The sequence below is a fragment of the Podarcis cretensis genome, assembly GCF_951804945.1.
Source record: "Podarcis cretensis genome assembly, chromosome: 15".
NCBI classification, from domain to species: Eukaryota; Metazoa; Chordata; class Lepidosauria; order Squamata; family Lacertidae; genus Podarcis; species Podarcis cretensis.
Window position 1 is genome coordinate 3,320,880 of NC_137185.1, and position 285,035 is coordinate 3,605,914.

A 285,035-nucleotide genomic window follows, 5' to 3' on the forward strand; every position below is an offset into this window, starting at 1 on the left:
TGCATCTCTTGTCGTTGCTGAATGCTCTGAATTGCTGCTGCTGTGGAAAATACAAGGTGGCAATGCCTTCGGAGACATGATCCGCAAAGAAGCCCCATTCACCCCTTGGTTTGGTCCCAAAAGCAGTATTTTATTTGCTAAGGCTTCGCCACTTGCGAATGGCTGACACAGTCATTGCTGCTTTGTGCGACTCTGAATGGCCTTTGGATATTTGGGAGGAAACAGGAAACAAACAGGCTAAAGGGCTGGTGTTTCCTGCCTCCCCATCCCCTCTGCTGGCAAATCCCACGTTTTTCTGACCCTCTGGTCTTTCATGGGGACTTCCACAAGAGAAATTGGTTAGATGCAAAGATTCCCTTCCCTCTTGACTGAAGAAGCCTGTCTGGAAAGCAACCTCTACATCCAAGCTGATGTTTCTGCAGCAAGAAGACTGTACTAGTCAACTGATTATGTTCATCTTTTTACAAGTGTAATGAAAGGGTTTTTTTAAAAAAAAGAATCTTATCCCCCCACTTGAATTTTTTCCCCCACTTGAAATGCCACATTTCTCAGGATTATCTTTCCAGCTGAAAAATGGCTATTTCCTGTGTTTCAAGTTGCATTAACAAACTGTACTTTTAAGGAGCATTTAAATAGATACAAAAAATGGAAGCATTGTTCAATTCTTTTCTGATATACATTTCAAGGGAGGAGGGCAGAACAACAACGTTTGACATCATTAACTATGCTGGGGCTCTAGAAACCAGCTTTTAAATATGAAATTGTGTTTTGGCTACAGAGAAATTTGTACAGATCCTTTAAAAAAACCAACAAAACAAAAAGACAAAACCCACACCAAAAGAGTCGGCAGAGGGCACAAAAAACCCCTACTTGGGGCTTAATTTAAGGTCCAGTTTCTGCAAAAAGGACACACACACACCTTGTGCATCCCGGCAAGTCGCTTTCCTAGTGAAACGCTTCAGCAAACAGTTGTAAACATTACACAAAACTGATGTTTTTGAGAAACAAGCAAACCACACAGAGAAATACAATTTTCACGACATTGTACAACATTTTCACCGGCTGATGAACATTTTGATTCGATGGTCAATACTGATCCCATTCTGTACACTCGTCCTATTGTTAAAAGGCACAGGTTGGTTAGGAAAGGAAAGGAAAGATGGGAACTTTCCACTTTTCACCCTCCCTCTGTCTCTCACGATAGAGGTTAAGAATTTCATTTCTACCTCTTAGTTGCTTCTTCTATACTCCTTACCTCATTAAACATTTACGAGAAAATGTCAAAACTGCTATGTTTAGAGAATCAGGCAGAACTACCAAAAAAAAAAAAATTAAAAAAATTGGATGCCTGTGTGAAATCTAGAAACTCTGGGCTATCTCTTAAGTGGTCCTCCTGGTGCTGTTGGCTCAAGGCAGGAGGTGTCTCATGATGAAGGGGGGCAGTTTTTGCCAATTTGCCCCTCCACGTGCAGACCCCAGCCTCCTTCCCCCCCCCCGAAAGGCAGTCCTTTTTTATGGAAGTACTCAAAGGTACGCAGTACCGACACCTCTTTTTTTTTTTCCTAGAAGGAAAGCACAAATGAAATGTGTGGCACTTACTGTAATAATTTCATGGTGAGTACCAGCACCGCTTTTTTTTCCTAGTAGAAAAGCACTACAGATGGGGATAAGAAAATCAGCCAATTTTGGTTTCTGATTTTTCCAATATTCAGTTCTCTTCTCCAACTTTCCACATCAGTCGGGGGGGGGGGATCGGGATGGGGACTCTCTCCAGCATTCTAATGCAAATTTTCCCCAATATACACCTTTTTATATGACATATATTTGTATTTTTTCACAGTGTTCTTTCACAACATAATGCTGTTTTGCATGTCTTTCGATCCATACACGCATTTTGATGCACACTCTGCCCTGGTATACACGTTTTGTACACGATATTGGCTGGAAATGGCAAAATTCAGAGAAGTGTCAGTCCCAAAGGATTTGTTATGTTTCAGCTTGTGTATCAGTTTGGTAATTTCAAATTAGGTTGCTTTGTTCTTTAAATGAGATCTGATGCCAATGTCTGCCCCATCCTTCCTCCAACCCCCTGGAAGTGAGTTTCAAAAAAAAAATTAACTTTTCTCCTCCAGCTGAACCAACACCTCCTGCTGAACCAATCGCTCTAGGAAGACCCTCTGCTTTGGGCATAAGAACCTTGCATAAAAGACATGCAAGTAGAACTTCCCTAATTCCCGCCACAATGAAAAAAACCCATTGCGGAAGCCAACTCACTCCATTTCAGACACCTCCGCCATCTTCTCCCCTGGATGAAGCTCAGAGGAAACCTCTGTTTCCCATTTGCAGAAGAAGCTTTAATTTGCAGTGCCAAAATGTTGGCCTGTCATCAAAATCACCTCTGCCCTGCTTAGTACACAGGGCTGATTGGCCAGCCCTTGTGGCAATCACAAAGCCGCTTCAACTCTTATTGGAGCAAGACTGAGTGCAGTAGAGGGGTGGGCCCTCACCTCTTCTCAGAGAATATATATATTTGGAAATTACTCCTCAAAGCGGAAGCCCCTTTGCATGCCCAAGGCTCTCTGTGAGCATAGGTACATAGGAATCGGCTTTATTCGTCTTATTTTTACCTTTATACCCCACCTTTCCTTCAAGGAGCTCAACAAGGTGGCAAACGTCATTCTCCTCCTCCCTGTTTAATCCCCACAACCCTGTGAGGTAGATTGGGCCGAGAGTAAGTGACTGGACCGAGGTCACCCAGGGGGCATAGCTGTCAACTTACAGATTTGAAAATAAAGGGCCAGCAGCCTCGAATATAAGGGATCAGCAGCCAAAATAAGGAATTTTCCCAGCACAGGTATGTTCAGCTTCTGAGCCCCTCCGAGCCAAAGGCAGAAAGCCCAGCCAGCAGCCAAACAAAGCCTCAAGCGGTGGTTCCCACAGCGCAGCAACCTGGCAAAGGGGATGCAGCAAGGAAAACCACTGTCACCTCTCTGCTGGGAAGCGCTGAGCAAAGGCGAATCCCTAGGCAACGCGGCCGATTTGATCGGCACAAGGCATGCAAGGTCCACCCCCCAGTCGTTCTTAGACTCCTTATTGGGTGAGCAACGCAGCCAAGCAACACAGCTGGAGCCTCCCTCCTCCCTGGCCTGCAGGGAGGGAGGGAGAGGAGCTGCTTCCTTTGAAACCCTGGAAATTTAAGGGACAGCATCAATAAGGGACAGCAGCGGGACACGGCGCTGGGATAAGGGAGTTACCTACCAAATAAGGGACGGTTGACAGCTATGCCAGGGGGATACATGGCTGAGTGGGGATTTGAACCCTGGCTACCCAGATCCTAGCCCAACCCTCTAACCACCACACCACAGTGGCTGTCAGCGAAACTGATGGGTCCTCCTAGCACAATACACAGCAGGTGGGGAATTTAATCTCTGCCTGAGGGACACTGGAGAGCTCATGCCAGCTGTGGCTGTGGACACAGACAAGAAGTGGGTGGGACAACAGATGCAGCACTCATCTTTGCATTGTAGGCTACCATCCCAGTTACATAAAGGTAAACGGACCCCTGACCATTAGGTCCAGTTGTGTCCGACTCTGGGGTTGCGGCGCTCATCTCGCTTTACTGGCCGAGGGAGCCGGCATGCAGCTTCCGGGTCATGTGGCCAGCAGGACTAAGCCGCTTCTGGAGAACCAGAGCAGCGCACGGAAACGCCGTTTACCTTCCTGCCAGAGTGGTACCTATTTATCTACTTGCATTTTGACGTGCTTTCAAACTGCTAGGTTGGCAGGAGCAGGGACCGAGCAACGGGAGCTCACCCCATCGTGGGGATTTGAACCACCGACCTTCTGATCGGCAAGTCCTAGGCTCTGTGGTCTAACCCACAGCACCACTTGCGTCCCCCCAGTTGCATAACCTTCAGCTATTTCGACACCCACTCACACAAAAAAGCCAGCAAGCAGGTTTTCTGCTACTAGTCTACTTTGACTGACCTTGGCTCCCCAAGGAGCCTTTCCCTAGCCCTGCCTAGAGATTCCAAGGAGGACTGAACCTGGGACGTTCTGCATTTTCCTCCCTCTGTCACCTGGCCACAGAATCAGGGCAATTTGCAAACCTCAAAAAGGACGACTGATCATTGTTCAGCTGAGCCGCAGGTCCCTGATCACATCTCATAATCTTGGAAGCAAACTAAACAGCACTGCAAAGCACATGAGCTCTGGACCTGGACCCGAGAAGGATACGGACAACCATGTATATGATAATGTACATCAATAAGCAAACGACGACAACAAAGAGAGGGTCACGGTTGTTTAGTTAAATGCTCCAGCTTCCAGGGCCATCAAGGAAAGTGGAAGTCCATATGTTAACACCAGTCTTACAGCAGTCTCTGCTTTGGTCTAAACCAGGGGTTGTCAACCTTGTCCCTAACACCCACTAATGGGCGTTTCAGGATTCTAAGTGGGCGGTAAGAGGTTCTACAGCACAAGCTGAATTCTCCTTCCATTGAGCACTGCTGGGCGGTAAGGAAATTTCACCACCAGGAAAGATGAATTAGTGGGCGGTAGGTATAAAAAGGTTGACTAAAGGTAAAGGTAAAGGTACCCCTGCCCGTACGGGCCAGTCTTGACAGACTCTGGGGTTGTGCGCCCATCTCACTTAAGAGGCCGGGGGCCAGCGCTGTCCGGAGACACTTCCGGGTCACGTGGCCAGCGTGACATCGCTGCTCTGGCCAGAGCCAGAGCCAGAGCCGCACACGGAAACGCCGTTTACCTTCCCGCTGGTAAGCAGTCCCTATTTATCTACTTGCACCTGGAGGTGCTTTCGAACTGCTAGGTTGGCAGGCGCTGAGACCGAGCAGCGGGAGCGCACCCCGCCGCAGGGATTCGAACCGCTGACCTTTCGATCGGCAAGTCCTAGGCGCTGAGGCTTTAACCCACAGCGCCACCTGCCCCTGGTCTAAACAGACAACTGCCAAACCCTAACCAGTTCCATTGCTGAGAAACCTTCGGATCTGAATGATAAAAGCCAGAATTGGTTTGATTTTAATGAAATGAAGCTGAGATCTGATTCGGGACCCAAATCATTTCGTAAGGTTTAAGGCAAATGGTGCGTTTTGTTACAGCAGCTGGCCGTGGCAAAACGAAACCAGAGCAGATGCCACGCCTGCAGCGAGAATCTTCCCCACATCAGATCCAGTTCTGTTCAGATGGGAGAGAGCCAGCTCTGCTAATGCCGAATCGTATCTTATAAGCCACAGAAATGGCCCCGCTCAGCATCCTTACCTGAACAGGAAGCTCTAGCCAGACGTCAGCAGTCACGGACTCAGGGTCAACAACTCAGAGCGACACAGTTCTCAAGATGGAAACAGAACTCATTCCTCTCTCTCTCCCCCCCCCCCTCTCTGACTACCATCCTTGCAATCTGTAGATAGGACTTCTGGCTTCAGTATGTGTATTTTCAGATAAGTGGCTTAACTCCTTTAATCCTTACATGCGTACACATAGTAAGATACAGGCCAGACAGACTCAACTGACTGCAAACCTATGAATTACTCTCCCTGCATCCTGGTATGCACGAGGGTCAGGTCTGAGGCCAAGTTCTTATTAAAATAAATAAAAATAAAGGTTAACAGATATTGCTTAAGAAAATCGAAAAAAGTCAGCCTGCATTATTTGACTTTTTTGTGTGTGGCTCAAATTACGGCATGCAACTCTGTGTTAAAACCACAGCTTGGTTAAATCGATCAGCGAGTTTAAAGCAGTGGTACCCAATTTAAGTGGTCACTCTAAGTTCCATAAACTCATCCTCAGTGCCCTTTACGTTATAAAAAGGGTATAGGATTTGCACGACCCACTGAGGAGGAGAATAACACAATAAAACTCAAAATAATAACAACTAATTGCACATTTATTCCAAATCCAATTAAAACAATGACTATCAGATTTGAAAGGCTGGAATCACTGGATCACCGGTTTTGTTGAACTAAATTAAACTAGATTCAACAAAACTGTTACACATCCAGCAAAAAATTATATATCCAGCACCCCCCCATGCCTCTTAGCAACCCCCTAAGTAATTCCATTGACCCCCCCCCATGGGGCAGTATCACCCAATTTGGGAACCACTGGTTTAAAGGGACAGCCTCTGCCTTTCATGTGTATGTTGTTCCAGTGGAAGTTCAGCAGGAAGAGAAAGAATGAGCGAACACACACAGCTAATTCTCAGAAACACTAATATTTATGGCCAACTCCCTGGCAAAGACACAGAGACCAATTAAGCAATTATACGGGGCTATGCATCAGGTACAGATACTATAGGCACAATGTCATTTGCTTTAAAAAAAGAGGATTTTTGAATTGCGTTCTTAATATTTACTATAGTTAGCAATGTAATAGGAGCTCTGCTGCATCAGATCAACTATCTTGACTTGATACCACTGATAGATCTACCATTCTCTGTGGAACTGACTAACCACCTTTTAAACCAATCCAAGTTAGCAGTTATCACAGTTAATGATGAGATATTCAGGAGCCGCCACAGCAAAGGCTCTTAAAAATAATTTCATCGTGAAGATACGCAAGGGGGAGCCCTGTAAGCCAGGCTGAGAATCTTGCCCTGCTCTTCCTGAAATATAAGCCACATGTTTCTAGGCACAGAAAACACCTCTTTAACCTAGAGAAAAAAAAAGTTTTAACAGCCGATTCAGAGAGTTACACTTTTGATCTTAGAAAAAGGTGTTTCTGTACATTTTCAGGACTGGCATGCACTGATTCGGCCACAGAGGGCGAGGGAGAGACACGTTTTTTCTCAACGGCACACAAATTTTGCCACAACTCAACTCATTTCCAAGGAATGCCCCCCCCTCAAAAAATTGCCATTTATTATATTACGTTACAAAATAGCACAGATCAGGCTGGAAGAAACCAAAAAGCAGGTTCAAAAAAGTCCAGGTATTTAAGAAACAAGATATAAAAAGTGGATTGAGGCTTTAAAAAAGGTTTTTGAGACACACACACACAAAGAAACTGGGAGGTAGACAGAGATTTTTGAGGATAAAAAACAGGGTTTTTTGAGGCATTTAGCCATTATAAATGTCCAAGGCAACCCAACCACTGCTGAGCACCCATTATGCAGATCCAGAACGTCCATTTCTCATGTGTATGGAAGACTCATCTGTGCACTTTGGGTCTTTTGTAGGCATTGAAGTGCTTCTTGCTGTCATTTCTACTGCTCCCCCCCCCCCCCCCGCCCATTCATTTCTTAGCAATGAGGCTCAACGGAAGCGCCCTACTATTTCTTCTGTCCGCCAGTTTCAGGTGGGAACAGCCGGGTGTTCGATACTGGGAAAGTACTATAAAATTGTGGGTATTGGAGTGGGGGAGGCGTGCTCTTTCGGGGCGTATTTTGCAAAGAAGGGCAGAAAGACAGAGAGCATGACACCCACGATTGCCAGCATGTAGCCCCATCCGATCTGGCAGTCGCCAGCGTAGTAGATGCTTGAATTTTCGCAGTACCTCTGCACGGCAGTGGAACCGAGGCCGAAGGGGTAGACAAGGAGCCCAAATCCCATGATGAACACTAGCAGGAGAGAAGGCAGAAAAGGAGAAGATGGTATTAGTATATATATAGTAATACACACACACACTCTTCTAGTGTTGTGCCAAAATTTTCACTTGTGTTTCTGCACCCAATTTTTAGCAATTCTGCGCAATCTACCCTTGACAACAGTGTTCTGCTATCTACAGAAATGCCTTTACGTTTTTTTGTTTGGCAGAGTGGGAATATTAGAATTAGATCTGTCCAAACATCAAATAAGCTAATAAGCGGCTGTCAGCTTTAATGCCCACCTCGAGCAAGTAGGAAAATAAACCCATTAAGCTCCCATTGCACGAACTGCGGCTTTCTCCTGTCACCGAGCCCCAGAACACTCAATAAACTGTTGTTGGAGGCAAAAGCCACGTTTTCAGACACGGTTACTAATGACCACTTAATAGTGCTGTCCGTCAGCAGAGTCACACGCCAGGGGAGTCCACAAAATTAACAGGGATCCCTTAACGGGGATCTTGTTAAGAGCAGCTGCATGGACCACTCATTGCTCAACTTAAGTTTCAGAACGACGCTGAAAGGAGAAAAAGCTTCCGAATGTAACTATCAGCTGCTATGACTGGCCCTCTGATTGTGACTGCTAACATACAAAAGCAAATTTTGCATCCTTTGCTTTGCCCACTGCCAGCACAAGGCCCTCAGAAGTTCCCCCAGCCCTGTTGCAGGCTCAATTTGTAGAGTCAAAGGGAAGGACATTTTTCACCTCTCTCTCATAATAGTAAACGTACAGGGACCCCTGACCTTTAGGTCCAGTCATGGCCAACTCTGGGGTTGCAGCGCTCATCTCGCTTTACTGGCCGAGGGAGCCGGTGTACAGCTTCCGGGTCATGTGGACAGCATGACTAAGCCGTTTCTGGTGAACCAGAAGAGCGCACGGAAATGCCGTTGACCTTCCTGCCAGACTGGTACCTATTGATCTACTTGCACTTTGACGTGCTTTTGAACTGCTAGGTGGGCAGGAGCAGGGACCGAGCAACGGGAGCTCACCCCGTCGCGGGGATTTGAACCATCAACCTTCTGATTGGTAAGCCCCAGGCTCAGTGGTTTAACCCACAGAACCACCCGCGTCCCCTCTCTCTCATAATACTAGATGCTAAATTGAGGGGTGGAGCAAAACTGCTATGTGGAGAAGTTGCAGCATTAAGAGGCAACGTGATGGAAGTTTATAAAATGATTCCTGGCATGAAGGAAGTGGACAGAGGAAAACTTTTCTCCCTCTGTCGTAACACTGGGAGTCATGGGCATCCAGCGAAGCTGGACATTCAGGAGAGATAGAAGGAAGAACTTCTTCCCGCAGCACAGACTTAAACTATGGAACTCTCTCCCACCAGACGCACTGACAGCCACCAAGCTGTACGGCTTTGAAAGAGGATTAGTTAAACTCATTGATCAGGCTACCAGTCATGATGGCTATGCTCTCCTTTCGTTGTCAGGGGCAGTATATGCTTGTGGGCTTCCCTTTGGGTTCCTGGTTGTCCCCTGTAAGAACAGGATGCTGAGCCAAATCCCCAGGCCTGATCTAGCAGCCAGGCTCTTCTTTTACATTCTGAGTAGCCAGGAGCGGCAGAAGTGGTCGAATGAAGGTCACAGGCAAGGATGCGGCAGGTGAGGGGCAATCCGATAAATGGGGGTGTGCTCCTTTGCCAGACACCTTTCACCCTCCGCCAAGACATCCCTCTGACCCCGCAAAAGTTAACGGCTCACCTCGGTTAGGGCAGTTTTGCGACCTCCCGCAGTCGCCCAGCTCAGGCCATTCATTATTTTGCTGCACTGCACTCCATACTCCTTCCTGCCCTGACACCAGTAACCCATTAAGAATCCCTCACTCAGAGTCCTTCGCCAGAAAAGTCATTGTCAGCTAGCGAGATGGTTTATGGCCGAGACCACAAGCATCAATTTAACAGAAGGTCACCTTTTATTTCTGCTTTCTAATCTGCCTGGCTTCCAGGGAGCGGGGGGTTTCGCTTCCCCGGGGCTGTGGTTTACTGGCTTGTGTTACCTGCGCTCTACAGTAGCGGATGCTCTCCGCTATATAAAACCTTCTTCTGGAGGATTTACAACCTGCCCGTAAAACACCCATTTCCCTCCCACAGCTGAAATCCAGAAAGGAAGACCTGCAGGGATGCTCTGCCTTCTCCTCAACCAGGAGAAGGGTCACTTCTTGCACTACTTCACCCAGATCTTCCCACCACCCTCGTACCCTGGCCTGGAGACAGAAAAAGCCCACATGGACACACTTTGCAAGATATCAGCAAACGCTGCACCCAGTAGAATTAATCTGAGCCTGGAAAAGAACAGAGAGCTGGAAGAGGAAGTGGGGAAGAGTGGCACTCTTTCAACTTCCTCTCTCAACTCTTATGTACTATTCAAGGGTGGAAAAGGCTTAAATAATGACAAATAGGACAATGTGTGCGCGTGTGTGGCATTTAGGGTCAGACCAGGATGTGGGTGGCACTGTGGGATAAACCACAGAACCTAGGACTTGCCAATCAGAAGGTTGGTGTTTCGAATCCCCGCGACGGGGTGAGCTCCCGTTGCTCGGTCCCTGCTCCTGCCAACCTAGCAGTTTGAAAGCACATCAAAGTGCAAGTAGATATATAGGTACCGCTCCACCGGGAAGGTAAACGGCGTTTCCGTGCGCTGCTCTGGTTCGCCAGAAGCGGCTTAGTCCTGCTGGCCACATGACCCAGAAGCTGTACGCCGGCTCCCTCAGCCAATAAAGCAAGAGGAGCGCTGCAACCCCAGAGTCGGCACCGACTGGACCTAATGGTCAGGGGTCCCTTTACCTTTACCTTTTAGGACATGGGAGACCAGGGTTCAAATCTCCCACCTGGCCACAAAGCTCACTGGGCAAACTTGGGAGCTACTCTCTCAGCCTAGCCTACCTCGTAGGGTTGTTGGGAGGATGAAATGGAGGGGAAGGCTGCAGATGCCACCTTGAGTTCCTTGGAGGAAAGTGGGATATAAATACAGGATGTCTCCAGCTACATTCTGCTCAGACCCATTGAAAGAAACGAACCCACGATCATTAACACCCCAAAGGGCCTATTAAGTCCAGCACTCAGATGGATGCCTCCGGGAAGTCACAGTCCTCTTCCCTTCATGACCCCCAGCGACTGGTATGCAGAGGCATCCTTATCTGACACAGAAAGTGTCAGGAGTTCAGTCTACACTTGAGTAGGACTCTGGCAGAGACACATGCCCGACTGGCATGTTCCCTCCCTCCTGGTCGATTGTTCGGGAGCTTCAAAAGCTTTCTTCTGCCCAAACATCACAGCGACCGATGCCAACCGACACCGGCACACTTAGGGATCCGCAGAGTTTGCACAGTTGTGTGACAGACCTCAGCAACTCAGCATTTTGGCTAATCTACTTGATTTACATATAAACACACACGGAGCACTGCAACGTGGCTCCCCCTCTCTCTAGCATCAGACAGCAAAAAGAGAAAAAAACAAAGGACAATAGTCCCACTTCACGGAACACAGTAACACAAACATCCTGTCTCCGTCACTCCCCCCTTTGTGGAGTCAAAACATACACCATCAGGTGAGAGACGACAATCCCATGACTGCAATCATAGATCAGGAATTCTAACAGAAAGTAGCCCACAGCCATCATGGGTGGCTAGAAGCCTTTGGGAGCCTTATCTGCCTAGTCCCATTTTAAACCCATCTAATTCCATTATTTCAACTATGGGCTGTGTAAAGTCAGAAGAGCTGTTTAAGAACTGGGAGAATGAGATCCACAGGGGCAAACCCATTAAACCAGCAGCTGCAGTTTTTTGTACAGGAAGTCTCCAGAGGCAGCCCCAAGTATGACACACACAGCAGCAGTGTAACCCAGAAGCTAGCAGGCTGTGTGATTAAAAAGAAACAGCTGCAATTCACCCTAAAGTTTCTAGATGGCAGCACCACCCAGGTCTCAGCAGTCTCAATGTTCAGGAACCGGCATCAGTACCTCATTCTGTTCCTTAAGTATCTCCACCAACAAAGCATGAACTATTTATTTTTATTGACATTGAGAGAGGTTAGGGGGGTCCAGGGCTTGGTCGTATGACAAAAACGTGTTTACATCTCCCTACGTGTAAACGTTTACATCTCCCTACATGTAAACAAACTGTGAAAAAGACTCTATGAATTGAAAATGGAGACGCTGTGTGCTTTCCCCCGTTTACTGGTAACACAAGAAAATCTTTTAATAAAAAACGTAATAAAAAAAGTGTGAACTATAAAAGAGACAGCCTTCTCCCCTTCTAAGTGGCTGGTGGGGGGAACTAGAGTGTCAACATTTGTCCTGCACTTCTAACAAGATTTGGGGCAGACCACTATGGCGTCCCCATGAGCAAGGAGGCAAAGTTTTAGCTTAGGAATATCAAAAGCAACATGATGGCCAGAAACAATTACAGAATAAAAAACTTTATGGAATAATGCAAAACATCAAAACTATCAAACTGAAGTCTCTGAAAGTCCTTGAATAAGTCACGGTGCCAGACTTTGCCTGGCGGAGATCTAGCTTGCAAAGCTTTGTATAATCGGCAAATGTCCAATTCTGATGTCCAATTCTGAACTCTGCTGAACTGTGTTTCCGGATAGCAACTACTGTTTCGTTCAGTTCTTCATCAGCCAGTTAGCTCAACAAACACTTGTAAGTAGAAAGATGTGCAATTTCTTCATTAACCAATCTTCTTTCGAATTGATATAATATATATGAGAATAAAAAATACTCTGGAACAGTGCTCATGTGATTATGTAGTCACCAGAGAAGGTGACTACAGAGAAGGCTGGAGGGGCAAGTCTGGTACCAGGGCCTGAAGAACTGCCCCCCCCCCCCGAAGATGGCAAAGTTGCTACTTCTTCCTTGGAGGCTTTTAAGCAGAGGTTGGATGGCCCTCGGTCACGGATGCTTTAGCTGAGATCCCTGCATTGCAGGGGATTGGAGTAGATGACCCCGGGGTTCCCTTCCAACTCTACAATTCAATGATTCTATGATGTTCGCCAAGCGCAGCAGAGGCGACGCCACGCTCCCTGTTGCCTAGAGTGCACCCAAGGCGATTGGATGCAGCAGGAGGGGACTCTCTGTTTCCGCGTTCTCCCTCTTCCAGGTTAAAGGGGCCAACCAAGGCTGGCATGCCACAAAGCTAAAGAGCCAGAACTGATTATTAGATGGCCCTGTGGGGAAGCAAAGCTGTTGAGGAGCCGGGACTGGTAGCCATGGTTGAAATGAGGTCAAAGCAGGTGGGATAGACTCCAGCAGTACCTACAATCCCAAACTCCAAAGGCTTGGCAGGCACCAGACAACCTCCCCAGTCTCGCTGTTGCCTGCAGCTGCCCACAAGGCCAGGTGTTGGGGGTAGAGCTGTTTTCCTCTTTCTCGCCCTCTCTCCAGCAAGGAGCAGTTATTTTTGGCTCAATTTAGGTTGCAACAGCTGGCAAAATCCCAGCGTTCTTCGAAAACCATCTTGATGCATTTGCATCAGGACGGAAGAGTCTGTCCTTTAGCTCCTCTCTCTCCTCTCCTGGGGGGTTCTCTGCTTTAAAAAAGCAGCGGTTAGCAGAACCAATAGGACAGGCGTGGCCAAAGAGGCAGGCAGTGCTTTCCTTGGTCACCTTGGAGCCTCTACGATGGCTCCATTCTCTCCAGAAAAAAAAACTATTCCTTGTCCACCACACAAAATATTTGTTGCAGGGGATTCCCCACCCCAATCTTAAATTCAATTTGCCACATTCCCAGATCAGTTTGCAATGGGGGAGAGGGAACCCCCTCATGAAAATCCAGCAGCATTTTAGTGCAAATTTTCCCTAACAGACACATTCCTGAGAGGCATTTTGCCGAATATAAACTTTCCCCCCTAATATGATTTGTCTGCAGCCTCCACTAATAGTTGCTTTTATATACACACTCCCACCCCCTAATATATTTACAATTGCACCCATTACTTGGTCGGAGAACTGCAGGTTTTTGAAAGATGGCTCTACGCTTCAGTTCATGTATTGTTAGGGACAGGGTGGATTAGGGAGGTTCAACTTTAAATGCAAACTGGATCAGAATTCCTCCTCCAATGCTAGTCTGAAAGTGGGCACAGAACAGCACTTTGTTTGGATAGCTATCATATAACTTCTTTGAAAGGAAGGGAGTGATATAAATTTGGAATAATAATAATATTTTACAATTATTATTATTATTATTATTATTATTATTATTATTATTAGGATGTGGGTGGCACTGCAGTCTAAACCGCAGAGCCTAGGGCTTGCTGATCAGAAGGTTGGTGGTTCAAATCCCCGCGACGGGGTGAGCTCCTGTTGCTCGGTCCCTGCTCCTGCCCACCTAGCAGTTCAAAAGCACGTCAAAGTGCAAGTAGATCAATAGGTACTGCTCTGGCAGGAAGGTAAACGGCATTTCCGTGCGCAGCTCTGGTTTCCAGAAGCGGCTTAGTCCTGCTGGCCACATGACCCGGAAGCTGTCTGCGGACAAACGCCAGCTCCCTCGGCCTATAGAGCGAGATGAGCGTGCAACCCCAGAGTCGTCTGCGACTGCACCTAATGGTCAGGGATACCATTATTTTTATTATTATTCTTATTATTATTATTAACTAGCAGGGAATGCCCAGAACTGCCTGGGAATTTTTAGAAACCATAAATATATTTTGATTTATAAAGGGATTGTGTAATTTGGACCTGTCAAGCACAAAAAACTGGGTGAAGTCACAGCAAAGTCAAGTTGTGGTCTATCATCTTGCTTCAAAATGGCACCCGGCGTCCAAATATCAACAAAGATGGCAGTGCCATCTCAAGAGGCATCCAAACGCACAGAGAGCAAATGGAGAAACCATTTCCCAAAACATATAGTAGATTGCATTGCTACCCTATGATCCTATAATAACTATAAACATGTCCTTAAAACAATAGTACTTAATGTGTCCACGCAGCTAAGCTCCTAACTAAAATTCAGAGAGTTTTGCTTATTATTTATATCTGGGACACAGGGGTGTGCGTGTGTTTCTAATAGTAAGAGACCCAAACATCAGCTTTCCCCTCCTCCATTTCAGGCTGCTAATAAAGACTCTTATGTGGAGGTCAAAAACAGAGCTTCCCATTCATCAGGCCCGCTCCCAAGTCCTGTCACCATTCAGAAGACCATGGTTCCACCCCCCACCCCATTCCACACTTCTTCTTCCAACACGCTGTAAATCAGCACAGGAAATAATTATCCTCTCTGAAGTGTCTCCCCCATCTTCCAGTTTTCTCTCAGCCCCCCCCCCCGCCCACAGCCATTTGTAGCCCCATTTCAGCCATACGGCAGACCACAAAACCAAAGATTTAAGAGTGTGCAACCCTTATTTGCAAATGTTATTTGCATTGGGGAAGGGGGGGGCGAGTCGGAAAAGCTTCTGGGCAGGCAGCTTTTGGTTAGGGGAGGGTGAGCTGTCTCCAATTCCGTTTATTATTTTAAAGACTTACCTTTTATTTATCACGTAAAACTCAAGGTGGTTCACAATATACACAGAACCATCAAAATCAATAAGCAACAATGGCTAAAACACCCATATATAGCCTTGCCTCTGCTGTGGCCTTTAGCAAACAACAGATCTCTCTGCCCAGCCGAATCTGCGCTTGGCCAAACCTGGGTAGCTTTAAAAGAGGATTAGACAAATTTCATGGAGGTATCTCAATGGCTACTAGCCCCGAGGGCTCATTTCTTCCCCCATGGCTGGAGACGGTGTGCCTCTAAATAGCGGTTGCTGGGAATCACAAGTTGTGAAAGTTTCCGCTGTGCTTTCTACGATACGATAATCTTTATTGTCATTGTCCCATACAGAACAACGAAATTGAAAAATCCACATAAGACATCCAAAACCCAACAAGCATGCTATCCCAGCTATCCCAACCTGGTTAGCCCCCTAAAAACTCTGATACCCCATTTTTAAATACAATATACTCCCATACAAACTCCTTACAAGGCGTTTAAAACCAAAATCGCATTTGGGTAGAAACTATTTCTCAGGCAGCTAGTCCTATTCTTTATAACCCTGTACCTTCTTCCAGAAGGCAGAAGCTGAAAGAGATCGTTTCCGGGGTGCGCACTATCCTGCGCTATCTCTGCAGCTTTCTTATGGCACCTGGAAGCATAGATTTGATCCAAGGTGGGAAGAGTGCACCCAATTATTCTCTCCGCAGTCTTTACAACCCTGGACAGCATTATTTTTTCCCTGACCGTGCAACTCCCAAACCACACACAGAGACCGTAAGTTAATACACTCTCAACAGTACAATGGTAAAATGCCATCAACAGGTCTTTTGAGAGATTGTTTTTCCGGAGGATTCTCAGCCTGCGGGCTGCCCAGTGGGGGATCTGGCTGGTCCCTGGGAGAACAGGATACTGAGCTAGACTGGTTGTTGGCCTGAACCAAATTGGAGGCTTGTGGGGGAGAAGGAGCGAAAGACTAGCACTCTGTTGCACCCCCACCAGGAATAAGTTGGAGTTCTTGTTATTAAATATACCTAGAAAAAAGCACACCAAGAACTCTGGCCAATATAAGTTTCAGTAGTGGGAGGGGTCCCTACTCGCAAATCAATAGTCAACTGTAACAAAAACTAATCCATTCAAAAGTATGTATTCTGACAAGGATTACAAACTCAAACAGAGATTACAGACTCAAACTCATAAGGATATGTATGACACAATCATTCGATACAGAATTAGAGATAAGAGTTTATGAGATACACACTGATCTACCCACACTTAGTTGTTATCCCTGAGAAACGTAGAAAATAACAGGATCTATTTATACAAATTCTTCAACCTTCCCCTTAAAAATTAGCTGATGATGGTGAATACCTTGAAACAGGGCCCTGTCCTGGTTTTCTGACCCATAATTGACTTCTGACTTCTGCTCAATGATTGAAACAAAGACCTTCACGTCGAATCTGACTATGGACTAACATGAACTTATCTCTACTCATAAACTCTTATCTCTAATTCTGTAACGGATTCCAACTCAGCGGAGATCAAGTGACAATAAAAGGCCCTGTAGGGTTCCGCCTGGTTCTATAAAAGCTGCCTAGCTCCTGAGTCTGAATAGTTGCTGGGAATCTCAGGTAGCGAGTGCTGCTGCGCTCAGAGTCTGCTTATGGGTTTCCCAATGGGGCTTCTGGTTGGTCACTGCAGTGGCGTAGCGTGGGGGGTGCAGGGGGGGCCAGCCGCACCGGGCGCAACATTTGGGGGGGGGCGCACTCGCAGCTCTCTGCCCCTACCTGGCTCACTCACTCTCTCTCACTGCAGTGCTGGCTGTGTGAATCCGATCCGAGCTGCCAGGTCGCCGCCCACTGTGGAGGGGGAGGGTGCCAGGCGTGTTGCGGTGCGGAGCGGAGAGAGAGCGAGGGAGGGACTATCTGGGGGAGGGACAGTGCAGCGGCCGCCCAGCGCAGCGCTGAGCGCGGGAGAGAACCACACCCGACCAGCCCGGGGAGCAGCAAGAAGAAGCTGGCAGCGGCGGCAGGTTAGGGGTTAGGGGCGCAAATTACTTGCCTTGCCCCGGGTTAGGGGGCGCAAATTACTTGCCTTGCCCCAGATTAGGGGGCGCAAATTACTTGCCTTGCCCCGGGTGCTGACAACCCACGCTACGCCGCTGGGTCACTGTGTGAACACGGCACTGGTCTAAACAGGCCTTCGGCCTGATCCATTCCCACCAGGACCTGGCAACCCCTGCTCTAAATGCATGTAGTATTCCTGGCTATGAAGCCAAGGTCCTGGGTTCAAAACTCGCTTGTTCCAAGGCTGTGTAAAACCTTCACAGAACTACAATCTTGCTGGCTCTGTTGCTCAGGCCCACCCCCCTTGTGATATATGACGTTGGCCTTTTACCAAGTGAAGTCTCGCCCATCACCAAGCCTCTTGTTTTGAATTCTTCTGAGAGGGGGTCAACCGCCTCTCACCCAAGGGGGAGGATTTGATGAGTTCAGCAAGATGGGTTCATACATCTTCTCAACAGCGGGCCGGGGGTTGGGGGCAGGTGGGGAGAATCAGTCACTTTTATTAAGATGCTTTTCTTCCACCAAGCCAATTTGCCCTTTTAACATCGTTAAAAACGAGGAGGATCTTGGCAAACATGGCTATATAGGACTATAACAAATAAGGACGAAGCAAGAACCCTGCTGAATCAGACCCAAGCTCTATCTAGTCCAGGAACATGGATCATGTGGCCCTCCTGATATGCTTGGACTACACTTCCCATGAGCCAGCGTTGCCGAATGTCAGGGATGATGGGAGTGGCCCTTGGTGGTTCCACAGGCCTGCCCTAAAGGGCCATCAGGTTATCTCTTAGTATCTTCACCTTCAAACAGCCAGGAACTGATTCTTTTTCCTTCACCGAAGGAGAAATATTTACGGCAGGATGCCACAGAAGGCTGGGAGCCTCAACCATTTATTTATTTACACATACACACACACAGCAATCTCTGACGGGAACAAAATTTCAATTAATCACCACCTTATCTCTGAAAGAAGAAGTTGATCTCAAGGACAGAGTTATTATTCGCTTTGTTTTATAGAATGCGCCAGTCATGGATCTCCAGGCAGGAAACATTTATCCTTTTTCTTTTTCTTTTTGCCAAAGACTCGTTCAAAGGTGAGCCGGGAGATCTTTAATGAAAAAGTATTAAATGGGTTCTCAAGCACACGTTAGTTAGATCAGCAGCAGAAGACTATTGTTCTTTCAAGCTCACATTTCCAAGAAAGATTTTTCTAACACTCCTTAGCAAGATATCGCCTTCGCATCTGCTTGGCTTATTCTTCTGCTGATTTGGGCTTTTGAATGCCTCTAAGCAGATGATAAAAATCATCTGTTGTTCTTTAAAGAAATCCTTGCCGCTCCCGTATGAATGACAAGAAGTCTGTGGTATTTCTAAGAAATAATGGAATCTGGTTAAGAAAATGTTTCCTAATTCAACCGCACCATCATCTAAATTTCTGTGCTTGTTGGCAGCTACGTTCTACTCAAGAGAAGACTCAATGACATTAAGGTGCCTATGACTGTAATGTATGCTAATTTCAAGAGGCCTACTCTAAGTATAGATCCGAACCTTGTGCTGGCTTGCTATGACTGCCAAGGCTCAATTCAATGGGGTCGTGATTAGTGATGTTAAATTCTTGAGAATATTCTCACCTCACATCACTAGTCATGACAACTTAAAGGTAAAGGGACCCCTGACCATTAGGTCCAGTCGTGACTGACTCTGGGGTTGCGGCGTTCATCTCGCTTTATTGGCCGAGGGAGCCGACGTACAGCTTCCGGGTCATGTGGCCAGCACGAAAACGCCGTTTACCTTCCCGTTGGAGTAGTACCTATTTATCTACTTGCACTTTGATGTGCTTTCGAATTGCTAGGTTGGCAGGAGCAGGGACCGAGCAATGGGAGCTCACCCCGTCGCAGGGATTCGAACCGCCGACCTTCTGATTGGCAAGTCCTAGGCTCTGTGGTCTAACCCACAGCACCACCCACGTCTTACAACCCCATAAAACTGTAATGGGATGCCTCTGAATGCCAGAAGCTAGCGAACTGGGGAGAGTTGCTGTCATTCAGGTTCTACTTTGGGGCTTCCCATTGGGACGTCTACTTGGCCACTGTGAGGACAGGTTGCTGCACTAGATGTGCCCCCTATGGCCTGATCCAGAAGCAACCTGCAATTCCATTTTCATCTGGGCTTTGACAGTTTCTAACACTGCCCCAAATTTACAAGCTGGGACACATGCAGAGGAGGGGAACCAAGATGATAAAGGGTCTGGAAACTAAGCCTTGAGGGAGCTGGGTACATTGAGCCTGCAAAAGAAGAGAGTGAGCAGAGAGGTATGTTAAGTTATCTTCCAATATCTAAAGCGCTGTCACATGGAAGATGGAGCAAGCTTGTTTTCTCCTGCTCCAGAAGGCAGGACCTAAACCAAAGGCTTCAAGTTAAAGGAAGGAGATTCTGACTAAATGTTAGGAAGAACTTTCTGACAGTAAGAGCTGTTCGACAGTGGAACAGACTCCCTCGGGAGCTGGCGGACTCTACCTCCTTAGATGGATGGTGGCTAACACATTGAGGTTGAATCCTGACAAGACAGAAGTGCTGTTTTTGGGGGACAGGAGGCGGGCAGGTGTGGAGGATTCCCTGGTCCTGAATAGGGTAACTGTGCCCCTGAAGGACCAGGTGCGCAGCCTGGGAGTCATTCTGGACTCACAGCTGTCCATGGAGGCGCAGGTCAAATCTGTATCCAGGGCAGCTGTTTACCAGCCCCATCTGGTACGTAGGCTGAGACCCTCCCTGCCCGCAGACTGTCTCACCAGAGTAGTGCATGCTCTGGTTATCTCCCGCTTGGACTACTGCAATGCACTCTACGTGGGGCTACCTTTGAAGGTGACTCGGAAACTACAACTACAACTACAACTGGGGGCGGCCGCCGAGACCATATAACACCGGTCTTGAAAGACCTACATTGGCTCCCAGTATGTTTCCGAGTACAATTCAAAGTGTTGGTGCTGACCTTTAAAGGCCTAAATGGCCTTGGCCCAGTATACCTGAAGAAGCGTCTCCACCCCCATCATTCTGCCCGGACACTGAGGTCCAGCGCCGAGGGCCTTCTGGCGGTTCCCTCATTGCGAGAAGCAAAGCTACAGGGAACCAGGCAGAGGGCCTTCTCGGTAGTGGCGCCTGCCCTGTGGAACGCCCTTCCAGCAGATGTCAAAGCGATAAACAACTACCTGACATTCAGAAGACATCTTAAGGCAGCCCTGTTCAGGGAAGTTTTTAACGTGTGATATTTTACTGTATTTTTGGTTTCTATGGAAGCCGCCCAGAGTGGCTGGGGAGGCCCAGCCAGATGGGTGGGGTATAAATAATAAATTATTATTATTATTATTATTATTATTGTTGTTGTTGTTGTTGTTGTTGTTGTTGTGGTGGTGGTTTTTAAGCAGAGGTTGGGTGGCCATCAGTCATAGATGCTTTAGTTGAGATTCCTGCATTGCAGGAGATAAAGCTACATTATTCTAGAGGTCCCTTCAAAATCTCTGATTCTAAGATTCCAAGTCAAGGGAGCTGCGTGAAAAGCCTTCATTCAACACCACGGACAGCTCCTGGATTGCCTAGAATAGACAGAAGGAGATTATGGTGCTTAAGCAAACATTTGAAGGCGATTTCCAACTCTCCAAACAAGGGAAGTGAGGGGGAGTTTGTGGGACGCTTGAAAAATGAGGGTTAGCCACTAAAAATAGCATTCCTCAAGCGAGTTCCTGACCCTATTAATTGCCAACCGATTTTCCCTCTCCTTTGGGGAAAACAGATAAACATAAGTTTGTTTTTCTGGGTGGGTTATGCCTTTCATCTCTATGCTTATAGAATCTGTTTCTCCACACCCACCCACCCCTTGAAAGGTTCACCAACTGAACAAGAGAGCTGTGCGACAGGGGTAGGGAAAATTCTGTGAGCCCATGGGCCCCACTATACCAGCGGCAACCTTCTGGAGGCTGAATGACCATTGTTGTTTGTTTGTTTTTAACTTTTATTTTGCTTTAAACAGGTACATATAAATATAGACAACCAAAATTACAAAGGAAAATTCCTTAATAGTAATGGGGGAAAAAACTTTAAAAACTACAAAAAAATATCAAAGTACATGACACAGAACATAAGCAACTATGGAAAAGAAAAAAGAAAAATAGAAAGAAGAAAAAAAAGAAAAAGAAAAAGGAAGATGAGCCAAAACACTTCCATCAAGCTCACAACAGATCATTATTCTTATCAATTATCTCTATCTGCATTCCAAAGGAATCCCTCATTTTGGTATCAGGGAACATTTCTCTATGCGGCATCATTCTAAACATAGCCAGATCTTTCAGAGCCCTTGTCCCCTAAATAATTATTTGAACATTCCCATTCTTCTTTCACCAATTTTTTTAGGTTTATCTCTTATTGCATCTGTCAGCTTTGTGAGCTCCAAGTACTCTGAATGACCATTGTGGGCAGGGCCCAATTTCTACCTTTGCATGCAAAAGATGGCAGTTCTCTCTCTCTCTCTCTCTCTCTCTCTCTCTCTCACACACACACACACACACACACACAGCTTCCATCCAGCCAAGCATGAGGCATGTGCCGCCGTTCAATGACACATTTCCATCCAGGAAAAAGCACTCCATTGAGGGTGCAGAATGTGGCCTGAGGAGAACCCAGAGGGCCAGGCAGAGAGATCTGGAGGGCAGCATCTGGAACCTGCGTCTGAGCAGGGCCACCTCTCTTCTGAGCTTGTGAGGGAGCTGTTGGAACAGGCTAAGGGACTTATAACCTCACTGTCAGCCTGGTCTAATCCTGACTCAAGCTTTGAAGTTCCCTGGGTGACGATGAGCCAGACACAGCCTGAACTACCTTGCAGGGCTGTTGTGAGGACGAAATGGCAAAGGAGAGAACCATGTAAGACACTTTGAGCTCCTAGGAGGAGAGGTAAATGGAATGAGAACAATGGATAATAATGCCATCCCCCCCATTTTTTATTGTTTTCACTTATTTATACCAGAAACAACCATCTATCAAAAGGGTGCATGTGTGTTGAAAACTGATTACAGTGGTGCCCCGCAAGATGAACGCCTCGCAAGACGGAAAACCTGCTAGACGAAAGGGTTTTCCGTTTTGGAGGCGCTTCGCAAAACGAATTTCCCTATGGGCTTGCTTCGCAAGACGAAAATGTCTTGCGAGTTCCTGCGGGGTTTTTTCCCTCCCCCCCCCCTTTTCCTAAGCCCTAAGCCGCTTATCAGCTGATCCGCTAAAAGCCGCTAAACCGCTAACAGCACTAATCCGCTAAGCTGTCAATGGGCTTGCTTCGCAAGACGAAAAAACCGCTATACGAAGAGCCTCACGGAACGGATTAATTTCGTCTTGCGAGGCACCACTGTACTATTTGAGAGCCAAAAACAGACCAGATCTTTGGAGCTGTGAACCCTTAAACAGCAACATGCAGGTCCTATTTGCCACCAAATCCTTTTTCAAAACACCCTTCCCAATATAATTTTCTGGCATCATTTCCACTGGAGGTGGTGGGGAGACAGAAGTTTGAAACATTAAAAAGGAGGAAAGTGGTGGTTTTTTAAAGACAAAAGCTGGAAGAGGTCTTATTTTGGACAGGAGAGGCGCGTCCCCCTCTGTGGCTTTTCTTCTTCTGTGGTTGCTATGGCACTACGGCACATTTTTTCACATGGCAAGAGAAAGCCCAGCGGCAACCAAACAATAAGCGCTTGGCTCTGCAGGACGGGGTGTCCGTCTCGGCTCTTGACCCGCCTGACACTCTCATTCACCGGCCCCAACGTTCGCTGCATCCCCAAACAGCCCGGCAGCAGAGGGAAGGAGAGGTGGGAGAGGGAAGGGTTGGTGCGTCGCATATCACAACGCGAAGGCTGAATTGTAATTGCGCCGGGAAGGGATGCGTAGCCAGGGTGACAGGGAGGTTTATTTAGGGGTCCTGGTGCTGTCAGGGAATGAATGCTTCATTCTTTGGTGGCTGTTCGCTTCGAAGAGGGAAGGAACAAAATAACGGGGTTTTGTGGGGGGTTTTTAAGGGAAAGACAATCAAAGGGACAACGTGGGAGAGTCTCCCACGCCAAGACGTTGATTTCTGAAGCATAACTGGTTGCTTGTGGGTTCAGTAAAGGTGGCCAAGAATAGAAGCCCAAGAAGCATGTTACCAAGTCAGACCACTGGATCCACCTCGCTCAATACTGTATACTCTGGCCGGCAACAGTTCTCTGGATTTCCCCCAGCTGTGCCTAGAGACACAGGGATTCCACCACGGACCTTCTGCATGCCAAGCAGGTGTTCTGCTGCTGAGCCCCTAAAAATAAAACTTGTTTCCTCCTGTTCTGGTGGGGTAGGAACCAATGCAGATTCCGAATGAACATCAGGAATAACCTTCTGATAGTAAGAGCCCTTCAACTGTGGAACAGACTCCTCCTTCAGGAGATGATGGACACTCCTTCTACAAAGGTTTTTAAGCAGAGGTTCTACAATTCTATGATTCCCCATGACTCTATGATTTCAGTCCTCGTCGTTTTGAATAAAGGGCTGGTTTAAATAGGAACTTAGGAAACTGGCTAAGTTAGATCATCAATGTCCATTCAGCTCAGTACTGCCTACACTGGCTGGCAGCAGCTGTCCAGGGTTTCAGACAAGGGGTTTATCCCAGCCGTGCCTGGAGATGCCACTGGGCATTGACACCATCTTTGTGGGCTGCGCCTTATAGCAGCAACAGATGCGGGAGGGCCCGGGTTGCTATTAAACAACAGGACCTTCGCTTGTTGCTAGGGCAGTGTGACATCACCATTGACAGGGGTTGGTTCCCAGTTGCTAAGAGCTGGGACTTGCATGATGCAACAATGCAAGGGGAGTGGGTGTGTCCTTGGTCACAAGGGGCGGGGCCATGGCTGCTAGGACACAGAAGCTTTGTTGGTTGGTGGTTAGGGGGCGTGGCCTTGATTCTCCTTTTCTCCCTCTGTTGGAAAGGTGGGTAGGGCTGTTCCTTTAACGGGTGGCCTTTGGGCCAATCCTTCCTCTTGGCTGTGCTAGTGGAGGGGTGGAGCTCCTGAAAGGGGGTGTTCCTGGGGTTCCGGGTCCCCTCCTCCCCCCAAGTTGCCCGTTCCCCCTTCCTTCCTTTAACCCCCACCCCACCAGAGCAGTGCCGCACGATACCGAGAGTGGGAGCTTGAGAGACGGGTGAGAAGAGGAGTGTCCTGCATCCATCATGGGGAAGCCAAAGGGGAAGAGTCATGAGAAACATACGCTGGACGACCTGAAAAAGGAAGTGGAACTTGAGGACCACAAGTTGACCCTGGAGGAAATCAGCAGAAAGTATGGGGTGGACCTCAGCAAGGGTCTGACCAGCGCCCATGCCGCGGAGATCCTTGCTCGGGAGGGGCCAAACAGCTTGACGCCTCCCCCCACCACCCCGGAGTGGGTGAAGTTCTGCCGGCAGCTGTTTGGCGGCTTCTCCATGCTGCTGTGGCTGGGGTCCATTCTCTGCTTCTTGGCCTACGGCATCCAGATCATGATGGAGCCCTATGTCCTCAAGGACAACCTCTACCTGGGAATTGTGCTGACGGCCGTGGTCGTTGTGACGGGCTGCTTCTCCTACTACCAGGAGGCCAAGAGCTCCAAGATCATGGACTCCTTCAAGCACATGGTGCCCCAGCAGGCCCTCGTGATCCGCGATGGGGAAAAGATACAGATCTCCGTCGAGGATGTGGTGAGGGGGGACCTGGTGGAGATCAAAGGCGGAGACCGGATCCCCGCCGATTTGCGAATCATCTCCGCCAGCGGCTGCAAGGTGGACAACTCCTCCCTGACGGGCGAGTCGGAGCCCCAGAGCCGCTCCCCGGACTTCACCAATGACAACCCGCTGGAGACTCGCAACATCTGCTTCTTCTCCACCAACTGCGTGGAAGGCACGGCCCGTGGCATTGTCATCATGACGGGGGACCACACGGTGATGGGCCGCATCGCTTCCCTGGCTTCCGGCCTGGAGGAAGGCCCCACCCCCATCGCCAGGGAAATAGCCCATTTCATCCACATCATCACAGCTGTGGCCGTCTTCCTAGGTATCTCCTTCTTTGCTCTCTCCATTGTCCTCGGCTACACCTGGCTGCATGCCGTCATCTTCCTGATCGGCATCATTGTGGCCAACGTGCCCGAAGGGCTGCTGGCCACAGTCACGGTGTGCCTCACCCTGACCGCCAAGCGCATGGCCCGCAAGAACTGCCTCGTGAAGAATCTGGAGGCCGTGGAGACGCTGGGCTCCACCTCCACCATCTGCTCGGACAAGACGGGCACCCTGACTCAGAACCGCATGACCGTCTCCCACATGTGGATGGACAACCAGATCCATGAAGCGGACACCACCGAGGAGCAGGCCGGGGCCATGTTAAATAAGCGCTCCCCAACATGGGCAGCCCTGGCTCGCATTGCAGGCCTGTGCAACAGAGCAGACTTCAAAGTAGGTCAGGAGGCAGTCCCCATCACCAAGAGGGAGACGACTGGGGATGCTTCCGAGTCCGCGCTCCTGAAATGCATAGAGTTGTCCGCTGGGCCCGTGGCAAAGATGCGGGAGAAGAATCCCAAAGTGGTGGAGATCCCCTTCAACTCCACAAACAAATACCAGCTGTCCATCCACGAAGCTGAAGACAAGCCCAAGGGCCACATCCTGGTGATGAAGGGAGCTCCCGAAAGGATCCTGGACTGCTGCTCCACCATTATGATCCAAGGGAAGGAGGTGAACATGGACAAGAAGATGCAAGCGGAGTTCCAGAAAGCCTACGATGAACTGGGCGGGCTGGGTGAGAGAGTGCTGGGCTTCTGTCACTCCTACCTCCCCGAGCGCCAGTTTCCCAGGAATTTCAAGTTTGACGCGGAGAAGGTAAACTTTCCCATCAAGCAGCTCTGCTTTGTGGGGCTCATCTCCATGATTGACCCACCCCGTGCCGCTGTGCCAGATGCCGTGGGCAAGTGCCGGAGTGCTGGCATCAAGGTGATCATGGTGACCGGAGACCACCCGATCACGGCCAAGGCCATCGCCAGGGGCGTGGGCATCATCTCCGAGACAAGCGAGACCGTGGAGGACATAGCCGCACGGCTCAACATCCCCGTCAGTGAAGTCAACCCGAGGGATGCAAAAGCCTGCGTCATCCATGGCACCAACCTCAAGGACATGACCTCTGCGGACCTGGACAACATCCTCAGGAACCACGCCGAGATCGTCTTCGCCCGGACCTCCCCGCAGCAGAAGCTGATCATTGTGGAAGGGTGCCAGAGGCAGGGGGCCATCGTGGCCGTGACGGGCGACGGGGTGAACGACTCGCCGGCCCTGAAGAAGGCCGACATTGGCATCGCCATGGGCATCGCCGGCTCCGACGTCTCCAAGCAGGCTGCGGACATGATCCTCCTTGACGACAACTTCGCCTCCATCGTGACGGGTGTGGAGGAAGGCCGCCTGATCTTTGACAACCTGAAGAAGTCGATCGCCTACACCCTGACCAGCAACATCCCCGAGATCTCCCCCTTCCTGGTGTTCATCATCTTCAACATCCCTCTCCCTCTGGGGACCATCACCATCCTGTGCATCGACCTCGGCACGGACATGGTCCCGGCCATCTCCCTGGCCTACGAGGGCCCCGAGAGCGACATCATGAAGAGGAAGCCGCGGAACCCGAAGAAGGACAAGCTGGTGAACCAGCGGCTCATCAGCATGGCGTACGGGCAGATTGGGATGATGCAGGCCCTGGCCGGCTTCTACTCCTACTTTGTGATCATGGCGGAGAACGGCTTCCTCCCTCTCACCTTGCTGGGCCTCCGCCTGGATTGGGACGACAAGACCAAGAACGACCTGGAAGACAGCTACGGACAGGAGTGGACCTACACGCAGCGTAAGGTGGTGGAGTACACCTGCCACACCGCCTTCTTCATCAGCATTGTGGTGGTGCAGTGGGCCGACCTCATCATCTGCAAGACACGCAAGCTCTCCCTCTTCCAGCAGGGTATGCGCAACAGGGTCCTCATCTTCGGCCTCGTGGAAGAGACCACCTTGGCCGTCTTCCTGTCCTACTGCCCCGGGCTGGATGCGGCCCTGAGGATGTTCCCGCTGCGGGTCACCTGGTGGCTCTGCGCCTTGCCCTTCAGCGTGCTGATCTTCGTCTATGACGAGATCCGGAAGTACCTCATTCGTCGGTACCCAGGGGGTTGGGTAGAGAAGGAGACGTACTACTGAGCAGGCTGCCCCGTGGGGTCTCCATGGGGCACGTCTCCCCAAGCACCCTTCACACAACTGCCATTGAGTGACGCGACCTGGACGACACTGGGTTGGCCAAGCCTTCTTTGCTGCTTCTGCAAAGACCTTGCAGGTCTTGTGTTGCTTCTAGGGGGGCAGGGAAGCCAAATTATTTATTTAAAAAGTGAAGGGTGCATCTTGACCTTTGATCAATAAATGCTTTTGGAAAAATAAACAAGCCAAACGTCTCTCCCCCCCCCCCTGTCTCTCACCCCCTCTCTGCTGTCTTTCCAGTTCTTTCTTTCTTTCTGATTGAGTTCATCAAAATGTTTATGCACAGAATGAGTGCAAGAACAGTAACCCCCCCCACCAAATTTATTACAACCTGACAGGAGGAAAGGTCTACCATGTACAACGTTCCATTTCCTCGCTTGAGAACTGACATAGGAAGAGCCCCACTGGATCATCCCCAGCCACAGGAAATCCAGGATCTAGTCACCAGCAGTGGTAGACTGCCCTAGAACATGGAGGTTCAGCTTTTTAAAACTCACCCATCAACAGACCATGAATTTGACTAGCACCCTCGCTTCAAAAAGGAAAGAGAGCAATCTAAGCCAGAGGCCATCAACGGCAGTGAACTGGCGAAAAGGAAACCTTTCTCTGGGGCAACTCTAAAAACTACTGCTGAAGAATTTCACTGGGCATCGCACATCCCACCCCAAAATTCTAGTATAAGGGTTGCCAACTTTTTGGAACCAGCGGGCACGTTTCAAATGTTGAGAGCGTGCTGCCTCTAACAGCTGAGGAGAGAGCATAGCCACTGTGGCTAGTAAACACTAGTAGCCTCCTTCTCTAAGAATTTGCCCAATCCTCTTTTAAAGCCATCCAAGTTGGTGGCCATCACTGCCTCTTGTGGCAGAGAGTTCCACAGTCTGTGCTGCGTGAAAGAAGTCCTTTCTTTCCTCTGTCCCAGGTCTTCCAACATTCAGCTTCATGCTAGAATTCCCCACTGAAGGATGGTTCTCATCCTCCAGCACATTTCACAAAAAACTCCGGCTGGAATTTTGGAAGTCTGGTGGAATTTGCAGAAGCAAACCAACAAAACAAATCTAGTTGTCTCCATGTCCGCAGCACAGGCAAAACTTAAGGTTCCAAAAGAGTTGTTTTGATGCTAAAACCCTCCACTCTCCCTCCTCCAGACTGGCAAGCTGCCTGGAGGAGGGAGAGTGGGGGTGAACAGGCTGCGTCTGGGAGACCAGAAGCCCCTGAAATTCATTTCCATCCATAGCAAACAGACACACTCCCTTGGTTTACATTAGATTGGGGTGTAGGCATGTGTAGGCAATGTGGTTTCTCCCCATTACTTCCTGAGCTCTGGCCACGCTGATGGGGAGTAGAGTCCAGCAACATCTGCAGTGCACTCTGTTGGTGATCCCTGGCCTAGATTTATTTATCTATGGTGGTAAAAGGAGTTAAACCACAGCTGTAAGCAAAGCAAATGTCTAAGAATAAAAAGGGGAGGTGTCTCAGGAGAGGAAATCCCCCAATAATTTCCCCTGGAATCCTCTGCTTTCTAATTGGTTTGATTGCATTAAAAGACCCAACGGATCGGTCTGTCTCCAGGCACCACGGCCATCCTGTTATCTAAGCTCACAGCTCCATGGCTGCCAGAAAGCCGTTTCCCCAGCTTACGGGAAACTGAGGGAGAGGAGTGTGATTTTCTGGTTTGTTAGGTGGGGCGGGAGGGCAATCGCTTTCTATTTCGGCAAAGTGGAAATTAAATTCTCCCGTGCTGAGTACAGGCCTGCCTCTCTCTCTCTCTCTCTCTCTCCCCCTCCCTGCCCGCTGCCCCTTTTACTAGTGACACAGAAAGCCAATTCACTCAGAGAGAGGCTGAGGTCGTGGAGGGTTCAAAAATCGACCCAAATACAGACCTCTGTGTTTTGTGCTGATGTTGGGTAAACGCATGCTGTCGTGGCCTTGCAAAATAAAAGCTACTAGTCCACACGCAGACACAACTTGCCTGCCTGTCCATATGTTAGACATCTCTGTCAAATCAAATAAAGAGGGAGGAGGAAAGCAAAGGCTGTTTTACCCATTAGTACAAAAGCTAGCTACCTATGTCTGATCATCATGGCAAAAGGGGAATCATTCTGCACTAGAACTTCACCCCTTCCCTTCCAGCTGTCTTCGCATGGGGAGACCTGCCTTGCAATTTGAGAACTATTGGTTCAGCATTATGCTCCCCCCCCAAAAAAAACCCATCCTGTGAATGGCCCAAGGAAGGGAAGTTCAAAGGTTTCTAGTAAGCACAATGGGAAGGACCTTGGTAGGAGAGCCAGGTTTAAGTTCAGGACCATGGACAGCACTCCTGCCGCTGAGACCAAGCATCCATGTTGTCTTAGCAAGAGCCTGGGGCCACTAGCTGAGGTTTAGCAGGCGTTGGATAGTCACTGCCTTTCCCTGCAGCTGCTAACTCCTTCAAGAAAACGGGGTGTCTAGCTGCAGAGACCTCTCCTCAGGGATCTTTTGCGACCCCAAGGGGCCCATTGACCTGCCATCAGAGTCTGAAGGCAGTGTTGTCTCAGGGTGGAGGGGAAATGGACTCTGGCGCCCAAAGACCAACACAGGGTGGACCAGGATGTGGATTTATCCCCTCAGTGGTACAACTGCTGGTGGACTCTAACTCAGAGGAGTCCTGGTCTGGGACCATAACAGATGCCACACTAATATCGTGCATGACTCATTTATTACATATTCACATTCCCCACCATTTTTTTAAAGACTGGCAGGGGGAGACAAAGAAAAAAAGTGGCCTACATCGAGTGTGCACCTTACTCCGGCGTGAACAGCTCACTGCCTTTTCAAATTTAATTTAATTTGAATGATAATTAAAACCTCGACAGATGCAAATGGGACCATCTGCATAGCAGCTGAGGTGGAGGGGGAAAGAGGTGGTGGGTCTTGGGGAGGGGGCTGTCGTTAGCGCACAAGGCAGTCAGGATGGAGCGGGGGGGTTGGACTGGATGGTGACAAGCTCTAAATGCAATTGCATGGAAATGAAGCCTCGCCATGGGAAGGTAGCGGTCACTGATAAACAGTGGTTTCTAGCGAGCCTTCCATAAAAGGAAGAGATCAAAAGCTTCCACTTTCAAAACAACCACCGCTCCCTGTTTCGTCTGGACTCAGGGAACTGTGGTTTTCTCTAGCTGTAATGAGTTAAAACAAACCCAGATCAGATTCTTTTCTTTTCTTATCAGGTAATTCCGGGACTGCCTCTCCTGGTATGTCCCACAGAGGACCTTACGATCTTCAAACAAAAACATCTTGGAGGTCCCGGGCCACAGGGAGGTTAGGCTGGCCTCAACCAGAGCCAGGGCTTTTTCGGCTGTGGCCCCTATCTGGTGGAAGGCTCTGTCACAAGAGACTAGGGCACTGCGGGACTTGAAATCTTTCCGTAAGGCCTGCAAAACAGAGCTGTTCCATCAGGCCTTTGGCCAAGGCTCAGTCTGACCCCCCCCCCCTTTGGTAATCTTCACAGAACTCTAGCCCAGTGGTTGCCATTAATTTGATTTTGAATTGATTTTAAAATGAATTGATTTTAGAATGCTGTGTTACTTTTATTGTTGTTAGCTGCTCTGAGCCCGGCTTTGGCTAGGGAGGGCGAGATATAAATAAATAAATTATTATTATTACTATTATTATTATTATTAGGGTTGTGCAACTTGTTCTCTGTTGCCGCAGAGGGGTGCTAGAGAGAGAGAGGAATGGGGACAGAAAGAGAAAGCCAAAAGAGGAAGAGAGGGAGGACTAATGTGTGGCCCCACCCACTCCTTACTGGAGCCCCCCCCCCCCCCGCTGCTACGCCAAAGAAAATGCACCCACTCCTGATTGCAGAGCTTGCAGTGAACTTGCAAACAACGATCAGAACTGCAGCAAAACAGCTACGTAATTCTTTGAAATTTTTTGTAGTTAAACCAGAATCCAGGAGGAATTTGAGACAGAGAAGACAAACAGAGCCCTTAAAAAAGAATGTAATTGGGAGGGAGGGAATACTGCTTCCTTACTTCAGCCTTATTCTGGGCCCCATTCTGCTATGACTCACATTTCCGGGACCCCGACCCCACAGGTGCTCAGAATCACCCAGCAATTGCAACTTGGGGAAAGTTGGTCACCATGGGTACAAAAATATAAGGTAACCAACAGGGATGAGGAACTCAGAGCCAGGGGCCAAATGCCGTTCTCTCTAGCTGGGACACTCCACAAGCCACACCCTTTCTCCCCAGGCCACACCCCTCGCTGGTCCTGCTTTGCATCTTCCTTGAGTGTTTTTGCCTGGCTGGAAATAATAATAATAATAATAATAATAATAATAATAATAATAATAATAATTTTTAATATCCCACCCTCCCCAGCCGAAGCCGGGCTCAGGGCGGCTAACAACAATAAAACAGTACAAAAGTACAGCATAAACAACACTCTAAAATCATTCATTATAAAAATAATTAATTCAAGCCACTGGCAACCATTGGGCCAGAGCTCCGTGAAGATTGCCGAGGGAGGGAGTCAGGCTGTGCCCTGGCCAAAGGCCTAGTGGAACAGCTCTGTCTTGCAGGCCCTGCGGAAAGATGTCAAGTCCTGCAGGGCCTTAGTCTCTTGTGACAGAGTGTTCCACCAGATTGGAGCCACAGCCGAAAAAGCCCTGGCTCTAGTTGAGGCCAGCCTAACTTCTCTGTGGCCTGGGACCTTCAAGATGTTTTTATTTGAAGACCGTAAGTTTCTCTGAGGGGCATACCAGGAGAGGCGGTCCTGTAGATACGAGGGTCCTAGGCCGTATAGGGCTTTAAAGGTTAAAACCAGCACCTTAAACCTGATCTTGTACTCCACCGGGAGCCAGTGCAGCTGGTATAGCACTGGGTGAATGTGATCTCGCAGCAAAGACCCCGTAAGGAGTCTCACTGCAGCATTCTGCACCCGCTGGAGTTTCTGGGTCAGTCTCAAGGGCAGCCCCACGTAGAGCGAGTTACAATAATCCAGTCTGGAGGTCACCGTCGCATGGATCACAGTGGCTAGGTCAGGGCGAGAGAGGTAAGGAGCCAACTGCTTAGCTTGGCGGAGATGGCAAAATGCTGCCTTTGTTATAGCTGCAATCTGCGCCTCCATGGAAAGGGAGGTGTCAAAGATTACACCCAAACTCTTAACGGACGGTGCTGGCACTAATTGCACCCCCGCAAGAAATGGGAGTTGCCCCCCCCCAATCCCATATCATCCCGTCCCAGCCACAGGACCTCTGTCTTTGAAGGATTTAGCTTCAACCGGCTCCCACGTAACCATCCAGTCACAGCTTCCAAACATCTGGTCAGTGTGTCTGGGGCCGAGTCAGGATGGCCATCCATCAACAGATAGAGTTGGGTGTCATCGGCATACTGATGGCAACCCAGCCCAAAACTCCGAACAAGCTGGGCGAGGGGGCATATAAAGATGTTGAAAAGCATCGGGGAGAGAATCGCACCCTGAGGTACTCCACACACCAAGGAGTGGCGCGATGACAATTCCCCCCCAAGTGCCACCCTCTGTCCCCGACCAGAGAGAAACGAGCGCAGCCATTGAAGGACTGTGCCCTGGATCCCCACGTCGGCAAGGCGGTGGTCCAGGAGTTCGTGATCGACCATGTCGAAAGCTGCTGACAGATCTAGAAGAATCAGCAGCCCCGACCCGCCTCGATCCAGCTGTCTACGAAGATCATCTGTTAGGGCAACCAGAGCCGTCTTGGTCCCATGACCAGCGCGGAAGCCGGACTGGAATGGATCCAGAGCCGATGTTTCATCCAGAAACCCACCAAGCTGTTCGGCAACCGCTCTCTCAATCACCTTACCCAGGAACGGAAGATTCGAAACCGGGCGGTAATTGGATAGATCTAAAGGATCTAATGATGTTTTCTTTAAGAGCGGGCGCACCACTGCCTCCTTCAGTTCCCCTGGGAATGTCCCCATGCCAAGGGACAAATTGATGATATCCCCCCGGAGGGCCCGCACCTCTTCTGGACACGCTCTAATCAGCCAAGACGAGCATGGGTTGAGAGGGCAGGTGGTGGGCTTTCCAGCTCGGAGGAGTCTGTCCACATCGGCTGGGGATATCCGGTCGAAGTGGTCCAATACTGAACCCGAGGACAGTCGAGGGGCCTCCAGTTCCTTTATTGTATCCAAATTGGCAGGGAGGTCATGGCGGAGCAACAAGACCTTCTCCGCAAAAAAGCTCGCAAATGCCTCACAGCTGTGTGTCAAATTGTTATTTAAATTTGGCTGTCCCTCAAGGGACGTTAAAGACCTGATTATACTAAATAATTGCGCTGGGCGAGAGCTAGCGGATGCAATGGAGGCCGAGAAGTAAGACTTCTTAGCAGCCTTCACCGCCATCTCGTAGGTTTTCATAAAAGCCCTATAAGATGTTCTTGAGGCTCCGTCACGGGCACCCCGCCATACTCGCTCTGGCCGTCTGAGGTCCCGCTTCATTTTCCGGAGCTCCTCGGTAAACCAGGGAGCCCGGTTTCTGCGGGGTCGCAGAGGGCGCTTAGGTGCGATCTCATCGATGGCTGCCAGGAGTTGGATATTCCAGCCCTCAACAAGCTCAGTCAATGAGTCGCCAGGGGGAGCAAGGTCCCGCAAGGCTTGGCGGAATCTATCAGGGTCCATCAGCCTCTGCGGGCGAGCCCAAATCGGCTCGCCACCTAAGCAGGGTGGGGGTCAAAAGTCAATCCTGGCTTTCAGAGCGTAGTGATCAGACCATGGCACCTTCATCAAAGGAGACATGATCACATCTATACCTACGCCAAAGATCAAATCCAGCGTGTGGCCTGCTTGATGTGTCCTTGAACTCAGAGAATGCCTTTTGCTTGTCTCAATGGAGGACGGAGGAGGTGTGTGTATGTGTGTGTGTAGGCTAGGGGAAATTGCATTTGTTGCCCTGCCCACTTTTGCCCACCCACAACAAGTGGACCCCAGAAAGTTGCCCAGAAGGGAAGGTGGCCCTCAGGCTGAAAAAGCCCCCCACTCCTGCTGTACGGAAACACTTTGCACGTGCTCAGAAGCTAACTACGTCTCTCTCACACAAACGCGCACTCCGCTGTTTGTTGCTCACCAACCCTCGGTCGGGAAGCCGGACTTTGGTGGGGAAAGTGCTATGATTAATATAGATCGAGTTTGAGCCATTAAGCATTATCCTTTTGCCTCGAGCCCTGGAGTCAAATTGATTACCGAGTTACTTTTTAAAAGTAATATGATAGAGTGGTCTGCAGCGAGTTTTGAAACAAGGCCAGAAGACCCATTTCTCCCATAACACATCCTTGCTGAGGGATTGCTTGGCTCTGGGAGGGGGAAGGGAAGATAAAAGTGGGGAGGGGGCATTTCTGACTAGGATTGCTTAGGAGAGGCTACGACGCACCCTCAGATTTCACCCTTTGCACACAGGTCGAAGAAGCAAAAGGCAAAAACGAAGACGTCCCAGGTGTCTATATTTAGTTTTCTTCATCTGGAACCTGGGGGGTGGGGTAACAGATTGGTGCCTGCAAGCATCCTCGCTCCCGATCGCTTCATCTGTGTGCCTCTTGTTTTGAGGGACGTAGGTGGGCGAGGAGGGGCTGGGAGGGGGGAATTGCCCCCGTTCTCTCTAAGCGGCATCTTAACATGCGTGCGATTAGAAACAAGTGGCAAGAAGACAAGAGCGCCGCAGGCTGCGGCGTCTTCTGTAGCGACTCTCCCAAAGTGGCTGCTTTTCATCGCCCAATTTGGGCACTGACAGGTGGCTGGGTTTGCTTTCTTCTCTTGTTAAGAAGGCTCAGAGCGGGGAGGGGAAACCTGCCAAATGGCCATGATCCAAGGAGGGGCTTTGGGGAAGAACATGAGGAGAGCCTAGCTGCTGGATCAGGCCAAGGGGGGCCCATCTGGTTCAACATCCTGTCCTTGCATTGGCCAACCAGAGGCCCCCAATGGGAAGCCCACAAGCAACTTTCCCCAACTGCAGTTTCTTCCCAGCATCTCGGATGCAGATGCATTAACGCCTCCCGGCAGGCAAGGTAGAATATTGCCATCAGATTTTATATCACATGTCTAGTTATACACCTTTAGGCGCCAGGCAAAAACATTCCTCTTCAAGCAGACCTCTGGCTGATTAACATCAGCTACCCTTTTAAATGAGGGACACGGGTGGCGCTGTGGGTTAAACCACAGAGCCTAGGACTTGCCGATCAGAAGGTCGGCGATTCGAATCCCTGCGACGGGGTGAGCTCCAGTTGCTCAGTCCCAGCTCCTGCCAACCTAGCAGTTTGACAGCACGTCAAAGTGCAAGTAGGTACCGCTCCGGCGGGAAGGTAAACGGCGTTTCTGTGCGCTGCTCTGGTTTGCCAGATGCGGCTTCATTATGCTGGCCACACGACCCAGAAGCTGTACGCCAGCTCCCTTGGCCAACAAAGCAAGATGAGTGCCACAACCCCAGAGTCGGTCACAACTGGACCTAATGGTCAGGTCCTTTACCCTTTTAAATGTGTTGTGAGATGAAGGATAATTGGTTTGTTTTGTTCTTATTTTTATTATGTATTTTGTGTTTTCTTTATTGTATTTTTATGTTGTGAACAGCCCTGAGAGGCATTATATAAATTCAAATTAACAACAACAACAACAACAGCAGACAGGCTCCAAGAACAGCAAACATATGTACCTGGTGTATGAACACACACAGGCATACACAATCAATCCTGCACAATGAGATATAATACAATATACAAAAAAGAAGAAAAGTGAGTTTGTGCAGGGGTTAAGCACCAATTTTAGAGGAGCTAAATAAACTGGAAATCACAGCAGAGTAATGACTATTTCATCCAAAAGAACCACAGAATTCTTATTTTAAAAAAAGAAAAAGAAAGAAACAGAAAGCACACGAAAACAGTTAATATAAAAAGGTGGCCACGCTAGTGAAAGCCTTCAGAATAAAAAACAACAACAAGACAATTCATGTTCTTTCTATACAAATTGGGCAACGGACTATTTTTATAAAGCAAAACTTTGCCATGACCTGCCTGGGCAGACGTATTAATAAAGCGATTCTGTTGCACAGGTTAGTTAACCGGGAGCTTTGCAAAATCACTGACGTGCCACGTTAATTAAACTCGGTTGCTCGCCAAAAACAGACGCTTTAAACAATACCCCAAAGCTTGTGTACACATATTTTCCTGGGATGGGCCCTCTGGATGTTCCCATCATCCCTGACCATTGACAGTGCTTGGTTGCATGGTTGATGGGAGCTGGAGCCCAAAAATGTTCAGAGAGCCACAGGTTCCCCCATCTCTGATCTACAAAGAGACATCTGGTTGGCTACTGTGAGAACAGGATGTTGGACTAGATGGGCCATTGGCCTGATCCAGCAGAGATCTGCTTAAGTTTTTATGTCCTGGGGGTGGGACGTGTCGCTTGTTGGGTCAACATCCCAGCTTGCCCTCAGCCAACCAAGTCACCTGCTTGTCCTTTCACCCTTCCCTCTGATCAGATTTAATTAAGCATGAAAAAATACAGTGGTACCTCTGGCGGCAAACGGGATTAGTTCCAGAGGCCTGTTCGCAACATTTTTGTTGTTGTTTGTTGTTTAGTCATTTAGTCGTGTCCGACTCTTTGTGACCCCCTGAACCAGAGCACGCCAGGCACTCCTGTCTTCCACTGCCTCCTGCAGTTTGGTCAAACTCATGTTGGCCACTTTGAGAACACTGTCCCACCATCTCATCCTCTGTCGTCCCCTTCTCCTTGTGCCCCCCATCTTTCTCAACATCAGGGTCTTTTCCAGGGAGTCTTCTCTTCTCACGAGGTGGCCAAAGTCTTGGAGCCTCAGCTTCAGGATCTGTCCTTCCAGTGAGCACTCAGGGCTGATTTCCTTAAGAATGGAGAGGTTTGATCTTTTTGCAGTCCATGGGACTCTCAAGAGTCTCTTCCAGCACCATAATTCAAAAGCATCCATTCTTCGGCGATCAGCCTTCTTTATGGTCCAGCTCTCAATTCCATACATCACTACAGGGAAAACCATGGCTTTAACTATACGGACCTTCTTTATGGCCTAGGTTTGTCATTGTTCGCAACATTAAAAGAGCGCAACCCACAGTGGCGCGTCTGCGCACGAGCAAGTTGCGATTCGCAGCTTCTGTGCATACGCATGACATCATTTTGCGCTTCTGCGCATGCGGCGAAACCCAGAAGTAATCCTTTCTGGTACTTCCGGGTTGCCACGGGACGTAACCTGAAAGAATGTAACATGAAGTGGACGTAACATGAGGTATGACTGTATGGCAGAAACGGTAACCCGAGTTCAAGTTCTGCTTCTGCCAAGGAGAGCCAAGATAGCCAGAACTCTGGCTGCCTTCTTTTTCCCTTTCCTCAAAGCCCTCGGATGTTGCCTTCAAGGTCAAGACAGAGTCCGCCTCAGCCCATGAGTTCCTCTGTGCTGCTCCCCATTCCCTCCTGAGCTGCTCTGAACCATGGATGCTTAGCAGCAATTAACTACAATCTGTTCTTTCTGCTTGCTGTCTTGGAAATTTTTTTAAAAATATAGAAATTTAATCCATCCAAGGATATCTCTGCTTTCCTCTCCCACCCTGAGAAACACCCTCTCCTGTCAAAAGTGAAGGAGGCCATTTTGCCTGTATCCACTTAGGAAAACCGTGCACATCTTCAACCTCATCGAAATTTTCCTCCGGCCCAGATGAAACCTGTCAATACATCAAAGACTCATCTTCACCTATAAGCTTGTAATTATCAAAGCAACATGCCGGGAGGATCAAATGAGCCCGCGTGGGTTTTCGGCGCTGCTTTCCCAAGCCCTCTTGCACCAATTAAAGAACACGCCCAAGGTCTGATCTTCTAAGGGCACCATTGCCAATTTGCAAACCTAAAATAAAAAAGGGAGCCCAGGGTGAGCGCGGAGACCTACCAAGCAGGGTGAACAAGGTCATATGCCAGGACGCAGGTGGGGCAAAGTTTCTCCCTGCCCCAGAGCAGTTAATGAATGCTGGAATTTGTGACTCCATGGTCCTGGTCCTACAGCACTTGGAAGGTCAATGTTTTGGAGTACGATAGCCAAAGTGGTTGCTGTACAGAATCCAAGGCAGCATTGGGCTCACCTACTTTGGGCTGCAGGTGGGAGAGCCATTGGGGGGGGTATTCTCCCTGGAAACAGAAATTAGTGTGCTGTGGAGTCAGCTAGGTAAGCTCATTTCCTCTCCTGATGCACTAAGCCATGGGTAGGCAAACTAAGTCCCGTGGGCCGGATCTGGCCCAATCGCCTTCTAAATCTGGCCTGTGGACGGTCTGGGAATCAGCGTGTTTTTACATGAGTAGAACGTGTCCTTTTATTTAAAATGCATCTCTGGGTTATTTGTGGGGCATAGGAATTCGTTCCTATTTTTTTTCCAAAATATAGTCCAGCCACCCACAAGGTCTGAGGGACAGTGGACCGGCCCCCTGCTGAAAAAGTTCGCTGACCCCTGCACTAAGCTTTCTGCTTGCAGACGTGACTTGTCATTCAAAAGGAACCCCAGCCCCCCAAACCACTGGCAACCCGCAGGGGTGTGTTCCCCCTTATCATCTTGTTTTGTGTGTACATTTGGGCCAAGCTGGACCCACATATACAGGAATGAGAGAAATACAGAAAGTGACAGAGAGTAACAAGGCATGGAGCTGGACAATCTTAAAAATTACCCAAATTATACCTCAGCTTGAGACAGAAAAGTAGCTGCATTAATTGACTAAACCACAGAGCCTAGGACTTGCCGATCAGAAGGTCGACGGTTCAAATCCCCATGATGGGGTGAGCTCCCGTTGCTTGGTCTCTGCTCCTGCCAACCTAGCTGTTTGAAAGCACCTCAAAGTGCAAGTCGATAAATAGGTACCACTCTGGCGGGAAGGTAAACGGCGTTTCCGTGCGCTGCTCTGGTTCGCCAGAAGCGGCTTAGTCATGCTGGCCACATGACCCAGAAGCTGTCTGCGGACAAACGTCGGCTCCCTCAGCCTATAGAGCGAGATGAGCGTGCAACCCCAGAGTTGTCCGCAACTGGACAATGGTCAGGGCATAGCTGTCAACTTTCAGATTTGAAAATAAGGGATCAGCAGCCTCGAAAATAAGGGATCAGCAGCCTCACCTATCCTGGGGACAGTCTACGGGATGTCTAACAATCTGGAACAGCAGTGGGAATCAGCGGGAAACGGTGCTGGAATAAGGGAATATCCCACAAAAAAAGGGAAGGATGACAGCTATGGGTCAGGGGTCCCTTTACCTTTACCTAGATTATTATTATTGCTTATATGCTGCCCATCTGAATGGGTTGCCCCAGCCACTCTGGGCTGCTTCCAACAAAATGTTAAAACACACCAAAAGCCCCTCAGACATTAAAAAAAAACCTCCCTGAACAGCGACAGTGGCTATCCAGGATTTCAGGCAGGGAGTCTTTTCCCCAGCCCTTTCACCCAGATCGGACCTGGGACTTTCTGCATGCAAAGCAGATGTTCTGCCACTGGGCTGCATCCCTTCCCAAATGCCGAAAGGGCATCAGGTTGCACTGGCAGTGAAGTAGAATGGCATTGGGGGTCTCTGAATTCGGTCAACTGCCATCTGCCTCTTTGATCAGTCCAAGTCTTTCACTCAATCACCAAAGGGGACAGATAATTAAAGGCAGGGAGGTGTTAAAACACCTCCCCACAGGAGACAAAGAAACAGAGATCACAGAGGCGAAGCAAAACTCCCCGTTCAAAAGACTGACAGGCGGCTCAGATCTTGCAGAGACAAATTTGACAAAAGGCTCTCCCCGCCTGCAAGCGCCAAAATCCAAGAACCTTTTCTTCCCTACTCCCGAAGGAGAGTCAAAACGGCCCCAGAGCGTGCGCACAAATCTGTGTGCGTGGAGGCAGATGTCTCTTGTGCACGTGCTCAGCCAAAAAATGAGAGGACCGCACACTACAGCAACTTGCAGGGGATTTCTTTCAATGGCCCCTGCCCAAGAAGAGGTCCCCAGTGGACCACAAACCCAATGGGGAAAGAAAGAGGGGAACGAGGTGGCGCTTTTCGCATGCAGAGATTCCCCTCGGAGGCAGAGAACTGGGTCAAAATTTTCATCCCAATTATCACAGCCTCCCAAGTGACAAAATCTTTTCTCGCTCTGTTCCCATATTTTCTAGTGGTGGGGGTGAGGTTCACCTGGTTCCAGCTTGATGGGGATTTTAAAAGTTCGTAACTTAACTCAGGTCGTCCTTCGGTGTTAGAACAATAAAGAGACCCCTGACCGTTGGGTCCAGTCATGGACGACTCTGGGGTTGCGCACTCATCTCGCTCTATAGGCCGAGGGAGCCGGCATTTGTCCACAGCTTCCAGGTCATGTGGCCAGCATGACTAAGCCGCTTCTGGCGAACCAGAGCAGTGCATGGAAACACCGTTTACCTTCCTGCTGGAGTGGTACCTATTTATCTACTTGCACTTTGACGTGCTTTCGAACTGCTAGGTGGGCAGGAGCAGAGACCAAGCAACAGGAACTCACCCCGTCACGGGGATTCGAACCGCCGACTTTCTGATCAGCAAGTCCTAGGCTCTGTGGTTTAGACCACAGCACCACCTGCATCCCTGTTAGAACAATAGCAGACCCACAATTCTGCAGGTGCCTGGAGAAAATGTGTTTTATTATCAGCTGTAGTTTGTTCCAAGCATTGCAACTGGGATAGATACTGGCAGAATATATATTAATGTGGACCATGCCAGACCAGGTTGTTGGGTCGATCAGAGACAGCCAATCTCTAGAAACCAGGCACCATCCCTGGATTGTCAGACATGCTGGCTGGGGCTGACGGGAGCTGAGAGCGCAGCAATATCTGCAGGGCACCACGCAGGCCTCCCGTGCTAACCCATCTTAGCCCATGGCACTCCATGCTCTGGTAACATCCAGGCTGGACTACTGAAATGAGCTCTATAAGGGGCTGCCCTTGAACACACCTCAGAAACTTAGGAACCTAGGAACCCCTACTGGGCAAAAGTGGCATTTACATTTGCTGCCCATGTTGACCTCCAGAGGGTCACCCAGAAGGGAGCACAGCCCTAGGAGTTAATCCGGATGCAGAGCCTGAAATCCACAAACACGGGGCCTAATCCGCCAGGGACTGCCTTGGCGAATGCTTTGCAGAAACAAAGAGTGCGATGAGGTCTGGAGAAAAGAAGCCTCGTCAGCATCGCCATCCAATATAATCTGTCGAATTAATGTGCATTTGCTCTCTCTCTCGCTCTCCCTCCGCTGCCATTGCTCCCCAATGCCCTGTGCTAACATCAACCCCCCCCCCAGCTCTCCAAGCAGCTGGGAGCCTTTATTAAGCTAATGGGATACTGCAAATGGTCTCCTATTAAGATGATGAATTCAAGATGGCCAACATGCCCCATTAGAATAATGGCCTAAATAATAGCCATCTCAGAGAACGTTATCATCTGCAGAGAGGGAGAGAAAGAGAGCAAAAGAGGGTTTGTGTCCTCCTGTTATTGCAAAACAAGGATTTCCCAGCTTCTTTCCTCCCTAGCAGGTGAAATTTAAGATTAGGATCAAAGGGTGAAGGGTCTGGCTTTCCTCCCCACAGCACTCCATAATCACCTGGGAGATGCCAGGGACCACTTCTGTTTATTCTAAAAAATATTTTTTTTAATATACACAGAGGGAATATCAAAACTCTGTACTTGGAAATCAAGTCCACAGCCAGTAATCGTTCTGAGCGCCGTGCAAAATCTGCAGTTTGAATAATTTAGGTGGGCCCTGGCTAGTCGGAGGGCTGGAGGTAGAAAGGCCAGTGCAATAGAGCCCTCTGAGCCATATCCCCAAGTGGTGCCCCACCTGTCAATCAACTGAGGCTGGGTGGCCCCGCCTACCTAGCAAAGCTGGTCTGGGGAGACAGAGAAGCCCCACCTTTGGACCAAAAGCAACGAGAGCTGGGTTCGAATCCACATTTAACTGCAAAGCTCAGTGGGTGACCTTCTTGGGTTACTAGCTAAGCATCAGCCTAACCCAACTAGCAGGGCTGTTGTGAGGATTAAAAAGGGGGGGAGACCGTAGATCTCTGGAAGAAGGGAAAGGTTTGTATACATTTAAAAATGGCAAATTGTACCTGCCACAAAATATTGCAATGAGGAGTGCTCCAGTTCTGGGTGCCAGCCAGGCTTGCTCTTTCTAGCACGTGCTATTGCACCTCCCTCCCTCCCTGGCTGCCTTCCCCTTTACTCGAAAGTGAGTCCTACTGAATTCAATGGGGCTTGCTCCCCAGTAGGTGGGGTTGGGGTCGCGGGCTAAGGAGCTATGCTTGGCGTGTGTGTGTGTGTGTGTGTGTGTGTGTGGTTTTTAAAGTAGGTGGGCAGAGAGACCCACATCCACTGAAAGAGAGAGAGGGAGGGAGAGAAATAGGGAGGGAGGGAGAGAGAAATAGGGAGGGAGGGAGGGAGAGAGAGAGAGAGAGGGATATCTGCCTAGCCATAAAAGGTACTTTCACAAGGCCATACACTGTACTTAGGCGAAATAGACGACCCTCCATGGAATTGGGATTCCGAAAACATCTCAGATATCAGATTCATTTAACCGGATTAGTCTTCTGGGATGGGATTATTAGGTCCATTGCGCTTTCCCCTTCCTCAGCCCCCCCCCCATTACAATCCCATGGGGAATGGGGGGGGGGGGCGTTTTAGCAGAGGCATTCCCGCCTCAGTAAGATCTTAATGAATGGTGCCTTGTGGGCGGATGCCGGCAGGACGGTAATTAATGTAGTCATTCTCCATCGCTTGGAGAAACTCTTTATCTGAAGCAGGAATGGACAGACCCATCAATTCCACTTTCCCTCTTTCAAATTCCGTTCTCCCTATTTCCAAACCGCTTGGCAGATCTCCCAGTGAAAAGATCGCGCAAAAACTCGCAAGCGCCCTTCCTTAACAGATCCATTTGGGGGGATGCAGTCGTGCCTTTAAAAAGATGCATCCTTCTGCATGAAATTTCCCCGATGGCACAGTGACGTTGAGTATACTTTTCAGTGAAAATGTTTTGCATCAGAGGTAGGAGAGGCCAGAGTGAGCTGCTAACATAAGGCTAGTTGTGGCACAGAATTAAAGAAATTCCCAGTCTCTCTTGCACGTACATATACACACCCATAAACTCGCCACCCTACCACTTTCGTCCTTTCTTTTTTACGCAGATGTTGACCAGGCGGAGTGGAATTGTCAAGCCTCCCCCAGAAAGATATATTCATTACAGAGAGGAAAGTCGCTTTTCTGAGCCACGTGGTTGCAGCTGACTTCCTCGATCCCAGGCCTGCACTCCAGGGAATAGTCTCTCGCTCTCTCCGCCTGTCAGCGCTGTGATTAAAAAAAGAAATTCCACAAAGCGGCTCTTCCAGCACAAGCCGACAAAAACAGGAAAGCGCAGCTACGAGGCGAAGTTGCGTCGTCACTGTGAGGAAGAGCGCACGTGGGCTGCAGGGTCACGAGTTCAAATCCTGTGCTCCTCCTGTGGGACCCTGCCACACGCAGTGCTAAAGAGCCGCTGTCTGGCAGAGGACAGAGCGCTGGACCTGAGCCAGGGTTCAAATGCCCACTCAGCAGTGAAGCTCAGCCCAGCCGCTATCAGTCCTAGCTACCTTGAAGGGTTGTAGAGAAGGGATTGAACCTGGGACCTTCTGGATGCAATGCAGGGGCTCTACCAGCTGAGCTACACTCTTTCCTAAGTGTACATAAGGACCATATCCAAACTCTAATAAATAATAATAATAATTTATTTATATCCCGCCCATCTGGCTGGGCTTCCCCAGCCACTCTGGGCGGCTTCCAACAAAATATTAAAATACAGTAATGCATCAATCATTAAAAGCTTCCCTAAACAGGGCTGCCTTCAGATGTCTTCTAAAAGTCTGGTAGTTGTTGTTCTCTTTGACATCTGGTGGGAGGGCATTCCACAGGGTGGGCGCCACCACCGAGAAGGCCCTTTGCCTGGTTCCCTGTAACTTGGCTTCTCACAGTGAGGGGACCGCCAGAAGGCCCTTGGCACTGGACCTCAGTGTCCGGGCAGAATGATGGGGGTGGAGACGCTCCTTCAGGTATACTGGACCGAGGCCGTTTAGGGCTTTAAAGGTCAGCACCAACACTTTGAATTGTGCTCAGAAACGTACTGGGAGCCACTGTACCGTAGGTCTTTCAAGACTGGTGTTATGTGGTCTCGGCAGCCAGTCCCAGTCACCAGTCTAGCTGCCGCATTCTGGATTAGTTGTCGTTTCTGGGTTACCTTCAAAGTTGGCCCCACGTAGAGTGCATTGCAATAGTCCAAGTGGGAGATAACCAGAGCATGCACCACTCTGGCGAGACAGTCTGTGGGCAGGGAGGGTCTCAGCCTGTGTACCAGATGGAGCTGGTAGACAGCTGCCCTGGACACAGAATTGACCTGCGCCTCCATGGACAGCTGCAAGTCCAAAATGACTCCCACCTGGTCCTTCAGGGGCACAGCTACCCCATTCAGGACCAGGGAGTCCTCCACACCTGCCCGCCTCCTGTCCCCCCAAAACAGTACTTCTGTCTTGTCAGGATTCAGCCTCAATCTGTTAGCTGCCATCCATCCTCCAACTGCCTCCAGACACTCACACAGGACATTCACGGCCTTCATTGGTTCTGATTTGAAAGAGAGGTAGATAACACATATACCAGTTATCCAGATCAGTCAAAATATTCTGATCATAGTCAGGTAACTTTAAAACACACACACACACACACACACACACACACACACACACCTTAAAATTTTCATACATTAAACTCAAAACAGAAAATCAGCTAATATCCTTTTTTCCCTGCTGCTCCGGAGGGTAGGACCTATGGCTTCAAATTACAAGAAAGGCGATTCCAACTAAATAAGAAGAGCTTTCTGATGGGAACAGGCGTTCGGCAGTGGAACCGTCTCCCTCGGGAGGTTCATTGGAGGTTTTTAAGCAGAGGCTGAGCGGCCCTCTGTCATGGATGCTTTAGCCAAGATCCCTGCATAGCAGGGGGTTCGTCTGGATGACCTTTGGGGTCCCTTCCAACTCCACAATTCTATGGTTCTTCATATAAAAAGGTTTGGCAGCAGCTTCTAAGCACCTTGCACAACTAGTCAGGGAGTGAGTTATGCTGGGGGTTGGCCGTGGCTGTTGTGCATGCTGAATTTTCAGTTTTTTCTTGCCCTTTTCATTTATTTTTATTTTTTTAATTGTTACACTTCTCCAACCCTCGGGGCTACTCTGAACCTGCCAATTCCTCCCTCCTCTTCCTCAAGAGTCCTACAGGGGTACCTCGGGTTCCAGACGCTTCAGGTTACAGACGCTTCAGGTTACAGACTCTGCTAACCCAGAAAGAATACCTCAGGTTAAGAACTTTGCTTCAGGATAAGAACAGAAATCGTGCTCCAGCAGCGCAGCAGCAGCAGCAGCAGCAGCAGGAGGCCCCATTAGCTAAAGTGGTGCTTCAGGTTAAGAACAGTTTCAGGTTAAGAACAGACCTCCGGAACGAATTAAGTTCTTAACCCGAGGTACCACTGTATTTCGGCTCCGTTCCCACTGGCACTTGCCACCTGAACACACAACGGAGTGCTCCCCATTCTGAATATCTCACTCATGTGGGGTTCTTTGCCCCCATAACTCTCCCCTCCTTCCCGTTCCTTGCAAAACAGGAGTTGCAAAACAGCCACGCATGATCGCGGGGCCCTCGTGAAAGCACTGCTGTAAAGAGAGCGATCCAGTCCGACGCCCCGGTAGGATTCCCTCCGTGAACCTTTCTCTCCGTAAAACACGGCGACGGCAGCACCCTCTCTTCGCTGTTGTAAACATGCGGCAGGGCAACCCAGAAGAACAGAACTCGCTGGGGGTGGGCTGTGTGTGTGTGTGGTGGAAATGGCATTCTAATCCACCTTGGTTGGAAGGGAGACTCTCTCCGAAGGGCAGTAATTCAACCTATTAAACGCCTGGACGGAGTCGGCCATCTGCTAACGGTCTTTGAGGAATACCACTGCATAATTCAATAAAAGAAAACCAGAGCGGTGGGGGCAGCGAGAGAGAGAGGGGGGGGGAAGGCTCTGCTTTCATTGAATCATAAGTCACCGCTGAAGTAATTATATTTTTTATATCCCTATCAGAAGGCAACAGGGTTTATCGGTTTTACTGGCTTCCCAAAGCAATCCGACTGCTCCACCAAGGTCACGGGGGGGGGGGGGGATCCAGGCTTAACCCTTCCTCGTCTGCCAAGAAAAAAAGCCGGGAGAATGATGGGTCCAGCTTTCAAAAGCCATATTGGACAAAAGAGACCTTTGATAATTCAGGCAGCCTACCCAGAATCCTTTGCAAAGAACTCGAAAGCCATGTGCCTGGCCATTGGCGGGTATTTAAAGGTAAAGGTACCCCTGCCCGTACGGGCCAGTCTTGACAGACTCTGGGGTTGTGCGCCCATCTCACTTAAGAGGCCAGGGGCCAGCGCTGTCCGGAGACACTTCCGGGTCACGTGGCCAGCGTGACATCGCTGCTCTGGCCAGAGCCAGAGCCAGAGCCGCACACGGAAACGCCGTTTACCTTCCCGCTGGTAAGCGGTCCCTATTTATCTACTTGCACCCAGAGGTGCTTTCGAACTGCTAGGTTGGCAGGCGCTGGGACCGAGCAGCGGGAGCGCACCCCGCCGCAGGGATTCGAACCGCCGACCTTTCGATCGGCAAGCCCTAGGCGCTGAGGCTTTAACCCACAGCGCCACCTGCGTCCCTTAGGCGGGTATTTAGGGCAAAGCAAAAAATAACCCCTTCGTATTCATAAGGTGTGGAAGTGCGTACTTGGGGGGGGGGGGTATTTAGGAGCAGGTGGTGGCAAATTTTGAGGGCAGCAGAACAAATTAATCACATTGCAGAAACAGAGCATTTGACTCTTTTATACGTATTATGTATGTGATTTAGCATATTATGGCTTATTGTCAATGCTAGCCCTACTCAGAGCAGACCCACTGAAAATAATGGACATAACTAACCTGGGCCCATTTTCAGTAGGTCCTCTCTGAGTAAAACTTAGCTGGCTACAACCCCATTATAATCAGACTCACTAACAACACGAGTGGCTTGGACGTAAGTGAGCGCTTGGCACAAAAAGCAATTTAAAACTCAGTTGGGTCCAAACTGCCTAAATCTGCATATAAATCTGGGTAAAACCGACTCCTCCTTTGCCCCTAAGTGTGAGAGTCCATGGTGCGATGTTAGAAGGATGTTGGAATGAAGCTATGTGGTTTTAGCAGAAATGTTATAAAGGATTAAGTAAAAATGGATTGGTAATTAGTGAAAGAGGTGAATGTAAAATTATAGTATATCAAGATAAATTTTTAGGATAAAAACAAAGATGGAAAGGATTTGCTGAAATATCTAATTGAACTAGAATACAAAAAAGGGAGGTGTGAGGAGGTCAAGGAAATAAGCAAAGGAAAGAAAGTTATGTAAAGGTTGGATTTGTGTTTTTTGTGTGTTTTTTTGTTTTTGTGCTTTGTTTGTTTAACTTTTTCTACTTTTCTTTCTGTAACCTTCAAAACTTTAATAAAATTTATTATAAAAAAAAAAGAGAGTCCATGTTGCGGTGGGTGGGTGTGTCTGTTGTCATTGCAAGTTCATTGGTTCCTTCCGTGAGTGGCGGCTTGCGAGCGACGTCAATGGCACAATCCCCAATTGGTGGGCACTGGTGGTGTTTCAAAGGACTGTTTGTGTGTTGCTACATTTGCGGTTCTCTATGTTGTTGTCCTTGCACCCCCAACACCTGAGCAAGCATGGGATACAGCAGGTATCCCATAAGGGACGCGGGTGGCACCGTGCGTTAAACCACAGAGCCTAGGACTTGCCAATCAGAAGGTCGGCGGTTTGAATCCCCGTGACGGGGTGAGCTCCCGTTGCTCAGTCCCTGCTCCTGCCAACCTAGCAGTTCAAAAGCATGTCAAAGTGCAAGTAGATAAATAGGTACCACTCCTGCGGGAAGGTAAACGGCGTTTCCGTGCGCTGCTCTGGTTCACCAGAAGCGGCTTAGTCATGCTGGCCACGTGACCCAGAAGCTGTACGCCGGCTCCCTCGGCCAATAAAGCGAGATGAGAGCCGCAACCCCAGAGTCGGTCACAACTGGACCTAATGGTCAGGGGTCCCTTTACCTTTACTTATGTTGTTGTCCCCGCACCCCCAACACCTGAGCAAGCATGGGATACAGCAGCCATTATGGCACATTAGCTTCCCCCCACCCCCAAGGGTAAGGCAAATATGGGATTGCTCTGGTAGAGGTATTTCTGGAAGATATTGGAGGCAATAAATTACCTCCGCAGGTATCCTATGAGAATATACGCATCAATGGCGGAATTAATGAAGCCTCAAGCTGCAAAACAAAATACAGAGGTACAGAAAGAAGACGGTCCAATATCTCTGATAAGAACTGGATACCATCCTCCAACGACTGACGCACTCATTGGATCTGTTGCATTCTAATGGTTCATAAGAACACAGGAGAGCCTGGCTGCTGGATCAGGTCATGGGAGGCCCATTTAGCCAAGCATCCTGGTTTCACAGTGGCCCACCTGCATGTGAATAGACACTCCGTCCTCATTTGTGGCATTCTAGTTATAGGGCCAATAACTAGAATGCCACAAATGAGGACGGAGTGTCTATTCACATGCAGGTTATAGGGCGTCGGACGCGGGTGGCGCTGTGGGTTAGGCCACAGAGCTTAGGACTTGCCGATCAGAAGGTCAGTTTTTCGAATCCCCGCGATGGGGTGAGCTCCCATTGCTCGGTCCTTGTTCCTGCCAACCTAGCAGTTTGAAAGCACATCAAAGTGCAAGTAGATAAATAGGTATCGTTCTCGGCAGGAAGGTAAATGGCATTTCTGTGTGCTGCTCTGGTTTGCCAGAAGCGGCTTAGTCCTGCTGGCCAGATGACCCGGAAGCTGTACGCCAGCTCCCTTGGCCAATAAAGCGAGATGAGCGCCGCAACCCCAGAGTCGGTCACAACTGGACCTAATGGTCAGGGGTCCCTTTACCTTTTTAGTTATAGGGCCTAGCAGCAAAAGGCCTGCTTCTGAGGTTGCCAGAGCCATCTGCCTGAGCCATTTTGGAAACAGCTGGCTGGCTTGTTGGACCTTGCCTGTTCTTGTAAAGCCAGGGCAGGGAGCCTGCAGCTGCCCAGATGTTGCAAGGCAGCCAACTCCAGGAACAGGAAACCTGTCCCACGTTGCTTATTCAATTCTTTCCAAGAGCCAAAAAGAAATAAAAGCTGTGCCCATCTTATTTTGATGTGCAAAAAATTTAATAAAAAATTTAAATGGCAGGGCGGGGGGGGGGGAGGGAGAGAAAGGCAGCTGCATGTAGATTTTAAGATGTGGCAAAACCCCACCATCATCACCACCCTGTTTCACATGCAAGCATACCATCTTCCTTCAAAAACTAATTTTAGAAGCCCTTTGCATTTCTGGAAGGCAGCCCAGAACGGAGGCAGTCTGGCATAAGAACTGGGCACACACACACACACCATGCCCAAGAAGAAGACGGGAGGGGGTAGATATTTCTCTGCCACCCACTTTGAGGAAGGCGAAGCCACAGCATTTGTGAGAGCTGTAGGGATACTGCAGAGACGTCTGGAGGTGTGTTTGGCCATGAAACGTTCCCTCGGGCAGAAGGCAGTTTGGGAAGACACCCCCCCTTCCCTACTCCTCTCCTCTGTTCAACCTCTTCGCAGCAACCCCCACCTCCCCAAACCTATGGCCCTGCGGGTGTTGCTAGGCACCAACTCCTGTCAGCCTCATGGCCTTGACCAGGCGTGATGGGAGCAATTTATTGACATATTTGTTTCTTCTTGCTCTGGAGGGTAGGACTTGAACCCAAGGCTTCAAGTGAGAAGGAGAAGAAGAAGAAGAAGAAGAAGAAGAAGAAGAAGAAGAAGAAGGGGAGGAGGAGGAGGAGGAGGAGTTTGGATTTGATATCCCGCTTTATCACTACCCGAAGGAGTCTCAAAGCGGCTAACATTCTCCTTTCCCTTCCTCCCCCACAACAAACACTCTGTGAGGTGAGTGAGGCTGAGAGACTTCAGAGAAGTGTGACTAGCCCAGGGTCACCCAGCAGCTGCATGTGGAGGAGCGGGGACACGAACCCGGTTCCCCAGATTACGAGTCCACCGCTCTTAACCACTACACCACGCTGGCTCTCAGAAGAAAGGAGATTCCGACTAAACGTCAGGAAGAACTTTCTGGCCATAAGAACTGTTTGGCAGTGGAACGGTCTCCCTCGGGAGGTTGTGGCTTCTCCTTCCTTGGAGGTTTTTAAGCAGAGGTTGTCTGGCCCTCTGTCATGGATGCTTTAGCTGAGATCCCTGCATGACTTAGGTCTAACTAGGGTCTGTTCGAAGTAAAACTTAGGCCCCTTCTGCTCTATATATTTTAAGCCGTATCACAGCTTTGAGCAGCTGTGCCTTCCCTCTAAGACTCCTGAGAATTCCAGTTTTTTTAAGAATATATAAAAAAATAAAAATGTCCAGTAGCACCTTAGAGACCAACTAAGTTTGTTCTTGGTGTGAGCTTTCGTGTGCATGCACACTTCTGAGTTGTTAGGAGACACACACACCCCTCGCAAACTGTGAAACCACTTTTAAAAATGGCATCGTAGTCCTTTAAATATATACTGCAGGCAGGGCCTTAAATACAACCCGCGTGAATTAATGCAGGGAGAGAGGTATGGGTCTCAGAGCTTGTGTGAAGTCCATTCTACTGAATCCCAGACTTCCCACCACTGGGATCCAAGAGAGAGTAAGGAATGGCTATTTGGAGGAGAAAAGAGGAGGCAGCTGAACGTGAGTTTTGTGATGTCCTTTTGTAACGACCAGAAGGAACAGCGTCACTTCCCAGCAGCCGCATAAAAACAGACCTGCCACAGGAGTTGCTGCATAAACAGGAAGCTGGGAGAGGACTATTTTTACTGACAATGGGGAGGAAATGCTGTCGAGGCCACGGCCTCCACCCCAGTAGCCCCCTGGAAGGGTTGGCACAGCTTTGCTCACTCCAGGGAGAGCATCGCTCTGAAACCACCAACATCTACAAAAAACAAGGAGTCCCAACAGCAGGAATTTGCTTGGCCAGGAAGGGATATCTGCTCCCTGTAGGTTTGGGGAGGTGGGGGTTGCTGCGAAGAGGTTGAACAGAGGAGAGGAGTAGGGAAGGGGGGGTGTCTTCCCAAACTGCCTTCTGCCCGAGGGAACGTTTCATGGCCAAACACACCTCCAGACGTCTCTGCAGTATCCCTACAGCTCTCACAAATGCTGTGGCTTCGCCTTCCTCAAAGTGGGTGGCAGAGAAATATCTACCCCCTCCCGTCTTCTTGTGGGTTGGCTGTGGGTTAAACCACAGAGCCTAGGACTTGCCGATCAGAAGGTTGGCGGTTCGAATCCCCGCGACGGGGTGAGCTCCCGTTGCTCGGTCCCTGCTCCTGCCAACCTAGCCGTTCGAAAGCACTTCAAAGTGCAAGTAGATAAATAGGTACCGCTCCGGTGGGAGGGTAAACGGTGTTTCCGTGCGCTGCTCTGGTTCGCCAGAAGCGGCTTAGTCATGCTGGCCACATGACCTGGAAGCTGTACGCCCGCTCCCTCGGCCAATAAAGCAAGATGAGCGTCACAACCCCAGAGTCGGCCACGACTGGACCTAATGGTCAAGGGTCCCTTTACCTCTGTCCCTAATGGTCAAGGGTCCCTTTACCTCCATCGAGCTCTGTATTCTCGACACTGACCGGCAGCAAATCTCCAGGGTTTGTCTACACTCAGAGCTGTAGACTGGAATGAGCTCGATGGAGTATTGGTCTGACTCAGGAAAAAGCAGCCCCCTCCTTTAACCCACCCTTTATTCAGAATCATGAGGACTGGAGTCTTGGTTTTTGTTGTTGACGAGCATCTGCTTGGCAGGCAGAAGGTCGCAGGTTCAATCTAGAAGTGTCTTCAGGTACAGCTGGGGAAGATTCGTAGACTCATAGAACTGTAGAGTTGGAAAGTGCCCCCCAATGGTCATCTAGCCCAACACCCCGCAATGGAGGAATCACAGCTAAAAAAACCCTTACAGGTGGCCATCCAAGCTCTGTTGGAAATCTCCAATGAAGGAGAGACCACCACCTTCCAAGGTCATAGAATCATAGCTCTCCCGAAACCCTGGATAGCTGCTGCCAGTCAGTGTAGGCAATGCTGAACTAGGTGAGGCAACTGAACTCCGCATATAAGGCAGTAAATAAGGCAGATATGAAAGTCACCTGTTCATTCAGAGCTATGAGGACTAGACTCTTGCTTTATTTTGAAGGAAAGGATGAGAACCCAGTGGGACAGCATCTGCGTTGCACACAGAACATCCCACCTTTAATCCCCAACATCTGCTGGTAGGGCTGAGAATGTCTCCCCATCTGAAACCCTAGAGAGCTGCTGCCAGTCAGTGCGGATAACCACCAGCTAGATTCCCCAAGGGCCTGACTCCGTATAAAGGCAGCTTCTCATTTTCCTAAATCCTTACTCAGCCGCATGTTTGTTCAAATTGTACACAGCAGAAATGTCAAGGGCCGAAGCACAACTGAACAGCACCTAACACATTAGCCAAAAAAATATATATTGGGGGGGGTGATGTATGCTCCCACTCCCTGAAGGCTATGGGGTGGGGTGGGGAGACAGGAGGCGGCGGCTGCTGCCCCACAGCAATTCCCTCCCCACCCCCTGAGCCACACTTCGCACCGGCTCACTGTTGGTTCCCGAAAGCCACCCGTCATGGGCCATTCTGGTTCAATTACCTCTCTGATTAATATATTTATCAAGGCAAAAAATGAATCACGGGTTCAGTCCTTGCGCTGTCATGGGTGACAGATGGGCCACTCTCCACCCACCCATTAAATTCCTCTCTCCGTTCCCTCTGCCTGCTCCAAACCTCTCCCTGTGTTTCCTGTCGCCACGGAGCCCTGATCAACACCTGCCACTTTCACCCAGGCTCCCCTGGCACGCAGGCTCTCTGTCGCAGTGCCACAGTGGCACCGTTGCGGATGCAAATCCGTCGAGCCGCGGCTTACGTTTATCAACATGCACTTAGTTTTATGGGACAGGTTAAGTGCAAAAATAGAGCCCTGCCCCGATGAGCTTACAATGAGTTGGATTGACTTACAAGCCTTTGTTGGTACTAGGTAGCATATTTTTGGAAAAAAACAGGGTTGGAAACCTCCGGTTCGTGTGTCTAATTATCTGCCTGGTTTAATTCCACTCACTTTGCAAATTTGGCCCATGGCAGGTATGAGACACCCCAGGCTAAAAATGTTCCCCACTCTGATATAAACAAACTGCCATCTAAATATTGAGAAGACATCTGAAGGCAGCCCTGTATAGGGAAGCTTTTAATGTTTGATGTTTTAATGTGTTTTTATATTTTGCTGGAGTGGTTGGGGCAACGCAGTCAGATGAGAGGCATATAAAGAACAATATTATTATTATTATTATTATTATTATTATTATTATTATTATTCCACTCCTCTGAGTGGAGGAGGGTCCCGTTTCTGCCCTGGCCAGTCCAAACCCTAAAAGGGATGAATCAACACACCCTCAACCACCAACTAGATTTCCTTCATGGAGCAACGGCAATCATTTTCACCACACCTTGATTCAAATTTGGCAAAGTGTTTGATGGGAGATAGGGGGCAGAGACAAATCACAAGAGCAGATTTCAACTGGTCCACAAAATGCTAGACACCCGTGAGAATTTTTTCTGCTGGATCAGGCCTGATATGCCCCTCTAGTCCAGCATCCCATTCTCGCAGGAGCCAACCAGATGGGGAGCCCACAAGCAGGTCCTGAGAGCAAGAGCAACCCTCCCCACCCCTGATTCCCAGAATGCAGAGTTTAGCGCGGCTCACAGGAGCCAACTGAGTGGGCGGCGGGGGTCCATGGGCCGGTTAAACGACCCCCATGGGCCGCTTGTGGCCCATGGGCCTTAAGTTGCTGACTCCTGGTCTAAACCTCTTCTAAAGCCAGCCAATGCTTTTGAATTCTGGTGCCGGAGGAGACTCTTGAGAGTCCCATGGACTGCAAGAAGATCAAACCTCTCCATTCTAAAGGAAATCAGCCCTGAGTGCCCGCTGGAAGGACAGATCCTGAAGCTGAGGCTCCAAGACTTTGGCCACCTCATGGGAAGAGAAGACTCCCTGGAAAAGACCCTGAAGTTGGGAAAGATGGAGGGCACAAGGAGAAGGGGACAACAGAGGGCGAGATGGTGGGACAGTGTTCTTGAAGCTACCAGCATGAGTTTGACCAAACTGGGGGAGGCAATGGAAGACAGGAGGGCCTGGCATGCTCTGGTCCAGGGGGTCACGAAGAGTTGGACACGACTAAATGACTAAACAACAACAAAAGCCAGCCAAGTTGTTGGCCATCTCTGCAGCCTGTGGCAGTGAGTTCCACGGTTTAGCAATGTGCTGCATGGAGAAGCCCTTTCTTTTGCCTGTCCTGAATCTTCCAATGTTCAGCTTCATTGGATGTTCGTGAGTTCTAGCATCGTGCAGGAGAAAAGCTTTTCTTTGCTCACTTTGCCCACAACAGGCATCCTTCTGCACACCACCTCTATCAGATTTCTGCTTATTCCCCTTTTCTCTAGAAAAGAAAGCTGCAAACACTGCAACTTTCCATCACAGGGGAGTCATTCCAGGCCTTGGATCGTCTGGGTTGAAGCTTTTCCCTTTCCGAGTTGAGGCGACCATAAATGTACACAGTATTCGACGTGTGAACCGGAATTTGTGTAAAGGCATTGCAATAATTGGCAGCTTTAATTCTGATCTCTGATAGGGAATTGTTTATAGCTGCTGCGCACTTAAGCCTAAGAGGATTCTCCCTCCTATAACTCAGAATTGACACCAGGCAGCACAGCACCCTCCCCTCTAGTCCCATTTGGATGGGGCCGTCGGCCTCTTTAACAACAGTATAGTCAATTACTGGCTCAGCACCATCCATCATACAGGGCAGGGGGTGCAGCCGTAGCTCCCTCTCCTCTCTCAGGTGCACTATTTCTGATGTATTGGTGTGTGTGTGTGTGCGCCAATGCTTATGTCACCAAAGCAACGTCCTCCGTGTGCAAGAGGAAGGTATCAAGAGGATCTGCTGAGTCCCGAGGTTTGCAGAAGTACCAACCCGCCCAGAAAACCTGAAGTGTAGGGGAGAGAACCCCAAAATAGCCCAACTGAGTACAGTGGTGCCCCGCAAGATGAACGCCTCGCAAGACGGAAAACCTGCTAGACGAAAGGGTTTTCCGTTTTGGAGGCGCTTCGCAAAACGAATTTCCCTATGGGCTTGCTTTGCAAGACAAAAATGTCTTGCGAGTTCCTGCGGGGTTTTTTCCCTCCCCCCCCCTTTTCCTAAGCCCTAAGCCGCTTATCAGCTGATCCGCTAAAAGCCGCTAAACCGCTAATAGCGCTAATCCGCTATGCTGTCAATGGGCTTGCTTCGCAAGACGAAAAAACCGCTATACGAAGAGCCTCACGGAACGGATTAATTTCGTCTTGCGAGGCACCACTGTACACAGCATGCCCAGAGGTCACTTAATGTCGAGAGGTTGGGAGGGATGGAAAGCCAGGTGAGAGGAGCAACGGAATGGAGTATACTGGAGCAGGGCAAAGCAAACAAACTGGGACCCTTATCAGGAGCAACGCTTTGCTGTAGGCCCCACCGGATGTTCAATGATTTGCAAGGTGGTTTATTTTATGGCAAAAACTCTAATTTACACACTCCCTAACACCCATCATTTGCACAGATCAATGCCAGACTAAGAGACTGGTGCACAGGGCAGGGTGCTCTTTGCCCCATCTAGCTTACTATTCTCTACACTGACTGGCAGCCACTCTCCAGGATTTCAGAGAAGAGAATGGAAGGGAGAGAGTCTGTATGCAGAAGGTCCTGGGTTCAGTCCCCAGCTCCTCCAGGCAGAGCTGAGAAAAGAGACTCCTGTCCGAAACCCTGAAGAGCTGCTGCCAGTCAGAGCAGGTAGCACACAGAGGTAGAAGAGAGGTATAGTCTGACTTGGTGCGTATGTATAGCAGCTGCACAGCCACAGAAAGGCCCTCTCAAGCCAATCCCTCCATATTGGGGGTGGAGGAGGTTAAATAGATTAGCTGGGCCAGTCTGCTTTCCCACCCAGTTCCACGGGGCACAGACCCCTGGCGTCAGCAATCAGCCTGTCTGCCTTGAGGCTCCACCTTAATCAGGTTAAGCCTGCTAACTGCTGGCCAGGGTATCCACCAGTTCCTGAAGAACTTCGCAGGGGGAACAACAAAAGCCACCCAGACTTAGGGAATTTAATTAGGTTACTTTAAAAAAAAAGGTTAGTGTTGTGTAATCTTTTTTTAATTAAACTTTGCGGGGAGTCCCAATTGGATATCCCAACCAGCTTGCAAAACAGCTGGGAATACTTTCCCTGAAAGAGATTTCCTTGCAGAAGGGGTGCCCTTGTCAATCCTGTCTCTCCTCCTCCCCCCCCCAAAAATTCAATTAAGTCAGAACTAGGGAGACGGTGGTGAAAGCCACATGCCCTCCTATTGAACAGTCTTCACCTCGGTAATCCTGTTGACTGGTTGGCAGCTACTTAAGAGAGCTGGCTGCAGTCTGCTTACATTAAACACCTCCCCAGCCAGATATTCTTCTAGACATGAGCAGGGAGGATTAAGCAAATACACAACATCCCTGCGGAGGCTTGCAACATGACGGCCCCTGGGCAGAGACTGCTTCTCTGCAGTTGAGAGACAGGTGTTATGTTGGAGGACAGCAAAACAAGCATTTTGGAAAGAGGTTTGTTGTTCACCGCACAACTGGGACACCTCTTCACATGCAACTTTTGCAGGACGGCTCCTAAGCTGAGTTTTCGTCTTATGTTTGGATGCAACAGGACCACATTTTGAATCGAGATGGAAGGTTGCTTCAGGGTTCGAGGAACTCTTTCCTGCCACTTTGGACCAGAGGCTCAAAGAGACATGGCATGGCTTTGCCTTAAAAATAAAAGCTACGCAGGAAAGGTTCCTGAATCCAAAGAGCTACCAGCTTTCAGGAAGGTCCTTTTTACAGGCAAGGGCTTTTTTAAAAGAGAGAGAGAGGAGGGAATCTGAATTGGCTCTCCAATGGGTCCATAAAGATGCAGGGATTGACACGCAACCTGCCAAGTGTCCTCCCCTGGAGGGCGTAAATGCTTACATGGCAGAGCTTCAGAGCAGCTGTTGGCAGGATGCCAGCTCCTTTCAGGGAGGTGAGGCAAGGGGGGGGAGGGAGGGAGACGGAGTCCTGCCCACAAACAGATCAAATAATGATAATCGCAGGCTTTCACCAGACCAGTCTTATATAGACCAGTTCACGGAGGGTAAGACTATGGATGGCTGCCAGAGACAACAACTCTTATGTTCTGCCACCCGTGTCAGAGGCAGCATGCCTCTGAATGCCTGTTGCTGGCCACCTCGAGGGGAAAAGGGCTGTTGCTTTCATTCCTCGCTTGTGGGCTTCCCACTGGGGCATGTGTTTGGCCACTGGGAGTCCAGGACACTGGTCCCCTTTGGCCTGATCAGCAGCTGGGCTCTTCTGGTTGTCATAGCTGGGTCAAGCGGCTCACATGGAACTCTCCATGGTGCTGATAAACCCTTGCTACCTGGGTGCCTCTTCTGGATGGATCAGGCTTCAGCCACAACAGTGGTGGGAGACTCACGGCCTTACAGAGTTTGCAGGGACCCACAGTCCCAGCATGACCAATGGGGAGGGACGATGAGAGCTGTGATCCACCGACACTGGGCGTGGGGTTACCGATCCTCCTTAGCTTCTCAAGGGAGGGGAGAGGAAACAGTGAACCCACTTTTGCACATTGCCCTGTCAACTGCAAGACAAAACCTACTTCTTTACTGCATCAGTCACAGTTCACTATGGCAGGGGGGCCGTAGGATATCTGCCTTGCATGCAGAAGGTCCCAAGATCAATCTTTGGTGGAATCTCCAGGTAGGGCTGGGGAAAGTCTCCCTGGCTGAAACCCTGCTGCCAGTCAGTGTTGGCAACATGGAGGTAAATGGATCAATGCTCTGGTTCCGTCTAAATTAGCTTCCTATGCTAATTTTCAAACAGCCTTTAACACTGGGGTGTCTTTTTAAGCATAAACCACAACACTTCTCTCCTTGGAGACACCATTTAGAAAGTGTTAGAAACTACTACTACTACTACTGTTGTTGTTGTTGTTGCCATTCATAAGCAACAGCTGATGGCAGTCCTCCCATGCGACAGCCTTATCAACTTGCCGGTGATCCATAGCAGCCCCGAAAATCTCTCTCACATGAGCCCCGAAGCTTCTTAGGAGGCGCTAGAAAGGCAGTGACAGATGCTAGAATCACCCCCTTCCCTCAGCACCCCCTCCCTGCAAAATGCTGCTTTTCTTTTAAGAAAATGAAAACTACAAATGCATCTGGAACCCTCGAGATTTTGGGATGGAGAGAGTGGGAAGGATTATTGGACCTGGAATTGGATTAAGCTGTTGGCGACAACAGCCAGTTAGCACAGGGGGGCGGAATCCATATGCGAATGCCATGTGGCGTCTCCGTGGGTGGCCGAGGAAGATGCAAGGAGCGCCCGGAGGCAGAACGGAAGCACATAGTTAAACTATGGAACTCGCTCCCACAGGAAACAGTGATGGCTACCAACTTGGACGGCTTCAAAGGAGCATTAGGCAATTGTTTTGAGGAGGAGAGGGCTATGAGTGGCGACTAGCCAAGAATGGCTGTGCTCTGCTACCGCAGTCAGAGACCGCGATGCTTCTGAATACAAGTTGGAGTACAGGATCAGGTTCAAGGTGCTGGTTTTGACCTTTAAAGCCCTACGCGGCCTAGGACCCACGTACCTACGGGACCGCCTCTCCTGGTATGCCCCGCGGAGGACCTTAAGGTCCACAAATGACAACATTTTGGAGGTCCCAGGTCGCAAGGTGGTTAGATTGGTCTCAACTAGGGCCAGGGCCTTTTCAGTACTGGCCCCGACTTGGTGGAATGCTCTGTCACAAGAGACCAGGGCCCTGCAGGACTTGACATCTTTCCGCAGGGCCTGCAAGACAGAGCTGTTCCGCCTGGCCTTTGGTTGGGACTCAGTCTGACCCTTATGTCTGACCCTTATGTTTCCCTGCCCTTATGGTCCTGATATATTGGCTACTTTTAAAATGAGGCTGCATTTTAAATTGCATTTTAACCTGTATTTTTTTTTTTATTAAAAAAAATCTTTTCTTTTCCCCCTATTATGTTTTTACTGTGATTTTATTGGTGTTAGCTGCCCTGAGCCCAGCTCTGGCCAGGGAGGGCGGGGTATAAATAATATTTTATTATTTTATTATTATTATGTTGCAGGAGGGAGAGTGCTGTTGTGCTTGTTTCCTGCTTGCTAGTTTCCCATTAGGGCATCTGGTTGGCCACTGTGAGAATAGGATACTAGGCTAGATGGGCCATTGGCCTGATCCAGCAGGTTCATCATATTCCTGGAGGCGTGTTAGGAGGGAACTGCAATTCTTCAGCTGTTTTAGTAGCATCGTCAGTCTGTCTGACGCTTAGATGCAATACAACAAGGCAGGTCTCTGCCCTGAAACGCCTCCAATCAAAAATTCAACACAGCAGTGAGTGGGGAATTAATAGGAGGAGCAGAGGGAAGCAAGATGTGGACTAATAATAATAATAATAATAATAATAATTTATTTATATCCCGCCCTCCCCAGCCAAAGCCGGGCTCAGAGGGGCTAACAACAGTAAAATGATAAAACATTCTAAAATCATTTCATTATAAAATTAATTCAAGTCAGATTAATGGCAACCATTGGGCTAGAGTTCTGTGAGGATTGCCAAAGGAGGGAGTCTGGCTGTGCCCTGGCCTGTACTCCACCGGTAGCCAGTGCAGCTGGTATAGCACTGGGTGAATGTGATCTTGCAGTGAGGAATCTCGCCGGGGCTTTCTGCACCCGCTGGAGTTTCTGGGTCAGTCTCAAGGGCAGCCCCACATAGAGCAAGTTACAATAATCCAGTCTGGAGGTGACCGTCGCGTGGATCACAGTGGCTAGGTCAGGGCGAGAGAGGTAAGGAGCCAACTGCTTAGCCTGGCGGAGATGAAAAAATGCCGCCAATGATAATTTCTGAAAAAATTATCAGAACATTTTGGACAGTATAAACGCACCAGGAGAATATAGGGAGCTGTCTTATTACAGACCATTGGGTCAATCCAGCACAGAATAGTTTGCACTGAATGGCAATGGCTCTCCAGAATTTCAGGTGGGGAACATTCCCGGTCCTACCTGGAGATGCCAGCAATGGAATCTGCAAAAAAAGCAAGTGTTCTCCTACTGATCTAAAGCTCCTCGCCTAAAAATAAACCACGATTCCAGGCCTCATGGTTCTGAATCAAAGGTTCAGGAACAGACGAAGTTGCCTTTGCCAGATCTTTCTCTCCTGTTGCTTAGTACTGTCCACACCAACAGGCAGCAGCCCTCCGGGATTTCAGGCTGGTGCCCTGCATTGAATCAGACCATTGGGTCTATCTAGCTCGGTGCTGTCTGCACTGACTGGCAGCTGCTCTGCAGGTGATATTCTCAGCCCTACCTGGATATGCTGGGAATTGCAAAGCAGGGCTCTGTCGCAGAGCTATGTCCCTTCCCCACTCAAAAAACAGAACAAAACACCCCATGTGATGTTACTGGCAGACCACCTTATTTAAAATTCAGCTTACTTTTGGGCTCTTTCTTTTAAACAGGAGAGAAATGGTTCCTGAACCCAGCTTCAGCTGGGGAGGGCAGGATATAAATAATAATAATAATAATAATAATAATAATAATAATAATAATAATTATTATTATTATTATTCCTGCCAGGGTAGAAAACTGGCCAAGTGGAGGTCTTTGCTACTTTCAGCCCTTGGGCTGCCCTCAACACTCCAAAGCACATTTTTGTACATCTTTACTCCAAATCATCTTTGCTCAAATGGGGATAGGTAGGAGGAAAAGTAATCCTTTTTCTTTAAAAAAAAATTAAACAAAAAGATTGGGGAACTGTTGCAAGGATTTAAAAAGCCCCCTGGAGAGGAACTGGCTTGGTTGTTATTGTTGTTTTTAATGCTTATTCTCAAGACTCAAGCTCTGAAATGCTCAAGTTTCATTTTCCTGGCATTGGTGCAAAGGTACCAACCTGAAGTATGCTTAAGGATGGGAGAGAAATTTAATTTTGTTTGCAGATTGGTTCAGAAACCGGCAGATTAGGCAGTTTCCCATTACAACGCAAGAAAGGTAACCCAACAATCCTTTGAAATCTTCCATTTGTCAAGTTTTGCAACCCCAACCAAGCCAAAGGCATGTATTAGGAGGAATTATGCATCAAAATGTATACTTTAGTGAAACTCTCTCTCTCACACACACATGCGTATTAGGGGAAACTGCTTGCAAAAAAAATACAGTGGTACCTCAGGTTAAGTACTTAATTCGTTCCGGAGGTCCGTTCTTAACCTGAAACTGTTCTTAACCTGAAGCACCACTTTAGCTAATGGGGCCTCCTGCTGCTGCCGCATGATTTCTGTTCTCATCCTGAAGCAAAGTTCTTAACCCGAGGTACTATTTCTGGGCTAGCAGAGTCTGTAACCTGAAGCGTATGTAAGCTGAAGCGTCTGTAACCCGAGGTACCACTGTATGTATATTAGTCAAAACTGCATAGAAAAACGTGAATTGTGAGAAATTCACCCTAAAATGCTAAATAATTTTCATGAGAGTCTTCCTGTCTCCCACATCCTAGTCCAACACTCTTACCACTACAGCCACACTGGCTTTCCGATGTGGAAATGCGAAAAACTGAATTGGAGATGGGGGGGGGGGAATGGGAAGTGGTGGAGGTAACTGTGACACATTTGCTCATCCTTAATCTGGAGCTAAGCTGTGTCACCCCTAACAGACACCATTGCCATCGTACCCCCATGTTTAAAAGGGAAGAAAGAGACTCCAGCAACTAAATAAAACAAAGGATCCCTGGGCGGTGGAATTGAGAGATTCCGCGCTGGAGGTAAACAGACTACAGAACTGGAAGCTGGATTGACAAAGGAGAATTTACTGTTCCATGTATAATCAAGCTAATGAGGTCATTTAAGACGTTTGTCCCTGCCTTTTCTTCCTGGCCTCAGCGCACAAACCATGGCCCAGGAAGCACCATGCCTCTTAATTTCAGTTTGCTGTGGATTAATGGTGCTTTGAAAAGCAGTGCCTTTTCCAGTCAACAGTAATAATCTGAAATCAATTGGGATTCAGGTCGTAAGGCTACTCTTGGGTACCTCACGCCGCTCGCCCATCCCTCCTCCCCTTCACCTGCTAGCTTTGGTCTTCTTCATCAAGAAACCCAGGCGCTGTCTCTGCTTGAACAGCAAAAGCAGCAAAAATAAATAAACAATGTCACTGTGGTTTATCTATCTATCTACTGGCACAGGGGGCAAATGGGAAGAAGCACAGGCAAAGAATCGCAGGAGCAAATGTACTCCCTTCCACAGGGAGCGCTCTGTGGAGAGCGTTCTCCGTAAAACAAGGCGAGGCAAATTTAAGTTTCTAGTCCACTATGCGTTCCATGGAGAAGGTTCACATATTCTCAGCAGAGGCGCATCCAAGTTTCTAGTTCACTGGAGCAAAACATGTTTTTTAAAAGTCTAGAAAAACACCAGTAGCAAAGAAGGAATAAGCTCAAGGAAAAATTCAGTGAATATAAATTGATTAAAGCAACAAGGAAATAGGAAACATTTTTTAAAAATATACATAAGATATAAGATATATATTGTTCTATAGATATGTACCTATCTACACCCACACAGCTGAAATTCTTCTTTAGAAAATTAAATGGCTAAATCAGGGATGGGGAACCTCTGGCCCTCCAAGCCTCTCTATCCGGCCCTCTGGATTCTTCCTAGGCCACACCTCTCCTTAAGTGTTTTTGCCTGGCTGGAAATGTGCCTTTTACCTCTTATCATGCCTCTTTCCTTGCCTGGATGGACAGAGGGGTTTGTGAATGTGGGTGTAGAAACTAGCCTACTGCAGCAAGGCAAGATTCACATTTCTGGCTCCACCTACTCTGCTGCCGCATGTAGGCTGCCCCCAGAAGGCTGCTCAGAAGGGAATATGGCCTTCGGGACTCTAAAGGTCCCCCTTCTCAGAAGAATTACCAACGAAAGAAGAATGGCGGATGAAACTGATGGACTATGCAGAATTAGATAAATTAACAGGAAGGGTTAGAAACCTGCGGGACCAGAAATTCTTAGAAGACTGGAGTAAAGATACAAACTGTTTGAAAAGTAATTGTAATGGACAGATTTCGCTAGTAGGACTGCAAGAAGTTCTGTAAGGGGGACTATTTGAAATATTGCAAGAAAGACTATGAGGAGAGTTATTAGTTAATGATGATTAAGAGTAATAGAGAAATTAAGAAATGCAGAATAAGTGATAAAGAACAAAAATCATCAGAGGTGTTGACGGAAGTCTAAAACATTGTATAAGATAAGAAGTTATGCTATATGATTGTTGGAAATGATATCTTTAAAAAACCAATAAAAATGTGTGTGTGTGTGTGTGTGTGTGTGTGTGTGTGTATTTACACATATATAAAAGGTCCCCCTTCTCTGCTGTAAACAGTTGATCCAGTTAAACTCACAGATACAAGTTTCAAAAAAAGGACGGTTTATAGACTTACCCGCTGCTGTCTGAATATAGCCAGCCAGGGTGCAGACCCTCCTCTCGCACGGGCCGCTGGGAAGGAAGATCACAATGACAGCCAGGAGGGAGCTGAAGGCTAGGAGAGCACAGCCCCCCGAACAGAGCACAGCACTCGTCTGAAAATATGAATTAAAAAAACCACTTTCATTGTTACAGTTATACTTCCCTTTCCTCCAAGTTCTCCTCTTCCCGCTTTTTATCCTCACAACCACCCTGTGAGGCAGGTTAGGCTGAGAGCCTGAGCCCAAAGTCATCCAGCGAGTTTCTGGCTGAGTGCGGGATTTGAACCCTGGTCTCTGGGGGTCCCAGTCCAGCACTCTAACCTCTACACCACACAGGCTCTCTGATGCACCACTGTTCAGTTAGCATACATTGACCCTCTGGTTATCTGCTTCAAGCCAAGAAATTAAAAGGTGTGCCGTCATAAGTACGGTGGGTAAAAAGTCGACAGGTCTGGGGGGTTCAAACAAGCTGGAGCCACATGCACTTCCAATGGGAACGGGGGCTCTGTAGAGCACCAGATTTTGCTGGACGCCCAACTCCAACCATCTCTGACCACTGGTCATACTGGCTGCCAGGAGCTGGAGCCCAGCATCAACTGGGGGTCAGAGGGTCAAGGGGGTGAGTGGGCAAGAAGAAGATAACAGTCTTCCATTCGTACACACCCACCCCGTTAAGACTACCAAGCAAACAGATCCTTATCGCTACCACAAGCACTTCTAATACCAAACTTGGATGGTCGGGTGCCAATCATTTTGGTGACCTCAAAACAAAGAAGGCATTTTTGCACATTCACAGTGGGCAGGAATTCTACCTCTATATCTGCTTGTTAAAAAAAAGTTAAACTCATACATCAACAGACGAAACGATTTATGATTTCTGACATGACTGAGAATCGCAGAGCCAGAGACAAAGAAATTTAGAGTGTTAAAATCGAGATGTGGAAATATGGAAATAACGACAAGAGGCAGGATTGAGATTTGGAGTTATGCTTCAAGGTCCAGACGATGGGAAGTCCAAAAATTACCGGTAATAATTACAATTTGGAATATAATTTGATCTTTTTTATTTTAGTTTTTTTATTTTTATTGGATTATGACTTGATATGTTAATTGGATTTTTTTTTATTGGAAAATTAATAAAAATGATTTAACAACAACAAAAGTTAAACCCTCACCAACCCCCCAAATGGCTTGACAAGGTCCTTTACTCAGTGAGTTCCCAACTGGGTGTGTCTGGCGGGGAGAGGGAATTGGCTTGCTTGAGCCCTTAACGGAATACCTTGGGAAGAAAATGTTGGGTTGGGGGTGAGGCAGGACATGTGAGCCAGGAGATTCAACCCTCTTTAGGGGCTGGGCCTGGATTGCCCGGCATGCAGAGCAGCTACTCTGCCGCTGAGCTGGTCTTTCTGCAAACAAAAAAACCATTGGCCTTATTTCTGAATACTTTTTCATCAAATGCACAAGTACAGCAAAAGCAGGTAAGTCACACTGCCTTTTAATCCAGGGGTAGGGACCTTCACCAGCCCAAGGGCCGCTGTCCCTTCTGGGCCACCTTTCAGGGGCCACATGCCAGACATGGGAGGAGCCGTAAAGGTAAAGGGACCCCTGACCATTAGGTCCAGTCGTGACCGACTCTGGGGTTGCGGCGCTCATCTCGCTTTATTGGCCGAGGCAGCCGGCGTACAGCTTCCGCGTCATGTGACCAGCATGACTAAGCTGCTTCTGGCGAAGCAGAGCAGCGCACGAAAACGCCGTTTACCTTCCCACCGGAGCGGTACCTATTTATCTACTTGCACTTTGATGTGCTTTCGAACTGCTAGCTTGGCAGGAGCTGGGACTGAACAATGGGAGCTCACCCCGTCACGGGGATTCGAACCACTGACCTTCTGATCGGCAAGTCCTAGGCTCTGTGGTTTAACCCACAGTGCCACCCGCATCCCACGGGAGGAGTCATAGAAAGATGCATTTCCAGCCCAGCAGAAGTACCCAGGGATGGTGCAAAGCAAGGGCCATAGAGGGGAATCACCTGCAGGTGGAAGTATGTGGCCTGGAGAGAGTTCTGTCGGCCAGGCAGAGGAGCCTGAAGGGCCAACGCCTTTTGTTCTTACACAGAATAATTAAAGAACATTATTTGTCTCACAGGAAGCAGAACACAGGATGGATCAGGACCCGAGTTTGCTCCCCAACTCCCTGTAACACACGCACACCTCTCGCGGTCCCTTTCGTGCTGTTAAATCTATCGCCCACGGTTCACCCGCCGCTCGGTCCCCAGGGCGATCAGGATGCCGGCAGTTGAGCATTAATAGGAAATGTATTACATGCTTGGTGGGATTAGAGATTGAACACACAAGTGCCATTAGAGGCTGCCGACGCGTCTCGCTGCCTCCGCTGACAGATTAAACGGATCCAGTTACCAGCCCTGTCGGCCGCTCCTGAACGTCCCTTAATTAAAATGCACCCTTCGCAGAAGGCGCCCAGCGAGCCAGGGAGAATAGAAGCACCTCTGTGTACATTGCATGTATTTTTATCGTCGCAAAGCCGCTTTCGAGGGCTAGATGGTGAAAAGCAGGATATACATTTTTAATATAGACAAATGAATATGTTTCAAATCAGGAAGGCTATTGTGCAGAAGATGGAGCAGGACTTAAGGATCAAGGAGTGGAAACTGCAATAATTTCAACACTCGGTAATTGCCAGTGGAATCTAGCATGCGTCTTTTTAGAAGTTCCAATGAGTTCGCTTCCAAAAATGTGCACTCGCCACACATAGAAGAAGAGGAGTTTGGATTTGATATCCCGCTTTATCACTACCCAAAGGAGTTTCAAAGCGGCTAACAATCTCCTTTCCCTTCCTCCCCCACAACAAACACTCTGTGAGGTGAGTGGGGCTGAGAGACTTCAGAGAAGTGTGACTAGCCCAAGGTCACCCAGCAGCTGCATGTGGAGGAGCAGGGAAGCGAACCCAGTTCACCAGATTACGAGTCCACCACTCTTAACCACTACACCACTACTACACTCTACTACATAGAGAGGTTCTCATCTCTCGGCTCTTTAGTATGCTGTCCACGGATACTTTGCCCAAGAATTACACCCGAGAAGAACCCTGATGAGCCCTCTCCTTCCCGCCCCCAAATAGCAGGAAAAGAACATTTCACGTGCACACAGTAATTTAGAGATTCCATTCAGTATTCATAGCTGTAATTCATTTCCTCAACCAACACCTTCTCTCCCCCACTCACCCGCCATACTACATGGGCTCGTAAAAGAAATTCATTTTGCTCCTTTCTTCACCCGCATCATCCGGGGGCTAGATAAGCTCCCATTAATGAACGCATGACCTGGCGCCACGCAGCCGGGGAACGCTTTAGATGCTGCCTACTGGCTCCAGGGCCAGAAGCCACATGCTTCTAGCACGAGGGGGAGAGGGGAATGCTCTTGCACCCCCTCTGTGGGTTTCTCATTACCTGGTGTGAGAACAGGATGCTGGACTAGGCCCCTCTGGCATGATCCAGTAGCCAGGCTCTTCTGTTAGTCTTAGCTGGGACAAGCCATTCACTTGGAACTCTCTGCCTCATGGGTACCTTCTCTGGATGGACCAGGCTTCAGCCACAGCTGTGGTGGGGCAACCATTGGCCCCCCAGCCAGTATGAGCAATGGGCAGGGACCATGAGAGCTCCCGGTCTGCCCCACGGAGGACCTTAAGGTCCATAAACAGCAACACCCTAGTGGTGCTGGGCCCTAAGGAAGTCAGATTAGCCTCAACCAGAGCCAGGGCCTTTTCAACACTGGCTCCAACCTGGTGGAACGCTCTGTCTCATGTGACCCGGGCCCTGCAGGATCTGATTTCCTTCCGCAGGGCCTGTAAGACAGAGTTGTTCCGCCTGGCCTTTGGCTTGGAACCAATTTGATTCCCTCCCCCTCTTACTTTTTTCCTTTCTTCTTCTGTGTTGGAACTCCTATTTGGGCACTTCCCTGGCTTTTTCTGGCCCATGTAGGACCAGTCTGGATAATTAGCCTTGGTGAAGACTTGACGTTTTTATCCCCAAAAAAGTTTTTGATTGAGTTTCCACTAAAATGAGGCTGCATTTTAATGTTTTAATGTTGTATTTTAATTTTGTTTTTTTAAGCTGTATTCTAATGCATTGTTTTTATATTTGGTGTTAGCCGCCCTGAGCCCCGTCTTGGCTGGGGAGGGCGGAGTATAAACAATAATAATAATCATAATCATAATAATAATGAAATCCGCTAACATTTTTTGGGTGGGGGGTAGCTCCTCCATAGCTTCTTCTGTTCTTAAGGGAGGAAGGTGGAGAATGACACCTCTTTTGCATATAGATCTGTACACTGAAAGTTCCAGCAGAGCATTTCTGATTGTCTCATTTGGGGGAAGCGGAACTCTCCATGGTGCTGAAACCACTGGCCTCCTTGCCTGGTGGGGCAAGCGGCTCACTTGGAACTCACCATGGTGCTGAAACAGCTTAAGAGTTGTGGGCTGCGGGATTCCAACTCCCAGCATGACCAATGGGGGCCGGGCCGGTGGGAGGGGGTGGCCCTCCAGATGTGTGCCTTCCCATTTGGAAGCAGCTTTCTCTTTGTCCTCCAAGCTGATTAAAGCAAATCCCTCTGCCCCATATCAAGGAGGGGTTTTTATAACTCTCCCCCAATAATCCATGCATTGCTGGGAACCGCACAATAATAATATAAGAAGATACCTCACCTTCTCTCGTCTACATAATTAATCAAGAGGGAAGAAGTAGGCCCCCTGCACACACACACTCAAAAACACAACGTAGTGGTCTGCATGTGATTATTAGCCAGTGCTTCTGCATTTCCAATGATAATTTCATTTCTGATCTGCCATCTTGATGTATTATTTACTGGAACCGAGCAAGAGATTACTCCACTCCCTGCCTCCCATGCCTCTCCCCACCCCCTTCGCCATCACCATCACTCGGCTTGCTTCAGAGTTTCCCTGCGGGGGAATGGAGCTTCCATTTAAGGGGGGGGTAGAGAGGAAAGTCTGTGCCAAAAGCTGCATTCACACAAGGAAACAGATTGCCTCTCAGCTCCCGGGGATGACAGGCTGTGTGTTTACAAAAGAGCAGGGAATGGCCTCGGCTGAGCAGGGGAGCACCTGTTCTGCATGCAGAAGGGTCCAGGTTGAACCCCCGTCATGTCCAGGTGAGATAGGTGGACAAAAGGTCTGGCTCAGTTTAAGGCAATTTCTTGTTTAATTCAGTTGCTTCATCCAGAGGCATGAGGAATAGCATCTCACTTTATATTTAGGGAAAGAACGGCAGCTCAGAGGTAGAGAACTTGCCTTGCAAGCAGAATGGCCTGTGCTCAGTCTCCAAGTAGGGCTGGGAACATCCCGCTATCTGAAATTCTGGAAACTGGACACCAACAGAATGGACAATACCAAGCCAGGCAAACTAATGATTAGACTCAGTGTAAGGGACACGGGTGGCGCTGTGGGTTAAACCACAGAGCCTAGGGCTTGCCAGTCAGAAGGTTGGCGGTTCGAATCCCCGCAACGAGGTGAGCTCCTGTTGCTCGGTCCCTGCTCCTGCCAACCTAGCAGTTCGAAAGCACAAAAGTGCAAGTAGATAAATAGGTACCGCTCCGGCGGGAAGGTAAATGGCGTTTCCGTGCACTGCTCTGGTTCGCCAGAAGCAGATTAGTCATGCTGGCCACATGACTTGGAAGATGTCTGTGGACAAACGCCAGCTCCCTCGGCCTATAGAGAGAGATGAGCGTGCAACCCCAGAGTTGTCCGCGACTGGACTTAACGGTCAGGGGTACCTTTACCTTTACGGCAATTTTTCATGTTCCTATGATTCAGCTTGAAGTGCAATGTATCTGCTAACTGTGGATGCAAAAAAAACACAAACCTGGAAAAATAAGGAGCCTCTTCCGACTTGTCTGCCTGCCAAGCAGACTCACATGGTGAAGGCGGCCAATTCGTCTGTGTCCTGCACAATGGCAGGTCCCGCAGGAATGCAGAGCGCTTTTTTAAAAACGGCACCACTTCTCTAAAACAGGAAAACTAAATTACTGTGATCAGCTGCTAGAACAATAAAAAAACAGCCACACACCCCCGTCTTTGACCTTTCGGGAAGTCAGAGCCTCCCTTGTCCTTTACTACAGAGCAGGAAGGAAATCTGGGGTGAGAGAGAGAGAGAGAGAGAGAGAAACAGGAAAGAGTTGGAAGGGAACGTACCAAAAATAGTTCAGTGGCAAAAGGATAGGCTGACTGGGGAAAGACACAAAAACACAATGTGTCCTGCCCGTGCTTAACAATTTCAGCATCTGTTGATACGTTTATTTATCTGGGGGAAAGGGAGCTTTTTACCATGCAATGTCAGCCACTAGATGGAAGAGAGGACATTCCCATTCACATCTCCCTGGGCTCAGAGATCTTCAGAGGAGGCCTTTCTCTCAGTCCTGCCTCCCTCACAGGCAGGCTTGGTGGGGATGCAGGAGAGGGCCTTCTTGGTGGCTGCACCAAGACAGCTTTGGAACTCCCTGCCTAGAGAAGCTAGAGTGACTCCCTGCTTGCTATCCTTCCGCTGGCAGGCTCTGTGGAACTGACTGCTATTTTCAAGGAAAGGGCTTATAATAATTCTGTGCTGTTTTTACTGTCTGTATTTTAACAGATTTGTTTTAAATATTGTTTGAATTAGATTGATTACTTCTTAACTAATATTTTTCATATGTTTTTTAGCTTTCGGTATCTTATACGGGTTGTTTTAATTCATGTAAGCCACCTTGAGTCCCAGTCTGGGTTAAAGTCAGGATATAATGAAATATTATAATAATAAAAGAAGAATACATTTTACATAATAATAATAATAACTTATTAATTATAACCCGCCCAACTGGCTGGGTTTCCCCAGCCACACTGGGTGGCTTCCAACAAAATATTAAAATACAGTGGTCTGTTAAACATTAATAGCTTCCCTAAACAGGGCTGCCTTTAGATGTCATCTAAAACTATGGTAGCTGTTTTTCTCTTTGACATCTGGTGGGAGGGTGTTCCACAGGGCGGGTGCCACCACCAAGAAGGCCCTTTGCCTGGTTCCCTGTAACTTGGCTTCTCGCAGTGAGGGAACAGCCAGAAGGCTCTTGGTGCTGGACCTCAGTGTCGGGGCAGAACGATGGGGGTGGAGACGCTCCTTCGGGTATACTGGACTGAGGCATATCAAGCTAGTTTCTGCATATAGTCACTCACACACTTTTCTCTCTACCCTCCATCCAGGCAAGCAAGGGACATTGTCCAAGTCCAAGGACACATTCCCAGCCAGGCAAAACCATTCAAGGAGGGTGTGAAGCCGGGCTGGTGAGGGGCGTGGCCTGGGGAGAGGTGGTGTGGCCTGGGGAGAGTTCCAGGGGGCCAGAGGGAGAGACCTGGGGGGGAGGGGCTGCATTTGGCTCCTGATCAGAGGTTCCTCAGCCTTGCTCTATAAGCAGCCTCTGAGCTCATACATGTACCAACCCACCAGTGGGTTTTTCCCTTTGCCAGGACTATGAATTGGAGAAGGCTGCTCGGTCATCCAGCCACCAAGTGGCAATCTAGTAAGAGAGACTGATGATGCGTACATTCATAGAGTTGGAAGGGACCCTCCAAACATCATCTAGTCCAACCCCCTTCAATGCAGGAATCACAGTTTAAGCATCCCAGACAGGCAGCCTTCCAACATCTGTTGAAAAGCATCCCAGAAAAGAGCCCAGCAGGTTCTGAGTGAGTCAGTTATGCTGGCAAACTGCAAAGAAAGCAACTGAATTTAATGCTCTTAATTTTGTTCTACCGTATCTCTGACCAAAGACACTCTGGGTCTTAAAGTTTCATGTGTGTTTTTTAAACCGAGAGGATGGCTGAAGCTCACACCTCGTACCACCCACCGAAAAGGTAATACAGAGATTTATACGGGTCTGTCATTAATCAGGATTTATTAGGCCACATAAAGGCATATTGATGGGCCCGCCAAGAGGCTCTTAATTTGTTTGGGGGATAAACAATTAATCACCCTCAGGAGTAGGATTGGGGGTGGGAAGAGAAGCAGGAGACAGGGAGATTTTATGGCCTTTTGTTGGCAGGGAAATAATTCAAAAAAATAGATTCTGCTTGTGGGATCGAAAGAGATCAATAGTGACCAAGAGAGGAGAATGAAACCATAGAAAGCACCTCCCTGGTTAAGGAGTAGTAGAAGCCGAGTCCTCAAACTATGGGGTAGGGGAACCCTCTTGTGTCTGGAGGGGGGAAGGGTGTCACAATTAAAACGGACATATTTAGGAAGCTGACAACCTGACTAAACAGAAGCACTGGGGCCAACTTGTGCATTTGGCAAGCTCACAAGTTAATGTTTATTACGGACAATGATGACATATTCATTCTCTACAAATAGCGCTTTTAAAACAAGTACCAAACCTCTTTATTCTATCCTTTTATTAGAAAGTTAAGTAAAGCTGTTAGTAAAAAGAGGGAAGAAGAGAATTTCAAATACTTGGATTCTGCATATTTTATTGGTGAACTCTCAAAATTCAAACGAAGTCAGGCTAAAAAAAATAACAACCTGGCTGTTATCTACAAGCTCCAGCCCTCCCCAATCATAGGTGGAAGTGCTCTGATGTCACAGAATGCTATGAGAAGCCCAAATGGCTCAACACCGGCTCATCAGGGAAGTAAGCAGGATTGGAGTCAGGGGATAGAGCAATTGGGGTGTGGGGAGAAGATACCGTATTTTTCGCCCCATAGGACGCACTTTTTCCCCTCCAAAAATGAAGGGAAAAGTGTGTGCGTCCTATGGGGCGAATGCAGGCTTTCGCTGAAGCCTGGAGAGCGAGAGGCATCGGTGCGCACCGACCCCACTCGCTCTCCAGGCTTCAGGAAGCTATCCGCAAGCCTTGCAAGCCCGGCGGGAGTTCCTGCGGGCTTACAAGGCTTGCTGGCAGCAGCCTGCAGCCCCGGTGAGTGTCTGCAAGCCTTGCGCGCCCGGCGGGAGGTCCTGCCGGGCGCGCAAGGCTTGGGGCGGCAGCCTGCAGCCCGAAGCACAGGGAGCCCTCCGGAGGGTGCCCCATGCTTCGGGCAGGCGTGTGCAAGGCTTGGGGCGGCAGCCGCAGCTGGGGGGGGGAATAATTTTTTTTATTCATTCCCCACCCCAAAAAACGAGGTGCATCCTATGGACCGGTGTGCCCTATAGGACGAAAAATACGGTACTTATTTTGCTCAAGTTCTCTTTGATTCATTGCTCTTCACACCACATGTGGCCACATCTACACAGAAAAATCCTGAGAGCTGTAGTTTGCTAAGGACAATGATTAGGGTTAGGGTCGGACTAGATGGAATCTGCAGCTCTAGGGGTAAACTACAATTCCCAGGATCATTTGGGGGTTGGACTAGATGACCCTTGCAGCCCCTTCCAACTGTACAGTTCTATGATTCTATCACCTCTGCTCACCCGCCAAGTCGACTGGGGGTGGAGAATATCTGTGGTACTCCAGATGTTGTTGGACTGGACTCCCAACTCCCACCAGCCTCAACCAGCATAGCTCCATGGTCAGAGTCAATAATGGGAGCTGCAGCCAAGCACCATCTAGGAGGATTGCACATACCTAGCCCTGAAACACAGCAGTTGACATGTGGTTTGCAAGCACAGTAAAAGAAAACGTTCAGGAGAAGTGCCAGAGTTCAAAGACTTGAGGAAACACAAAGTTAGGATCAAAAGTAAGTTGTGAGGGGCACCTGGGAGGTCAACCAAACCAACCCCCTTTCCAAAGGGACAGCGGTCTGTCCCTGAAAAGTGCCTGCCTACCCTTCTCTTAAAAGCCCTCACTCTTTGAGCAGAGTTATCAGAGGTCCGGGTAAAATGAAGTTGCACTGAACTCTGCACATGGTCAGCGATACTATGTTTTTCCCCAATTCATTGAACGCAGTGGAGAAGTGCAATCGTACTGGACTCTGCAGATGCTCAGCAATACTCGTTTCCCTAGAAACGCCCTCACGCTGCAGGGGATGAGGAATCAAAACCAGAAAGGAAGCCTTTCTTAATGTGATGTTTTCATCTCCCTTGATCTATGAATAGATTCCAGGCTGCGCCTTTTTGCAGTCAGCCCCACAACCTCCAAGCACCCTTCCATTCACATACGCGATCATCTCCAAGCTGCAGCCATGAGAGTTGACCAGAGCTGACAGCGTCGGTTCGTGCGCAAAGGCTGCAGACGACAATTGCCTTTATTTTCCATAGCGAATGAAAACCAAAGCAATCCTGCAATCGGAGGTGATGGAAGAGGCTGAGTAAGGGTAAAGTCATAGCACCAACAGGCAGTATTGCATAGTGGTTAGAGTGGTTACAGGTACCCCACAGTGTAGCAGGCAACGGGGCATGAGGTGGGGAACCCTGCCAGTCAGAGTTGCCAACAGTGGGTAGATGTGCAAATAACTCTGCCTTGGTTTAAGGAAGTTCCTGTAATAAACCCGGCCTATTGCTGATGTTTGTGGGGAGAAGGGAGAGGGGATGATTGTGCACAGTCCCCTCACAATGCTGCTTTTTTTTTTATCTGGGAGGGGGAGGAGATGACAGACAGGGAGGGAAAGAGAAAGGAAAGAGGCAAGCGAAGGCATCAGTTGTGCAGCCAGAGACCCCCACCAAGGCAGGCAAAGAAGCTTAATGAAATTTTAATTAGGCGGCCACCTCGGGTGCCGTCGTCGTTTGCCAGATCAGACCTCCACTTTCTCTTGTTCCTAACCTGCCTTCATTACTGCTCCAGAGGAGCAAAGGGGTCCTTCCCTGCCACCCAATCAACATCAAGAATGGATTCCTCATTAGAGGAGCCCCCCAGGTTCTTGCACCCCCCCCCCCGTCCTTCCTGCCGGATCAGTATCTTAGCAGACGCTGCACGCTCCCAGGGGGAAAACCCAAAGAGACACATGGTTAGCTTCATCCAAGTCTCCCCAATTCACAATGTGTGATTCATTCATATTAATTAATCCGTAGCACATTAATTTTGGGGGGTGGGTGGAGGGGCTGCAGCTCAGCAACAGAGAATCTGTTTGACACACAGAAGGTTGAGGGTTCAATCCCAGGCATCTCCACGTAGGATTTGGAATACCCACCCATTTGCAGAATTTGGAGGAGATTTCGAAGGGTGGGTGTGCTTTGCATATTGTTTCAGAAAGTGCAAATTAGTTAGATTCAAACTGAATTGAATTACTCCCCCGTGCCAAATAGGGAGAGCATTTCCCAGCAAGGAGAGGCACTACCCAAAGCCCCCCTCCCCCAGTTTCTCTCTCAGGGCCACCCTCTGGGCTGGAAAAGGTTCCTTCCCTTGAATAAACAGATAGCCAGGAAAAAGATCTGTTGCCTAAGCTAACCTGAGCCTGAACCAACAGGCATGACCTACAACAAAATGTTGCAGTGGGCTGCGTTCCTTGCCAGGGTGCCAGCCAGGCCCTCTGCCAAGACCACTCCATTCAATTTCCTAACACACACACACACACACACACACACACACACACTCCAAAAAAGTTAAACAAAATTCTTAAGCCTGCTCACTGGATGCTTTTCAGTTTTAGGTTTTCCCCATGGAAAAAAAGCTTTTTTTTCTACTTCTGCAAGAAGTTCCCACAAGCCTGCCATACTCTTGTGCATGGACGGCAAGTGGTTTGGTTGCAAAAGGAACAGCACACACAGCTGAATGATGTTAATGGGAGGGATGATTGCTTCTGCTGGTCTCACTGTGATAACCGGTTGCTAGGGCTGGGGTTAGTTATAGGCCCTGAGGCTTCAAGACACCTAAGGACCCAAGATCTGAAGTACATAAGCCAGAGCATTAGGCAATATAGGCTCCCCGCCCTGCAGATGCATCATTTAGGGTACAGATGAGGAAGTTGTAGTTTAGCCCCATTAAGGAGAATACAGGGCGGGGGGGGGAGGGATCCTTGCACCTAGAAAAGCAGCATGTGAGGACCAAGAGGGACAAGGAGGTGCAAACTGTGACCCTCAGTGTGCCCTCAAACCTGCAAGGGCTGATGGGAGATGGAGGCAACCTATGGAGGACCACAGACTTCCCCATTCCGGGCCTGGGATATTGGAAGTGGGGATGTGTGTGTGTGTGTGTATATATATATATATATATATATCTCTCTCTCTCTATATATATATATATATAATGAAGCTAGACACATCGCTCTCAAGCTGCAAAACACGAAGTCCAGGGAGACTGCTCCTTCGATCTAAAACAGTGTTTGCATTTTTAAACAGACACAGTGCCCCTCTTTCAGAGGGGAAAGGCCCCTTAATTAACCTCCAGGCACAACTCAAAGCATCATTTGTAAGGCGATTAGCATAATTCCCCTTCCGACAAAACACACAGCGTGCATTAATGATCCTTTGGTGAGAGCGGCTCCCTCAGACAAAAGGCACAAGCTGTGTACACACACACACACACCCACCCTCCCAGCCACTGCTTGGGTAAGAGGATTTGCGGGGTGCTACTTCAGCACCCCTACACCCAGCAATGGGGGGGGGGAGGCAGGTTTTCCAACAACGTCTGAAGCCAACCTCGGAAAATCTTCGAGATTTGTAAAGGTCACCACCCTCTATTGCAGCTGAGACCAGCTTTTTTCAAGGGCAGGGGCAGGGAAATTAGGATCTGCTGGAAATTCAACAGAATGCCAACTGCGCTGATAAAATGCCAGCAGAACGCCTGCGACATGCTAGAAGAATGAATAGCCACAGCAAGGCAGGGCTGTGATTGGCCCAAGGGTGACAACCGCTGTATCCCAGGGATGGAGAAACATTGCTATCTCTGATCGTAGCTGGGAGCCATCAACAGCCTTGCCCAATCCTTTTTCAAAGCCATCTAAGTTGGGGGCCATTGCTGCCTCCTGTGGGAGAGAGTTCCATAAATTAACTATGCGCTGCATGAAAAAAGTCTGCCCTAAAGATAATATGGCACATAGTTCAACCTGGGTGGCTTGGCAAGGGCGATACACAATGCATGGAGGAGAAGGTTATCAATGAGGCAGTATGCATCTGGGAAGCATTTGCTGGGAATCACACATGGGGAGAGCATGGCTCCTGCTCTCAGCTCCTGCTCGCGGGCTTCTCACTGGGTCATCTGCTTAAGCATCGTGAGACGAGGACGCTGGAGCATCCTTTGGTCTGATCCAGTGGGGCTCTGCTTAGGCTCCCTGCCAGCATACTCCAAACATCTACGGCCGCACTCTGCACACGGCTAACCAGAAAGCTTATTCAGAACACCCTGAAAGCCACATCATAAATACACAGTGTGTATTTATACATGCTCAGCGTCCCTTCTAAATCTGTTCAAACACAGTAATTTAGAAGGCCAAAAACGTTCCTGTTTCTTCGCCACCAAGCTAGGAATAGTAGCCTAACTACTATTAGCACCTAACTAAACTTCTGTGCAGGGACGCGGGTGGCGCTGTAGGTTAAACCACAGAGCCTAGGACTTGCCGATCAGAAGGTCGGCGGTTTGAATCCCCACGACTTGGTGAGCTCCCGTTGCTCGGTCCCTGCTCCTGCCAACCTAGCAGTTCAGAAGCACATCAAAGTGCAAGTAGATAAATAGGTACCACTCCGGCGGGAAGGTAAATGGCATTTCCGTGCGCTGCTCTGGTTTGCCAGAAGCGGCTTAGTCATGCTGGCCACATGACCCGGAAGCTGTACACCGGCTCCCTCGGCCAGTAAAGCAAAATGAGCGCCGCAACCCTAGAGTCGTCCGCAACTGGACCTAATGGTCAGGGGTCCCTTTACCTAAACTTTGTGCAGGTTTGAGGCTCCAAATGCCTTTAACGTTCAAGCCTGTTTAGCACTGTGTGATTCTTTTTCAAACCCTTAACTTGTTTACAGGGGGTTGGGAGAAGTTGTTGCTGCTATTGATGTTATTGTTGTATCTTTGGTTTGGGATCTTATTATTTATGTGGAAATTGTTTCCATTTGGTTGTGTACTTTTTGATGTGTTTTATTTATTGTTCATGACTTTTGTTACGTTTGTAATTGTGTAAACCTCGTCACGTTGTAAGCCGCCTTGAGCATGGTTTCAACTATGGAAAGGCGGCATACAAACAAAATGATGATGACAATGATGATGATGAGTAGGGAAACCTCTGGCTCAGGGTGCCAAATGTGGCCCCTCCAGGCTTCCCTATCTGGCCCTGGGGGATTTTCACATGCCCCTTCCAGGTCCACAACCCAGATCACCTGGATAAGCTCCCCTTGAGTGCTTTGACCTGCCTGCGACTGTGCTTCTGCGCTTACACGGAAGAAGGTGTAAAATTGTGTCGGTGGGGTGCTCACGTATCAAACCCCTGACGTTTTCTACGAAGCACATTTGTTGCTCTGCCCACTTCTGCCTTTGGCCCTGCCATGCGGCCCCCAAGAGGTTGCTCACGACAGAATGTGGCCCTCGATCTGAAAAGGGTTCCCCTACTCCTGATTTAAATAGAGGGGAGTGTAGCTCAGCGGCAGGGCATCTGGCCTTGCATGCAGATAGTCCCAGGATCAATCCCCAGTGGCAATTCCAGGTAGGGCTGGATACGTCCCACTGCCTGAAATGCTGGAGATCAACTGCCGGTGAGTGCAGACAATATTGAGCTAGATGGGCCGGTGACCTGACTCAATATAAGGCAGCTTCCTATATTCCTACAATGGTACCTCGCAAGACGAAATTAATTCGTTCTGCGAGTTTTTTCGTCTTGGGATTTTTTTCGTCTTGCGAAGCACGGATTTTGGAAAAGCTTCAAAAATCACCAAAGTCTTCAAAAACCTCAAAAAAGGCTACCACACCGCGTGCTATGAGTTGCTCCTCGAAGTCAAGTCGCAACTGCACCCCCTGAATGCACGGTTTCAAGAAAAAGGAAACAAACTTGCAAGACGTTTCCATCTTGCGAAGCAAGCCCATAGGGAAATCCATCTTGCGAAGCAACTCAAAAAACGAAAAACTCTTTCGTCTTGCGAGTTTTTTGTCTTACGAGGTATTCGTCTTGCGAGGTACCACTGTATTTAAATCAGAACCATGAAGACTGGAATGTTGCTTTATTTTTAGGGGGAGAACAGGGCATCTGCTTGCATGCAGAAGCCCCCAGGTTCTGATCCTATTTGCAGGGGGGGAGCAACAAGGCTCAAGTTCACAGCTAGGGCCAAGGAGGACGGTTGTTGTTTTCAACTTGATTTCCCCATGCTAGGAGCACAGTAAAAAGAAAAAAAGCTATTTGTGCTGTTGGAAGAGAGGTAGCAAAGCAACTTGCCAAGAGGGGCAGGGTCAGACCAGGAAAGGTGGCAACCCCCCTTTAGCACAAAACTCAGGAATGAAATTGGCAGAAGTTCAAGCCAGAAATGCAGACTCTCCAGAATGAAGCCAACTCAGATAAATAGATAGATAGATGATAAATATAGATAGATGATAGATAGATGATAGATAGATGATAGATAGATAGATAGATAGATAGATGATAGATAGATAGATAGATAGATAGATAGATAGATAGATAGATAGATGTACTGTAGATAGATAGATAGGTATCAAACTCTCAACAAGTATTCAAACCAACTCTTAGACGCGTCAATGAAAGGTGGGTTGTAAATACTGCAAAACAAGCCAAGTGGAAGAGCCCGGTTCCATAGCGGTGATAATTAGCTGCTGATTGGCATTTCCACTCCACAACAACCATGGCAGTTTCCACAGGGGTAAGAGTGTCAGGCTGCTGTGGCTAACAGACCCCATAATAACACATTTCTTAGCCTATTAATGCGCTACACAAGAATTTGTGCTGATTCCACACCATCACTGATTTCCCGGGGGGAGAGGGGAGGACCAAGCCCTGATGCATGATTAATAAAAGTTTAAATGTTGTTTTAATCCCTTATAAATCATTTAAATGTATACAGTGGCAAGTGGAACCAGCAACAAAATATAGCAATGTTATCTATGCCCCTGTTCCTGTTCAGGGGACCTGCCTGCCAGCCAGCCAGCCAACCAACCAACCAACCAGCCGTGTACTCCATTCCATTGCATAAATGCATGCCCCACAATAAACTACTGCAATGTAATCTTCATCCCTGTCAAGAGGAGCATTCCAGTTCAGGGTACCTGCCAGCCAGTCAGCCATGCCCTTCAGCAGGATACTCCACTGAATTCTTACATAAAAAACACAGTTTATGTTTCAAACTCATATTCAACATTCAGTGCCATCACCTACCAAGCATAGCAACTCCTCATTGCCCTTATTCTGGGGAGGAATTCTTCCCCAGCCTTACTTTTCTTTGTTAATTGCGACTGACTTTTCTTCTCTAAAGAGCCACCCTAACAACAATGCTTTAAGTGGGAAATTGTTCTAAACACCAGCTCTAAGCCTCCTGCACAAGCTACGATACTTGTAAATCTGCTGTTCTCCTGAGTATTGTCTGGGCTGGCCAGTCCCAAACTGGTGCCCCCCTCTCTCTATGTTTTGGACTACATCTCCCCCATCAGCCCCATCCAGTGGCCAGACTCCCTGGAAGCAAGTTTCAGGCAAAGACAGGTCTTTTCCCAACCCTGTTACCCAATATTTTTATAATAGTAGACGCTGGAGATCAAACCTGGAAGCTTCTAAGAACACTGGAAGCCCAGCTGCTGGAACAGGCCCATGGGGGTGGGTCCAACGTAAGAAACTCAGATATGTAAGCTATTCGCCAAATGGCACCTTGAACCTAGGTTACAGTCACCCCCATCGCCAGGGGGTTGGACTAGATGACCCTTGGGGTCCCTTCCAAGAATACGATTCTCTGATCTCAACTGCACTGCTTGGCTGTAGCTTGCTCTTACAATTCACTTGCCCCAGAATGCAAGAAGGATGTGGAAAAAGACACCGTGGAAATGGTAATAACTATGAACTGAGGGGCGCTGTGGATTAAACCAGAGAGCCTAGGACTTGCCGATCAGAAGGTCGGCGGTTCAAATCCCCGTGACGGGGTGAGCTCCCGTTACTCGGTCCCTGCTCCTGCCAACCTAGCAGTTCGAAAGCACGTCAAAGTGCAAGTAGATAAATAGGTACCGCTCTGGCGGGAAGGTAAATGGTGTTTCCGTGCGCTGCTCTGGTTTACAAGTAATGGCTTAGTCATGCTGGCTACATGACCCGGAAGCTGTACGCCGGCTCCCTTGGCCAGTAAAGCGAGATGAACGCCGCAACCCCAGAGTCGGCCACAACTGGACCTAATGGTCAGGGGTCCCTTTACCTTTACATGAACTGAGGCAGTGGTTTTTAAACTGTGGTTACCCAACTGCCATCCAGAAATCCCCTCGTGGTTGCAACTGGACCCACGCCAGTAGCAAAACGCGCCTGGCTCCTGGCTAATTTCTAACACTGGGTGCACCTAGTCCAGGACACCGCATCTCACAGCGGCCAACCAGATGCCCGAAAGATAAGCCCGCATGAAGAACCTGAGTGCCAACAGCAACATTCTCTCCTCTTGTGATCCCCACCATCCTGCCTTCAACAGTGGAAGGGAGAGCACAACCACCATGACAGCCTCTGTGAGCCCACTCTTAAAATTCATTCACCTGGGTGGCCATTGCTCCCTCTTGTGGGAACAAATGCCCTAGTACAAACTATGCACTATGTCAAGAAGCGCTTTCTTTTTTCCTCCCCTGAAGCTCCCAACAGATTTCTAACTGCAAAGCACGTGCTGTCTGCCTGCTGACACCCGGACAGCCCAGCAAACATCTCCGGCTTGCTTTCTGCTAGGCTTTCGTTTTTGGCATCATCGAAACAAGGCACGCGCACACACACCCAGGACACAAATTACAATTAAAAACCTCAGAGGCAAGCCGATCCAGCTGGCATCCTTGACACGAAACCACCTTCCTTGGAAGTCGCCGCTGCAGATTTAGGTGCGATTTTACGATGCAATTCCACAGGGGCTAGGAGAAAGGCCACCGCGCAATTTCAGAGCATCTGCTTTGCATGCAGAAGGTCCCAGGTTCAATCCCCAATGGCACCTCCAGGGAGGGCGGAGGGGAAACTATCCGCCTGAAGCCGTGGAGGGCCGCTGCCCGTCAGTGTAGGCGGTACTGACGGACCAACGGTCAGACTCAGCAAACGGCAGCTTCCGGCTCCAGCTCCTTCTTCAGAACCATGAGGACTAGAATTTTATGCTTATTTTCAGCGGAAGGATCACACACCTCTATGGCAGAACACCTGCTTTGCATGCAGAAGGTTTAGTCCCTAGCATTTCTAGGTGTGGCTGGGAATGTCTCCCCGTGGGAAACCCTGGGCAGCCACTGCTGCCAGTCAGGGTAGATAACACTGAGCTAGAAGGACCAATGGTCTGACTCGGTATAGAATCATAAAACTGTAGCCTTGGAAGGGACCCCAAGGGCCATCCAGCCCAACCCCCTGCAATGAAGAAATCTCAGCTAAAGCATTCTTGACAGAGGGCCATCCAGCGTGCATAAGGCAGCTCCTCATATGTTCCTTTTACTCCTAGATTCAATGCCCACCATTCTCTAGTGGCCTGGGAATGCCTCCCGTTGCCAAAACCTTGGAGAGCTGCCACCAGCAATACTGAGCTAGAAAGACTAATAGTCTGGAACAATTGATATAAGGCAGCTCCAAGCAGAGGCTCCTTGGCAGAGCATCCACTTTGCATGCAGAATGGTCCCAGGTTCAATCCCCAATGGCACCTCCAGGGAGGGCTGGGAATATCCCCTTATTAAAAAGAGAGAGAGCTGTTGCCAGGCAGCTTCCTATGTTCCCATTCAACCAGCCTGTTATTCAGAAGCATGAGGACTAGAACCTTTCTTGATTTTTAAAGAAGGGCTGTAGCCCAGTGGTATAGAGCGCCAGCTTTGCCTGCAAGAGGTCCCAGGTTCAATCCCTGGCATCTCCTGGTGGGCTGGGTAGGTCCCGTTATCCGAACCGCCTCCCCCCCCCCGCCGCCGTCGCTGCCGGCCAGTGTGAACAACACAAAGCTAGATAGGCTCAACCCGCCTCTTCGACTCCCCCCTCGCTCACCTGCCAGGAGCCGGAGGGGATCTCGCTGAACCTCCCCAGGCCGCCGAAGGTGTAGCAGTCGTACATGTGGCGCAGGGACTCGGAGCAGTGCCACAGCAGCCCGAAGCTGACCTCTCCGCCGCCGGCGCCGCCTTCGCTGCCTTCCAGGGCGGCGGCCGTGGCCACCACCAAACGCCGCCCGCCGCCGCCGCCACCGCGCTCCTTCACGATCCAAGCCGGCGAGAGGAAGCTGAAGCTGCAGACGGCCACGAGGCAGGAGGACAAGAGGACCCAGAAGCAGCCCACGCAGCTGAACATCCTCGGCAGGGCGGCGGCGGCGGCGGGAGGCGGCTGGCCCAGGGAGCCCGTGGTTGCTCCGGCTGCCGTGCGCTCCCGCAGCAGCAGCGCCGCCGCATCCACGCGGCGGGCGCCGGCGCCTTTCTTCTTCTTCTTCTTCTTCTTCGCCTCCTGCTTCTGGCGCGCCGGCATGGAGGGCCCTCTCTGGCTGGCTCACCTCGGGCCGGGAAGGGCCATGGGACGAGGGGCAGCGGCGCACGTGGCGAGCGAGAGGCGACCTCTCCGCCTTCTTCCCTGCGCGCTTTGGAGAGGTCAGGCGCGCCCTTGGAGAGGTTTGGCGAGCGGTGCGCCTCCGTGCGCAGCCAGCAGGTGCGCTCACTGCCTCTCTCGCCGCCCGCCGCCGAGTGTTTTCTTTCGCTCGGCTCCCGGTGGGCGGCTCCCTGGATCCAGCCTCGCCGTCACGTGGAAGCGTTGCCGGCAAGCGGTGGGGAGGAGCGCGGGGGGTGGCTGGCTCGCGCCCCACCCGGCGGAGGCTTCCCCTTTGCTCGAAGCGGCACCCCGAATCCGAAGCGGCGGTGATGACGACGTGAATCAAGATCAGGAGAGGTCAGGCCAAAGGGGACCCATCTAGTGCAGTGAGCAACCGGGATCCCCAATGGGGAGCGCGCGAGCAGGACCTGAGCGCAGCGCCCTCGCTCCCCACTTGAGATTCCAATGTTCAGAAACATTTATAGCCACTGAGAGCCATCTCCTGAGTCCCACATGAGTTCCAGCGAGGCTGAGAAGGGGGTCTTGTCCTCTGGGCAGCCCAGTACCTCCATACACACTGCCCAGGCGTTGCACACCGTGGAAAGTCACTTCCGTGCTGCGCTACAACTTCACCCCTGGAGGAGCACTCCATTGTCCCAACAACTTTTAAAGCCATCCAAGTTGGTGGCCGTTTGCATCACAACTTCTTGGAGGGAGTTTCATAGTTTTAACCATGCGTGGTGTCCTTCCTCTTGTTTGGAATCTCCCAACATATAAGTTCTCCACTCCACCAATAGATTCTTATGCACCTCTGCCATGCCCCCTTTTTCTAAACTAAAAAGCCCCAAATGCTGTCCCCTTTCTCTCCCTCCCCTATTGAAAAACCAAGACACGCTTCATTTTTCACCCACTCACCCAAAGTTTACTTCATTATTACATTTCTATCCCACTTTTCCCTCCAAGGAGACTCAAGTGGGCAGACATGGTTTTTCCCTCCCCCATTTTATCCTCACGACAACCCTGTTAGGCTAGGTTAGGCTGAGACAGACAGTGACTGGCCTAAGATCAGTCATGAAGTTCAGTGGGGATTCGAAACCTGGTGTCCCAGGTCCTAGGTCCAGCACTTTTAACCACTGTTACACCAGACTGACTCTCTAGTGGGTCCTTTGAGGCACACATTTCCATGTGAGGAAGTGCCATAGCATCCCCTTGGTATTTTTTTATTTGAAATGGGGGTGCCAATGGAACTTTAAAAATAAAAATGGGGCAGTCGTGAGCCGCGACTGGTTGTTTGTTGTTGTTTAGTCATTTAGTCGTGTCCGACTCTTCGTGACCCCATGGACCAGAGCACACCAGGCACTCCTGTCTTCCACTGCCTCCCGCAGTTTGGCCAAACTCATGCTGGTAGCTTCGAGAACACTGTCCAACCATCTCGTCCTCTGCCGTCCCCTTCTCCTTGTGCCCTCCATCTTTCCCAACATCAGGGTCTTTTCCAGGGAGTCTTCTCTTCTCATGAGGTGGCCAAAGTACTGGAGCCTCAGCTTCAGGATCTGTCCTTCCAGTGAGCACCCAGGGCTGATTTCCTTAAGAATGGAGAGGTTGGATCTTCTTGCAGTCCATGGGACTCTCAAGAGTCTCCTCCAGCACCATAATTCAAAAGCATCAATTCTTCGGCGATCAGCCTTCTTTATGGTCCAGCTCTCACTTCCATACATCACTACTGGGAAAACCATAGCTTTGACTACAGGTATATGGACCTTTGTTGGCAAGGTGATGTCTCTGCTTTTTAAGATGCTGTCTAGGTTTGCCATCACTTTTATCCCAAGAAGCAGGCGTCTTTTAATTTCGTGACTGCTGAAACCATCTGCAGTGATCATGGAGCCCAAGAAAGTAAAACCTCTCACTGCCTCCATTTCTTCCCCTTCTATTTGCCAGGAGGTGATGGGCCCAGTGGCCATGATCTTCGTTTTTTTGATGTTGAGCTTCAGACCATATTTTGCGCTCTCCTCTTTCACCCTCATTAAAAGGTTCTTTAATTCCTCCTCACTTTCTGCCATCAAGGTTGCGTCATCTGCATATCTGAGGTTGTTGATATTTCTTTCCGCAATCTTAATTCCGGCTTGGGATTCATCCAGCCCAGCCTGATTGCTACTGGGACTGATTAGGCAAAAGACAGGGAGGCGAACAGTAGGGGGAGCCAGGGGCAATGGCAGGCAGAGCCAACTAACTCTAGGTTTGTCCCCATCCTCCTCCCAGCTGAGTTGTACTGAGACTGAGGAGGAGGAAGCTGAAAGGCAGAGCCCTGGCTCTGGGCTGGCTATAAGAAGGCAGGCAGGCAGACGAGGGGCTGGCTGAGGGCGAACCAAGGTTGGTGGGGCAGTGTCCCGTTTGGCCCAAATGAACCAGTCTAGGTTGAGGGGGCATTTCAGAGAGTCACTGTCAGTGTGGATAAAAGTGAGCTAGATGGATGGCTGACTCAGCTATTGGTTTAGACTGCTGTTAAAAGTGCATCAGGAACAGATCTGGAAACGGTGGGTAGAGGCAGAGGAAAATAACGTTGCACTCAGACCTGGCATTACGGTATTTATAAGGAGGATTCCTTTCTTTGGTAAAGATACCACTGAGCTGAGCGGCTGAACTCTCCTTTTGGGTTGCAAGAGAAAAGTTTTATAGGCAATTAAGTTTGCAAAAAGGTGGACAAGCGCCCCCTGGTGTTTTCCAATAAAATAGCATGGGATGTTGGAATATGTGAGACTGCTCAGGTTGAATATAGGTCGTGGGTCTGAAAAGATTGAAGCTACTTAGCTCTCCAGGGTTTATTATTTATTTTTTTAAAATATTTATTAACATTTTAAAGACTACAAAAGAAAAAAAAGAGTTAAACAAAACAATACAAGCTCTCCAGAGTTTCAGACAAGGGGCCCATCCCTACAAGGAGATTCCATTGGGGACTGAACTTGAGACCTTATGCATGCAAAGCAGAAGCTCTTACCATTAAGCCACAGCTAGTCCCTTAAAATAAAACAAGGTCCTCGTGGTTCTAAATGAAAGGCTGATTTAAAGAAGAACACAGGAAGCTGCCTTATGCCAAGTCAGATCTTTGGTCTATCTTGCTCAGTACCGACTACACTGACTGTCAGCAGCTCTCCAGGATTTCAGATGGGGGAATATTCCCAGCCCTACTCAGAGATGCTGGGGATTGAACCTGGGACCTTCTGCATGCAAAGCAAGATGCTTTACCACTGAGCTACAGCCCTGACCAAGGTCAGCGCTGGATTTAGGGCAGGGTGGATGGTTCCCCTGGATATGGCACTGAGCCAAGAGTGCACAAAATCAGCAGCTGCAGCAGAATCTTTATTTGCATCAGCCACTAGCCATAGCAATAACATAAAATAAAATGAACTGACGACAGAGGTAAAACCTTAACGATACAAAATACATTCTGGGGGTTTACATCAATAATCAAATAAAAGATATTATTCTAATTTCCCCTGCTAATTTTTTTCTCCAGTTTTTGCTGTCACCTGATTATCTTGATCTGCTAGAAGAACGGACACAGTAGCAATGGTTGAGCGACCGGGTATGGATAGTGTTATGTACTGAAGTTCTCACCCTGGGCCAGCAGGGGGATACTGTAGATAGTTATGCAAATGAAGGATCAAAAGTGACGTTCAGTGATTGGATGGATACTGTAGATAGTTATGCAAATGAAGAATCGAAAGTGACGTTCAGTGATTGGATAGTTTTAGAAAGTTGTTACAGTAACAAGGTACTGGAGCTCTATATAAGCAGGCTGACGGAGCCCTTCAGTTCAGTTCTGTTCTGGCCTCTGAATAAAGAAGAGCTGTTTGAAGAATCACTGTGTCGTCTGATATGTTCACCCACAACTTAACAGATAGTAGTAGAGGTATAATAACCTCACTCCTCAAATCTTTATAAAGAGTGCAAGCTAGAAGCAGAGGAGCTACTGACTCAATACTGCTATCTCCACATGGACCTAACCGTTTTTCCAGTGGGATTTTTTGAAATCAACCCTCAAGTACATCTGAAGGCAGTGTATTTAATCTTGCATAAGTGAAAGTGCATCTGTATTTTGGAATTGTTGAATTTTGCAAATAGGGTGCCAGTGTGTCAAAATGGCTAGGTGGAAAAGAATCATACCATGGACAAAATTTTATTATCCTGGCCAAATGATTCTGTTGCTCGATATCATATAGGTGCGTCTAATTAAATTATTTGCTTTACTGAAGCCCAATGTTAATAACTGTTGCGGTGATAAACCAGAAAAGTAAAGCTTTTGGTTAACAATTTTAGTCCAAGCACTCTCGTGACAATCTTGCAATACTAAGGGTAGTAGACCAGTGGGGTTTAAATTTAGGCGAAGCCAATAATTAAATGTCCTACACCAAGTCTGTAATTCAACAAAGGGGATATTATCCTCCAAGCGTAATGAAGCATTTGGAACATGGAGGGGGGATTGCCTTAGGAACTTAGATTGATCCAAGGTGAGTGCCTGTCCAGATCTGAGCCCCATATAATAACTGTGCTAGGGATTTAGCTTTAAACACTTCAAGTGCTGATGGTATGTGATTGTCACCTTTCATATGGAAAAAGTGTTTTGGAATTTTGGCACTTTGAGACGCTTTGCGTATTTCTTATGTGCTCCCCATGACCCTGTTGACTGAAAAATAAGGCTGAGGTATTTTAAGATCCATATAATCAGTTGATCAAACTATAGTGTAGTGGTTAGAGTGTTTGACTAGGACCTGGGAGACCAGGGTGCAAATCCTCACTCATCTCTGAAGCTCACGGGGTGACCCTGGACCAGTGATTGCCTCTCAGCCTAACCTACATCACAGGGTTGTTGTGGGGATTCAATGAATGTGAGAACCACAGAGCTATGCCTCCATCTTAATCATGTGAAAACTTGGAACAATATCCTCAGGTAGCCCATTCACAAAACAGCTTATGTGGTGGCGATGCACTGATGATATCTTTGTGGTCTGGACAAATGGCAAAGATAACCTATCTATTACATCCACTCTATCAATTTACACCCACTTCATTCATCCAACTATCAAGTTTACTAACAATGTCCACTCACAAACCACTTAAATGACGGCGATACATTGATGGTCTGGGCAAATGGCAAAAAAGATCAATTACGGTACGTCCATTCTGTTCATCCAGCTATCAAGCTTTCATTTACAGTACCAGCACCACTGATAGGTCACTCATTCCTTTCCTCAATGTCCTCCTCAGCAAGCCCACTGATGCCCACACCTAGCTGTACAGGAAATCCTGCCATCCAAAATGGATACATGTTGTCTACAGCTTGGCTCTCAGGATCAAATGCATTTGCAACAATAAATATACATACCAAAGAAGGATCATCAGTGAACTTCCTTCAAAGAGGATATCCTCTACATTTCATAGATTGAAACAACCACCAAGCTTTCATCCTGTTTAGAGAAAACCTCTTTCATCGAAGTGGGGTGTTAACAAATAGCAACTTATTTTTACCGAATTCATAGTTTAATTATAAATGGTAAAAGCACAAGCTCTGAGATCCTTAACACCATTTGAAAATGAATTAAACACAATGGATTGGTTTGCCTTAATGTGACTTACAGATTTAGGGAAGCCTTTAGAAAGGTATTGGAACTAGAAACTGGCACACAAATTCTTCTCAAGGACTGGAATAAAATTTGGGAATCGTGACCCTTAAAATCTGTTTCCAGTTTTCTTGGGGCAAACTCCTTGAAATTACTACACAGATGGCATCGCACTCCTTTACAAATGTCTTTTCTAAAATTTTATTTATGGAAATTTGAAAACTAAACGATAATTCAACAACATTTCAAATTTAATCAGTCAACCTAGTCCTAGGACTTCCCCTCCATGGTTTTCCCAAAATTCCAATTCTTGCTGCATATTATTATTATTATTATTCTATACCTTAACTTCCTCACACAAAAAACTCTACCATACTTTCCACTGTTGTTCTTACTCAAATCTTACTTGCATTTAAACATGTTTACTTTGAGTTTTTAAATAATCTACAAACATTTTCCGGTCCTCCTTAAAGTCAGTCTCTTTTTGATCTCTAATTTTGCAAATCAGACTTTCCAATTCTACATATTTTACAATTTCAGGTGCCATTTTTCTTTAATGGGTAACTTTTTTGTGCATATAATATTCATGCTGCCAATGTTGCATAAAGCAACAGATTTACCTGTTTTGGGGGGACATCTCTTCCAGCTATCCCTAATAAAAAGACTTCTGGTCTTTTGAGGAAAGTTACCTTAAATATCTTTTTTGTCTCATTATAAATCATCTCCCAAAAGTCCTTAGCCACTTTACATGTCCACCACATGTGGTAAAATGAACCTTCTACTTCTTTACATTTCCAACAGATATTTGAAGCTGATTTAAACATCTTTGCCAATTTACTTGGTGTTAGGTACAGTTTTATATATCATTTTAATGAAGTTTCCCCTCAAAGTATAACACGTTGTGAAATTCAACCCAAATTTCCACAGTTTCCCCCATGATTCTAAGTCTATATTGTGCCCCACATCCCGAGATCATAGCAGATTTAATCTTTTCATCCTTGGTGTCCCATTCTAACAATATTCATCCTTAAAATCAATTTTCCTCTGTTTTCTATTAGTTCCCTTTCAAATTGGGAACTTTGTTCATCAAAGCCGCACTTTTTAATCATGTTTAAATGTTTCATTCAATTGGTAATATTGTAACCAGCTACTCCTCTATATCAACCTAATTGTTGAAAGGGTTACAATAAACTTAGTACATATCGTTTGTGGTGAGAAAAAGTACATTGGTACAAATTTGTTGTTTATATTGTAGTCAGAAATGATAAATATTACTAAAGAAACCTGTTTGATGTCCAAATTTTTTGATGATACCAATCTATATATATTGTCAAAAGAATTTGACATATATTATTTTGGCATCTCAAACGGTCTTAATGTTGGACACATTTGTGGACTGAGTAGTGAGAAAGAATGGACTGTGGAGTATGTTGTTGTCCAAAAACACCAAGCAAGATGAGCATGATGGGAAGGAGCTAATGAGATATTTTGAGAATTATTTATGGTTATAGCCCCAACCCAGCTACACTGAGAGACAACAGCAGTTGGAGGAATTTCAGGAACTGGACAGCAGATAAAGGCCAAGGACTTTATGGAAAGTTAGAGAAGGTATTAACACAAATGGTAATTGCTAAAAACTGAAATGTAATTTGATGTCAATAAAAAATCTGAACCCCAGCAATATAAGAACGGGACAAAAAACATTGATCAAGGAACACAGGAAACCACTTTGATTAAACTGTATAAATTTGGAATTAATTTGAATTATTTTGATATTAATTGGAATCTGCATAATTGGCAAAACTGTGGTAAAATAGGGTAAATATTGGGTAATTAATTTTTAAACATCATTTTAAAAAATGCCTGACATATTAACACGCATGTCCTCAACTAGAGGATAGCACCAGCGTTGCTTCAGCGAATTAAGGCCTCCTGAGCATAAATTTTATTTAAAAATTCATTAGTTTATTTTTTTTATATTTTATTATTGAAAGCCACTCTGAGACCTAAATGGAGAATAGCAAGGTAAAAAATTAGGAATAAATAAATAATATACATGACATACTATAATTATACATCATAAAGAGATAATCATGCCCAGTATTGATTGATTCTCTCATCCAATCCCTTTCCGTTAGCAGAGGAGGTATTGTGGTTGGTCTGGTGCTGCCCTTAACCAATATGCCTGAACCAGAATCACTTCCAGCCAGGAACGGCCCATCCTAGCCAACGACCGTTCCCTTACACAACATGGCTGCCTTCGGGCTCTAACGGCCGGACGGCGGAGTGGCGAGGGACAAAAGAGACAGCTTGCCCTCTCCCAAGATGGCCTCTCTCTTCGGCACGGCCTGCCCGCTTCCAACATGGCCCCCGCGCTACCGATCTCCCCCAGCGGGGCCTGCCCTCGTCCAAGATGGCCCCCTCGAGCACACCCTCCAATCAAAACCCGCTTTCCGCCGCTTCGATTCGCCGCTTTCCCTTCCCCGACGCCCATGCGGCCATGCCGCTTGAGGGCAAGAGCCCGGCCGGTTACCGTTGACTTTTTTAAAAAATAAATAATAATAATAACAGCCACTGAACATTTCCCGAGATGCCCCGCGAGGCCTTGACTCACCGTTCGACCCCCGGAAGAAAGAACCTGCGCGGCGGCGGCAGCGGCGGTTGTTGACAACATGGCGGCTGCCTCCTTTTCCGCCGTGTGGGGAGCGGGAGGCGGCGGCGGTTGCGGGAGGAGCAGGAGGAAGGCGCTGCCTCAGGAGCCCTGAGAGGGAGACGGGACCGCCCGGGCCTCCCTCTCGCGGCCCCCGCGCCGCCGCCGCCGCCGCCGCCGCCGCCACCATGTCCTTCTTCAAGAGGAAAGGTAAAAAATAATAATATAGAAGCCCGTTTGTGGAGGGGGGGGGCGGGTTGGATGTGGTGTGAGGTGAAATGTGGGGGAGGGGTTGCCGGGAGGTCAAAGGGGCGGGGCGTCTTTTGGGGGGAGGGGGAGGGCCTGTGTGTCTTTCTGAGGGGGGGCTTAGTGTAGGGGGGGCTTAATTAAAAGAAAGCTTGTTTCAAGGGCGGTGGGGGGTGCCTGTTCTTGAGGGAGAAGGGGAGTCCGGGTTTCTGAATGGGGGGAGCTAAGCAAAAGGACGAAAAGGGGGGGGCTACCTTGTGTTATTGTGTGAGGAGGTGGGGGAGGGGGATTTCGGGGGGGGGCTCTTGAGGGTGAAAGGGTAGGTGGGTGTTCCTGCTTTCTCTCTGTGTTGGGGGGGGGAGAGGTAGCCAATACGGTGCCCCCCCAAATGATGCTGGGCCATCATCCCAGCAGCCAGCATGCCCAGTGGTTAGGGGTGATAGAGACGGTGGGGGGGGGCTTTTGAGGGTGAAGGGGTAGGTGGGTGTTCCTGCTTTCTCTCTGTGTTAGGGGGGGGGAGAGGTAGCCAACACGGTGCCCCCCCCCAAATGATGTTGGGCCAGCATCCCAGCAGCCAGCATGCCCAATGGTTAGGGGTGATAGCGAGGGTGGGGAGGGGTTTGCAGAAGAAGCTCGGGAGCTTTTTGGGGGTGTCTCTGAATATAGGCTGGACCAGAAGCAGCGAAAGTTTGAGGCCTGGTGGTGGTGGCAGAAGGGGGCAGCCGAAGGGGGCTGTTGGTGGGTGGGTGGTGAGGGTCTTAAGGGAATCGGGAGCGTGGAGAATAAAAGGCCTCGGGGAAGGGATGAAAAGGTTTAGGAACAAGCACGGTGGTGAGTTCGTTGGAGGGTGGCTATTTTGGGGGACAGAATTAATGTAGCGATTGGGAATGGGTTCCAGGATGCTAATGGGACAGTGGTCTGGGTGTATTGGGAGTGAATGCTCATAGTGGTTGGGTAGGGGATCTCTGCTGGACCCGCATTACGGGGAATACACAAACTAGGCAAGTAGGAGACTAGGTAGAGACAAGGTGGGTGTTTCAGGGTGATGGGTTGTCATACTTGTTAGTGTGTAGAAACAGAGGAAATAGCAGCCATGACAGGCAAAAGAGAGAGAACTAAGCTTCTGGGAAAAGGCATCTGAAAGAGTTTGAAATTCCCTCTGAATGAGCAGGACCCTTCAACTTCTGCCTTTATCACTAAGTCATTTGCAAACACGCCCAGCGCCATGTGCAAGGAAGGCTCACGTGAATGTCCTTGAGCACCTTGGTTTTCCTCTTGGCAGCGCCTGCCGCCTGCTTTTGCTGCAGTGCCCCTGGACCACCGAGGGGCTGGTGGGCTTGAACTATCTGCTGACTACTAGCCTTCTACTGCTAGAATAATGAACAGCAGCCAAGCCTGAAAGAATTATATTCAATGAATCACGATAGCAAACAGCCATAAAACAAGGAGCAGCTTTATGATTGCTTCTCCCTTAGGTAGAACCCATTCCTACAGATTTCATAGTCTGTAAGCTCAAAATCCAAGGCAGCAGATTTGACATAGCTGTATTTGTGTTGGGGAATGCAGCTTCTCTCTTGTTTTGAGGCATTCCTTGGTCTAATAATTTGGGTTTGCATGACTTGAATGGGTGATTGCCTGATCTTCAAAGGCTTGGCTGTGAGCGCCCTACGACTAGCACAGCTGTCTCCTCACTTAGTGATATTTGCAATTGCATAAGTTTGCACTTCCAAGGCAAGAGATTTTTCAAAGTGATATGCACACAATATTTTCAAGTTCAATAGTGAGCCGTTAAACAAAAACAAAAAAATTGCAACGTTTGGAGAAACGTTTCCATATTACGTAAAGTATATAGTGTAACTTGAGATGTACATATTCTGTTTGCCTGTCTTGTTAAAATAGACCCAAGCACCCTTGAAGCAAAAAGGCCGGAGTCCTTTCTAAGGGAAATTTAGGGGACAGAGCTTCTACGGTATGAGGCAGGGGATGTTGCTGACATATTGATGGTGAGGGCTTTCCGGGTGCTTGCTCTCTGCTGTTTGGTCCTTCTTTTGCGAAGAGAATTTATGAACTGTTGCAGTGTATACATTGTGGTGGCTTTTAAGGCCTTTAACCTGCTTTGGTCAGCTTGTGTGGGGTCACACACTCTCTAACAGGAAACATTTATGAGTCCATCTTCCTGAGTCAGGTTTTTACTAAATGCTTTTCATTCTTCAGCATCCTGTAGTGCATTTCAGTCTTTAAAATCTTGCTTTGCTTCACCAGCCATAGTGGTGGTGTCTGTTTGTGAATGGCCCTGGACATCATGGAGGAATGGTACAATGGAAATGTGATGAATACATTTTCATTTTTTAAAAATGAAGTTGCTGCTCATTAAGCATCTTTCATAGTTTGGAGAAAGAGAGAGGCAGGATAAAAAACAAATCTGATTCTAGGAATGTGGGACTAGCTCTCATATCCCCCCCCCAAAAAAAAAAAGAATAGGAGAAGCAATTATAGAACAAGGAAATAATAAAAATGTGCCTATTGCCATTTTCTGAAACGTGTTGATTAAATTGCAGGTCACATAATGGACAGTTCCTCTATGTGCGTGTGTGTTTTAGAGTTAGACTTTTGTTGGGGGTTGTTTCCCTGTTATAAAGCAGCAGTCCAACTGCTTTTGAAGTGTAAGGCTTTTTGTAAAAGTCAGCCTCTTGATACGCCCACTAACTTTCGGTACAATGGATTCATTTAAAGTTGCCTTTTCCTTAACCACACAAACCCTGTACTGAAAACAGCTATTTTGTGACCCAGCCCAGCCTTGGGAGCTGCTCCCCAGTTCTGGAATTCCCACCCCTGGGGCCGGTAGCTATAGGCTGTAACACAGCCTGTCCTTTCACCAGAGCTAACAAGGGAACAGGCTGGGCATTTCCTCCTGCCAAACCTCCTCCTCCCTTGGGTGTGAATTCACCATTTTTGCCGTTTTACTGTATTGAAGGGTGACAGTGGCATGGACATTAAGCAGGGTTCTTTAACTAGCTCAAACTGTGCTTAAATATGGTGCTGGGAAATGAGGGGAAGGAATTCATGGTTGCTCATCTTCCTGCAGCAGACTCTGGAACTTTGCTAACTTCAAGTATTTTCCTGAAACACCACTGAGACCTTTTGTATCAGGTTTTGAGGAGTGAAGCAGTCCCGGGGTTCAGGTTAGCAGTGTGACATCTGTTCTACTTTTGGTCCCTGATGGTTAGGAATCCCAAAACAGACAGTATAAGGCTTGCACACCATATCTAGCCCACCAACAGGACTTTGCCCTTGACCGCTGGTCACTCGAAGACGCTCAAAGATGTTTCCTCCCCCTCCCCAAAGGGAGCAGTTTGGTGTCAGGGCACTCCTTGCTTAGGTGCCTACTCTGACTCTACAAGATCTACAATATCTGCATAGCAATGTTTCCTTCCTTTAAACAGGGTTATCTCGCTGAACTTGAAAGCATTGCTGGGATCCTCAATAACAAAGGGGGCAACAGACTTGAGATGGACACAATCATGGGACCCACATGGTGGCAGCCACAGTTTCCCACCAGCAGGCCTCTCAAAAGCCTGAATACCTGGCGCTGCAGAAAACCAAACACAAGGCATCCCAGGGACTAAACAAGTTTGCCTCGTGGGCAGCTGGCAATGGTGGCATCCCCAACTACCCTCCTCCACTCTTAGACACACTTCTTGACGCTGGCCAGGAGTTTCAATGCAGATCCACCTGCATTTTGGAGCCAAGATACCCTCTGAAAAGTATTATACCGGCCTGCCTGCCTTGGGATTGTCTTGCCTCACAATGCAGGGGTATGGAGGGGGGGGCGCTTGACCGCGTCTCCATGTCAGAAGTTCCCTCCAGGTAGAAAACCACAATTTTGCGGGAGTGCTCAACTAGAGCCCTTCTTCTTATACTAGCTTGAATCAGGCATGGGCATTCTGTTTATGTAGGGAAGCATACAACCATGTGACACCCCTTCTCACCCCTTTCCGAACACCCTCCAGTCAGCTGCTGCCCCCACCCCTGGTCTCTGAGCAGCCCCCCCCTCGCCCCAAAGAGAGATATCTCCTCACACTGCCCCACAGGGGCCTGGGAAGAGGATGCCCTCCGCCTTAGTGCCCCATGGAGACTGGCCCAAGGGGAACATGAGACCAGGGCCGTACTCACCTTAGGGGGCAGCAGTGGGTGCTGCCGGGCCTCCATGGTGGAAAGGCTCCCCTTCAGCGCTGGGCACTCAGCTCCCAAGCAGGCCTTGCACACAGTAAGCACAAGAAAGGCCAGCATGGCGCCTGTCTGTCCACCTGCCTGCCCAGCCTCCCACTTGTCTGTCCATTCCTAATAGCAAGGGCTGGTGGTCTAGCTGGCTGGGCTCCCTCGCCTGCCTGCCTGCTTGCTTACTCTGAGGCTGCCTCAGCTTCTGGCAACCAGCACCCACTGGCCAGCCCCAGAGGCACCATTCGCCTGGGGAGCTTATAGCTAGGGCTGCTGCAACAACAAGCTATGCAAGCCTTTGGGAGGCAGAGACACGAGAGGGCATCAGAGAAGGGAGGGAAAGAAAGAGGATCAGAGGCCAATGTTGCTTGCAGCACCCCGGCAATCATTCAAGGCACCCCAGGGTGCCAAAGTACACTGGTTGAAAACCCCTTCTATAAAGAAGGTGAATAAGTTGTGATACTTCCTTTTTTCTTTTTTTTAAAAAAGTAATCTTTCAGGTCACCCAGCCTTCCTCCTCTACAGGCTGAGAAACTTAGAGGACAATACAGGGTGGGGCAAAAAATCAGTACTGCTCTGGCAGGTTGATAGTGACCATGTTATGCCACTTCCTTTCCTGGGCAGAGAAGCAGGAAGTTTTAAAGTTAAGATATAGAGAGAAGTTCCATGTAAGGTTCATGTTACCCAAAATTGTCCTGAGCACACAGTTGTTTTACCTTTAGGAATGCATCAGCAGAGGAAAAACGCTGGACAGTAACTACCAGGTACTATTTGGGGCTTTTCTGGAAACTTTGGAAGACAAAGAACAGGGTTGGCAAAATTCAAAACTGCGAGGCATTGTAGGGAGATGCCTTAGATCGAGGAGCTTTTAAAAAAAGTTTGCTTTTCTTTTAATTTATATATGTATCTATATTCTGCCCAGTAACAATGTTCTCTGAGCAGCTTACAGTAGCAATAAAAATTAAAATAGAAAGATCAACAGTAATACAATCGTAGATTTAAAATAAGTTTTTTTAAAAAGAGTTAAGTGATCTTTAAAAGGCCTTTTCCTGGTGCTGAAATGATTCCAAAACTGGCATCGGTTGAGCCTCTCCAGATAATTGGGTTTTGAAAAATGTAAACCAGCAGCCAGAAAGAAGTGACTGTGTGAAGTTTTGAACACCTGTATTCTGGAATAACTAAGGAAGCATGCGAACTGCCTGATGATTATGGAAGTGACACTCAGTGAGCATTAAGAAGCCCAGTCCAGTTGTTTTCCTATGTGCAAAAATGAGATTTTAAGTTGGGAAGTGATACAATTTTTGAGTTTCACTACTACCCTATCTATAGCAGAAAATTGCTGAAAAACCCTGGAAAGTTGAATGGTTCTTCACTGATATTGTGTGGGCAGTAAAAGAAAAGACCACCTATTCTTTGTCTATCTAAGTATATCTATAAGCAGCCTTTGGTTTTCAGTATGATGTAATACTGCTGTACTAAATCTAGTAGAAATTCTGCTGACTGCATTTTGGACGTCTGCAAGGAAGTGAGCCTTCAGATTACTTTCTGAATCGGTGGGAACTCTTATTAGCTCCACAACCCTAGTGGCTTTAGGGACGCACCCAGGAAAGTTAAGCTTCCTATCTCCTTTGGGACCAACGTGCCAACCCAGCTTTGCTAATAAATCCATGAAACTTGGTGGCCTGCAGAGAGGTTTAGATCCTTCCTGCTCCCACATGCCTATTGGATATGAATGGCATAAAAGGAGAGGGAGAAGAGAACACACGTTGCCAGCCTGGTCACCTGGAAGTAATTCCTACCCATCACAGGTAACCAGGCTTGCAGACATTTTCTGCCTACAGCAGGCATTCATGCTACATGGAGATTTTGTAGAACGAGTGTCTGTGGCTACCTAGTGGTGGTTCGCAGCAGTTCCCTGCCAGCGCCTTATTTGATGATTCTAAAAGATAGTGAGGTCATAGAGTGAACCCTTTCAAATTAATGGTCTTAACTTAGTTGGATGCCTCCTAGGTTTCCTTGCAGTGCCATCTTTATTGTGTTGAAATGTAACTGACCTCTGTGTTCCTGCTTAGTAATTCCCTCATGTGTGAGGCTGGTGCTGATAACAGAAATATTCAGGTGTAACCAGAAACGCAGGCAAGCTAAGTTGGTGACGTAAGTGAAGTTTGTGTTCCCGGCACCAAGTTAGCAGTTAGAAGGAAGTTACGTGGAAGCAAGGAAGAAAGCCACAGTGTGGAATAGTTATCGGGATGTGGGAGTTTGAATCCTTATGCATCCATGGCACTTACTAGGTGATGTTGCGTAATCACTGTCTTAACAACCTTTGCAGGGTTGTTTTGAAGACAGAAAAGCGGGAGGGGAACCATGTGAGGTTTATTGTTGGTTTGGCTGTTTGGTTATAACCAATCTTGCCTTGGGCAAGATAAAGCGACTAACAAATTTAATGAACGAATGAATAAATAATCAATAATGTAAGCTAGCATTGGAGCAGATGGAATAAATGCACACTTGACTGAGTTGTTTCAAGCAGTTATTGGAAGAAACAGTCCACGGAAATCAAGGAAATAGGGGAGCTGAGTGCATGTTCTGGATGAAAGTTCAGGGCCTTGGCACGTCCATTTAGAAAAAGGGCTGCAATATTTAGGTCATGGTCACGAACCTACCAGAACCCTCTGAGCATCTTCTGAGGACCTTCTCCAGGTGCTCTTGCTGAGGAGGTTCAGAGGGTGGTGACAAAAAGCAGGACTTATTCCCATCTGTGGAACGCTCTCCCCTGTGAGGTCTGCCTCGTATTTCCATTGAGAGATTTTTGGCACCAGGCAAGTAAATGCTTGCCTATTTTCCAAGGCTTTTGATGGGCAGAGATGATGTTGTGCGCTGTTCTTTATTTGTCTGTGCATTATATGTGTAAATATAATATGAACTGTAGGTGTTTAGTATGAATTCTTTCAATGGGATAGTGTGTTTATGTTCCTAAATGTGTTGTAAGTCACTCGGAGATGGTTGGGTAACAAGTGACTAACAAGTCTAATAAGTGATAATTAATGCATTTGCTTTGCATGAAGAAGATTCTGAATACCATTTCCAGTATCTCCAGTTTAAGCCGGGAAAGACTCCTCTGCCTGGGACCCTGGAGAGCCACTGCCATTCAGTGCAGACAGTGCTGAGCTAAGTAGGCCAGTGATCCTACTCAGTATAAAGCAGCCCCCTCCCTCCTCTTTCATCCTCACAACGGCCCTGTGAGGTTGGTCAGGCTGAGAGAGAAAATGACCTGCCCAAGGTCACCCAGTGAGCTTCATGGCTTAGTGAGGATTTGAACCCAGGTCTTAAAGACTACACCACACTGGTTCTCCTGGTGTTTGTTTCAGACCACCCTTTGAAGGCAATCTGAAACAACCACAGCAATTAAAGGAAGTTGATGGAAATGCAGTCCTTGCACTGAATGGCACCTAGTTCAAACTTGGCCTGAGTGGCGGTAAATGTTTTGAATTTCATGCATACTTGCAAAATCTATTCCCTAGATCTGCCTCCTCCTTTAAGCCGGCTGTACAAGTCTGCACTTACCAATGAATTATGCAAAGCCCTGTGAAAGCGCTGCATTTCATACAGCAAGGATGCACCTGTCAGCCTTGCTTGTCCTCTTTCGGCGGGAGGTTGCAGCTCACCAAACTGGGCCACTGAGAATCAAGAGAGTGAGTAAGCTGTCTGCTAGATGAACAAGCATTCCAGTTATTTTAACAAGTGGAATTCACAAGATAGTGTGGAGGTGTAAATGCACCAAGGCCAGAGAGGCGTTTTACGTATTTCCTGTGATGCCACTGATTGCCAGGGGCCAAACATGTGATATTTCCAGCGCATGAAGTCTGGAAGATATTTCCAGATACCCACAATGTGTGTTTCTGAGGCCAGCTGATCAAACCGAATGTTTAGGGCAACAACTCCCTTCAGCCCCAGCCAGACCGATGGGAGTTATAGTTCAAAATATCTGGAGGGCACCAGGTTAGAGGAGGCTAGCCTACAAAGGAGTCTGCAGGATTCACAAGTATGCTTACTCCTTCACTTAAAGAATTCAGCCTGGCAAGAGATTACCATGCTGCTGAAATACCACACTCAAAATGTTTCTGCCAGTGAAAACTGCAGGCCCGTATCAAGTTATTTCCCTTCCCCTCGCAACACGAGGCTCACCAACAGTCCCTTTCTGCAGTGTTCGAAACTCCCATTGTTCTAGGCACATTTTGTGACAGGGAGTTTCATTAGCACAAACGGTTTCTGAGCTCTGGGTACAGTACTGCGCCTAAGATTTCAGATTAAAACTGCAGAGTGGAAGGAAAGGAAGACCTTTTACTGCCTCCCCACTTCCAGCTGCTCTCTGAAGACTGGAGAAGAGACCCTCTTAAGAATATTAGGGGGGTGGGCTAGGCCTAAATCATGTGAAAAATGAACATAATATTTTATCTGCAGTTCATTCATTTTCAGCTTTGTATTCTTATTATAAAAAAGCACGCCTGCACATTCCGTTGTTGCGCCCTTAACCTCGGTTTAAGGTGCCATTTAGCTCCTAGCTTCCATATCTCTTTCTAACACGGTTTGTCTGGTAGCCTGTGGTGATTATCAGACCCCTCCAGGTAACTAGGCAGAGTTGTGTCTCTAGAGCTACAAATGTGTAACAATTTGTGCCTGCAGTCAGGCAGCTAGTAAGAATCAGCAAAGGCCGATGACTTTTGTGGACTTATGTAATAAACATACCGTATTTTTCGCTCTATAAGACGCACCCGACCATAAGATGCACCTAGTTCTAGAGAAGGAGAACAAGGAAAAAAATGTTCTATCTCTCTCTGCTCAGCGCCCCTCCAGCAAAGCGGGAGAAGAAACAGAAGGGGCTCCGTTTCTCCTCCCGCTTCGCTGAAGGGACGCTTCGCAGCTTTCCCTCTATGCGCTGCGCCTCTTCAGCACTGAAGAGGCACTGCACAGCTCTCTCTCTCTCTGCACAGAGCCCCTTCAGCAAAGCGGCAGGAGAAGTGGAGCCCCTTCCATTTTTCCTCCCACTTTGCTGAAGGGGCGCTGCGCAGAGAGGGAAAGATGCGCAGCGCCTCTCCAGCGAAGCGAAGCCAGGAGAGCAAGAGGAATCGATCCGTCTTGCTCTCCTGGCTTCAGCAAAAGCAACGCGAAGCCTGCATTCGCTCCATAAGACGCACACACATTTCCCCTTACTTTTTAGGAGGGGGAAGTGCGTCTTATAGAGCGAAAAACTATGGTACATGCCATATTTTGCTGTTTTTTCCTGTGTAGCTTCCTTTCTCCTGCTTCTGTGGGAAACACATGGCTACGACATTGCTGAAGCATGCGTGAATTGGGGCTCTGTGTCAGAGCAACTGCTTTGCATGCGGAAGGTCCCAGGTTCAGTTCCCAGCATCTCCAGGTACAGCTGGGATAGATTCCCTGCCTGAAATCATGGGCAGCTGCTGCCAGTCAGTATAGATGATAATGAGCTAGATGGACCAATGGTCTGACTCAGGATAAGTCAGCTTCCTATGTTATGGGGAGGGAAGGGAGTACCTGTTAGCCTTGCGTCAAGCACAACAGCCTTCCTCCATTTGAGTCCAAATGGCAAGAAAGTGTCTGTACCAGTTTATAAAATGAACACAGCGAGTGCTTCAGGTGGTCTTGTAAAAATTAGTGAATTTCCTGTGGTGAACTTTAACTAGAGAGCCAGTCTTGTTAAATCATTGCCTGAGAAATCCTTGCGCTTCTCAGATTGTGTGTGGATGAGCTTACTTCTCCTATCTCAAAGCCTCCTCTTTCGGACCAAGGCTCAGGTTGGATGTATTAAAGATTAAGTTATTAAACTTCTAAAGGATACCTCCTTTCTGCCGCCAAATAAGGCAGTAGCAAATATTTTCGTTTGGCTAATTATTGTAACTCTTCCTTTTGAGGCAATTATCTCTCTTTCCTGTTTTCACATTGTTTGGCTCGTGCCTATTTTCCGTGGAGGCAATTATCACCAGCCGCTTTGCAAAACATCGCTTCAGTATCGCTAGCAGTGCTCCATTCATCTGAGAAGCACATGCACTGAAATGTTCAAAGAACAAAGTGGTGTGTGTTGAATGAGAGAGTAGACAGATGCTCTTCATGTATGCAAGAACTGGAGTTGCTGAGTGGCAAGGAGAAGGAGCTGCAATTTGGCACATCTGTGTTGTGACGAAAGGGAGATCTGAAGTTGACAGGTGGCAGCACACAAGCCCTTATTCTTCTAGATCCCACTCTCTCCCTGCAATTTGTGGCTGTCATTTGCCTGCCTTGCAGGGCTGTTGTAAGGATAATGGAGAAAATGTGCTTGAAGCATTTCAGACGTTTGAATTCTGCTTATACACTGGTATAATCTCAGGACGGTAACTGTTTTATTTTTTCCTCCTTCCCTGCTCCCTCAGTTATTTAATGGTGGGGGGAAAGGATTATGATCTTCTCGTTGTAAGACAGTTGAAAAATATAAACAAATAATCAATTACATATAAAACAATTAAAAACCAACAACTTTTACACCTGTAAAATCAGTTTCAAATCCAATAAAGATATGTAATGTGATACAAATCTCCACTTACAAGGCTTTTTGAAAGAGGAAAGCTGTGGTAAAACAGGGCACATTTCGAAATAAGGGTAGGCCAGACTGCTGATGGGAGTTGTAGTCCAAAACATGGGTGGGGGCACCACAAAAGACCAGAATTGGGCTCTTTACTATCTGCTTTGATTTAGTATAGTCAAACTTCGGCTCCCAAACACCCCCGCTTTGGAACGTTTCGGTTCCTGAATGCCGAAAATCTGCAGGTAACTGCTCCAGTTTTCAAATGATTTTCAGAAGACGAATGGCTTCCAGGGAGTTTTTATTTTTTCTCCATTGACTTTGCCGGCTGCCCTTTGATCCTTGGTTGTTGAATGTTTCGGAAGTCGAACGGTCTTCCGGAACAGATTACGTTCGACAACCAAGGTTTGACTGTATTGAATCTAGGAAGGGGCCAAAAGGCCATTGATTCCAGCCGTTTGCCAGGAGGACTGCCCACCTCCCAGGTTAATATGCACAATCCGGACCAGGCTTTCCTGAGCAGGTACTCTTTGGATGCTGCTGAACTTCCCATTCCCATCAGGCCCAGCCAGCCTGGTCATAGACAAGGATGATGGGAGTTGGAAATCCAGCAACACCTGAAGGTCCCCAACCTAGGACCTTGTGCCACTCAGACAATGCTTGACTAAATGAGCCAGCGCCTTGACATATTCTGGGACAGCTTGGAAGACTCAGCATCTTCCCCCGAAGGGCAGGCTTGACTTTTCTGCGAAAGCCACTGGGCCTCACTGCATGTTCTTTTGTCTTGCAGTGAAGGGCAAAGAGCACGAGAAGGTGACCGAAGTGAAAGCAATTAAAGGTAAGTGCTCCTTTCTCGAATCTCTGAAGAGAAGGAAGGGTGATGTCAACTAGGCCCGGTCAACTAGATCCCAGTGTCTAGAGGGGTATCCAGGTTAGTTTATTGCAGGGGGGAGGGAAGACAGGGAGTTTTATATGGAAATAGCCTTTATCTTTCTTTATGTAACCAAATTTATATACTACTTAACGGGGGGGGGGAATCTCTTTCAGTAGTTTACATGAAGTAGTATAAAATATTTGTAAGAAAATACTAATAAAACCAACAGACTTTAAAAGCAATAAGGCATAATAAGATGCTCAAAATAGAGAGAGAATCTACAGAGTTTAAGACCAAGTAGGCACAATCAGTTCCATGTTTTGGAAATAGTGAAGGCACCCACCTGATCTTAGCAAGAGGGTTATATAGCAGGGGTGGCCTGCCTCTCTCCCTTGAGGTCACCCAATCCCCCAAGCTAGCCTTCCCCTCTGTGCAGTTTGAACTGTAGTTCCCATTAGCCCCAGCCAACGTGGTAGTCTGATGCTGATGGGAGCAGTGGTCCAAAAGATCTGGCAGGCAGCAGGCTGAGTTGCCTGAGTGCCAGATGAGTGTGCTGCCATGCAAACAAACTTGAATGGGCAGACTCTACAGTGAATTTTGCACTAAGACTTCCCTGGCTCTGGATCCAGGCCTGGTGCCAGCACCCACAAGCGTTTGCGAGCGCCCTCCAGGACTGACACCTTTCCTACCTGCAGAGAACACAAGACATAAATATCGACATCTATATTTTGCATCCCTTTTCATCTCTTTCGATCCTGTAATAAAAAAATATGGAGCATTCTTATTCCCCGGAATTTGCAAGTGTGTAGCAATGGGCAATCTTCTTACCACAAAAGCTGAAGTGGCCTTTGTAAATTGCTTCAGGACTGGACTGAGGTCCCCAGTAGACAACCCTGAACAAACGCCTCAGAAATTCCTATTCCCCTCCCCCTTGGCACAGCGTTTGCAGAATTGGGACCCCTTGCAGTGCCAAACAGTGTTCAGCAAGAAGGCTCCTTTGCCCGGCTTCTCAAATCACATTGGAACTTAAATCTCTTCCCGCTCTCCAGTACCGAAAATTCCCGTCGTTTTGTGTTTAGTCAGCATTGAGTTCCTTCAAAATGTTGGTAATCCTCAAAGATTAGGAGGATTAGCCTTAATTGGGTACCCTAAGCCCCGTTATCCGGGGTCTCTCTCTCTATTTTTCAGTGATTCTGTGTCATCAGCACAGCCTTTTTACTGCTTTCCGCAAGCAATCTGTGTGTTGGTGTGTGTGTTTGTTGCTTTTGCTGTCGGGGACGGGAGGGTAGAGCTGAGCCGAACAGTATTTTCTCTGCTTCTGTTGCTTATCTTTGACAAATTGGCACAACTTTAATGTGCTCCCCTTCTGCCTGTTAAAACATTCCAGTTGCCTTACTGGTTTTACTCTCTGCCTTATGTTTAACTACATCAGAGGTTGGGAGCATTTTGCAGCCCGAGGGCCGCATTTTCTTCTGCTCTCGCTTCCAGGGGCCGCATGCTGGTCAGGTGGTGCCAGAGGCAAAAGTGGGCAGAGCAACAAAATAAATTATGAGCTTTTTACAGTAGGCTAGTTTCTGCACACACTCAGAACACCCTTTTCTCTCTGTCCTCCATCCAAGCAAGCAGAGAAGCATTTTCAGAGTGGAAGGACACTCTGTCCCAGTCAGGCAAAAGCACCCAAGAAGGGTGCAAAGGAGGGCGAGACTCAAGGGCTGCATTTGGTCCCTGGGCCTCATTTCCCCTGCTCCTGAAGTCCTTGTGACTTGCATCAGGGCATGTTTACACTGGGTTCTTTGGCACCTGACTCTCCAAGCTGCAACAGTTTGCTCCCCACCTGACCCCTGAGGTGGCTGGCTTGCTTATATGCTCGTTATCTAAAGCATTTTATCGTACTTTCCATCAAAGTCAGCCATTCCTGCATTAAACAGTTACATGCATTGCAGTCTGACTCAAGAAGCACTTCTTCTGTGCATCGAAGAAACTGGTTTCCATACTGTGTGTTAACTAGCATTTGCTCAAACCAGGCTGCCCAGAAATGTTTGGATCCAGCTTTCATCAGTCCTGTCCAGCATGACCAAAGTTATGGGATAATGTCTATAGGTAACCTTTGCTTTGTACTTGTGTTAACCAATCAGCAACGAGCACATATGTGGCAATGCTGTAATATTCAATAAAAGAGACTCCCTGAGACATGCTTGGGAGATGCCTCCCATATGACACCCACCACTCGTCTGTTGTTTATTTCAACCCAACAGGAGCTGGACTCAATATCTGGAGGGCTACAGGTTCCCCATCTCTGATTTAAACTACGTGGACGTAGTTTGGGGTGGGCTCTTGGCACAGTGCTGAACAAGGTGTCCTTTCTGGTGGGGTAAAGGTAAAGGGACCCCTGACCATTAGGCCCAGTCATGGCCAACTCTGGGGTTGCGGCGCTCATCTCGCTTTATTGGCTGAGGGAGCCGGCGTACAGCTTCCGGGTCATGTGGCCAGCATGACTAAGCCGCTTCTGGTGAACCAGAGCAGCACACGGAAACACCGTTTACCTTCCCACCGGAGCGGTACCTATTTATCTACTTGCACTTTGATGTGCTTTCGAACTGCTAGGTTGGCAGGAGCAGGGACCGAGGAAAGGGAGCTCACCCCGTTGCGGGGATTCGAACCGCCGACCTTCTGATCGGCAAGTCCTAGGCTCTGTGGTTTAACCCACAGCGCCACCCGGGTCCCTCTGGTGGGGTACATGGCCAAAAAACTCCAGCAACCCAGTGCCTTCCTTTTCCTCCCCTTTTCCTCCCTCTTCCAGCTGCAGTGCCAGTACATTCCCCGCAGAGAAGCACCCGGAACCATGCCTTGCTGGAGGCCGCCGGACCAAGCCATGTGGCCATCAACGCCATCTCTGCCAACATGGAGTCCTCGAGCAGCCGCACAGCGGCTCTTAAAAAGCAGCCCAGCCACATGGAGGCTGCACACTTTGGAGACCTTGGTAAGCCACAGCTTCTTCCTTGGTGGACATCTGGAGAGCACCCTCTCTATTTAAATCTCCCTTTGTGTAGAGATTCTCAAAAGGGATACCTAACAAATCTGAAGAGTCATGAACTGTGCAGACTGTTTATGCTAGCCAGATTTAATATGTTTCCCTCGATGATAGTAAGAGGAAGATATTTGGCTCTCCCAGAAACAGAGTGTGTCTGCAAATGTGGTAGGCAGGAACCTGATACGTTGGAGCATATTTTCTTTTCTTGTGATTTTGGCATTTATGCCAGAAGACAATTGTTAGAGGCCTTACAATCTAACAGGCTCGGTTCCATGCTGCCAGCGGTTCAGGACCTGCTCTCGGACAGGAATGATCAAATCACTTTAATAGTGGCTAAATTTTTGAGTGCTGTCCATGTGGAAAGACTGGGCCATTATAGAGAGATTTAGTGGTTCTTGAATGGTCGGTGATGTGGTAGTGTTATACTGTTTTGTTTATACAAATTGTTATGCTGAGTTCATATTTTCCACAATCTGTGGAAAATTTATAATGTGTAGTTTGCTATGCCTAATAAAGGATTGATTGATTGATTGATTGATCTGGAGAGCAGGGGCACCTTTCCTTGGAGTGAATGGGGAACCTGTGGCTTTTCTCAGGCTGCCATCTCTCGTCAGCCGCAGCCCCAATGCTCAGAGATGGCAGAGTTGTACAGTTCCAGCCATTCCAGCTGTAGCTGGTTGATTTGGCTGCAATTGGCAAGGGCTAAGGATGCCCTGGTCTAGGTTCTTTTTGAAAGCTACGCCATAAGGGATGAGCAAGGAAATCTTAAGTGGCCTTTTCCTCCTTAAGATGAGTATAAGGCCCATTCACTTGTAGATTTATCTCGCCTTCCGCTGCTGTGTCGCAAAAGGAACCTATAGGGAGGTTTTTGTAGTATTACTTAGTTAAGGAAGATTTAAATTTAAATGCCTTAATGGTGTGACATTGGCATCAATAGATTAGTCAGTTGATATTTTTTTAAGAAAGGTGCCCTGATTGATTAATTAATTGGACAGATTCTTTAAAAACAAATTATACTGTGTTAGCACAAATACCTCCAAAATCTGCAAATGGCAGCCTCTTATTTCAGAAGGGACCTTTCCCTATCTCTCACATGCACAGAGAGAGAAAGAGGGGGACGTATTTTTTGCTTACTGTTTTTACTCAGATGCCAATTTGGTCAACTGATTAAAAGACATTTAAGCCGATTAATTGTACACATTTTGGTTATTTAGCAGTGATAGCCCTAAGTCCTCATTTTACATCAGGCGGTGTGTCAACTAAAAAAACAAACCACATGGCAGACTGAAGTGGTTTTATTTGTAAGCAAGCAGCAGGGGCAGGCGGCTCTATTGCAGGCTGCAAGGAGGGGGTCCTCTTGGCCATCCTCTCACCCTCTGAAGCTTGGGGGGAGCTGCCAGATGGCCTCCTTCTATGACACTTGAGGTGTTTATTCTTAGCACCCACCTTCTTTTTATGATTGTAGGTTGTTTTAAACTGTTTTAATATTGTCTTTTAATGTTGTCACCCACCCTGGGACATTAGGATGAAGGGTAGATAATAAATTACAATAAATAATAATAAATTTTTATTTATACCCCACCCTTCTCGGTTCAGAAAACCAGGCTCAGGGCAGCTAACAACAAATTTAAAACACTTAACTGATGCAACAAAAAACAGCATAAAATACAGTATAAATCGTGAATAACAATAAATTCAAAAATCAATTTAGGGGGGAAATCCATCCAGTAGACATTAGATGATCACCAGGGCTAGCTGGCTAAGTGCTATTTGGACCAGCGAGGAGACCAGGGGAAAATTAGCTGTGGGATCCCAGAGTGGGTAATCTTCATAAAAAGGGGAGGGGGAGGGAAGGAAGGGGAATAAAAGATCAGGCTGAATTCAAATTAAAGGCCAGGCGGAATTACAGGCCCTGCGGAAGGAAGTTAAATCCTGCAGGGCCCTGGTCTCATGGGACAGAGCATTCCACCAGGTCGGAGCCACCACTGAGAAGGCCCTGGCCCCAGTGGAGGATAATCTGACTTCCTTAGGGCCCGGGACCTAGAAACTATGATTATTCATGGACCTTAAGTCTTCCCCCCACACCCAGCCTCTGACCTAGAAACATCTTTCTTTTCTATTCCCCCCCCCCCCCGCCTGCCTCTCCTTTAGGCCGATCCTGTCTGGATTATCAGACTCAAGAGACCAAATCCAGCCTTTCCAAGACGCTTGAGCAAGTCCTCCGGGACGCCGTCGGCCTCCCCTACTTCATCCAGTTCATGGAGCTGCGCCGCATGGAGCACCTGGTCCGCTTCTGGCTGGAGGCGGAGAGCTTCCACTCCACCACGTGGTCCCGCATCAGAGCACACAGCCTGAACACCGTCAAGCACAGCTCCTTGGCTGAGCCGGTCTCCCCTTCCTCCAAGCAGCTGGAGAACGCAGTGTCGTCATCATCTTCCTCCGAGTTGCTCAGCAGGCGCCTGGAGGACTGTGATCCGGCCCAGCCCTCGCCTAGCAGGCTGCCGGCCGCTGAACTGAACGGCCAGGCGCTGAGCCTTCAGAACCGTTTGCTGCTTTGCCAAGGTGCTGCTGCTGCTGCTGGCAAGGCCCGTCTGGGGCTTGGGGGGTCCGGAGCAGAGGACTGTCCTGCTCCAGAGGAACCTCAAGACCCTTCCAAAGTCTCCGTATCCAATAGAAACAGTCCCTCCTTTGCACTAAAGGACTTGTCAGGAAAACTCATGAAAAGTAAGTGCTTCCTGGCTGTGAATGCCAGTATATCTTCTGAATCTGTACACACCTTGCTCAGAGTGCAGAAATGTCTAGCCACTGTCCTGCTGGGAAATGATAAGTGATGCTGTATGGAAGGAAAGCTGCTAAGCTGAGGAGTTCTTGCTTTGATTTTCCCCCTCTTCCTTCCCCACCCCCTTTTCCTTTTGTGCCAGGTCTTTTTAAGATTGTACGCCGGGGATTGCATTGTTTTTCATTGGCCTGTGAGCTGCTCTGAGAGCCTTTCTAACTAAAGAGTGGGGGGCATAAATGCTTTGAATCAATAATAATAATAATAATAATAATAATAATAATAATAATAATAATTTATTATTTATACCCTGCCCATCTGGCTGGGTTTCCCCAGCCACTCTGGGTGGCTTCCAACAAAATATTAAAATACAATAGTCCTTCAGATATTAAAAGCTTTCCTAAACAGGGCTCCTAAAAGCCTGGTTGTTGTTTTTCCTTTGACATCTGGTGGGAGGGTATTCCACAGGGCAGGCGCCACTACCGAGAAGGTCCTGATCTGTAATAAACCACCGATCAACCTAATGTAAATAAGTAATACCTAGAGAGCCATAGGTTCCTGCCTTTAAAGAATAAGATGTAAGACCAATAGGCCCATGCCCCAAGGAGCTACCAAATAGAGAGAGAAAACAGTGTGGTAATCCAGGAGGTTTGCTGACTGTCATTTTTAGAAAGGGGTGGTATCCCAAACCACTTCTGAAAGGCTCCTTAATTTGGAAAGTCAGCTTGCCATGCAACCTGGGGGTATTTGCTGTTTCCAAACTGCCAATCCAAAATTCCAGCCAGGTGCATAAAACCCAGGTGTGCAGCTCTTAACTTCCTTCTTTTAAACCCTGGAGAGCTGTTGCCAGTCAGTGCAGATGGTAATGAGTCGGAGAGGCCAATGATTTTATTCAGAACCATGAGGACTAGATCCTTACTTTGCTTTTAGGGGAAGAGTACAAAATTTGCATGCAGAAAGTTCCTGGTTTGATCTCCAGCTTCTCCAGGTAAGGGCTGGGGAAGAGCCCATGCCTGAAAACCTAGAGAGGAGCTGCTGCTGCTGCTGCTGCTGCTGCTGCCAGTCAGTGTAAACCATACTGAGGAAGATGAACTCAGCGATCTGACTCAGTGCAAGGCAGCTTCCTATGTTGAGTAACCATTTCTATGGGGGGAAAGGAGCTTGCTGGTCCAACTGCTACCCAGTCACGCCTTGTGTTTATCATGCCACTGCCTTCACTCTTGTTTTCCCCCTTTCTTTTTAGGTATAGAACAGGATGCAGTTACAATTTTTACCAAATATATCTCTCCCGATGCTGCTAAACCCATACCAATCACAGAGCTGATGAGAAACGATATAGTGGGTAAGGAGCAGGCATGTGTGTCTTCCTCAGAAACGGTGGTCTCATTGATCCCGAGAGACAAACCCCGGAGATTTCTTTGATAGAGTCAGCAATCCATAGTCCAACCCTTACCATGATTTGGGCCCGGACTATCTGAAGGACCAGATTCTCCCATACGAAGCCACCCAGGCTCTGAGGGCTTTGGGGGAGTCCCTTTTCTCAGTCCCTCCACCCTCACAGACCTGCTTGGTGAGGACGTGGGAGAGAGCCTTCTCAGTGGCTGCTCCCAGGCTTTGGAACTCCCAAAGCTCCTTCTTTGTTGTCCTGCTGGCAAGTGAAGACTGTTTTATTCCCATAGGCTTTGCAGAACTGAGTGTTTTTAAGGAAAGGGCTTTCAATGGGGCTCCTCTGTTTTTACTATCTATATTTTAACAGATTGGCTTTTACATCATTCTCATTCCGTTACAGTTTAATTCTTAACAGTTCAGTAGTTAATTACAGTCATACCTCGGGTTGAATGTGCTTCGAGATGAGCGCGTTCGAGTTGCACTCCGCGGCAACCCGGAAGTAACGGAGCGTGTTACTTCCGGGTTTCGCCGCTTGCGCATGTGCAGACGCTCAAAATGATGTCATGCGCAGAAGTGCCGAAACGTGACCTGCACAGACGTGCGGACACGGGTTACGTTTGCTTCTAGATGCGAACGGGGCTCCGGAACGGATCCCATTCGCATCTAGAGGTACTACTATATAGTTTATTACCCTTCCTGTGGTTTTAGCTATCTGTATTGTATCTAGTTTTTAATTTTTGTGAGCTGCCTCGAGTCCTTGGTTCTGGGGAAACAGTGGGATGATATAAATGAATAATAATGATAATGATAGATAAAGTATTCCAACCACTTCTATATTTCTGCCATAGATATGCACAACTAATACATTTCTGCACTGTCTGTCCGTACTGCAGAATGCATACAGTGCCACTAACTTTGATATGTGATCTGCTGACCTTACAGCAAAGATTTGTGGGGAAGACGGACAGGTGGACCCAAACTGCTTCGTCTTGGCACAGTCGATAGTGTTTAATGCCATGGAACAAGAGTAAGTTGACCCTATTTTTAAAATAATAATAATAAGTGTAGGGTGCTTTATATTCTGAGCACCTGACTTCTCTTCCCAGGTGGGGGCAGCCAAGGAGAAGCCCCTGGGCAAAGCTGGCGAGGGGGGTGGTCCTGGGGTTGAAGGAGCCCCCAGCAGCCCTCCATTGGTCAGACCAGAGAGCAAAACTTCCCTGGGGGTTCGAGATGGGGCTCAGTCAGCAGCATCTGGCCTGCTTTTAAGGCTTCCTCACTGCACTGACTGAGCTCTCTTGTCAGCCTCCCCTTTGGATCCAATTGTGGGATTTAGAATTCAGCGAGGGGCTGTATCCCAGACCCTCAGGGCTCCAGTCCCAACCCTTCAGCCTTGATCCTGCCCAGGCAGCTTCCTGTGCACCTTGGCGCCTTACACACTGCTGAGCTGGAGTCTCCTCCTCCTCCTCCCCGCTCCTAATGAGATCCCCCCCTCTGTGTCCCCCTCCCCCTCGGACAGGCACTTTAGCGAATTCTTGCGGAGCCACCACTTCTGCAAATACCAGATTGAGGTGCTGACCAGTGGGACTGTCTACCTGGCCGACATCCTCTTCTGCGAATCCGCCCTCTTCTATTTCTCCGAGGTGAGGTGGCTTCTCCCTTTTCTTCTCGGCCAGAGCTCTGCCCTCTGTTTCTGCCAAGTATAAGAGGAGCCGCTCTTGACTGCTGTGGCCTGGAGCAATTTGGCTGGAGTTGCTTCCCCAACCGCCGTGTGGGAGTGGGCTGCCGTGGCATCTGCCCTCAGGCCTTGTTTGGGCACTCATCGGGCCTTTGCCACCTGTAAAAGCCATGGTGGGGCTGGGAACGTTGAATCCTTCCTTTCCGCTATCACCCTCCACGCCGAATCCCCACCCTGGGGCCCTCTGGGTGCTATAGGACCTCCAGCTCCCAGGAGGTGCAACAGGAGGTGCAGCAAGGTTGCATCAAATAGTGTGAGTCTTCTGGTTTTTTTCCTTTATGCATTCTCCTCCAATATAGAGTCCTTGTCAACTCGGCATAAGAAAAGTGCAAAAACACCCCTAGATGCTAAATACCTGCTGAACAGCTGTGGTTATTTTTAGGCAAGAAGTCGAGAAGTAGTGTTGCAAAAAGCCCTGGAGAGATGTCAAGTATATTTATAGTAGAGGCCTCTTCTCTCTGCAGCCCAAGCTGCTACTGAGCACCCTTTTGTGCGGCTCCCCCACCCCTCCTGTGCCCTCGCCTGGATCTGCCAAGCAGGTTTCCTCGGTTGTCGGCTTGGGGTTCAAGTCCCGGGGTTTCCATTGTTTCGGTTTTGGCTCCGAAGGTGGCGCAGTGGAACGTCCCCCTTGTTTGTTTCTTTAAAACAACATCTCTCCTACCCTTCAAGGTGAAGGATTGTGCTGGTTCTGCCAAGCGGAAAGATGTTCTGTTGCGCAAACCTGTTTCAGGAGACTGAACGAGTCCTCAGTCGGGGATAAACAACCTCAGGACCAGGGGGGCCAAAAGGCCTTTCTCTCTGGCCCTTGGAACTTTTCCCAGTCCACACCCCTTCAATGGCCCTTCCTTTCACCCTCCTGGAGAAGTTTTGCCTGGCTAGAAATGGGCCCCTGAACACTAACATGACTCTTGCTCCCCTATGTAGAGGACAGAGAGGGTGTGGGTGGCTGTAAAGGTAAAGGGACCCCTGACCAGTCACAGACGACTCTGGGGTTGCGGCGCTCATCTTGCTTTATTGACCGAGGGAGCCGGCGTACAGCTTCTGGGTCATGTGGCCAGCATGACTAAGCCGCTTCTGGCGAACCAGAGCAGCGCACGGAAACGCTGTTTACCTTCCCAACAGAGCGGTATCTATTTATCTACTTGCACTTTGATGTGCTTTTGAACTGCTAGGTTGGCAGGAGCAGGGACCGAGGAAAGGGAGCTCACCCCATCATGGGGATTTGAACCACCGACCTTCTGATCGGCAAGTCCTAGGCTCTGTGGTTTAACCCACAGTGCCACCCGCGTCCCTGTGAGTGGCTGTAGAAACTAGCTAATTGCACAAAGGTAAAATCTATGTCTGTTGCTCCGCTCCCTTGTGTTTCTGGCCCCACCCACCCCCAGCAAGTGGCCCTCGAAAGGCTGCCCTGAGCTGAAATTGGCCCTTGGGTTGACAAAAGTTTCCCCTCCCTGCCTTAAGTCTTGTTTCTACATTTTTAAAACGATTACGGCAGCAAGCTACCTCCTAGAAGAAACTGGGAGAATATCCCTGCTCACTACTTTACTTTTGTTTCCCAGTTCATGGAGAAAGAAGATGCCGTTAACATCTTGCAGTTCTGGCTGGCGGCGGATAACTTCCAGTCTCAGCTGGCCGCCAAAGAGGGCCAGTACGACGGTCAGGAGGCCCAGAACGACGCCATGATCTTATATGACAAGTGAGTCCCATGCCTGGAAATTTGCCATCCTTGGCTTTCTTCTCTTGACCAAGACAATTTCTAACCCAGCAAGCCTCAGACCCTCAGTCCTTCACCTTAACTGACTGCAGAGATTAAATATTTTGGGCACAGCAAGGCAGGACCCAGAGAATCTCAAAGCTTAAAATGTTTCCAAGTTTCTAGTCTTCATGGTGACTGCTGGGGCGGGAAGGGGAAACTTGACAGCATTCCATCAGGATGGGGTTGGCGAGATTGGGGAGAGAGCACTTAGTTAACTCCCTTGGCTTCCGCTTCAGGGAACAGAAGCAAGAGCTGGCCTTTTCTGAGAAAGAGAGGGGCAGTTGCTGAGCTGCAATTGAGCAGCTAGCAAATTGGGCTTTTTGCTTCTGCCTGGGTGTGAAAGAGGGACTTTACAATTGGGTCAGAGGTGTGGGACCCATGGAGTCGGACCTTTTTGAAACATCACCTCCTCAGCATTAGGGCTGCGCGACGATATATCAATATATCATCCAAAACCCTTTTGAAGTTCACATTGTGATAATCGTTTCATAATATTTGAGCTGGCAATATATCACAAATCACAATGCGTGTAAGGGCTAGGCGACACCAGCTAAACATTGCGACGTTATCCGCAGCAAAACCTCACAATATCACCAGTTAAACATCGAAATCTACCACAATGTCTGAAGTAAGGATGAAACTGTACAGTTCCTTCCTTATTTCAAATATTGTGATTATTGATATATCATGCTGGTGATATCCAGCCCTACTTAGCATTGTTGTCGTCGTCCCCCCCCTTTTGTTCTTTTCTGCCTCGTCCTCCTCTGTGGCTGCAGGTACTTCTCCCTCCAAGCCACTCATCCTCTAGGTTTCGATGACCCTGTGAGACTGGAAATAGAATCCAACATTTGCAGGGAAGGAGGACCGCTCCCCAACTGTTTCACCACTCCGTTGCGGCAAGCCTGGACCACCATGGAGAAGGTGAGGAAGTGGCTATTGCCCTCCCTCCCCCTCTTTTTTAATCTTTTGGAGGAAAATCTCTGAAATTGGGCGTTGGTTTTAAAACAATCATGTTCGTCTGGCAAGTCAGGCCTGAAACTGCAGCAAAGCGGGTGCTCTATCACCGAGCTAAGGCCTTTCCTCTAAAAATACAGCAAGATTACAGCCCTCGTTGTTCTGAATAAAGGGCTGGTTTTAAATAGGAGCATCAGAAGCCCAGGTTCTTTTGCTCTGCCTGGCAGCAGATCTTCTGGTTCTCAGGCAGACAGGCGCCTTTCCCATCTGCTGTTCCCTGATCCATTTCTTCCCTGGATGATGCTGGGGGTTGATCCTGACACTTGCTGCCTGCAGAAGAGGCCCCTGAGCTGCATCCTCCTGGTTCTAAATGTGCCCTGGGGTGTCTTCCCTCTCCTCCAGGTTTTTCTTCCCAGCTTCCTCTCCAGCAACCTTTACTACAAATACTTGAACGACCTCATCCATTCGGTCCGCGGAGATGAGTTTGCCAGCGGCTGCATCGCCCCAACTGTTCACGGCCACGGCGGCCCTCCTGACCACGACTCCCACATGGGCTCCCTGGACGGCACGGCTTCTTCCTCCCAGGTGTGTGGCCTGCTTCTCGCTCTCTCTCTCTCCAAACAAACAAACAACCACCACCCGCCTCCTTGGGGTCTGATCAGCTCTCACTCGGAAGCCTGCTTCCCTGACCCCCGTCCTTAGCAAAGGCCAAGAGAGAGAATGGACTGCTTGAGCGAGGGGATGGTGAAAGTACAGCTGCCGTTACAGTGGTACCTTGGTTCTCAAACTTTATCCATTCTGGAAGTCCGTTCCAAAACCAAGGTGCGCTATTGCAAAATGGATTAATCCATTCCAGACTGTTAAAAACAACCCCTAAAATAGCAATTTAACATGAATTTTACTATCTAACGAGACCATTGAGCCATAAAATGAAAGCAATAAGCAATGTACTGCAGTCACACAATCAATCAATCAGTAGCTGAACTGGGTTCCACACAGTCACAAAAAAAAAATGAAAAAGAACCGCTAAAACGAAAACACAAAATAAATAGCAGAAACAGACAGACCTCAGCATAACACTCAAAGTGGAGCACGTTCGGCTTCCGAAAAAGTTCGCAAACCGGAACACTTACTTCCAGGTTTGCAGTGTTTGGGTTCCAAGTTGTTTGAGTACCAAGGCATTTGAGTACCAAGGCGTTTGAGAACCAAGGTACCACTGTACTTGTTAATTTGCGAAGCACTTTTGTAATTCTTGGAAGCCCTTCGTGGGCATCATTTGGCAACAAGGTGCAGGGAGGGAGTTCCACACTTTAGCGGCTGCCTTCACAAAAAAGGATGTTGCTGCCATGTGTACATCCCTCTGCATCCTTGGGTTTTCTTCTGGGAATGGGCAGCCATCATGGACTGTGGGGTCCGTAGCCCATCTGGGTTTTCCTCCTCCCTGCCCCTGTTCTTAAAGCATCAGCTCTTGTCTTGCTTCCCACCCCCAATGTCTTCTCCTCTTCCTCCCTGGGTCAATTAATAATGCCTGGGAACTCTGTTGCAGCCCAGCCTCAAAAAGGCGAATATAAAAATCCTGAAAAACTTTGACGAAGCAATAATTGTCGATGCTGCCAGCCTGGACCCGGAGTCTCTGTATCAACGGACGTACGCTGGGTAAGATCCCTTTGGAGCTCTTGCTGCGAGGAAGCAGAGGGTGGGGAAATGGGAGTATGCTGCGATTCCCAGCCATTTTTGGACTTTGGCCTTCAATGATGAAAGCAGCTTCCCCCCCAGCTTCCTTAAAAACTCCAGATTCTTTCCCTAGAGCTGACTTTGTAGCTGTAATCTAACCTAGAGGTTACCAGAGAATATAGACAGCAGGCTTAGGCTATCCCTGCCCAGCTGGGCCGCTCGCTGGTGGAAGGCATTTCTTGCCACTGAGGTCACCTGACCCTCAAGCTCCAGCAGTTGATCCAGGAATACCAAGCTGCATACTAGCTCCTCCAGAGGGAGTGTAACCCCATCAGGAAAAAAGGAGGGAACCTCTGATCCAACCCACTAGCAGTCCCCTCAGTCTTCTGGACTGAGCTTCAGTTTATTGGCTCTCCTCCAATCCATTACCGAGGCAAGACAAAGCCCTGAACCCGCTCCCTTCTTCTTTGTGACAACATTTGAGACCTGCCTGAGCCCATCACTCATGAGAAGGAGGAGGAGGGGGAATTTGGGCAATGCAAGCAGTCTTTATGAAGCAGTCTAAATGAAGACTTCATTTATCTTGAGAGCCAGCGTGGTGTAGTGGATAAGAGCGGTGGACTCGTAATCTGGTGAACTGGGTTCGCTTCCCTGCACCTCCACATGCAGCTGCTGGGTGACCTTGGGCAAGTCACACTTCTCTGAAGTCTCTCAGCCCCACTCACCTCACAGAGTGTTTGTTTTGGGGGAGGAAGGGAAAAGAGAACACAAAATGAGAGTCAGCGTGGTGTAGTGGTTAAGAGCGGTGGACTCGTAATCTGGTGAACCAGGTTCGCTTCCCTGCTCCTCTGCATGCAGCTGCTGGGTGACCTTGGGCTAGTCACACTTCTCTGAAGTCTCTCAGCCCCACTCACCTCACAGGGTGTTTGTTGTGGGGGAGGAGGGGAAAGGAGATTGTTAGCCGCTTTGAGACTCCTTAGGGTAGTGATAAAGCGGGATATCAAATCCAAACTCCTCCTCCTCCTCCTCTTCTTCTTCTTCTTCTTCTTCTTCTTCTTCCACTCCTGGACGCAAAAGTGTTGGATGTTACCACCAGTTTTTGAGGCTTTCCTCTGTGTGTGTGTGTGTGTGTGTGTATTGCTGGGAGAGCAAAAGCCTTGCGTACTTTTCCTATAGAACTCCACACTTATGAGTGAGTGCAAGGACAAGAAATCTAAAGAAGACGCGCAACCAGAAAAGGGGGCGAATGAAGAGGTCTAGGGTGGTGCAGAGAAATAGGGTGCAGAAATGCCTGTGGAGCGGGTAGGAGATGTGAGGTGCGGACCTCGTGGTGCCAGTGGGCAGCAGAGTGTTCAGAAACACCAGCTATATGGGAGTGAGAGAGAGTGAGAAGGGAATTCTCCAAAACAAGAGTTGGCATCTTAAAAAGGAAGCTTTTCACATGGACTTCTTAAGACACATGACATCTCAAGGATCTAGGCATGAATATACTAACCTGTACGACGTGGATATTTCAACAGTGGCTTTCTGCATTAGAAAGTTGGGGGAGGGCTGTTTTATTTTCTTTTAGAGTTTATTCTTGTTTGAAAAATATAAATAGCGATGTTGCTCATTTTGCAAAATCAAAGAAAGAAAGAAAACGCTTTCCCATAGCCAGAATTGTAAATCACTGCTGAGTTAATAACATCGTGGGAAGTGCCCCTGAGATTTCACTGATCCCACTCCTGTTCAGGTGTTTCATATCCTGAGCTGAAATGATGGGCAATGCGGCGGGAGGGTGGTCTCTTGTACTGTGACTGGCTCTTCCCACAGCTCATGACTCCGGTCCTTCTCTCTCTCTCTCTCTTTTTCCATCCGTCAACTCCTGCTGCAGAAAAATGACATTTGGGCGAGTGAGCGACCTGGGCCAGTTCATCAGGGAGTCCGAGCCGGAACCCGACGTCAAGAAGTCGAAAGGTACACTGTCTTCTCCTGAAATCTTTTGAAGAGATGGTGCCAAAACAACCTCAACACTTTACGAAGCAGCTCTTTGGAGCAGCCCCACCGGGGAAGATTTTTTAAAAATCAAATAAAGTATAACCTGCCTTTCATCAGTATATATCATTGGAACAATTTATTTACCACTAACTTCATTGGTCTGTATAAGCTGTTTACAAAAGTGCAATACAAAAAAATAAAAATAAGTTAAAACTATAAAATCAAACTTCAGTTATGATGCCTGTTTGCCTTCATAACAAATTTGAATGCTGGACTTAGACAGACATATGTGTTTTAACTGTTAATGCTTCTAATCACTTCGGGGTGTTTCATGGGAAGAGAGTCCTAAACTGAATACACAAATAGGCAGGGCTGTTGGTCTGATTCAGCAGAGTTGCTCTTACACCCTTATTATTTGTGGCTGTTCCTAGGTAGAGAAAATTGCCAGAGTGTCATTTTATTATTAGAATAACACCTGTTTCCTCCTGCATGCTGCTGCATCGCCTTTCTGTCTCTCATTCCTCCAATCCAGGGTCCATGTTTTCACAAGCAATGAAGAAATGGGTGCAAGGAAACACAGATGAGGTAAGGCCCCCCTCAGATCTCCTAGCCTCTTGCTAAGACGCTGCAGAAGAAATCCCAAGTGTGTGGAAGTCTTGTCTATCTGTCTGTCTCTCTGTTTTTAGCTGGCTTCAAGGAATATATCAGAGGGAAGCGGGTGCTCTGTGCCGGGGGCAGGAATTCAGAACACCAACAAAAAGTATCAGTAATTGGGGCAGCTCCCACAGACTGCAGGGTTGCTTCTATGAATGTTACAATCTCCTCTTACAAAATTTGGAATACTTGGGATTCTCTTGGCTGTTTGGTGGGAGGAAAAAAGATTGCAGCTGTCCTAGGTAGTAGAAGAAGAAGAAGAAGAGGAGGAGTTTGGATTTGATATCCCGCTTTATCACTACCCGAAGGAGTCTCAAAGCTGCTAACATAGTTGGTTGCCAATAACTGCAGCGTGGGTGTGTTGGGTTTCTTCTCCACCCTGCCATTTTTGGGTTGCGTATTTCCTAAGCCCAAGCGTTGCCTGCTTTTCTGCTTTTCAGGCTCAAGAGGAGATGGCCTGGAGGATCGCAAAGATGATTGTCAATGATGTCATGCACCAGGCACAACCTGACCCAGCTGTAGAAAAAATTACAAAGGTAACAAGGGGGTGTTCCCCTGGTTGCATGCTCTTTAATGGCTGTGCCTTCGTGAAGGCAGCGTCCTCCAGATTTGAACTCCCAGCCCCAGCCAGCATGCCTGTGAAAGGCTGCAGGTTCCCCATCTAGCCGCCATAATCTAGCTGCTATTTTAATTCCCTGCAATTCCCCTTAAGTACACAAGAGTTGCCTTCTGCTGGGCCAGGGATGGGGGAAGTCTGTGGACCCTCTGGAATGTTGCTGGACTCCAACTCCCATAATCCTTGAGCACTGGGCATAATACCAGTCCTGAAAGACTTACATTGGCTCCCAGTACGTTTCTGAGCACAATTCAAAGTGTTGGTGCTGACCTTGAAAGCCCTAAATGGCCTCGGTCCAGTATATCAGAAGGAGCGTCTCCACCCCCATCGCTCATCCCAGACACTGAGATCCAGCTCCGAGGGCCTTTTGGCAGTCCCCTCAATGTTAGAAGTGAGGTTACAGGGAACCAGGCAGAGGGCCTTCTCAGTAGTGGCACCCGCCCTGTGGAACGCCCTCCCATTAGATGTCAAGGAAATAAATAACTATCTGACTTTTAAAAGACATCTGAAGGCAGCCCTGTTTAGGGAAGTTTTTTATGTCTTGTGTTTTTAATATTCTGTTGGGAGCCTCCCAGAGTGGTGGTATTATTATTATTATTATTATTATTATTATTATTATTATTATCATCATCATCATTATCATCATCATCATCATCATTATTATTACTGAAGTCCCAACAACATCTGGGGCCCTCACCCCTGCTCCAAGCAACCATTGTTTGGGGCAAACCCTGAGACTTCTGTCTACTTGCCCCAGTGTCTTTTCCACCCACCACTGTACTACCAAACCAACATTTTCTCTCTCTTTCTCTCCTCACACCCGCAGCTATGATCTTCAGCATTTCCAAACAAGGGGACATTGGGTTTTTCTGCCTCTGAAGATACAAGTGGATTCTGTTCCTTCTCTCTCCACCCCAGGGGAAATGAAAACTCTGTTGGCTGATTTCTTCTTTGAAACAGAGTCAGCAGGAAACCAAGCACTGTAGACTGATGTGTGTCCTCCTTTCAGAACAAACTTTTTCAGGAGATTTTGGGGGGGAAGGAGGGCCTAAGACTTCCTTGCATTGAGCGCAAATCAGTTTGCTTCTCTCCTGCACATACGCCCTAAATTCCCCGTCAGAGACACGTTTCTGACAAAAGGTTTGCCAGCTCCCTCTGCGAAGGATTCCTCCTCCAAATGGCTTGGAACTGGAGCACAGTTCACATCGAAAGGACTGGAGGATAGATTTCCCCATCTTTTCCTCCTCTGAAGGTTCCTAGCTGTGCTTTCTTTTTTTAGAGAAAAATCTGCAATCAGAAAGGCACGGGGCACCTTAACCCGTCAGAGAGGGCTGAGAATCCTGGAGCCATTTTGAGTTTTTCTTTCTTTCTTTTTACTTGAAGCGTTCTGAATACGGTAGCAGCTGAACCTCTTCTCTCACATTTGTCTCGGTCCTGGAAAAAATATTGACAGCGGGCGTTGATTGCAAGCGACTTCCAATTCTCCATTGTCACTTTGGCCCTTAAGTCAGCCAAGCCCATTCCTTGCTCCTGAGAAGGCAGAGCTCCACACCCATCCTGTAATGGGCATGTTCTGCCAAGGACTGAAATGCAAGCGGAAAAGAATGATCTCTGTGTTCTGGGTACCCTCTTTTTTGTTTTAAAGCTTTGCAAATGCTCCTGTTGAACTAAAAATGTTTTCTGTTTCCTAGTCTTTTTTTTTTTTTTTAATTGCCAGTTCTGAGTCAGCAGGCCTTTGTCCTTATATTTTCTTGCAATCCTTTAGGGGGATAGGAAGCGATCTTCATGCAACCTGGAGGGACGCTTCCATTATTCCTGCAGCAGGCGACTAGTTTCCCCAGAGTATTCAGAGTACTCAGGAATGGGTCCACTCCGTGTGTCTGTGTGTTCGTGTGTATTTTCCTTTAGGTCTTCACTCCGGTTGAAATGTTTTCTGTTTGGAGAGTTTGTTTGCTTTTCAATTCCATTTTGCTTTTGTTTTCTGAAGACTCTGTGCAAAAGAAACATTTTTTTAAAAAAACACACACACACACAACCCAAATCCTTTGTAGGAGACCCCCCCCTCGATTTGTCTCCAGCGTTTTGAAAGTCTTGATGGATGAAGCAGGCGTCGTCCTCCTGTTGCAATATCTGATCTAGCAAGGCTCTCCTGTCAGTCTGCCAGAAGCAAAAAGCTGTGTATATGTTTTTTGGTACTGTGTACCACCACCTTACTGTCTCATGCCCAAGTATTCATGTACTTAAGAAGCATATTTAAATTGTGTTTTGATTGAAAATATATAAATATATATATATATATAAATATTATGAATTTGTGTCCATCTTCCGTGTGTGCGTTTCCTTCGGTGGCTTGTCTGTTCCCAGCTAGAAAAGCTGAATCGACACTTCCAAACCAGGTGGGGGCGAACCTTTGGCTCTCTAGATGTTGCTGAACTATTAACTTCCATCAGCCACAGCAAACATGCACAGGACTGATGCACTGGGGCAAAAAAAAAATGAGAGGCACAAATACAAGATGGGTGACACCTGGCTTGAGAGCCGTACATGTGAAAAGGATCTAGGAGTCTTGGTTGACCACAAACTTGACATGAGCCAACAGTGTGACACGGCAGCTAAAAAAGCCAATGCAATTCTGGGCTGCATCAATAGGAATATAGCATCTAGAGCAAGGGAAGTAATAGTGCCACTGTATTCTGCTCTGGTCAGACCTCACCTGGAGTACTGTGTCCAGTTCTGGGCACCACAGTTCAAGAAGGACACTGACAAACTGGAACGTGTCCAGAGGAGGGCAACCAAAATGGTCAAAGGCCTGGAAACGATGCCTTATGAGGAACCGCTAAGGGAGCTGGGCATGTTTAGCCTGGAGAAGAGAAGGTTAAGGGGTGATATGATAGCCATGTTCAAATATATAAAAGGATGTCACATAGAGGAGGGAGAAAGGTTGTTTTCTGCTGCTCCAGAGAAGCGGACACAGAGCAATGGTTCCAAACTACAAGAAAAAAGATTCCACCTAAACATTAGGAAGAACTTCCTGACAGTAAGAGCTGTTCGACAGTGGAATTTGCTGCCAAGGTGTGTGGTGGAGTCTCCTTCTTTGGAGGTCTTTATGCAGAGGCTTGACAACCATATGTCAGGAGTTCTCTGATGGTGTTTCCTGCTTGGCAGGGGGTTGGACTCGATGGCCCTTGTGGTCTCTTCCAACTCTATGGTTCTATGGTTCTATGGGAGTTGTGGTTCAGCAACATTGGGGGGGGGGGGGCAAAGGTTTCCCACATTTGCCTTCCTCAAATCCAAGGATGGACAGAAAGTACATTGGGATTATGGAACAATCGCTGGGTCATTTGCAGTAGATTGGCTTTCAAAGTCCCTGACATCTAGCCGTCTACGACAACAACGAGCGACTGGTTTCATTTGCATAGGTGCCATGGGTCAAGATCAGCTCTCCCAGTGGGGCAGAGACACAGTACAGCTTACTAAGTTGGGGGGGGGGGGGTGAGGCAGCAGGGTGCTTGGAAAGTCCATTTGAAAAATGAAATGAGTTCAAGTCCAGCAATTAAATCCAGTTTCGCCTTTATCCCTTTGCAAAACAAGCTTACTTCAGTTCACAGTTCAAGTGCGTCCAAATTATCATAGGCAAAAAGATAACTCAGAATGTTACAAGCTGATGTGCTGAAGTATAAAATATACTTTAAGAAGACTAAAAAACATCAACACACACACAAACATGAATGTGTGGTTTTAATTTCTTTTCCCCAACAGTTGTTATAGTTCAGCTTCAAAGTCTAAAGAGGGTGGTTTTTTTAATGTAACTACAAACAGTTCAACATTCTACCCCATAATGAGCTTAAGTTGTGTTCAGTTTGCTCAGCAATTGTGGAAACTACTTTTAAGTGTCGTTCAGAGGTATTTTGAACTCATTCCATGAACTTCGGTTAAACCGAGCTAGTTCATTCTGACCAGTGAGAGGTGGGGGCTGTGCAGGATCACCAGCAGTACAAATCCTTGAAGGGCAGGAATGAAATAGACCATATTTCTCATGCTGGAGGGGTGTACTTTGTGGAGTTCCTCAAAAGTGCTCAGAAATGGGGGGAAGCCACCCTATAAGGCGCATAAATGAGGCAGATTGTGGGGGGCAACAATGAAAGACAGGCAGGTGTCACTAAACACATTACAGATCCTGCGGTCCTGAGGCTTGCTTGCTTTATTTGTTTGCATTTATAGACCATGTTTTCCTCCAGGCTCCAGGTTCTCTCCAAACATGGGTTCTCCCCACCCTTGATTAATCGCCACAACAACCCTGTTAGACTGCGAAAGGCAGTGACAGTTTCATGGTGTGATGCTCTAATCACTATACCACACTGGATTTCTGAAACACTAACCACTACACCACGCTATTCTCTACCCCATAGGCAGCAAAATGATACCATGTAAGGAAGTTGCTTTCACAGTAGCCTATTTTGTTTGGGATGTCCATCCCGTGCACTCAAGGTTATTGGGTGTGTGTGATTGATTGATTGATTGATTGATAGGATATATCTATCTAACAGCACTGATAACCTGTTACTTTTCCCATTTTCTGTTACACCGCCATCTTTTTCTTTTTAAATCTGTGGCGAGATTTCATTGCCACCCTCCTGATTTTATGGTATTTAGTACACAATTGCAGCTCCAGCCTTTCTGATACTGGCTGGGTAGAGCCATTGCCTCTTAATCTGCTCATGTCCCGATGTGCATGTTTACTGATTTCCAGCTCACACTTCCATTTTTATTTTATTATTATTATTTGCTACTTTTCACATATTTTTAAAACAGTCATTGCTCTGGAAGCCAGAAATTAATACCGCTCTCCTTCAGGAAACAGGAACTGGCAAATCAATGCTGGGGGTGGGGGGGCAGGCAGAGGAAAATAGTATTTAGCATGTAAGTCGTAATGAAATAAATGATAGTGTGGAACCCCCATTTTTAACCCCACTTCCAGCTGGTTGCAGAAAAGCAGGGTCTTCAAACAGTGCTGCACCAAGATTCAGATTGGGGGGGGGGGGGAGAGACACTTCAGAAGAAAGAATTCACTGGAACTGAAAATAAAAACAGTGCCGTTTGGGAGGTGGAACACGAGGATAGAGGGCTTCCTTTCAGAGAAGGGCCATGATGTAATTTACCACAGCACCAGGGTGATTTATGATCCTTCCTTCCTCTGGATCAAGGTGATAACGAGGCTTTCAAGTTTTGCTGTTGTTTCCTGCAGCATAAGGCTAGCTTCTCCCTCCGCTATCAGAGTCTGCCTCTGAGGAATCACAAGACGTGGGGAGAGTTGCTCAGAACCTGCTTGTGGGGTCCCCACTGGGGGAATCAGGTTGGCCACTGTGCGAACAGGAAGCTGGACTAGATGGGTGCTTGTGAAACATGGACCACCTATAAACGCCATCTGCAACTCCTCGAAAGATTCCATCGACGGTGTCTCTGAAGAATATTACACATCACTTGGGAAGACAGGCAAACTAATACCAGTGTACTGGAAGAAGCAAAGATCACCAGTATCGAAGTGATGATTCTTCAACTTCGTTGGACTGGTCATGTCGTGCGGATGCCTGATGATCGTCTTCCAAAGCAACTACAGTGGTACCTCGGGTTAAGTACTTAATTTGTTCCGCAGGTCCGTTCATAACCTGAAACTGTTCTTAACCTGAAGCACCACTTTAGCTAATGGGACCTCCCGCTGCTGCTGCGCCGCCAGAGCATGATTTCTGTTCTCATCCTGAAGCAAAGTTCTTAACCCAAGGTACTATTTCTGGGTTAGCGGAGTCTGTAACCTGAAGCGTATGTAACCCGAGGTACCACTGTACTCTGTTCCAAACTTAAAAATGGGAAAGCGTAGTGCTGGTGGTCAACAAAAGAGGTTTAAAGACTGCCTCAAGGCAAATTTTTAAAAATGTAGTATAAGCACCAACAATTGGGAAACACTTACCTGCAAGCACTCCAGTTGGAGAACAGCCTTTACCAAAGGTGTCATGGGCTTTGAAGACACTCAAACAAGGGAGAAACATGCTAAGAGGAAGGCACACTTGGCAAATCCACACTGTGATCAACTCCCGCCTGGAAACGAATATCCCCACTGTGGAAGGACGTGTGGGTCCAGAATTGGCCTCCACAGTCACCTACGGACTCATTGTTAAAACCGTGTTTATGGAAGACAATCTTACTCGGCTACGAGGCATCGCCAAAAAAGAAGTAGTAGTAAAAACAACAACAACAACAACAACAACAACAACAACAACAATTTATTTATACCCCGCCCATCTGGAAGATCCAGCAGCCTCTATTATTCTTCTATATGTGGGTTCAGGGGCTAAGGCGTGCCAGGTGAATGGAAAAACTCCGGTAGCAGTGGGGGAAACAGGGCACCTGCTCGGCGTGCAGAAGATCCTAAGTTCCAGCGGCAGGTCTGAATACATAACACTAACCTAGAGGCAAGCAGATGATGGGGGAAAGCCCCCGCCCTCCACTCTCTGCCAGAGACCTTTGTTACGGTAAAATCTGGGTGCAAGGCTGCTCTGCCACCCAGCTCGTCGGACTAAGTCCGCGGGTCCCTGCGGAGGAAAATGAGCTCAGCCGGAGACAGGAGGAAGCAGCAGAAGATCCAAGTTTATTGCGCAACAGGTTCAAGGCGAGATTGAACAGCGGGAAAGGGGTGACATGAACTTTTGAAACTTCCCTCCATGTCCCAGAATACAGTGCAAAATACATCCCAGTTACATCATGAATACATTAAGAAGAGGTTGGGTTACACAGATTAACATATGGAGGAGGGAGGGGGAATATGCAGAGTTGGAGATATGCGCAGATAAGCACTTCCTGAGTACCGGTGATGAGAAGACAATGGTCCAAATATGTATACTGCCACCTGGCATTGCCCGGAGGAAAGGCTTGGCAGAGTGATTTGACAGGATTAGGGTCTTGACACCTTGCTTGAGGGATTATGGAGGACAGGGGAGGTGTCATGGAGTCCTAGAGAAATTGAGCAAATTGGCACGTTGATTTTCTATGAATTTTATAGATTTTAGTCCCTTTTGACATTGACAATTGGAAATAAATTGATATATTGTAGTGAAGAAGAAGGTAAAGAAGACATGCCCCCCCTTCCGTATCACCTTGAAAGGCCGCTGCCGCCAGTCAGAGTAGAGAATACTGGCCTTTATGGACCAAAGCTCTGACCCCAATCAAGATCAAACAACATCATATACTGTATATTCAGGCCACGGCTCTCCTGCTGTTCCCCCCTTTCCCCAGCAGGTGGCGGTGGAGTCCCTCCCCCGAGTGCGACTTCTAGGCGCAGGGAGATGACGTTGTCAATTTCCCCTCCACGTGGGTGCAGCTGGCTTGCTTGCTAGCAAGAAGGGAAAAGTCTGCTCGGGGACTCCAGGTTCCTTAGAGTGGATTGGCAGGTAAAGACCCGCTTTTCTGTCTGCAGGGGCTGCAAAGGATTTTGACCCATGGGGTGGGTGGAAGGGAGGAAGAAAGAGGGGGCTTGGGGTGGGATGAAGCAGAGTTTTGAACCAGGAGTTTAAAGGGAGAAACGTGGGAAGGTTAGGAGTATGTGCGTGAGAGAGAAGGAGGTTTTGCTCCTGGTTTAAGAAGCCACCAGAAACTGATCTAGGAAAAAATGGGAGACCTAGATCCATAATTATTATTATCTTTATTATTTAATTTGTTATTTATATCCCACACATCTGGTGGGTTTCCCCAGTCACCCTGGGTGGCTCACAGCATATATCAGAACATACTAAAACCTAAAACATTAAAAACTTCCCAATATAGGGCTGCCTTCAGATGCCTTCTAAAAGGCAGATAGTTGTTTATTTCCTTGACATCTGAAGGGAGGATGTTCCATGCAATTGGAGAGGGCACTTTGGAGCCAATAAAAAGGTAAAGGTACCCCTGACTGTTAAGTCCAGTCGTGGCCGACTCTGGGGTTGCAGCACTCATCTCGCTCTATAGGCCGAGGGAGCTGGCGTTTGTCCGCAGACAGCTTCCGGGTCATGTGGCCAACATGACTAAGCTGCTTCTAGCGAACCAGAGCAATGCACATGTTTACCTTCCCGCCGGAGCGGTACCTATTTATCTACTTGCACTTTGTGCTTTCAAACTGCTAGGTGGGCAGGAGCAGGGACTGAGCAACGGGAGCTCACCTGTCACAGGGATTCAAACCGCCGACCTTCTGATCAGCAAGCCCTAGGCTCTGGTTTAGACCACAGCGCCATCCGCGTCCCTCGAAGCCAATAGCCCTGGTTAATTCCACACTCCAGCCGGCCACCAGGAAATCAGCAGAAAGGCCATTGACATGGGATAAAACATCCCCTACCACTCTCTGGAAACCATTTGGATCAATTAAGTGGTGGACCATCCGAATCGGTCCCACCTCCCTGCAGAGGGGAAGGGTCGTGTTCACCCATATGATTGTCTGTGTTTTTATTCACAGGTCTAGGTCTATTTTTTTAACCAAAAAAATAAAATGACGGCAGACGTGGAGCGACTCCTTATCCAGTTCAAAGATGAGGCTGGTGAAGCCTTGGGCTCTCCCTTTGATGTGCCCATCAACATCACACCAGAGAAGCTTCAGCTCGTCTGCAATGCCCTCCTGGAGAAGGTACTGGTGTTGGGGTTGTGTCCCGGGGCAGAGTTAAGGTTAAGGGGGACTGGCTTCCCCCGCCAGAAGCCAGAGTCACTTGCTTTTTGAATGCCACCCAGTCTCTTTACTCCACAGACAAATGCAGCTCTTCTGGGTTTGTGAAATGGCTACTCACCCGATCTGAAATACTCCCTTTGCAGGCAAGGCTAAATTCATTAAAACAGATCTCCAGAACAGATAAAAATCCAGACCTGTCCTCTGGTCTCCACTCTGTAAAATATTGATAAGATGAGTTCAAACCAATTAGCACAACGTTAAATTTAAAACTAATTTAAAATTTTGAGAGCTCGGAACCACAGACACTGCCGCTTTTTGTAATCTTTTTTATTCGATTTTCAATAATATAAACAAAACAGTACAAAATCCAAATATTGAGATTACTCTGAATCTCCTGACTTCCCCTCCCCATCCTTTCCATGGGTCCTTTTAATTCTATTTTCAACTGCATATCAGTACTTCTCCAATTTTTCATCTTCCTAAATTATACATTCTGTTATATGACAAGTGTGTTTAAAATCCTGCTAACGTTTTGGCCTGTTTACAATGATTTTGTATATATGTTATAAACATTTCCCTTTCTTTTTAAAATTTCTTGTTTTCTTGATTCCTGAGCTGTCCAATTCATTTTGCCATTTTGGCATAGTACATTGACTTGATTTGCCATTCTTCTCTGGTCGGGGTTGTCTCTTCCTTCCAAACGCTGCTGCTTTTTGAATGTGGAATGTCCTGGGTTTAATCTCCAGGTAGGGCTGAGAATGCTCCCCTGTGGAACCCAGGAGAGCTGCTGCCAGTCAGAGTAAGCAGTACTGTGATTGATGGGCCAGTGTTTCTGACTTGGAGTAAAGCAGCCTCCTACTGTCCTAATCAGATCGGCCCTTCATTCAGAACCATGAGGACTAGAACCTTGCTTTAATTTTATGGGGAGGGCTGTGGCTCAGTTCTAGAGAGTGCTTTGCATGCAGCGCCCAGTGTTCCCCTCTGGCTTGCGAGCTACATTTCCAGTTCCCGAGGATCTTTTGCCTTCGAGCAGGTAGCCAGCTGTGCTGGGCCCGGGGGTAACCTGAGCAACGCGGTCCAGGTCCGGTCCCAAATCCAAGGGTTCCGCGAGGAGTCGCTCCGGCAGGACATGAGGCAGGAAACCAGGCTAGGTCAGACACAGGATCACAGGCAGGTTCTGGCAAAGAGCAATGTTGCTCCCGCAACCTGGGGCAGAGTCCAGCAGCCTTTTATCTCTGTCGGGGTAACGGCTGGTCCTGATCCCCCGGTGACTCACCTCCCTGTCTCGCCCAAAGGCGAGCACTCCTCCTGCGAGTAATAATAATAATTTATTATTTATACCCCGCCCACTTGGCTGAGTTTCCCCAGCCACTCTGGGTGGCTCCCAATCAAGTATTAAAAACAGTACAGCGTTAAATATTAAAAACTTCCCTGAACAGGGCTGACTTAAGATGTCTTCTGAATGTCAGGTAGTTGATTATCTCTTTGACAATTGATGGGAGGGCGTTCCACAGGGCGGGCGCCACCACCAAGAAGGCCCTCTGTCTGGTTCCCTGTAGCCTCACTTCTCGCAATGAGGGAACCACCAGAAGGCCCTCGGCGCTGGATCTCAGTGTCTGGGCTGAATGATGAGGGTGGAGACGCTCCTTCAGGTATACAGGACCGAGGCCGTTTAGGGCTTTAAAGGTCAGCACCAACACTTTGAATCGTTCTCAGAAACGTACTGGGAGCGAAGTACTCAGGTCTCTCCTCTCAGACCTCAGTCTCTGCAGCTCGGGAGATGTTGGTGGGTTACTAGACCCAGAGGCCGTCTCAGCCTCTCCTAACCCAACTGATAGTGGAGCATCTGTAAGTGATAGCCCAGCTGGAAGCAACAAGGTAATCCCTGCATCTGGAGCCAGGGCAGGCTCAGGCCCCTGACTCGGCCCAGCTGGTGCTTGTTGCAGGGGAACCTGTGCAGACTGGGGCTCTTCAGAATCAGGCCCCAGACTCGGTTCTGATGCCGCCTGAGGCAAAGGATCCGGTGCAGACCGAGACTCCTCTGGCTCCAAGTCCGAGCCCAAGTCCCAGGCCATCACACCAACGGGACAACCCGTGTGAAAAGTCCTGTCGAGCAAGGAACGTTAAATTCCCTTTTTTTAAAATGGTGATTCGCTGTTGCCAAAGCAGTGCACCTAACAGTGTCTGAAGCTGAAACCCCGACTCTCTCCCATCATAGGAGGAGCCGCTGCCGCTGGCTTTTTACGTGCGAGACTCCGAGATCGTGGCCTCCCTGCAGCAGACGTTGGCAGGGCAGGCCCTGGAGACGGAGAAGGTGGTGGAGATTGTCTACCAGCCGCAGGCTGTGTTCAAAGTCCGTGCCGTCACCCGCTGCACCAGTTCTTTGGAGGGGCACAGCGAGGCCGTCATCTCAGTCGCCTTCAGTCCCACTGGGAAGTAAGTCGAGGGTCCAGCCGGGGTTCGAGTGGGGGAGAAGTACAGAAAAGGAACAGGAAGAGCGTTCCAGGCAGGGTGGATAAAAATCAATTATTATTATTATTATTATTATTATTAAAATCAGGTTTTTTTAATTTAAATCAAATTTTTAAAACAAAATGCTTTCGGAGGGAAAATCTTTCCAAAGATAGTTTTCTATTTAAGTTACATTACAGTCCAAAGGCTATTCCTCAGGAAATAAGGATTTGTTTTAAGTTTTTCCTGTGTGCTAAAACTCAGTCTAAGTTGTTTTAAAAAAACCACACATTTAACCGCATCAGTTAACCAACATGGATACATACGCTATGTTATTGCTTTAGTTAAATAAATTATTTAAATTGTTCTTAAGGAAATGATTCTTTTTCTCCTTCTAATAAAGGACAGCAGAAAAGTTGTCCAAATATAAACAGTTAACTTATTAAACCTCACACTAATTTCATAATTATCTGTCTATGTATTTCTAATAGTATAACCAAATCAGTAATTTCTGATATAACTGTAAAAAACTGCTCTGAAAATTTATTATTCTAAAGATGAAACCGTCCTCTGGTTGTAAATATTAAGAATGAATGAGCAAGAATACCAGCAAGAATGAGTCTTTCTGTAAAAGGAACGATTTAAATCAAGTCTTACTGACTAGTGATTTAAATCGATTTGATTTAAATCAAATCCACCCTGGTTCCAGGGATGACTAAATGGCTGGCTGGAGCCTCTTTGACCTGCCTTTGCTAGGTTGCGTCCCAGCAATGCACAGAATCTCCTTGCCCTTGAGCGAGGTGATAACGAGGCTTTCAAGTTTGACTGTCACTTTGTTTCCCGATGAGCAGGGTTCCCCAAACTTGCGCCTCCAGTGTTTTTAGGACTACAACTCCCATCATCCCTAGCTAGCAGGACCAGTGGTCAGGGATGGTGGGGATTTGGGTCCAAAAACAGCTGGAGACCCAAGTGTGGGAAAATCCTGACTTAGAGGATGGGATTGTGCCTGCTACACAATCCCAGAATCTGCCCTGGAGTGTCCCAAAGTGAGAATCTGCATGCACCCAGCTGTTTCCCCCCCCCCCTCCTTTTCAAGGTACCTCGCCAGTGGCTCCGGGGACACAACCGTGCGCTTCTGGGACCTCAACACGGAGACCCCACACTTCACGGCCAAGGGTGAGTCTCAATAAGGCTGGGCAAAAATGTCTTCCAGGAATCTGTTTTGAGTTGGTGGCTGCCCCGGGGGCATGCGGACGGACTGTGTCTATCTGGCTTTGGTTTTTAGGGGACAAAAGCCATGGCTCAGTGGTAGAGCATTTGCTTTGTAGACAGAAGGCCTCAGGTTTGATCCCCGAGATGTCCAGGTTGGGCAGGGAATTTTCTCCCCATCTGAAAATCTACATTTTCTGCCTGTTCAAGCACAGAACATGTCCAAGTGGGTTCTAGTCTCTTTCCGCTTGCTGTTGATTTTAATTCTCTCTTGAATCTTAACAAAATACTTTTTTAAAAAATAATACTCTTACTGGCTCTTTCTTCCTTTTTTAAAATTATTTACCTGCATTCGCTCCATAAGACGCACACACATTTCCCCTTACTTTTTAGAAGGGAAAAAGTGAGTCTTATAGAGCAAAAAAACGGTATTTGGTTTTTTTCCAAATTACAGTTTTAAAATCACATATACAACATAAAGACAAGATTCTATAGAACAGGCATCCCCAACTTGCTGCCCTCCAGATGTTTTGGCCTACAACTCCTATGATCTCTAGCTCAGTGTTTCCCAACCTTGGGCCTCCAACTGTTTTTGGACTACAACTCCCATCATCCCTAGCTAGCAAGACCAGTGGTCAGGGATGATGGGAATTGTAGTTCAAAAACAGCTGGAGGCCCAAGGTTGGGAAACACTGCTCTAGCTAACAGGACCAGTGGTCAGGGATGATGGGACTTGTAGTCCAAAACATCTGGAGGGCCGAAGGTTGGGGATGCCTGCTATAGAATCTCCTGGACTTTCTTCCTCCCCTTTGTGGGTTCTGTTGTTCATCATTTCCTCCTGCATCTTTTATAATAATCCGAATCTTTTACATCTCCATTATATCCAAAATTCACCATTAAACTACAAGTGTTATTCCAATCCCCCCCACAATTTTAACTGTTTGCAATGGTTTTTAAGATAAATTTAAAAATTTCCCCATTCTTTATTAAAATTTTGGTTTTCCTGATTTCCGATTCTTCCAGTCATTTTGTCAATTTTTTCACCAGGTCACCGTCACTGGGTGCTCAGCATTGCCTGGTCTCCTGATGGCAGGAAACTGGCGTCCGGGTGCAAAAACTGCCAGGTATAGGGTGTCCCTCACCTTTGGGTCTTGATACTCCCTCTGAATTCATCCTGGGCTGGGTCTTTCTTTCTCTGAACCGAGGACAAACCGGGACCCTCAGCAAAAAAATGTTACAGCATGGCGTGCTTTGGTTCAGAGTGCCGGCCGTTCCCTTTCACAGGTTCCTCCATTCCGTCCTTCCTCCTATTCTTCTGTCCCTTTCAACAGACAAGAGTTGTCCTCACCAATAAGTGCAAGGAAATATTGTGCTGTTGAGTACTTCTGTTCAGGATGCTCATTTTGGGGATACTCCATTCCGCATTGCCCTTTCCAGTATTCTCTCCCCGTCCACAGACAAGGACCAGCCTCTCAGATAAGGACCAGCACAACAACAAAGTGTTTCTGTGTCAGGCGCTCCTGTTCAGGATGCCTGCCATACCCCTTTTTGGGTTACTCCATTCCACATCGCCCCTTCCAGTATTCTCTTCCCCATCACAGACAAGGACCAGCCTCATACCCGTTTTGCGGATACTCCATTCCATTCCCCCCATATTTTGTTTCTCTGCTTTTTCCTGCCAATGGACAAGCTGTGTTCGTGGCCAGTGAGCATGTTCAGTCCTCACTGAGCTATTTTAGGTTTTCCTCCCCCTTAACTCTTTCCGCCCCTATAAAGCTTTTGGGGGGATGGCGTTGTAGTTCTGCAAACCTTGATTCCTTGGACGTGACTCTTGCCACTTTGGCAATCACTGGCTGCTAGCCATGACGGTGATGTTCTCCACTGTCGGAGACAGTATACGTTTGAATGCCAGCCGCTGGGAATCACAGGTGAGCAGAATTACTGCTCAAGTGAGCTCCGTGTGGCAATCTCTCAGTCCGTCTGGGCCGCAGCCGTGTTTCTGATTTTATCCTTTCGTGCAGATATTTCTCTGGAATCCCGAGACAGGGAACCAGATTGGACGGGTCCTCGTGGGGCACTCCAAATGGATCACTTCTCTCTGCTGGGAGCCTCTACATCTGTAAGTCTCCCCATTCCGGACCCCCCCCCCAAAAAAAACCCTTCTAATCCTTTGGGTTACTTTGGATTGCTTTGGATTTCAACCCATTCATCCATCAGCAGTGTGTAATGGTTAGTATGTCAGGCAAGGGCTGGGAAGACCTGAGTTCGAATCTCCCATTCAGCCGTGAAGTGACCTTAAGCTAGTCGCCATCTCACAATCTGACCTCTCCCCCTAGAGCTGAGCATGCCTTGAATCAGCACAAATACAGGTGAAAAGCCTGGATTGCTGTAAAATCTCTGTTTTTCCTTTTTTAAACAAAAAATGCAAGGTTCTAACCCGTAAAACAGTTTAAAACTCTTGTCAACTTTATAAACATCTGGGTAAGGTAAAGGTAAAGGGACCCCTGACTATTAGGTCCAGGTTGTGGCGCTCATCTCGCTTTATTGGCCGAGGGAGCCGGCGTACAGCTTCCAGGTCATGTGGCCAGCATGACTAAGCCGCTTCTGGAGAACCAGAGCAGTGCATGGAAACGCCATTTACCTTCCCGCTGGAGCGGTAACTATTTATCTACTTGCACTTTGATGTGCTTTCGAACTGCTAGGTTGGCAGGAGCAGGGACCGAGCAACGGGAGCTCACCCCGTCACGGGGATTCGAGCCACGACCTTCTGACATCCTGCCTCTGTGGTTTAACCCACAGCGCCACCTAAACCAGGCGTTGGCAAACTCGGCCCTCCAGATGTTTTCAGCCTACAACTCCCATCATCCCTAGCTAACAGGACCAGTGGTCAGGGGTGATGGGAACTGTAGTCCCCAAACAGTTGGAGGGCCAAGTTTGCCTATGACTGCTCTAAAGAATGATGTCTTTAGCAGGCACGGAAACGAGTTTATCATGAGCACGCCTGCCTGATATCAATAGGCAGGGAGCTCCAAAGCCTTAGCTTAAGGTTTCCTGGTTTTTCCCTCTGCAGGAACCCAGAGTGCCGCTACCTGGCCAGCTCCTCCAAAGATGGCAGCGTCCGCATCTGGGACACAGTGGCAGGCCGGTGTGACAAGATCCTGACGGGCCACACGCAGTCGGTGACCTGCGTCAAGTGGGGTGGGGACAACTTGCTGTACTCCTCGTCTCAGGATCGGACCATCAAGGTCTGGAGGCCCCTGGATGTAAGTCTGGGAAAGTCTGAGAAATTAAGAAATGCAGAATAAGCGATAAAGAACGGGAAATCATCAGAGGTGGTTGACGGACGTCTAAAATATTGTATAAGATAAGAAGTTATGTTAAATATTTGTTTAAAATGATATGTAAAAAACCCAAGAAAAATGTATTAAAAAAAAGTTGCGAGTCAGGGACTGATTTGCCTTTTTTCTGTTTCACTTTTCAGGGAGTCCTCTGCCGCACACTTCAGGGTCACGCGCACTGGGTGAACACTATGGCCCTCAGCACAGACTATGTTCTCCGCACTGGGGCTTTTGAGCCGGCCGAGGCCTCCATCAACCCCCAGGACGTCAGCGGATCCCGTAAGTGGCATCAGGCTACTGCCTCTCCTTTTGCTTTTGTTCAAGGCAGGGAATCATCGAATCCTACAGTCGGAAGGGAACCCCGGGGTCATCTAGTCCAGCCCCCCGCAATGCAGGGATCTCAGCTAAAGCATCCATGACAGAGGGCCAGACAACCTCTGCTTATAAACACCCCAAGGAAAGAGAGTCCACAACCTCCTGGGGGAATTTTTACTCTTTCTCTCTCCCTGGGAGAAAGGAAGCTGTTGCTACAACTTTAGCAACATGAAATCAGCATGAAATGCAGAATTTTGAGCATCCTTGGGGGCTCAGCGTTCTGACCAAGCAGGTTCCTCTGGCTGCAGGTAGTTCCTAATCTTGGTTTCCTTCCTCCTACAGTGGCAGAGATAAAGCAGAAAGCACAGCAGAGGTACAGTCAAGTCAGGGTAAGTCTGCCCTCTTGCCTGCCCTGGCCACAAAATAGCCGCTCGGCTGCAGCTCCCATTGCTCTCAGCAAAGGAGTTGGTTGCTCAACCACTCTGGGAACTGTAGCTCTGCAGAGGAGAATAGGGCTCTCCCAACAGCACCCTCAACAAACTATAATTCCCCAGTTTCTTTTTCTTTTCTCCCCAATAATTTATATTTTTTTTTTCCAAATATCTTAAACACAATATAGCTTAACAATATTATTCTCCTTTCAATCTATATCTTACCTGAGTTAACTTCCCTCCACCCCTCTTCTGGCTTCTCTACATTGCTCTTACTTAAGCGTGATTACTATATATACATTCTATAAATATCTGTAATTCCTTAATAAATTTTTGTATTATACTTTAGACATACATTCCTTATTATATTACAGCATTACATCTTGTGGTCTAACCAAATGTTTACAATAAACGTTATGAGTTTTATTTCAGTCCTGTGAGTGTCTTTATCTATGTACAGTTTTCTCTAAGTATACCATAAATTTGGACCATTCTTTTTGGAATTTCTCATCGTCCTCCTGTCGGATTCTTCCAGCTAGCCTTGCTATTTCTGCATACTCCAATACTTTCTGTTGCCATTCCTCAATTGTCAGAATATCCTGTTGTTTCCATCTCTGTGCGAGGAGTAGTCTTCCTGCTCTTGTGGCATACAGGAATAATTTCTGATCTTCCTTTTTAATGTCCTCTCCAACCATTCCTAACAAAAATGCCTCCGGTTTTTTATAAAAGGTGTACCTAAATATCTTTTTTAACTCATTATATACACTATTCCTTGTCACACAACCACCACATGTGGTGAAAAATTCCCTCTTTTACAGTCCATTTCCAACAGTTCTTATTTTTCATTTTGTACATCTTTGCTAGTTTGGTGGGTGTTAAGTACCACCTATACATCATTTTTAACAAATTCTCTTTTAAGGTCATGGATGCGGTAAATTTTATTCCTAAATTCCATAGCCTTGTCCATTTCTCATACTGGATATTATATCCTAAGTCCATTGCCCACTTAGTCATGACCTCCTTAATTTCTTCATCTTTTGTATGCCATTCCAACAAAAAATCATATACTTTAGTTCCCCAGTTTCTATGGGTGAAGCTATGGCGGTTTAAAGTTGTGCTTTAAATATAGAGCGATGAGGCCTCTGTCTTGGGCAGCTGGTTGTATCTTGTGCCAATGAGTTCCCAAGTTTAAGCTTGTTGAGTTGTGTTGGAAATAATCAAACATGACTAACTTGGGCCTATTCATTTTATTGGCTCCCCTTGGGTATAGTCGATTAGCAAGGAATCTGGTGCATCTTAGGGGGTGGTCGGCCCCAGAATGAGGTGCTGTCCCAGAATCCCATTCTTCTCACTGACAGAGGGCACTTCCTTCTCTGCCCACAGGGCACGGGACTCGAGAGGCTCGTCTCCGGGTCGGATGACTTCACGCTGTTCCTCTGGGCGCCTGCAGAGGACAAAAAGCCTTTGGCGAGAATGACCGGCCACCAGGCGTTGATCAACCAAGTCCTTTTCTCTCCCGACACGCGAATCATTGCCAGTGCGTCCTTCGACAAGTCCGTCAAACTGTGGGATGGCAAAACGGGCAAGTAAGTGTGTGATCATTATACCGTTTCCCTTTATCTCAAGCCGGTTCACAATTTTCCAAGGAAGAGCTACAAAAATCATGCTGGACGTATCAAAGTACTCCCCGTTAAAGGCAAATGATTAAAAAGGGCTATATTTAATTAAAAACACACAGGCGTTTGGTCTTAAGCCTCAGCTGCGCCTTGGGAATTACGATTGCTTTCAGTTTTCCAGTTCATCTTTGTAAAACAAGTTCAAAGTCCTCATGAGGGCGTTCCAGCAGGGATGCTGAAAATCAGAGGCTCTTCATAGGCTGGTTCTGCAGGGAATGGGGATGAACCACATTCACGTCACAGTCTTAACACAGTTGGAGTTCTTGTTATTAAATATACCAAGAAAAAAGCACACCAAGAACTCTGGCCGATATAAGTTTCAGTAGTGGGAGTGGTCCCTACTTGCAAATCAATGGTCAATTGTAACAAAAACTAATCCATTCAAAAGTATGTACAGTGATACCTCGGGTTACATACGCTTCAGGTTACATACGCTTCAGGTTACAGACTCCGCTAACCCAAAAATAGTGCTTCAGGTTAAGAACTTTGCTTCAGGATGAGAACAGAAATCGTGCTCTGGCGGTGCAGCGGCAGCAGGAGGCCCCATTAGCTAAAATGGTGCTTCAGGTTAAGAACAGTTTCAGGTTAAGTACGGACCTCCGGAACGAATTAAGTACTTAACCCGAGGTACCACTGTATTCTGACAAGGATTACAAACTCAAATAGAGATTACAAACTCAAACTCATAACAATATGTATAACACAATAATTCGTTACAGAATTAGAGACTGGTGTGCTTTTTTTTTTGGTAGAGTCTTAACACACACACATTTCCCACACTAGGTACCTCACCTCCCTGCGGGGGCACGTATCGGCAGTGTACCAGATCGCGTGGTCGGCCGACAGCCGCCTGCTGGTCAGTGGGAGCAGCGACAGCACACTCAAGGTCTGGGACGTCAAGACACAGAAACTGGCTGTCGACCTTCCTGGCCATGCGGACGAGGTAAGACCCTCGTCAGCGGTGAGGTTTTTCCTCGGGGCTGCTTGGTAGGAGAGGATGGGGCGGCAGGTTGAGGACCCTGACCCCAAAATTGGCCCGTTGGTGGTTTGTGGATCAGAGGTGGGGAACTGGAGCCATACCCCCCTTGCAGGCTGATTAATGACAGGTGGGCAAAACCCCTTTCAGCCAGATCCATTGTCACTTGACCTGCACCTGGACATGCTATATGACATCAGGCGGTTCCTGATTTTAAGCTCTTCTAAAGGGACACGGGTGGCGCTGTGGGTTAAACCACAGAGCCTAGGACTTGCCGATCAGAAGGTTGGCGGTTCAAATCCCCGCGACAGGGTGAGCTCCTGTTGCTCAGTCCCTGCTCCTGCCAACCTAGCAGTTCAAAAGCACACCAGTGCAAGTAGATAAATAGGTATCGCTCCGGCGGGAAGGTAAACGGTGTTTCCGTGCGCTGCTCTGGTTTGCCAGAAGCGGCTTAGTCATGCTGGCCACATGACCCAGAAGCTGTCTGCGGACAAACGCCGGCTCCCTCAGCCAATAAAGCGAGATGAGCACCGCAACCCCAGAATCGGTCACGACTGGACCTAATGGTCAGGGGTCCCTTTACCTTTTTAAAGGGGCCGGAAGAAGAGTTCACTTTGTTTAAAGGTAATGGTAAAGGACCCCTGACAGTTAACTCCAGTCTCAAACGACTCTGGAGTTATGGCGCTCATTTCGCTTTACTGGCTGAGGGAGCCGGTGTACAGCTTCTGGGTCATGTGGCCAGCATGACTAAGCCGCTTCTGGCGAAACCAGAGCAGCGCACGGAAATGCCGTTTACCTTCCCGCTGGAGCGGTACCTATTTATCTACTTGCACTTTGATGTGCTTTCGAACTGCTAGGTTGGCAGGAGCAGGGACCGAGCAACGGGAGCTCACCCCGTCACGGGGATTCGAACCGCCGACCTTCCGATTGGCAAGCCCTAGGCTCTGTGGTTTAGACCACAGTGCCACCCGCGTCCCTTTGTAAACTTTGTTTACAAGCTTGAAAAAAAAGTTTCTTTAAAACACACACACAGCCCAAAGAGGGCCCGTTTCGATCCTTGCTCACTTATCTGTTAAATACTTCTATATCCTGACTGTTTGTACCACCCAAAGCCTGGCTGCCGTGGTCCTGGTGGAAGGCAGGTCCAATGAGCCCCACCATCAAGCGCGCATGGTGCATGATTATGCACACACCATATAACTGATTTTATAATGAATTGATTTTAGAATGCTGTATTATTTTACTGTTGTTAGCCGCTCTGAGCCCAGCTTCAGCTGGGGAGGGCGGGATATAAATAAATTATTATTATTATTATTATTATTATTATTATTATTATTATTATTACAACCTGTTGTTGTTTCCTGAACTCAGCCCGCTGAGAACCTGAGCGTGCACTACCTTTTTCGCACACAAAAATGGAAAATGAAGTTGCTAGTCCCTAAGATGGCTGGCAGCTTGCGCGAGCCGCGGCGGTGAAATCTTGCTCGCTCTTTTCTTCTCGCTTTGCTGTTTCTTTGGCAAAGCCCACCAAGGCACATTCGAGAAAAGCATCTCCAAGCCCCTCAGAGAGGCTGTGGACTGACCCTCGTCTTGTTCCCTTCCCAGGTGTTTGCGGTGGACTGGAGTCCCGACGGACAACGGGTAGCCAGCGGTGGGAAGGACAAATGTCTGAGGATGTAAGTCGTCCCCCCACTGTTTGCTAGTTCCTTGAGATATCAAGGCAGGTGTTTTTGCCTGGAAGGTGGGTCACTCCGTTAAAAGCCTCTCTCCCCTTTTCATTGCACTAGTGGTGTCACTGCCTGGGTGAGAGAGAGAAAAGTGAGGGAATCATTAGTGTATCTTGCTATTTAGAATAAGGGGGGAGTTGGACTACAACTCCCATCATTCCCAGGGAGTGGTTGCCCAATGGGTGTTGGGAGTCTTTGAAATAGACATTGGTTATCCCTGATTTAAAGAGTAACTTAAAATTAAGGGGAGAACAATATAAAGGGCAGGTCTCTGCCCTCAAGGGGCCTACAGTTACACATTTTCAGTTCTATTGGCTGTGTGGCCTAGTGAATGAAAGTCAGGGCTGATCAGCCACGGATCTCACTGGGTGTGCTTGGGCGAGTTGTTGACCAGCCTGACCTACCTCACAAGATTGTTGGGAGGAGAAAGTGGGTATCATCACAGAACCCACAGGTCTTGCCGCACTACAACTCCCACCATCCATGACCCATTGGCCGTACTTCCTGGGGGCTGGTGGAAATTGTAGTTCAGCAACAGCCAGAGGCTCCCCTTCAGCACACGCCTTTGCGGAAAGGACAAATACAGATTATTTTCGATGTTTTTCTTCTTCTTTAAACAGATGGAGACGATAGCTGTGAGGAAAGGACTGTCACAAATGGAGCCCACCCGCTTGGTGGTTTTCCCCCCGGCGCAGGCTGCGGCCTGCCAGCCTTCCATTTTCAGGAGGGCTACTTGAATCAAGACTGTTCTCTCTCTTTGGATCCAGAGAAAGGAGTCCTCTCCTCTCTTGTCAGCTGGCTTCTGGGCTAGTTGATGCCTCTTGCTAAGTTGTTGCTGCTCACAGTTGTCTAAAACCTACACACACACACACACACACACACACCCTGCTAGTCTTCCCTGATGAGAGCTGGCGCAGTCTAGAAGTCGAAGCGGAAGCAATCCAGAAGGTCCTGAGTTCGAATCTCCCCATTTTAGCCATGGATTCACAATGTGTCGTTAGGCCAGCATCAGCCCACCACCACCACCCCACCATGGCCTGAGAAAGGGATGATAATCTTATTTCTTTCTCCTAATCGCAAACCTGGGTGCTGAGTGCCGAAAAGACGCTTCCATTGAGGAGCAAGACAGAAAGTTTGAGCACTGATAGAACCCCTGAGGTTCAAAGAAATGATAAATAAATCGACAAATCTCTCTTTTAAGCAGTTTGCAGCTTACCTTAAAACGCCAAACAGTCTGTATTTTCAAAGCACCAGTGTAAAACATCAGAAACGAAAATTGGGAAGCACAACAAAGTTCCCAGTTTAAAGTAGCATAATTAGCAGGAAAACAACATATTCTCTTACATGTGCGAAAAAGAAACCTATTACAAATAAGAATCAAATGCAAAAAAGATTCCGGGAGTAAAGCATCATTAGCAGCTAAAGAAAAACAATGGTTTGTATTAAGTTTAACTCGGGGCAGACGCATTGGAATTGGACTCACGGTACCCAGGTCCATTATTTTATGTGGATCTTGGAGTTGGACCAGCTCAAATGTTTACCAGTGCGTGAGTCACAGTGGTCAATGGGAGGACGTTAACATTCCATAAGGCACCTTGGATTTATTTGTTTACCAAAGAGACTAGTCCCTTTGAGGTCAGGGCCACGGCCTTCCTCGCCCTTTTTCTTCTAATATCATTTGTCTTCATTCAGCTGCTTCGGAGGCCTGTGCCCAGGGAGAAAGGTAGCCTACAAATATTTTAAATAAATGGCTTTTGACAGCCGGTGTAACGGTTAGAGTGCCAAGACCAGAGTTCAAATCCACCACTCAGCCATTTTAGCTCAATGGGTCACCTTGGGCTGCTCCCCGTCTCTCTCAGCCTAACCTACCTCACAGGGTTGTTGTGAGGATAAAATAGGGAGAGCAGTAAGCCATGTTACCTTAAGCACGGGAGGAAAATGTGTTTTGTAAACATAATGAATAAATCAATTTTTAAATTGCCTTATTGATTCCCCCATCCCATTTTTTTTGTTAAGCCATCCATGCAAAATGGCCATCGCTGTTTAAATCCATAATCTGATAATTTAGGAGATAAGTCTTATTCTGGTGGATTAGAAGAAAAGGCCATCTGGTCCGACCGACATCCTTGTTCCCAGAGCGGCCAATCGAGATACCTCTTTGGAAACCGGCAAACGGCGGAAGAGCAGCTTTGTTTTCTCTCCGGCTTGTGGTCCAGGGGCGCAAGGGATCATTTCTAGGGAACAAAACTGCCGGCATCTTAATGCTGTCATGCAAATCTATGGTGCGGCTACATTTGGAATATGATTTGCAATTCTGGTTGCCTCGCCTCAAACTTCCGTATATCGTGAGGGGGGTTTGATCACATTCACATTTTGTTATCTTTCTGGTTAAGTTGGGAATACAAGAAGAGCCACTAACACTTCAGCAAATGGCCAAGCAGCCGGACTTTGCAGAGAGCATCGTAATACAAAAAGGAATGGAAAATTATTATCTGTTCCTGCTCTCCTTGTTTACTTGCACTCCGGAAGTATATTTTTCTGTTTGGGCTTCCAGTTTACTTCCTTGCTGAAATAATTCCCTGTCTCTCTGCGATATCTTGCTCTGCTCATCCCTTTGTGGGGGACGGAGGTTTAATTCTTTTTCCGTTCCCTCTCACCGAAAAAGGCCTTCACCTCCAAAAATTAGCAGGGAGTTCCCTGTTGAGAGAAAGCCACCCTCAATTAATCAACATCAGCTTCAGTTGATTTATCTACATAAATGCCAGGTGTGGTTTTGGCAAGCTGCACAGCGGCATCCTCAGGAATCCCCGGGGAATTGCTTTCTCCATGGTTCTTAAATTGCCTGCCAACTTGTCTTGTTAAATGCTCGGGTTTTTTTTAAGAAAAATGTGTCGCCTTCCAGCACAGAGCTGCAGGTTGCAATGGACCCCTGAGGAGATCTTCCATCGCTCAGAACAGCACTGGCTGTTCAGCGAGTTAAACCTTCCCCTCATGGTTTCCCCTCCTTTCCCAAAGCTGATGCCGCCTCAAGACTATTTTGGGGGTGCTGGTTTGGTTTAATACAATTATTCTGAGGCTCTTAAGCAGCACTTGAAGCCGGAGGACCGCATTCAAATCTGCACCATCTTCTGGGGGCCACATTGGGATGGTGGGCAGAGGCAGAAAGGGGCATGTGGCCAATAAATTACCTATTTTCAAATATTTTGAGGGGGGAATTGATTCGTAAAATACACGGTTTTCAGTCTAGACCTAGGGAAGCCTCTTGTCAACAGGTGACGTCACATGATTGGTTGGGGGCCGGAATTTTCTAGAAATGGCCTTGTGGCCGACTTGGTGGGGGCACCAGTTTGGGCCACGGCATTTAATGAACGACAAACTGGAAATCTGAATCTAAAGACCTGACTGGTTGAATATTTTTTTTTAAAGCACTGAAAGGCCTCAAGTGAATGTTGTTTTCTTAAAAGCGCTGAGTTCTCTGTTAATAATAATATACCATATTTTTTGCTCCATAAGACGCACCTAGTTTTTAGAGGAGGAAAACAAGAAAAAAAATATTCTGAATGAAACAGTGGATGTATGATTTTTGTGGTTTGTGCTGTGGCCACAGACATGATATGTGATCTGATGGTGTATTTGGGGTGACCCAGTGCAAAAATCCTGAGGATCCATGTGGATCCGTGCTTTGTAACCATGTTTTTGCACCATTGTGGCCCCACGAAACACTGGATGCGTGATTTTATTGGTGCAGGCTGTAGCTATGGACATGCTATGTGATCTGATGGAGAATTTGGGGTGACCCAATGCAAAAATCCTGAGGATCCATGTGCTTTTACCTCCCCCCTCCCCGGCAGCCTCCTTTATCACTAGAGTCCCTTATCTCCCTCCCGATCGCTTGCTGATCAATTGATCAGTGGCTTTGTTTCAACACCCTCTTCCCTTTCTAAAAAAAAAAGCACAACCTGCTTTTTGCCCATGGGCAATTCGGCTCCAGGGACCACACATTCGCTCCATAAGACGCACAGACATTTCCCCTTACTTTTTAGTCCTGCCCTCGTCCTGGAACAACCATGGAGGACAGCTGTGTTTCATGACGAAGCCAGCAGTGAGGTCAAGGCACTTAATCCCCAAATTGCACAGGAAAAGTGTGGCAGAGGAGCATTACATGGGTGGTTCCCTTCTTCTGGCATAAGAATCCAGCATTTGATCCTCTCTGGATCAGGATTGCCTAAGATGCCCTTTGCCACCGCAAGAAGTTTTGCAGGATGGTTCCCATCACCCCCGGCTAGCATGGCTTCAAAGTCAATGACGCAAAGAAACACCCAGAATTATAACATGCAATAAAGTGATCCCATTAGAATATAAACCAACCCAGATCATCCTCCGAGGCCTTTTCTCATGTGCCTCCTTCACGAGAGGTTCAGAAAGAGCAGGCCTTTCTTCCAGTGGCTCCCCGTTTGCGCAATGCTCTCCCCAGGGATTCTCATTTTGCATTTTTTAATTCCATCAGTTTTACCGAAGTCTGAAATAAAATAGGCAAAGCTTAATCGCAGATATCCTGTATCTTTTTTTATCAAAGATCAAAACTAAATAGAAACACAAACCAAAAATAGGAAAAAAAAAAACAGAAAAAAAGGGGAAAGGAAGGGGGGGTGGAATATAGCTTCTGGTTCTTCGTCTGTCAGCTATATACAGAAAATTATTTAAAACGTCGGCTCTAGAATACACAAGAAGGTTGGGTCAGGTGTCCTCTGAACTCTCCTTCAGCTTTTAGGGAGCTGGTGCGAGTGTGATGGATGATGAATCGCATGTGTATGTGTGGAGTGGAATTAATTCGTCACCTGATGGGCAGGTAAGCTTCAAATAGGTCCTGGGGTAATGACCCCAGTGAATTGATTCCACCAGGTGTGTCTCGTGATGTTTATATAACCCGCTTGAACATTGTAAAAGGGAAAAGGGAAAAAAATACGTGTCGACAAACCTTCCTCTAGTTTTCCAAGGTGCATGCAACAGAGCAGTTGCTAACTTTCCTTGCAATCGAGTTTAAAGCACAGGGGCGGGTTAGGTATTCCCCCCCCCCCCCCGCCCCGGTCAGTTGGCAAAGGTGATCATGATTATTAAATGAAACAATATATATCACTTTCTGAAGAACACATGCATAGTTCCCTGGTTTCTCTCTCCCCTCCTCATCCTCTTTTCCTTTTATTAGACAGTCACACCATTATATGGTGCCGGATACAAGGAGAGAGAGAGAGAGAATTTGTTTTGCATTTAGAAAACTTAAAGCACATTATAAGTCATAGGAATAATACAGCTTTTCAGGTTACCATTTGCATCTGGACCAGTCACTAGGAAAACAAAGTCACAATTCTGTGAACAGGGCCAGGGTGTAGGTTTGATGAAGCCCTAAGCTACTGAAGGGAATGGGGCCCTTTATATGTCCAGCTGTCCTTTGTCAACAACAAATTGCTGCTGTTTTTTGTGTTGAATATATGCTATATATATGGTAATTTATGGACCTAATAGGTATCTAAAGCCATTTGCACATAACAAAATATGTATTTTAACAAGGTGATATTTTAGGGAACAGTCAAGCAGGCGGGGCCCTTTACTTACGCCATAGGAGCCTGCACAACACAAAAACGTTGTTGTATGTAGGTTTTATTTTATTTGTTTGTTTCTTTTTAATCTTATATTTTGGAAATGTGCATCCAGTTGTTTTTTTTCCTTTAAATTTTTTTTGGGGGGCCCCAAGAGAGGGGGAGCCCTAAGCTATAGCTCGTTTAGCTTATACGTAAGTCCGGCACTGCCTGTGAATTTAAAAGATGTACTTGTGGAGGAGCGAATGGAACAAATTCTGAAAAGAAGCAGGAGACATATGTGTGTGTGAAATAATTTATACAAGCGCTTAGACGGGAGGGGGGGAGGTGAAGGGCTTCATGTGACCCATTTGCGTTGCCTTGATGGACGGAAGCACTTGATTGACGCTCAGCAACTCCCAAGGCCTGTTTACGAGGACTTGAGCGCATGTGATACCGTTAGAAGGTCATGCGCTTTTCAGGACAGGCCTGTGAAAAATGGATTTGTGGTTTGTGCGTTTGAATCTTCTACTTCCCTCCCCACCAAAACCTTGCTTTGAATACATCCTCCTTTTGGAGAAGAACGGGAAATCTACCCGACTCTTTAACGCTCCCCTTCCCAACCATATTGTCTCACTAGCAAATTTTCTTTTGCATGTCAGCTCGTGGGTCTCATCCGGCCGCATGCCTCAAATGTGCTAACAAGTGGGGTGTGTGCTGGTACCAAAGCTGTTGGGATGTTGCGTCCAGCTGTAGGGGGGTGCTGTAAGTGCCATGCCTTATTGGGGAGGTGTAGGTGTTTGCACATTTCGTAGAATCTGTTAAGAGTTACGAACGGGAAATTCACACAGGATTATTATATTTGTGCTTATTGGCTTAAGGAGACTATCAGAAGAGATCGTAAAGAAAAAAGAGAAATTATATGAACAAGATATGATGTGGAAACAGCAAGATAAGACTGGATAGAATTATGAATTCTGTTTGGACTGATCGGGACTGATTTGGACATTAACGCAGTAGCAAGAAGATGATTAGAATCCCCCTTTGAATCTTGAAGTATGGGTCCCCCCAACAAAATTTAAAATTTGGCTTTGTAATTCGGAATTTATGTGATGTGATTTAATTTGATGTGATTGGCCAGTTAATAAAAATTATTTTTTTAAAAAAAAGAGTTAGAAGGGAACCCCAAGGCTCATCTAGTCTAACCCCCTGAAATGAAGGAATCACAGTCGAATAAATCTTGACAGATGGTCACCCAACCTCTGTTTAAAAACCTCCAATGAAATGAGGATTTACCACCTCGGGAAGTTGGTGGATTCTCCTTCATTGGAGGTTTGGAATAGCATTGTTTATTTTATTTTATTTATTTATTTATTTATTTATTTATTTATTTATTTATTTGCACACATATATTCCACCTCCTCCAAAAGCTCAGGGCAGTGAATGTCTCCCCCCACCCTCAACCGCCCAGGTAATCCTCACAACAACCATGTTAGGTAGGCCAGGCTGAGAATGACTGGCCCAAGGTTGCCCAGTGAGCTTCTTGTCTGAGTGGGAATTTCAACCCTGGTCTCCCTACTAGGCAGTGCTGCATTGCCTTTTGCCAATAATGTTGAGGTAAGATGGCAACCCTTAGTCAAGGATTGCCAACTGATCAGAAAATATATATATATATATACCAGGCCTGCTCCTCTGACTTGCAAGCAAAAAGAGTACAAAGTGAAGGATCATTGCCTGCTATAATGGTTGCAGAGCAAAGCTGCTGTTTGGGTGGTGAAAAGTGTGGCAGTCCTACAATGAGGTGAATTGCTTGGTTAGTAATAAGAAACAAAACAGGCCTCACCTGTAATTTACACAGACGGGCACAGAAAAAAGCTAGAACATCACACCCACCATACCTTTTATCTGACAAGATTTATATATAATAATAATAACAATTTATTATTTATACCCCGCCCATCTGGCTGGGCCTCCCCAGCCACTCTGGGCAGCTTCCATAGAAACCAAAAATACAGTAAAATATCACACGTTAAAAACTTCCCTGAACAGGGCTGCCTTAAGATGTCTTCTGAATGTCAGGTAGTTGTTTATTGCTTTGACATCTGCTGGAAGTGCGTTCCACAGGGCGGGCGCCACCACCGAAAAGGCCCTCTGCCTGGTTCCCTGTAGCTTTGCTTCTCGCAATGAGGGAACCGCCAGAAGGCCCTCGGCGCTGGACCTCAGCGTCCGGGCAGAATGATGGGGGTGGAGACGCAGCAACAAAACCCTCTATTTGCAGTTTAACCTGCTGTTGGGCAGAGGAACGTGGGCTGGTGTGAAAAGTTGGCAACCAACCCTCAGTGTGGCCTCCTAGCTTGAAAGGCTACTCAATGCCTGGCCAGACAGAACTTGTGGCTTAATGTGTATGGTGAGCATGTGTATGTGAATTAATTTTATTTAGTTTGTGCCATATATATATATATATATATAGATATATATATATATAGGCTTATCTTGACCAAAAACAAAATGGCGCCCAAGGCCAATATTTCCCGCCCTCTCGCAACTTTCCCTCACAGACGTCGCCGTCAATCCCCGCCCCCCGCCCGTCTGTTCCTTCCCTCGCGCGCGGGGACTCTGTTTCCTCTTCCTCTGATTTCCCCTCCGCCCCCTTCTCAATCCCGGCGGAGGGAGACAGGAAGCCTTGCGCCTGCGCGATACGTCCTATAAGAAGGGCTGCACCGCGCGGAGGCTTCGGCAGTCGTAGCCGGACGCCGGCGGGGCAGGGAGGACTACCGGCGGCGGAAGACGCGAGTGGGGCGGCGGGCAGCGGCCTGAGGAGAAGACAGGATTTCTCTCTTCCCCTCCCTTCATCCCTTTCACCCCCACCCGGAAATATCTGTGGCCCAGGACTAGAAAGAGCCCGACCCCTTTATTTCGACCCGTTTTAGGGTCTATTGCCTTGACTTTTATTTTTGTGGGGGTGGGAAAGAGGTTTAGGAAGCCCTTCAGGCCGGTACCGAGGTGTGGGGGGCACAATGTAAGAAGACCGTGATGAGAGACCCCTGAGGGGGGGCCTGAGCCCCCTGCCCCAATTCCCAATTTACAGGCCTTCTGTATTTATCTCTATCCGCCCCCCCCCCCATTAAAAAGGATTGGTATGCTTTCCACCATCCCCCCTTAAAAGGTTTTTTTTTTAATATAAAAAATACAGCAGAATCCACCTTTCTCCCTATCACCACTCAGGGATATGCCTCTTCCCCTTGCCCTTTTTTAATTAAAGAAATAGGTATCTTAATTGCTCACCTCCCCATTTTTTAAGGGGTCTCTTTGTGTATTCTGTATAATTTATCCCAGGATACAATTCTTCCCACCCTCATTTAGATTGTCACTGCCCTTTTAAAATTCCTTTATTATGTAGAACCCCATTTGGGCACGTTATTAAATTGTGGTCCCCTTTCTTTTCAAGGGTCTTTGATTCTGTTTCTCCCACCACCTTTTTAGGCTTTATTGCTCCCCCCCCCCCTTGTAAAAGCTTAGATAAGCCCTCTACTCCTCATATTTAAACAAACCATTAAAGGTGCTAACACCCCCTTTTATTTCTGAAGCCTTAAAACTCACCTGTGCCACCTTTACCCAGCGACCTGTGCTTGCACGTCTCTGGCCTTTATTATTACATTAGTAGTAATAATAATTTATATCGGGCCCAAAGGAACCTTAATGCTCACTCTTCCTTTCCGTGTTCCCTCTTGCCTCTTCTTCCCTTCAGAGGAGGATTAATCTCCCCGTCCTCCTTCCTTTCCCCCATGCTAGAAAACGCTCATCGCCTTTGGGACGCCGGAGCAGCCAGCCAGTATCCCCCGACCCCCTTCGCCTGGGGACCCCCGGCCTGTGCCTGCCCAAGCAACATGCCCACAGCTGCCTCCCGTCCTTGGGGGCGGGCAGGAGGAAGGGAGACGGACAGACCCACCCTAGTCAACCTGCTTGGTGCCTCATCTTCCTCCCCTCCACAGCCTGGGTTGCTGATGTGAGCTTAATATTTTTTAAAAGCCTTTGCTGTGGCGGTCCCTTCTCCCCAGCTGCTCTCCCTTTATCCTCCCTGCCCGTTGGGCTTCATGCCCCCTTGAAGGAGGATGGAGGTGGTGGGAGACTTTGAATATAGCAAGAAGGACCTCATAGGACATGGAGCGTTCGCTGTGGTCTTTAAAGGTCGCCACCGCAAGGTAAATCCAGCAGGGTAGGGTGGCGGACTCCTCTCCCCCTCCCTTCCCTTTCCCTCTTAGCCCATCTCTTGGCTGGTTATACAACCATCTCCTTTCCTTCCTCTGTGTGTGTGTTTGTGTGCATGACTGGTCGAGGAGGAGCTGATATTTGGAATAAGTCAAAGGGTCAGTCCGCAAGCAGCTCTGCTTCAGCATCTCCCCTTTTCTCTGCCTTTTGATCTGTTTTGTTTCTCCTATGGCCATCCTTGTTGTTGACATCAGCTAGCCTGTTCTGGAGAGTCAGCTGAGGTCAGGTGTTTTCTAAAGCAGCGCTTTTTCTCGGGGGTGGGGGGCGTGGAATGTGGATGTGGCTCCTCCGCCTTTTTATTCTAAAGTTCACGCCTGTTTGTTTTTATTTCAAAGCAGAGCAGAGATGGTGGTGGTGATGTCAACCTGTTATTATGGGCTCCTGCTGCCCCTTTTCTCGATTCTTTAGTTGCAGTTGCTTAGAAAGGTTTCAGCAAGGTAACCTTTCTAAGGTTTAACAATTCAGGGTGGAAGGCCTCTTTCCTTTCTCTACCCACCCCCCTCTTACTTGTAAATCTCTCAAAGTGCAGGGGCAGCAGAGACCAGTCTTATTCCCTCCCCCATCCAGTAACTGCAGAGCTAATGGGAAACTGTCTCTCTTCAGATTGGTAAAGATTTCTTAAATGTCACCAGTCCCAGCCTCACTGCCCTTTATAATGGGAAGCTTTGCTGGCCATCAGCCCTTCCCCCCCTTTACTTTATTCTGAGATAAACCTGCCCCATTTCTGCTGCCGCCACTGTGTCATATCCAGTTGTGACCTCAGGACCTCAATAACCCCTTTTACATAAGCCCAGTAACTTGACCTAAAGCTTATAATTTCCCCCCCTTTGCTACAAGCTTATCTATCTTTGGACCTTTGGCAAGTTGATGTTTCCCTTGCTTCTGTTATGTAAAAAGAGCACATTTATTACCTACCTTGTCCTACCATTAAGAGGGGCATTTTCAGCAGGGGCATCTCAGCTATGGAATACTGTAGTCTCTGTCCAGAGGGGTTCACCTGCTGCCTTCTCTGTGATTTTTCAGAGCATGTGGAGGCATTTTAATTCACGCAAGCTTTTCAGTTGGGTTCTAAATCAGGACTTTTTTGGGGTGTCTCTTCTGGAAAAAATTGTTTCTTCTATAACTTTTGTTTTTGTTGATTTTAATTCAGATACAGTGTATGTTCAGTATTGTTGTCTTAAGTAGGAATATTTATTAATAGGTGGCTGCATAATTCAAGAAATAACACTAACAAATGAGAGCAAGATGGTTCCTTGTTGCCCGTCCTTTCCCACCTTTTGTCACCTTTCTCCCATTGAAAAGGAGATGGTGGTAAGCTCCTTAAGTCAGGAGCTCACTTACGTTTTGCAAAGTACTCTATGTAGATAAAAAACAAAGCAACAATTTTGCAGGGCAAAAATGCCTTCTAGGCAGTTGTCAGTAATTTGAAGGTACTTTCAAATTAACTTTACTCAAACTTAACACCTCCCCACAGAGCATTCAACTCTGTGTGATCTTTCTTGCCTTCTTAAGTGGTCTGTTTTTCCTATTTGGCACCTCCCAGAACAGTTTGTGACTCAAAAGATGACAGCATTGACTGACTGAAACACAACAAAAAGCTGTTGCATAACTCAAATGCAAAGTTTATAAGGGGGTGGGGAGATCTGAAAATTGAGTCAGGCACTTGTGTTGTGAGATGATAATTTTACATTTGGGGTTACCCTCAATCTTTTCAATATCTTTAGTCTATTGGAAACCGATTTCCACTCTTCTGTAATAAAGTATATGAAGAGCCTTGCAATTTGTAGTCATTTGTGATTCAGAATATTCAATTTGCTTGTGTAGTGGCTGCTTTTGCACATGACACTAAGCTGTGTCTAGCCTAGAGGTGGTTTGTTCAGACTGGTGAAACCACCCTAGCAGACTAACCATGTTTTGTTTTCATGTGAAGCTATGCCTTGTTGGTTCACAAACCCTGGCATTTTTCAACTATGGCTTGGCATTATGTCCACATTCAACAGTCTTGCTTAACCAGGGTTTCTTAGGCCACTCCAGACGCTTGTCAAGCTTAGAGGCACAATGCAAGAGCAGCTGAAAAAAAACAAACCCAAACTTTGGAGAAACAAACCACTGCTTGTTTGCTTGTCTGTGAGAGGGCTTGTGGTTTGTTGGAAATCAGCAGCAACCAAGATATGGCACAGCAGTTAAATGTAAATGCAACCATTGGAGGTGGAAGCTGACAAAAGGGAATGGGAATCATTGAAGTAGTGTAATAATAGGCAGCCACAGGCCCTGTTTTAATCAGGAGTAGGAACTAAAGGGGCAGTTCTCATTGCCCACTACTTCCACTCTTGGAGGCAGAATGCTTGAGAATAGCAGTTGCTGGGAAACAAAGGAGGGGTGAGTGCTGTTGTGAATTCTTGCTTGTGGACTTCCCATATGCGTCTGTTTAGTCACTGTGAGAACAAGAAGCTGGACTAGATGGGCCACTGGCCTGGTCCAGCAGGCTTTTATGTTCCTATGACTGGAAAATATTGATGCCCCAAATCTCAGGGGGGAAGTGGGCAGGACCAGGACCCCAGGCGGCGTCCTCATCCCAAGCAGTTTCCAGCCACCTTTGCCATGTCTCTGAGATGGCAACTGAGGGTTCCAGTTGGTGTTCCAGCGGGGACTGGATTTGGCCCTGGAGCCTCCAGTTGCTGACCTGCTACTTGCAGTAAATAAGGGCTCATTAGCAAAGGCCGAGGTGCCGGCCTCCTTTTACCCCACCATTCTCTTTAAACTGCTTATGTTGACCACTCTTAAAGACAGGAAACCCCAACATAGCCATTGACAGGCTATGGCTGATGGGAGTTTGTAATCCAAAACCTCTGGAGGGCATCAGGTTGAGGATGACTGGTCTAGAGAACTTTTTAAAAAGAAGCACATCTTGGGCCATTGGGCTGCTTAACACAGAAAATCAGGATACTTGTTTGCATTTAAAACACTTTTTTGTTATTCTTTTCAGAAAACTGACTGGGAAGTGGCCATCAAAAGCATCAACAAGAAGAACTTGTCGAAATCTCAGCTCCTCCTTGGGAAAGAAATAAAAATTTTAAAGGTATGGTTTGTGATATTCTTCCAAACTTCATCCTTCCTGCAAGGTGTCCTCAGAGGGCTGGTGGGAAACTTAATCCTCATACCTAGATAGTCATACCAGTTCCAGCATTATATGTCGTCCTGCAAAGGCCGAGATTTGGAGGGTTTTCAAATAATGCATTGGGATTCTCCATCTCTAGAAATTGACAAATCCATTAGATGATTGGTGTGGAGGGCTTGAATATTGCCAGACCTCAGCTCTTTGATTTTTCTTTCTGTGTAAGCACAGTAAAAGCACAGATTTCAGCATCTGTGTTTATGACTTATTAAAAAGAATGAAAATTTGTAGAGATAGGTGTTGCATTTTTAGTACACAGGCAATGAAATCAGCTTCCTGAGAATTGTTTGTTTTATTAATGTCTGCTAGTTTCTAACCTTTCATAGTTTGCAAGGATACTCAGAAGTTCGTCTGGGTGAATGGTACTTGATGCTGAAATCTCAGAAGCCCAAATGTTAGCTGAGGATGCAGGCTCTAATGCTTTATTATTCTGCTATATCCCACCACAAACAGAAGTGTAATTATGCCAAATAAGCAAATATATACAAACTCATTATTATGTAAGAGAATTAAGGGTTTCTTGATGCAGAGTTCAAGTTTACTTGGGGCAGAAGACTTTCAGATAGAGTTTCTCTATCAAGGGACATTGTTTTAATTGTACTGATTTTTCTAAAGCTCCTCCCACACTGGACTTGGAATGCTGTAGGTGGCAGCTTCTGGAGGGGTGTAGAATTTTCACACTTGCTTCTGTCATTTGGCTGATCTGGCCCATTTTAGGGTAACTGATTCAAAAGGAACAATGCATGATTTGTCTTAAGGGGATTGCGAAGTAGAGATGTTAGAGAGAGAGAGAGGTTATTCAGCAGCACAGAGGCCCAACTTCTTACTTACTGGGGTACTTTATTTGATCCCCAAGTCAAAACTTGGAACATGGAAGGTTGCTTAATAACGGGTCAGACCATTCTTCCATTTAGCTCTGTTGTCTGCTGTCCAGGGCCTTGCCCATCACCTCCTTCACCTGAACTCTTTTCACTTGGGATTTCTACCAGTTAGCAGTAGCCCCTCAGTAGAAGTTATGCCCACTCCACCATTAGGGTCTTGTGCTGCTGCTTCCCCTCTTAACTTGATACCCCCTCCCCAAAGTCACACAATTTCCAGTGCAGTGAAATTTGGGACTGTTGGTGCCAGACATCACCTGCAGGATTCTTTTTCTTGTACCTCACACTCTCCTGTTTTTAAACACACATGTTTCTATCACCCACACAGGTTTTTCTGTTCACGTTCAGCAATACTGCGACCTCTTGGAAATATTTTGAGTGACCTAACTCATCCTTCCTCCAGCACGATGCCCTTCCAGATGTTTTAGACTATACTTCCTGTCAGCCCCAATTGGAGTTGTAGTTCCAAACATCTGGAGGATTTGGTGTTGAGGGAAGACAGCTAGCCAATTAGATCATTTCACATATGTCACCTCGTGTGCTCTCTTGACACCCCTCTTAGACACTGCCAGGAATTCAAACATTTCAGCTATTCTGAGCATGTTGTCAAGCAACTCATAACTTGATTACCCCACCAAAGGAACACAAGTGAACAACACAAGCACGCTGACACCAAACTACATACATTAAGCATAATAGAAACACCGCTACCCCACCCCACCCCCATCCATCTCCCCTCCTTCCACCCTCCTTTCTTCTTTTTTTTTTTCTTTTCTTTTTTCTTCTCCCCCTAATGCCTCAACAAATGAAATGGATTTGTAAAAATGTTACACGGGGGGGGAAAAAAATACGAGGCATTACACTTACACTGTAAAACAAGAAAACCCTTAATAAAATATATTAAAAAAAAAATAACTTGATTACCCCTTCTTTGATAAACAAGAGCAGTTCCTGGGCTATGGAGGACAGCACCTTTTTCATGAAGTGCAGCAGAGTTCTCTTACCACAAATATTTTAAATAAATGTGTTCCTTGTTTTACAGTAAATTTGAGACGTGTTTTCCTCTAAAATGTCCCCACGTGATTAGGAATCATTCTCCCTCGACCCCTTTATACATACTGGGCATCCCTGGACTACAACTGCCACCATCCCTATTTAGCAGGACCCAGTGGTCAGGGATGATGGGAATTGTAGTCCAAAAACAGCTGGAGACCCAAGTTTGGGAAGCACTGGTCTACACCAACTAGCAGCAACTCCCAAGGTTTCAGGCAGGGAATATTCCCAGCCTGCCTGGAGATGTTGGCAATTGAACCTGAGATTCTTTGCATGTGAACTATGTGATTACTGCGCTTCCCCAAAAAAGAAAACGCAGGATTCCAGTTCTTGTGGTTTTAAATTAAGAGCTGGTTTTAGAAGAAACATAGGAATTAGACTTTTGCTGACTCTTCGCCCACATAGCTCAGGATTGTTGATTGTGATAGGAAGCAGCTCTCCGGGATCTCAGACAGGAAGTCTTTCCCAGTCTTACCTGGAGATGCTGAGTTATGGACTAGGCCCCCAATTGCACTCCAAAATAGGTGGGACTATCGTTTACAAGCCAGCCCATGTGCTCTGCCCCATCATGCAGTGCAGGTGCTCCAGAGCTGAGCTGCAGCCCTTCCCCACTGCAGAGGTAGCAGTGGCAGGCAGAACCTTCCCTGCCCAGTTGCTGAGGTTAGTGTTAACCACAACAGGTAGACACACATCAGTCATTAGAATAAAAAGAAAACGTTTAAAATGACCCCACCTCTTTCACCTTGAACCATAACTGCAGCTGCCTAATCTTAGAACCAACTAAACAGCACTTTTAAAAAGGGGGAGGAAATCGCTGAGAGACAGCAGCAGCTGAAAAAACAGTAGATAAAAAGTGGCTGGTAAAAAAAGGTGGCGATTATGAAAGCCAACCTTGACTCCAGAATGGAGAGATGCTATCCGCTCACTAGGCAGGAGGAGCAAAAGTGCACATGGGACAGTAAACCATTAACTGGGACTTCCCAGGAGGAGCACACACAGCCAGTCTGTTTGTCTTTCCCCTGTTACAGATTCAATACACAACAAATGTAAATGTACAACATAAGATAACAGGGAGGCAGGTTACATTCTCCCCCCCCCTCCCCCGTCACAGCTTGGCAGGAGAGGTCACATTTTTATAGTTTTTTTTGGGGGGGGGGTTGCTTGTACATTTCTTCCACATGTACATTTGATGCTATTTGACTGGCCTTCACATCACTTGTGATGTTGCCCTAACTGAATAGGGATAATCTCTTCAAGTGCTTCTCTTCTTTTTTCTAGGAACTTCAGCATGAGAACATTGTAGCTCTCTATGATGTCCAGGTGAGTTTGTTCTCCAGCCTGTTGGACCTGGCTGTATTTTTTTATGATAATAATTGTGCATGTAACAACTTCCCAAGGAGTTGCTGTGTTTGGCTTCCTGAAGGAAACACAACACAACAGGGGGTCTTTTTGGTACCTTCTAAAGACTGATAGCTTTATTGTGGCGAAGGTGAGGAGTTTCAGTCCCCTTTCTCTGATTTTCGAGATTGTCCAGACCCCACTCCTCAGTGGCCCTGTCCTCGACTCCCCTTGATTGCCTTTGCCTGAAATGTGTCCTTGAGTTGTGAAAATGCCTCTGAGTGTGGGTGGGTGTGTTTAGAAGCCTCTGGATTTTATGGGGCTGAAAGTAACAGTCACACCTGTCCACTTCTGCCTCTGGCCCCACCTACAACTTGCTTGCGGCCCCATGAAGGTTCCCTTGTGTGCGAATGCGGCCCTCAGGATGAAAAAGGTTCCCTTCCCCTGCATTACAGCATCGACTTCATTTGGACAAGAAACCTGACTGATGTGGAAGAAAATGTCCTGCCAGTTACAGGGAAAATGCCAGCATTATTTGGTTCTGCGCGGGAAGACTATCTTAGAGATGAGCACCTTCCAAAGTGCGTCTGATCCCACAGGCTGCAGCATTCTGGGAACAGGAATGGGCTGTTTCCGATGGGGGTCACTAGGGAGCAGGAAGAGCTTCGCTTTGTTCTCGCTGGTGTCTGGACTAGGTGTTGAGCTCATTGTGCCAGCAGCTCTCCTCTTTGTTTACAGAAGGCTTCTGATGAATTGATAGGATAGATGATTTATTTTTGGTTGGATCCTTTTTTCAGTGCACTCTTCAAGGCATGGATTTCAGGCCTGTCACTAGGGTTCCCTGCCCTTCCTAAGGGGCAGTTGGAGTGAATGAACATGGCTATTAAATGGTTTCCCTCCTTTCTTCCCTCTCCTGTATGGCTTGCATGCCCAGAGTCTCTGTGTCTGCTTGTCAGAGTGAAAAGTACCCTGGACTCTGCATGTGTGTCTGCCTCACGTTCCCTTCAGAGGAAATGTGTGCTGCCTCCTGAGGCTTGTGATGGTCAGATGCAACTATTGTTAAGACGACGTGTGTGTACTTAGAGGTTCTAGTTCCTTGTGTGCTTCCCGGGCAATCTCTTGTTGGTACAGAAATGCAGAAATGATGTTCCTGTTCAAGAGGCAGGTGGAGGGAGCTTGTCCTGGAAACAGCAACATGTTCTAGGGCTCCCCTTCCTGCAGCCTGCCAGCTGTGGCCTTTGTGTAAAACTGAGGTGTACCCGGTTTGCTAAGCCTTTTCAGCTTCACAAAAGGAAGCGGAATGAAGCTTCTAGCTGGGCTGGTCACCCAGCTCTGCCTCAGCATCTTTACTTCACATAGGACTTTTCCATTTGCTGGTGTGCTTTTCCCATCAGCCCCAGCTGGCATGGCCATGCTGGGGCTGATGGGAGCATGAGCACGCTGGCTGGGGCTGACAGCAGTTGTAGTCCAAAACATCTGAATAGCCCTAGGTGAACGAAGACTGCCTTAGTTATTATTTTTCCATGAGTATAGGCAGGAGAAGATAACTCTGGGCTGCTTATATTGCCAGTTGTGTATGGGGTTAGCACCTGCTCCTGAAACCAAATGTAAAGGGATTGGCTGAAGCTGCATGGCATCAGAAAAAGACACTGGAGCCTCCTCAAACTGGACTATCCCATTTTCTCTCCCCTCCTCCAAAAAAACCACTACTAGAGGATCCGCTAGGGTCACATCTACCTCATACATTTAAAGCACAGGGAATCCAGAGAATCCTGGGTACTGTAGTTTACCCTTCACAGAGCTATAATTTCCAGCACCCTTAACAAACACTTCCCAGGATTCTTTGAGAGAAGCCATGTGCTTTAAATGGGTAGATGTGATCTTACACCAATTGCCCTGTGGGGAGGATCCAGTCAGTAGTTCTATTTTGATATTCTCCTGTTGCGATTTTTTTCATTATTATTACTGCATATTTTGACATTGGTTGTAAGCTGCCTGAAAATCTATACTTAAAGGTTGGGTATAAATAATGATTTAAAAGGTTCTTTTTAATTGGTTAATAAAGCTCAACTCCTGGCTTGCTTTATCCCACAAGCTGCTTAATAAGTGCCTACTCTTGCTGCAAAGAATGCTGGCCTCAGCATCTGCAAGCCTGCCCCACACCCCAGCCTTTACAGGTTCTATTCCATGCCTGGCAAGTTCCTAAAGGGTCAGAAACCCAAGTGGCAACCTAACTTAGCTTGATCATGTTTTCAGATCTCATGGTTTAGATTTTGATTATTTATTTTTGAAATCTCATCATATGTTCCGGATGAACAGGTGTGTTGTTCTGGAACATTGCAAGGTTGACTGTATCAACACCTTTCCTGGTCATGAGCTGTTGGCTGGAAGAAACCCCTGGCGCTGTGGAGACACGTCATACTTCCCAGCATGCCAGGAATTGTTTCCTGAAAATGAAATGTCACACAAGGCGGGCGACTGAACGACTCATAGCAGTTCTGCTTGGGGGTGGGGTGAGGAGCATTGCCAACGGAAACAGACTTACCCTTTCACAAGGTGGCCAGACAACCATGGAAAAGCCAGTCCACATGTAATAGGTGGCAGTAGCAAACTTGCAGATTTTTTTCTAGCTTGGCTTCACGAGCCTCCCCATCTTTTGGCCGCCTCTCACACGCATGTATCCTATTTCGTTTAAGGTTGCTTTAGCAGCTGCATCAGCTTAAAACCAAAACAGAAAACAAGAGTGTAATATGTAGCACATAAGTGAAATGCTTCAGTGTGATGCAAAAATCCAGGAAAACAAGAACTGTTGTCTTGGTTAGGCTGCATTGAATTATGGCAGCTGGCAGCAAGTCCCTTTTCATTTGACATTCATCTCTTTGCCTGTTCCAATTTACATTTTGTCAGGAAATAGGTTCTGCTGCCCTAGGAGCCTAGGATCAGACTAGCCAGGTATTGTCTTCTCTGACTGGCCGCAGCTCTCCAAGGTGTTGGATAGAGAAGGGTCTTTCCTAGCAGCCTCCTGCTTGGAGGCCCTTCATAGTGGACATTCAGGGGATTGAATCTGGTATCTTCTGTGTGCCAAGCAGGTGCTCTGCTGCTGTTCTGCGGTTCCTCCCAAAATGCAGCACAGTGATTCTGTACACATACACATACATCTCCCTGCATGTAGAAAATTAGATAGGAAACTTTTCTTCTCAGCATCTAGTCTTCAGCTAGCATGAGTCCAAGCAAGGAATCCTTCCGCTTATGAATGAGCATCTAGTCTCAACTAATATATGGCTCAGACACAGGGCGTTCCTCCACATCTCTTGCTTGTGACAATTACGCCTTAGGACAGCAGCCTATGAGAGCCGGTGCCTTCCAGGTGCTTTTAACAGCAGTTGCCAGTGAGAGCCCTGGGGCTGGTGAGCGACAAACTTTTTGCAGAAGGCTGTTTCAGAAGGGAGCCTCGCATTTCTGGGAGCAGCTTCTCACATGGTGGAATTTAGCAAGTGTCATTTCTTTGAGATTTCCTTGCTATTCTCTGCTCCAGCAGTCAGTTCGACATAGGAGTGTGATAGCTGCTGAGATTCCAATCAAGCATTTGCTTTGCTGTTTAGCACAAGTAGTCCCTTCTGATCTCGCTTGTCCTCCTTGCATGGCCAGTTCTGCCCTTTCTGACTAATTCTTTGCACTCTTCAGTTTGAGAAATATAGCAAAGATCTGTTTCCATCTCCCGCTTGTAACAGCTCTGCTTTTTCTTACATAAAGGTTGTTTGGGAGGCAGCATCTTTTTTCCTGGGCTGAGCTGAACAGCTGCCAGCTTAGCAAAACTTGCTCATGGTACCCATGAGTCTTAATGGCAGGGCTGGACAAGGGAGGTGAGAGGGAAAGTAGCGTTTTCCTTCCAGCCTTGGACTTGATTTTGAAAAACTCCAGTTTGCTGGAGGAAAGGATATGTGAATGTCATACCTTTTTGAATATATTTCATGCACAGTTTTGTAAGGAAACGTAATACTTGGCAGGACACTGCAGCTTGGCAGAGGGAATTGGTCTCTGTGAAATTGATGTGCGAAAAGAGCATTGCAGTCAACAAAAACAAGGCTTTGTGGTGCCAGACTTAAATGAAACGGCGCTTGTCATCAGCAGTAAGAAGTTTTTACAGCCTGCAAAGAATGATTATGACTCCATAGCTGGGCTTTGGTTAGCTTTGTCATTGTTCCCTCCCCAGACCATGCGCTTCCTGCATCCCCTTTGCACAGCCTTTCAGGGGGAAAGCCAGGGCTAAGAGGAGAACCTCTGCTGTAGCTCCACCCATGTTTCTCATGGTGAACCTGGGTGTGGAGGATGGAGATTCCCTTGGTGCTCCTCCCCTCTTATTACCATAGGGCTCTGCCCACACTGCATTGATTTAGGTCACTTCACCCCACAGGCTTGGTAGAGTAAACCATACCACGTGGCTGCTTGTAGATGCTGGAAACAGGCAATTACCAGGTCCTTCTTCGCTAAGTCCCCAACGATAGCCTGGAAATAACTCCTTTTCAACAAAATGCCTGTTCTTCCTAGAGTGGTCAACTTCCGCTGTCCCACACAGAATTACAGACAATGAAACAGTGATGTGTTCTGCACCGAAGAGGCAAATAGCCCCCTGCCTGGTTGCCTTGTTTTAGAAGTTTTTGTATACAGGAAGAGCCCCCATATAACCCTCAGGTAACAGATTGATTTATTCTAAAATATAATAGGAGTGGCTGATACTAGTTGACCTAAGTACATCTGGTCAGGCTAGCTAATAACATTGGACTTAACTTTGCCTACATGGTCTAGAATCAAAGAGTGCAATGTAGAAAATAAGTATTGTCATCAGAACTGGTGTAGCCAGTTGTTCAGAATAACGTAGCTTTCAGGATGCCACAGAGCAATCCTCTTCCTTTTTGAGGACATGTCATTCATTCATATTAACTTCAGGCAATCTAACACAAAAACATGCTTCTGTTCTAAGTGTGCTCTTCTGACAGATTGGTTAACTTTGTGTTTGAAAGCCTGTCCCTCTTGCAAAAGCTTCAGGTGGAAAAATTGATAACCAGATAAAACTGGAGGAGGGGAGTTGAATGTTGGCCAGCCCCCCCCCCCAACTTAATTCTCTCCCCTCCCCGCTAAATTCTCTCTTTCCCTCCAGTGCTGATGCTGTTTTTCAATCGACTTGACATAGGATAGATCCTACCCACGCCATTCTATTCAAACAGCCAGCATTCATGTTTTGGGCAACTTCTAATATAAAGTGCTTTGTAGAATGAATCATTCAGCCGATCTGCCTGTGGGAAAGCATTCAGTTGAGGGTCTTTTTCATTTTTTTTATGAATGGTCCGTACCACTTACCAAGTCCTTACTGGAAAAACTCCCCGGTGCATGCAGGATAAAACCAGAATCCCTGGTTCCCATTATTTCTGAACTTCAGCCTGTGGCTTTTTGCTCCTTAGCAAACCACAATCACTAGCCAGCCTGAAGCCATTGTTTGTTGTTGGCTTGCTGATTGTGGGTTGCTAGGGAGCAACCATTAACGGTCTTTGGCTGGATGCAATGGGAAGCTGAGGCTTCTTGGCTTGTGCCAGGAAGGAGAACAAAGCAGAACAATAAGACCATGCCTAGCTTAGTGTTATGTGTGAACACTGTAACTGTCAAGCAACTGGTGACCTCCAGGCCAGAACAAGCCTGCAGCATGCCCCTTAGTCTATTGACTCTCTCTTCCCCAGTCCCAGCTCTCCTTTTACCTCTTTCTAGAAAGATGGGGAGAGAACAAGTGCACAGCCTTGTTGCCTCGAAAATATTTGCTTAATTAGGTGACTCATGAATTAAATACAAATAAATACATAAACCTTCCCTATAATACCTGTTTAGTAAAATAATAATAATTTAGAGAGCGTCACTTGCTTGATGAGCATATTTCCCCCAGTTCTTACCTTCTGGATTCCACTTGTGGTGACAGATCCTGCTTGCCGGCTTCCCATTGGGGCACCTGGTTGGCTACTTTGGCAACGGAATGCTGGGCTTGGGTGTACTTTTGGTCTGATCCAGCTGCCAAGCTCTTCTGATGAGAACATCAGAAGAAATGGGAAGGTCAAGTGTAGAGATGAACCCCGAGAACATAAGAGTCTGCTGTCTGCATCTAGTCTAGCGTCCTGTTCTTGTAGTGGCAAACCAGATATCACCACTGGGAAACAGGCACGTGGGACCTGAGTGAAGTAGCACTCCCCTCTCCTGTAAGTGGTATTCAGAAGCATACAGCCTCTGATCTTGGAGGCAAGAGCATAGCCATCCAATGGGTTGGAGGATGCGCTGAGAGATTTTACCTGCTCAGTTTGGTGCCCTAGCATATTAAGCTGCTGACTGGTGTCACTGATAGATAGTAATAAATCTAGTCCCCTCCCTAAACCCCCAGAAGTTTGAAATGCTTGGAACAAAAAGGAAAGCCTGCTCCAGGTTGAGCACATTCTCATTAAGTGAGCTTGTATACTTCCCCTGCAATTTTTTGTTTCACGGGCCTTGATTTGTATTAGCTGAGCTGTCTGAGCCCACAGACACCTGGAAACCCGGTATTTCGCTTTCAACCAAACTCAGAGGGCTTGATGCATCACTTAGCCTGGCTCAAGCAAGCACTGGTGGGGTGGGGGGAAATGCAAACAATGTTCATTCATCTGGAAATGCACCCCGGTGAATTGGTGAGCCATTAATGTCTGTGCATCGCTTGACAGTCAGAGAGCATTGCACAAAAGCAGGGCTGATAATTGCTGTTGATTTTCATGCGGTCATTCTCTGCATCTTGAGCAGCTGGGGGCTGCAGTTAATTGCATTTTGCAAGGAGAGCCTGTCCCTGTCTCAGGAGTGCAAGCAACTGAAGAAAAACCAAAGGCAGGCTGGGGGATGGAAAGGTGGTGGAATTATTATTAAGGCTATAGATCAGTTGAATAAAGCATAATTGTTATAGCCATAGGTCACCACAATATAAATATAGCATATAAAAAGGGGGGGGGAGAAACAAAAAAGCAATACTCCCCCCCCCATTTAAATCACACCTCTTCACGCATTGTAAGCTATGCAGCTGTGGGCAGGATTGGTTGGTCTAGATGACTCTTGGGGTCCCTTCCAGCTCTACATTTCTATGATTATATACCCACCGTACGAAGTTTTTTGGAGCATTACTTGTATTTTCGTACCTTCCAGAGCAAATTTTGTTGCTTGGATGGTAGTGAATACATCTCTGCCTACAAGCAGTGTACATCTTTGGTCCAGGAAGGGGACAGGGAAATCTGTTTGGCAGAGAGTGAAGGAGACGAGTAAGGAATGTTGTTCCCGAGTTGCTAATATAAGGGGCAACTTGGCAAAATAATAGGAGACTTTCTTAGCCTCACCAGACTCACAGATAAGCTCTTCATGAAACAAACGCTTCTCGGCATATGATCACCCAACAAGTATCATGCATTACTGAACCCTGTGGGATAGGGAGTTCCATAAACCGGGTGCCTAGTTGCGATCAGTCTTCTTCTGATTTCTTGGCTAAATCGTTAGTGTACTCAGGTTTCCCTAACCTAGTAAAACAGCCTTTGTTTACAGCGGATTATGAGGCATGTCCTAAAACTTGTACTCATTTACTTTAGGACAACCAACCAACCAACCAGTCCAACTTAACCTTCTCACCCAGCACAATGAACAATGTGTGTCCTAAGTTGACCTCACATCCCCTTCTAGGGAAGCGTTCTATATACCATAAATGGTTCCCTCAGGATATAATATTGGAAGGCCCCAAGATTTAGACATGGATCGGAAACCTGCAGTCCCTTATCTTTGCCACTTGATGAACAGTTCCAGCTGTCCTTAAGTACATAGGTAGTCTTAGGCAGTAACCTTTGCCACTTGGAGATGTCTGCAGGCTCGGCCGATATCCCATGGAAGTATCCATTATTTGACTGGCCCATTGTCTATGCTTTGCAGGGGATTGGACTAGATGACCCATGGGATCCCATCCATCACTACAATTCTATCTCCTCACATTGGGAATTGCCATATGCTAGGTTAGACTATTCATCCGTCCCCAGTACTGTCTACTCTGACTGGCAGCAGCTCTGTGTATATGTGTGTGTTTCTAGCAGAGAGGGATTTTCCCCCATTGCTTGTTCCCTCACACTCTTTCTATCTGGAGGCTGACTGGCAGCTTCTACATGCAATGCCAAGTGTTCTACCCGCTGAGCTGCGGTCGCATTCATTCCCAGTTGAATGCGCAGCCTCTGCTGTCCCCCTGTGAAGCCCGTGTTCCGCGCAGGGATGTGCCATGGCAACACATGTTTTGAGGGAGCCTTCCCATAACTGGCAGAAATTTATGCCTTGGTCCTGCATGTCACTCATCTTGGCACGTCAGCTGGAGCAGTCACAGCCGCAGTCGTTTTTTTGGCGGGCAGTTAGGAGTCTTGAAACTGTCTGTGGCTGGCAGCCAGCTTGGTAGGAAAAACTGACGATGTGCATCGCCTTTTATCCCTGGTGAAGCAGACCAGAAGTCCCTGAGATGTTTCTCCTTTTGAGGACGGTGTGGTTTCTGCCTTTTTTGTCAAGGTGGAGCATTCTGTTGGATGTGGAGTTTTTTTGTGTGTGTGAACAGTGCTGTATAAATAATGGTAAACAAAGAAGGCGCTGCACCCTCAGGAGTTCATAGAAATGCCACCCGTGAGGAACAGAAAGTGGAAAGGAACTAATACTGTCAGCTGCGCTTGAGCTTGTGTATTCTGGGATGGTCCTTTTGTTTAGATCATCCTTGTACTGTAGTTAAATTTAACAACTGTGCATCATTTTTCCTCATTGTAACAGCACCCTTTTTGTTTTGCAAGACATAAGCTAGGTTTGCCACTTAAAGGGTCTGGGGCAAGCCGCCTTCTACCTGGCGCCCTTCAGATGTTTGGGGCTATAACCTTTTATCAAATTATGCATAGCATGGAGAAAGTGGCTAGAGAAATGTTTTTTCTCCCTCTCTCATAACACTAGAACAATTGGGCATCCAGTGAAGTTCAGTGTTGGTCTATTCAGGACAGATAAAAGAAAGTACCGTATTTTTTGCCCTATAGGACGCACTTTTTCCCCTCCAAAAATGAAGGGGAAATGTGTGTGCGTCCTATGGGGCGAATGCAGGCTTTCGCTGAAGCCTGGAGAGCGAGAGGGGTTGGTGCGCACTGACCCCTCTCGCTCTCCAGGCTTCAGGAGAGCCGCAGCGCCAGCCCCACAAGGTCGGGGGACAGCGGGGAGGCGGAATGCCACCATCCCGCTGTCTCCCGATGTGGTTTGGAGGCTGATGGCGGGGAGACGCGTGCTTCTCCCCGCTGCCAGCCCCGCAAGCTCCGGGGACAGCTGGGAGGCGCAGCGCGTTTTCCCGCTGTCCCCGGACCTGGTCTGCAGGTGGGCAGCGGGGAGAGGAACGCTTCTCCCCGTTGCCAGCCCCGCAAGCTCTGGGGACAGCTGGGAGGCGCAGTGCGTCTTCCCGCTGTCCCCGGACCTGGTCTGCAGGCGGGCGGCGGGGAGAAGAGCGCTTCTCTCGGCTGCTGGCCCCACAAGCGCCTGGGGGGGAAATAATTTTTTTTTTCCTTTATTTCCCCCCCAAAAAACTTGGTGCGTCCTATGGGCCGGTGCGTCCTATGGGGCGAAAATTACGGTACTTCTTCATGCAGAGCATAGTTAAGACATGTGGAACTTGCTTCCACAGGAGGGCCACCACTTTGGATGACTTTAAGAGGATTGAACAAATCCATAGAGGATAAGGCTGCCGATGACTAGAGCTGGGCAATATCTGGTTTTCAACATTGTGATATATCACCAGCCAAACATATCACAATGTCTGAAATAAGGATGGAGCTATGTAGAGGCATTGGCTGGCTTCATGGTTTTTTCCTGCATCGTGATTTTTGCATCACACACACACACGATTCGCAGTATATTGCTGGGTCAAATATTATGAAACCAATATCATGATATGAACTTCAAACTGGGTTTTGGACAATATATATATATATAATATCCATCCCTGTTGATTACTAGCCATAGCAACTGTGCTGTGCCTCCACAGTTGGAGAAAACAGTACTTCTTAATACCAGTTGCTGGAAACTGCAAGAGGGGAGAAGAGGATGTTGGCCTAGATGGGCCACTGGTCTGATCCATCAGGTGGTTCTTAAGTTCTTAACACCCATCAGTGCTTGGCAGCTGGGGCTGTTGGGAGTTCTAGTCCTAAATATCTGGAGGACACCAGGTGGATGAAGGCTGGTGTAGGGTAATGGAGCTATGTAGGGCACTGAACCTTCAGCCACCAGAGATCTTGTTCACGTACACACAAACACTCTCATTTTTGAGATTGCAGCAGGCATGACTCGCATTTATTTTTAAGCATGTCTGTGGAGTCATAAGGCTTAGAAACTTGGTATTTTTAGTAACCTAGGCAGGAAGAAAGCTGGATTCCACTCCCATTACTACATTCTGTGCCACTTCTCTTTTGCTGAAGGAAGAGTGTGGCCACGGACTCCGTTTCATTCACGATCAATGGAGAACATGCAAAACCAAAGTGTGCACTTCGCCTCAGTTCTACTGCACCAGGGCATGTTAGATGCAGAGATTATTTAAGGCTGGGAATCTCAGAAACTCAAGCCATGCATGGAGGTAGTAGCTGCAGCTCTGGGAAATGTGGTGAAGCCCAGCTTATTACTCTTTGCTTCCTGGATGTCTGGGTGGTCATGGCAAGGAAGAAGGCTGAGCCTTACCTACGTCTGTTTTTATTAAGAGTTTCTTATTGAACTTTTCAAAAAGGAACAAAAGCAAAGGCAAACAATACAAACTTAACCATAATAAATCAAGACAATGTGTTCTGTACATATAAATAAGGGGGATTGTGTGAGACGTCTGATGGTCCAGATGAACCCGGTGCTCAGACATCCAAGCAAATAGATCTATATATAGAGTCTATATAACAGACAACTTCCTGCCTTTTTTGTGTTTGGAGGAGCACCTTTATCTCATATACTGCCAGCTGAGTCATGTCTTCTGTGTCATTGGGGGCAGTAGCCTCTTTCCAGTATTGAAGCATTAGGCGTTAAGCCACCATAAGTGCCCCTAGAAGTCACTTATATTGTCCCTTTGTCAGGTTCCAAAGGACCGGCACACAGTTCAATAGAACATTCACGTCAGTAAATCTGAAGGAGGTGTCCAAAACCAGATTTATGCAGCTGACGACCTCTGCCCAAAGGACTTGAGTTAATCTTGTTAAGTTGCATCCTGCCTCTTGGAGCAAAGTCCTCACCAGGTGATTTTCAATAGAACAAAAAAGTTAAAAGGTGTCATTGTTGCTCCTGGTTTGTACAGCTGCGAGGGAAGGGCACTTTGCATGTGGCCTTGTTTATACATTTGAAGGCTGAAGCATACCATTTGAGATCTAGTTATGGGCCCTGCTTGTGTTCAGTTCTGGTGGGAACCCGGGCACGTGGCTTTTACAGGAAGAAAATACTGCAACTTCTCTGTTGCAGGGAAGAGCCATTGTTCAGCCGAGGAGCACATGCTGTGCTTTCAGAAGATCCCAGGTTCAATATCCTGCTTGTCCAGATAGGGCTGGAGAATCCATGCAGTCATGACACAGAAGGGAGCATCTTCCTGTACTGGCAAAGCACACCTGCAGCCTTGCCCGTTGTGTTTTGGTGAAGCTGTGTGCAATTCAACATTCTGCTCTGGGTAATCCTGAACAACTCTCCTGAAAACTTGTTTCCAAGGCAGCTGTGAATGAGTTTAGTCGGACAGAAGAAAAGAGGCGATGAGAGGGTGCTGTTAAGAAGAAAAGTGAACCCCTTGTCCTAAACATTAGTTACTGGAATGAGTGAATGGATCTGCCTCTCAGATTTAATGGATTGGTCTCCTGATAAAAGTCCCACAAGTTTACTGCTGGCAAGATGTTTGGACAGGATGAATCTGCTCCATGCAAGTAAGCAAACAAACAGAGTGACCAGGAGGAATCCTTTCATTCAATCATCCACTGATTTCTTTCTCTATCCTCATTTGTATGAGCCAGCCTTCCAATCCCCAAGGATATCTGCTTTCCTAGAAGTTTTGCTTTCTTCGCAGGAAGTCTTGCGAAGTAAACAACACTGCTCCATCGCTTCAGAGAGGCTGGTTGAAGGACTTGCCCAACTCCTCTTCTCTCCAGCCAGTTCTTTGTTGGCTCCTCTTTTCTTTCCAGGAAAACAGAGTAATGTAAAGACTACCCGAGGATGGGCGTGCAGCGACAGGGAAAGATTTATCTGTTGCTCCTTGGAGGCCATGCGAGGACAGAGGAAAATTTGGCTCCCTCTCTGGTGCCTTTGGGCCTCTACCATTGGTGCTGTTCAGTGAAAGCTTTGACTGGTTCAGCTGTGATAGCCAGCAGACAGGCTCCTTTCCCCTGATCTGTTACTTCCCTTGGCTGACTTCCCATGGAGAGGAGCGGTGGCTTCCCGTCGTTCACACAGTCACAGCACCCTGGAGTAACAGCAAAAGTGTGTGCATTTGAGGGGGGAGATGCCCCGTGGTAACCGCTGGTGGCAATCAGACTGGCTGTATTCAGGAGGCACAGAGCTGCGATCCCAAAATTTGCCAGGAAAATAACCAACAGATACTGGCAGTTGACCCAAATGAACTGCGGGGCAGGAAAGAGAATGGCATCTGCAAGGCATCCTGGGATGTAGTTTGAGTAAGACCATTCTATAAATGTGGCTATTCTTAGTCCCAAGTGCCACTTGCCCTGCTTGGTTGAATCATGGCACAGTCTCAGGGATATCTTTTCCCAGCCCTGTCTCCTTGCAGTCTGTGCCAGGGGTCACAGCTGGGACCACTTTCTGTGACGTCTGTGTTTTCCATTTGAGCTGGGAATTCTTCCTAGCCATCGGAAGGAAGGGGAGAGTGTGGTCAGGCCTGGTCTAGGCCCTTGGGAGACCATAGCAACCCCGTTGCATCGCTTTACCTCTTCTCAACCCTCTTGCTGTTCCAGCAGTATCCCCCCTCCCTTTTGGTTGGGCCCCTCTAAGCTTTTTTAGCACTGTCTGAAGTCTGTCCTTTTTTTACGACGCTTGTTGCTATAATAATAGTAATGTCCAGGTTCGTAGATTGCAATATTTGATGGGTTTCGGGTTTTGATGTTCTAGTCATAAGCATAGAATTGTAGGGTTGAAAAGGGAACCCAATGGTTATCTAGTCCACCCCCTTCAATGCACAGTTCCTTGAAATAGAACATCTTGCCAGTGAAAAGTTGCTTGTAAACAAAGAATGTTGTTGGGTCAGCCAGGCTGCCAGAAAAGTAGGCTTTTAAGAATACAAGAAGAGCCCAGCTGCTGTGTCAGGCCAAGGGCCCATCTAGTCAAACATCCTGTTTTTGCAACGGCTTATCGGAAGCCCTTGTGAATGCCACAAGAAAGACAAGAACACAGTAGCCCCCTTCTTTGCCACAGCTGCTGCATTTCCACATCCCACAGGTGAGCACTCGAGTGAGTCCGCAACCATAGTCTTCCTTAGCCAAATGGTTCACTCCCAAAAGTGCTTGCTGTTGCCTGCCCCACCCCAAACACTGCAATACAGAAAATGTTACACGCAGCGTTCTAAGCTCACTCTGTGTGGAAGAACCAGTACCACTGCTGGTGGCGACGGCAACTTTGTCTCTGTCCGCATGGCCCTCCTAACCGCTGGGCTGTGGCGTTATCACATTGTTTGGATTGAAGGGTTATTCCTCCTCTTCCTAGTTTATTTCCCTAAGTTGATTGGCTGTGTCTGGGCTGCCCGGGGTGGGAGATGGGGCTGGTGTTCATAGCCTGGCTTGCTGACTTCCTAACTGCTGGACTGTAGCTTTAGCTGGGTTGGGGTGGAGGGGAAGATGTGGACTTGGTACATGCATGTTCACTGTGTGCGAGGAGGGTTGTGTATGTCTGTCTGAGGAGACAATGGAGTGTGCCTCGGGAGGTGAAGTCAAGTCTCTGCCTTAGCAGCGCCAAAGTGCCCTCCCCAAGGTACAAGCCTAGGCAGTGTGTGTCAAAGTCCTGGACTGCCCAGACAACAAGACCCACCTCTTGGCCTTGCTGATGTAGTCCAAAGGAAAGTAGAGCAATACGTTGGACACCTGCTTGGCTGCCAGAGTTTCCAGAAGGAGGCATACATGGCGTCTTAGGGACTCCACCCCACATTTGTGTAGGGTTCTCCTCCTTAGCCTTTTCTTCTCCCAAAGATAACCCACAAGGCAGAGGAGGTTTAGGATCAAGAGTTTTCCTTCTCATAGATGGGCTACCTTCCCTGGTTGACAAGCCTGGGGTAGAGAGTATGGAATGGATTAAGTGATGTCATTGCAGTCATTGCTGCATATTGGTTGGTGTGTTCCATGCACTTGGTGGACAACAGTGTCAATTCCAGGTGCCCCTTGATGAGTGGATGTTGCTTCCCCACACCCACCTGATGTTGCTGTTAGTGGGGCATAGGATGCCCACCATGTTAGACTGACAGGTGACATTGTAGCAGTGGCCACCTTCACTGCACCACTGGATGTGTGCTGCCCATTTTGAGGCATCTGCAGAAAGGCATCTGCCTTTAATAAAAGAGCCAGGGAGCGCATTAGAAATAGACTCCAGGGTTTTGCATTCACTTACAGGCTCGGCTATAACTAGAATTATCCAGAGCACTTATGTAAGCTGTTTCTCCTCTTTATTTTAAAGCCTTGTCATTTAGATTATGCACAGTTATCGGGGCCTTTGTGCTTTTAATTCTATTTTTGAGAATAAATGGTTTATTTTCAGCTAATAATATGTCTGTCTACTGCGCCTCCAAATGTGTGTATATTGCATATGTACTTATTTATACTGTGTATGGGCCATTCTTATCCTCCCTTCCCACTAAAAGATCCATAGCAGCAAAATAAGCGAGATTCCTGCCCTGATGGAGGCAGAGGGTTGAATGAAAAATGACAATCCCAGCTACTGTGGGGTGGTCCCAGGGGTAATTGTTGGGAGAGCTTGCGCTTTCCCTTCAGAAGGTCCTGAGTTCAGTCCTTGGCATCTTGAAGAAAGAATCAGGTAGTGGTGGTGCCAGAGTGGGCTGGGGTCACCAATCTTTTTTATTTAGGTCCATGGGCGCATTTGGATTTTTGAGTGAGTGCCCCCTTTGGGCCCTCCGCTTCCCCAGATAAGCTCCTTCCTCTTCCCCACTCCACCCTCCCCCCCCAAAAAAAAAGAGAGAAAGAAAATGTGTGTGTGTGTGTGTGTGTGTACATAACACTTTGCTTTTCCAAGGAATTTTGGTAAAAGTTAGATGCAATAGAATGAGTGAGTCTCTAAAAGCACATAGAGGTGAAAGAGGAATTGGGAAAGAGTGTCTACATAATTTTCAAGGGACAAAAAAGCAGCCAACCTCACTAGTTCATGAGCAAGGGAGCAGTGGGTGAGGGGACTCAAGAGATGTCAGGGGCACCAGGGGCGAGACCTCAAAGGTGTCACTGTGCCTACGGATTGGCAACGCCTGACCTAGGCTGAGATCTAGCCTAGCAACTTCCCTGGGGCTGCTGAGGTTGTAGCTGCTGCTTACTACTTACTAATGAGAAGTTTGAGTTTGACAGAAGTAGTGCCAGATTGAGTTTGACAGAAGCAGTGCCAGTGCTGCGAAGGTTGCCCTACCAGTTCATGGCTGTGACAGGATCTGAGCCCTGGATTTGAATCCATTGCTGTACATGCTGTGTGTCCACAGAGGCTCTTGTTTGCAGCCCTATGTGGGTCCCAACTGCCAAATGCGGTTTTTGCTGTTTGTTTGGGACAGAGGAAAAGGTTGCTGCTGGTCCCCAGGAGGTTGTGAGCCAAATTTACAGTTGGATTTTTGTCCTTGGAGCAGTCCACTCCCCACAGTCTGGATTCCAGATGAGTCAGGAGAGGTCAAGCCAGCAGGGAGGTATCTCAGCTCTGTTGCTGTATCAGATTTCTCCTGGGCCACAAGGGTGTTCTGTGCCCAGAGCTTGCTTCGGTGGCCAGCTTCCCAGAGCATGTGGGGAGCTTGAATTGAATGTTTGGGCTCTGCGACTTGAACGCCTAAGTTTATTCCAGGTCTTGGCAGCCTCAACAGAAGGTGCCTTTGCTAACCTTGAGCTTTCTAAGAGGTGGGATCTGTTGTGGCTTCCTTTGCTGGGGGAAGCAAGCAGCCTTCTTCAAAAAGAGCTGAACGGTGACTGTCTCTTCTGGTTCTGAAGCTCCAGGCCTAACATCTGAAAACAGAATTGTGTTTTTTTTTGTATGGCTCACTCCAGTCTCTCAGCTTCACTTTGCTCATCTCAGTCAGGCTCTCTGGAAGTATTTCAAATAATTATCCTTTATGCTAGCGGTAAGAGAAAAAGCATTCCTAGAAAAAACACAAAGGAAACTGATTGATTCCTAGAGAGAGGGGCTAATGTTTCCTTCATTAACAACAAGATAAAGCTGTCATGCATAAGTGGTTGGCAAATTTTATGGTATATTTTCTGTTCATGTGTAAAGTACCAGGCTGTTAGTCTGTAAAAAATAAAAATAATGCTGCTTTGGGTTTGCAGATTAGTGGGACTTTAGCAGCTCTCACCTTGTGCCACTTAGTACAGTGGTGCCTCGCAAGACGAAAAGAATCCGTTCCGCGAGTCTCTTCGTCTTGCGGTTTTTTCGTCTTGCGAAGCAACCCTATTAGCGGATTAGCGCTATTAGCGGCTAAGCGGCTATTAGCGGCTTAGCGGCTTAGAAAAAGGGAGAAAAAAGCGAAAAAAATCGCAAGACTCGCAAGACATTTTCGTCTTGCGAAGCAAGCCCATAGGGAAATTCGTCTTGCGAAGCGCCTCGAAAAACGGAAAACCCTTTGGTCTAGCAAGTTTTTCGTCTTGCGAGGCATTCGTCTTGCGGGGCACCACTGTATATGAATTAAGCACCAGGAACACATGGGCAGGGTCCTACTGCCTCCATGTTGTGTCTCCTGCCCACATATGGCAGCTTCTTCACGAAGGAATCTCTCTTTTTCTGGATATCTCTCCATCTCTGACTCTGTTTCCACACACACATTCATACTCTTGCATACACCACCTTTAAAAGAGACGGCTCATATCATAGCCATAAAAATGTGAGAGCAACAGCTATGAAAACTAGGAAGGATTTCCCCAGCAGTTAAGGAAGAAGATCTTAATAGGCCCTCCCCTTAGCCTCTGGACCTTCTGTACTACAACTCCCAGCAACCCCAACCAAAATGGACAGTGGTCATGAATGATGGGAGTCGTAGTCCAAAAATCTGGTTTGGCAGTTCATATGTTGAGGCAAAGTCTTGAGTTGAGCACTTGTGTGTGTATGTCCTTGCTAGTGCTTATTGAGACATCAGGTTAGAATTCGTTTTTGGAATAATATCATCATCTGCTTCCTTTGCGGAAGGGCCACAGCTAAGTGGCAGAGCTGTTGCTTTGCATGTGGAAACCCAAAAGCCTCAGGTAGGGCTGGGATAAGACTCGCAGCCTGAGAGCCCACTGCCAGTTAGTATAGACCAGGGACATCCAACTCCCAACTACAGAGGTACCTCGCAAGACGAATGCCTCGTAAGACGAAAAACTCGCAAAACGAAAGAGTTTTTCATTTTTTGAGTTGCTTCGCAAGACCGATTTCCCTATGGGCTTGCTTCGCAAGACGAAAACGTCTTGCAAGTTTGTTTCCTTTGTCTTGCAAGTTTGTTTCCTTTTTCTTAAAACCGTGCATTTACTTCGAGGAGCAACTCATAGCACGCGGTGTGGTAGCCTTTTTTGAGGTTTTTGAAGACTTTGGTGATTTTTGAAGCTTTTCCAAAGTCCGTGCTTCGCAAGACAAAAAAATTGCAAGATGAAAAAACTTGCGGAACGAATTAATTTCGTCTTGCGAGGCACCACTGTAACTGCAATCTACTCCTGGGAGGGGGGGGCTGGCAGTGATCTACCCATTGGGGGGGCAGGACACTCCTGGTATAGACAATATTGAAGTAAATGGGCCAATGGTCTGACTCTTTAGTTTTGTTCCTATTATTAAATAAGAATTTTCTCTGCTTCTCTTTCAGGAGATGCCCAATTCTGTCTTTCTGGTAATGGAGGTATGTATTGAATTTTCTAATTTCTCCTTTGATGGATTTTAGTATTTTTCTTTTTATATTGAAATGCCATACAAACAAACTGCAGCCTGCCTTGTTTAGCTGTAAAATCAAACAAGAGAATGTGCACTACTTCCCATCCCAGCCACCCAAAGTGTGCAGTTAGAATGACCTATGTTTATATTGCACATAGTCAAGTACTTTATTACGATCATAGACTAGCATAAGCAAAACATATACATAAATAGCATAACAGTATGAATCCAAGTGAATAATTATTAAATAAATAGGAGCTAGAACCAAACGTAGATTTAAACATATACATAGAATACTTAATTAAGCATAGATAATGGGTGAGTAAAAATTTATAAGAAAAATTAAAAGATCAGTTAACACAGCTATATGGGGTGGGCTTCAGAAGTGCGGATCTAACAATATGGGCCTTCAGTTTAGGATTGAATCATTCTTTGTCAAATATCTATCATGGCAGCGCAAAATCTGGCGACTGAATATGTGACTTCTGGGCTCTCTTCCTGTAGTAATAGGGAGATTTTTGTGTTGTTCTGAACGCCCAGGAAACATATAAGATGGGCTGGATAAACCTAGTTCAAATGTCTATATAATACTGGCAAAGAAGAAAGGCATGCTCCGTTGTTTCCTGCTGCCCACGTATTAATCTAGTTCGCATGTCACATGAAAATATGGTTAAAATAAACTGTGGTCTTCACAAGAACAAGCATTATTCGACTTGCATGCTGCAGTGAGTTGCTCTTCTCCTGGCACACCAATGAGGCGAAAGAAGACAAGCTATCATTCTGCTTGTCGTTATGTGTGTCTCCTGTCTCGTGGTTTGCTTATCTCCAGACAAACCACGAGCAGAACCCTTGGGTTGTTTAGGAGAAACAGACTACATGCACTGTTTTGAATGCAACAGAAAGCCAGACTGTGGTTTGTTTCCTCCTGGTGCAGCATTCAAGGGGGAGGAGTTAAGCTCCTCCAGTTTCAGCTGCATGCACCACCTCACTGCCTGTTCACGTTAAACCGTATGTTATCTTTTAACTATGGATTACAATGATGTGCAGACCACGTCTGAGTTAAGAGGTTCCGTCTGTGCTCATGGTGCTATAGTTGTTAAAATACAGTTACTAAAGATGGTGTGTTCTTGAATGTCTTCTTCCTACAGCCCACGTCAGCTGTGTCAAAGTTGAAAGAAAGAAAATGGAGAGTTTAGGGAGGGGGGAAGTGATGGAGGTTGAGCAAAGATGTAAGAGGCTTTGCTGTACAGGAAAGAACACCAGATACTCAGTATTATGGTTTCTTTTTTGAAGCCAACGTATATGAGAATTTCAAAGCTCAGTTTTTGGAGAGGCTGTTAGTAGGAGTTCTGTCTCCAGAATGCGGCAGCTAGACTGGTGACTGGGGGCGGCCGCCGAGACCATATAACACTGGTCTTGAAAGACCTACATTGGCTCCCAGTACGTTTCCCAGCACAATTCAAAGTGTTGGTGCTGACCTTTAAAGCCCTAAACGGCCTCAGTCCAGTATACCTGAAGGAGCGTCTCCACCCCCATCATTCTGCCCGGACGCTGAGGTCCAGCTCCGAGGGCCTTCTGGCAGTTCCCTCATTGCGAGAAGCAAAGCTACAGGGAACCAGGCAGAGGGCCTTCTCGGTAGTGGCGCCCGCCCTGTGGAACGCCCTTCCAGCAGATGTCAAAGCGATAAACAACTACCTGACATTCAGAAGACATCTTAAGGCAGCCCTGTTCAGGGAAGTTTTTAACGTGTGATATTTTACTGTATTTTTGGTTTCTATGGAAGCCGCCCAGAGTGGCTGGGGAGGCCCAGCCAGATGGGTGGGGTATAAATAATAATTTTTATTATTTTTATTATTTTTATTATTTTTATTATTATTATTATTATTATTATTATTATTATTATTATTATTATTTATTATTTGTCACTGATGATGTCCTGTTGAGCTGTGGGCATGGGGTGGTTAATGACAGAACTTCAAGCAAACCTGCAATATTCCTAAAAAGAATACGTTCACCAGTGACTGCTGTAAGCTTCCAAATTCCCAAAGCATAAAGACACCACAGGATTTTTCCAGACCTGGAAGTTTGCAGCTGAGAACAGGGTGTTGTGCCAAGCATTTTAGTCTCTTCTAAACCCTATGGCTTCCCTAAACTTTTGGCAGAAAACAGCTTACATATTTCCAGTGCTTTCTCCTTTGCATCGAGTAACAGCAGGCTCTCTTTCTCTTAAAAAATAAATAAAAAGTTCTGTCTCTCATTTGTATTTGTTCATCTGTGGCTTGAGAGCATTCTTTCCTTTACCCAGAGAAACAACTAATATAGCTTCACATTGCCTTGCTGAATGAATTGGAGAACTGCTATTAACCACTTGGGTGTGTGTGGGTGTGTACGTGTACACACTCAAACACAAAATATCAAATGATACATTTTATGAAATAAATAAGTAAGTAATGCAACCTGGGTTGTTAATTTCAGGTGCACTTAAAATAAACTTATGATTTAGTGAGTTCCATAAATTACATAGCAGCTTCGTTCACGGTACCTGTGATTCTTAACCAAAATGTCTGTTAACTCTCCAAAATTAGTTAAATATGAATAATAGGAAATGTATTTGAATATACACACACCGATTTTTAAGATAATTAAACACTCAGGCTTCCTACAAATGGAGCAGTTTCTGATCTCCTAACCATCAATGAAAAGACTCGTATGCCCCCTCTGCTGTCTGGTTTGGAAATGTCCCCCTCCCCTTACTTTTCAGAATGGAGCCAAGATGCTGAGTTGTATCTACATTAGCATTTTTCACAAATTATGGTCAATTCCAAATACAGGTTATATTGTTGTTGTTGTTGTTGTTGTTGTTACTCCTACTACTACTAGGGCTGGAAACTGGTGGTGTGGCCTAGCCACGGTTTAGTGAAAATTGCCAGTCCAAATGTAGCTGCTCCATGGTTAGCTCAGAAAATTAAATTGTGGCAGGGATATCTATGTGCAGGAAGGGAAAGGATAACCCAAGCCTGGGGGAAGATCCTGATAAAGTTGATTGTGCCGTGGTATGTTAGGTCTATTGTGGGCCTTGTGCACAAGCAGGCTGAGAAGTGCAGACACCCGCAAATCTGATACTAACCCATTTCCTTTCTCTCTTGGGCAGTATTGCAATGGCGGAGACCTGGCAGATTACTTACAAGGTAATGGATTGCTTGTGGTTCTTAATTCATGGCTCAGAAGTCTCGGAGTGCTGTGACGCTGCCCCGTGGCTGTCTCTTTTCCTGCAAAGTTTATGACTGGCTGGAGGGAGTTTGTTTTCTGGCTGTGTATTTTAATACCCTTTTGTTTTCAAAGCTGCCAGTAAACTAGTTCAAGCTAAAATTGGCACCCGCTTCCTGTCAGTCATGCTTTCTCCATATACATTTTAAAAAAGGAATTGCACCGGGGAGGGTCAGCATGCTGCAAGACATTGTGCTCTGTTGTAGAATTGAGTCTGCAAGATAGCAGGCCTTTGTTTAGATTTCCTGGGATCTTGTGCCAACCGTTTCCTGAAATCTTTGGAGGAAGACGATAAGGCTTTGTGAGAAGAGGTGCTGGAAGCCAGGGGAAGAGATTCCTCTTCCATTGACTATAAGTTGGAGGAGAGATGCTTCGTTTACATGTGACGAGCATAATAAGCTGACAGACTGCATGGTGATTCAGAAATGCTTAATTTTGGGAATTGATCCCTGCCTCACAGCTGTTGCAGGGGAAACAGGGTGTTTTTCATCCTTCAAAGACCAATGTGTTTTTCTTCCCTGTGTTCGTTCTCTCTTGGGCCTGTCTTAGCAAATTTTTCTGTTGGTCACACTCAAGTGTGATAGAAAGTTGGGAACTGCCTTTTGTATACAGGTGTTACATAGGAGCCAAAGCACGAGTGTCCTTTAAATTCTGTTGATTCCACTGGGAAAGGTTTAAGCACGCTCTTAAAAGTATCACATTGAAAGAAAGTAACAGGACCCTTAAGTGCCCAACACTGACTTCATCCATCTGCCAGTGAATTTTGTATCTGCTGGAGCAAAGCATTTTTAAAGCCGTCTTTGGATTCAGTGGGGCAGCTTCAGCGCATGCTTAGTGCTTCCCAAAGAGCTCTGTTCACGCTAGGAAGTTTCCAGGACTCTGAAAGGGATATAAAGTACTTTCCTTCCCTCAGCAAAAGGAACGCTCAGCGAAGACACCATCCGCATATTCCTGCAGCAGATTGCTGCTGCCATGCGTATCCTCCACAGCAAAGGGATAATTCACAGGGACCTCAAGCCACAAAACATCCTGCTGTCGTACGCCAACCGCAGGAAATCCAACATCAGCGGCATACGCATCAAGATAGGTAAGTTGGCCCTGGTGCGCTGCCTCAGCAGGGTGGGAAACGACTGTGAGACATTACTGCTCATTTGCGTGCCTTTCTCTCTTCTACATCTGCACAGAACGGTAGATGAGCATGGTGAGTGCTCAACTGGACCTTTGTGTCCCGCCACCCAAGTCTTGATTGTTCTGGGTGGCCCCCCAGCAACATAAAATACCAACCTATGCATTTGTTACTGAGATGCTCATTGGAGAGCTGTGATTGGCTGTAGCACCCTCTCGAGTGCTTGTTTCTTGACCAGTCTGGCTTTACCCCTCAGTCTAATGCATCCCTGCTAGCTAGGGATGATGGGAGTTGTATTCCAAAAACACCTGGAGACTCAGGTTTGAGGAACCCTGGCTCTAATGTATGTACCATCCCCACATTCCACAGGTGTGTTTCTTTTTACAGTGGTGACTTGGAACAAAGCAGACTGGGTGTGCTTTCATTCATTGCTCTTGAATCAATCATTTATGCATTCAGCTGCTGACAGAGAACTGTTTCTGCTGACCCCAAAGCCGCTTGCGTTGCGACTGGGGGAGACGGCAAAAGGGGCTCTTGCTTTGGAAGCCTTCATATTTGTGGTATTTTGTAACATAAAAGGGCAGCAAGTTGGTCCATGATAGATAGATAGATAGATAGATAGATAGATAGATAGATTAAAAAAAAACCCCACCAAAAGGTAGTTAAAGAGATGTATGCTTTCCTTTAAACAGCTGACTTTGGGTTTGCTCGTTATCTCCAGAGCAACATGATGGCTGCCACCCTCTGTGGTTCCCCTATGTACATGGTGAGTAACAGCTCATTAAGTTTTCGTTGCTGTCATCAGACTTTGGACCCATCCACACTATATATTTAAAGCAGTATCATGCCATTTTAAATAGTCATCTCCCCCCCCCAAAAAAAAATCTGGGAACCGTAGTTTTTTTTAAAAGGGTGATGAGAGTTGTTAGGAAACCCCTGTTCTACTCCCAGAGCTACAATTCCCATGGTTCCCTGGGAAAGGGCATTGACTTTTAAACCTTTCTGGGAGTTGCAGCTTTGGGAAAGGAAAAGGGGGCTCCTAACACCTCCGAGTGCTCTTAACTAACTACTGTTCCCAAGATTCTTAAAATATTTGGTAAAGGTGGGGCCTTAAACTGAGAATTTTCAGTAATACTACTCAGATTTGTGTATTTTTGTCTTTATTTAATTTGTTCTTCCACTGTTTCTTGTCTGCAAGCGGTTTACCTTTTGAAAAAGTCAGTAAATCAAATCATTACAAATCACAGTGCACCATTAAAATCAGAGTAGAATATCAATAATCTAACTTTCTGACCAGCCTCCAAAGCATTATGTATTATCAGTAAAAGCATTATCGGTAAATTTTCCCAACACTTATAAGTCAGTGCTGTTATCCCCATACTGCAGACAAGGAACTGAGACTGTGGCTTGTCTGATGTCCCCTAAGTGCTGCATCCTTCAACCCTTCATGGTTGGCTAAGCTGGCTGAGAATGAGAAGAGCTGGAGTCACAACATCTGGTGACCTTCAGGTGGAAGGAAAGGAAAAGAATACACCTCCCTACTCATCTTGGGGGACACCCCCCCATATATTTTGGGACTGGCATCCCTCTGACACTACATAGCATGGCAGGAGAAAGACTTTGGGCAAAGGAGATTAATTTGCTTCCCTCCTCCAAGTAAAAATTGGAGTTGAAAATTGGTGTGTTTGGAGCAGGAAATAACACTTACCAGTAGATTGCAAAGGCAGCAGTAGATGAGCCATGATAGTGAAAAAATCTGTTCCAGGCAGGATGCTGGTGCTCTCCCAGTCCACAGATTCGATGTTTGGCACAGTGTCTGTTATCCCAGGGGAAACCTGGTCTTGAAAGAGGAATGTGCTCCCCCACCCTGGTTTAGCTGGTCCAGAAGAATAACTCTTATCAGAGGCCCCACTCAGGTTCTAATGCAAACGAAGCCAACTGTGGTCCTGCAAAAAGAAGCTGGTGTGAAGGCAGCCCTTAGACACTTCTCTCATGGTGCCTCGCCCTTTGTGAAACTCCGCCCCACTGCCCTGCAGAGGGGAAGGGTCGCGGAGAAGTCCAGTTGCAGCAGGAAGTGATCTGACCATGGCACTTCCTTCGTTTCGCTTTTACTTAGTGTTAGATCACCCACGTCCATAGAAATGAACACCAGGTCTAAGGCATGTCCGCAACTATGAGTTGGGCCAAACTTATTCAGGGACAGCATGGATGTTAAAATCCCCTAGGACAACCAAACTAGGTGTCTCCAAGAGAACATCCACCATGACCTGAAGCAGCTTGGGCAGGGAATCCTTGGTGCAGCAGGGAGGTCGGTACACCAAAAGGAATCCTGTACTAAGAAGGATGCTAGATCATAAATAATTGACCACCATTAAATTAGATGGAATTAGGACGACAAGTAGATTGAGGGAAATATAAATCATTTGGAGAATGAGTAGACCAGGTTTAAAAGAATGGGACCTAGTAATATAAATAAGATGATAATTTGCTGGTTAAAATTTAAGAAGATGTAAATGGGAGCGGGAGATGTGAGGGAGTCCAAAGAGGTTTTGAAAATTTGTTATGATATCTATATTGTTGATTACATTTGCATTTGTATTCAAAAACTTTTAATAAATATTTATAAAAAAACAAAACAAAAGGAATCCTGTACTGCCCCTATTGCCCAACTTCCAGAACATGAACTCAGAAAACTAGGTCTTCCCTCTAGGACACCTGGTGCAGGTTAATGACTTCCTAAAGATCACTGCAGTCCCCACCCAAATGACCTGGGCTGCTGTGCATAAGAGAAACCTGGTGGACAAGCAGTGGCAAGAACAGGCCCACCTGCCTCGTTCAACCAAGCCTCTGTCACACATGACAGGTCAATTCCTCCATCCACGATCAAGTCATGGCTGGCAATGGTCTTATGGGTCATTGCCCTGGCATTGCACAGCAGCACCTTCAGGTCATGTGGCTCACCCTTGATTCCAGCATCTTTCTGGTCAGGACCAGACCTGGAGGTAGAGATAGTCTTCAAACAATGACTAAACCTACTTCCTTGGTAATGGCATGGTCTGGTGCTAGCCTAACTCCTCCTACCCATGATCACTCTTTGCGTCTTTCAGGCTCCTGAAGTGATCATGTCGCAGCACTATGATGCGAAGGCCGACCTCTGGAGTATCGGAACAGTGATCTATCAGTGTCTGGTTGGAAAGCCTCCTTTTCAGGTATGGGCAGCTTAAACTCTGCCTGCCACAGTGGGCAGAGAATGGAACAGTTTGAGGGATGCTATCCTCCCCTCCATATCATGTCCTAAGGTTGAGAGTGGGGCTCCCTGCTTGTGAAACACTCTCCAGGAAGGCTCACCTGACCCCTTAGTTACATATCTTTAGTCGCTAGGTGAAAACATGTCTCTTTTCCCAAGCCTTTGGCTGATTAAACAATCTGTGGCCTTTTTAACTGTGTGGCAGGGTATTATTTTTGTTTGTTACTAGGTTATGTATTTTTTTATTTCTATATTGTAAACAGCCATGTGATCCTCAGATGAAGGGTAGCATAGAAATTGGATAAATAAATGATGTCTGGCAAGTGTCAGCTGGGCCTGGCCAGTAAAAAACAGCTGGGCCAGCCAAATTAGCCAGCCTAGCGGACCTCATTGAACCCATAGGTTGAGGTTCCTCACCCATGCTCTCCCAGTAGGTATCTGCTCTTCATTTTTAAATAAACACATTTCCCCGTAGATGTTCTGTGCTTGTGAGGGCATCAGTTTGGCCACTGTGAGAACAGAATCCTGGGCTTTGTAGGCCTTTGGCCTGATCCAGCAGCAGCCAGGCTCCCTTGGTGCCCTTTGTTCTCACACAGCTGTATGTTAAGGACATTAGGGGTTTGGGGTAAATACAATTTGGCAAATCACACTTATTCTCCCTTTCACAGGCTAACAGTCCTCAAGACCTCAGAATGTTTTATGAAAAGAACAGGAATCTGATCCCTAGGTATGTATGTCTACTTTTGTGGAGGGTTTTTGATATCTGCTAGAATCTTAAGAATTTGAATAACTTTACCTCTGTTGAAGGGTGACAGATCGTCAATGTGTTTTGTTCAGTAGGACTCGTATGATTTATATATAGTAAAAATACAAATCTCCCACTTAGTTCTCTTCTGTATTCAGTGTTCCCAGGGAAACATCAGCTTCCTTGGCTGACCTGCTGTTGGGTTTGCTTCAGAGAAACCAGAAAGATAGAATGGACTTTGGTGAGTAAACATTTTATGACTCCTTGCCTCCCCTGCCCAAGTAATTATTTTGCTTTCTTGTGTGAATCAGTGTGCTTGAAGGTTATCAGTTTGGTGGTTTTAATACGCTTGAGCTGCAGTCTTGGTTTGGTGTGTTTGTCTATCGTGGAAAGTTAAGCGGTGCCTTTTATAGAACTTGTTCAACGCACTGGATATGCTAGCTTTTGAATTACACAGAACACTTCAGATGTTCAAAGTCTTAGTTAAGTTCATTTATTTTATTTCATAAAATTTATACACTGCATGATTGTAAAAAAACAACAACACCTCAAAGCTGTTTAAAGCAATACCATTATCAATATGAAGAATTAACAATAAACCTTTCAATAAATTTAATTCGACAATAAACTAAAAATAGATTAAAACTCTTACTAACTTTCTAAATATAGGCTTGTCTAAAGAAAAATATTTTTGGAAGGCACCGAAAAGAGCACAGTGAAGGAGCCTACTGCCCAATAGCAGTAGACAGGGTTCCAAAGTGTAGCTGTTGCCTCAAAAAAATATTGAATGCTTACAAATATGGAACAAGTACAAAGTGGCACCTGTAACAGTCATTTGTTAAATGAGAAGCGATAGTACGATTGGGAGATTGGGGTGAGTCACCTCTATTAAGAAAATGAAAGAGAAGACAGGAGAAGGAATGGGGAAGAGCAAAACATTGGTGCTACTTTGTGAGATCAGATGGTCAGGGCAACCCAAACCCTCCTTAATTGTGGGATTGCAAAGGGGTGGCTTGGATAGTGTGAGCAGACCATTTTTAGGTTCAGGGTACTGGACTAGCATCTTGGCCATTGGAATGAGGCATGCATGGCCCTTTAACCTTATTTTTGCACCGGCTTGTGAGTTTGAAGCCAGGCAACTTGGCTCTGTGTTGCAATAAAACAAAGAGTTAACAGAATGAATGGGCTGAAGAAACTCCACGAAATGCCACCCATTCAGCCCTCAGGTGAGATTTCCTCTTGCCCAAAGCAGAACCCACCTATCGTGCAATGATGGTGTGGGTTGGGGCATACCTATGCTGAAGGAAGCAATGCCTTTCAAGGAACCAGGAACCAGCATGCAAACGCTGTTTCTCTGAAGCAGGCTTGTCATCTCAACTCCAAACCCAAAAGGGGAGTTCTAACAGATGGGTGTGATGGGAAACCACTCCTGAAAGGAAACTGATTGGTGCAGAGTAAGCCCTACCCACCCCCACTTCTAGAAAAGTGGAGAGAGCCCTTCCCCTTACAGCTTCTCTTACATGAGAGAATACCCTTAGGAAGGGGCAAACCTTGGCCACAGAGACACACTTTCTCTCAGCTGGACTCTTCACATGCCATCCTCTTCGCAAGGATCATCAGGTCAGAAAGCTTCAAGGGAAGGAATTGTGTTGCCCAGCAGTTAGCCTAACTCAGAGCAGCTGCAGGACAGAGTCCTACGGTTCTGGAAATCACACACAAATTCTAAGGCACAGAGTTCCTGACCCAGCCTCCTTTTTGCAGCCGTAAAAGCTCCTCTGAGCACTGGATAGGTGAAAGTTTCACCCCCCTTTTGTCTTCTGGAATCCTGTGCCAGAATTGGTATGCTCTATGGTCTTACCTCTTTTCCTCCACCCTTTCTAGCATAGCTCTCCCTCTTCCCCTCTCTCTGGTTGTGAATTCAGGGATTTGTGTCCTCAACTGTATATACAGTACCACATTGTTCAGTGTGTCATTGAATTTCCCTTTGCCACTCCACTTCAATAGATCTGGTGCTTCAGCATTCAATTCAGCTTTGTGAATTCCCAGATCCTGAACATAATCCCAGGGCGGGGTGTATTAGACCCATGTAAAAGATGCCTCTCCTTTCACAAGCTTGTTCTAGGGTCATGTGTGCATTGCACTTACATGCAGGTTCCCAGAGGCATGTGTTGACAGTTGAGCAGAGACTGGCGGCTGAGTTGGCCTCTAGCTGACCACCAAATTTGGTCAATGGACGCCCCAAAAACCAGATAGCAGGAAGCCCTGAAAACAAGGTGTTCTGCAGGAGGAGAGAGGTTGAGCCAGCCCAGGATCCCTGGCTGGCTTCACTGCCATCATTGAGCCGACACAGGCTTCAAGCCCAATCATTCTCCCACCTTCTGTGTAACCGACCCTACAGGGTGGTTGCACAAGGATAAGGGCGTGGCGATTAAGAGTGTAGAGGGAGCCAGTGTGCTCTATTGGTTAGAGTCTTTGACTAAGACCTAGGAGATTGGAGTTCTAGTCTCCACTTTGCCATGGAGCTCACTCAGCTTAACCTACCTCGCTGGGTCGTTGTAAAGAGAAAATGTGGAAAGGATTAATCATGTATTCCAGCTTGAGCTCCTTGGTGGAAAACAATGTGGGATATGAATACAACTATAAACAAGTAAATCACCTATTAAGATGGATACTTAATTTCTGGGATTGTTGGGTTCTTAAATCCATTTATTTAAATGCAGGTCGACTCTAGATTGGCCTTTCATTTTTACTTCATCTGTTTTGCATATGCAGCAATGTGGTGAGAAGGGGCAGGTGACAGGAAGCAAGATACTGCACAGTGGGCAGTTCTCTCCCCCCCCCCTGCTTTCTGCTCAGCTGTTCCCGTGGCACTTCCGGTTAGGGATGTTAGGTTGTAAATAGCAATGATCTGCTTACATAATCCTGGGTTTCTTGGAGGTATGAGGATTACGCCGAAAGCACAAAAATTAAATGCCAAGCTTTAAAAGCATGAACAAGTTTTCATACAACCTGCAAACAGCAGTCAGTGTGTTAAAAGAAAAGAATGAACAGCCATAGAGGAACGACACTGAAAATAGCTTGCTGGACTATTTATAGTGTTCTGCGTCGACTTGGCCTTCGTGATTGTTGTCTGGAAGGTTTCTGACGAAATCCTCTTTCTGCCAGCTCAGGCTTTGAACAGTTGCTGACCAGCTGATGCTTGGCAGCTGTTTGTGGTGTGGGGGGTGGGGAGAGGAAAATGCAATGTTTTGTGTTTGCTTTTCTACCTGTCGGGGATATAACTTTGCTTTCCTCTTGCTTTTGGGACTTAGCATTTAAAAACATGGCACCAGGTCAGAGAAGGCTGAACTGCAGCGTGCCAAACAATTAACCTTTAAAAAAAAAAAAAAATACCACCAGTGAAGGAGACCCCACCCCATTCAAGGAGCTCACTGCTGCTGCTACTGTAACCCTTTTTATCTTCACAACAGACTTGCCAGGTAGGCTAGGTCAGGGGGTTGCCAGCGGAGAGGACGTCCCTGGCGCTTGCAGGGCCATCTCCCTCTGTTGAAATGAGGCTTGAAAGAAGCACGCCATTGTAGCCAATAATCCTGCTTTTAAATGTATTCATTAATATGAGCAGGTCCAGCATAGGTGTCCAAATGAAATTGAGATTAGTGAGATTTCCCACCCACTGGTTGATAGATGGTGTGTGTTTTTCTTTCCAACCTTGCAGCCTGAGTCTCTTGGCCACCACAAGGGCTCTCACAACCCACTTCCATTGCTCGTCTGTTAGTCCCCACACCACAAGGAAGTCCAGTTTAGGAAATCAGTAACTTGGGAGGCAGCTGGAGCCCCCCTCAAGCAGCTGCCCCGCAGCCTTTCGCAGGACAGCATGTGCTAACTCCAGGACAGCAAAGCTGCTTATCAAGGGTGTCTGGACTCTCCCTCCTGAGCCGCAGAACACCCTGTTCTGACTCAGGATGTCAAAGCCTGTTGGACCTGCAGTGCTAGACCTGTTCCCCCTCCGCTTAAAATGACTCGGGGGAGGGAGATGACTCGGGGGAGGGAGGTGGCTGAGTTTGATAACGCGTTCTCCTGGGTTCACTGCTGTTTGCTCTGAGCCTTGAACAGGGACACTTGGGTCCAAGCTCTGTTAATCATCCCTACTGCTGCTCTGAGCGATGTTTAGCTGAGTACAAAAACAAAGCTGTTGTTAGCTCACTGGTTTTGGCCTGAGGGTGCAGTTACTTTTGCTTTGCAACAAGGTGTTGTACACAAGATGAGCAATCTGTGTAGTGTAGCTGTTAGAGTTGTGATAGGAATTTTATGGTCTTAGATATATGGTAATGTTCATAAGTGTACCAACCAAGCACGTACATAGATCAGCACAGGAAGGCCAACCTGGAACCATTTTGATTCCTAAACTGACCAAATGTTTTCTCTGCAAGGTCAAAGGGGGAAACCTCCCCATTGTCTCTTTCCTCACAAATCCTGTCTTAAGGGCACATTTAAGATATGAATAGGGTGTGAGCCTGTGACCTGGCCCAGGAACTAAGTATTTATCACTACAAAAGAATGGCGGGCTCCCCAGACAATCCAATCAAGTAACCTGCCAGACAGGAGATAAAAAACAACAGGAGAAAAACAATATTCAAATTTCTGTTTTAGACCGCCTTTTCTGTGATGTAGGTGTGATGTATCTGAGGGGTGGTCTTAGGTTACACCCCTTCAGTGATGTATGTATGATGTTTCTGGGGGTGGTCTTGATCTACAGGGTGGCAATTTCAAAAGTCTTTATAAGGCCTTGCACGCCATTTTTCTGGGTCCTCTTCCTCTCCTGCGGGTGAGGGGAGCACCCTGTTGCAACAGATCAATAAAGATCAAGCTTCCTAGCTGCTTTGCTTCTCAATAATCTCTGGTTGGCCTCTGTTATTCTCTCCTACCAATAGGGAACCTATGTAAGGACTCTATATGGGCTCTTGGATACCCCATAAGGGAAAAGGGCAATTTTTGTTTACAACAGAGTGTTGGACCCCACTCAGGGTTCAAATCCCCACTCAGCTATGAAGCTCACTGGGTGGCCTTAGGGGTCAGTGCCTGTCTCTCCGCCTAACCTACCTCCCATTGTCCCATTGTTGTTGTGGGGATTAAATAAGGAGGGAGGGGAAACCATGTTACTCCACCTTGAGTTCCTTGGAAGGAAATATATAAATGCAATAAATAAATGACTGGGGAGGGGACAACTATGCACCCCCATCAGGGCACACTGGGCTCTACCAATTACAGTACATGTTATTATTTTAAAAATGAAAATTTTACATTCCCCCCCTTTTTTTGCTGCCACTGCCAAATATTGCAACCCAACCCCACCCCTTCTCCATGATCTGTAAAGTGTGTCTTTCAATTAATACAAGCAGCACTTCAAAAACTGAAAGCCAAGCCTGTGTCCGTAAGGAAATGGGCTTTTAAGTACCTGCCTTCGATCCCTCTGGCCAGCTGCATCTTTACAGTGATGGACTGTATTTCTTTTCCAAGTATAATAGCAACACATACGCTGGGAAAGCGTTAATCTTTCATGAGCTCTTTTTGAGCCCTGGATGGAGGGTGTGTGTGTGTGTGGAGAGAGAGGGAGTTGTGATCCCTCACCCTGCAGCTCTGCAGCCCCCTTCTGGATTAGAGGCTAATGTGTCATTCAGCCAACTTTTTTCCTCTCTTGCAGAAGCCTTCTTCAACCACCCTTTCCTCGACCAGGTTTCAACGGTCAGAAAGTGTAAGTCAGAATTCCCTTCTGCCTTATCTTTGCTCAACCCCCACCCCCCATACTTATAGAATCATAGAATTGTAGAGCTGGAAGGGTCACTGAGGGTCATCTAGTCCAACCCCCTGCAAGGCAGGAATCTCAACTACCCTTTTAAATGTGTTTGTGGGGATGGGGGTATTCCTTTTGAATAGTTTATACCCCTCATCCCAACAGGTTTCAGTAATGCCTGTTAGGTCATATTTGCCATCCTGTATTAAGAGGTCAAATTTGTCTTGCTTGTTTCCCATGCTCTGCATTAGTATAGAGACAACTGAAATCATGAGTCATTCCCCCCAGCTGCTTCCTTTTTTTAGTTTCCTACCCTTTAACACATTTATGGAACGCCACCACAGGTTCTTGTGTATCAATGATGCTATTATCCCCAGTACTTTTTGTTGTGATTATTTATTTATTTATTCATTTATTCATTCATTCATGAATAAATCCCATCTGGCTGGGTTTCCCCGGCCACTCTGGGCGGCTTCCAACAAAATATTAAAATACAGTAGTCCATCAGATAGAATAAGGTTTCCCAAACAGGGCTCCCTTCAGATGTCTCCTAAAAGTCTGATAGTTTTTTCCTTTGACATCTGGTGGGAGGGTGTTCCACAGGGCAGGCGCCACTACCGAGAAGGCCCTATGCCTGGTTCCCTGTAACTTTGCTTCTCGCAGAGAGGGAACCTCCAGAAGGCCCTCGGCGCTGGAGCTCAGTGTCCGGGCAGAACGATGGAGGTGGAGACGCTCCTTCAGATATACTGGACCGAGGCCGTTTAGGGCTTTAAAGGTCAGCACCAACACTTTGAATTGTGCTGGGAAACGTACTGGGAGCCAATGTAGGTCTTTCAAGACCAGTGTTACGTTCCCTTGGCAGCCGCTCCCAGTCACCAGTCTAGCTGCCGCATTCTGGATTAATTGTAGTTTCTGGGTCACCTTCAAAGATAGCCCTGCGTAGAGCGCATTGCAATAGTCCAAGTGGGAGATAACCAGAGCATGCACCATTCTGGCGAGACAGTCTGTGGGCAGGGAGGGCCTCATCCTGTGTACCAGATGGAGCTGATAAACAGCTGCCCTGGACACAGAATTGACCTGCACCTCCATGGACAGCTGCGAGTCCAAAATGACTCCCAGGCTGCACACTTGGTCCTTCATGTACCTACCTCATGCATCATACTCTGTTCCTTTGCAAGGTTACCGCTCCTTTAGACATTCTACCCCCTCCGAGTCTGAGAGACTTGGCGTTTTTTATTGCAATGTAGTGGAGGGGGATCCTCTTTCCATGTATTAGTGGCTTTAAATGTTGCCGAAAGCTTTTGTCTGCAGCATGGCAATTTTCATGCCGGGAGGGGGCTACTAAGGGCGATCTGGGTAGTTTCTCTTCATATGCCCCCCCCCTCAAAAAAGAAACACTGAAACTCCTCAGAACCTGCACTTTCCTTACATTGTTCTCCTTTCCACAGCTTGCCCTGTGCCAGTGCCGACGTACACGGGCTCCGTCTCTGGCAGCTCCTGTGGCAGTTCCCCCTCCTGCCGGTTTGCTTCTCCCCCAGTAAGTTCTGTTCTGATTTGGGAGGCAACAGTCTTTGTCCCTGGGGAGCAGAAATCCATCCTGGGTGCACCTTCAGTCTCAACTTCTCAGCTTCCGCTTTTAAAAAGCCAGGAAGGAAGGAAGCGGAAAGAAAGAAGAGTTTATAGCCCTTGTGAGATGCTGTACTGCCTGCAGCCATCAGGAGCAGCATCACGGGGCAGGAGAAAAGCAAAGCCAAGGGTCTAGGCAGCCTCAGTTTCCCCAGAGTCGCCCTCAGGTTGCCTGTTGAAGAGTAAGGATGTGCACAAAACTGGCTAGGGAGAAGACAGAGAGACCTTTTGTCATTGTTGAGAAACTATCTCCAAGCGTTAAAAGATGTCCCACTAATGTTTCTAGCCCTGAGTTGAAACTTGAAAGTATACAAGGAAGTAGTTAGCAAAACTTCAAAGATCATAACTGAGGAGCTGAGCAATTACTCTTGGTCAGTCAGTGGTGGACGTGGCCTAGGGCTGGCAGAATCAACAAGGCCAGTAAACTTGATCAAGCTGTTTCCAGGCAGAGACTGGTGCATTATGGGTTCTTCTTGTTACATTTCCCCTTCCGCCATCAAGTGCAGCAGCTCCCCAAATGTTGTTTGACTTCTTAAACATACAGAGAGTTAATTTTTAATTATCAGTCTGGGCTGCAGTTCCACTTGAAGGGCCTTCCTCAATGACTCCTCTCTTCCGCTCTAGTGACCCTTATTATTTCTGCTTTCCCCTGGTCCCCTCTCTTGGGTGACCCAGGTGCCTCCTTGCAGAACGGTTAGCAGACAGTCGCGAGCACATTTTCTGCAGGCTCTTTCCTTCCACAACCGTGTATTTTCTGCTGTTTTGGTGGGTTTTGTCGTGTTTGACTGGGGGGCTTCGGTGCAAAATAGAGAACAGTGGCATCTTCTGTACTGGGCCAACTTTTGGGTGGTGCCGAGAGAAATTTATTTTAGAGCAGAGGTTGGGAAGCTTTTATCAGTCTGAGGGCCACATTCCCCTCTGGGCAACCTTCTGAGGACCATATGCCAGTAGTGGGTGGGGCTAGAGTAGAGATGGGAAGGTCTGGGAAAAGGGGTGGGGGCGTTTTCTGTTTTTCCTCAAAGCTGGTTTTTTTCCTAATTTTTCCAGGGGTTTTCCTGGCCTTCCCATCTCTGGGCCAGAGTCAAAAGTGGGCGGAGCAATGAATGTAAATTTGACCTTTGTACAGTAGGCTAGTTTATATACCCACATTTATACCACTTTGAGATTTTTCTTTAAAATATAAAGTGGTATAGAAATGAAATAAATAACAGTAATATACAGCCCTCCCTCTATTCTCCATCCAAACAAGCAAGAGGCATTCAAGGACACATCCCAGCTAGGCAAAAGCATTCAAGGAAGGTGTGAAAAAGGGCTGGGGACCAGGTGTGGAATGGGGAGAGTCCTGAGGGCCACATTCGATTCCCCCACCCTTGTTTTATTACCTGTTAATCATTTATTTTAACAACTTGCACAGCACTTAATCGCATCAGTCTCCAGGCCGTGTATGGGAGACCCAATACAATAAGACTAAAAATGAATTAAAAACAGAATTCAGGTAAAAAGCCTGCTGGAATAATAAGTCTTCAGAAAGCGCCAGAGGTTTGGAGATAACAGCCTATCTGACTGGAAGGGGTTTCCACAAAACTAGCCCCACCATATTCCTGGTGGGTGCAAGCTGTGTATCTGAGACATGGAGGCAGAGGGACTACTCACAGTGCCTCGCTCACTTGCCTCAAGGATCAGCAGTTTTAGAAGTTTCTATGCCTCCCTTTGATTGAGCAGTTCTGAAGGTAGCTCATAGCAGGTGATAGTCATGCCCTCGCATGTGTACCCATACACTCCCAACAGCCCTTTGTCCTCTCTCCAATCAATGCAAGTTTTTGCATTTTATACAAATAAATCAAGTTAGGCCTACATGGGGCAGCAGAAGGATAACAGCTCATGCACAGTCCATTTCCTTGTGCCAGCCTCTTCCCCAATGGAGGCCCTGCAAGGGATCCTGACATCTCCTCTTTCCTCCCTTCAGTCCCTCCCAGACATGCAGCATATCCAGGAAGACAACCTCTCTTCTCCTCCTTTGGGGCCTCCGAATTACCTTCAGGTGTCTAAAGACTCCACCAGCACCAGTAGCAAGAACTCCTCTTGCGACACGGACGACTTCGTTCTGGTCCCACACAACATCTCCGACCAGTCATGTAAGGCTCTGGATTTGTTGGCCCTTGGCCATTTGTCGCTGCCGTTTTTAATATTTAAAGAGAAATATGCACTGCTAATTTTTTACTCGTGTCACTGCTGAGTATGTTTCATGTTTCATTTTCTCCCCATCCCCATTCAGAGAGCTCTCCTTAATTCCTGCAGGCCTTCCTTCCAATGTCTTGCAAATGAGCAAGGGTTTCATGAGACTGGGGTATTCCCAGGGCAAATTTGGGGCAGGAGCAAAAAATGGTTTGGAAAAATGGTTTGAAAATCTATACATTGTGTTCCCCACCACCACCTTGATCCCTTTCAATCTCATGATTGTATAGGTTAATGAAATCACAACTCCAGAGGAATAAAAGCATGGAATAAATCCATGTTGAATTCCTTTCCTTGCTAGCAGGGTCCCTTTCCAGGGGTGCCAATGTAGGATCTCCTTGCCGTCTTATAACTTCACCGCTCTACCCACCAGAATGGTGGCTCACGGGGGTCGACCTTTGCCCAGGGCAGGGGTGACCTTTTCAACAGCAGCCCCTTACACTTCCCTTTCCCTGCTGGAAATGAAAAATCCATCCCACCTTACTCAGGGAGTATTGCCATTGTGTATAAGCAACTGCACATTTATGCACATTCTGTTTGAACACAACACGCAAATGGGTGCCTGGTACCCAGAAATGGGAAGCACCTGGTCAGCTGAAGCCCATCGTCCCTCCGGCTCCCGCAAGCCAGAGAGAGAGTGGGGCTTGGTTGAGTAGAGTGTTCCCCATTTTACGCGATTTCACGTATGTGTGCAGGGGCCTGGAACAGAGCCCCCATGCCAACAGCCTTGATGGCATCCCAGTCACCGTTTCATCTATTCCCTGCCAGCTGTAACCTACTTTGCTGCGAAACTGCAAATTTTATGGAGGCCATATTGATGCATTGCCCTTGTGATTCAGCTTTTATGCTGAAGCAGGTTGCACTTCACTTCTGCCACACGCTGAAGAAACACCTCTTTCCCCTGGCCTCTTGAGGCCAGAAATTTGCCTTTTCGGGGACCGCCCTGTTCCTGTGATTGTAATTTTTTTAACTGTTCGTGGTGTTGAATTTTAAATTGCTGTAACCCACCGTGGGACATGATGGTGCAGGGCAGATAATAAATTGTAGTGGTGGTAGTAATAATAGCCAGCTTCCCATCAGGGTCTATTCAGGAATATGGTGTGCGTGTGAATATGCTGTGTTGTGCTCAACAGAGCCACATTGTCTCCTTGCGCAGTGTCGCTTAGCACAGCTTCAAATTAAAATATTGCTGAGTTTCTCTTTCGCTCTCACTGTATCTCTGCCACTCCCTGGGCCCTAATGCCTGTTTTCTGGTGTCTTCTTTTTGCTATACAGACGACATGCCTCTGGCAGCAGTCGGCCGTCGGGCCTCAAGTGAATTCCTGATGTGCGGAGGGTAGGTGGTGACCGTCGTTGAGCTCTGTTGCTTTGACATTCATTGCCCAGAGTGTAGGAGGAATGAAAAGCCGCTAGATGGGCTTCCTCCAGCCTGATGCCCTCTGCATGTTTTGGACTACAATTCCCATCAGCCCCAGCCAGCAAAACAGTATACATTTACGGGGCCCACTTAATAATTGGCTCTTCAATCGGTTGAGGACAGCGCTGTGGTTGCACAGGCACACTCTGAGGTTTGTCAATGACCCAGTGGTGGATCCCCACACTGCAGCTGAAGACCAGTTCACAACCCCCAGTGCTGTTTAAACAAGAACCAGTAATATCCCTACCCTGAACAAACCTGTTGCCTTTGTTGTGTCGCAAGATGTGCTACAAAAGTGGCCTGCTGAAAAGGCTGAGAGCTGTAGTCTTGTAAACTGGAAATGTAAGAACATAAGAGCTCTGCTGGATCAGGCCAGTGGCCCATCTAGTCCAGCATCCTGTTCTCACAGTGGTCCAGCAGCTGCTTCTGTGAGAAGCTCGCAAGCAGGATTCAAGCACAAGAGCACTCTTTGCCCCTCCTGTGGTTTCCAGTAACTGGTATTCAGAAACATTGCTGCCTTTGTACCCCAGCAAATGAATCCTTCAGTTGGAAGCAAAGCTATGCCAGTGCAAGAACGGAATCAAAGCGGGAGCTTGTGGCTCTCTTCTTGCTTGCTTTCTTCTTCCCTCTTGTGCCACAGGAGACCGTGTAGAGTCCGTTGCGCAATTGGCCGCTACGCTTCGGCATCAACCCCAAGGCCACTCTTTGAGTTTGCCACTTTCACAGGTGCTTACTTCATACAAGGCATAACATTCGTGCAATCAGTACAGCAGCAGCAAATCCCTGAAAATCTCCCCCAAACAAACCGTTTTAAAGTCCTTTTAAAAAAAATAAAAGCACTGTCTCTGCCAGAAAAGTGCTGATGTTGTGCTCAATGCAGCTTCTGAATTTGCACACTGCAGAATAACCCCGGCCAGACTTTTATCTAGATTCAGGCGAAAGATGCTTATCTGTGCTGCAGGGGAAGCCCTGAGAGAATTTTGGCTGTTTCTGATTGGTAAGAATTTTTTAAACTCTGATTATTGGTGAAACTGAGCAGATTTCATTTGTTTCTGAAGCGTTTTTACCCTGTTGTTCAGACAAAAAGGACTCCCTCAGCAACTAAAAAACGATCAATAATGAGACAGTCCCCTGCTCTCAGGCTTGTACTCTAAAAGACATGGCACAAAAAGGAGGTGAGATTGGAAGAGGAAAATGGCAAACCCAGGCACTAGATCTTAGCTACTGAGTTTTTATGACTGCCAGCTGGAATGGAAACATTTCAGGGGAAAGATGAGCTGGTTTCTCAGCAGAACTGTTAAGGTGGCTCTCACTTTCTCCTCTTATACTCATTTAAATTTGAGGTCGATTTGCAATTGTGAGTGGGGGTTCCGCAACTGAAACTTCACATGCTTCCCCTCTTCCTGAGAAAACTGCTGGATTATGGGGGAGATTTGGCTTGGGGAAAACTGTGTCCAAATGCTTTCAAGTTGCTGTTGGCTGCAGGGGGGCAAGATTAACAGGCCACCCCCCCCCCCCAAGGTCCCGAAAGTTTTCTTACTCTGGTTAACAGCAGTTTTGGAGGATCAGAGCTTTGGGGGGGACACACATTAGAGCCTTTATGCCAGGGATAGCCAACGTGGTGTCCTCCAGATTTTGTTGGATTATGACTTTCATCAGTCTGTGTAAACATGGCCAGTGAAGTCCAGCAGCATCTGGGGGTGCCATGTCAGCTACATCATGGGCCCTAATGCAAATCTCTCGCTCTGTCGGCAGCTCCTTTTTTAACGGGGTGGGGGTGGGTTGGCAGGAGAGTTCAAACTCTGCCGCTTTGCAAATTACATTGCATTTTGACTGTTTATGAAGCGAGGTACTATTCTGCCCATTTTACAGATGGGAGAGCTGCAATTGTGGGAAAACTCCTTGTCCTGCAGGCAAGTTCAGTTGAGAGTTGCCTTTACGGCTGGGTGACGCTGTGCATGCTGGACTTTGCCATCTGCTCTAATGTTTGGGGTGACAGTAGCTCAACCTTTTCTTATTGGGGGTGCTGAGAGAGTCCTGAAGCGATCTGTCTCGCGTGTCTTTGTGTGTCAGTCATAGCTTGTTCCTGTGCATCCTTCTGTGTGCCAGAGCCCCTGTGGCCAAGCCCAACTTCCATGGTCCCAGATGCTGCAGAGCCTCCTTGTGGGAAAACCTCATTAGCAGCTTTCTTCTCTCTTTAAGTGGCTGAGCTGCAATGATTTCAGCCCTTTCCATTTCGGCAAGGTGTGAGAGAGGAGCTAGGCTCCAGAGAGATGGGGAATCATATTGTCATGGCAACAAGGATGACGCTGAAGTGGGCTCTCCAGGGCTTTGTGGTGGTGGCGGTGCTTAAACAGCTGAGCAAAACTCTTTTTCACAGCCTGCCATCCAGTTTCCAGCTTCCTACAGAAGCAAGCTTTTGTTCACTTGGGAAGCCGTTGCGTGTTGAGGAAGGAGCAAAGCTTGTCGCTCCTCCCTGGATTGGATAAATTAGCCTTCATTTGTTGATTTATAAAAAACGTTTGCATAACGCTGTGTCATTAAAAATCAAAGATGTTTCTAGCAATGAAATCTTAAAGCCATGAAAAAGTTAAGATGGGGCCCCTGCGATTTTGCTGCATCTGTATCCATCCATTGCCCTTTCTTAAGCATCTAGCAAGCATTGTGATGGTGCAAAGCTCACCTGTGTAGCCTGGAAAAGACTAAGGAAATTAAAAAATGTTGTATGAGGAGGCAAGACCCCCCCCCCCGGGATTCTTGAGGGGCAGAGACAAAATCAGCCAAGTCTTTTGCAAAGTTTTCAGGTTGAAGCTGAGGGGCTTAGCTGAAATCTGCTTGATTTAGTATGGACTCTGCTCTTGGCGTCAAGCCCACGTTAGGGATTGAGAGGGAAAAGACTGGAAATGCCAACATCCTAAAGACTTCCTGCAAATCTCTGGTGATGCCACACTTCGAATACTGTGTACAGTTTCTGGCTTCCCCACTGCAAAAAGGTTTAGCTGGCTAGTCAGTCGTTCCTGGCGTGTGGCTGCTCTCACATGCTGACAACTTTCAGGAGCCACAGGGTGAGTACAGGGTGGGGACTAAAGATGCACAGGTGACCCCAGAAGGAGGATGACGTGTCCCTCACCTGCGGTACTACCCCTCCTCTAACAACCATAAACTACCACAATTATAAGACTAATAAAATTAACATAAGAAAACAGTTATGAGATAAAATGCAGAAATGTAGGAGACCGCAAATGATGGATTATTCACCAAACATTTTGAGACTATGGACTCTTCCTCACAGAAAACAGATTTAGCTATCTGAACAGGTCTGAACAGATAGTTTGGGTTAACTGTCTCCCATAGTTTGAAGAACCAAGGCTGAAAGGACAGACTAAATGAAGGATTTCTTCAAACAGTGCATAATTAAACTATGGCGTTTGCTCCCACAAGAAGTCGTGATGGCTATCAACTTGGATGGCTTTAAAAGGGGAGGAGAAGACTACCAATGGCTAGTAGCCACAATCTCGTATGTTCCTCATCCATTATGCCTCTGAATACCAGTTCCTAGGAATCACAAGTGTGGAGAGAGTTACTGTTTGTCGGCTGCTGACTGGGGGCTTCTGTTTGGCCACTGTGAGAACAGTGCTGGACTCAACGGGCCCCCTTTGGTCTGATCCAGTAACCAGGCTCTCTCCTGATACGCTGTTCGTCCCAGTGTGGGCTGCACAGTTTGCGCCTGGAGGTCTTCCCCCACATCTACCTTTCCCCAAAACGTTTTGGCACACATCTAAGCTAGTGAACTTCAGGCATCGGCTTCAGAGCGTGGGCTGTGTGGCTCATTCCCAAGCATATCTTGACCTGTGTTTAGCTGAGCTGTTCTCAAGAGGCCAGCATCGACTGGCTGAGAAGTTTGCATGAACCACACATGCACCCACACAACAGCGTGCTTAGGTGATAATCTTTGGCTGGTTTATTGACTAGTTACATAAGCTGTTTTCTTGCTCCAAACCGTTCCCCGTATCGCCTGCCTTTTTGAGCCTTGAACAAACACAAAGGTAACGCAGGCCAGCCATCCTTGCTCCTGATCTTCCTGTTCTCTCCCCACAGTGGATTTTCCTAGAATGACTTTGTTTTGAAACATTGGAAGTGGGTGGGGAGAGAGCCTCCTCCAGCCTCTCTGCCCGCATGCCTGCCTGTGGGGAGGAGGGGAGGGGCCCACTGTGCAGCTGACCTGCTTTCCTCCCGAGTTAAATGATTGATTTTTCCAGTCAAGTCTCCAGTCCCTGCTGGTTTGCACTCCAGCTCATTAGCAGAGGCTTGCTTGCCACTGTCCAGAAACCGCAGCTATTTGGCGCACATGTAGACCCTGCCGGGAAACCCAGGCCCTTGTTCATTTGCCTCTCCCCCGAAGACCCACGTTAACTCTGGACAATGGTGCAGATTGAAAAACGGCTCCTCTGCCACCCCTCATTCCCCCTCTCCTTCCCTCCCGCCTTCAGGCAGTGCCAGCCGTCGGTCTCCCCCCGCAGCGAGACGGCACCCATCCCGGTTCCCACTCAGCTACGCAATTACCAGCGCATTGAGCAGAACCTGACCTCAGCTGCCAGCCCCGTGTCAAACCCCCATGGGTCGCCCAGGTAAGACAACTTTTTGTTTTTTCATATTTGCTTTGCCCGCCTTCACCAAAGGAAGATGTCTTGCCGGTAATTTTAAAAAACCACATACGTTGTTTCTTTGTTTGAATTGGGTTATATGACTATAAGGCCATTGTACAGTGGTACCTCGGGTTACATATGCTTCAGGTTACATACGTTTCAGGTTACAGACTCCGCTAACCCAGAAATATTACATCAGGTTAAGAACTTTGCTTCAGGATGAGAACAGAAATTGTGCTCCAGCGGCATGGCAGCAGCGGGAGGCCCCACTAGCTAAAGTGGTGCTTCAGGTTAAGAACAGTTTCAGGTTAAGAACGGACCCCTGGAACGAATTAAGTATTTAACCCGAGGTACCACTGTACATTTAAAGCACACACAGTGACACACAACCCCGCCCCCAACCATGGGAACTGTAGTTTGTTAAGGGTGCTGGGGGTTGTCAGTCTGTGAGGGATACACTAGGGTTCTCTGTGGATTCCATGTCCTCTAAATATGCTTTAAACATACGGTGTGTTTACCTAACTTGATGGGCACATTGGAACTCTACAAGACCCAGCAGGATATTTGGTGGGAGCAACTGGAGGTTATGTTGCAGGAAAAAACATCCTAACGGTTGATGCGGAACAGTATCTAAATAGTCAAATATGTCTGAAGTTGTTTAATGTTTGAAGAAGGGTTGGGAAGTCACTGTTGCTATTGTTCAAACAAAAGCTGAACATTCTGGGGTCGGGTTGGGAATGTGTCTCTGTTCAAGATTGTTAGTGACAGGCTGGCTGCTGCTGCTGATTTGGTTTCTTACCCGCTCATCTCCAGTTTGGCAAAGGCTGTCCTAGGGTGTCAAAAGACCCAGAGTAAAGAGGTGCACATATTGCAAACAGATCTCTCCCTGAAACTGGACACAAGTCTCCTTTTGGGTTTTGTTTGCAGATCCGCTGTGGTGAGGCGGTCGAACACCAGCCCCATGGGCTTCCTGAAGACCGGCTCCTGTTCCCCAGTGCCAGCCGATTCCGCGCAGGGCGTTGGGCGCAGGCTGTCCACAGGATCTTCCCGTCCATACTCCCCTTCACCGCTCGGTAAGCACATCGGCCGAGACACTTGAAAGGTGCAGTTTAGCACAAAAAGAGGTGGTTGCTTTAAGGCATTCTGCCTTTACGACTCTCAGAGATGGCTTTTGCGTGCACTTGATAGCAAAATCTTGTGCTCTGCAAGTAGCTCACCACTGCTGAAGGGGGGAAGGGTCTAATCTCTCTAATAATCAGGGCAAGCTTGAAATGCCTCAGGCCCCCACAGGCGCTATGCCTGTAAACTCCATGGGCAGGTTACAAGGATATAGCTGTCTGGTTATAAGAGAATAAGACCAGTTGCAATTACGAAATAAGGAGAGTGTGTGAAAAGAAAAGATAGTTCCATCTATAAAACAATTAGTTCCATATATTAAAAACTGTGTTGTTGAAGTTTTGCTACAAGTAAACGTAATGTAACAGCATTAATGAATTTCAGTGGGTCTGCTCTGCAAACATTTAAAAATAATTCCATACATATACACAGTTAAATAGTTCTGATGCAGATGCAAGCCGGGATAAAGACAATTGGAAGTCTGCTGTGACTGCAGTGACAACCGCAATCTCCTCACCAGCACCCTTTCACTTTAGCTCTGAGCTGGATAGTGTGAAACAGAGCAATGAGATTATAGTGAAAACAATCACAGAGTCTCCAAATAGTAAAATTAAGTTTGCCATCAGCTTTCGTGGACCCGAGACTTGATGCATGAAGCATCATCCTAGAAGTTGCAGCTCATGTGATTTCTGTTCAGAAAGCTGTGCCTCAGAGATCCTGTTTATAAATCACAATGAGGTGTTTTTAAAGGAGCAGCTGCTGATCAAGGGCACCTGTGGTGTATTTGTTTGATCAAATGCTCCCTTGTTTTCTTTTTCCGGAAAATAATGGTGCGTGCCCTTCCCTTCTCCAATAGTTGGCACCATCCCTGAGCAACTTGGGCACTGCTGTTGTGGGCAGCTGCAAGGGCACGACTCCCGGAGCCGGAACTCCTCAGGTGAGTGGCATCTCAGCCCCTGTTCACTTATTTTATGTCATTTATATACACTGCTTCATATTTCCGAGAACAATCTCCCAAGCGCTTTACAGCAGCCTAAGATCGTCACAAAGAGCCGGAAGACAACCCCAGTCTTAAGGCACAGCCTTCGGCCTGCTGCCTGGACATGCACATCCTGGGCAACTGTTAGCCCCATTCCAAGAACCCTGAGTCGCAAAGGTTTCTTGGTACCTTACTCAAGAAGCTCTTGGGCGCAAAGCAGTTGCTTGAAAGACTGGTAGAGATGAGCTCTTTTCTATAGATTTGGGAGCACTGCGTTCTGGTTATATGTACAAACATCACAGATCAAGGAGTCTTTGGGCATGAACCTGATAGTGCAATTTAATAGGATTTCCCTTGTAAGGTGTTTTTTGCTTCTCTTCCTAGTAACCCCATTTGGCTGGTCTCTCACGTTCCCATTTTACAGATGGGAGAAGAGATTGAGTCTCTCTCCACCAAGGCCTCTTGGGAACTGAAGCAGCTCTTGGTGATGCTTCCCTGGACTGTACCATTTGATGCTGCCATGGGGGGGCCGCTCACATCTGCATGCTCTTTCACACGGGTTATTTATTTTATTTCATTAGCGGGGGCCAGAGCAGCCAGGTAGGGGGTTCCTCCTCACTTGCCTTCTGAAGCTGAACAGTAGAAGGAAAAAAAGTTGTGTGTGAATCAGGCCTTGGTTAAAGCAAGACTAGCCCAGCCCCCTCGCGAGAAGCAAGCCCCAGCACCCCCTGGGTCTCACCTGATGTCTTGAGCAGCAGGAAAACTCTGTTGAAAGTTCTGCTGCAGAGCCAACAAACTGAAGGTTAACTCATTGAAAACAGCAGGGTTGGTTTTAATCCTCTCCCGATTTAGAGGCACAGATTTGGGTGGGGGCGGGGGGGATGCCTTTTTAAATGAAGGAAGGGAGGCAACCTCTGTTAGCTTTGTGGACAGGTCTTTGTTGGGTCAGCTTCCGTGGCTCTCTTTGTCCGGACGGGCAGGCACAGTTGCACATGCGCAGAGCGGTTGCCTGCCAAGCACTTGGCTTTTGTGTGGGGTGTGTGTGTATAGCACTGTTCAAGTACAGCTCCCTCCCAAGATGGAGGACAAGCAGCCAGCGCTGTGACCCCAGCTGACCTTCCCTGCGTCCTCAGTTCCCCCCCCCAGCTTTGATGTTCTACTGTAGGCTCTGCTCCCTCTCTCTCTCTCTCCCTCTCTAGTGGATTATGAAAGCGCTGGATTGTAAGCTTCCTCCTCCCCACCTCCTTTCCCAGGCTTTCGGTTCTTTGTGACTTCTGATGACAAAGGAAAAGCTTTCCATCCACTCAACCCAAGTGGATCTCCCCCGCTCTCCGCATGCGCATAAGGCCTTTGGGTTGATGGACAGTGGTGAATCTTTGGTTGGGAGCCATGACTTTTCAGAGAAATTTTGGACTCTGGGTACAACAAAGAGTGCAGTATCTATCATTGTGAGAGACGATAAAGCAAAGGGTGGCATTCAACTAAGTTCTGCTCAGAGTTGACCCCTTGAAACAAGTGGGTGTAGCTTAGTCATGCTCGTTAATTTCAGTGGGTAGTTGAATACCCCCGAAAATGACATCTGCTCCATACGTTGGAAGCACATGGCTTCTCCCAAAAGATTTGTTTGTTAAAGGTGCTGGCAGTTGTAAGGAGGGAGTCCATAGCAGTTAAAGTGATGTAAATGTGCTTTAAATCTGAGGCAGTGGAATCTACCTCTTTAGGATAGTGGTGACAGCACGCCTCGTGGTAGTGTTCTGAGGGCGAGCAATTTTCAGGGGTACAATACACTGGCACAGTGTTTTACTCAAAGTAGACCTGTTGAAGTTAATGGACCTAACTCAGTCCTGTTCATTAATTTCAGTGGGTCTGTTCTGAGTAATGCCCAGTTGAACACCATGCAAAATCACATTCAAACCATACATGTAGAATACACAGTTCCCAGGATCCTTTCAGGGAAGTATATTTTTTAAGGGTGCTGGGAATTGTAGCTATGTGGGTGGCAAATCTGGTTGACCCCTTTAGTCTGGGGCTTTCTGTGTGCAAGGCAGGTGTGCTCTTTGACTGAGCTATTCCCCCCCCCCCCAAACAAATGGTTACCTTTGTCTGAATGTCAGCTGTTGAGGATCACAAGTTGGAAGAAAGTTTCTGCCTTGCTTGTGGGCTTCCCACTGGGGCATGTGCTTGGCTGCCGTGAGAACAGGTGTAGATGGGCCTCTGGCTTGACCATGCATCCAGGGCTGGGTGAAGAAGTATTTCCTCTTGCCTTCATCTCTTCAGAGGGAAGACTCTACAGGGAGCTTTGAATCCCACCCAGATGGCCTTTTCCCACTTCTTCCTCTTCCCCCAGGCTCCCCGGCACCACAGTCCCAGTCTCCACAGTCCCTCCTGATGGCAGGTGCCCGTCTACAGAGCAGCCCGGCCACCCTGACGGACATTTACCAGAACAAGCAGAAGCTCCGGAAGCAGCACTCGGACCCTGTCTGCCCATCCTACGCGGGCTACAGCTACAGCCACACTCCACAGCCAGCCCGGCCAGTCAGCCTGGGGACGTCACCCACGAAGCACGCAGGATCGTCGCCCCGGAGCTCAGACTGGCTCTTCAAAACGCCCCTGCCGACAATCATTGGCTCTCCCACAAAGGTGGGCGTTGGGACCTCTTCCACAGGGACAAGATTGGTAGGCTATGGACCAGCGTAGAAATGCTGACTCCTCCTCAGAGAAATTGGGAGCAGGTTAAGGATCATGTGCTGTCTCCAGGGAATTAGTTTGTCTCTCTCTCCCCCCCCCCAGCCTCTGCTTGCACGAGATCCCCTGGCTCCATTGCTTAAAGGTAAAGGTAAAGGTACCCCTGCCCGTACGGGCCAGTCTTGACAGACTCTGGGGTTGTGCGCCCATCTCACTTAAGAGGCCAGGGGCCAGCGCTGTCCGGAGACACTTCCGGGTCACGTGGCCAGCGTGACATCGCTGCTCTGGCGAGCCAGAGCCGCACACGGAAACGCCGTTTACCTTCCCGCTGGTAAGCGGTCCCTATTTATCTACTTGCACCCGGAGGTGCTTTCGAACTGCTAGGTTGGCAGGCGCTGGGACCGGGCAGCGGGAGCGCACCCCGCCGCAGGGATTCGAACCGCCGACCTTTCGATCGGCAAGTCCTAGGCGCTGAGGCTTTAACCCACAGCGCCACCTGCGTCCCTTGGCTCCATTGCTTAACTGTGCTTAAATTGACATCTGTTGTTGACTCATCTGTTTTTTAAGTCATAGCCAACTCATTGTTGGACTCCCAAGGGCTGTATGCAATGCAGCTTCGCTGGCGCAAGGGGCTTCAATTTGAACAATGAAACCTCCTCTCCAGGCACCTCAAAACCAGCTCCATGGTGCTGGGGGACCCTCCAGAGCAGATTTGGGGTGGGAGTTGAGGAAACGGAAGTCCTGTTGCTATCAACTAGCTGTCGTTACCACTGGCACTTGGAGTTAACGTCTGATGGGCCGCCATTTTCCCCATCCCTGACTTGAAACCAGACACTTCAATGGCATTTGGGGGTGAGGGTGGGGTGTGACTCCAGGAAGAGAGGGAGGATGCTGCTGATCTTCCTAAGCCTCAGCTGCCTCAAAATGATAAAGCCAGATGGGACCGAAACCCTGTGAGACTCACTTTTTTTATTTGACCTTCTAGACAACCGCTCCTTTCAAGATCCCAAAAACGCAAGCCTCCTCCAACTTGGTGGGCCTGGTCAGCCGCCAGGGACCATCGGACGCCCCGCTACTGCAGCAGGCAAAGGATGTGGGCGAGGCGAGAACGTTCCCCCACTTCCATTCGACACAGGGAAGCGACAGGCAGGCAGCGGAACAGCAGCAGCAGCAGCATCACCGTGGCAAGACTCTGTTTGGCAGGTAGCAGCCGCAGCCTCCCCCCTCCCTCCCTAAATGCTGTGCCTTAAATAACTTGGTCCCAGAGTGCCTTAACCTCCGTCCCCCACCCCCTTATGCTGCACCCCGGTCACTTTTGGTGGTCCCACTTGCGCCAAACTTTTGGCTGGCCTTTTCCACAGGTCGAGCGTTCACTGTGGCAGGCCCTGAAATCCTTGCTGGTAGAAGAGGCTTGCCAGGAGCTGTCCCTGCTCCATTTGGGATGGGTAAAAAACAAACCTGCTTTATCCAGGACGGCCTTTTCAAACTGGAGATTATTTGCCCAACCAGCTTCTACTTAAGGGTTTGACATTTTAAAATTGTTTCTATTGAAATGACTGTGGGTTGGTTTTTTTAATCCCATATACCTCCTTGTGCTATTTTTATACAACAGCGTGGGTTTCCAAGTAAATAAGTTTTTTAATTAAAAAAATCCATTGCCTGCAGGAAAGGGGGGGGGGGCTCTTCAAGTCCCTTCATGCCCCAAAACTGATGCCAAAGATCACTGTAGAGGCAGAGCTTTGGAGCAGAATTAAAAATCACCCATTTCACATCTTACCTTTACCAAGGAACGCAGCGGGCCCCTTTCACCTGTTCTTGCTCTCTTCTTGCCTGTTTGTGGCATATGCAAATGAGGCAGAGTGGGTCCTATTTCCTCGGCTGACAAAACAGTTCTGGTTCTGCTGATTCTGTAAGGGAGGCCTTAGCACAGCACTGAACTTACACCACCCCCAGAGCACTAGGGTTAAGCTTTCAGTGCAGCGCTCTTCCTCCCGCAGAAGCCACTGTGGAAATGGAACGGAAGCACCTGGTTGTTTCATTGGGCTTGCCCAGGAAAAGGTCCCAGCGGAACACGAACTCTGCAGTGTGTGGTTTAGACCACAGCATGTGGATCTGGTGTGTCAATGCGTGTAAATATAAGCCTCATTTCCTGGTGCGGCTTCTCCCCCTCCAGCACTCAAAAGTTCCCCCTTGTTTTGCATTTTGCACTTGCAAATCCATATTTCTTTCTCTCTCCCTGCAAACTCCTACCAGATGAAGATGGGTGTAAATTACAAACGACCCATTTTGATCTGTTGTACAGTTGCTTTTCTTTCTTCCCCCCTAGTTCTACTAGGTCTCCCCCCCCCCCCCCGCCCCAAAGTGGATCTTTAAACACCTCTTTTGAGAGCACTTTTCCCTCCTCTGCTGTGCTCTGCTTGCCCCCTCCCCACCCCCCAGGCTGGATGTACACACTGTCTGACTTAACCACAGCACTGCATCGTGGGGAGTGGCTTCCTGAAGCCAGCACACTCCACCCTCTGTTTTAGTTGACATCAGACCTGCACAAAGTGAAGGCGGTCTGCAATGGGCTCCTTCCTATTATGGCCACAATGGGGCCAGGACTGGGGAAGAGTGGGTCAAGCCACCACCTATATCTAGCAAACTGCATTTGGCATGGTGGACCACAGCTCATGCAGGCCTGGCATACATTGAGGATACTGAACTCACGCCAGAGTCTGAGGCCAGCCGCACACTAAAGCCAGGAGAAGCAAGTCACACCCCCCCCCTTGCCCAGCCCAGGCTTTGCCAGTTCTCCCCCAACCCGCTGGATCTTGCCATTTCCCAAGCGCATTGAGCTCTCTTTCTGCTTAGGTCTGTGAGCACCGGCAAGCTGTCAGATCAGCAAGCAAAAGCAGCTCTGGGAGGCCAGCTCTGTCAGGGCAGCACAGACAGCCTTAACACTGAGCGGCCAATGGATACAGGTAAGGCAGCTGGTGGCTGGAGCTCTTGGTAGGTTGGAAGGCAAGGGAGAAATGGAGGAAGAATGCCTGTTCAGTAGCTGCATGCACGAGAGAGAGAGAGACAGACAGACAGACAGACAAGACAGACAGACAGACAGACAGACAGACAGACAGACAGAATGAATAAAAAGCCTGTGAGTGTATATATTGAGTGTACATATAGGTATGCATACATTCACTCCCTCCTGGAATGCAAGAGGCCCCCACCTGTGCTGGCATTCTGCTGGCTTCTGAAGGCACACCTGTTTACCTGGTCATTCCCTTGATCACTCTCCCCATGACTCCCATTTTAATGGGGCTGTTTTCAGCGTGTGTTTTACACACAACCCCCCTGCCAGCTGAAGACAGTGCCACAAATCCACCCAAGTGGACTGCAGCCCACAAAAGCTTCATATTCAAATTGCCCCCAAACTTTATGGCCACTGCATGACTGATAGCCAGGAGGAATCAAAAACATAAATAACATGAAGGCATGGATTATCCATCGACCTTTGCGCTCGCAAATGTTTTCCTCTCCCCCCCCCCCCGAGTGAAAATCAAATTTTAGTAGGGCTGCCCAGATCCAGATTAAAGTTGTTCCTCTCCCCGCCTCCCGACCAGATGGTCATTGGCCTTGCCTGGGATAAGCCAAAAACCTCACAGGAAAAAGTGGGTTTCGAGGAAGGATCTGTAATGGGAGATAACCAGGGAGGTGGCAAGAGGGACAGCAGACACCCCTGAGGGAACTAGGTAGGCTTCTAGGCCCCCCCCCCGCCGCCCTTCCCAGTGGCCGTGTTTGGCTCCAGCTGTACTTGTACATTGTGTGTGAGGCATGTCCTCATGAGGACTAACGTGCAGTCTCTTCCTCCCCCCAGCTCCACCAGGGGCCTGTGGCATCGCAGCAGTTCCTCCCTCCATGGGAGCCGGCGTGAGCTCAAGAGCCGTGATGTTTACCGTGGGGTCCCCTCCCAACAGCGCCACCCCTCCAACCTGCACCCACATGGTCCTCAGAGCTCGGACAACATCTGGTGAGTGGCATGGACATTGCCTGTTGCCGGGGCCAGATTGTGCAGCAAGGCAGGGAGGTGGGAGTTCAGGAGAAGTTGGTTGGGGATCTCGGACTGTTACCCCAAAATAAGGTCGCCATATTTCAAAAGGGGAAAATCTGGACAAAAAAGTGGTTGGTGATTTTTTTTTGCCAAAGTTGTTGAGCTTTTTCTGGCGACCCTACCCCCCCTTTTCAGCCCTTTCAATACTCCTCCCTTGACTGAATCACAGGAAGACCCTCAAGCATCTTTACTTACACATTGATTTGCTCCAGGGCTTCTGAGAAAAAGTACACTTGTGGTTGGGTGAAGGGTGAAAATCATTGCCACCACATGTCTGTAATTTTGTTCTACAGTTTGCTGTTCCCTGAATAATGCTGAGCTTTGCCAGGGACCTCGGCACCTCCTACTGCTTTTGCAGCTGATTTTCACTGGGGCAGGGGGCTCTGAACTCAGCCGAAGTTGTTGGGCTGAAACAAGTGTGTTTCTTTCTCCCCTCCCCACCTTTTCCAGTCGGCTCCAACAGCTCCGGGGGGTCTCTGTGTTCTACCAGCGGCCGGGTCCTCATGGGCTCCCCTCCTGGTGTTTACATGGGATCCTCTCCCCCCGGAGCAGAGGCGGCTCCATGCCTGAAGTACATGCCTTATGGCACTTCACCTCCAAGCTTAGAGGGGTTTATCACCTTTGAGGCCCCAGAACTGCCGGAAGAGACTTTGATGGAGGTAAGGAACAGCGGCAACTTAAGAGTGAGTATATGTTACTGTGTATTGGGGCTGGGCTTTCTCCAGATGTTGCAGGGTCAGTTGTCAGGGATGACTGGAGACGGGCTGCAGCTACAGCTGGAAGCCCACAGATGTCCCATCCCTGTTAAATAAATTAAACGTACATTGTTAAAGCAGTTTAGGTTTTATAAGATAGTAGGTATTGCATCTATTTAAATTCCAACCCCCCAATATTTCCATTCACACACACATACATATACACACAGGAGAACCCATTTTTTCCTCTGCATATTTTATGTTGTTGTTCTTTTATTGATCACCTATGCATGTGTCTCAGTGTGATGTAAAATAAAGAAATGGAGAGGGGAAGAAATATTTGAAAACACACACACACACACACACACGAGAGAGAGAGAGAGAGAGAGAGAGAGAGAATACAAAGTAGACGCTCCTGACAGAGTCCCCTTTCATCCCACTGGAGAAGCCCGTTGGAACAAAAATGCATTGAAAGTGCAGGTAGTGGGCACCTCTTGCATCTTGACAGAGTTGCTTTTCTGAATATTGACAGATAAAATTCATTTATGCTTTTGAAGGAGATTGTAACAGTGATGAGCCCCAAAGGCAAGGACAGGGGGAGCCTGTGGCCCTCTAGACTTTGTTGGACTACATCTCCCATCAGCCCCAGCCAGCATGACCAATGGCCAGAGATGGAGGGCTGTAGATTCCCCATGCCTGGTGTATGTGTGTGTGTGTGTGTGTGTGTGTGTGTGTGTGTGTGTGTGTTGCAATACTTCTCCCCAATGCTTAACTATTGTCAGACAAGATCCACCGCTTACAACCCTTGCCATTAAATGCCTTCTAATTGGGGGTGGGAAGGTTTTCAGCACCCACCTTAAAACTTTGGAAAGAGAGAGGGACCTAGCCAGATCTTCCCAAGGAGAGAATTCCATATAGCTGTGCGTGGCACTCTAGGGAAGGGGCTGTTTGGCGGCGGTGGCGGCCTGCTAACTCCTTGATGCTAAGCGGGGCTCTCTCTGCTTCTTCCCTCCTGGCAGAGGGAGCACACAGACACTCTGCGCCACCTGAACTTGATGCTGGCCTTCACGGAGTGTGTCCTGGACCTGACCGCTGTCCGAAGCGGGAACCCTGAGCTCTGCTCCTCGGCGGTGTCTGTCTATCAGATCCAGGAGAGTGTGGTAGTGGATCAGATCAGCCAGCTGAGCAAAGACTGGGGGTAGGTACCCACCCACCAGACCCCGGGAGGCTGGTCTTTGTTGAGCTGCCCAGCGCCAGTGTGCCCAAGTCTTTATACCATCAAGAAGACATTTCCGTGTTGCCAATGAGCAATGTGGGGTTTTTTGGGGGGGCGGTAGTCCTTCTGAGGCTGAGCTGCGCAAGGCTATCTCTTCACGCCCCGCATGTGGCAGTGGGCCAGCGCCCAAGCTGCCATTCTCTCCCTTGCTTTTTAATTCTTGCTGTGGACACACCCACCCCAAAAGGGATTGGGAAAGCGGCAGCTCCTCTCCTAACAAAAGGCACCCGTTTCTCTCTTCTCCAGGCAAGTTGAGCAGCTGGTCCTGTACATGAAAGCTGCCCAGTTGCTGGCATCCTCCTTGCACCTAGCCAAAGCGCAGATCAAGTCGGCGAAACTGAACCTCTCCACCGCAGTGAAGCAAGGTGTGTGGGGCTGCCCCCAGGGCACGGAGCCCAGGCCCGTGGTCCATCTAGCTCAGTGGGGTATGCAATCAACCGGCAGAAGACCCTCCAGACCCTGCCTGGAGAGACTGCAAGGGACAGAACCTGGGACTTCTCACAGGTCGAGTATCTGCTGCCTTTCATGCAGAAAGTCCCAGCTTCTGTCCCCAGTGGCATCTCCAGGGAGGGCTAGGAAAGCACCCTTGCCTGAAACTCTGGAGAGCCGGTGCCAGTCAGAGCGGGCAGTTCTGAGCTCGATGGACCAGTGTTCTGGCTCGGTAGAAGGCAACCTGCTAGGACCCAGAGGGGGCAGGGGAAGCTTCCCAGACCCAGTGGACAGGCCCAGGAGCTTGTCAAGGTCTGTAGGGCATCAGGGGCTTTGAATGGGTGGCAGCAAGGCCAAGGCAGCAGCATACGCCCTTCCTGCTGTGAGAGGAGCAGGCCAGCGCCCCCCTCCCTGTTTCACAGCTGCTTTCTTCCCTGCAGTGGTAAAAAACCTGAACGAGAGGTACAAGTTCTGCATCGCCATGTGCAAGAAGCTGACGGGAAAGCTGAACCGGTTCTTTTCGGACAAGCAGAGGTTCGTCGACGAAATCAACAGCGTCACGGCCGAGAAGCTCATCTACAGCTGTGCTGTGGAAATGGTAAAGGGGGTCGGTGGGTGGGGAGAAGGCTATGCAGCGGTGGTGGGTGGAGCCAGAGGCAAAAGGGGGTGGAGCAATGAACACATGTCCCCTTTGTCCAGGAGGCTGGTTTCTGCATTTGCTGTCTCTCTCACACCCTTCTATCCTCCACCCAGGCCAGTGGGAGGCATGATCAGACACTTTCCAGCCTTGCAAAAGCACTGAAGGGGGATGCGAAGCAGGGCTGGGGCAAAAGGGCAGGTCCAGATAAAGAGTGTCTTGGAGGGCTGCATTTGGCCCCTGTATCTGATCCCCTTGTGGGTAAAAGATAGGAGGACTTTCAGGAGAAAAGGGCTTTTTTGTGGGTGGGTGGGGGTCCTGTCTGTGTCTGCCCCTCAGAGCTCCAGGGCTCAGCCTTCTTATCCACAAGCAAATCTCTCAGTGGATGTGGGATATAGAGAGAAGCCACCAACTATCATGGGAAACAGGATTCTGAATAAGTGAGCTTCTGGCACTCACTGAGAATCTTGCCACAGTCATGTTCAAAAGCCTCCTTGGCTTTGCCTTTCTGGGGAACATAAAAGCAGTGAGGGGCCCTTGCATTTCCATTGAAAGAGTAATGCAAACAAATTAGGTGGCACTCTTGGGATTAATTAAACTGGGCTTTCTTTTTTCCATTCGTTAACGCCTTCTTTGTATGTCTCAGAAGTTAACCCAAGGTGCCATTTCTGCATGTTGTCTGGCTAATATTTCGTCAGACCTAAACAGTCATTAGTTTTAATTCCCTGGGTTCCCCCAGGGAATTCCCCCAGTTGTGGGGGACAGGGAAGCTTTTCTGGTAATGGTACCCTGGGTAACCTGGTTGGAGGCTCTGGGAGAGACTCCCTGATGCTCTTGGCCAAAATAGAAAGGTTCCGGGGTTTCCAAAAGATGTGCAGCAGCTTCAAACAGAGGAGGAGCGTTCACTCATTGCAAAATAAAAATCCACACAAGTTTTCCCAGTGTTCCAGTTCTTCCATTTAAAAAGATTGAGGGAAATATGAAAAGCTCTTTCCCCTCACCCAGTATTTTTTCTTGGGGGTTAACATTTCTAATGTTCTTACTTCCTGCCAATGATGTCAAGCGTGTGCCCCCCCCCCCCAATTGTATCATCTCATCAGCTATGTGGGATAGGCTAAGCCGAGAGATTGGGAAAGGGGCACAAAGTTGCCCTTGGCAGGAGTGGGATTAGAACCCAGGTCCTCAGTCACATCCTTTACTACTCGACAGACAGCTTTCAGTAAACAGTCATGTAACGAAACCAGGCTCCTTCCTGCAGTCTCTGCGTTGGGTGGAGGTTGCCTTCTGTGCAGGTCCCTGCTTTGAGTGCCCCCTTTTTCTTAGCCCCTGGGTTTGATCAGTCTCTATATCCCATCTCAGGTGCAGGCAGCCGCCCTGGACGAGATGTTTCAGCAGACAGAAGACATTGCATACCGATACCACAAAGCGGCTCTGTTGCTGGAAGGCCTGGCAAAGATCATACAAGACCCGGTTGACATAGAAAACATTAACAAATGTAAGTCGGTTTGGCAGTGTGGGGCGTCCCCTTGGCAAAGTGTGGCTCCTTTCCTAGAATCTGGAGCAAGCCGTGTTGCTCTGAGCCTCGACAACCCAAAGGTTAAGGTTTCAATACAAGTGCTTCTTGCAGGCTCGCCTGTCTCCACCTCTTTTTAACACGTTCTCCTTTGCTTTCAGATAAAGCGAGTATTGAACGCAGGCTCTCGGCCCTTTGCTGTAGCGCAGTGGCTGTTTACGAGCAGTAGGCGAGTCGCCCGGGACCACTTGGCAGATTGTTCCGCTACAGCCAAATCGCCCCCTTTGCCCCTGTCGCAGCAGGAGGGCAGGTTTTTACATTTCTGTGGGTTTTCTACCAAAGAGAAAGGAGAAATGTCTTTGATTCGCAGAGGGAAGAAACCCTGAACTATCTCGGAGGAGACTTGCCTTATGACTTAAATCTTGCGCACCCCACCCCACCTTTCACTGAGCAGCCAGGTTCAAAAGGCTCGTCTTTCCATTCCCAGCAGAACCTTGCCACAAAGCCTTGGTTGGGGACAGCAGATTGGCGTATTATTATGATTTCTTATGAAAGGATGGAGCAAAGATTGGGACTTCCATCTTTGGGCAAGGTCCAGAATCGCAGGCTCTTCCTGCTCAGGGAGCTGCAGGGCTGGAAGAGATTTTGGAGCAAGACCCTGGGAGGAAGCTGAGAACAGTGTTAACTGCAAACCTGTGTCTTGTGGCACTTTTGAGGCTGTTGCTGGATTTGGACCTGAGCTCGTGTCTTGTAAATAGCACTTCTTCAAGCCCATCAGGCATAAGAAGAAACAGCACCTTTTGGAAAAAGACGAGGAGAAATGATGGACCTGGGTGAGGGTGGGGTCTTCTTCTTTTTATTTTACTTTTGAGGGAGATCCATTTGGAATCCCTGAAACCAGTTTGAGCAGTTATCGTGGATATAAAAGCTTGATGGTTTTTGTCTTCTTCCTGAATATCCTGGCCCAAAATACTTTATATTGCACTAATTTACTAAAAAAGGAAAAACTATACTCTTCGGGGGGGGGGCTTTTTTTTTTTTTAAAGCAGAAAAGGCACAACAAACTTGCTGGAGCAGGTTAGAGGAAACCATTCGATTTCACTGTATGCTTTTCGAGGGGGAAAAACCACCACCCATCCCGAAATCATCCAGAAAAGAAAAGAAAAAACGCTTTCCGAAATTTCAAATGTAGCGTCTTAGGAGACTTTCAGGCAAAGCTGTACATAACCTGTCTTCAGGAGGACTTTTCCCTTTTTTTTATATACCCGTTTGTCTAATACTTGAGTAACTTGGCCACAACTCCGGAGCATTTTGGTGGCGTTGCGAAGCCCCTGCTGGCTTGCTGTTCTTCCCCACTTCCCCCTCCCATTTATACAAGTTTGGTTGCTTAGTTCTGTTGTAGCATGTGGAACTTGTGTGTTACTGCCTGTATTTATCGGTAGGTATTCCCCTTAATCCTGTCCCGTCCCCCCTTTCATATCAGAGGAGGCGTGTTGCAGTTTCAGCCTGTTCCTTTAAGACTGCACAAAGGGTTCTCAGACACACGCAGTGCTAGGACTCTGCGTGTTGTGGTGGCATGGACTTTCCTCCCCTTACAGTAGCAGAAGAGCATTAAAAAATCAGGGTGGCTTTTGAGGACACTCTGTGACACTTCCTACGGCTGCTTCCCTCCCCATTTTCAGACATGCCTTCGGGTGGCTTTTGTGAATTCGTTATCTAGGCAACTTAGTTTCTCTGGAAATGACCCCTCTTCATTTTGAGAGTTGGCTTGTTGTTTTTTTAAAAAATAAGAAAATTATCATCACTTGGACACTTGAACACACCCCATGCTTCAGAACGAAATCATTTGGAACCTTATTTTTGTACTAGCCAGGCCTTCTCGGCAGGGAGGTCGTTGACATTCAGACACCATCTGTTTCCATGAACTGATGACCGCGTATACGTGTGTGTATGGGTGGGTCTCCTTTCCCCCCCACCCTTGTTTTTATTTTCTTTGCTTTGACAACGTAATGTACTGTTTACCTTATTTATCTGTATGAGAAATTCCAGCAGTTAATTTGAAAGTTTTTTTTTTCTTTTTAATTTATACGACATTTGTATTTTTAGGTCTTTAATACTGTGTTTCTACTACCTCTTCTTTGTAACTGCATGCATTTATTCTTGACTCCCCGTAGCGTAATAACTGAAAAACAAAAACAAAATCCTGTTGCATAATTTTTATTATGGCCTGTATAAATGTATATTAAGGTTAAAAACAAAACAAAAAAATAAACTGATACTCAGAAGTGTTTTTATGGTACAGCTTGACACTCTAAAGATTTTGCAGTCACCAGCATAACAAACCCAGTGCAGTGCTGTCAAGAACATAGGGTGGTGGTCATGTTTTACTCAAGAGTAGACCCACTGGAATTAAGAAACTTAAAATATGTTCTGTTTCGCCAGGCCCATTTGATGGCTGAAGTTCTGTCCCTGGCAACCCTGAAATTAGTAGTTTGAGAACAAATTATTGTTCTTTAGAAGGTAATTTTCTTAGAAGTTATTACCGTTATTATTTATTGAATTTACACCCTCCCTTCCCAGGGAGGTGAACAGAAAAACAATTTAAAAGCAAAGTGAAAACAATTAAAGCATTCTAAAAGCGATGACTGTTAAAACTATTATTCCGTTCAGTTAACATGGGGGTGGTATTGCAATCATATTAGTTCAGATGTGTTTGCTGCCCTGGGCTTCTTGGAGGAAAGTGCAGAGTATACATCCAGTAAGTAACAGGACAGAGTTGGACCCATTGATTCCAGTGGGTCTCCTCTTTAGTAAAACTTAGCTGTATACCACCCATAGGAAGGTGCTTTGCACAGAATCAGACCATCTAGCTTGATACTGCTTACACTGGCTGGCAGCAGCGCTCTAGGATTTCAGGCAGTGCATTTCTCCCCACCCTAGTGAACCTGGAACCTTCTGCATGCGAAGTAATTCACTTTGCCACTAGCCCACAGCTCTTCCCTGTGGGAGGAAGAAGCAAAGGCACTGGAGATTCCAGTAAACTGCAGTTCCAGGAATATGTCTGCAGATTTGGATCCCATTGTGGACGGGTGAGTGGTCAGTCAGAACTATTGCTTATGGAGCGGAAGGTGCTCAGTTGCAGATGATGATGATGATGATGATGATGATGATGATGATGATTTACTGGTCCTTCGCCCTAAGGTCCCGGAGCAGGTTGCAACATTAAAAGAGATCCAGCACAGAGGGCCTTCTGGCGGTTCCCTCACTGTGAGAAGTGAGGTTACAAGGAACCAGGAAGAAGGCCTTCTTGGTAGTGGCGCCTGCCCTGTGGAACACCCTCCCAGCAGATGTCAAGGCAATAAACAACTATTTTACTTTTAAAAGACACCTGAAGGCGGCCCTGTTTAGGGAAGTTTTTAATGTCTGATGCTGTATTGTTTCTGATAATTTGGTTGGAAGCCGCCCACAGTGGCTGGGGAGACCCAGTCAGATGGGCAGGATATAAATAATTCATTATTATTATTATTATTATTATTATTATTGTTATTATTATTATTAAAAAACACACTGTTAAGAACTTTAAAACAAGGAATTAAGGTGAGGGTCCTGAGAATGTACATCTCGGCTCTCGGAAGCCCGCATGCAGGACACACCACAAGGAGCGCCTTCTACGAGGGCACCCCCCTCGGGTCAATGTTAACACCCAGAAGGGTCCACGTAAGGAAGGAGGCAGTCTTTTGGGTATTTGGGTCTTCTAATGCTTTAAGAACTGGCAAACAACGTCACTGTTTTATTTTATTTTAAAAAAAAAAATATTTATTGAGATTTTTTAAATACAAAAGTGCAAAAATAATAAACAATATGACATATATCATAACATATTTTCAAGGCTTCTTTGGACTCCCTCACGTCCCCCGCTCCCACTTGCATCATTGTAAAACTTTTTCCAGCAATTTATCAACTTGTTTACATTCTTAAGTCTCATTCATTTAATTTAGTCTAATAATTCTCCAAAAAAATTATATTTTCCTCAATCTCATTTATCATCCAGATTACGTCTAATTTAGTGGTGCTCAATTGTTTATGATCTGGCATCCTTCTTAATATTCAACCAAATTACAGTGTTTTTGTAAATAAATCCTAAATTTCTTCCAGTCTTCTTCAACCCTCTCCTCTCCCAGGTCTCAGATTCTGCCGGTCATCTCAGCCAATTCCATATAGTCTGTCAGTTGCATCTGCCATTCTTCCAGTGTGGGTAGATCTTGGGTTTTCCAGTGCTTAGCGATGAGTATCCTTGCTGCCGTTGTTGCATACAGGGGAAAAAGTTCTGTCCTTCTTTATCACCCTCTGGCCGACAATACCCAGGAGGAAGGCCTCTGGTTTCTTGGGGAAAGTATACTTAAATACCTTTTTCAGTTCATTATAAATCATTTCCCAGAAAACCTTCACTCTAGGGCAGGTCCACCAGAGGTGAAAGAATGTTCCTTCAGCTTCTTTACACTTCCAGCATTTATTATCAGACACATGGTATATCTTTGCAAGCTTGACTGGGGCAACGTCACTGTTTTAAATTGAATTACTTGAGATCTGAAGGGAACCCCAGCAAGGAGACTGGCGGCGGCTGCTGCTGCTGCAGCAGCCCTGCATAGAGTGAACTGCAATAACGCAACCTGCAAATTGCCAGAGCTTCGGAGTTCAGTGGCCAGGCCATCTACTGTTGACTCCTGGAAACCACCCCAAGCTGCAATCTTGCTCCTACCAGGGCAGTGCAATCCTGCCCAGGGCAGGTTGCTTCCCCACCTCCCAGATTTTGAGTTGAGGCAGGGTGGTAATTTATTTTTTGGAGGGGGGTGGTAGCTCAGATAACAATTGCTTTAATTGCAGAGGGGTCCCACGTTCATTTCTTGACTTCTCCAGTTTTAAAAGGATCAGGGAAGAAAACAAAGGGAAGATCCTGCCAAGGTGTGCTACTCTTCTGTTGCATCAAGAGCAGTTGGTCAGATTACAGCGAGCCATCCGTCATGGATGCTTCAGTTGAGATCCCAGCTTTGTTTGGGGGTTGGTCTAGACAACCCTCGGGGTCCCTTCCAGTTCTATATTCAAGGTGACTTCCCTGCCTGAGACCAGATAACAGTTAAGGCAGATAAGTGGTGGAATTAAGTAGCCTGGGCCTGACTTTGTACAAAAAATACTCCCCTGACACTGCATCTCCCTTGTGATACGAACGAACCTTGGCATCCTGCAAAGGGCGCCGTGCAGCTGCATGCATAAAAGCATGCAGAGTTGCGCCAGCACACCTCTCCAGCGAGGTGGGGCCTTTGCAATATGCCTGTTGTTTCTCGGTGCACTGAGTGTTAACGGAAACTCGTGCTCCGCAAGGTGGCGCCAGCAAGCTGCTGTCCTTTTGCTCCCTTGTTCCCTCTTATAGCTGGGCAAGCAAAATCAATGCCTGCCGTCTCAAGGGTTGGCGGTGCATGCGCAGAGACAAGCCTTTTATGTGCCAATGCCACCTCTTGAGGCAGTTGCATAAGAACACAAGAATGTGGCCCATTTAGCTTGAGTGCAGCAGCATCAACACCTGCAGATTCTGGCATTTTTCAGAAGCATACTTTCTCTGGCGTGGCAGTGAGGTTGTGGAAGCGCCACAGCTCACAGGTGGACTGTTGCTTTGCATGCAGAAGGTCCAAGATTTGATCTCCAGGCAGGGCTTCTTGCCTGACCCCTGGAGAGCCGCTGCTGGTCAGTGTAGCTGACACTGTGCTAGATGGAACAATGAACTGACTGTGTTAAGACAGCTTTCTAACCAAATCACCCCTTTGTTCCCAACCATGAGGACTAAAAGCTTGTATTTTTAGAGGACGAGCTGTAGGTCAGTGATAAAGGGCAACTCCCTGTGCATACACGATTGTTGCTTTCGGGAAACAATGGTCTATAATCTTGCCCTTGGAAGATTGCCCATATAGGAGATCTGACCTTTGATCTTGAGAAAGGATCTCTACTCTTAATGTAGAGTATTAAGAGCACTATCTGAATACCCAGCAGAGTTGGCAATCCTGTCTGTGGGATTATTTGGCTGGAAACTTAAGCACTTGCTGAAGGGCAGAAAGGAGGAGTTGACTGCAAACGGGAGCCAAAGGGAAACTGGCAACTCAACCTGTTTTTGAAATTACATCTTTGTGGGAATTGATTCTGGCAGAAGATGAATCCCAAAGTCACTTCCTGTCCAAGGGCGGGGGAGCATTTCTCAATATTTGCTAGGCCTGACTGGGAGAGTTGGTTTGCCTTACTGAAATCCCTCTGTACCTTAAGCCAGCATCAAATATAAGTGGCAAAGGGATTTCATTGTGGCAGAGTCCTTTTAACTCTACTGACCCTCCTTTGATCGGGTGAGAGCCAGAAGAGTGTTGGGAATTCTTGGCTTCAAAGTGCAGAGATAAATTGCAGCTCAAGTTTGGCCAGAGGCACCCAAGCACAGGACAAGAACTCCTTCCCACCAGGCAAAAGCCCCACTGGTAAGGCTGGTGTGGAGCAGGGCTAACCGCAGCCTAGGGAAAGCACTGAGGGCCAGGCAAAGGCGTCTGAAGGGCCACGTGAGAATTAAGGTGGCTTAAGGTAAAGGGACCCCTGACCGTTAGGGGTGTGGCGAATCGGGGGTTGCGGCGCGTATCTCGCTTTACTGGCTGATGGAGCTGGCGTACAGCTTCCGGGTCATGTGGCCAGCCTGACTGAGCTGCTTCTGGCGAGCCAGAGCAGCGCACGGAAACGCCGTTTACCTTCCCACCGGAGCGGTACCTATTTATCTACTTGCACTTTGACGTGCTTTCAAACTGTTAGGTTGACAGGAGCAGGGACCGAGGAAAGGGAGATCACCCCATCGTGGGGATTTGAACCGCCGACCTCCTGATCGGCAAGCCCTAGGCTCTGGTTTGACCCACAGCGCCACCCGCGCCCCTATTATTAAGGTGGCTTACCAGTCGCTTATTCAACACTTGTTCTTACAGTAACAAACAATATGAAACAGAGCTTTGTCTGAAGGGAGGGGGCAGATTCACAGCCATGAGTACGAATAATATGGAGTACCCGAAAACCTTATTTCGAGAGGTCAGGGGCATGTGGATTTGAGTTCCTTTTACTCAGACTGAGCAAGCAATGTTCACTTTAAGGAACCAGGCAAAGCACAGTGTCTTGAGATTTTTGTACATTAAACAGTACTAAAGGACTCAGAGCATCTGCTTGGCATGCAGAAGGTCCCAGGTTTGATCCCCGGCATCTCCAGGGGAAAGACTCCCTGTCCGAAACCCCGGAGAGCTGCTGCTGCTGCCAGCCAGTGTAGGCAATACTGGCCTAGATGGAGCAGTGGTCTAACTCAGAAAAAAGCTTCCTAACTCAGGCTGTGACCTTTATGTCACTGCAGAGGGGGGGAACACTCCAGCACGGACCAAGTGGGAAATGGATAATGGGACTGGTCTGGTGTAGTGGTTAGAGTGCCAAACTAGGCCCCGGGGGACCTAGGCCCTCTCCCCTCCTGTTGTTTTCCAACAACTAGTATTCAGAAGAATCGCTGTGTCTGTTTCTGGAGGAAGAACATACCCGTCATGACTAGTATCCGCTGAAAGATAAGTCTTTAAACTCCACCAGTCGGTCTAATTCTCTCTTAAAGCTACATCTTGTGGCAGTGAGTTCCACAGTTGAACTGTGTGGAGAACTACTTTCTTTTCTCTTGCCCCAAATCTCCCAACATTCGGCTTCCTTGGGTCCCACACGTTCTAGCGTTACCAGAGAGGAAGAAGAAAATCCGCATTCTCCAAGACTGGACATAATTTGTTAAACTCCTGTGATCTCACCTCTCTTGAGGTGTGGGGATTCAGCTGCCCCCTTAACTTTAGGACGAACTTTTCAGCCAGGAAACCCCCCGAAGCAGGTGGCAGGCAGGAATGTGATGCTTCTGAATGCCAGAATTGACAACCACTGTACCTATTTCCCCCGTCACTGTGGGGAGAAAAACGAGTTGCCCTCGTTCTGTTTTTTTTCCCCATGCATGCTGTTTTAATGAGAATACGGTACAGATGTCAGTCCTGGGCTCACATCCAAATTTCCTGCAGTGGGAGGGCTGAGGCTTTTCTTTCAAGGCTGGTGTCAGGGGTGGAGGAACTAGGTCTGTTTTCTACGGACTGGTACAGAACCCAGCCGAGCCCTTAAAAGTAGCTCTGGCCTGAAAGGTAACCTTAATCTCTCTCTGCAAATGTTAAAATTAAGGGTTTGTTTGCCTGGATAAAGCAGGGAAAGTGTTGCTGTTTGTGTGGTTTGTGGGTCGTTTTGCAAGGGCGAGGAAGTGTGATTTAAGGGGGAATCTCGTCAGATTTATTTTTCTTGCAGTGGTTGCCTGGGTGGAAAATTCTTTCCACTTAGCAAAGCTGGGTTTTGGGTTTGGTTTTGTATTATTTTTTTAAAGAATCAAAATATAAAGGGAGGGCGGATCCGAGAGAGGAACATTGGGTCGGAAGAGATTTCTGTTGACTTTGTTTTTGTTTAGAAGGCCAAAACTCAGAGCCAAGAAAGAAAGAGAGAGTTACTATGTGAAGAAACAAGGGTGTTTCTTATGCCAAGGTTGGGCCTTCCAGAAATGGCTGGGTCAGCAGAGCAGCTACTTTGCATGCAAAAGGTCCCGGGTTCAATCAAGTCAGGGTGGGCATGTGCCCCTGCCTGAAACCCTGGGCAGCTGCTGCCAGTCAGTGTGGGCGCTATGGAGCTAGATGGACCAATGATCCAACTCAGTTTAAGGCAGCTTCCTGGGTTTCTGTTTAATTCAACCATGAGGACTGGAACCTTGTTTTATTTGTAGAGGAAGGGCTGTAACGCAGTGGCTGAGCACCTGCTCTGCCCAGGTTCAGTCCCTGGCGTCTCCAGCTCGGACTGGGGATGCCCCCTTCTCTGAAATCCTGGAGAGCTGCTGCCAGTCAGTGCAGGCAGTACTGAGCTGCAATGGTCCCTATCCATTCTTTCCCAGAACTTGAAGCAAACACCCCACTGCCTTAGCTGGAAATGGGCTCCTGCACTGGGATTGAGCCCCATTGTACCCACTGGCAGTTACTCCTGAGTAACAGGCCCAGGAGTGTGCAATTAAGCCGTTGGGGTGAAAGAAGGCTGCGTAGCTGGGGGAGCGGGGGGGCAGATGCCCCCCTCTAAATAAATAAAAATACGTAGCAAACGGTGGTTCTGCTCCCCCAACAAAAATCCTGGCTACGCCCATGGTAAGCAGCAAGATTTACTCCTGAGTAGGCATCCCTACTCGGGGATCCTGAGTAGGGATCCCAGGGATGTGGGTGGCGCTGTGGGTTAAACCACAGAGCCTAGGACTTGCCGATCAGAAGGTCGGCGGTTCGAATCCCTTCAACAGGGTGAGGTCCCTTTCCTCGGCCCCTGCTCCTGCCAACCTAGCAGTTCGAAAGCACGTCAAAGTGCAAGTAGATAAATAGGTACCGCTCCTGCGGGGAGGTAAACGGTGTTTCTGTGTGCTGCTCTGGTTCGCCAGAAGTGGCTTAGTCATGCTGGCCACATGACGCCGGCTCCCTCAGCCAATAAAGCGAGATGAGCGCTGCAACCCGAGTCATCCGCGACTGGACCTAATGGTCAGGCGTCCCTTTACCTTTACCTTTAGGCATCCCTAGGCTTGCAAAGTTTAGCTGCTACCTTTTGCCCCTATAAACAGGGAATCAATCAGGTCATCTGAGCACGGTATCGTTTTTTTGCTGCATCCTCAGGATCTGAACTGGTGCTGTTTCTGGAACAGAGAGTTTACACCCCAGATCTTGCCAGACCCATCATTCCTAAATTTGGGTGTGTGTGCGCTGGGTGGAAGCTGGAGTCTTAACAGCATCTGGAGGGCCATTGCTGTACTCCCAGCAGCAAAATGGCTAGTAAATTTGTTGAGGAACAGAGGTTTGCCTTCCTCCTGTGTGGCTTGGCTCACTTACATGAGATGCTCGAGCATCCCTGCAGCCAACAGCACCTTTTGAGCATAGTATTTTGTTTGCTTTCTGTGGACCAGCGTAGTGGGTGGGTGATGTATATTTTGCTGTTTCTTCCTTGCAGCTTTCCGAATTTTATCTGTGAAGCTATGTGTATGGTTGCATTTCTTAAAATGGCTTTAAAAAGGAATTAAGAATATTGTCCCGGGGTACTGAAAATTGCCAAAAATTCCAAAGCACTTGAAAGAGTAAAAGTGTGGGTCTGTCAGGCTGCTGCCCGCCCCCCGCCCAATAAAGCGGCAGTGCAGCTGGGGAATGATTTGTGAAGGATTGGGGCCCACATGCTTCCCCAGACAGGCTGGTCTCCCCCAGAAGGAAGGCAATGGATACACTGAGCCACAAAGCTACATAGAAGGCCCTTTGAGAGCTTCCATTAATACGAGAAATTCAAAGTGTTAATGATGTGATGATCCAGTGCGTGTTTTTTTCCTTGCTGGATACCAAAGCAGGCGCCATTCCAGGCTGTGTTATCAAGGAAATAATACGAACAAAGGTCAGCGAGTCTAATCAGATGGCCGATACTCTTCTTGGCGTTCCCAATCCGCCAACCACATTATCTGGCTGTTTGTTACCTTTGACAATGGATATTTGCCACATTGGTTATCCATTAGCTGGGGTGATTTTATTTTTAATTTGGTGGGTGTGGCACAGAAAGTATTGATTGCATATACAGGGGCAAGTTGCTTACACGTGAAGAGATGTACAAAAAGGGTGTTGTTACCGGAAAAATCCGAGGGCTCCCTTGGACAAAAACAAAGACACCAACCAGGATAACTTGGAGCAAAACAGCAGCCTGTAGGCTTGGCCTTTATTGAACTGTTGCAACAGGGTGCTCCCCTCACGTGCAGGAGAGAGGAAGGACCCAGAAAAATGGTGTGCAAGGCCTTATAAAGACTTTTGAAATTGCCACCCTGTAGATCAAGGCCACCCCCAGAAACATACATACATCACAGAAGAGGTGTAACCTAAGACCACCCCTCAGATACATACATCAAAGAAAGGAGGGGTTGAGGGAGGAGTTGTGGTGGTAACCTGAGTGTCCTGTCACCTGGCTGGTTCCCCCTTTCCCCCTCCCCATGAGTACTTTCCAGGTGACAGAGGGGAGTTTGCAGTTTCCTGCCCCCAGAGGGAAGAGCTGATTATTGTCCTTTGTTCCAGTCCATGCTGAATCCACACCCATATGCAAGTTCTTTGTGATCTTGATGGTCTAGGACCATCAGGGTTGGCATAGCAACTGGGCAGGGCTCCTGTGTATGTGCTGGTATGCTCAAGGATTATGGCTGCCCTGTATCAAACCTTCCCCATTTTGTAGTCCTTCCTTCATGGAGTAAAATAAAAGTGGAACAGTGCAAATCTGATGTATGGTTGATTTTCTATGAATTTATAACAGAAGCGTAGCGTATGTTGTGTGTGTGTGTGTGTGTGTGTGTGTGTGTGTGAAGTTTGTACAAACTGAATGATTTGGGGGGGGGGGGTTCCTGCTACAGTGTGAAACTGTATAGTCAGGAAAACCTGCTTACTTAGATTACTATCCGCTGATTCAGATGATTATTCTGCATTAAGAATGCGTTTGTGCAGGAAAAACTCAGCCTTGGCCACAAACACCTTGTTCTTGCTGCCAAAGCGGACATTTAGCCCTGACAACGCAGACATGCTTTTTTCCTTGTGAGAACGTGACTTAATTTTTACGCACTGGTAAAGCAAAGGCGAGGGGTGCTTCTCTCGAAGCCTGCTTAATTTACAGTCCAGTGAAGTCAACTTTTGTTCAAGTAAAAACTGCCCTGAACATCCACAACACAGGCCACAGTTCAACAGGTGTGGCTTCTCCTGTGATAGGAATTTTGAGGTCTTAGATATATGGTAATGTTCATAAGTGTACCAACCAAGCACGTACATAGATCAGCACAGGAAGACCGACCTGGAACCATTTTGATTCCTAAACTGAGCAAATGTTTTCCCTGTGGGGTGGAGGGGGTCAGGGAGCCTTCCCATTGTCTCAGGAATTGATTAATCAGCATCTTAATGGGTGTCAGACTGCCTTTCCTGATTGTCTTTCCTGATAATCAGATAACCTGGCAAACAGGAAAAACAACATTCAAATTTCTGTTTTAGACCGCCTTTTCTGTGATGTAGGTATGATGTTTCTGGGGGTGGTCTTGATCTACAGGACAGGGAATTTAAAATGTCTATATAAGGACAGGCAAATCTTGGTTCTGGGTCCCTCCTCCTCTCCTGTGGGTGAGGGGAGCACCCTGTTGCAACAGATCAATAAAGATCAGGCTTACTAGCTGCTTTGCTTCTCAATATTCTCTGGTTGGCCTCTGTTATTCTCTCCTACCAATAGGGAACCTACGTAAGGACTCTATATGGGCTCTTGGATACCCCATAAGGGAAAAGGGCAGTTTTTGTTTACAACACTCCCCACACAGCCATTTTTGCAGGAGAAAAACCAACCCTGGTGGACTTTGCCCGGTCTACTCAGGCATAAGGTGCACCCTCATAAAGATATGCATTTGAACCCTATACTGTACATTTTCCTGTTGCATATATTCTCTTTTTTTGGAGGGGGGTGTTGTTGGAGTTCCCTCTGGGCTCTCCCCTCTTAAAACTGACACCCTCTATTCCAATCTCTGCTCACCTACTTTTAAAAGGTAAAGGTACCCCTGCCCGTACGGGCCAGTCTTGACAGACTCTGGGGTTGTGCGCCCATCTCACTTAAGAGGCCAGGGGCCAGCGCTGTCCGGAGACACTTCCGGGTCACGCGGCCAGCGTGACATCGCTGCTCTGGCGAGCCAGAGCCACACACGGAAACGCCGTTTACCTTCCCGCTGGTAAGCGGTCCCTATTTATCTACTTGCACCCGGAGGTGCTTTCGAACTGCTAGGTTGGCAGGCGCTGGGACCGAGCAGCGGGAGCGCACCCCGCTGCAGGGATTCGAACCGCCGACCTTTCGATCGGCAAGTCCTAGGCGCTGAGGCTTTAACCCACAGCGCCACCTGCGTCCCCTCACCTACTTTTAACAGCCCTCAAAACTGGGTAAAACTGCCTGACGTGGAGTTGTGGGAAAGCTTAACCCGGTGGATATCGTACCTGTCTGGTTGCTGTTAGAAACACAGGAGCAAAGTGGGAGAAGAGAAGGTGTAACTTTTACCTTTCATCTATCCAGGGAAGGTATATTTGACTGCAATCGTAACCCCACTTACCTGGGAGTTATTCCCCCGCCCCGTTTAATTAAAAAGGATTTACACCCGAGTAGACATAGCTAGGTTTGCGCTGGCTTTTTTGCGGGGCGTGTGTGATTTGCCTCCTGAGGAGAGGGATGCATTCAACCCGACCCTATGTCGCTTTACTGGGAAGTAAAAATCCCCCTCTGTTCAATGGGGCTTACTCGCAAGTAAATTCGTTTTTAGGATTCATCTTGGACACGCTTATTTGGGCGTAAACTCCATTGAATACGGGGGGAGATTTACTTCTGGGCAAACGTGGCTAGGTTTGGGTTGCACGTAATTTCACCGTGCCTTTAACAAACTGTAGCATTCTTAATAATAATAATAATAATAATAATAATTTGACATTACTAATTAGTAAATCCTAATTGATAAATGCCAGTTGATTAAACTTTTATGAATTTTGCATTTATTTTAAATGCACTGTATGAGCTGCGGGGGCGGGGGCTGCTTCCGTGGAGTTTTTTTCGCGGAGGGGTGGAAAATCAACATTGGGAATCAACAAGCGCACGTGATGGGGAAGGGGCTTGTCCGGGACCGGAAGTGGGTCGAGGTCGGCCTCGGGACCGGAAGGCGGAAGTCCTCGCCTGGAAGGGTTGGGAAAGAGGTCCACTCTGGGGAGCCGCGTCCAGGCGGACACGGGACCGGGGGGGTAAGGGAGATGCGTGGGTTTTTTTGGAGGGGCGGGGCTTGCAGTGGATGGGCGTTTAAGCAGCTGCAGGACAGGCAGGAATTCACCAGGGACAGCTTTCCCTAGTTTACAGCACATTAAAGCGCCCAAACAATCCAGAATAATAAAAAAATAAATCAAGCTTCAAGGGGAATATTTCAGATCCTGCTCCAAGTGAGCATTTGGTTCCCCCCATATTTGTTTGCCTACTTAATTTATAGAGGTGCCCCATAGGAGGAGGAAGGCAGTGTGGTGGTATGATAAGAAAAGTTAGGAAATTTGATTATGATATGGAATAATGATATTGGAAACTGCTACATTTAATTACAAGGAAATTCAGTTGGAAGAGATCAGAGGAAGTCAAGTAATATGTTTATGAAGTTGGATTTTAATTAATCAACTTAGTCTTATTGTATGTGGTGGTATATGTGAGGTTTGAAATATTTTATTTCTTTTACCTATTTTTTCTTTTTCTTTTATTATTGTTTTTTTCTTTTTTTGTTATGTTAAAGTTATGTTTTTGTATGAAATTTAATAAACATTTTTGGAAGAAGAAAAAAAGGAAGGCAGTGTGGTGTAGTGGTTGGAGCGCCAGACTAGGACCTGGGAGATCAGGGTTCGAATCCCCCACTCGGTCAGGAAGCTATTCTGGAAGACCCTGGAGTCAGTTGCAGCCTCTTCACCTGCCTCACAGGGTCGTCATGGGGATTAACTGAGGAGGGGGCATGAATCACGGACTCCTGCGAGAAAAAGATGGGAGTTTAATGCAATGAATAAGCCCTCCTGCTGACTTGTGCCTTGTGAAATGTTTCTGACATTCTAAACCCACAGCTTTGCTGGGAAACCAGTTTGGGCCAGCAAGTGACTGGAGGGGGAGGGTGTGCCGCCTGGATTCATTTTATTAAGGAGTGGGTGTTAGCAGAGCCTTGTAAACCCAGGAGCAAAGCTTGGCTTTGGAAGGGGCCATGGGGCGTTCTCCTGACCCCGAGCCAATGGAGAGCCTGCCCTTTTCCCTTTTGCTCTCCGGTTAGGCTCTCCGAAGTGTGTGTCAAGTTGAGCAGTCGGCTTCCAAGGGACCTCCTCTGCGTCAGAAGATCCAAACCTTTCTGTCTCCTCTGCAGGTGCCTCACATCAGCCATGGAGAAAATCAAGCTAGCCGTGGAGCGGGCCAGGGCGGCTTTCAACACAGGGAAGACGCGGCCCTTGGAGTTCAGAATCCAGCAGCTGTTGGCCCTCAAGAAGATGATAAAGGAGAAGGAGAAAGAAATTGCGGCAGCCCTCATGGCAGACCTCCACAAGGTCTGTTGCGCGCTGGCCGTGTCTTCCTGTGGCGCCCGTTGGGGATTCTGTAGCTGTGATTCCCGCATTTCAGGGGGTTGGGCTGGATGGCCTCTGGGGGTCCCTTCCAATTCTACCGTTCCATTAATTGTATGTGGGGTGGGGGGAAATCTAAGGCCAGGACTCTCTGGCAACAGGGCCCTGGGGGGGAATGTTTAGGGACCCCCCTATTTTCTATGATTGTACTTTTTTATTGTAAGTTTTTAAACCGTTCTGTGTTCCAAGGTGTTGCTCACTTGCCCTAGCACCTTGGAGTGCTGGACGGGGAATAAATTAAAATAATCATCATAATTTTGGACCAGTTGGTGTTTCCAAGTTCCCTTTCAGGGCAGCCCTGCATGGGGCTCATTGCAGCAATGCTGTCTGGAAGTTGTCGTTGGGGTGAAGGGCAGGTAATAATTTACAACAAAAATGAAAGAGGATATTGATGTTGCAGATTTGAAATTGGGAACTGCTAAATATGTGTTATGATGAAATTCAGATTGGAAGGTGTCGAGGAAGTCTTCTAACAATGTAAATATACCAGGGTATAAGAAGAAGAAGAAATTCTACTTTTATCTTTTGCCTTTCTATTGTTGTTAGGTTTTTATGTTGCGTTAAATGTAATGTTTTTTTCTGTGTTTATGTTTATGTATTATAAGAGAAAACCAATAATTTTTTTTTGGGGGGGGGGGAATTATAACAAGAACAACCCCAAGATCGGGCTGCTGCAAGGCACTCCACATGGGGCTGCCCTTGAAGACAAATCGGAAACTTCATCTGTTCCAAAATTACTATAATATTTGGGGATGCAGGGAGTATCATCTCCTCCCAGTCTCCTCTTTTCCAGGCTAAACTAAGGTCACCAGATGTCCCTGTTTCCCAGGGACAGTCCCCAGATTTACAAATCATTCCCCATACAAAATCCATGGAAGTTGAAAAGTGACCCTGGATTCATTGAAGAAATCTGGTTACCTTAGGCTAAACATCCCCAACTTGGTTTCCAGACCCTCAATCTCCTTAGTCACCCTCCTCTGCACACCTTCCAGCTTGTCAACATCCTTCTTAAATTGGGGTGCCCAGAACTGGACACAGTCTTCCAGGTGTTTTCTGACCAAGGCAGAAGAGAGCGGTACCATTCCTTCCCTTGGTCTGGACACTAGACTTCAGTTGATGCAGTCAGGAATAGCATTAGCCTTTTTTGCTGCTGCATCACACAGTGGGCTCATGTTCAGCTTGTGGTCCACTAAAACCCCTAGACCCTTTTCACATGCAGTGCTGTGAAGCCAGGCGTCCCCCATCCCATGTTATTGATCCTCCCCTTTCTTCTTTGGGCTTGGTTACTGGCTAGTAGGGACGCGGGTGGTGCTGTGGGTTAAACCACAGAGCCTAGGACTTGCCGATTAGAAGGTCGGCAGTTCGAATCCCCACAACGGGGTGAGCTCCCGTTGCTCGGTCCCTGCTCCTGCCAACCTAGCAGTTCCAAAGCATGTCAAAGTGCAAGTAGATAAATAGGTACCGTTCTGGCGGGAAGGTAAACAGCATTTCCGTGCGCTGCTCTGGTTCGCCAGAAGCGGCTTAGTCATGCTGGCCACATGACCCGGAAGCTGTATGCCGGCTCCCTCAGCCAATAAAGCGAGATGAGCGCCACAACCCCAGAGTCGGCCACGACTGGACCTAATGGTCAGGGGCCCCTTTACCTTTACTGGCTAGTAAAAATAATAATAATAATAAGCAAATAATATAATAAATAATACTAATATTAATGCTGCTCTGGTCTCCTTTGGGAGGAAGGCCTGGGGTATAGATTTAAGAAATAAAACAATATGTGGCTTGGTTGCTGGTTTACTATTCCTATAATTATTAGTAATACGATGAAATTCACGAGATTATTGTGGTCGCCGATCCTTCTTAATACATGCCACCTCTTCTTGGCTCCCGGACAGAACGAGCTCAACGCTTTCAGCTACGAGATTATGGGCGCTCTGGGGGAGATTGCTCTGATGGTGGACAAACTCCCTGAATGGGCCGCCCCTCAGTACGTGGAGAAGAGCATTATTACAATGACCGACGAGACCTACATCCACCGTGAGCCGCTGGGCGTGGTCCTGGTCATCGGGGCATGGAACTACCCTTTCATCCTCATCATACAGCCGCTTATTGGGGCCATCGCTGCAGGTAAGTGGGCGATTCTTCCGTCGGTGCGGCGCAGCGGGTAGAGAACCTTTTCAATCCCAGGCATGGGAGTAGGAGGGATGTTTCTAGACCTCATGAGGACAGAGAGCTGTTTGGAGGCACAAAAACCACAGTGCTGGGAAAAGCTCAGTCCGAACGGGAGGCAGGAGAAGCCTTCGCAGGGATAAAGACTTGCTCAGTTAGGTGGGGCCGACCCACGGGTTTATGATTGCGGCCGTCATTCTCTCTCCTGACTCCTGCGGTTCTGCCTGAGCTGTGGTCCTGCAGTGTTTGCAGCCCACAAAACTGCTTGCCCTGAAAACCCAAGTGGGAGTCCCCTTTTGTCCAGAGCCTGGCCGCTGGATCATGCCAAAGAACCAGCTTGCCCTGGCCTCCTTGCTTAGCTAGGGACGTAGGGCTGCAGCAGAGGTCCTGTCTGGCTTGCAGAAGGTCCCAGGTTCCAACTCCAGCATCACCAGTTGCAGCTGGGAATTGTCCTGTGTCTGAGAGCTGCTGCCGGCCCGTGTGGACAATACTGGGCTAGATAGGCCAGTGGTATTGCTCAGTGTAAAGCAGCTTCCCAACCTGAGCTCAGCAGGCCCTCTGCCCTCCTCGTGTTCCCCAGCGGCTGATATTCTGGGGCCTCTGATCTTTGGGGTATAACACAGCCATCGCGACTAGCAGCCAACCGCTCCCCCTTATCCCCTTCCTGCACTTTTGAACAAATATCCCCTTCCTCGAATCTTCCAGGGAACGCTGTCGTGCTTAAGCCGTCCGAGGTCAGCGAACACACGGCCAAGCTCTTCGAAGAAATTCTCCCCCAGTACCTGGACAAGGTAGGCACAATCTCCTGGCTTGGCATCAGATTTGTGATCCAGAAGCGCTTAATTTCTCTGCAGGTGGATCAGTGCGTGTTCTGTGTTTTGTTTTGTTAAGGGCTTAAATTCTGCATGTTGACCGTTGCAAATTCTTCGCTAGGGGAAAAGTGACGCTGCCATAACGCTCCACATCCTCCAGGTGTTTTGCCATACTACAACTCCCAGCCACCATTGCGGCCGTGCCTGGTGGGAGTTGTAGGTCGGCAATATTTGGAGGGCGCCGGGTTGACGAAGGCTGCCACAGTCGGCATCAGGAGAGATTCCCACCTCTTCTCTAGCGCAGTTTAAATTGGCCCCATCAGAGAGCACTGAAGTCCAGCACATAGTATAATAATATTAGTTATTACGTATGTAATTATTACATATTATTCCCCCCAAAAGCATACTTCTGCTTTATTTACTTATTGTTATTGTTTTATTAACTTAAATGTCCTGCCTTTCCCCCCCCCTTCCCCTCCTCTCTCTGGAAAAAGGAACTCAGTGTGTTGTCCCCTAAATGCAACATTGTGCAATATATTTATTCAACTTATTTCCCTGTTCTTCCTCCCAAAGGCGGCAAACATGGCAATAGCAGAATCCCCTTAAAACCTCTGAAAAACCATTTTGGTAACAACCTTTTTTTACAAAGAAAGAAGAAGAAAAGGGAGGGTGGAGTTTAAAACCTCTGAAAGAAGCCTTTCCACACCCTCTGTCCCGTGTAAAACCATCTGCTCCGACTGATAGCAAAACAGTACATAAGATAGCAGCCTGTAGCAGCATTAGCAACATGAAACCAGGAAGAAACAATTGAATAGTGAAAGGACAGTTTGAATAACAACCCTAGAGGGAATAGCGCCAAGATTAATGAGCCCCCAAACGCTCGCCTTGACAGCCTTTGTAAACAGCTGCCGTTTTAAGCCACGGGTGGGGAGCCTAGGACTCAGGGGCCAAATCTGGCCCACAGGCCTCTCTGTATGGCCCCCGGGATCTTCCCGAAGTCATGCTTGGCCCCCTCGTTCCGGTCCTGGCTGGGATGTGCCCCTGGGCTGTGATAAAGCCTCTTGTTGTTTGGAAATCTCTGACCTTCTGCACAGTTGCAACACAGCCCCCTGAACCAAAGAGGAGGATCTCTGCCGTTTCTCTGCTTTCCCTCTTTCTCCTGCCCAGCTCTTTTGGCGTGCGGCCCCTGGGTTGTTCCCTGGGAGGGAATGAGACCCTTGGGCTAAGAAACAGTTTCCCAGCCCTGTCTTTAAACAGGTACCGTGAAGCCGGAGACAGGTGCACTTTAGCGTAGGTTGCTAAAAAGCTGCAACCGGTTTGACGATCCGGTTTGACTGGATGCGTCTTATGCTGAGGTCAGGCTTCAAAATCCAACAGTCTCGTATTTTATTTTGTCTTTTGTTTGTGTCTACCGTACGGAGCTCCAAAAGCAGTTTCCAACATGCTGGAGTGTACTCTGCACTTGGCATTCTACTTATCGCTGCCAATTAGCACATCTAATGTGAAATAGAACTTAACGTGAAATAGAACTTAACTGCCAATTAGCACATCTGTTGCTGGTAGATGGATATCAACGAAGCATCAGCAAACGAGAAAATTGCATATTCAGTTCTCTACATTTCTCCAAGAGTTCGTTTGTTCTAAATGTGCACGAAGATTCGTTAGCATTTGACTCTTAAATTCTACCTCCTGTGCACATTTTGATATGCAATTTGTCCGAATACCCCCATTTTTGCAAACCAGCTTTCCCAAATCCAGGTGTTTTGCATGTTATTCATATGCATTTCTCTGCACGCTTTGCCCCGGGCTGTGCATTTCCATGGACGATGCTCAGAGCACAATCTGGAGTCTTGCGCTTCTGCTTCTGGAAATGCAAATTGTGTATGCCTTTCAGCGCAAACGAAATCAAATCCCAACCTGGCACTGTCCCTAAATTCCAACTAAAAGCGACATGAACTTTATTTCCCCACCCGCTCCCCTCGCTCTTATGGGAGTTGAGCTGTTCTAAGCCACGCTTCTGTTCTGCGTTCCCTACCAGGAGTTGTTCCCAGTTGTCAATGGAGGGATTCCAGAGACCACAGAGCTTCTGAAGCAGCGGTTCGACCACATACTCTACACAGGCAACAGCACCGTGGGGAAAATCGTCATGGAGGCTGCCGCCAAGCACCTGACGCCTGTCACTCTCGAGCTGGGAGGGAAGAGCCCTTGTTACATCGACAAAAACTGCGATATTGACATGGCGTGCAGGTGAGCTCTGCAACGGGTCGCTCTGTGCTCGAGCCAGTGCTGTCATGGTTCTGCAGCTCAGGGTCCATTCACAGCCCACCTGCATTTGTTGTTGTTGTTTAGTCGTGTCCGCCTCTTCGTGACCCCCTGGACCAGAGCACGCCAGGCCCTCCTGTCTTCCACTGCCTCCCCCAGTTTGGTCAAACTCATGCTGGTCGCTTCGAGAACACTGTCCCACCATCTCGTCCTCCGTCGTCCCCTTCTCCTTGTGCCCTCCATCTTTCCCAACATCAGGGTCTTTTCCCGGGAGTCTTCTCTTCTCATGAGGTGGCCAAAGTCTTGGAGCCTCAGCTTCAGGATCTGTCCTTCCAGTGAGCACTCAGGGCTGATTTCCTTCAGAATGGAGAGGTTTGATCTTCTTGCAGTCCATGGGACCCTCAAGAGTCTCCTGCAGCACCAGAATTCAAAAGCATCCATTCTTTGGCGATCAGCCTTCTTTATGGTCCAGCTTTCACTTCCATACATCACTACTGGGAAAACCATAGCTATATATATTTTTTCAAATTTTTTTATTAGTTTTCCAAATATATAACAAACAAAAAACATAAACACACACTTATCCAAAATCTGATAGTTCCATTTTTGTTCACATTGTTAAATGACTTCCTCAGATCCCCCTAGCTGAGTTTCCGTGTAGTCCATTGTAGCTTGGGCAATTCCATTGTAGCTTGTTACTTGGGCAATTCACATCTTTCTTTCTTTTCATTTTAACTTTAACTTAGTATTTTACCACACCACATATTTCAGTCCTAGGCCTGTTTGGTACTCACAGGTAGTTCTGTTTATGGTATCTTAACATATTTAGCTAAATAGTCTTTAAATTTTTTCCATTCCTCTTGATGTTCCTCCTCCCTCTGGTCACGGACTCTTCCGGTCTGGTCGGCTAGCTCCCAAAAATCCATCATCTTCATCTGCCATTCCTCCACTGTTGGTACTTCTTGTAGTTTCCAATTTTTAGCCAGCAAAATTCTAGCTGCAGTTGTGGCATACAAAAACAGTCTTACATCTTTCTTGGGCAATTCCAGTATACTTTATTATTTCTAATTTGTTTATTACCCAGCCATCACCCCGACATCCCGGCGCAGGTTGCGTCATTAAAATGCTGTCGGCAACCGTCTGTCTTGAGAGACAGTGGAGTGTGCCTCTGGGGGTAAAGTCAAACCACTGCATTAGTCATTGTTATCTTCTTTGGCAATCATTCCTAGCCGAGTAAGATTGTCTTCCATAAACACGGTTTTAACAATGAGTCCATAAGTGACTGTGGAGGCCAGTTCTGGACCCACACGTCCTTACACAGTGGGGACATTGGTTTCCGGGCGGGAGTTCATCACGGTGAAGGTTTGCCAAAAGTGCCTTCCTCTTAGCACGTTTCTCCCTTGCGTCCTGAGTTCGAGTGTCTTCAAAGCCCATGACACCTTTTAATAATAATAATAATTTATTATTTGTACCCCGCCCATCTGGCTGGGTTTCCCCAGCCACTCTGGACGGCTTCCAATAAAGATTAAAAATACATTAAAATGTCACACATTAAAAACTTCCCTGAACAGGGCTACCTTCAGATGTCTTCTAAATGTCAGGTAGACATCTGATGGGAGGGCATTCCACAGGACGGGTGCCACTACCAAGAAGGCCCTCTGCCTGGTTCCCTGTAGCTTTGCTTCTCGCAGTGAGGGAACCACCAGAAGGCCCGTGATGCTGGACCTCAGCGTCCGGGCAGAACAATGGCGGTGGAGATGCTCCTTCAGGTATACTGGACCGAGGCCATTTAGGGCTTTAAAGGTCAGCACCAACACTTTGAATTGTGCTCAGAAACGTACTGGGAGCCAATGTAGGTTTTTCAAGACCGGTGTTATGTGGTCCCGGCGGCCGCTCCCAGTCACCAGTCTAGCTTTGGCAAAGGCTGTTCTCCAGTTAGTGCGCTCTCTGGGGTGCAAGTCTGGGCAGTGTGTCTGGGGGTGCTGGGCTGCCCAGATGACAAGACACCCCCCCCCTCGCCCTCGCTGATGTGGTCCAAAGTAAAGCAGAGCAAGATGTTTGGCACCAGCTTGGCAGCAGGAGTTGCCAGAAGGAGACACACAAGGCGCCATCAAAGCATATTAGGGATTTGTGTAGGGTTTTCTCCTGAGCCTTTTCTTCTCCCAAAGAGAACCCACAAGGCATTAGACTTTTTCTTTTTAATGGGAAAAAAAAAACACCATGTAAAACAGCTTGCAACCATAAGATATATATATATATATATATATATATATATATATATATATATATTCAATTTTTTTATTAAATTGTCACAATTATAACACATACAAGATTAAAAAAAAAGAAAAACAAAAAAGCATACCAAAGAAAAAACAATACAATACAAAACCACAACAGTAATAATAAAAATGTAATCTTAATCCCATATCCAGTTTTGTTTACATTGTAGATTGACTTCCTCAAGTCCCTTCCTTCAGAATTTCCTTGTATCTGCATGTAACAGCTTTCCAATATCATTTTTAAACAAAAATATTTCCAACATTTGTCTGTCTAATTCACTTTTCTTACTGTTCTAAATCCCATTTATTTAATTAAATCCTAATTTAATCCTAGGCCTATTTGGTACAGTGGTGCCCCGCAAGACGAATGCCTCGCAAGACGGAAAACCCGCTAGACGAAAGGGTTTTCCGTTTTGGAGGCGCTTCGCAAAACGAATTTCCCTATGGGCTTGCTTCGCAAGACAAAATGTCTTGCAAGTTTTTCCGACTTTTTTCCCCTTCCCCCCCCCTTTTCTAAGCTGCTAAGCCGCTTATCAGCTGATCCGCTAAGCTGATAAGCTGCTAAAAGCCGCTAAAAGCCGCTAAGCCGCTAATAGCGCTAATCCGCTAAGCCGTCAATGGGCTTGCTTCGCAAGACAAAAAAACCGCTAGACGAAGAGAATCGTGGAACGGATTCTTTTCGTCTTGCGAGGCACCACTGTACTTTCAAGTAACTTCTAATTTTTTATATTACAGTATTTATTCAAATAGTTCTTAAATTTCTTTGCAACCATAAGCTACAAGGTGGGTCCTAAAATCAGGCAACTCCGGCGTCAAAAAAGCAGATTAAAGAGGAGCGTCTTCAGCGTTTTCTGAAAGCTGTATAATGAAGGTGCCAAGTAGACCTCTGTGGAGTGGGTGTTCCACAGCTTAGGGGCCGCTGCAAAGAAGTCCCTCTCCCGCTGAGCCGCCACCCATCAAGGCTCTGTGGGTGGAGGAACGACCAAGATCTTGGGGTCTTAGTGGACCCCAAGCTGAGTCCACTGTGTGATGCAGTAGCAAAAAAGGCTAATGCTATTCTAGGCTTCATCAAAAGAAGTCTAGTGTCCACATCTAGGGAAATCAATGTTATCTTTCTCTTCTGCCTTGGTCAGACCACACCTGGAGTCCTGTGTCCAAATCTAGGTAAAGGTAAAGGGACCCCTGACATTAGGTCCAGTCGTGACCAACTCTGGGATTGCGGCGCTCATCTCGCTTTATTGGCCGAGGGAGCCAGCGTACACCTTCTGGGTCATGTGGCCAGCATGACTAAGCCGCTTCTGGCGAACCAGAGCAGCGCACGGAAACACCGTTTACCTTCTCGCTGGAGCGGTACCTATTTATCTACTTGCACTTTGACGTGCTTTCGAACTGCTAGGTTGGCAGGAGCAGGGACTGAGCAACGGGAGCTCACCCCGTCGTGGGGATTCGAACCGCCGACCTTCTGATCAGCAAGTCCTACTTTGTGGTTTATTGCACAGCACTACCCGCGTCCCTGTGTCCAAATCTAGGGCACCCCAATTTAAGAAGGCTATTGACAAGGTGGAGCTTCCAACATCTGAAGCAGAGCTTTCCAAGCTTTATGCTTTGACACACTTTATAGGCGCACATCATTTCGCCACACAGTAATTCAGTTTTACTAGCGAACCGGTGATTAATCTAATCCCTGCAGCCAACACACTAATGAGTTTGGAAAGCTTTGATCTCAAAGCTTGTCACATGGAAGGCGGCTTGAGTTTGTTTTCTCCTGCTGTGGAAGGCAGGATTGGACCAATGAATCCAAGAAGGGAGGATCTGACTAAACATCTGGAAGAACTTTCTGACTGCAAGGGCTGTTCGACACTGGAATGGTCTCCCTCAGGAAGTTGTGGACTCCCCTTCCTTGGAGATTTTTATGGAGATAATAATAATATTATTATATATTATAATATATATATTATAATATTATAATAATTATAATAATTATAATTGTTATAATTGTTATAAAGCACCACTTTAGCTAATGGGGCCTCCTGCTGCCACTGCACGATTCCTGTTCTCATCCTGAAGGAAAGTTCTTAACCTGAGGTACTATTTCTGGGTTAGCGGAGTCTGTAACCTGAAGCGTATGTAACCTGAAGCGTATGTAACCCGAGGTACCACTGTACTTTGTAAAGCGTTCCCATTCATCTTTAAAGTCACAGTTATCCTTGTCCCGGAGTTTGTATGTCACAACTGGCCTCTCAACCTGGGGTTCCCTGTCCCTGACGTTAGAGCATGTTGGTTTTGCAGTTGTGCATCAGACGTTCTGCCGTCGTGGGTGGGTGAGGTCCTGGGGAACCCCAAAGGATGCAGTCTTCCAAACAGCAATTATTAGATCACTAAGAAAGACTGCACATTGCCAACTGATTCTCTTTCAACACTGCGATGTCTTGGTGTAGCCCAGATGGGATTTAGTAGTGAAATCCCCTCCCCAACACCCTTTGAAAAGGTTTACCTCTCCCAAGACACTAGTCCATGGCATTAGATCTGAGGTCTCTCTTTCCTCCTTTTTCCCTGCAGGCGGATCACATGGGGGAAATTTATGAATTGCGGACAGACCTGCATCGCCCCCGACTACATTCTGTGCGACCCATCCATCCAAAACCAAATAGTGGAGACTGTTAAGAAGACGCTGAAGGTGAGGTGTTAGAATCGGGCAGATGTGTTCACAGTGTGCTTCGTGCCATCGAGGGTACATGGCTTTACAGTCGTGGCTTGGAAGTCGAACGCAATCTGTTCCGGAAGTCCGTTCGACTTCCGAAACATTCTGTAACCAAAGCGCGGCTTCTGATTGGCTCCAGGAAGTTCCTGCAGCCAATCGGAAGCCCTGTTGGACGTTCGAGTTCCAAAGAACCTTCGCAAACCGGGACACTCACTTCCGGGTTTGCAGCATTCGGGAGCCAAAACGTCCGAGTACCAAGGCGTTGGGGATCTAAGGTACGGCTGTATTTTTCCATCACATTTCTAAGCCAAAGACCTGGAATAGTCATGCCAGGGCATTGGGAACCCCAAGGCTGTGACACTTTGCGGTTTAAAGTTTTTGAGTCTCTTATTTTCCTTGCGTCCACCCTTTTCTGATTGCTTGCTTGTTAACAAGTCAATAAAATGGCTAGTTAGGACTACAAGAAGTTTTGTAAGGAGAAACATATGAAATATTGCAAAGTAGAGAAAGAATAGAGATATTAGTTATGAGATTTAAATGTAATAGTGCAAGTCAGAAATGTAAATTAATTGAATAGATTGGAAAATTTTCAGATGTGACTGATGGAAGTCAAAAAAATGTATAAGATATAAAAGTATGTTTAGTTACTGTATTTTCTGGTGTATAAGACTACTTTTTAACCCAGGAAAATCTTCTCAAAAGTTGGGGGTCGTCTTATATGCCAGCTACAGCAGCAGCTTCTGCAGCAACTCCTCAACAAAGGACAAAACGGCAGCAAATTAAATCAGAGGACACCAAGCTCTCTAGATGAAGCAGAAATACGCTTGGAAATTGGCCGCAGAAGCCTCCACAATCACTAGCAACAGAACTGGTGCTCCCGGTAGTAGACCACTAGCAAATTCCACGAGAAAAAAAAGCAGTTAGAAATCCCCCCCCAAATGCTTCAGCAGGTCTGACAAAAGCAATAACCGAGCGAAGTTCAGCGACGTCCTAGCGACTGAGGAAGCGAGCCAAAGAGGAAGCCCTCCGGCTCGCTCCTCTGTTTAAACGGACCCGGCCATTCCCCCCCCACGCCCCCAGTCACTGGGAAGTGGAGCGGATTTCCGAGCTGGACTAGAGACTGGTTTTTCAAATTTTTATTTGGTGTGCGTTGGAAGAGGGGTAGTCTTATCCGGCGAGTATATCCCAAACTCTATATTTTAACTGGAAAAGTTGGGGGGTCGTCTTATACGCCCAGTCGTCTTATACGCCGGAAAATAAGGTACAGTGGTGCCTCGCAAGACGAAAAGAATCCGTTCCGCGATTCTCTTCGTCTAGCGGTTTTTTCGTCTTGCGAAGCAAGCCCATTGACGGCTTAGTGGATTAGCGCTATTAGCGGCTTTTAGCGGCTTATCAGCTTAGCGGATAAGCGGATAAGCAGTTTAGCGGCTTAGAAAAAGGGGGGGAAGGGGGAAAAAGTCGGAAAAATTCGCAAGACATTTCGTCTTGTGAAGCAAGCCCATAGGGAAATTCGTTTTGCGAAGCGCGTCCAAAACGGAAAACCCTTTCATCTAGCGGGTTTTCCGTCTTGCGAGGCATTCGTCTTGCTGGGCACCACTGTATTGTTGAAAATGATACGTTAAAAAACTAATAACAGTTTATATAGAGATATATAAAAGTCAATAAAATGAAAACAAATTTTAAAAAACCAGGAGGCTAGCCCTCCCAGCCACCCTGAGCCAACGTGGCCTCGTTGACCCTCCCCTGGCAGGAGTTTTACGGTGAGGACATGAAGAAATCCCCAGACTACGAGAGGATTGTGAACAAACGCCATTTCAAGAGACTCATGGGCCTCCTGGAAGGGCAGAAGATCGCTTATGGCGGGGAAGCGGATGAATCCACCTGCTTCATAGGTAAGGCCGGGAGGGATGTGAGTTTCGTTCTGAATCTCAGGTCGTGTTTTTCGGACGTATAAGCAGAAGCAATCTGCATGCCTCTTCTGTGCGGAGGAGGAGGAAGAATGAATCAGTTGGGTGGATAAATACATGTTGTTGTGCATGTGATTTTTACAGGGTGTTTACAGCACTATTGCAAAAGGGGAAGCTCTGCTTCTGCCTGCAGAAGGCTGCGGGTTCAGTGCCCTGCTCTGACTCCGCAAAAGGCAGCTTCCTACATTCCTCTTTAAATCAGACCATGAGGACTAGAATCTTGCTTTGTTTTCAAGAGCTGCGGCTGAGTGGTAAGAGCGTCGGCTTTTGCATGCAGCTGGGGCTGGGATGCCCCACCTCCACCCCAATGTCTGAAACTCTGGAGAGCTGCTGCCAGTCAGTGTAGGCATCCCACCAGATGTCAAAGAGAACAACCACCACCAGACTTTTAGAAGACATCGGAAGGCAGCCCTCTTTAGGGAAGCTTTTAATGTTTAATAGGTTATTGTATTTTAATATTCTGTTGGAAGCCGCCCAGAGTGGCTGGGGAAGCCCAGCCAGATGGGTGGGGTATAAATAATAAATTATAATTATAATTATTATCATTATAGGCAATACTGAACAAGATAGAGCAGCAGTCTGACCATGTATATAAGGCAACCTCTTGTATTTAAAGGATCGTCCTTTTAGCCAACTTTAAAAGTGCCCCCAGGAAGCAGATTATCTTTTTAACAACCTAATTTTTAATACAAAGATGTGCAACAATTGCAAACAGCAAACAGCTTTTTTTTTCAAATTTCATTTCTCACACTGGAAGCCCCCCTCCCCTTTTTTTAAGACATGGGCGTTGTCTGAGTCGTCAGAGCATGAGGCTCCTAATCTCAGGGCTGTGGGTTCGAGCCCCGCGTTGGGCAAAATAATAATAAATCGTAATAATAAATTTTATTTATACCCTGCCCTCCCCGGCCAGAGCCAGGCTCAGGGCGGCTAACACCAATAAAATCACAGTAAAAACAAAATAGGGGGGAAAGGGGGGGGGAGAAAGAAAAATAAACCCAATTTAAAATACAGGTTAAAATGCAATTTTTAAAAAGTAGCTGATAAATCAAGACCATAAGGGGAGGGAAACATAAGGGTCAGACCGAGATTCCTGCCTTGCAAGGGGTTGAGCTAGATGACTCTCGTGGTCCCTCCCAACTGTGCAATTCTATGATTCTGTGAAATCTAAAAGCAAAGCAGGTGTGCTGTTCAGAACCTCTGCATCAGAAGTGGGGGAAACCTGAGCAACAAATAGGCAGCAAGGTGGCGCCCCCACCTGGCCGGAGTTGATACTGAAGAGGCTCCCTTATAAGATTTCTGTGGCATCAGGCTCACTCAACCACTTGGGTACAATGCCCTTGCCATGTAGGGTCCTCAGGCTGAATATTGCCAGGTGGAAATGTTGGGGTGATCCTATTATTATTATTATTATTATTATTATTATTATTATTATCATCATCATCACCACCACCTTTAAGCTCTTCCCCCAAATCACAGGTGAATTGCAGGGGAGGCTGGTTGTGGGGAGAGGTGGAGAGTTTTTAGAACTGAGGGCTAGCAGCTTGAGAAGTTTATATGGAAGCTAGCGTGGGATTTGGAGCCCAATCCTTTGCAGCTCTACTCAGAAGCAAACTCCCTTCTGGTGCCTGCTGACCTGTACAAGTTGACTTGTCTCTTAATCCCCTTTTAATTAACTTTAGAACCGTGTTCTTTTTAATACCTGTTTCAGCTTATTAATAATTTGAATGCCTTTTTTTTTGGTAAACTGCTTGGGCTTTAAAAAAAAATTGAACTGTAATTAAATACAGAATTATTATTAATATTTTTTTAAAAAAATAACAGCTGCAAAGTGAGCGCAAATGGATTCCGTGCAGGGTTTACTCCCAGGGAAGCATGCAGAGGATTGTCATGAGAATCTTTTCAGCTGGAGACGTTCTGGTTCAATTTTGGAAATGTTAGGTTTTTTTGTATCCTGTTAATGCACCATTAGGATGCGGGTGGCGCTGTGGGTTAAACCACAGAGCCTAGGACTTGCCGATCAGAAGGTCGGCGGTTCGAATCCCCGTGACAAGGTGAGCTCCCATTGCTCGATCCCTGCTTCTGCCAATCTAGCAGTTCGAAAGCACGTCAAAGTGCAAGTAGATAAATAGTTACCGCTCCAGCGGAAAGGTAAACGGCGTTTCCGTGCGCTGCTCTGGTTCGCCAGAAGCGGCTTAGTCATGCTGGCCACATGACCCGGAAGCTGTACACCGGCTCCCTCAGCCAGTAAAGCGAGATGAGCGCCGCAGCCCCAGAGTCGGCCACGACTGGACCTAATGGTCAGGGGTCCCTTTAGCCTTTACCTTAATGCACCATTAATTAATTAAAGAGGTTTATATACCACCCATTCGCTGGGTGGTTTCTAGTACAGTGGTACCTCGGGTTACATCCGCTTCAGGTTACAGACTCCGCTAACCCAGAAATAGTGCTTCAGGTTAAGAACTTTGCTTCAGGATGAGAACAGAAATCGGGCTCTGGCGGCACAGCGGCAGCAGGAGGCCCCATTAGCTAAAGTGGTGCTTCAGGTTAAGAACAGTTTCAGGTTAAGAACAGCCCTCCAGAACAAATTAAGTACTTAACCTGAGGTACCACTGTACTGCTAAGTGGGCAGAGCACCCGCTTTGCACCCAGGTTCGATCCCCAACATCTCCTGTTTAAAATGGACCAGGTTGCACCCTGGACTCACCTCTTTTCTCTCAGCACCAACCATTCTCACGGACGTCAACCGGGAATCCAAGGTCATGCGGGAGGAGATCTTCGGCCCCATCCTGCCCATCGTCACCGTCAAGGGCCTGGACGACGCCATCCAGTTCATCAACCAGCGGGAGAAGCCCCTGGCCCTTTACGTCTTCGCTGACAACAAGAAGGTAAGAGTTCAGAGGTCCGGGTTTCGCACTCGGGTGACAGAGCTCGTCGGGTCAAGCCTTTCGGGACACAAACCACTTCCGGGCAGCGTCAGTTTGTTCCGGCCTCAGTCCTGGTTGCAAACCATTTGGGTTTCCGTCCTAGTACTTAGAGACAGATTACCCCCACAGTGGAGAAAGTAGTCGTTCTTCCTGGTATCCACTGAGAGCATGAATTTGTCATTTTTAAAGCCGCGGTTATTATTATTATTATTAATAACAATAATATTTTTGATTTATACCCCGCCCTCCCCAACCAAGGCTGGGCTCAGGACGGATAACAAGCAATAATAAAAACAAGTTGAATGAATACAACTTAAAAACAAGATTAAAATAAACATTAAAATATTGAAATGCAGCCTCATCACAGGAGGAGAAAGGAAAAAGAAAAAAGAATATTACTATTCCTCCTTTATTTCAGTCTGTCTCTGCATTGGACTTGAAACTTTTCACATATGGAATTGTTTTTGTACAGTGGACGCTCGGGTTGCAAACGTCATCCGTGCAGGAGGCACGTTCGCAACCTGCAGCTTTTGCAACCCGCAGCTCTGTGTTTGCGCATGTGCAGGTCACAATTTGGCGCTTCTGTGCATGTGCAAAGTGTGATTTAGTGCTTCTGCATGAGCGCTGAAACCTGGAAGTAACTAGTTCCGGTACTTCTGGGTTTTGGCGCATCCATAACCCGAAAATGCATGACCTGAAGCGTCTGTAACCCAAGGTATGACTGTATCTGCATGGGATCGTTTTAAATTGTTTCCGTGGTGCCGTTGCATTGAGACGGTTTATGGGAAGCAATTCACGGACAGCATCAAATCCACAATTTCTTACACTTTATTTTGTTCATGAATTGCTTCCTAGGACGCCTCTGGACGCGATTTTCGCAGTGCAGTAGAGGCATTTATAAGAACAGTAAAAACAAAACAAAACAAATTACATATATAAAAACAGTTCGAGCAACTATACACACACACACACACAACTTCAAATCTAGTGCAGGTGCCATATAAAGATGTCAATTAGAAGATTCTGTTGGAAGATGAAAAGTCTTCAACGGGGACCAATAAGGTGATAGAAAAGGCTGCTTTCTGATTCTTAACGGGAGTTCCAGAAGGCAGGAGCTGTCACGCTATAGGCCGAATTCTAACCTTGTATGGAATGGACTTTCTGATAAGATCAAAATAATAATAAAAAATAATAATAATAAATGTATATCCCGCCCTCCCCAGCTTGAAGCCGGGCTCAGAGCGGATAACAACAGTAAAATAATACAACATTCTAAAATCAATTCATTATAAAATCAGTTCAAATCAGATTAATGGCAATCATTGGGCTAGAGTTCTATGAGGATTACCAGAGGAGGGGGTCAGACTTTGCCTTGGCCAAAGGCCTGGTGGAACAGCTCTGTCTTGCAGGCCCTGTAGAAAGATGTCAAGTCCCGCAGGGCCCTAGTCTCTTGTGACGGAGTGTTCCACCAGATCGGGGCCACAGTCGATAAAGCCCTGGCTCTGCTTGAGGCCAGCCTAACCTCCCTGTGGCCCGGGTCCTCCAAGATGTTTTTGTTTGAAGACCGTAAGGTCCTCCGTGGGGCATACCAGGAGAGGCAGTCCTGTAGGTACGAGGCTCCTAGGCTGTGAAAGGCTGTCTCCTGCAGAGTGCAGTGATCCATTGATCAGGGCATCCCGGTTTTGAGCTGTGTGACCAGGTGGCACTGTGGGTTAAACCACAGAGCCTAGGACTTGCCGATCAGAAGGTCGGTAGTTCGAATCCCCGTGACGGGGTGAGCTCCCGTTGCTCGGTCCTTGCTCCTGCCAACCTAACAGTTCGAAAGCACGTCAAAGGGCAAGTAGATAAATAGGTACCGCTCCGGCGGGAAGGTAAACGGCATTTCCATGCACTGCTCTGGTTCTCCAAAAGCGGCTTAGTCTTGCTGGCAACATGACCGGGAAGCTGTACGCCGGCTCCCTCGGCCAATAAAGCGAGATGAGCACCGCAGCCCCAGAGTCGGCCACAACTGGACCTAATGGTCAGGGGTCCCTTTACCTTTACCTAGGCCTCTGCCCATCAGGAACTTGGTCCCAATTCCATTTCAGGTTCTCATTCATCGACCCATTCCGGTAACACAGCGGAACCAAACCTGCCTCCCCCAAATAAAGGTAAAGGTAAAGGTACCCCTGCCCGTACGGGCCAGTCTTGACAGACTCTGGGGTTGTGCGCCCATCTCACTCAAGAGGCCAGGGGCCAGCGCTGTCCGGAGACACTTCCGGGTCACGTGGCCAGCGTGACATCGCTGCTCTGGCGAGCCAGAGCCGCACACGGAAACGCCGTTTACCTTCCCGCTGGTAAGCGGTCCCTATTTATCTACTTGCACCCGGAGGTGCTTTCGAACTGCTAGGTTGGCAGGCGCTGGGACCGAGCAGCGGGAGCGCACCCCGCCGCAGGGATTCGAACTGCCGACCTTTCGATCGGCAAGCCCTAGGCGCTGAGGCTTTAACCCACAGCGCCACCTGCGTCCCTTACCTCCCCCAAATACTGAGGTGTTATTCATTCCGTCCCGCCAGTTAATCAGCCCAAGAGCGAGTTGATGGATCTGTTGCTTGAGCTAGTTATAAGCTTGCGGTCTCATTTCCCTCTCTTATCCGCCCCCCTTCTTTTCCCCCTCCCTCCCAGATAATCAAAAGGATGATTGCAGAGACTTCCAGCGGAGGGGTGACAGCCAACGATGTTCTGATGCACTTCACTCTCCCTTGCTTCCCGTTTGGGGGCGTTGGTGAGTCAGTCGCCCCTCGGGGACATGGGGGGGGGGGGTGCCAAGATGGCAGGGGAGGACATGGGATTGGATGGGGGCTTCCTTGGCAGACTTTCCTAATCAGGAGGAGTTTTGCCTCAGGCCTTGGGGCAAGCTGTTCTGCCTCAGAACTCCCTCCCTGTTCTGAGGTTACTTATGGCAGCCTATTTTACATGGCTGTTGTGAACTATAATAATAATAATAAAAATAAATAAATTTTATTTATACCCCACCCTCCCCGGCCAGAGCCGGGCTCAGGGCAGCTAACACCAATAAAATCACAGTAAAAACATATTAGGGGGGGGGAAGAGGGGGCGGGGAGAAAACCCCAATTTAAAATACAGGTTAAAATGCAATTTAAAATGCAGCCTCATTTTAAAGTAGCTGATAAATCAAAGCGATAAGGGGAGGGAAACATAAGGGTCAGACTGAGTCCAAACCAAAGGCCAGGCGGAACAGCTCCGTCTTGCAGGCCCTGCTGAAAGATGTCAAGTCCCGCAGGTCCCTAGTCTCTTGTGACAGAGCCTTCCACCAAGTCGGGGCCAGGGCTGAAAAGGCCCTGGTTGAGACCAACCTAACCTCCTTGAGGTTGGAACCTCCAAAGTGTTGTTATTTGTGGACCTTAAGGTCCTTCGCGGGGCATACCAGGAGAGGCGGTCCTGTAGGTACGTGGGTCCTAGGCCCTCCCTAAAGCCTGGCACTCGCTTGATCCTGGTTTGCCCAGGGGTTTTAGATTCACGTGATCTCCCTCGGTATCCTTTGTGATTTTTACCCGTGGTCCTTTGTCCCATTGGCCAACATCAGGATTTTACAGCATTGTACCCACATTGCGCGCTGCTCTGAAATCCATTTCAATGAAAAAACGAATGAACACATTAACACACTTTGAACATGCAGTGCTATATAAGTTATGTTTGTTTATAATTTATTATATACTTAGCTTAATATAACCAAATATTGTTTTTATTTCTGCTAATTTATCATAACACTATTTATACCAGTTTTATTTAGTAACAATTATCATAACCATCATTATTATTATGTAATAATGGGTTGTATCTGGCTATGTCTTACTCAGAGTAGGCTCATTGAAATGAAGGAATATACTTTAACTCTCAGTCTGACTTAGTTGGAGTCTTTTCTTGCAGAGCTATATATTGTTTGTGGATTTCTTTTTTTTCCCCAGCTTGAGGACTTGTGGCTTTTTTCGGCTTCGCTATACAGTACATTATTGGTTGAGGACTAGTTACTATTTTTTTGACAGATCTGTAGGCTAATTGCTTTGAGGGCTAGTGAATTGTGGAGGGGTTTTTTTGGCAGATCGATTTACCCAGCTTCCCTCTCCTACTTGATGGGTTTTTGTTTTGCTCCTGCAAGGTCAAAGGAAGTGGACCAAACTCTTTCCCCCATGCTTAGACCTTGCTTGCCATTGTGTCCCCGCCCCCCTTCTAGGTAACAGCGGGATGGGGGCCTACCACGGCCGGTTCAGCTTTGAGACCTTCTCCCACAAACGCGCCTGCCTCGTCCGGGCCCTCAAGATGGAAGCTGTCAACAACCTCCGCTACCCGCCCAGCAGCCGCAAGAAGGTAGATTGGGCCAAGTTCTTTGTCCTGCAGAAGTTCAACAAACGCAAGATTGGGCTTGCCCTCCTGGCAGTCTTGGGCATCCTGGTGGCCGTCGTGGTCAAGGTGAGCTGTTGGCATATACTGGCTGGACTAATAATAATAATAATAATTTATCATTTATACCCCGCCCATCTGTTTTTTTTTATATATATATAATATTTATTAAGGATTTTTTAATTACAACACACAAAACAAAACATACAAAAATATCACATATCATAACATATTTTCTTGTCCTCTTTGGACTTGCTCACATCTCCCGCTCCTGCGTTCCAAATTTATAAAAATTAAACCAGCAATTTATCGCCTTATCCTCACCCTGCAATCAATTTTTCCAATGTTATATCTTAAATTTTAGATATGTTTATTTCACTCTTTAATACATTAAACTTAGCCTAATAGTTACCTAAAAGTTTGATTTTTTCATGAATTTAACTTATCTTCATAATTCACTTCTTCTGTTTCGATGGTGCCAAATTGTTTATGATCAAACATCCTGCTTAACATTCATACAATTTACAATATTTCTGCAAATAAATCTTAAATTTTCTCCAATCTTCTTCCACCGTCTCCTCTCCCAGGTCTCGGATTCTGCCCGTCATCTCGGCCAGTTCCATATAGTCTATCAGTTGCATCTATACCCCGCCCATCTGGCTGGGTTTCCCCAGCCACTCTGGGCGGCTCCCAACAGAATATTAAAATCATGATAAAACATCAAACATTAAAAACTTCCCTATACAGTGGTACCTTGGGTTACAGACGCTTCAGGTTACAGACTCCGCTAACCCAGAAATAGTACCTCGGGTTAAGAACTTTGCTTCAGGGTGAGAACAGAAATCGCACGGCGGCAGCAGCAGGCCCCATTAGCCAAAGTGATACCTCGAGACTTCCGGGTTGGCGCCATCGCCGAATGGCGGACTCCCTCCGAGCTCCGGAGGGAGCCTGCTCGGCAGGGGCTGGGTTCTACCGCGCCGGCGACGCGGGGACCCTCAAAAACCATGGGCGCTGAAACCCATGGGCATGGTGACTCGGCGGGCACCGTTTGCGCCCCCCCGACCCGCGAAGGAGCCTTTTTAAAGGCTGCGGAGCGGGTGACGGGGGGGGTGGTGCTGTGAGTCCTCCGCTTCCCCTGCCGAGCGAAGCCGCATGCCATTCGACGGAGAATAACCCGTGAGTAATTGGAACTTGGATTAAAAAAGGGGAAAAATTCTATTTAAATTCGGAGCGAGCGGGGGAGGTGCAAAAAGGAAGTCAGCCTCCCCCCTGTTGTAGAGGAGCTAAAGCAAAGGATTTGACAACTAAGATCGAGTGCAACCTTTTTTATTGATAAAGTTATTAACTTCGCGATGGAAAATTATAAGACTGGGCTGGAGGAGAAAAGTGGAATGTGAATTAAAATGCAACCCCCCCCCCCCTGGAAACCCCGGGAGCGATCTGTAAGAGCGCCGGGAGAGGAGAAATAGAGGTTTTGACAGCTGTCAAAGGAGCTGTCAAAGTGGAAGAACAAAAAGAGAACTTTGTTACGAGGACTTTGCTGGTCACATTTGTTACAAATTGGATATAAATTGTTTAAAACAAGGAATAATAAGTTACTTTGACTGTTGGGTGTGATCGGGAAGGAAACTGAGTTATTATAATCCCTCTAGAGGAGCTGTGGGACACTACAAGTATTGCTGGCATCGAATTTGAATAGGACTTTTTATCGCCTGGGAAACTGCAGAAATGGAACACTATTTTGTCTACAGAGGTCTACACACTAAAGGAGACAATAGATTTATCTATTGAAGAATGGAAGGGACTTGACGTAATGTTTTGTTCCTGAATAACAAAGCCTCTGCAGAGGAATTAGAAGCTTTTTGGAATTAGAACATTTGTGCAGGAGAGCAGGGGGGGGAAAAAAAAAAGAGGAGGAGAGAGAACAACAAGAACAATAAGAATAACAAGAACTGGACAAAGTTGGAAGATAGACTCCTTCCAAGATTGGACATGTGAAACCAAAGATGACCAAAAGATGGCAAAGACTAATAAAAAGACGGTAAAGCGGACTGGTGAAGGACTCTGGTTTTAGATGTGGGAGCTCCAGGATGACAGTAGACATTGATGGACATTGGGAACGCAACCGGGAAAGGGGGGAGGGAAACTTAGAATCCAAAGGGTGTTAAATTACATTTTATTCTTTTTTTTTAATCTTTCTGTTTATCTTAATCTGTATTGCATATTAAAGAGGGGAACTCGTGGAAGGGAACAGGTCGATTTTAGGGGATGGGAAAATATTTTTTTTAAATTGGGCCAATGATAATAATTTTAAAATTTGGGGTAAGAATTTGTTGAATCTATTTGAAAGAATTGGAATACAAGAGGGGGAGGGGAGGGGAAGTCCTGGAAAGATGCCAATGAAAATAAGGTTTTAAATTTGGATGTTTTTCTTTTTCTGTTATATTTGAAAATCTTTAATAAATATTAATAAAAAAAAAAAGTGATACCTCAGGTTAAGAACAGTTTCAGGTTAAGAACAGACTTCCGGAATGAATTAAGTTCTTAACCCGAGGTACCACTGTACAGGGTTGCTTTCAGATGTCTTCTAAAAGTCAGGTAGTTGTTTATTTCCTTGACATCTGGTGGGAAGGCGTTCCACAGGGCAGGCGCCACCACCGAGAAGGCCCTCTGCCTGGTTCCCTGTAACCTCACATCTCGCAGGGAGGGAACCGCCAGAAGGCCCTCAGCACTGGACCTCAGTGTCCAGGTTGAACGATAGGAGTGGAGACGCTCCTTCAGGTATACTGGGCCGAGGCCATTTAGGCCTTTAAAGGTCAGCACCAACACTTTGAATTGTGCTTGGAAATGTACTGGGAGCCAATGCAGGTCTCTCAGGACCGGTGTTATGTGGTCTTGGTGGCCGCTCCCAGTCACCAGTCTAGCTGCCGCATTCTGGATTAGTTGTAGTTTCCGGGTCACCTCCAAAGTTGGCCGCATGTAGAGCGCGTTGCAGTAGTCCAAGTGGGAGATAACCAGAGCATGCACCACTCTGGCGAGACAGTCTGCGGGCAGGGAGGGTCTCAGCCTACGTACCTCTGCTGGGAGACAGCAGAGGAATGGTTGGAGGCACCAGCAGAGACTCAGAGCCCGAGGAGTGGGGGGACGATGAGGGAGAAGACCAGGAAGAGAAGTCGGAAGCTGAAGAGCAACCAGGGCTTAGTGAGAAGGAAGAGGCTGTAACAGAGAGCAGTCCAGAATCAGAGTCAGAAGCTGGAGCAGGAGAGGAGGGAGGCCGAGAGGCTGAGATGTGTTTGGAGGGGCACAGGGGTCTCCCCTTCCTGCAGCAACAAGCCGCTCTCCAGCAGCCAGTGTGGTGCAGTGGTTAAGAGCAGTGGACTTGTAATCTGGTGAACCGGGTTCGCTTCCCCGCTCCTCCACATGCAGCTGCTGGGTGACCTTGGGCCAGTCACACTTCTCTGAAGTCTCTCAGCCCCTCTCACCTCACAGAGTGTTTGTTGTGGGGGAGGAAGGGAAAGGAGATTGTTAGCCGCTTTGAGACTCCTGAAGGGGAGTGATAAAGCGGGATATCAAATCCAAACTCTTCTTGTTCTCTCCCCCCTTGTCTCCCAGAACCAGGAGAGGCCCGAAAAGGGCAGAGAAGAAATTAGCGTCAACGCAGGCGTACTCTCAGATTGCGTAGGGAAAGGAGAGGAGGAGGAGAGTTAGGCAGCTGTGAGAAGGCAGGGATTTTCAGTTTCCACAACAGCTTCAGGGGACAAGGCCTGGCAGAGATGAGTCGCTGTACTCCTTAGGCCTGACGCTCCTGTGCAGATCGTGGATTTTTCGTGTGATTTACTGCTGGCTCGCTCCTGTCGGCCTTCCCAGCGGGGCTTAACTGGGAGCTAAGTTGTCCGTCCTTGCTGGGACTCTGCTGAAAGGAGGTGGGGTGTTGGAAGGGCTGTCGGGTCATGGAAAAAGGCGAAGGCCTGGTTCCCGGCTGCCCTGGAGGGCAGAACTAATGAGGTTGGGTAAACGGAGGGTAGATTTCAGCTGAACTTTAGAAGAAACATGAGAACAGTAGCATGGAAAGCAGGGAGACCCACGGTAGGAGGAGCCAGAGCAAAACAGTAGGCGGAGCTAGAGCCAGTAGTTCTGATTGGTTGTAAGAAGGCAGGCGGGGCGGGAGTTGGCTGAAGGCCAGCTGTGGTTGGTGCACTGTTTTAAGGGCTGTTCCTTTATGGGGGGTTTTCACGTCTTATTTTACTCCTGTTGTAAATCGCCCAGCAGCTTGTGCAAAAGGTGGCATACATTACTTAAGACAGAATGAGTGCTCACACATTCGTCTTTGTAAACCGCTCAGAGGCAACTGTAGTTCAGTGGTTTAAATATGTAAGTGAAATTGAATATATAATTTATCTGAATAATTGTGCGGGGGGCAGAGAAGGAGTGAGTGGGCTGCCCCCAGAAAGAGATGGAGTGGGAACGGTTTCTAAGACCCGTGTGGTTGTTTGCCCTGTTCTCTTGACCTAGGAATTTGGTTAAATTGGGGAAAATGTTGATTGTGGTCCTCTCTACACTTTTGCTCTGCTTGCTTTAGGCTGGTGCAGTTCATTTTTTCATTATCTTTACAGATTCTGTCATTTTTTTGTTACACCGTTGTCATTTACTTCTGTACATTTTTATTATCATTACTTCATCTCATTGCTCACCGCCTTGGGATTGGAAATATTCAGTGAAGAGCAGGTTATAGACGCACAGAAATAAAAAAATGAAGATAGGCACTGGGAGGCCCCATCTGATTCTCTAAATTCTGCTCTTCCAGCCCCCATTGCTGCCTTAAACCGGATTTTCTTCTTTGACATCATCGCCCAGCAACTTCCGGGTTGGCGCCATCGCCGAATGGCGGACTCCCTACGAGCTCCGGAGGGAGTCTGCTCGGCAGGGGCTGGGTTCTACCGCGCCGGCGACGCGGGGACCCTCAAAAACCATGGGCGCTGAAACCCATGGGCATGGTGACTCGGCTGGCACCGTTTGCGCCCCCCCCGACCACGCGAAGGAGCCTTTTTAAAGGCTGCGGAACGGGTGACAGGGGGGGGGGTGCTGTGAGTCCTCCGCTTCCCCTGCTGAGCGAAGCCGCATGCCATTTGGCGGAGAGCGCTGACTTCTTCCATTGAAAATCTGGACTTAAAAGAACAACCCGTGAGTAATTGGAACTTGGATTAAAAAGGGGAATAATTTTTTTCTTTAATTCGGAGCGAGCGGGTGAGGTATAAAAAGGAAGTCAACCTCCCCCCTGTTGTAGAGGAGCTAAAGCAAAGGACCTGACAACTAAGATCGAGCACAACCTTTTCTTTTGATAAAGATATTAATTTCGCGATGGAAAATTATAAGCTGGGTTGGAGGAGAAGAGTGGAATGTGAATTAAAATACAACCCCCCCCCCCCGGAAGCCCCGGGAGCGATCCGTGAGAGCGCCTGGAGAGGAGAAATAGAGGTTTTGACAGCTGTCAAAGGAGCTGCCAAAACTGAAGAACAAAAAGAGAACTTTGTTACGAGGACTTTGCTGGTTACATTTGTTATAAATTGGATATAAACTGTTTAAAACAAGGAATAATAAGTTATTTTGACTGGTGGGTGAGATCGGGAATGAAACTGAGTTACTATAATCCCTCTAGAGGAGCTGTGGGTTATTACAAGTATCGCTGGCATGGAATTTGAATCGGACATTTTATCTCCTGGGAAACTGCAGAAATGGAACACTATTTTGTCTACAGAGGTCTACACACTAAAGGAGACAATAGATTTATCTATTGAAGAATGGAAGGGACTTGACGTAATGTTTTGTTCCTGAATAACAAAGCCTCTGTAGAGGAATTACAAGCTTTTTGGAATTAGAACATTTGTGCAGGAGAGCAGGGGGAAAAAAAGAAAAAAAAAGAGGAGAAGATAGAACATCAAGAACAACAAGAAAAACAAGAACTGGACAAAGTTGGAAGATAGACCCTTTCTAAGATTGGACATTTGAAATTAAAGATGATTAAAAGACGGTAAAGATTATTAAAAAGACGGCAAAGCGGACTGGTGAAGGATTATGGCTTAGATTATGGTTCAGATGTGGGAGCTCCAGGAGACAGTGGATTTGATGGACATTGGGAACGCAACCGGGAAAGGGGGGAGGGAAATTTGGAATCCAAAGGGTGTTAAATTATATTTTATTCTTTTTTTAATTCTTTTATGTTAATCTGTATCTTATATTAAAGAGGGGAACTCGTGGAAGGGAACAGGTCGATTTTAGGGGATGGGAAAATATTTTTTAAATTGGGTTAATGATGATAATTTTAAAATTTGGGGTAAGAATTTGTTGAATCTATTTGAAAGAATTGGAATACAAGAGGGGGTGGGGAGGGGGAAGTCCTGGAAAGATGATATTTTAAATAAGGTCTTAAATTTGGATGTTTTTCTTTTTTTTGTTATATTTGAAAATCTTTAATAAATATTATTAAAAAAAAATAAAAAAAAGACATCATCGCCCAGAGGCAACCTTTTGGCTCTCCAGACGTTGCTGGACTCCAACTCCCATAATTCCACTGGCTGGTGGCCCTGCAGCCTGCTGGGAGTTGAAGTCCAACAACAGCTGCAGCCTCTGTATAGGTTCCCCAAGGCCTGACACTCCTCTGTGTGGGTGTGTTCCTTCCCCACAAGAACTCGGCCCACGAGCCCAACGCATGTTAAGTCTGCCAAAAGCAGGGGTTGCCCCCTTACCCAATCTATTTCTCATTTTCTTCTGGTTCTCCCCAGAACGGCTGGGTTGAGCTAGGGATTAAGACCTTGCTGGCTGCAGTGGCCACACAGAGAACGTGGAACCTCAGTAGGAAGTGATGAAACCCATATTCAAAGCCGGCGCCGTTCAGGGGAGGTAGGACTCTCCTTTCTTGCTATTCTGCACCCGTCTCCCGTGTGGCCCCTGCATGCGGCTTGCACAGATGCAGGGGCCGGATGATTTAAAAATGGCATGCGCTCGGTTGTGGCTTTCTGTAACTGAGCAGCATCAGGGAAAGAGTTTAGTTCAGGGGTGAGGAACCCTGGCGGTCTTGCAGACACGGTGGGTGTACAAAACCCATCATTCCAGCAAGATGATGAAGGGGATCAAAATGACTCCTCTGCTAGGAAAAAGTGGCAGCCATTGGGGCTTTTCGGTTCGGAGAAAAGGCAAGTCAGAGGTGACAGGATAATATGTAATAATAATAATAATAATAATAATAATTTATTATTTATACCCCGCCCATCTGGCTGGGCTTCCCCAGCCTCTCTGGGCGGCTTCCAACCAAATATTAAAATACAGTAATGCATCAAACATTAAAAGCTTCCCTAAACAGGGCTGCCTTTAGATGTCTTCTGAGAGTTTGGTAGTTGTTGTTCTCTTTGACATCTGGTGGGAGGGTGCTCCACAGGGCGGGTGCCACCACCGAGAAGGCCCTCTGCCTGGGTTCCCTGTAACTTGGCTTCTCGCAGTGAGGGAACCGCCAGAACCGCTGGACCTCCGAGTCCGGGCAGAACGATGGGGGTGGAGCCGCTCCTTCAGGTATACTGGGCCAAGGCCGTTTAGGGCTTTAAAGGTCAGCACCAACACCTTAAATTGTGCTCAGAAACATACTGGGAGCCAATGTAGGTCTTTCAAGACCGGTGTTATGTGGTCTTGGCGGCCGCTCCCAGTCACCAGTCTAGGATAGACTTCTATAGAATTATGCGTGGCATGGAGAAATTGGACAGAGAGAAGTTTTTCCCTCCTCTTAACACGAGAACTCGTGGGCATCTTCAGAGGTTGGCAGATTCAGGACAGATGGAAGGAATTGTTTCTTCACGCAGCGCATTGTTGAGGTGTGGAACTCCCTCCCACAAGAGTGGGGCTGGCTTTAAAAGAGGCTTCAAATGCTATCAGCGGCTCGGCTCTGCCTCGAATGTTGGAGGCAGTGATGCTTCTGAATACCAGTTGTTGGGAACTGTAGGAGGAGATTGTGCTCTTGGGCCCAGATTCTGCTTGCAGGTTCCCTATGACGGGCATCTGGTTGGCCCTGGGGAGAACTGGACTGGGTGGGCCATTGGCCTGAACAGCAGGTTCTTCTCATGTAACCTGTGGCCAGGCTACTGGCTGGGGGCGTTGGGAGTCCAGCAACACAGAATCATAGACTTGTGGAGTCAGCATCTAGTCCTGCAATGCAGAATCTCAGCTATAAACACATGATAGATGGCTATCCAATCTTCGCTTAAAGACCTCCAGTGAAGGAAGGAGAGTCTGCCATCTCTTGTGGGAGTCTGTTCCACTGTCAAATGGCTCTTATTGGCAGAGAGGTCTTTCTCAGTCTCCCCATCCCTGATCTAGCAGCACCTCGGACGCAAGATCTCTCATCGTTTTTGTGGATAACAAAAAGATCAAGTTATATCTTCCGGTATGCATCCTGGGGCCAATGAGATGCTTCTGTTTTTGTGTGTGGCTTGCAATGATCTGCTGATGAGTTTAGAGTGGGAGAGTTGGAAGGGACCCTGCAATGCTTGCTCCATTTGCGGTGGCCGCTTGCTATATATGACATGTGTCCATCGCTCACGAAAAAGACCATTTGTTGGCAAGCCCCCACAGAGCTGCTGCTGATCAGATTCTAAGAGCAGATGAGTCAACGGCGTGCCTCAGTTTAAGGCAGCATTGGACATTCCCTGAGAGCCAGTGTGGTGTAGTGGTTAAGAGTGGTAGTCACGTAATCTGGGGAACCGGGTTCGCGTCTCCGCTCCTCCACATGCAGCTGCTGAGTGACCTTGGGCCAGTCACACTTCTTTGAAGTCTCTCAGCCCCACTCACCTCACAGAGTGTTTGTTGTGGGGGAGGAAGGGGAAGGAGATTGTTAGCCGCTTTGAGACTCCTGAAGGGGAGTGAAAGGCGGGATATCAAATCCAAACTCTTCTCTCCTCTTCTTCTTCTTCCATGCATAGCTTCAGATTTCTATTTTTTTTCCTTTAAAAAACCACGCACAAATGAAGGAAAACACACCACAGATTCAAAGAGCTAATGGCGTTCAATTCTCTCTCTTTCTTCCAGGTCGCGTTTTTCTGAGTCCAGGGTTCACCGACACCATTGACGGAACAAGTCATGTTATACAACCTGTTCTCACCGGGTTAAGGGGGCTGGTTGCTAAAGCACACTTCTGTAAGGAATTTTGCCATTTCTTTTTAATCATTAAACACACTAAAAAGTCAAGAGGAGGACCTGAGTGACAGTCTGCGCCCACAGCCTCCCGCTGTAAACGAGGGCGTTTTAGGCAGCGAAACCGAAAAGCGCTGTCAATATTCTCGCTGCTGTTCTTGAAGGACTCTTCACACAAAAAAATATATGTCTGAGGGTTTTTAAAAAGACAGAAAGAAGTGGCCTTGCTCTGTGCCAGATGGGCTGATACATCAGTCCCCGTCTCGCCTCTTTGGCTTAGGTTATCTTTGAAATAATAACCAATAATCAGAAACGAGGAACGTGAAATGCTCCAAAAGGAGGCTGAAATCAGAATGGGGTTGTGGTTTTGGGAGGGGAGTGTAATTGTACAGAAAATAAACAGATGAAAGCCTTCGATAAATGGGGTGCTGGTCCCAAATTAAATAATTAAACAAATCCAATAATAATGGGACACGGGGTGTATATTCCAAAAGGCCTATAATGAGGCTAGTCCTCATCCGCCTTTACTCCCCTTCAGAAGGGGAAATTTCCTGGTGAAAATTTGGACCCTTAAACCGCTTCTGTCCCCGAGTTGTGTATGCAGAAACAGTCACGAATTTCTGCGCCTGCTTAGGATTACAGAGAGGGTTAGGGTATCGCCTGCCAGAAGCTTATGGGCAGTTGTCCCGTTGCAAAACGAAAGGGCGCTATGCGAGACAGCAGGCTGGTTTCTGGCCTGACTCTGTGCCAAATACCTTCTTGTATCTGGTGGAGGTGGAGAACCTCTGGATTTTGCAGGACTCCCAGCATCCCTGACCAGGCTGCCTGGGGCTGATCTGGAGCTGGGAGTCCTGCAAAATGCAGACGGGCTGCAGGCCAGCTGCCCAGTCTCATTTGGCTTGCAAAGTGACACGAGCCCAGCAAAGCGGCCTTAGGGTGTGTTTGTGTGACCAATTTCAGGCCGCACTCCTCGATGCCCAGAGGTGGGGAACCTGTGGCCTTCCAGATGTCAACCCCATCACATTTAAAGCACTGTGATGCCATTTTCAAAAGTCATGGCTTCCCCCCCAAAACAATTATGGGAGCTATAGTTGGATAAGGGTGCTGGGACTTGTTAGGAGATTCCAAGTTCCCCTCCCAGAGCTACAGTTCCCAGAGTTCACTGCAGAGAGGGAGGAGAAGAGAAAGGGTTTTGTTTTTTAAAAGAGAGGTTTCTGAGATGGGCGTTTTAATACAGCCTCCCCGCAACCTGGCATCTTCCAATATGTTTTTGGACTACAAAATCCATCAGGCTGGCTGAGGCCAATGGGACTTGTAGTCCCAACCCTCTGGAAGGGACCAGTGGAGGCTGGTCTGATTCACTACAACTGACTCATCCCATTTCTGTGCTGGAAGGCGGATTAAATTCAACCAGAGCGATCTATAGATTTGTTTCCAACTGACCTTTTCCAAGGATTCCTCTTCCTTTCATTCTTTTCCCTTCAAAATAAACACTTTTTACATAAAGTATTTTAGATGCAGAGAACGAAAGAACTGACATGAGTTTAGAATTATTATCAAAATATTTTATGTGGGAAGATGGATATATTTCTCTCTCTGTATGTTTAAGAAATGTGGGTGTATCCTTGTAACTTACGCAAGCTGCAAATATAACATGATTAAACTTGAGAGTGGGTTGAAGCTTTTTAATGATTAAGAGTTTTTCCTGATTTGACCTTTGGGCCTTGAGCGCTTTATTGATATCGTTTCATGGTTGCATCCTACTCAGAGTAGACCCATTGACATTAATGGGCACAGCTGACAGAGGCCCATTCATTTCAGTTTTGGTCAACTCTTGAGCAGAACATAGCTTCCTCTCCGCAGCATCAGCCAACGGTTGGACTCCAACTCCTATCAGCCCCAGCCAACATGGCCGCCAACTGCAAGGGATGATGGGAGTGTAGCACAGTGACATCTGGCATGCAGCAGTGCGGCAATCCCTCTCTGAGCCAGAGCTGGGTTTCTTGCGCCGCCAAGTCCTGGGTTCAAGTCCGGCCTGCACTTGCTGATGACATCAAAAAACAGCCCTGCGCCCAGCTATTCTGGGGTCCAGTTTCTTGCTTCTAAGTCAAACAGGACTCCCCCTTCCCTCCGTCTACTTCCTGGACCAACCAAAATGGGGTGGGTGGGTGTGAATATATCTCTAATCTTTAACGGTGAAGAACCGAATCGTGACGCCGATGGCCAGAATGATGACAGCAGCTGCAACAGCCAGTCCTCTCTGGATGATCAGCTGTCTTGTAGTCAGGACTTTTCCCACAGTGGAGAGGCCTGTCACCGTCTCATCCTGCAGCTGAAGCTGGTAAGTTGGCCCGTCAGTCTTGGAGAAACTAAGGAGGACAGCTCCATTCTGAGCGTCTGTCTGGCCTGCAGCAGGCGGAGAAGGAGAGAGAGACGACTATCAGCTTGGCATCTGGTTAGCTGCTGCGAGAACAGAATGCTGGACCATATAGGCCTCTGCCATCCATTTTCCTCACTCTGCCCTCGCTTGGACTTCGCTTGCTGTCAAGGGGGGCAGCATGTGGTCAAATATCCTACCTTTTCTTCATGGCGGCATACAAGGTTCCAGCCACAATTTACCTTCAGAAACCATTTCTGCGTATGGTTTTTGAAGCATTGCGCCTCAGTGGCCAGAGCGTGAGACTCTTCAGTCTCAGGGTTTGAGCCCCACGTTGGACGAAAAAAACCAGGCGCACTGAGTCCAGTGCCAAATTTACGTATAAGCTAAACAGGCTATAGCTTAGAGCCCACCTCTCTTGGTAAAAGGTAAAGGTAAAGGTACCCCTGCCCATACGGGCCAGTCTTGACAGACTCTGGGGTTGTGCGCCCATCTCACTCAAGAGGCCAGGGGCCAGCGCTGTCCGGAGACACTTCCGGGTCACGTGGCCAGCGTGACATCACTGCTCTGGCGAGCCAGAGCCGCACACGGAAACGCCGTTTACCTTCCCGCTGGTAAGCGGTCCCTATTTATCTACTTGCACCCGGAGGTGCTTTCGAACTGCTAGGTTGGCAGGCGCTGGGACCGAGCAGCGGGAGCGCACCCCGCCGCAGGCATTCGAACCGCCGACCTTTCGATCGGCAAGCCCTAGGCGCTGAGGCTTTAACCCACAGCGCCACCTGCGTCCCCTACACCTCTCTTGGAGGCCCCCCCCAAAAAATAAAGGGGGAAAAACCTGGATGTACGTTTCCAAAATATAAGATAAAAAACAAATAAAATAAAACCTACATACAGCAACAGGGTTTTGTGTTGTGTAGGCTCCTATGATGTAAATAATGGGCCCCGCCTGCTAGCCTTTTGTTATGTGCAAATGGCTTTACATACCTGTTAGGTATCCATAAATTACCAAATAGCATATATTCAACACAAAAAACAGCGGTGATTTGTTGTTGACAAAGGACAGCTGGACATACAAAGGGCCCCATTACCTTAGGGACTCATCAAACCTAAATCTAGCCCTGGCACTGACTGTTTTGTGCCACAGCGCAGTGGGTGGTTAAAATAAGTTTGTGGAGGAAGGGGGACCATGACTTTGCCCATGTTTTATCAAACCAACCAAGTCAGCAGCCCAAGGGCATAGCCCCCTCCCTTTGCATCTGTGGGGTTGGTGTTAATGGGCATTTCAAGGCTACCCTTGGACTTTGAAGCAGGGCCGCCGTTCCCCTTTTTCTAAGCCTTGCAGTCGAAAAGCGGCCACACTTCTGAGGGCAACAGACACTGGACCTCCTTTGAGGATCAAACAAGCAAAAAACAAACCCGTGTTCCATACCGGAAGAAGGAGCCATCTTGGTTGGGACGGGAGCCGAGTTCAAACCCTCCGGGGGCAGCCTCTGGGTCAATCCTGCACGGTGCTGAGCCTGGAGGACAGATCCAGACAGTTCGTTAAGGAAGCACTTTGTGCAGCCAGGGATTTGGGTGTGTTTTTTTAAGGTTTCTAGGACCTCTCCGCAGGGAGAAGGGTTGCAGCTTAGTGCCTGGAGTCCCTGCTTGGCATGCAGAATGTGCCAGTTTCAGTCCCTGGCAGCATCTCCAGGTTGGGCTGTGGGGGGGGAGAGCAACTGCCAGCCAGTGTCCATAATACTGAGATGGATGGGCCAAGGGGCTGGATCAAGGTAAGGCAGCTTCTATGTTCAGCGCTTGCAATAATTTTCCAGTTTTACCCTGAAGTGACTCACAAGATAAAAACAGGATAAAGAAACAATAGAAAATTAACTCTCCTTGGCCATCTTATTGTTTCCTACTCCAACATAGCTCCTGCTGTCTAGGTGGGCCTCATGTGGCCCCTGACATCATTTTATGTGGCCCCCAACACCGCCCCGTTCTTCCTATGCGTTTGTTCCTTTTTCACCTGTTGGTTCTGATCTGAGTGGCTTCAAAAGAGAAATTGACGAATGCACAGAGGTGTCCGTCGGCAGCTACGAGCCAAGGTGGCCACGGATCGTGGAATCGTGACAATTGAAGAGTTGCAAGGGGACCTAGGGGTCATCTAGTCCAACCCCCGCAGTGCAGGAAACTTTCTCCCAACATGGGGTCGTGAGTGGGGGGAGCTTTGCTGCTGTGCTTGTGGGCTTCTGACTGGGCTAGATGGGCTTCCTTTCCAGCTGGGAAATTATTACAGGGAAAACGGAAGCAGAGTGGTCTTCGCTCCAAATCAGTTAATCCGGAACACTTTTGCCTGTGGCTCTGCTCGCTGCCAACACACAGCCCCCGACACAGGGAATGCGGCCCCCAAAGAAAAGAAAAAACCCCCACCCTTTAAGCAAATCTGCATTGGCTCCCAGTACGTTTCTGAGCACAATTCAAAGTGTTGGTGCTGACCTTGAAAGCCCTAAACGGCCTCGGTCCAGTATACCTGAAGGAGCATCTCCACCCCTGTCACTCAGCCTGGACACTGAGGTCCAGTGCTGAGGGCCTTCTGGCGGTTCCCTCCCTGCGAGATGTGAGGTTACAGGGAACCAGGCAGAGGGCCTTCTTGGTAGTGGCGCCCACCCTGTGGAACGCCCTCCCACCAGATGTCAAGGAAATAAGTAGCTATCTTATCTTTAAAAGACATCTGAAGGCAGCCCTGCTTAGGGAAGTTTTTAATATTTAATGCTGTATTGTTTTTAACATTCGATTGGAAGCCGCCCAGAGTGGCCGGGGAAGCTCAGCCAGATGGGCGGGGTATAATTATTATTATTATTATTATTATTATTATTATTATTATTATTATTATTAATCTCCCTACCTCCTCAGCTGCCTGCTTCCAGTTCATCCGGGCAATGTAGGTTATAGAGCATATGCAAGGGATAAGGGCGCATATCAACATGCCCAGCCAGAGGCCTGAGGGAGAAGATGGAGAGAGACCACACAGAAGGGTCAACAGGGGTTATATGTAACGGGCAGAGCGCCTGGCCTGCATGCAGAAGGTCCCAGGTTTGATCCCCAATGGCACCTCCAGGTAGAAGAATAGGAACTCCTTCCTGAAAGCCACAGCCAATCAGTGTGGGCAATACTGAGCCAGACGGACCAATGAGCAAACTTGGTATTAAGGCGGTACCTATGAGTCCCATTTTGGCCACGAAAACCAGGACAATGGCCACCGGCAATCCCACGGCATAGTACCCGACGGCGTTGAAGATGGCGCCAAGCTTCTGTTTCCCGGTGCCACGCAGGACCCCGCTGGTGGTACACTGCGAAGAGGGGAAGAAGGGGTTACAATATGATTGCGTCTCACACGGGGGTTACCTTCTGGGGGTAGCCCATACGCACAACAAGGTGTGGGATATATGCAGCCTCATAAAAGGGTAAAGGGACCCCTGACCGTTAGGTCCAGTCATGGATGACTCTGGGGTTGCGGCGCTTATATCACTTTATTGGCCAAGGGAGCCGGCATACAGCTTCCGGGTCATGTGGCCAGCAGGACTAAGCCGCTTCTGGCGAACCAGAGCAGCGCACGGAAATGCCGTTTACCTTCCCGCCGGAGCGGTACCTATTTATCTACTTGCACTTTGAGGTGCTTTCGAACTGCTAGGTTGGCAGGAGCAGGGACCGAGCAACGGGAGCTCACCCCGTCGCGGGGATTCGAACCGCCGACCTTCTGATAGGCAAGTCCTAGGCTCTGTGGTTTAACCAGCAGCGCCACCTGCCTCCATCCAGCCTCATAGAACCACTCTAAATGCATGGAAGGGGTTAAGACCATAGAGTAAGCTGTCCTGTCAGGCTTAGCTAGGTTTCAACACCCGTCCCTTGGGAGGAAGGGTGACCAAACTCTTTGGTCTTTCCCTTCCACCTGACCAGTAAGGAGGTCTAAGCTGGCTGCTCCAAGCTTAGACCGTATGGCTTTAGCGATCCATCTTTGAGTTTCCATACAAATAATTCAGGAACAGTGTAACAACTATACTGCCTGTGTTTTCTTGCTGCTGTATGGAAAAGCACATGAATCTGACTTTGGAAGAGTTGGTAAGTAAAGCATTTTAACTTACAGACCACTTGGTCTCTTTCTATGCGAAGAGAAGTGGGGGGACTTTGGACGCCTATATTTCCACACTTTGCTGCATGCTTTGTGGTTTTAAATCTATGCTGGGGTTTTCTCACCAAAGAGTACTTGCCCCAAACCCAGATATCTAGGCACCCGGGGAATTCTCCTTTTATTCTACCATCAATTTCCATTTTCCCCTTTGACCAAATGCAAAATACAACAAAAAGGGTGTAACAAAAACTGTCCCCATTAGTGCAGCTCTATCCTTCTGGAGCCAGTGTGCCAAGAAGGCCTTGGCCCCCCAAAAAACAAGGCAGAGAGTTTTAAAACTCTTTTCTCCTGCTCTCTTATTATTCGTGACTTTCCAGAACCAAGCCCTGATTCTTTTCAAAAATTTTGCTGTCATTTTAACATTTAAAAACTTGACTTCCTTCCCCCTCTTTCTGCAGTTCCTGAACTTTATTTTTAATATTTTCTGCATATCCAAATTAACTATATTTATTCATTTATTCATCTAAATATATATTTTTATGAAACTGCAGGTTATTACAATAATCTTGCCAATGTTCTTATCAGTTTACAATTTGTTTGTAAATATTCAATAAACCATTTCCATTCGTTTATAAAAAGTTTGTTATCTTGATTTCTTATTTTTCCAGTTGCCACTTCTGCATATTCCATAAGTTTTTAGTATCCATTCTTCTTTTGTTGGGACTGGATTAGACCTCTCCTTAAGAAGGCATGAGAACAATGAGTAGGTTGTGCATTGTGCAAAGCATTAAAAAAACCCCAACCCAACCTCAATTCAACTTCCTGTTCTGATTTTAGGATGTATTCTAATTGACTGCCTGATTTTATGTTAATGTGTTATACGTTTGATGTTCGCTGCTCTGAGCCCAGTTTTGGATGGGGAGGGCGGAGTATAAATATAAATTATTATTATTATTATTATTATTATTATTATTATTATTATACAAGATGAGAGACCACCCACACCCTATTTCCCTTAAAGATGGATATACTCACGCAAAGGGCTTCAAAAAGGTGGAAAGCGACGTAGACGGGAATGACCTTTGCAACGAGTTCAACTACCTCCCTATTTGCAGAGAGACAGAAAACAAAACAGTGAGTAGAACATGAGACTCTTAATCTCAGGGTAGCGGATTCGAGTCCCACACTGCACCAAAGATTCCTGCACTGCTGGGGGCTGAACTAAATGATCCTTGGGATCTCTTCCAACTCTGCAATCCTTTGATTCTATGAAAGGGTGCTGTTTAATTCCAAGGGCAAAACAACAACAAACCTCTGTTTACATGAAACATATTCAATAAACACACAAGACGTAACCGGCTGTATGTTTGAAAAAATAATATATACTATTCATTGTATTAAATTGCTTACAGCAGCTACTACTATGCTATAAGATCCACTGTCCTGTGATATCATATATGGTATGTACAGTTGTTGATGGTTTTTATATTAATTTTGCTGTAAAATGTGTGAGATTACGATATTGTATTTATTTGCATTACTTAGAGTTTGATTACTTAGACTATTGATGAAGCCCAAGACGGCGAAACAAGGCTAATATTCCGGAAATCCTTGTCTTAGACTCTGTGAAATGATTCTGTGGAACTGCAATAATCTTTCATGTGGATTGTTGGACTTTATGAACAGACAGGTGGAATAGACACTTTCACTTATATGGACCTTATGCATAAACTGATTAGAGAATGAACTGATCCACTGGGTTTTCTACTTTGTTCATTGAACTTTGAGTTAGTACTTCTGTTGAAATCTACAATTCAGTACAATGAATAGTATATATTATTTTTTCAAATGTAGAGCTTGGTTACGTCTTGTGTTTTTATTGTTTAATTCCAAGGAACAACCTGCCTTTTGAGGAGGCTGTTCTGGCCACATCAATGTGCCCGAGGTACCAGACTAAAACTGCCCCTCTACCCCCTAAATGCCCCAGACTCTGCGTTCTGCCCCAACCAAGTTCCCAGAAACATTTGTCTTGCTTTATTTTTTGTTCATAAGCCAATTTGTCAACTCAAAGAAATTCCTCCTTTTAATAACAATGGTTCAGCTTGTCGCCAAGTTCTTACTGCATGACAAGAAATCACAGAATTTCAGGCCTCTCTGCTACGGCTAATAGTATAAACAGGGGAATCTCAGATTTAATGGAGTCCCAGTTTCCCACTCTTGGACCCCTCAGCTTATTCCAGACAAGAACACACTCCCTCTGCAGGGTGAGGTAAATAACAGCAGCCTTCTTCACAGGGTCATTGGGATGTCTGGGGTAAAGGAACCTCTCCTACTTTGAGGGCCGCATGCCCTCGGTGTTTTATCTCTTGTTTCATGGGTTCCTAACCCTTTTTGAGCCAGGAACACCTTTGGAAATCTCACAGAACTGTTGCAGTCACCGCAAATACCGTATTTTTCGTCCCATAGGGCGCACTGGCCCATAGGATGCACCTCGTTTTTTGGAGGGGGGAATGAATAAAAAAAATTTATTCCCCCCCCAGCCGCAGCTGCCGCCCCAAGCCTTGCGGACACCTGCCCGAAGCACGGGGCGTCCTCCGGAGGGCACCCCGTGCTTCGGGCTGCAGGCTGCTGCCCGCAAGCCTTGTGAGCCCGCGGGAACTCCCGCCGGGCTTGCAAGGCTTGCGGATAGCTTCCTGAAGCCTGGAGAGCGAGAGGGGTCGGTGCGCGCCGATGCCTCTCGCTCTCCAGGCTTCAGCGAAAGCCTGCATTTGCCCCATAGGACGCACACACATTTCCCCTTCACATAGGACGCACATAGGACGCACACACATTTCCCCTTCATTTTTGGAGGGGGAAAAGTGCGTCCTATGGGGCGAAAAATACGGTATACCCATTTCACAGAAGAAAAATTGGCATCGCTCAGAACACGCCAGGCGAGGTGCGTACGCATACCAAAACTGCGACTATTGAAGGTGGCATGAAACTGCTTTAAATATATATTGCAGATGAGGCCTTGATTTTGGACAGTAGGCTGAGAGTTGTTAAAGACCTTCTGATCGGCAAGCCCTAGGCTCTGTGGTTTAACCCACAGCGCCACCCGCGTTGTTAGGAGACTCCTATTCCCCTCATAGGGCTATCATTCCCAGAGTGGTTTAGCATTCAGTCCCTCTTCCCAGGGAACCTGGGGAATTGTAGTTCCGTGAGGGGAATAAGGGGTCTCCTAACCACCCTCAACAAACTACAGTTCCCAGGATTCTTTGGGGGCAGCCATGACTGTTTACAGAGACATCGTAGCACCTTTAAATGTAAGGTGTGGACTTGGCACCACGTTGATGCTAAGTATCATTGTCAGCCTAAAAAACACATGGTTTGTGACTTACTCATCGCTGGTAAATATATAAGCTAGGACGTCCTTTGTGGATGCTGTCAGTGTGCCCATCAGCAGGAAAAAAAACACTGGAGAAGATCAAAGAGAATTTATAAGTTTAAGTTTTACCCACTGAAATTAACAGACACCCAAGTTAGTCATACCCACTATTTTAAATGGGTCTACTCTAGGTAGGACTGGCATCAGACACAAGCCAGAGAGTACAAACAGAAGAAAGGTGGCAATCACTGTAACTGTTGCTCTCAAAAAGGGTTAATGTTTAACCCTATGGTTGGCCCCCTGCTGTCCTGCAATGCCTTGAGGGGAGAAGTTATGGCTTTTGCCTTCTTTGTCCCAAGAAGGGTTAAAACAGGGGTTGGCAACCGTTCGGGGGGGCCATTTTGAATGTCGAGAAAGCGATGTGGGAGCCAGTCACAAAATGGCTGCCAAGGGGGACATGGTATAAGATGAAATAACTGTGTTCCATTGCGGGGGGTTGGACTAGATGACTGCTCCCGGGGTCCCTTCAAATTCTGCAGTTCTATGAAACGAGAAGAGCTTGCTGATAAATTCCATGTAAAGGTAAAGGTACCCCTGACCATTAGGTCCAGTCGTGGCCGACTCTGGGGTTGCGGCGCTCATCTCGCTTTATTGGCCGAGGGAGCCGACGTACAGCTTCTGGGTCATGTGGCCAGCATGACTAAGCCGCTTCTGGCGAACCAGAGCAGCGCACGGAAACGCCGTTTACCTTCCTGCCAGAGCGGTACCTATTTATCTACTTGCACATGACGTGCTTTTGAACTGCTAGGTTGGCAGGAGCAGGGACCGAGCAACGGGAGCTCCCCCATTGCGGGGATTCGAACCGCAGACCTTCTGATCGGCAAGCCCTAGGCTCAGTGGTTTAACCCACAGCGCCACCCGTGTCCCAAATTCCACGTACCTGTGCACAAAATGGAGACCACGAAGGATTTCCGGGCTTCCTCAAAGTTCCCAGCCCCTAAGGCGTTGCCCACCAGGACGCTAACGGATGCACTGATCCCAAACGGAATCTGGAAAGGACAGCGTTGCTTTTGACACCTTAACCCAAGCTTTTGGGATCATCGATTGTGTTTGTATGTTCACTGGAAGCATCTCACCCTTGAGAAACCACCACCGCCCTGAAAAATCTCAAGCTGGCATTCTTCAAAACATACCCATGCTTCCTAAATAATATCATGGGTTACTTATGCAATGGGCAGTTTCTGCAACTTTTGCCCCACCCATATATATATACATAAAATATATGATATACAGCACAACCCTGATCTCTGAGCAGTGAGAGAGTGAAGGTCGATGGAGATTTCAGGATATATGGTTTTGTTTACACGTCTAGACAACCTGGGCACCGAATGCAGGGGCTCACAGCATGAACATCCCAGCAGATCGTGTTATAGCTCTGGGTCCAGCACAGAGCAAGACAAACCTCTTTCCACCATGAGCCAAAACTCTCAAACACACACGCAGTCCCACTCAGCCCATCGTTATTATTATTCTAATTATATATCTATTTATACGCCCACGGGGACTCAAGGCAGCTTACAGATGGAAACAAGAATCACTAAAAACAAAGGGGGGAGGGAATCATTAAAAAGCAATTAAACACCAATAAAATTAAAACTATATACATGTATAAGGTAAAGGTAAAGGTACCCCTGACCGTTAGGTCCAGTCGCGGATGACTCTGGGGTTGCAGAGCTCATCTCGCTTTACTGGCCGAGGGAGCCAATGATTGTCCGCAGACAGCTTCTGGGTCATGTGGCCAGCATGACTAAGCCGCTTCTGGCGAACCAGAGCAGCGCACGGAAACGCCGTTTACCTTCCCGCCGGAGCGGTACATATTTATCTACTTGTGCTGGCGTGCTTTCAAACTGCTAGGTTGGCAGGAGCAGGGATCAAGCAACGGGAGCTCACCCCGTCGCGGGGATTCGAATCACCGACCTTCTGATCGGCAAGCCCAAGAGGCTCAATGGTTTAGACCACAGCGCCACCCGCGTTCCTATATATGCATATATAAAAGCTATTAAAACAATACAAAGTAACTGCAATAAAACAACATCCATACTTCCCCAAAGTTTGCTGAAACAAAAAAGCATTCACCTGCCACTGAACCTATTGTTCTCCCTTCTAGGATGACTAGGTGAGATGGGGAAAAGTCTCCCCCATGTTGTCTCTATGGCAACACAGCTCACTCTTTTGAGATGCTGATGAGGGCACTTCGCTGGCCATTACAGTGGTGCCTCGCAAGACGAAAAGAATCCGCTCCGCGAGTCTCTTCGTCTTGCGGTTTTTTTCGTCTTGCGAAGCAAGCCCATTAGCGGCTTAGCACTATTAGCGGCTTAGGGGCTTAGCGGATCAGCTGATAAGCGGCTTAGCGGATCAGCTGTTAAGCGGCTTAGCGGCTTAGCGGATCAGCTGTTAAGCGGCTTAGCGGATCAGCTGTTAAGCGGCTTAGCGGATCAGCTGATAAGCGGCTTAGCGGATCAGCTGTTAAGCGGCTTAGCGGCTTAGCGGATCAGCTGATAAGCGGCTTAGCGGCTTAGAAAAAGGGGTGGGAAAGGGAAAAAAACCCGCAGGAACTCGCAAGACATTTTCGTCTTGCGAACCAAGCCCATAGGAAATTCGTTTTGCGAAGCACCTCCAAAATGGAAAACCCTTTTGTCTAGCGGGTTTTCCGTCTTGCTAGGCATTCATCTTGCGGGGCACCACTGTATCTTACAAAGAAACTGGTTTGACCAGTTCAGCCTCCTCTTCTGCTCAGACCTAACCTGTACATGATCACAGCAACCCAAAGGCACCGTCCAGACTTGCCCCACCCACCCACCCCAAAATGTAACACTATAATAATTTGTACATGATGCAGCTGAGGAGTAGGTCTTACCATGTAGGCGATTGTGGCCACTTCGTAAATGATGGATTGGCACGACAACTCTAGGACACCAAGGAGACCTGGGTTGGGGGAAATTGAGGGAGGAGGGAAGGCAGGACACGGGAATCAGTGACAGAGGACTGTGCTGAGCTTTAGACATGTACACATTCAAAGCATTCAGACATTCAAAACATTGCGGCCCTTAAGGCATGTCTCTCCAGCTCTCAGGTGTCTCCCCAAGAATGTGAGGTGCTACTGAGACAAACCCCTTTATAACCAGGGAGCAGTAAGTTTAAAAAGTAAAAAGTATCAGCCATATTTTTATTTTCTTGCTCTCCTGTTGTTTGGAAATAGTTTAATGCTGTATACAGGCTGTTAGTTATGTGAGGTGATATTTACTGTACTTTTCCGTCTAAAAGACGCCCCCATGTATAAGACACCCCCAGGGTTGTTGAGTTTTTTTTAGGGGGGATTGCCGAAAATCATCCTCCCGCACGCATCACAAAATCCGCCCCCCGTCTGTCCCATCGTCGGCAGAAGCTGCCAATCGCCCGCCCAATTGCCGCAGCATCAGCCAATCAACACCACCCATTGATGCAGCAACCAATAACACACACAATAGCCACGAACAGCCGCAGCAGCAACCAATCAAATGTCCACCCTATTCACTACCCGTGTATAAGATGACCCCCATTTTTTAGCATGATTTCTCAAGAAAAAAAACTAGTATTATACACAGAAAAGTACGGTATTTGTCAATCTAATACAGTGGACCCTCCGGATATGAATTAAATTCGTTCTGGGGGTCCGTACTTAACCTGAAAAGTACGTAACTGGAGACGCCACTTCCAGGCTTGCCATGTTCGCAACCCAAAAGTTACGTAACTCGAGGGTCCACTGTAGTTCCATAGCTTTAAATGTTTGTAAGGTTGGTGTCCTTTTTTATTTTTCAGAATCTGTACTTGGTACAGTGGAACCGCATTTGTCAAACGTAATCCATTCCCGAAGACCATTCGACTTCTGAAACATTTGACTTCCGAGGCGTTTTCGAAAACGGAAGCAATTCCGGGTTTTTGGCGTTTGAAAACCAAATCATTCAGCTTCCAAGACACTTGAAAACCGAGGTTCCACTGTATGTATTACTTTTTCTAATAGGAGGTGGTATATATTATTTACTATTTGCATGATAAAATTCATTATATAAAATGTTAGCCAAGTTCTACATTTGACATTTTGAGCCAGATTTATTTAGATTATTGAGATAATCTAAATAAATACTGTGTGTGTGTGTGTTTGTGTGTGTGTAAAGGAATAAAAAGTTAACAGGGCACTAGTTGTTGTCTCTGCCTCAGTTCCTGAGCTGCAATTGGTGCCTGTGCAATTATGTCACCAGCCTAGCCATGCAGATAGTTGGATCTGGATACAGTGGTACCTCGGGTTAAGTACTTAATTCGTTCCGGAGGTCTGTTCTTAACCTGAAACTGTTCTTAACCTGAAGCACCACTTTAGCTAATGGGGCCTCCTGCCGCTGCCGTGCCGCTGGAGCACGATTTCTGTTCTTATCCTGAAGCAAAGTTCTTAACCTGAAGCACTATTTCTGGGTTAGCGGAGCCTGTAACCTGAAGCGTATGTAACCTGAAGTGTATGTAACCTGAGGTACCACTGTATTGTATTGTAATTGCCATGCTCCAATGTGATTGGCTTGGTCTTCTGGCCCCTCCCACTGCCCATGACACCTCCCCTCCCACTGACCTATCATAAAACTTCCGATTTCGAAGGTCCACCATTCGATGCAGGTCATGAGCATGCTGGGAACAGCTAAGGCCATAAACACATCCCATTCCTGGAGGCATTCGGTGGACCATCCTAGGATTTGGAGAGAGGAGGGAAGAAAGGGAGAAAAAAACAGGGCAGATTTCAATTCTATTTTCTGATGACGCAACATTTGTTATGTACATGAAGCTGGCAAAGTCACTTAAATAACAGAGTCCCAAGAGAAAAGTCCTGATAACACTTCACTGAGGAAACTGGACAAAAGCAGCATATAAATTTGAAAAGAACCGGACACAGAGGTTTTGTCTTTTTAAAGCAGGTCTTGTATACAGAAGAGACATTCAACCAAACAGAGGGGAGAAAACGTCCTCAAAGCTACACCTCCAATCAGAGCATGTGTTGCCTCAGGGAGGATCATGCCCCTCTGCATGGTTGCTAAGCAACAGCTCCCCCCTCCCTCTGGGCTAGCTGCCTTTAACAGAATTAACCCTTGAGTTACAAACTGAATGATCCCTGCGGTCGCACTTTCAACATGAAACTGGGAAAGGAAACTCAGAAGAGACGGGGGCGTTGGGAAACAAGCAGGTTACCTCCCCAGGTTTCAGCGTGAAGCTTTTTCCATTTGATGTACAGGAAGAGGGCAATGGCTTGCGAATACTGTGCGATGGTGTTGGCCCAGGCAGAGCCCCTGGAATGAGGAAAGGAGGGGGAGATTAACAAATAAGCGAGGGCCATGTTGGACACGTTACGAGGTAGAGCGTTGTAAAACGGTTGGCAACGTATGAAGTGGGGGGCCAGAGACCAATTTTTTGGGTCCTTCCTTGGCACCCACAAACCCTCTGATCCTGCCCACCCACTGCTCCCCTGGCCATGAAGTAGGAAAAGGGGGTGACTTTCCCCCCTCGCTAGAAAAATTCGTAGAGCTGAAGGAGGAAGTTGAGAGAGTGACGCTCTTTCCCTCTTTCTGCTCTGTGGTGCTTTTCTTTTTTTTATTCAATTTTTATTAGGAATTTAAACAAAGCACATTATCTTAAAACATATCATCCTTAATTCCCCCCCCCGACTTCCCTCAGTTCCAATCCCTGATTTCTCTATAAATGCTATTCTCTGCATGCTACAAAGTTGTATAGATCCTTAATTTGTCTAACTGGTTGTTATCGATAAAAAGTTTGTGATGCTCTGTGGTGCTTTTCAAGGCTCAGGTGAATTCAGCTGGATTTGAGTTAGACCCAAATCCTCTCTTTCGGTGTTGTGTGTGTGTGTGTGTATGTTGATCTGGGGAAGGAGGGAAGAGAAGTAATAAAGGAGAATGCCTTCCGCAGCGTTCACACAGACACCCAAATGTCCCCACATGCCTACAAAGGTTGGCAACCCCCATAATTAGGCCTTAGGCGGTCACCCCAACTTTCTTTATGCAGGCAGGAAGCGCCAACCCCATCGCACCGTTTGGGTCCATTCCCAAAAATCGCAATAACTGAGGGAATGAAAAGAAAAGCAACACACACTTCATTGAAGGACCGAAGATCACAATGGGTCTGTTGAAAGTGATATAATTACCGTATTTTTCAGTCCCCCGTGTATAAGGAAACCCCTTTTTTGAACCCTTAAGAAATCAATATTTTAAACATCAAACTGAGCAACTTTGTTGAGCTTTTTTGGAGCGGATTGCCAAAAATTGTTGTGTTGGGGGTTTTTTGGAGCTTTTTTTTTTTTTTGCAGCTTTCAATGCTACTGGTGAGTCGTGTTTCTTTTAACCACCTGGGTATAAGACGATTTGCAATTTTTTTACTGAATTTTTTTTAGCAAAAAAACTCGTCTTATACATGGAAAAATACGGTATACCTCCTTCAAATTTTTAAAAAGCTAACCAGGAAAATTGAAGGGGAAATGCATTTAAAAATGTGGTTAAATGCAGGAAACAGGGACAAGGAGGAATGACTGTTACTTCCACAGACATGATGGAGGCATTTAAGGAGCAAGTAAGACTGCCCCCCAACTGTCTTTTAAAGAGAGGTTCTTTCTGGTTGTAGATCTGGGCTTGCTGTCAAAGCAACAACCTTGCAGAGACCTTGATTGTCCAAGAACGTCCCCACCCAAAACCCTTGACTTGATATATACAAAGGATTTTGCAATTCATTCCTAGCGTTCCACCGACGAAAGAAAGAAAAAGGTGGGTATGCGGTGCATTGAAAATGCAGGTTGGTCCTGCCACCCGTTTCTCATTTACCTAACCCCCATGTGAAGCTGGTAGAGGAAGACATAATTTGCAATCAGATTGACGATGTTTCCAGCAATGCCACACAGAACCTCAGGCCAGATGATCCTCTGAAACAAGATATTATTTTAGCAATGAGATGAACCAGGTGCTTTATCACTGAGCTACCAACATTTCCCTAATAATAATAATAATAATAATAATAATAATAATAATAATATTATTTATACCCCGCCCATCTGGCTGGGTTTCCCCAGCCACTCTGGGCGGTTTCCAACAAAGTATTAAAATACAGTGGTCTGTTAAACATTAAAAGCTTCCCTATAAAGAGGGCTGCCTTCAGATGTCTTCTTAAAGTCTGGTAGTTGTTGTTCTCTTTGACATCTGGTGGGAGGGAGTTCCACAGGGCGGGCGCCACCACCGAGAAGGCCCTCTGCCTGATTCCCTGTAACTTGGCTTCTCACAGTGAAGGAACCGCCAGAAGGCCCTCAGCACTGGACCTCAGCGTCCGGGCAGAACGATGGGAGAGGCAGTTGGAAAACAGGGACACTTGGGAGGGTCCAGGGGACTGCACCCCTTAAACTGAGTCAGCCTATCTTGCTCAGTATTGCCTGCACTGACTGGCAGCAGTGGCTCCTCAAGAGCTTCAGTCGGGGCGGAGATATTCCCAGGCCTCCCTGGAGATGCTGGGGATTGAAACCTTCTGCCTGCTCAGCTGCCTTTATTTCCCCAACAAGAGAAAGAGCATCTTACCTGATTCTGCAGGTACCTCATCTGGATCTGGTAAATAAACGTCGCCTGTGGAGCAAGGAGGAATGAATACAACCTGCGATCCAAAGCAGGGGTGTGTGAGCAAATTAATGCTCTCTTCCCCCAGTGATGCATCTATCTTCCTTATATCGCCTTTTCTCAGTTGCCCCTTTTGGAAAACAAACGGGGCTTTCGACAGGCGGCAGTACAACCAATGTAGCACCTGTGCTGCCTCGTAGAAGCAGAGGCAGCGGAAAGTTTGACCAGTTGGGTGACAGCCTGCCTTGCGGATATCTTCTAGAGGCACAAGAGGCCTGGAAGTGCCCCTCCAGGGTTTATTTAAAAAAAAAAAAAAAAAATATTTATTCCAATTTTGAAGATTACAAAAAAAGACAAACAATCCAAGAAAAATAAAGAAAAAAGAAAAAACACACAAATCCAACCTTTACATAACTTTCTTTCCTTTGCTTATTTCCTTGACCTCCTCACACCTCCCTTTTTTTGTATTCTAGTTCAATTAGATATTTCAGCAAATCCTTTCCATCCTTGTTATTATCCTAAAAAAATCCATTTTTACTTAATCCTTTATATCATTTCTGCTAAGACCACAAAACTTCATTCCAACATCCTTCTAACATTCCTTAATTTTACAATATTTCTGTAAATAAACTTTAAATTTCTTCCAGTCTTCTTCCACCAACTCTTCTCCTTGGTCTCGGATTCTGCCAGTCATTTCCGCCAGTTCCATATAGTCCATCACCTTCATCTGCCATTCTTCCCGGGTGGGTAGATCTTGTGTCTTCCAGTACTTTGCAATAAGTATTCTTGCTGCTGTTGTGGCATACATAAAAAAAGTTCTATCCGCCCCTCCAGGGTTTCAGGCAGTGGCCGCTTCCAAACCTACCTGCAGAGGACTTAACCTGGGGGACCTTCTGCAAGCAAAGCAGGTATTTCCAGCACTGAACTGCCACCCGTTCCACTTAAAAGACCCCACCGGGAAAATGAAAGAAAGCAGGATGGAATAGGAGACTTACGGGAAGCGCTGGGATGAAGATCATGACGTAAACCTGTGTGAGCCTGGAGCAATGAAAACAAACGAGCATAGAAAACAAAACCCCAAAATTAGCAGTTTATTATCCTGCAGCTGATATTTGTTCCCATCCCTGGGGGGGCATCCCATCATAACAGCGCAGAAGCTACCCCACCCTGTGCCCTGCCAATGCCTTTATTTTCTGGCATTGCTGAGAGGTGCGTTTTCCTGGGAAGCCTTGTCAAGAAAAACGATTGCATGCCGCAGCTATCCCAGAATCCCTCACTTCAAGGCCATCGTGACTGCAGAAAAGGGCACTCTGGCCCCAACTCTTTGTGCCCTCCCTCTTCAATCTCAGGGCACGTTTAAAGCCCTACACCACTTTAAAGAACCAGGCCTCCCCCCAAAGAATTATGGGAGCTGTAGTTTCTTATGAGTGCTGGGAGTTGCTAGGTGACCCCGGTTTCCTCCTCGGAACTACAGTTCCCAGGGTGGCTTAATCAATCAATCCTTCTTCCCAGGGAACTCTGGGAACTGTAGCTCAGCATCCTTAATGTACTACAGCTCCCATGATCCTTTGGGGGAGGCTCACCGGGCACCATCGCTATATAGCTTCAAGCACCAGTCGAAAACATTCTTTTTTTTAACCAGACCTTTGCTGTTTAATGATCTAGGGTAGAGTTTCCCCAAACTTGTAGTCTCTGGACTACAATTCCCATCATCCCTGACCACTGGTCCTTCTAGCTAGGGATGATGGGAGCTGTAGCCCAAAAAAACAGATGGAGACCCATGTTTGGGAAACCCTGATGATCTAGGGCTGTTCAGAGTGGGTGGCATGTTTTAAAGTATTTCTTTTTCTTCCTGGTTTCAACTTGTGGGTGTGCTTGTTCATTTCTGTAAGTCGCTTTGAGTTGCCTGTAGCAAGATAAATTAGTAGTAAATTTAATAACAACCACCACCACCATTTAAAGTGGTATCGTGGTGCTTTGAACGTATGGTGCAATTGTGGCCTCAGTTTCGCCCTTGTATAACTCAGGAGAGAGCAAGATGGTGGCAAAGCAAGAATTAGTTGGCTCTGCCTTTCATTGACTCTGTCTCTTCCTATCATTGCTTTTGTCGCCACCTGCTGTTCGGCTCCCGGCCTTCCGCCCTACCAACCCCAGTGGGCACCAGCCACCTTTGGAAATATGGGGTATTGTGTGTGGACATGGGAAAGGGGGGAAATCGCATGCACAATGATCAGCCTCAAGTCCAATAAACACACCTGGAGACATCTGGGTCCTGTCGGATGAGTAAGAGGAGCTGCTCTGTGTTGACAAAGACGGCCCAGCAGGGGAAGCAGCAGAGAAGAAGAATGAGGATCCCCCGTTGCAGGATGGTGCCCACCCTCTTCATATTCTTCCCGCCATACGTCTGGGGAGCGGGGCGTGTGGGTGAAGGTCCCAAAAAAAGAAGCAGCATCATTGAAACTCTCCAGCCTTTGGATACAAAGGTAACTCACAACAGGAGTTTTATTCAAATACTTCACTGCTCTGGGATGTTCTAGAAAGAGGAGCCTGTGGCCCTCCAGATATTACTAGATTCTGACTCGCATAATAGATATAAAATGATAATTCCCTGGATGCCAAGATCCAGGTTTGGGGCAAGTACTCTTAAAGCATTGAAATAAAGGCTGTTCGAGCTTTAACATATGCCTTTGTGATTTCCAAATTTTCCCCTAGCATAGAAAAAGACCACAGGTTTAGTAACTTTAAAATGTTTTACTTACAAACTCTCCAAAGGTCAAATTCATGTGCTTTTCCATACAGCATTTGGGGGGGGGGGAATGCACAGGCAGTAAAACTTCCTGTGAAAGTTCCTAAATTATTGGTATAGAAACTCAAGAATGGCTTGTGAGAGCTGTGCAGCTAAGCTGTTGCTCCAGCTTAGCCTCTTCACGTGCTGAGCTTCTGAGCTAGACTGGGGTGGGAACAAAGACTTGATTGCCTAGTTCCTCCTAAGGTGAAGGAGAGCGACCCAGTTAAGGCTAGCAGGACAGTTTACTCTATGGTCTTAACCCCTTCACGCATTGATTAGATTTAAGGATGTGGGTTATATGAGGCTGGTTATCCCAGAGTCAGTCCCACAAAGGCCAAAGGTCAGGGGAATTATGGGAGTTGTAGTCCAGCAACTTCTGAAGAGCTACATGTTGTTGTAGCATTTTGCAAGCTTACAAATCATCTACAGAGTCTGGATTATAAGTAACAAATTTTACTTAGCTGTTTACGGCTACTAAACTATACACAAAACTGAAACTAGTCCCATCTTCAGAGTTTCCTTTCCCTGCAGGTCTTAGACAGCACTGATTCCCTTGTCTCAGACTACGTTTCATACACCAGAATTCGAACACACAGCGGCAGCCAGCCATTACTCACCTGTGATATTAACGTATCGCAAGCTGAAGACAACCCAAATCCAACAGAGATGCCTGTTACATTTATAACCTAGGGACCATCAGAGAGGGGAGAAATTAAGAGGCAGACAAATCGAGGGGTTATCATGCTGAATGCTAGAAAGAATGGCACAATCTTATGGTCTGGAGTCTTCACTGCGAGAAGCCAAGTTACAAGGAATCAGGCAGAGGGCCTTCTCGGTGGTGGCACCCGCCCTGTGGAACGCCCTCCCACCAGATGTCAAAGAGAAGAACAACTACCTGACATTTAGAAGACATCTGGAGGCAGCCCTCTTTAGGGAAGCTTTTAATGTTTAACAGACCACTGTATTTTAATACTTTGTTGGAAGCCGCCCAAATTATCATTATCATTATCATTATCATTATCATTATCATTATCATTATCATTATCATTATCATCATCATCATCATCATCATCATCATCAAAGTGGATGGCCATCACTGCCTCGTGTGTTCCGTAGTTTAACTGTCAGCTGTGTGACAAAGTCCTTCCTTTCATCTCTCCTGAATCTTCACACATTCAGCGTCATTGCGTGTGCACAAGTTGCAGCGTTATGAGAGAGGGAGAAAAACTTTTCTCTATGCCGTGAATAGGGATGCGGGTGGCGCTGTGGGTTAAACCACACAGCCTAGGACTTGCCGATCAGAAGGTTGGCGGTTCGAATCCCTGCAACAGGGTGAGCTCCCGTTGCTCGGTCCCTGCTCCTGCCAACCTAGCAGTTTGAAAGCACGTCAAAGTGCAAGTAGATAAATAGGTACCACTCCGGTGGGAAGGTAAACGGCGTTTCCGTGCGCTGCTCTGGTTCGCCAGAAGCGGCTTAGTCATGCTGGCCACATGACCCGGAAGCTGTACGCCGGCTCCCTTGGCCAGTAAAGCGAGATGAGCGCCACAACCCCAGAGTCGGTCACGACTGGACCTAATGGTCAGGGGTCCCTTTACCTTTACCTTTATGCCATGAATAATTCTACAAACTTCTACCCTGTTCTCCTCTCACTCGCCTTTTCTCTAAACTGGTAAGTCCCAAAGGCTGCAGCCATTCCTCACAGGGAAGACACAACTTTTCGGCTGCCAAACTCTTCTCGGGGTTTCGCATGCTTCTTACAGCTGAGCCACCTGTTTTCTAAACCGAAAAGCTCCAAATAAAATAGAAACATGGGAAGCTGCCCTATGCTGAATCAGACCATTGGTCTGGCTTGCTTGTCCTTGTCTACACTGACCGGCAGCAGCTCTGAGGGCTTCAGGCAGGGGGTGTTTCCGAGACACACCTGGGCTCTGAATCTGGAACCTTCTGCACTCAAACCAGGCATTCTACCACTGAGCTAGAACCCGTCCTATAAGAATGAGATAGAATTCCTCGTCATTCTAAAGCAAACTAATGGATGATTTAAACAGGAGCATAGGAAACTGCCTTATACTGAATCAGGCCATTGATTAATGTCCATCGAGCTCAATACTGTCAACCCTGACTCACAGCAGCTCTCCAGGAGATGCTGGAGATTGAACCCGGGTCCTTCTGCATGCAGAGCAGGTGCTCTACTATTGAGCTACAGCTCTTTCCCAAATTCAAGGCATGCTTTACTAATCCAGCCAAAGTGTGTGAAAGGCCAACAATGACCCTCTCTAGAAGGAGTCTTCTGCTCCCTTGTCTGGCTCTGAATGAGTCGTCGTTCTGGGCACACATCCTGATTGGACGTTGACTCATTCAGAGATGCAACGAGGAAACTCGGCAGAGGTCCAGGGACATTTTAAAACACATACGTACACACACACACACACACACTTAAAAACACTCACCGCAATGGCAAGGGTGACAGAAGCCAGCTCAACCTTGCCAAGGTGGCCACAGAATATTGTGCTGACGACATGGATCATAAATACGAGTAACTGGATGAGTGTCTGTTGGGGGGAAACAATTAAAGGAAATTTGGAGACATATAACCCTAGAAACTGCCATATTGTGCTGGGAAGAATTTATGGTGCGGATTGTGGGAAATGGAATGACATCGTTGTGAATTTAGCGGTGATTAAAATCCTGCTGCCCACCCTTTTAATATGGGCACCTTTAGCTTGGCAGCCAAACAGGCCTACATTTGGAAACCCAAGCAGCTAAATAGCTCAGATCTAAGGTCTTGAAATCAGACTTTAGATGGGAGTTATGCAGCAGAGTTCATCTCCATCAACTTAGCTCAGGGCCCAGCGAACTTTTTCAGCAGGGGGCCGGTCCACTGTCCCTCAGACCTTGTGGGGGGCCGGACTATATTTTTTGGGGAGGGGAGAATGAATTCCTATGCCCCACAAATAACTCAGAGATGCATTTTAAATAAAAGCACACTTTCTACTCAGGTAAAAACACCAGGCAGGCCCCCAAAATAACCCAGAGATGCGTTTTAAATAAAAGGACACATTCTACTCTTGTAAAAACATGCTGATTCCCGGACCATCCACGGGCTGGATTTAGAAGGCGAATGGGCCAGATCCGGCCCCCGGGCCTTAGTTTGCCTACCCATGACTTAGCTCTCAGCAAGGTCCATAGAAACATAGAACTGTAGAGTTGGAAGGGACCATGAGAGCCTTGAACCCACAACCCCAAGATTAAGAGTCTCGCGCCCTACTGACTCAGCTATCCCAGGTTGAACAGAGCGGAGACAAAAGCTGGCAGATATCAGCTTCAGATTGGGACAGGAAGTGGTCTTGCCAGCACAGAGAACTGGCGTCTTAACCACGGATTTGGGGTCTTACCAGAGGCCCTGCCAGCACCAAAATTTTCTTTGCTTCTTGCCAGAAGTTGGAAGGAATAAATCGGCATAATTGCCTGCAGCAACTTGGGGCGGAAGCCTGTGGCTCAGCGGCTGAATCTTCGAGGGATGTCTTCTTAGGAATGGACGGTGCTCCGAGATCCATAAGCAGAAAGGGACCCTCTCTCCCGGGTGGATTCCTTTTTTAAAAAACAGACGCGCCTGATTTGTCTGATCCAAGAGGGCACTTGTCTAACAGCTGCAGAACGGACGTCACTCAGAAGCCGAATGCTCAGACCTCCTTGTCCTCATGCCCCTACGATTTTGGACTAAAGGGTGATGATTAAAGTCTCTCCCGAGCCAATAAAAGATGAAGGAGGGGCAGGCTGTTTGGGCCAGTCTGCCGTGAGCAGAGATCCGCAGGAGGCTGGCTCCGAGGACCTGGGGCATGTCCAAAGTAACCGTCACAAGACCAGGACATTTGAGAAGCTTTCCGCCACGCAAGGGAGAGCCAGCGAAACAGGATACATATATATATAAGACTTTTAATTCTGAGTCAGGCCCCACCGTCCGTCAAGAATAATAGCGTTCCCTGAAGGCACTGCCCTCAAGTGCTGGAACTCGGAGCCTAATTCGGAGCAAGTGGCTAGTCCTCATGCCTGAGAAGAATCGGGGCAAGGCTTAGTGAAATGTCAGAAGCAGGGCAGGTCAGCATAGCTGTCAACCTTTCCCTTTTCTTGCGAGGAATCCTATTCAAAATAAGGGAATTTCCCTTAAAAAAATGGGAAACGTTGACAGCTATGGGCAAGTGGCAAGGAGGGAGGGAGGACCTCAGCCAAGAGGAGATGAGGACTCTGAGCCCCTCTCGGTATTTAACAAGGCTGGAAGCAAATATATAGATATTTGCCTTTTTTATAGATAGCAGACCTTAGACGGGAGTTCGATTACAGCTGCTTAGCTCTCCGGAACAAGGTTTGCGGAAGCCCAGGACAAAGACAAAACGTGAAGAGTAGGTGCAGTTGAAAATAATGGGCGCGACTAACTTGGGTCCATTAATTTCGGTGGGCCTACTCCCAAGTAAAACATGGTTGGATACAATCCATTGCGTGCATGTGTGTAGGCAGACTGTGTGTGTGTGTGTTTGTGTGTGTGTGTGAGAGAGATTAATACAGAGGGTCAGCAACAAAATTTTGCAGCGTGGTATGCTTCTGTACGGGACGTGGGTGGCGCTGTGGGTTAAACCACAGAGCCTAGGACTTGCCAATCAGAAGGTTGGCGGTTCGAATCCCCACGACAGGCTGAGCTCCCATTGCTCGGTCCCTGCTCCTGCCAATCTAGCAGTTCGAAAGCACATCAAAGTGCAAGTAGATAAATAGGTACTGCTCCGACGGGAAGGTAAACAGCGTTTCCATGCACTGCTCTGGTTCGCCAGAAGCGGCTTAGTCCTGCTGGCCACATGACCCGGAAGCTGTACGCCGGCTCCCTCGGCCAATAAGGCGAGATGAGCACCGCAACCCCAGAGTCAGCCACGACTGGACCTAATGGTCAGGGGTCCCTTTACCTTTTTACCTTTATGCTTCTGTTCAGTGGGCCAGCCAGCCAGCCATGCCCTCTCTTCTGATGCTCCATTCCATTTAGCCTCCACACACAAAACTGGATTCTGTGACAACAGAGGATGCTCAGTTTGTTCACCTGCCTGTTCTGGGTTCCTTCCCCTCATAAGATCCTCCAACACCCCTTACACCCATTTTTCTCCTGGGTACCTTGTGGTTCTCTCAGGCTTGCTAACAGCACCCTTCTACGCAGGTGACCAGGCCCAGACTGAAGCAACTGGAGCCCCTGGACTGGGAGACCTTTAGAGGTCCAAACTTAGCAGCATCTGATCACGAGAAATAAAACCACGTTCTCTTCTTTACTGTTACCAAGCAACTTGGCCTAGGTCTTAAAATCTGCCTGTTTTTCAATTTTTTATTTTTTATTTGCAAGAGGCCAAGGCCTCTCTAGATTAGGAGGCCCTGGTCTGCGGCCTGCTCAGCCTGCACGTAAATCTGGCACTGGATGTGACTCCGTTTTAAGCTAGCTAGCTATGTAAAGAGGGGGAAAGAGCTCACTTTTTCAATACGCAAAGATGGGGAAGGTCCTCGTGATCTTGCTGGACTCCAACTCCCATCAGCCCCAGCCAGGAAGATCAAAGGTCAGATGTGATGGGAGTTGGAGTCCAGAAGCCATTAGAGGAGTCAAAATAGTCAGCGGTCCACAAATAAGAGCTGGTCTGTGTTGTAAACAAAAATTGCCCTTTTCCCTTATGGGGTATCCAAGAGCCCATATAGAGTCCTTACGTAGGTTCCCTATTGGTAGGAGAGAATAACAGAGGCCAACCAGAGAATATTGAGAAACAAAGCAGCTAGGAAGCTTGATCTTTATTGATCTGTTGCAACAGGGTGCTCCCCTCACACGCAGGAGAGGAGGAGGAACCCAGAACCAAGATGTACCTGTCCTTATATAGACATTTTAAATTCCCTGTCCTGGAGCTCAAGCCCACCCCTCCATACATCATACATACATCACACAAGGGGTGTAACCCAAGACCCCCCCCCCCCGCACATACCTACATCACAGAAAAGGCGGTCTAAAACAGAAATTTGAATGTTGTTTCTCTCCTGTCTGGCAGGTTACTTGATTGGATTGCCTGGGGAGCCTGGCCAGTCTTCTGTAGTGATAAATATTTAGTTCCTGGGCCAGGTCACAGGCTCACACCCTATTCATATCTTAAATGTGCCCTTAAGACAGGATTTGTGAGGAAAGAGACAATGCGGAGGTTTCCTACTTTGACTTTGCAGGGAAAACATTTGGTCAGTTTAGGAATCAAAATGGTTCTAGGTTGGCCTTCCAGTGCTATCTATGTACGCGCTTGGTTGGTACACTTATGAACATTACCATATATCTAAGACCATAAAATTCCTATCACATCTGCTTGGGAACGATTTGTGACAGGAACAGAGGAAACGGTCTTAGATTGAGCCAGACCCATTGCTCCATCTGGCTCAGTGTTGTCTACACTGACTGGCAGCAGCTCTCCAGTATTTCCAGGCAGGGAGCCTTTCCCAGCCCTGCTTGGAAATTGCAGGGGATCGAACCTGGGACCTTCTCATGTGCACTGCCGCCCAGTTCCAACTTTCCCCTTAGAAGTAAAAGCAAGGCGCCAGTCCTCATGGTATCAGCATCTTCAAAAGTAGGGAGTCCATGGCTTGGCTTTGGAAAAACAAGGTCTGCAGTACTTAGTTCATTGGGAACAACTGCTCTAGGGTTTTAGATGGACAATTCACACACACACACACACCCACCCGTCCTATCTGGAGATGCTGGGTGAAATAAATAAATTAAGGTTTTATGTATATAATAAAGGTTCATAAATGTACCAAGCAAACACGTACATAGATATATAGACCACATGTCTGAAGCTACACAGGAAAGCAGCTATGGAGCCATTTTGACGCCCAGGCTGACCAGGTGTATTCTCTGCAAGGTCAAATGGAGGAGCCTCCCCATTGCCTTTTCCTTCACAAATCCTCTCTTAAGGGTATATTTGTGTATGAATAGGGTGAGGCTGTGATCTGGCTCAGGAACTAAGTAATTATCATTACAAAAGACTGGCTAGGCTCCCCAGGGTATCAATCCAGTAAGCATTAACAGGTAACTTGCCAGACAGGAGATAAACGACAGGAGAGAAACAACATTCAAATTTCTGTTTTAGGCCGCCTTTTCTGTGATGTAGGTGTGATGTATCCGAGGGGTGGTCTTAGGTTACACCCCTTCTGTGATGTGTGTATGATGTTTCTGGGGGTGGTCTTGATCTACAGGGTGGCAATTTCAAAAGTCTTTATAAAGCCTTGCACGCCATTTTTCTGGGTTCCTCCTCCTCTCCTGCGGGTGAGGGGAGCACCCTGTTGCAACAGATCAATAAAGATCAGCCTTACTAGCTGCTTTGCTTCTCAATATTCTCTGGTTGGCCTCTGTTTTTTTCCTTCGACCGATGGAGAACCTACAAAGGACTCTATAAGGGCTCTTGTGTTCCCCATAAGGGAATAAGGCCAAATTTTC

At 47.5% G+C, this 285,035-nt stretch overlaps 6 protein-coding genes, 1 long non-coding RNA gene and 1 pseudogene across 17 annotated transcripts in view; 6 read left to right on the plus strand and 2 right to left on the minus strand.

Annotated features, from left to right (window-relative positions):
- Window positions 1-4,946: 4,946 nt before the first annotated feature.
- Window positions 4,947-84,212, minus strand: LHFPL7 (LHFPL tetraspan subfamily member 7). Its single transcript, XM_079955850.1, has 3 exons — window positions 83,214-84,212; window positions 64,175-64,313; window positions 4,947-7,573 (listed from the first exon to the last, which is right to left on the minus strand). The coding sequence occupies exons 1-3, from the start codon at window positions 83,679-83,681 to the stop codon at window positions 7,347-7,349; spliced, it is 834 nt and encodes a 277-aa protein (XP_079811976.1). The 5' UTR covers window positions 83,682-84,212; the 3' UTR covers window positions 4,947-7,346.
- Window positions 24,225-27,617, plus strand: LOC307204053 (sodium/potassium-transporting ATPase subunit alpha-2 pseudogene; annotated as a pseudogene). The gene has a single exon. The product of its transcript is annotated as a sodium/potassium-transporting ATPase subunit alpha-2 pseudogene (transcript).
- A 2,537-nt stretch (window positions 84,213-86,749) lies between the features above and the next one.
- LOC307204598 lies at window positions 86,750-88,057 on the plus strand. Its single transcript, XR_013833747.1, has 2 exons — window positions 86,750-87,334; window positions 87,644-88,057. It is a non-coding gene; the product is annotated as an uncharacterized lncRNA (long non-coding RNA).
- A 3,866-nt stretch (window positions 88,058-91,923) lies between these two features.
- On the plus strand, window positions 91,924-122,490 carry AKAP10 (A-kinase anchoring protein 10). The gene is made up of 15 exons (XM_079955672.1): window positions 91,924-92,213; window positions 103,835-103,882; window positions 106,719-106,898; window positions 109,101-109,673; window positions 110,969-111,067; window positions 112,057-112,141; window positions 112,631-112,754; window positions 114,409-114,545; window positions 115,382-115,526; window positions 115,962-116,144; window positions 117,106-117,215; window positions 119,107-119,189; window positions 119,743-119,795; window positions 120,305-120,400; window positions 121,307-122,490. Exons 1-15 carry the CDS (start codon window positions 92,192-92,194, stop codon window positions 121,310-121,312), a joined length of 1,944 nt encoding a protein of 647 aa, XP_079811798.1. The 5' UTR covers window positions 91,924-92,191; the 3' UTR covers window positions 121,313-122,490.
- Window positions 122,491-128,989: 6,499 nt separating this feature from the next.
- On the plus strand, window positions 128,990-143,267 carry NLE1 (notchless homolog 1; the record flags this gene model as incomplete). The annotated part of the gene is made up of 12 exons (XM_079955738.1): window positions 128,990-129,124; window positions 131,382-131,599; window positions 132,711-132,790; window positions 133,871-133,947; window positions 134,845-134,942; window positions 135,894-136,086; window positions 136,305-136,440; window positions 136,819-136,865; window positions 138,291-138,493; window positions 139,367-139,526; window positions 141,165-141,235; window positions 141,907-143,267. The coding sequence occupies 12 exons, from the start codon at window positions 128,990-128,992 to the stop codon at window positions 141,917-141,919; spliced, it is 1,431 nt and encodes a 476-aa protein (XP_079811864.1). The 3' UTR covers window positions 141,920-143,267.
- Window positions 143,268-149,588: 6,321 nt separating this feature from the next.
- Window positions 149,589-215,524, plus strand: ULK2 (unc-51 like autophagy activating kinase 2). The gene is made up of 27 exons (XM_079955453.1): window positions 149,589-151,064; window positions 154,118-154,210; window positions 157,516-157,557; window positions 175,652-175,684; window positions 178,868-178,904; window positions 179,897-180,070; window positions 180,802-180,875; window positions 183,217-183,318; window positions 184,025-184,083; window positions 184,260-184,342; window positions 189,803-189,853; window positions 191,341-191,429; window positions 193,485-193,653; window positions 195,029-195,089; window positions 199,661-199,798; window positions 200,744-200,889; window positions 201,789-201,869; window positions 204,259-204,551; window positions 205,582-205,799; window positions 207,450-207,559; window positions 208,453-208,605; window positions 209,137-209,345; window positions 210,401-210,579; window positions 210,904-211,022; window positions 211,527-211,684; window positions 213,083-213,218; window positions 213,398-215,524. The coding sequence occupies exons 1-27, from the start codon at window positions 150,975-150,977 to the stop codon at window positions 213,463-213,465; spliced, it is 3,165 nt and encodes a 1,054-aa protein (XP_079811579.1). The 5' UTR covers window positions 149,589-150,974; the 3' UTR covers window positions 213,466-215,524.
- A 5,797-nt stretch (window positions 215,525-221,321) lies between these two features.
- On the plus strand, window positions 221,322-258,898 carry ALDH3A2 (aldehyde dehydrogenase 3 family member A2). Of its 3 annotated transcripts, XM_079955685.1 has the most exons (12): window positions 221,322-221,455; window positions 228,283-228,460; window positions 230,425-230,656; window positions 231,404-231,489; window positions 233,549-233,757; window positions 238,611-238,728; window positions 240,503-240,644; window positions 243,438-243,604; window positions 246,308-246,407; window positions 247,878-248,113; window positions 254,824-254,941; window positions 257,114-258,898. In XM_079955685.1, exons 2-11 carry the CDS (start codon window positions 228,299-228,301, stop codon window positions 254,902-254,904), a joined length of 1,533 nt encoding a protein of 510 aa, XP_079811811.1. In that variant the 5' UTR covers window positions 221,322-221,455; window positions 228,283-228,298; the 3' UTR covers window positions 254,905-254,941; window positions 257,114-258,898. The 3 variants fall into 3 exon arrangements, with proteins under 3 accessions (XP_079811811.1, XP_079811813.1, XP_079811812.1); XM_079955687.1 differs by lacking the exon at window positions 254,824-254,941; XM_079955686.1 differs by lacking the exon at window positions 221,322-221,455 and having other exon boundaries at window positions 228,098-228,460.
- The window catches only part of LOC307204145 (multidrug and toxin extrusion protein 1-like), a 27,627-nt gene continuing 16 nt past the window's right edge, over window positions 257,425-285,035 (minus strand). Inside the window, exons 1-18 of one of the 8 annotated variants that reach the window (XM_079955620.1) lie at window positions 284,369-285,035; window positions 280,939-281,134; window positions 279,994-280,095; window positions 278,161-278,229; window positions 277,011-277,159; window positions 275,751-275,793; window positions 274,720-274,764; window positions 273,979-274,076; window positions 272,342-272,439; window positions 271,731-271,844; window positions 269,991-270,058; window positions 268,014-268,122; window positions 267,087-267,162; window positions 264,742-264,811; window positions 262,795-262,927; window positions 262,483-262,577; window positions 261,025-261,112; window positions 257,425-259,624 (exon numbers count right to left, since the gene is read on the minus strand). The exon at window positions 284,369-285,035 is cut by the window's right edge and continues 16 nt beyond it. In XM_079955620.1, the coding sequence (XP_079811746.1) occupies window positions 259,401-259,624; window positions 261,025-261,112; window positions 262,483-262,577; window positions 262,795-262,927; window positions 264,742-264,811; window positions 267,087-267,162; window positions 268,014-268,122; window positions 269,991-270,058; window positions 271,731-271,844; window positions 272,342-272,439; window positions 273,979-274,076; window positions 274,720-274,764; window positions 275,751-275,793; window positions 277,011-277,159; window positions 278,161-278,229; window positions 279,994-280,095; window positions 280,939-281,134; window positions 284,369-284,370 (1,779 nt within the window). In that variant the 5' untranslated portion in view covers window positions 284,371-285,035 and the 3' untranslated portion in view covers window positions 257,425-259,400. The other 7 variants (XM_079955623.1, XM_079955622.1, XM_079955621.1 and 4 more) reach the window with 7 other exon arrangements.

Coding starts and splice junctions, on each gene's coding strand:
- LHFPL7 (XM_079955850.1), bottom strand. CDS start 83,681: ATGCCGGCGCGCCAGAAGCAGGAGGCGAAGAAGAAGAAGAAGAAGAAG. Junction 64,314..83,213: donor TCCCCTCCGGCTCCTGGCAG/GTGAGCGAGGGG, acceptor TCATATTTTCAG/ACGAGTGCTGTGCTCTGTTC. Junction 7,574..64,174: donor CTATATTCAGACAGCAGCGG/GTAAGTCTATAA, acceptor CTCTCCTGCTAG/TGTTCATCATGGGATTTGGG.
- ALDH3A2 (XM_079955685.1), top strand. CDS start 228,299: ATGGAGAAAATCAAGCTAGCCGTGGAGCGGGCCAGGGCGGCTTTCAAC. Junction 228,461..230,424: donor TCATGGCAGACCTCCACAAG/GTCTGTTGCGCG, acceptor GCTCCCGGACAG/AACGAGCTCAACGCTTTCAG. Junction 243,605..246,307: donor TCTTCGCTGACAACAAGAAG/GTAAGAGTTCAG, acceptor CCTCCCTCCCAG/ATAATCAAAAGGATGATTGC.
- AKAP10 (XM_079955672.1), top strand. CDS start 92,192: ATGTCCTTCTTCAAGAGGAAAG. Junction 92,214..103,834: donor GTCCTTCTTCAAGAGGAAAG/GTAAAAAATAAT, acceptor TTTGTCTTGCAG/TGAAGGGCAAAGAGCACGAG. Junction 109,674..110,968: donor GTCAGGAAAACTCATGAAAA/GTAAGTGCTTCC, acceptor CTTTCTTTTTAG/GTATAGAACAGGATGCAGTT.
- ULK2 (XM_079955453.1), top strand. CDS start 150,975: ATGGAGGTGGTGGGAGACTTTGAATATAGCAAGAAGGACCTCATAGGA. Junction 154,211..157,515: donor AAGAAATAAAAATTTTAAAG/GTATGGTTTGTG, acceptor TCTTTTTTCTAG/GAACTTCAGCATGAGAACAT. Junction 183,319..184,024: donor TTGGAAAGCCTCCTTTTCAG/GTATGGGCAGCT, acceptor TCCCTTTCACAG/GCTAACAGTCCTCAAGACCT.